The 288,358-nt window shown below is 49.1% G+C and overlaps 1 protein-coding gene and 3 long non-coding RNA genes across 10 annotated transcripts; 3 read left to right on the forward strand and 1 right to left on the reverse strand.

Annotated features, from left to right (window-relative positions):
• The first annotated feature begins 19,616 nt into the window (after positions 1-19,616).
• On the forward strand, positions 19,617-30,190 carry LOC135970059 (SH3 domain and tetratricopeptide repeat-containing protein 1-like). Of its 2 annotated transcripts, none has more exons than XM_065541589.2 (6): positions 19,617-19,880; positions 21,057-21,206; positions 24,610-24,729; positions 25,431-25,587; positions 26,713-26,909; positions 29,792-30,190. In XM_065541589.2, the coding sequence occupies exons 1-4, from the start codon at positions 19,747-19,749 to the stop codon at positions 25,453-25,455; spliced, it is 429 nt and encodes a 142-aa protein (XP_065397661.1). In that variant the 5' UTR covers positions 19,617-19,746; the 3' UTR covers positions 25,456-25,587; positions 26,713-26,909; positions 29,792-30,190. The 2 variants fall into 2 exon arrangements, with proteins under 2 accessions (XP_065397661.1, XP_065397662.1); XM_065541590.2 differs by having other exon boundaries at positions 25,437-25,587.
• Positions 30,191-65,075: 34,885 nt separating this feature from the next.
• On the forward strand, positions 65,076-187,318 carry LOC135970060 (uncharacterized). Of its 5 annotated transcripts, none has more exons than XR_010585503.2 (4): positions 65,076-65,234; positions 155,166-155,415; positions 156,811-156,931; positions 185,112-187,318. It is a non-coding gene; the product is annotated as an uncharacterized lncRNA (long non-coding RNA). The 5 variants fall into 5 exon arrangements; XR_012433181.1 differs by lacking the exon at positions 65,076-65,234 and adding an exon at positions 129,958-130,292 and having other exon boundaries at positions 156,783-156,931; XR_010585501.2 differs by lacking the exon at positions 65,076-65,234 and adding an exon at positions 129,958-130,292.
• Positions 187,319-189,424: 2,106 nt separating this feature from the next.
• Positions 189,425-240,328, forward strand: LOC135970063 (uncharacterized). Its single transcript, XR_010585507.1, has 3 exons — positions 189,425-191,350; positions 223,064-223,353; positions 240,070-240,328. It is a non-coding gene; the product is annotated as an uncharacterized lncRNA (long non-coding RNA).
• On the reverse strand, positions 223,357-227,963 carry LOC135970064 (uncharacterized). Of its 2 annotated transcripts, XR_010585508.2 has the most exons (3): positions 227,615-227,963; positions 226,462-226,656; positions 223,357-223,754 (listed from the first exon to the last, which is right to left on the reverse strand). It is a non-coding gene; the product is annotated as an uncharacterized lncRNA (long non-coding RNA). The 2 variants fall into 2 exon arrangements; XR_012433182.1 differs by lacking the exon at positions 227,615-227,963 and having other exon boundaries at positions 226,462-227,614.
• Positions 240,329-288,358: the final 48,030 nt, after the last annotated feature.

Genomic DNA, 288,358 nt, shown 5'->3' on the forward strand with positions numbered 1-288,358 from the left:
GTTTTGTTTTGTTTTGTTTTGAGGCAGAGTTTTGCTCTTCTTGCCCAGGCTGGAGTGCAATGGCACGATCTCGGCTCACCACAACCTCTACTTCCCTGGTTCAAGTGATTCTCCTGCCTCAGCCTCCTGAGTAGCTGGGATGACAGGCATGCACCACCACGGCAGGCTGATTTTGTATTTTTAGTAGGGACGGGGTTTTTTCATGTTGGTTAGGCTGGCCTTGAACTCCCAACCATGAGTGATCTGCCCAACTCGGACTCCCCAACTGCTGGGATTACAGGTGTGAGCCACCACACCTGGCCGAGGCCATGTAATTTGTTAAGTGGAAAGATGAAGTACTTGATGAACTCAGAAGTTTGACTTCAAGGCCCTTCATCTTTCCATAACACGTGGTTCCTTCCCTGGTTGGTGGGAGTGACTGAAGAACTCAAGGAAGCTGTGTTTTGTGGAAAGAAGACCTGAGGGGTGTATGGTCTTTCCAGGCTTGGAATCTGCCATGCTGGGCTTCTGAATTGTATAGCTTGGCCATATAGAGAGAAGCCCCTCATTTAAGACTTATTCTTTGGGGGAAATAAAGGAAGGCCGCCCGCATGAGACAGGCAGAGGTGATTTTCTCAGAACTGCTGTGGCAAGAGAGTCAGCACCATTACTTGCGTGTGGCAGAGTCTGACATGCAAGTGAGTGGCTGATGAAGAGTGGGGAAATTTCAGGATGGAAAAGAACGGCTCCCAGTGGAGGCTGTTGTGGGGACTGGAGGTGGCTGTGCAGAAGTGGGTTGTCCTATGTGATTGGTTAGGGGCGTATTTGGCTTTCTCTGAATGATCCTAACTGGAAACAGGGGCCAAAATTAGGGTAGCTGTCAGTTTTGAGTCAAGTCCTGGCCACATGGACAGAGTTGTGGTTTAGTTTCTGGGTTGTGGAGAGAGAGCAGTCTGGCTTCCTGTCTGATGTGCTAGCCTGGCTGGCCTCCTGGCTGTTGACTGTAGATAGGGGATTGGTTTCCTGGGTGGGCAGCTACAGGTTGTGGTCTGAGTTCTGTCTTTATACATATGATCAGGCATGGTCTGTTTGTATATTCAGTCCCTCATTTTTCTTGTCAGTAAAAATATCAAATGACAAATTGGATACATTGGGAACTTTTTAGATGTCTGTGTCCCCTGGAGGAAGTTTTCATGTTCACATTTAATCAGAATGAATATAAACAATTGGGCATTTATCTTAAGATTTAAAATAGGAAATCTTCCACAATACTACCTCGGCGCCATTGCCTCTCTGTCTGTCTTTAGGGAATGTGTTTTTATCCACCCCCGGCTCATCGTCCACCAGTTTGTGGTTGATCCAGTTCTCTATACGTCTTGTCTTGTGTGCATCTCATTGTTTGCTAGTGTTAGCTTTCCCCTTCGTCAGTGTAGTTTATTTGTGTAGCATCTGTTGGTAGGAAGTTATTTGTGGAATTTGTGAATGGAAGGGACCTTGGAGGTCCGCTAGGTCAGCCCAGTGATTTTCAAGATAAACGGAAATACAGGGAAATGTTCCAGCTTTTTTGGTGGCAAAACCAGGAATAGAAAGCAGTGTTCTTTGTGCCACAATGTCATTGAAAGACAGCTCAATGTGGGTCTAAAATGCAGAGTAACTAACTTTCATTTATCTCTGCTTCTGACTCTTGTTATCAGACATTTTAAATTGAACTTAATGTGTTAGCAGAAATATGAAAAGTCCTGACTTGTTTACATATAAGGTACTTCTTTGCCTACTCATTTGGTTGTTTTTTTCAACAGGATTGAAAAGACATTGTTCTAAACTGAATGTTTATGTCTCCCCCAGATTCTTGTACTGGAGCCCTAACTGCCAGTGTGATGGTATTAGGGAGTAGGACCTTTGGGAGGTGATAAGGGTTAGAGGAGGTCATGAGCGTGGGCCCTTGTCTCACAGGATTAGTGCCCTTAGAAGAAGAGAAACCAGGCCGGGTGTGGTGGCTCACACCTGTAATCCCAGCACTTTGGGAGGCCGAGGTGGGCAGATCACGAGGTCAGGAGATTGAGACCATCCTGAAACCCTGTTTCTACTAAAAATACAAAAATTAGTTGGGTTTGGTGACACGTGCCTGTAATCCCAGCTACTCGGGCGGCTGAGGCAGGAGAGTTGCTTGAACCAGAGAGTCAGAGGTTGCAGTGAGCTGAGATTGTGCCACTACACTCCAGTCTGGTGACAGAGCGAGACTCTGTCTCAAAAAAAAAAAAAAAAAAAAAAAAAAGAGAAAGCAGAGAGCTCCCACTGCCCTGGTGTGAGGAAACAAGAAGAAAGGTGGCTGTCTGCAAGCCAGGAAGAGGTCCCTGTCCCGGAACTGAGTTGGCCAACACTTTGATCTTGGACTTCCAGCCTCCAGAGCTGTGAGAAATAAACTAATGTTTAAACCACACAGCCTATGGCGTTTTTTATGGTATTTGCCTATGGTATTATGGCCATCTGATTTGACTGATACAGAGATGGTTCCAGAATACTGTAGCCTGTATCTAAGTTGGTGATACCATGAAAATAAATGTGGTAGTTCATTCCTTTATATGAAGATAGCGCTGTGAGCCCAGGGCCTTTGCTCATGTCTTAGTTGAGTCTTGTTTTCTTATAATAGCTTCCTAAATTCTCTTTTCCCCCTCTAATTTATATTATATATCTGAATTAATTCATATATGGTATGATTTTATACTTCATGTCTATACAAACTTTTAGTGATTTTATTTCATTTGATTTGATTTTTGAGACATGCCCTTGCTCTGTTGCTCAGGCTGGAATGCAGGCGTACCATCACAGCTCACTGTAACCCTAAATTCCTGGGCTCAAGTGATCCTCCCGCCTCAGCCTCCTGAGTAGCTGGGACTACAGGTGTGCTATCCTTAGCAGTCCTCTCGCCTCAGCCTCTCAAAGCACTGGATTACAGGCATGAGCCGCCACACCCAGCCCAGTGATTTTTCATTTTTTTTTTTTTTTGAGGCGGAGTCTTCACTCTGTCACCCAGGCTGGAGTGCAGTGGCACCATCTCGGCTCACTGCAAGCTCCACCTCCCGGGTTCGCGCCATTCTCCTGCCTCAGCCTCCGGAGTAGCTGGGACTACAGGCGCCCGCCACCGCGCCCGGCTAATTTTTTGTATTTTAGTAGAGACGGGGTTTCACCGTGTTAGCCAGGATGGTCTCGATCTACTGACCTCGTGATCCGCCCGCCTCGGCCTCCCAAAGTGCAGGGATTACAGGCGTGAGCCACCGCGCCCGGCCTGATTTTTCATTATTAAGATCAAGGACGGGTTCCCTGGCTTGGCATTCAAGGCTCATGATCAGGGCGTGATATGCAAGTTTGGGTTTCAGTGTTTCCATTCCCACCATCAGCCTTGCGTTCCAGCTTCTTTCCTAAGCTCTGTTCTGAAGCCCAGCCTCAGAGCTGCACTTAGAATTTATACCTTCTCATCTCTTCATCGTCTTCGCCTATGTTCTAATCTCCATCTGGGACATCGTCTTCGCCTATGTTCTTATCTCCATCTGGGACATCATCTCCACACTTCCGCCTCTTTAAATCTTCTCTATCCTTCAAGACTTGAAATACTCATTTCCTTTACATGATCCCTACTCTGACATCCAAGCTAGAATTAATCTTTCTTCCTTTGAACTCTGATAGTGCTTAATATTTTTCATTCTTTAATTATACAGCAGTCCTGTGTGTTAGATATTCTTATTCTCCCAGGTTTTCATAGTTTCTTTGAAAATATTTGCTGTAGTCATGTATTTTGAATATGTAATGTGAGTGACATTCAAAAGGTCCTGGAGAGTGAAAGGCAGTCCTACTCCCATCACTGCCCTGTGACCACTGTTGCCAGTTTTTGTTTGTTTGTTTGTTTTTCCAAGGCAGAGTCTTGCTCTGTCACCAGGCTGGCGTGATCTCAGATCTCTGCAACCTCTGCCTCCCGGTTTCAAGGGATTCTCCTGCCTCAACCTCCTGAGTAGCTGGGACTACAGGCGTGCGCCACCACGCCCAGATAATTTTTGTATTTTTCGAAGAGATGGGGTTTCACCATGTTGGCCAGGATGGTCTGGATATCTTGGCCTCGTGAGCCACCTGCCTCAGCCTCTCAAAGTGCTGGGATTACAGGCTTGAGCCACTGCGCCGAGCCTATGTGTCTTGTTTTTAAAAACACAGATGTTGGCATAAGATAAACACGGTTGTCCGCCGGTAAGTATTTAGGTTGTTCCCAACCGTTTGGATTAATCAATGCTGAGTTGTACATAATTCTTGCATATTTGCGTGAATATGTTCATAGGATGCATTGCTAGAAATGGAATTGAGGGATCCAGGGTTCTGCGCATTTTAAATTTTGATGGGTGTTGCTGGATTCCCTTCCGTTGGGGCCATACCGTTATCTCACTGTCAATGTGTAAGGGCGACTATTTCTATTTCCTTGCCACAGTTTCTTCTCAGCTGTTTTCTTTGACATCACACACACACAAATACCCCTTGTTCCAAAAACATGGACATTTTACATATCTACTTAAAGTGTGCATACACTGATTGAAGCTCTGTGTTGCAGTGATATGTGCTGCTAGGATTGTGGCTCTGTTTCGAATCTGCTAGCCAGGCTATGGATTTCCAGTCAGGTATTTTTTGTTTTGTTCATGCTGTTGCTGTCATTGGGCTGTGTGAATTTCCCTCCATTGCCCATCCAGATTTCCTTTCCGGTGGGCGGGCTTAGTGTCTAATCTGGCAGCCCTGTTTCCTAGTGACCTGGGCCGAGTGTCTCATTCGGCAGCCCTGTTTCCTGGTGATCTGGGCTGAGTGTCTCTTTCGGCAGCCCTGTTTCCTGGTGATCTGGGCCCCATGTCTCATCCAACAGCCCTGTTTCCTGGTGATCTGGGCCGAGTGTCTCCTCCGGCAGCCCTGTTTCCTGGTGATCTGGGCCAAGTGTCTCATCCAGCAGCCCTGTTTCCTGGTGATCTGGGCTGAGTGTCTCCATGAGAAGTTGCACCCATCTTCTCCAGTAGTGCATCTTTTCACAGCAAGCAAAACATTTTCACCACGTTTCCAGTGGGACAGGCACTAGCTCTTTTCTGGGCATCAGGAGACCTGGCTTTGTTCTGGTTCAAGCAACAGCTGGTGAGTTACCAAAGACAATTCGCATCTGGCCCCTGGTCCTTTTCTTTATAAGTAGAATCACAGTCCGAGTGGGCATCACTGCCCTGGTCTCTATGCGGTGCTGAGTGTTGTGGGGATGATGGCTAAGTGTCAGGGTGCATTTCCACCACTAGGGGATTACAGGCCAGCCCAAGACACAGGAGGAAAGCTAACAGCCCCGGGCAGGTACACAGAACCAGAGGAGTTTGGAAGGGTGGTTCCAAGCTCCTTGGTGTGATTGATGTGATCACAATAAACATTTTATCTCTAAGTCGTGGGCCGTTGGACCAAGAGAAGAGAGAGCTGGTGTTGAGTTGTAGTGAGAGGTGCGTGGTTCCTGTACCTGCTGAACCTGGCTGGGACTCAATTCCATTGAGTCCCATTCCATTTAACCTTCTGTTTCCACCTTTTTCATGCTCCTGCTTGTTTCTCCAGAAAAAAATGCAATAAATTCCTTTCAAAAACTTTACAAAAGCCATAGACGCTTATTGAAAATAGTTCAAATGATATGGAAGTCAGAAAGATAGTGAGTGTTTTTCTGTTGTGTGTTTGGATGAATGTGTCTTTGGGGTAGTCACTATTAACACTGGGTGTATTTCCTTCCAGATCTTTTCCAGTGTGCCTACAAATATGTATGTACACACTATAAAAAACAAAATAGTACCTGATCAACATTGAGTTCCCCTATTCTCACTGCGTAGTCGACATGGACATCCTTTCATGGTGATACGATGAGGCCTGATCGACTCCTTTTGTTCGCTGGAGTGGCAGGTAATAATAGCTACAGATAACTCACCTTCAGTGGGCATTTACCATGTGACAGGGTCTGTGCTCCAGGCAGGCTACATGAAGTGGGTCTTAAGGCTTTTTACAACAATGCTATGGGTGAACACAGTAATTGTTAACATTTTGCAAATGATAGAATTGCAGTAGAGAGAAGCAAAGCTGCTTGCTCAAACTCATGGCACGATTCCTGAGAGAGAGAGAGAGAACACTTTTAAAACAGTTGTTGTTATAGTCAGTTGATTTATGATCATTTCAAGAAATAGTGCATTCAGTGAATACATTTCAGGGTCTGGTACAGTCTGGGAGCTGTTTCTGAAAATGCTCTGCGCTAGAGGTAAGGGAGCGATCCATTGGCCCTGGGCTGCTAGTGCAAGGAGGGAGGTTCCGGGGAGAGGGGGCATGGAGAGGAGGTCTCTGAACAAACCTTGCAACATCCATTTCTGCTGAGTCTGGTCCGAGGTCTGGTTCTTGACATGTACACTTTTCAGAGATACTTGGTTTTGATTTTTATCATGGCTCAGCTGAGCAGCCATGGTTGCAAACTGCCTGGAGATGTGGTCTGGCAGGCCAGTGCTATGCCCATCCCTCCCGCTCCTGCAGGAGGGGAGTCATCCTGGGACTAGAGGGCTTCGCCTGTAATCAGCTATCTCATAATAAGTGGATTTGATGCTGGGTTCGCTAGGTCAGGAAATTTCCCATTTAGAAGGAAAACTGATACTTGTTTTTGGGTTTTGCTGAGGAGCCACAGGGTTTAGAGCAGGGACTGGAAGTTTGTTGAGACACACGTGAGTGCACTCAAACATCTTCCATGAAACGTGGAAATAAAGACAGTGTTCCAGAGAGGTCCCTGGCTTTGGGATATAAATATTTCTGTAACAGAACGGCACTGGCTGTCTGCTGTATTTTTTTCTCTGCTATTTTGGCAAGTTTTATTTGTGTGTGTGTCTCCTTTACAGAAGGTATGACATCAGTTTTTGCCACCAAGTATTTACAGCCGTTGGTACCTCCTGTGTGGGTCACTTTTGTGCCGTGGTTTCTTTGGGGAAATTGTAGGTCTCCTACCCAAAGCACATTGCCCATTTCAAGGTGCTCCTGGTTTCTGAACACCTGTGGCAGTGCCTTCCATGTGGGTGAAGCCAGCCGAGAAAGTACCCCACCCCAGGAGGTGGGGACTGGTGATTGCCTGAGTGAGGAGGCCGGGGATGAGCCCTGGACTAGAACTTGTGACCGGCTGCTTTTCCTTCCCCTCCTCTCCGTCCTATTTTGCCACCACCCCCACTTTTGAAAAATTTCTTATTAAAAATTAAGCAACTATTTTGGTTTCCTTTATTCGCTATTCCTTGCTAATCATACGCAGAGTGAGCCTGGGACAGTGGAAAGGAAAGTTGTACTTAGCTTCAGATGATCCTACCAGTCCCGCATTGAAGGGTTTCTGCCAGGCGGCATTGTCAAGTGGCGTTGTGGAGGTTCTCCTTTCAGTCCTCAGCATTAACCAACAGAGGCAGGTGGTACTTATTCCTGGTTAATGTTGAGGAAGTTGAGCTCAAATTGGCTAAGGGAACTTCCCAAAGTCACATAGGAAGTAGCAGAGTAGAACCAAACACAGATTGTCTCTGAATCAGGCAGGTTGTCAGATTCCAAAATAGGCTCTTAATTTTTGGAGGTCAAAAAGCTGAACAGACACAGATATTTCTTTTTTCTTCTTCTTCTTCTTCTTCTTCTTTTTTTTTTTTTTTTTTTTTTGGCGCTAGGGTTTCGCTATGCTGCCTAGGCTGGTCTAGGCTCAAGCTGTCCTCCTGCCTTAGCGTTCTGAGTGCTGGGCTTACAGGTTTGTGTCACCACACCCAATAAAACAGACATTTCTTTAAAGAAGACATACAAATGGCCAAAAAATATGTGAGAAAAATGCTCAGTATCACTTATAATCAGAGAAATGCAAATCAAAACCACAGTGAGGTATCATCTCACCTGTTAGGATGAGTATTATCAAAAAGACAAAAAATAGCAAGTGCTGGTGAGGCTATGGAGACAAGGGAGCTCTTACACACTGTAGGGGGGTGTGCACTAGAGCAGCTGGCTGGGCGCGGGGCGCACGCTGACATCTCAGCACTTTGGGAGGCCGAGGCGGGCAGATCACCTGATGTCAGGAGTTTGAACCAGCCTGGCCAACATGGTGAAACCCCGTCTCTACTAAAAACACAAAAATTAGCTGGGAGCGGTGGATCATACCTGTAATCCCAGCACCGTTGGGCAGCTGAGGTGGGTGGGTCACTTGAGACCAGGAGTTCAAGACCAGCCTGGCCAACGTGGTGAAACCCCATCTTTACTAAAAAATACAAAAATTTACCAGGTGCAGTGGTGGGCGCCCATAATCCCAGCTACTCAGGAGGCTGAGGCATGAGAACTACTGGAACCCTGGAGGCGGATGCTACAGTGAGCAAGCCGAGATTGCACCACTGTGTTCCAGCCTGGGCAACAGTGAGACTCTGTCTCGAAGAGAAAAAAAGAAAAAGAGTAAGAGTAAGCTACGGCACCCACTATGGCAAACAGTATGGAGGTTCCTCAGAAAACTGCAAATGAATTTACAGTGTGATCCAGCAGTCCCACTACAGTGTAGATACCCAAAGAAAAGGAAATCAGTGTCGGAGGGGCATCCGCACCTCTGTTTCCTACAGCACTGTTCACCATAGCCAAGATAAGGAATCAGCCTCGGTGTCCAACAGCAGATGATGGATAGAGAAAATGTGGTCTTTATACACAGTGGAGTACTATTCAGCCATAACACGGGAAGAAGTCCTGTTATTCTCAGCAACGTGGATGGAACTGGAAGATATTATGAAATAAGCCAGGGACAGAAAGTTACACAGCACATGTTCACTTATGTGGAAGGCAAAAAGGAGTGGATCTCATGGAATTTGAAAGTAGACAGAGGATCCTAGAGGGTGAGAAGGGTCGGGGAAGAGGCAGATAGGGAGAAATTTGTTAAAGAATACAAAATTATAGCTGGATAGGAAAAAGTTCTAGTGTTCTATAACATAGGATGACTATAGTTAACAAGAATGTATAGTTTCAGGCTGGGTGTGGTGGCTCATACCTGTAATCCTAGCACTTTGGGAGGCTGAGGTGGGTGGATCACCTGAGGTCAGGAGTTTGAGACAAGCCTGGCCAATGTGTAGAGAAACCCCGTCTCTACTAAAAATGCAAAAATTAGCCAGGCATAGTGGTGGGTGCCTTGTAACCCCAGTTAGCAAGGAGGCCGAGGCAGGAGAATAGCTTCAACCTAGGAAGCAGATGTTGCAGTGAGCTGAGATCACACCACTGCACTCCAGCCTGGGCAACAGAGCCAGACTTTGTCTCAAAAAAAAAATATATATATATATATAGTTCCAGATAATTGGAGAAAGGGCATTGAACGTTCCAACACAAAGAAATGATAAATGTTTGAGATGGTGGATATGCAAATTATGCTGATCACATACATTACATGTATTATAACATCACTATGTGTACTTCATACATATGTACAGTACACAATTATGTGTCAATTAAAAAAGAAAAGCTGAACTTAGATTGGAATGGCTATGAAGTAGCTAGCTTTTTCATATTTTTGATATAGACCCTAGGCATTTATTTTAAGTAAACTACAGTTGGCTTCAGGAAGTGTTTAGTATTTGAATTGTAGCCTTGCATTTTATAATACGGAGAAGTAAAACTGTAGGCTTGCTTTAGATACAGTCACAGGGGTTTGCCGTGATGACTTTTTTATGTAATAAGGGGGAAATGTACCTTAATTAATAGGCATATATGATCATTTTTCTCCCTCGTACACATTTTTAGTTGTTGTCCAGGCATTGTGATACTTATGTAAACAGTATGCGATACCTTAGGTAGGAATCAGAATTTTAAGGTAAGAATACTTAGAGTTATATATGTTTCAACCTTTCAAACTGGACATTTTACATGTCCATTATATAACTGAAATTCAATTTTCAAAAAGACAATGTGTGTCTTTAATATGGGTGATGCTCTATTTTTTTTTTTTTTTTTTTTGGAGACAGGGTCTCACTTTCTCCCAGGCTGGAGTGTAGTGGTGCGATCACGGCTCACTGCAGCCTCAGCCCCATAGGCTTGAGAGATCCTCCCACCTCAGCCTCCCAAGTAACTGGGACCACAGGTGTACAACACCATGCCCAGCTAATGTTTAAAATATTTTGCAGAGATAGGGCCTCCATCTGTTGCTCAGGCTGGTCTGGAATTCCTGGATTCAAGTGATTCTCCTGCTTCATCCTCCCAAAGTGCTGTGATTACAGGCATGTGCCACTGCCTGGCCCCATATAAGTGGGATGATGACTTGAGCCTAGGAGTTCCAGACCAGCCTGGGGAACATGGCACAAGACCCTGTCTCTACAAAAACTAACAAAATTAACTGGTCATGGTGGCACCTGCCTGTGGTCTCAGCTACTCCAGGAGGCTGAGGCAGGAGGATAACTTGAGCCCAGGAGTCGAGGCTGCAGTGAGCTCTGATCCTGTCATTGCACTCCAGCCTGGGTGACAGAGTAGACCTTGTCTCTTAAAAAAAAAGTTACTGGCTACCTGATTATTCATAGGAAAAAAACCTGAACTCTGATCGAAACCTCATACCTCGTACAAAAATTAACTCAAAATGGATCATGGACTAAAATGTAAAATGCAAAATAAAGATGAAAAGAGGAGCTAGAGACTGGGAGAAACTATTTGCAAACCACGTGTCTGATGAAGGACTCATATCTATAATATATAAACAACTATCCAAATTCAGCAGTGAAACCAAGTCATCTAGTTTGAAAATGAATAAAAAACCTGAAGAGACATTTCAGATAACATATAAGCACATGAAAAGATGTTCAACATCAAGAGCCATCAGAAAAATGCACACTAAAGCCACGTCACTACACACCTATCAGAATGCCTAAAATAAAAAGTAGTAACAAGAGCAATGCTGGTGAGGATGCGGGGAAACGGAATCACTCACACTTGGCTGGTGGGAATGGAAGATGGTACAGCCATTCTGGAAAACAGCTTGACAGTTTCTTAAAAAACTAAACGTGCAATTGCTGTAGGAGGCAGCACTCACATTCACGGGCAGTTATCCCAGAGAAATGAGGACTTATGTTCACACAAAAACCTATATGTATCTGTTCATAGCAGCATTATTTATAAAGTCTAGAAACTGGACACAGCCCGGAGACTGCTCAGCAGGTCAATGGTTAAACAAACTGGTGCACCCAGGCCCCAGATACCACTCTGCAGTAGTTAATGACGTCCTTGTTCATCAGTCTTTCAACCTCGAAACCACCATCATGCTTAATCCCCTTTTTTCCATCCTGGGTCTGAGTGGACTTCATTTTGCATTTCTTTCTAATGCATTTTCCCTCTGTCCTTTCTGCTTGAGCCTCATGCCTCATTGGAACCATTGTAAGAGCCACCGAATTGTTTCTCTGCCTCATCATGGAATCCTTTCTACACTTCATGCCCCGCATTGCCATTGGAACAATCTTTCCAAAACATGAACAAACTAACTTAAAAGAAATATCCCAGGTAGCCTTCCAAATAAGTATAAGCTTTCTGTTAGAAGTTTGACGTCTTGTCTATAGGGAACCCCAGAACTGTAGAGAGACAGATTTGCTGTCTGCATTTTAAGATCAGGCAGAAATCCCTGGAGGGGCCCATGTGGAATAGTGGCACAAATACTGGTTCTAGAATCAGAAGCCCTCATATCCTGGTTCTAACACTAGCTGGATGTTCTTGGGAAAGTTTTGGTTTCAAACCTCAGTATGAGGAAGCATCCTCAAGGGATCACACAAGGCTGCTGGGAGGAGCAGATGAGGGCCATGGTGAACATGCTGTGTAATCCGGAAGCACGTCGTATGTGTGAGAAGTGGAGCTGTGTGGATAGCGGTTCTGGAATCATTGTATGAAAACGATGGAAAGCACATTCGTAGTTCTGCCTGATGATACCACTGGGCACCTGGGTTGTACACGCCTGCAACATGGGTGAGGCCCGGGTCAGTACAGCTCACAGTTTGGTTTTCATGCAGTTAGAAAGGCCCGAGAGGACCCTTCCCCCCTCCAGCTGTAGGAAGGAGGTGGCTGTCTCCTGCTTATATTTGGTGGGATTATCTGTGGCTCCTTGGGGACAGGAATGCAGGGAGTGGGGGAAGAAAGCCGGCCTGACTGCTCGCTAGTCAGCCTTCCCCCAGGGAAGAGTGGAGGGGTCATTTCGTGGTAACTTGCCAAGTCTTTCTTAACCCATCTGCTCTTAGAAATGACCAGCATGACAAGTAAAAGACCCATTAGAGACAGATGGGCTGTGTGTCCCGTGCGTTTATGGCTTTGTGGTCTCAGAGCTGCCAGAACTCGATAGCTTTCTGGGGAATGGTGGGTCAGCCAAGGGGCTGAAAATAGTGAGAGGAAGAAAATTCCCCCTCGCTGCTCTGGTCTGGGAGTGATTAGTGAGTAGAGCGGCATGGAGGGCCCAGCCGTGGGGTCCCTCTCAAGCACACCCTCACTGCAGTGGGAACGCGGGTCTCAACCTCCCTAGGCCTCCGTGATTTTTGTCTGTCACATACTCACCTCCAGCAGGGATGTCTGTGGTGATGAGATGAGGGAGCATCATAGCACATGTGGCACTTAGTAGGCTTGTGGTGAGTGGACGCTGGCGTCAGTGGAACAGGAGACTGGGCGCTGCGTGTGGACGCACTCACGTACTGGTGGCATGGGTGGACAGAGGAGAGAGGGACGCTCTGCAGTTCTCCTTTTGGTCTGTCACCCCCGCTGTTGTGAGCAGAATCCGTGAGTGTATTCTGTTGCCCCAGTCAACTTGGTAGGCTGATTGCTCAATTTTCTGCTTCCACTTTTGATTTCTTAAGAATGGGAAAATGAATACTTCAGATACTTTTCTGGTTGATGCTATACATTCCTTGATATCACCTTAATGCTTTTTAATTTCTATGTATTTTGGATGTTGGAGCGTGCCTGACATCTGTGCTTTTATGTCTCAACCTCTCGCGTAACTGTTGGCCACACCAGAACCAGAGAGAAGTGAGTAGACCGATTGGTAGCAGGGCTAGGACTGGAATTCCCCAGCCTTTTGGCGCCCAGCAGGCTCTGTTTTCTGTATTGCACTGCTCTTCTCTATTTCGACCCCTGTTAGGACAGTGGATGTGAAATGTAGCTGGGTGCTTTTGGGGGTGTGCTAGGAGTGTGGCAGATGCCTCAGACTGGCATTTCCCCCTGATTCTGAATTCTCATGGCTCAGAGTCAGTCTCTAGGCTACTGACTGGGAAGATGCAGGAAGTTGTTTTGTATGACAAACTATGCCAGGGCATATTTTTCACCCGGCAATTTGTTTGGTTTGGACTGGAATAAATCTCTGATCTTGGTTTCTTTGTCTATATTATTAGGGAGTGGAGCCTGACTTGTTAACTTAGCCCAATTCATAGTGCTTAGAATCTCAGTGAGTGTGTGTTGAACTGAGCGGAAGTGTGAGAGCATCTTGGACAGTGGTTTGCAAACCTAGCTGCGTCTGGGGGGCTGTGAAAAAAGCATGTGTGCTTACTCCCGACCAGTTGAAATAGAATCTGCAGGAATGGAGCCTGGGCAGGTATAGTGCTGTTAAAAACCCCCAGGTGGTTCTGATATACTGTAAAGGTTGAGTAAAGGTTGAGATGCCCTGATCCACAGTGAATTGGAGTCCTGGATCATAGACATGCCTTATGCTTTCACCAGCTTAGAATGGTTCTTGTGCTTTAGAACTGTGAAAAAGTGTTATGCAAACAAATGTGGAAACAGCCTAAATGTCACATCCTGTTACTACCTGTCATGAAGTATATTTACCGGTTACTCACTCTACTCTGATCTCTACCCATTCCACCTTTTCTTCATGGTATGAAGTACTCTTTAGGCATTTATTGAACTCTTGTTTGTACCACCGCTGTGCTGGACAGTTTATAAATATTACTTCTTTAAACAAGGCCTATGGAGTCAGGCTGCCTGGGTTTTGCTAACTAGCTGTGTCATTTGGGGCAACTTTTTAAGCTTATATAAACCTGACTTTCATCTATGAAATGGGATGACAGGGGGTCATGATCATCTCACAGGATCATGCAAATGTGTGTGTAAAGTGCTTAGTTTGGTGCCTAACACATAGTAACTACTCAGTAAAGTTATTATTACACCATCATCATCATATTTAAATGTAAATATTAAGAGCTAATAAATTTGTAAAAGGTAGTATACCCTTACCCCTTGAACCAAAGACTACTTTAGTTTTAAGTGGTTGGGTTAATTTATCACTTAAATATTGGCCTCTTGAATACCTTGAATTTCAATTGAACGTAACCAGAGGATTTCATAATTGGACCGTTGCCTCTGGAAGTTGGAGCTTTGTTTGTTTGGTTTCACTTCCTACACTAAGCATATGGCTGTGCACATCTTTATGATGACTTTTGGTACTGGGGAATCAAAGCTTCATTCGCTTTTTGGAGGAGATGACCTTATGCTGTATGAAGCACTCAGACTTCGTTAACTATGTACCATCCAGACAAGACCAGGTGCTTCCCAGGGCAGCCTGTCCTTTTCTTATCTCTCTCATCAATCTAGCATGTTCCTTCTATTCCTCTTTATATTAGAACTTCTCTTTGAACAAGGAATGTTGTTTTGTCACTGCTAGGTCCCCAGCAATTAGTAATGCCTAGCACATACTAGGTGCCTCCTGAATGTTAATAGGTGATAATCTAGCAGTACACAAGATAAATCCGCAGGTTGAGATTTAAGCTGTGTGGTATGAAGGCTGCATTGGCAAACTTATTAAATCAATTTTGTTAATACAAGTTTAACATATCTTAGTAACTGACTTAGTTCAGGAATCATTTGCTGAGTGTCTTCTAGGCCAGACATTGGGGACAGAAAGGTAATAATATATGATCCCTGCCTCATGTGCAGGAAGTCTAGTGCGATGGACAGATGCGTGCTAATGGCTGCCATGGAATACGGTGAGTATTAGATAAAGGGGCACCCTGTGTGCCCTTGGAGCATAGAGCAGGGCTTGTGTTCTGGGAACATGGGCTCCATGTGAAAACACAATTTAAATTCTCTTTTTTCTTTCTTTTTTTTTTTTTTTTTTTTTTGAGACAGAGTCTTGCTCTGTGGTCCAGGCTGGAGTACATTGGTGTGATCTCGGCTCACTGCAACGTGCTCCCCCCAGGTTCAAGCGATTCTCGTACCTCAGCCTCCCGAGTAGCTGGGATAACAGGTGTGTGCCACCACGCCTGGCTAATTTTTGCATTTATAGTAGAGATGGAGTTTCACCATGCTGGCTGGGCTGGTCTTGGACTCCTGACATCAGGTGATCCTCCCGCCTCGGTCTTCCAAAGTTCTGGGATTATAGTCATGTATGTATTCATCCTTTTAAATATCTGCGGGTAGCATTTAACTTTAAATGGGTACTAATTAAACTATTGAATGACTTTAGTATGGATTGAATGACTTTGCTCGGGCCTCGTTTTTAATTTCCTTCATTAGAGAGAAAAAAAAAATGCAGGTTGAATATCCCTCATCCAAACTTCTTGGAATCAGAAGTGTCTCAGATTTTTTTCCTTTTTTGGATTTTTGAATATTTGCATTATACCTGCTGGTTGAGCATCCTGAATTCAAAAATCCAGAGTCTGAGCTGTTCCAATGAACAGTTCATTGAGCATCACCTCGACACTCAAAAGTTGAGGATTTCGGAGTTTCTGGTTAGGGAGACTCATCCTGTATGGGTGCTGGGTTGTTGCAGGAGTTTTGGACCAGAGGTTGGGTGACTAGGCTTTGGTTTTCGCTTTGTTATTAAACGGGCTGTTTTATTCCATAATCTCAGCTTTAGATCCCCCGGTTGTCAAAGAAGGGAACGGGCCATCTGATGTTTAAGGCCTCTGTTAGTTCTGACTTGGAGACACCTGGCTTCCGTTCATCTTCCTTAGGAGTGGACAAAGAATATGGGAATTTTGAAATCGTTAGTCAACATCTACAGGGTCATTGCAGCCTGGTTTTGGGTAAGGTCATCTTTAGTGAGCCCAGGGAGAAACAGTGGTTTAGCTGTCAGCTGAGAGGGGTAAGCGGTCCTATTAATTTTCCTCTGTGTTAGTGAAAGCATTCTTAAGGGTCACAGCGTTAGTGGAGCTGGCTGGAAAGAGGAGGGGAACTCACTGTTACAGGTTATATTGAATGTCTTTTCAGTCACTAAATGCTTTTTATGATATGTTTTTCAGGATTTCAGTGTTGTATGATTTCTCTGTGTTAAGCACAGGAAATTTAACATCAGCAAAAAAGAATGCTCTTTCTTTTTTTTTTCCTTTGAGATGGAGTTTCGTTCTTGTCACCCAGGCTGGAGTGCAGTGGCGTGATCTCAGCTCACTGCAACCTTGGCCTCCTGAGTTCAAGCGATTTTCCTGCCTCAGCCTCCCGAGTAGCTGGGATTACAGGTGCCCATCAGCATGCCTGGCTAATTTTTGTATTTTTAGTACAGATGAGGCTTTGCCATATTGGCCAGGCTGTTCTTGAACTTCTGACCTCAGGTGATCCTCCTGCCTCGGCTTCCCAAATTGCTGGGATTACAGGCATGTGCCGCGATGCCTGGCCTTGAATGTTCTTTCTATGGGAATTTACAAAAGCCAGCTTTTGAGTCTAGTGGCAGAAAACCTCTTCATTGTTTAGGTAGTGTGAGCGGGGATGAGTGGGTTGTGAGCAGGGGTGCGTGAGTGGGGGTGAGTGAGTGGGAGTGTGAGCGGGGATGAGTGGGGTGTGAGTGGGGGTGAGTGAGCGGGAGTGTGAGCGGGGATGAGTGGGGTGTGAGTGGGGGTGAGTGAATGGGGTGTGAGTGAACAGGAGTGTGAGCGGGGATGAGTGGGGTGTGAGCGGGGATGAGTGAGTGGGGTGAGTGAGCGGGAGTGTGAGCGGGGATGAGTGAGTGGGGTGAGTGAGCGGGAGTGTGAGCGGGGATGAGTGGGGTATGAGCGGGGATGAGTGAGTGGGGGTGAGTGAGCGGGAGTGTGAGCAGGGATGAGTGGGGTATGAGCGGGGGTGAGTGAGCAGGGCTTATGCAGGGAGGTGCAGAGTTGGGAGCGGGTGGGTTGGGTGCTGGATGGTGAGAAGCTCTTCTGGAGAGCTAAGCAGGGCCTGGGGCCTCAGGCTGTGGCTTGGCCTTTTCCCCAAGAGCACTGGGGAGCCATGGGGTGCTATCGAACAGTCACTGCAGACTGAGCAGTGAACGGACAGCAGGTGGGCAGGGCTGTCTGAAATCTAGGCCGCAGAGGATAGATGAGGAAGTTGAGTCCAGGGAAATGGCTGAGACAAGGGATACTGTTGAGTCGCCTCTGCCTTGCAGCGCTTTGTCATGGCATCGTGAGACCACTCAGAGGTGCCTCCTGTGGCCTGGGCCAGAGCCCCAGGGGCTGTGACCAAACCTGCCCATTTCCCAGCACAGGCCTGGCACCCAGTCCTGGCCCTAGGAGGGATGAGATTTTAGAAAGGACCGTGTGAAGGGGCCCTGGTCCCACATATCTGCCCAAGGAGGGGTGGGGGGTTCTGACCCAGGCTTCTTCCCCAGGGGCATTCTCTGACTGGAAGGAGACCCTCCAGGAACCCAGCGCCCCAGCCCCCACTGCAGCCTCCGGTGGCTCCTGGCACAACAGCCTGTGGCACCTCCTCCTACGAGGCCCTCCCCGGCGTGCTGGGGGATTCAGACTTGGAAATGCAGGCCAGGGAACGGGGATCATGCTTCCCTGTCTCCCCACCCTGAGCTGAACAGTCGAGGAGACCGAGGGTGGGGTTGATACCCCACATGCTTACTTGGGGTCATTTTTGAGTCACTTTCGGTAGTTTGTGTCCTTCTAGGAGTGTGGCTGTTGTGTCTGGATGGTCTGATTTCTTGGTGTACAATTGTTCGTAGTGTTTTCATGGAATCCTTTTATTTCTGTCAGGTCGGCAATAATGTTTCCTCTTTCATTTCTGATTTTAGAAACTTGGGTTTTTATTTATTTATTTTTATTAGGGATGGAGTCTCATCATGTTCCCCCAGGCTGGTCTTGAATGCTGGCCTCAGCGATCCTTCCACTTCCGCCTCACAAAGCGCTGGGATGACAGGCGTGAGCCATGGTGCTCAGTCTCTGATTTTAGTCATTTGTGTCCCGTCTTTCTTTTCTTGGTCAGTCTGGAGAAATATTCGTCAATTTTGTTATTATCTTCAAAAAACCCACCTTCGGTTCTGTTGATTATCTCTTTTGTTTTTCCATTCTCTGTATTTTTACTTCCCATTTCCACTCTCACATTTATTATTTTCTTCCTTTTATTCACTTTGGGTTTAGTTCTTTTTCTAGTTTCTCAAGGTGGAAGGTTAAGTTATTGACTTGAGATTTTTCTTCTTTCTTTGAATGTAGACATTTACAGTTATAAATTTCCCTTTCAGTGCTGCCTTAGCTACATCTTGGAATTTTTGATACGCTGCGCTATTTTTTTTTTTGTTTTAAAGACAGAGTTGTGCTCTATTGCCCAGGCTGGGGTGCAGTGGTGCAATCTTGGCTCACTGCACCTTCTACCCAGGTTCAAGCCATTCTCATGCCTCAGCCTCCCGAGTAGCTGGAATTACAGATGTGCACCACCCCACCTGGCTAATTTTTTTTTTTTTTTTTTTAATAGAGCGAGACGGGATTTCACCATGTTTCCCAGGCTGATCTCAAACTCCTGGACTCAAGAGATCCTCCCGCCTCGACCTCCCACAGTGCTGGGATGAGAGGCGTGAGCCACTGCGCTGGCCCGGGCTGTGCATTTGTTTGCATTCTTCTCAAATTAGTTTTCGGTTTCCCTGATGGTCTCTTTGACTCACTGGTTGTTTAGCAGTGTGTAATTTCCACGTATTTTTGAATCTCCCACATTTCCTTCACTGTTGATTTCCAGTTTCGTGCCAGTACAGCTGAAGAACACCTCTGCTTTGGTCTCAGTCCTTCTCCATTCACTGAGGCTCATTTTGTGACCTGGCACATGGTCTGTCATGGGGAATGTCCCATGGGTGCTCGAGAGGACGGTGTATTCAGCTGTTGTTGGGTGGCGTGTGCGACAGATGTCCATTCGGCGTACCTGGTTTCCGGTGTTAATCTCCGGAATGTTTCTGACACTAGAAAATCAGAAGCTTTTGACCGTTCCCAGTGCCCTGGCTTTGGGAGAGGCCAGTGAACCTGTGGGTTTGGAGCCTGGTGCCATGAGAGAAGCATGTGTGGGAATGCCAGGGGCCGGCTTTGAACCCCATTCCCCCAACATGATGCCGTGTGTGGCAGACATGACGCTTGGCTTTGCTCTCTCAGGGTTCCATCTGCGACAGGGGCTACTTGTGCCCCTGGCCTCATCAGCTCAGGCTGAAGGCGGCCCTGGTCCTGGCCAGAGGGGCTTTGTGAAGCAGAAATAGATGGCCTGGTGCAGGGGCCGAGCCTGGCCAGGACCTCGGCCCTGGGAGTTGTAAAGAAGGCCGGCCTGTACCATGAGCATCTGCATCAAGCTGTGCCCATGTCACGGTGTGCTCGGTGTCTGCCCTGGCACGGGTACATGGCCTGTCTGCACTCAGGCTCCCCGCCTATGGGGCCCAGGCTCACAGAGGTATGAAAGAGGCAAGCACGGCACCGGGGTCTCCGACCCCAGCCAGCCTCGCTTCGATGCTGGGAGACTAACGTCTTCCATTTTGTCCTCTGCCCAGGCCAGCTGCAGGCCGTCTAGCGGCTGTGCTACTTCTACAGCGCCGTCATGCCCAGCGAGGCCCAGTGTGTCATCTACCACGAGCTCCAGCTCTCCCTGGCCCGCAAGGTGGCCGACAAGGTGCTGGAGGGGCACATCCTGAAGACCATCAGTCAGCTCTACCTGTCCCTGGGCATGGAGCAGTAAGGGCTGGCTTTGCAGTGGTGGAGGTGGGGGCGGGCAGGGCAGGGAGAGGGGCACAGGGAAGCTGGCCCAGGGCGCCAGCAGCCCCTCTCCTTTTGATCATTTGGTTCTTTGGCATCAGATGCTTTGAGCTGGTGGGCCTGGGGTCGTTCCAGGGCTGCTGCTGGCCCGTGAGTCCCAGCTTGAGCCTCCCTTGTTGGGTCAAAGGTCATCTCAACCCCAGCAGAGGCAGTACGTGCACTCTGGGCTGTTCTTCCTACTGTGGTGGCTTTTGTCGTCTGACCTCTGCCTGCCCCGAATCTTCCCTCCTGGCCTTCATCTATCCCCTTAAATGTGACCACAGCAGCCACCTGTGGCTTCTCTCCCACAGAAGACAGAGCCAGTTGTGTCACCTGCTTCCCTGGGGCACGGTTTCCAAGGTCTCACGTCCCATAAGTGGCCTACTCGGCTTCCCCCAAGCATCCTGACCTGGTGGGGTAACCATGGCCCTGGCCACCCCACCCATAGGGCCCAGTGACATTGCTGCAGTCACACCCCCTCGAGTGTTGGACTTACTGAGAGAACAGGGAAGGAGCCAGATTCCATGGCGACCCAGGAGACTGGCTCCAGTCTTGGCCTCAGGTTCACAGAAGGAAATGGGCCAGTGTGCTAGAGCCATGCTTCTCAAAGTGTAGTCCCTGGACCAGTAGAGCAGCATCCATGTCACCTAGGAGTTTGTGGCAAGTGGGAGTTCTAGGGCCTGCCCCAGGCCTGTGGAACCAGAAGCTCTGGGGGCAGGGCCAGCAATCTGTACAGACCGGCCTCCGGGTGACTGTGATGCCTGCACACCTTGGGAACCATCGGCCCAGATAGCCTCTGAACACTAACGGCTCCTGGTGCATCTGGAGAAGACACAGGCCATGTCTGGGAGGCAGGGGAGATGGACTAGCACACTCCTCCTGCCACAGGGCAGCATGATGCTCGATTCCCTCAGAAGGATGTCCTTCATCTTTTCCATGCCGTGTGTGTTCACCCTGGCCCTCCCAGCAGCCTGGGAAGGGCAGAACACTGCACACACGAGAGGGCCGTTCCCAGTCCCCACATTCCAGGTTCATCTGTCACCAGACCCACGGGTGGAGGCAGACTGGTTCCAGGAGGATGAGAGCCCTTGTTCTGACACCTGTGTCTGATTCCAGGGCCTACAAATCCGCTCTGGACTACACCAAACGAAGTCTGGGGATTTTCATTGACCTCCAGAGGAAAGAGAAGGAGGCGTATGCCTGGCTGCAAGCAGGGAAGATCTATTACATCTTGCGGCAGAGCGAGCTGGTGACCTGTACATCCAGGTGAGTGGCAAGGGATGCAGGAGGACCCCTGTGCTGTTCACTCTCTGTCCATCCACCCATCCATTCATCCTTCCATCATTTATTTACCTGTTCATCCTTCCATCCATCCATCCATTCTTCTGTCCATCCATCCATCATCCATCCATCCACCATTCATCCATCCTTTTATCATCCATTTATTCACCCGTCTATCCATCCATTCACCTGTCCATCCACCCATCCATTCATCCTTCCATCATCTATCTGTTTACCTGCTCATCCTTCTATCCATCAATCCATCATCCATCCATCCATCCATTCTTCCATCATCTTCCCATACACCTGTGGGTCCTTCCATCCATCCATCCATCATCCATCCATCCATCCATCCTTCCATCCTTCCATCATCCATCCATTCATCTGTTCGTCTTTCCACGAATCCATCCATCCATCCATCATCCATCCCTCCGTCCATCCATCTATCATCCATCCATCCTTTTATCATCCATTCATTCACCTGTCCATCCATCCATCCATTCACCTGTTCGTCCATCCATTCACCTGTTCGTCCATCTATCCATCCTTCCATCTATCTTTCCATCATCCATCCAACTGTTCATCCTTCTATCCATCTATCCATCCATCATTCTTCTGTTCACCTCTTCGTCCATCCATTCACCTCTTCGTCCGTCCATCCATCCATCCTTCCATCCATCCATCCTTCCATCCATCCATTCTTCTGTCCATCCATCCTTCCATCCATCCTTCCATCCATCTTTCCATTATCCATCCAACCATCTTCCATCCATCCATGATCCATCCATTCACCTGTCCATCCATCCATCCATTCATTCATCATCCATCCTTTTATCATCCATCCATCCATTCACCTGTTCATCCATCCCTCCATCCATTCTTCCATCCTTCCATCATCCATTCACCTGTTCATTCTTCCATCCATCCATCATCCATCCATCCTTCCATCATTCATCCACTCGTCTGCTCATCCTTCCATCCATCCATCCATCCTTCTATCATCCATCCATTCACCTGTTAATCGTTCCATTCATCTGTTCATCCTTCCATTCATCCATCCATCATCCATCCATCCATCCATTCGTCCATCCATCATTCATTCATTCAGCCACCATCCATCCACCTGTTCATCCATTCATCCATCCATCCTTCCATCATCCGTCCATTCACCTGTTCATCCTTCCATCCATCCATCCTTCATCCATCCATCCATTTATCCATTCATCCATATATCCATCAATCCATCTATCATCCATCTATCCTTCCATCATCCATCCACTCACCTCCTGTTCATCCTTCCATCCATCCATTTATCCATTCATTCATCCATCCATCCTTCCATCCTTCCATCATCCATCCATCTTTCCATCATCCATCCTTCCATCATCCATCCATTCATCCATTCATCCTTCCATCCATCCATCATCCATCCAGCCATCATCCATCCATCTGTCCATTCATCCATCCATCCTTTTATCATCCATCCTTCATCCATTTATCATCCATCCATTCACCCGTCTATCCATCCATTCACCTGTTCATCCATCCATCCGTCCATTCATCCTTCCATCAACCATCCATTCACCTGTTCATCCTTCCATCCTTCCATCCATCCACCTGTTCATCCTTCCATCCATCCACCATTCATCCATCCACCATTCATCCATCCATCATTCATCCATCCATCCATTTATCCATTCATCCATTTATCCATTCGTCCATATATCCATCCATCATCCATCCATCCTTCCATCAACCATCTACTCACCTCCTGTTCATCCTTCCATCCATCCATCATTCATCCATCTATCCATTTATCCATTCATCCATCCATCCTTCCATCATCCATCCATTCATCTGTTCATCCTTCCATCCATCCATCATCCATCCATCCATCCATCATCCATCCATCCATCATCCATCCATCTGTCCATTCATCTATCAGTCCATTCATCCATCCATCATTCATCCATTCTTTTATCCATCCATTCACCCGTCTATCCATCCATTCACCTGTTGTTCCATCCATGTGTCCATTCATCCTTCCATCATCCATCCATTCACCTGTTCATCCTTCCATCCATCCATCATCCATCCACATATCTGTTTATCCATCCATCCATCCATCCATCCATCCATCCATCCATCCATCATCTATCCATGCTTCCATCATCCATCCATGCTTCCATCATCCATCCATCCACCTGTTCATCCTTCCATCCTTCCATCATCCATCCTTTCTCCCATCCATCCATTCACCGTTCGTCCATCCATCCACCGTTCGTCCATCCATCCATCATTCATCCATCCACCCACCAATCTACCTATTAATCCATCCCTCCATTCATCTATCTGTCCATTTGTTTATCCACACATTCGTCTATCCACCATCTATCCATCCACATGTACATACATCATCTACCCTCCACCCATCCATACATTATCTACCCACCCATACATACATACAGACATACACACAAAATTCCACCCACTCACCCACCCATCCATCCACCCACCCACCCATCCACCCATCCATCCATCCATCCATCCATCCAAGCATTCATCTATCCGCACACCCATCCATCCATCCATGTGTCTACATCTCCTCATCCATTCATCCATCCATCCACTCATTCCTAAACCACTGCTGAGCACCTGTTGTGTGCCTTTTCCCTCCCTCCAACTGGTTCCCTCACATCCTCCCCCAGTGGCCAGCATCTTCTCCCTGAGGGCAGAGGCGTGGACCCTCACAGTGCACAGCACCTGCTGGTATACAGCACATGCTCAAATAATGTGACCACTCAGTTAACACACAGAAGAGCTTGCTCCAAGTGACACGTGGCACATCTCCTTACAAAATGAATCTATCATAGTGGCTGTTTTCAGAGGCTTTTCCAAACACAGTGTGATCTGGAACAAATTGTGAAGCCCACGAGCCTGGTGAAGCTTTCATTATTGAGCACCTGCTGTATATCTCCTTGAGCTGAGGAGAGGGATCAAGAGCTCATGGCCAAGAGAGGACCAGGCCCACCCACAAACACTGCTGATGTGGCAGGGATGTGGCAACGCAGAAAGGTGCCAGGGGCTGGGCTTCCAGCAATCTGGGGGCCACGGAGACTGTTTTGAGTGCAGGGGGAGTGGGCTAGGGCTAGCCTTGTTGGTAGGATTCACAGGTATCGGGCTCCTGGGCTGCAGCTGCTCAGTCACCTCCTGGCACTCAGGTGCATCAGTTCATTGTCCTCATGCCAGTGGTGGGGGCAGCCCTCATGCACAGGGTTTGAAAAATGCTCAGGTGTACCTGTAGTGTGTGAGAGGAAGGAGGCTGGCAAAGGTGCGCGTAGCCACCTCGCTAGGTGTGGGTCTTGAGGGAACTTCTGTCTCCTTTCAGGTGGCACAGAATGTGGACCTGTACACAGGGAACCCCAACCTGGGGCTGGAGCTGTTTGAGGCAGCTGGAGACATCTTCAACGGGGCCTGGGAGCGGGAGGAAGGCATGTCCTTGTACCGGGTGAGCTGGCCTGTGGGCTGATGTGGGTGGGCCTCAGTGGGGCACCTGGAGGCTGAGGTACAGGTGTGGCACGGTAGAGGTCTCCCACCTGGAGGCAGGGCCACCCATGCACATGATGAGTTTCCAAGTGGTCTCACCGGAATGATATTGACCGTGCCCCTGCCCGGGACAAACGCTCGGGCTCTGGACGTGACAATGGTTCTACCCTTGTACCTGATGACCTCAAGCAACCATGAGTGGGAAGTCCTGTCCCCATCTTCCAGATGAGGAAACTGAGGCTCAGAGAGGCACAGGGACATGTTAAAGGACACACAGCATCAGTGGGAGGCCCAGGTCTGCATGTACCCCGAAGTGGGACGGCTTCTCCCTTCCTCTGAGCTCACAGTGTGGCTCAGCCCTGGGCACAGATAAATGTGGTGTTTTTAGAGCAGAGAGGAGTGCTGGCTCCCCCCAGTCAGACTCCCGGTGCCCAGGTGGGAGAGGCTGGTCTGAGGCTGTCAGGTGTAGCTGGATGGGCCTCAGGTGACTCTTCAGCCCCCAACTTGGTGTCTGAACTGTGTGTTATCCCAGAGCACAGAGCTGTGTCGAGGTGCAGGGGTAGCTGGGGCGTGGGAAGCTCCAAGTACATGTTTGAGCTCTGAGGAGGGCTGTGGGCAAGGTGGGTGCTGCGGGAAACCTGACCCCACCTGCCTGTGTGGTAGGACCAGGCCCTGCCCCTGGCAGTGACTACGGGCAACCGCGAGGCGGAGCTGCAGCTACAGCTGTGCAACAAGCTGGTGGCACTCCTGGCCACGCTGGAGAAGCCCCAGGAGGTCTTGGAGTTTGCCTACATGGCCCTAGCACTCAGCATCACTCTGGGTAAGTCCCCTGAGCCCCCACCCTGCCAGGACCCACATTTTGCCAGAGCCCAGCCTCCAGGTCTGCAGGCCAGGAGCTGAAACAGCTGCTGGATTTTCCTGGTCTCCTGTCCAGGCAGGCAGATCTGCCCAACTGGCTTCCCCGTCTGGCTGTGGGGCACAGCCCGAGGTCTCTCACGCAGTACAGAGCTCCCTGCCTGACTGAGCTCTGCTTCCTCTGCCTGTTCCTGCTGCTGACCACAAGGGCCGCCCAGTGTGCCCTCTGCCTTCCAGACATGCCAGGCATCTCGTTGGTTCCTGTATGTGTCAGGCTGAGTGGCACATTCCCTTTCTCTTGTGCCCTTCCCACCCTTATCAACCACACGGCTCTCTGGCTGATAAAATCCCAGTTCCCCTTCCAGCAGTCTGCCCCTTAAGGCCGGGCATCCCCTGGTGCTGTGCCAGGGTCGTCTGTCCCCCTCCAGAGACAGGGAACCCTAGGCAGGCCACATGCCCCAGCGCCTTGTGCCCCGTGGCCCAGTACACAGTAGGTGTGCAGCTGACTCCCCAAGGTAGGGGTTCTGATCGTGACACACCCAGGAGGAGTCAGATGTCACGTCGTTGGGTTGCCTGGAGCCGGGGTCCCGGGAACACCTGGACTGCATGGCTTTTGGGCTCCCCTGGTTAAAACCAGTGAGCAGCCGGGCGCGGTGGCTCACGCCTGTAATCCCAGCTCTCAGGGAGGCAGAGGCGGGAGGATAGCTTGAGCCCAGGAGTTCGAGACCTGCCTGGGTAATATAGCGAGACCCCGTTCTCCACAAAAAGGGGAAAAAAAAAAAAAAAAAGACATAAAACCAGCGAGCAAAGGCAGGTGGCTATGTGTAGGCACAGAGCTGGGCCATCCAAGTCCGACTTTGCCAAAGCCTCACAGTAGACAGGGGCAGGCCTTATTAGTTCTGCTTTGCAGATGGGAAAGTGAGTCTGGGAACCTGGAAGGGAATGGCCAGAGCTGCCCAGGTGACCACAGGTGCCTGGAGGCAAGCCAGGTGTGCTGCCCGGGGTCTGCATACCTGCTCCTGAGGGGCCTGTGCCCTCCCTGCCCCAGGGAGCCACGTCCTCACACCTGCCCCTTTGGCCTGCACCCCAGGGGACCGGCTGAACGAACGCGTGGACTACCACCGGCTGGCAGCCCTGCACCACCGGTTGGGCCATGGCAAGCTGGCGGAGCACTTCTACCTCAAGGCCCTGTAGCTCTGCAACTTGCCCCTGGAGTTTGACGAGGAGACCCACTACTACGTGAAGGTGTACCTGGTGCTCGGTGACATCATCTTCTACGACCTGAAGGTGGGTAGGAGGGGCAGGGCTCGGGGTGTTCCCGGCCCCCTTGGAGTGAGATCTCCACCCAGACCCCAGAGGCCTGGGTTCCAGCCTTCCTTAGGAATGGCCCAGTGGCCTCCCTGAAGCTCTGCACCCAGCTGGAGGAGCCGGCAAGCTTAGCAGATACAACCCAGCTCCCAAGATGGCCAGGCCCCACCCTCAGGAACTCAGTCTCAGCCAGGGAGGCTGACACATGAGTGTGCAATGGTGGCCTCCGAGTAAAGAAGGGGGATTGTAGTCAGGGGGGCCCTCCTGGAGGAGGTGACACCAAAGCTGAGTCTTGACAGTCAAGTGTCAAGTTGCATTTAACAAAGAAAACAGGGTTGGGAGAAGGACATTTCGGAGGACGGCATCATCCTCACATTGAATCCACGTTGCAAGATCAAATCCTGGCACCTCCTCTAGGAAGCCTGCCCAGGGTGCCAGCCTGCACTGAGCAACTCCTTCCTGGAGTCCCGAGACACCTTGAATCTTCACACCACCCAGGAAGGGTGGGGTGGGACCCCAGTGTCTTACCATTGGGTTCACAGACAGGGAAACCCCAGCTTAGGGCAGGTGCAGTGGGGCGGGGCCCCAGCCAGCCAGGCTGAGGCCTTGCTGGGTCGGGTCTGTCTCGAGGGAAGGTGCTGTGCTCCCTCTGCCCCCAGCCCTGCAGGGGTGGAGAGCTGGGACTGGCAGACTCAGACCTGGGGTGTCTCCACCCCTCTGCCCAGCAGGCACCGCTCCCCCTCAGCATCGCACCGGCGCCGCGTCAGTGCTCCTTATGGGCTGAGGGGCCAGGGCGCTCCAGTCCAGGGGCCGAGATCTTGGCGGCCTTAGAACAACATGGGGAGCTGCGGCAGCCCTAAGACCCCGCCCCGTTTCCCCCACCGCAGGCCTGGGGCTGCCCGGGAGGCCTCTGCCCAGTGCTGGCGACACCTGGTGGTCAGAAGTGGTCCCTGTGGTCTCCCAAGTCCCAGCCAGACAGGGAGGTGCCAGGTGTCAGGCCCAGAGGGACGCTGCTCACCGCTCAGGGGCTCGCCTGCGACCCAGGGGGACGGGCCTCCCAGAAGAGGCCTTTATCTCTCTTGGTCAAGCCTGCCGCCCATTCCGCCTGTCCAGGAGAAAGGAAAGGGCCAAGTAGTACCTGAGAGGCCAAAGTCCACGGTTGGGGTCGAGGTTGCAGAGGCCTCCTTCACCTACTTCCCATGCACAGTCCTCCTTCCCATGTACAACCTTCCTTCACCTCCTTCCCGTGCACAACCTTCCTTCACCTCCTTCCCGTGCACAACCTTCCTTCACCTCCTTCTCGTGCACAATCTTCCTTCACCTCCTTCCCATGCACGGCCCTCTGGGCCTCATCGTGACTATGCTGTCAGCGCGGGCCAGCTTCCCACAGGGAGGCCGCCTTGGAATTCCCCAAGGGCGGCTGTCTTTCCAAGGCTACACCCTCCTCCTTGTATAGGAGGCTCTGGACCCAGGGCCCAGAGGAGTGGGAGAAAAAGCCGGGCTGGATGGAGCCTGGAAGGCTGGCAGAGAAGCAGGGGTAAATGGGCATCTTTGCCAATTGCCTCTAAAATGGGGTCCCCTTTAGTCTACACATGAGAGTGAGCCCTGGAATAGGGTGGATTAGGTGTGTCCTGGCTCAGCCTGCCACTCACTAGCTGCTTCACACACTACAGGCACATGGAAATGCACACGCAAATGCACACAGACACAGGCACAGGCACACACAGGCACGCACACACACAGGCACACACACAGGCGCGCGCACACACAGGCATGCACACAGGCACACAAACATGCACAAGCACATGCACAGGCACACGCAGAGACATATGCTTTGGCTGGCTCCTTCCTGTTTAGTTGCGAAGCCCCCACCCCTTCAGGAAGCCTTTGCCTTCCACCCCCGGCTGAGTCTGGGGTCTCCTGGGCTTCCCTCTGCCACAGCCCGGGCCACCCTGTGTGGTCAGTGTTCACTCAAAGGTCCCTCAGACTGGGAGCAAGGACGTTAGGCTCAGCCACGCACCCAGCACAGAGTCCAGTGTTCGGCTGGGCTGGGGGGCATTGGATGAGCAGTGGCGGTGACTCGGGGCCTTCTCATGCCCCTGCTCTGTGTGTGGGGCGGGGCAGTGAGGGAATGGACTGCTGCATCTTGGACTTTCTCATTGGCCCTGGGAGCCATCTTGAGATGGTAAAGAGGAACAGGCCAGGCATGGGTCTTAGAGAGGTCCCTTGGGTGACCCCCATGTGGAGGAGGTGCCTGGGGAGAAGCCGGGTGGGGGATGGGAGGGTCAAGGAGGAGGTCTGGGAGACGGCATCCCAACCCAGGGATGGTGAGTTTGAGCCAAAGATGCATTGAAAACAGGAGTGGATGTCTGGGGAGTCACACTCCGTCAGTATTTCAGGGAACATTGCCAGAGAAGACACCTGTGAGATGGTTTTGTACCTGGCCTGGCCCGTGGAGGGCCTGGAAATGGTCAGCATGGACAGGGGCCAGAGGGGAGCCTGGGTCACTCAACGCTGTGCCCCTGCTGTGGCTTGGAGCCAAGGGTCCTGCATGGAACTCTCAGAGCAGGCAGGATCTGCCCTGACCTCAGCCCATGGGGAAAGCAGCCACTGCCTGCAGAGAGGGTGGCACTGGGGCAGGAGGCTTGGGGTGAGTGGGGCGTAGGGACACTCAGGAAGGCTTCCAGGGGTGTCAGGGTCATCCCCACCTGCAGCTGAGACCACAGCAGTGTCACAGGCTTCGGGGCTCATGGGGTGAGCCAGCATTGGCTGGACATGTGGAATGACCTGGAGACAGGAACGGCCTCTGGGAAGACGGGCTCCGAGTCCCCCTTTTGCTGAGCATGGCCTGTCCCTTTCAGGACCCCGTTTGATGCAGCCGGGTACTACCAGCTGGCACTGGCAGCTGCCGTGGACCTGGGCAACAAGAAGGCACAGCTGAAGATCTACACGTGGCCGGCCACCATCTCCCACAACTTCCTCCTGGACCGCGAGAAGTCGATCCTCTTCTACCAGAAGGCCAGGACCTTCGCCACAGAACTCAACGTCCGCAGGGTCAACCTACCTCCTCTGCCACTCTGCGGGTGGGCCCCCTGGTTGACCCCAGCCACCCTCGCTGAGGACAGCATCCGAGGGAATGGGTTTTGTGCAAGGAGGATGGTCTCCTGCCTCTCCTGGTATCTCCGTGGCTCATTTTCTGGGAAATGGAGGCATGAAAACAGGGTTCAAATAGCAATAAATGGGTTTTTTTTGCAATAACATACCAAAGTCCCCAGGGCATCCTTCCCTGTGTGCTTCCTGGGCTGTGTCTAGGGGCCAGCTCCTTCCCTGGTGGCAGCCCTCTTGGGGATGAGAAGGACTGTGAGTCCAACAGACCTGGGCCAGGTCACCATGAGCCTAGGTTTCCTCGGCGGCCAGAGGGGAGATGGTGGTGGAACTCTGGGCACCTCCCTGCTCTCCCTGCTCAGAGCTTTTGCTGTAGGTCTCGTGCCGCCGTTGCCTTTAACCTTCAGGCCACTGTGCCCGGATGTGGGGGATGCTAGTGTCCCTGTTCGCCATTGGAGAAATAGAGGCACAGAGAGGTTAGGTGTCTGGCCGACCGTCACACAGCAGGTAGGGGCGGAGACGCAGAGCCCTGTACACTGACCACCACACCACCCTGTCAGCCTGCAGCCAGGAAGGTGTCCCCCATTAGGACCCAAGGTCAGCTCCTGGACCTCTCTTGTGGTGTCAGGAGAGCCACAGGCCAGTGAGGGTGGCGACGGGGATCCCTCAGTCAGTGTCCTCTGCTCCCAGACTTGGTTGGGCCGAGCCTGGCTAGTCCCACCTCTGGCCACTGGTCAGCCCTGCGGGAAGTGAAATGCAGGGATCTCCACCTGTGTAGACGCTGTTACTTGGTATTGAAAGCCTTATCTGGGCTGACCACAGCCATCCCCACATGCCCCTCCCCTTCCGGCCCCCGGCCCTCATCCCAGTCCCAGGAATCCCAGGTTTTCCTTCTTGGAATCTCTGGGCCCCAGGGAACACAGCTCACACGGTCTCTTTGCCAGTTTACGGCAAGGAAACCGAGGTTCAGAGACTGTGGGTGTCCCACGTGATTCTCACGTACACTGCACTCTCCCAGGCCCCTCTTTTAAACACTTTAAATGAGGTGACTTTCACATCACATGCAATTAACTATTTCAACGCGATTAATGTGGTGGCATTTGTGCATTCACAGTCCTGTGCAACCACTCACGCCATCTAGTTTCAAAATGTGTTCATCTCCCCAGAAGAAACCTCCCATCCTCACTAAGCAGTTACCCCTCCTTGGTATCCCCCAAGCCCCTCGTTTAATGGAAGGGGAAACTGAGGCCCGCAGAGAGACTTGCCAGTGGATGGAGCTCTGATAATAAGGAATCAGGCACCCATCTGCTGGTTCAATCCTGGGTTGGTTTTCCACCCAGCAGAGGTGACAGAGCCAGGAGGTTCTGGGACCCCATGCTTGCAGCCAGAGCCCTACCCTGAGCCTCCCCACCAGGGGGCAGCAGAGAGCTTTCCAGAACCGGCCGCGGGGCTGGCAGGAAGCAGCGCGTCAGAACTGCTGACAAACCTCACGAGGACTCCAGATCGCTGTCTCTGTGGGTTGGGCTTGGGAATTGGAGAGGAGGCCGCATGATTGGAAACGAAGACAGCACGGCCTGGCTGGAGCAGCCGGAAGCGCCGTCACGTTGCCTGAGGACAGACTTCGTGCCCGCTGGGTTGGACCTGCAGCCATTCTTCTCGGGGTGGGGCCCCTAGGTCAGGGTTGCTCTTGGTCCCCGACCTGCCTCAGAGTCCGGGGGGCTTTGGAACTGTGCCTCCCCATCTCCACCCACCCTGGCTGGTGCCATGAGGGGCCTGTATCCTGGGATCCTGTTCCTCTTGGGCAGCAGAGACTGGGGGACCAGAGGAGATGACGGGTCTTCAAGCCCCACATTCAAACCCCAGCCCACCACTGACAGTCTGGGGGTTCGGGATGAGGGAGTTGATGTCTCTGAGCCCCAGTTTTGCCACCACTAAAATGAGGCCGACATACTGGGGCAGAGTGCCAGTCCCCGGGCTAACAGAGGCCTGTTTCCTACTGACAATCCCTCTTACCCCTAGGAACAGCTCCAACAACCACACACTAGAGAACACTCAACCCAGGCCAACTTGTCAGAGGCACGAGAACCAGAGCGACTCCATCTTGAATGGGGGCTGGGTAAAGGGAGGCTGAGACCTGCTGGGCCGCATTCCCAGGAGGCTAGGCATTCTTAGTCACAGGATGAGATAGGAGGTCCCCACAAGATACAGGTCATAAAGACCTTGCTGATAAAGCAAGTTGCAGTAAAGTCGGCCAAAGCCCACCAAACCCAAGATGGCCACGAGAGTGACCTCTGATTGTCCTCACGGCTCATTATGTGCTAATTATAATGCATTAGCTATTACAAGACACTCCGACCAGCGCCACAACAGTTTACAGATGCCATGGCAACATCTGGAGGTTGCCCTACATGGTCTTAGAAGGGAGGGCAGAAACTCTCAGTTCTGGGAATTGCCAACCCCTTTCCTGGAACACTCATGAATAGTCCAACCCTTGTTTAGCGTATGATCAAGAAATAACCATGAAAATGGGCAACCAGCAGCCTTTGGCGCCACTTTGCCTATGGAGCAGCCATTCTTTTTTTTCTTTTCTTTTTTTTTTTTTTTTTGAGATGGAGTCTCGCTCTGTTGGCCGAACTGGAATGCAGTGGCGTGATCTTGGCTCACTACAACCTCTACCCCTTGGGTTCAAGCGATTCTCTTGCCTCAGCCTTCCTAGTAGCTGGGATTACAGGCACCTGCCACCACGCCCAGTTAATGTTTTGTATTTTAGTGGCGACAGGGTTTTGCCATGTTGGACCAGGCTGGTCTCGAACTTCTCACCTCAGGTGATCCACCTGCCTCGGCATCCCAAAGTTATAGGATTACAGGAGTGAGCCATTGCGCCCGGCCAGAGTAGCCATTCTTTTATTCCTTTCCTTTCCTAATAAACTTGATTTCACTTTATGGACTCGCCCCGAATTCTTTCTTCTGTGAGATCCAAGAAACCTCTCTTGGGGTCTGGATCGGAACCGCTTTCCAGTAACAAACTTGCTTAACCTCTCAGACCCTTTTTCTCTTCATCTGTAACCAAAGACAAAGACTCCCCCGAGGTTCCAAAAGTGTGGAGAGAACGCATGGGAAACGAGGGGCACAGAGTTGGTGTGCAGAATCAATACCACAAACTGAGTGTCAAGCCACTGTCATACTGGAAGGAATATCATGCTCTCCCCCACAACTTATGAGGAACAATATCACAGGGAGGTGTGTACCTTCTCCGGTAGTGGGAGTAGTATCATCATCTCTTCCTTTAGATGACAGGAACGATGTCACAGGGTGGGTGTACACCCCGTGTGTTTTTGGAAGCAATGTCATTCTCTCCTAGGTTTTACGATTCACATCACAGGCGGGGTGTACACCCCTTGTTATATTGGATGGCGTCTCATCCTCTTTCAACCTGTATCTTTAGAACAATATCCCATGGGGGTTGTATATCTCTTCAATATTGGTAGTAATACCATCTTCTCCTTTCCTGGATATGAGAAACAATATCACAGGAGGTGTGTACACCCCTTGTGATGTTGGTAGTAATATCACCTCTCCCCTGTGGTTATTAAGGACAAAATCCCAGGGTGGCTGTACGGTTCCTACTTTATTGGGAGTAATATCATCCATTCACCCCCTGGATATCAGGAACCATATCACAGAAGAGTTGTCCACCCCCTTCGATATTATCAGCCATGTCATCTTCTTCCCGCCTGGATATTAGGAACGATACCCGAGGTTTGGGGGCGGTGTACACCCACTGCGATATCGAAAGTAAAATCAGCCTCTTTCCCACTGGATATTAGGAACGATATCACGGGTGTGTGTGAACCTTCTGGGATATTGGGAGTACTATCAGCCTCCACCCTGCTGCATATCAGGAACAACACAAAGGGGGCAGGGTGGTTACATCCCCTGTGATATTGAGAGCAATACTCTTCTCTTTCCCCTGTACATTAGGAACTACATCACAGGGGTCTGTACACCTTCAGCGATATTGGGATTCATGTTATCCTCTCCCCCATTGAATGTCGAAAACGATATCACAGAAGGGTGTACACCCCCTGCAATATGGCCAGTAACATCATCGTCTCTACCTTTGGATACTAGGAACAACATCACAGAGGGTGTGTACACTCCCCTGCAATATTGGGCATAATGTTATCCTCTCTTCCCCTGAATATTAGAAACGATATCCCTGGTGGAGGGAGGTGGAGTACATTAAGAACAACATCACTGGGTAGGTGTACTCCCCCTGTGATACTGTGTGTAGTATCATCCTCTCTTGCCTAGGATATTAAGAACAATATCACAGGAGGGGGGTCCAGCCACAGTCCCTGCGTTATTGGGAGTAATAGCGTCTTCTTCCACTCTAGATATAAGCAACAATATCCCTGGGTTTGTGTACATCCCTTGCGATATAGGGCATATTGTCATTGTCACCCAATGTGGATATTGGGTGCAGTGTCTCAGCGGGGTTTACACCTTCTTCGATATTGGGAGTAATATCATCCTCTCCCCTCAGGATCGTAGGCTAAATGTCGAAGGGGTTTTACAACTCATACGATATGGGCAGTAATAGCATCCTATCCCCACCTGGATGTTAGGAACTATATCACAGGGGACTGTACACTTCTTGGCATATTGGGAATCTTATCATCCTCTCCCATTTTGGATATTATGAAAAATATTAGAAACGAGGTGTACACCCGCTGAGATATTGAGAGTAATATTATGCTCTCCTCTTCGGGATATTAGGAACAATATTGCAGGAGGTGTGTACAACCCCTGTGATATTGGGAGTAATATCATTCTCTCTCTTTGAATATAAGAAACCATATCACAGGAGGATGTACCCCCCCGGTGATACTGGGAGTCATATGATGTTATTCGGAACAATAGCACAGTGGGTGTGTACAATCCCTGCAATATTGCCACTAGTATTATCTTCTCCATCCCAGGATATAAGGAACAATATCACAAGGGGATGTACACCCCTGTGATATTGGGGAAAATATCTTCCTCTCCCCGGCTGGCTATTAGTAATATCTTCCTCTCTCCGGCTGGATGTGAGGGAAAATGTCACAGTGGAGGTCGACGCCCTCTGTGATATTGGGAGTAATATTATCCTCTCGCACCTTGGAGAGAAGGAACAAGATGACCGAAAGGATAAATACACGCTGCGGTAGTTTCATTCATGTCAGCCGCTACCCCCTGGTTATTAGGAATAACATCAGAGAGGAGTGAACACTTTCTTCGATATTGGGAGTAATATCATCTTCTCAATGCCGGATATCAGGAACAAGCCTATTAATTGTTAATATTAATAAATACAATAAAAATTGATACTAATCATCAACATTACTAATGACAATAAAGATACTAAATATTATTGATTCAAAATGTTAACGATTAGTATTAATAATTAATAATCATAACACTATTAATAATAAAATAATGGTATCAATAACTAATTTTATTTCAATCAATACAAAGCGATACTGGCAAAAACACAATAATTAATATTAAGAATTAATATTAATTAATGACATAATTATTAAAAATTAATTTTGGGCATCCATCATCATCTATTTAAATTAATTATCAATATTAATGAGAAAATATTAATTGATAATATTATTGATAATTATTACAATTGATTCTTAATATTTAATAAATAATTCTATCATTGTTCCCTGAGCAATATTCTGAAGATACACACCCGTCTGTGAAAGAGTTAATCATTTCCAGAGAGAGAAACGATACTACTCGCAATATCGAAAACAGGATGTGAGTCCACAATGGCTCCCAATAGCTAAGGGGGGGAGAGGGGGTGGCTATTGGTCCCCACCTCGCGGGGGGTGGCTCACCCCCCCTGCGAGGTGGCTCCCAATAGCCAAGGGGGGGAGAGGGGGTGGCTATTGGTCCCCACCTCGCGGGGGGTGGCTCACCCCCCCTGCGAGGTGGCTCCCAATAGCCAAGGGGGGGAGAGGGGGTGGCTATTGGTCCCCACCTCGCGGGGGGTGGCTCACCCCCCCTGCGAGGTGGCTCCCAATAGCCAAGGGGGGGAGAGGGGGTGGCTATTGGTCCCCACCTCGCGGGGGGTGGCTCACCCCCCCTGCGAGGTGGCTCCCAATAGCCAAGGGGGGGAGAGGGGGTGGCTATTGGTCCCCACCTCGCGGGGGGTGGCTCACCCCCCCTGCGAGGTGGCTCCCAATAGCCAAGGGGGGGAGAGGGGGTGGCTATTGGTCCCCACCTCGCGGGGGGTGGCTCACCCCCCCTGCGAGGTGGCTCCCAATAGCCAAGGGGGGGAGAGGGGGTGGCTATTGGTCCCCACCTCGCGGGGGGTGGCTCACCCCCCCTGCGAGGTGGCTCCCAATAGCCAAGGGGGGGAGAGGGGGTGGCTATTGGTCCCCACCTCGCGGGGGGTGGCTCACCCCCCCTGCGAGGTGGCTCCCAATAGCCAAGGGGGGGAGAGGGGGTGGCTATTGGTCCCCACCTCGCGGGGGGTGGCTCACCCCCCCTGCGAGGTGGCTCCCAATAGCCAAGGGGGGGAGAGGGGGTGGCTATTGGTCCCCACCTCGCGGGGGGTGGCTCACCCCCCCTGCGAGGTGGCTCCCAATAGCCAAGGGGGGGAAGAGGGGGTGGCTATTGGTCCCCACCTCGCGGGGGGTGGCTCACCCCCCCTGCGAGGTGGCTCCCAATAGCCAAGGGGGGGAGAGGGGGTGGCTATTGGTCCCCACCTCGCGGGGGGTGGCTCACCCCCCCTGCGAGGTGGCTCCCAATAGCCAAGGGGGGGAGAGGGGGTGGCTATTGGTCCCCACCTCGCGGGGGGTGGCTCACCCCCCCTGCGAGGTGGCTCCCAATAGCCAAGGGGGGGAGAGGGGGTGGCTATTGGTCCCCACCTCGCGGGGGGTGGCTCACCCCCCCTGCGAGGTGGCTCCCAATAGCCAAGGGGGGGAGAGGGGGTGGCTATTGGTCCCCACCTCGCGGGGGGTGGCTCACCCCCCCTGCGAGGTGGCTCCCAATAGCCAAGGGGGGGAGAGGGGGTGGCTATTGGTCCCCACCTCGCGGGGGGTGGCTCACCCCCCCTGCGAGGTGGCTCCCAATAGCCAAGGGGGGGAGAGGGGGTGGCTATTGGTCCCCACCTCGCGGGGGGTGGCTCACCCCCCCTGCGAGGTGGCTCCCAATAGCCAAGGGGGGGAGAGGGGGTGGCTATTGGTCCCCACCTCGCGGGGGGTGGCTCACCCCCCCTGCGAGGTGGCTCCCAATAGCCAAGGGGGGGAGAGGGGGTGGCTATTGGTCCCCACCTCGCGGGGGGTGGCTCACCCCCCCTGCGAGGTGGCTCCCAATAGCCAAGGGGGGGAGAGGGGGTGGCTATTGGTCCCCACCTCGCGGGGGGTGGCTCACCCCCCCTGCGAGGTGGCTCCCAATAGCCAAGGGGGGGAGAGGGGGTGGCTATTGGTCCCCACCTCGCGGGGGGTGGCTCACCCCCCCTGCGAGGTGGCTCCCAATAGCCAAGGGGGGGAGAGGGGGTGGCTATTGGTCCCCACCTCGCGGGGGGTGGCTCACCCCCCCTGCGAGGTGGCTCCCAATAGCCAAGGGGGGGAGAGGGGGTGGCTATTGGTCCCCACCTCGCGGGGGGTGGCTCACCCCCCCTGCGAGGTGGCTCCCAATAGCCAAGGGGGGGAGAGGGGGTGGCTATTGGTCCCCACCTCGCGGGGGGTGGCTCACCCCCCCTGCGAGGTGGCTCCCAATAGCCAAGGGGGGGAGAGGGGGTGGCTATTGGTCCCCACCTCGCGGGGGGTGGCTCACCCCCCCTGCGAGGTGGCTCCCAATAGCCAAGGGGGGGAGAGGGGGTGGCTATTGGTCCCCACCTCGCGGGGGGTGGCTCACCCCCCCTGCGAGGTGGCTCCCAATAGCCAAGGGGGGGAGAGGGGGTGGCTATTGGTCCCCACCTCGCGGGGGGTGGCTCACCCCCCCTGCGAGGTGGCTCCCAATAGCCAAGGGGGGGAGAGGGGGTGGCTATTGGTCCCCACCTCGCGGGGGGTGGCTCACCCCCCCTGCGAGGTGGCTCCCAATAGCCAAGGGGGGGAGAGGGGGTGGCTATTGGTCCCCACCTCGCGGGGGGTGGCTCACCCCCCCTGCGAGGTGGCTCCCAATAGCCAAGGGGGGGAGAGGGGGTGGCTATTGGTCCCCACCTCGCGGGGGGTGGCTCACCCCCCCTGCGAGGTGGCTCCCAATAGCCAAGGGGGGGAGAGGGGGTGGCTATTGGTCCCCACCTCGCGGGGGGTGGCTCACCCCCCCTGCGAGGTGGCTCCCAATAGCCAAGGGGGGGAGAGGGGGTGGCTATTGGTCCCCACCTCGCGGGGGGTGGCTCACCCCCCCTGCGAGGTGGCTCCCAATAGCCAAGGGGGGGAGAGGGGGTGGCTATTGGTCCCCACCTCGCGGGGGGTGGCTCACCCCCCCTGCGAGGTGGCTCCCAATAGCCAAGGGGGGGAGAGGGGGTGGCTATTGGTCCCCACCTCGCGGGGGGTGGCTCACCCCCCCTGCGAGGTGGCTCCCAATAGCCAAGGGGGGGAGAGGGGGTGGCTATTGGTCCCCACCTCGCGGGGGGTGGCTCACCCCCCCTGCGAGGTGGCTCCCAATAGCCAAGGGGGGGAGAGGGGGTGGCTATTGGTCCCCACCTCGCGGGGGGTGGCTCACCCCCCCTGCGAGGTGGCTCCCAATAGCCAAGGGGGGGAGAGGGGGTGGCTATTGGTCCCCACCTCGCGGGGGGTGGCTCACCCCCGCTGCCATATTGGAAGTAATGTCAGCCTCTCCTCTCCGTGAATATTAGGAGCACTATCCCAGGCTAGGTGTACGCCTCCTGCTCTATGAGACGTCATATCATTCTCTTTCTTCCAGGATATTAATAACAGTATCACAGGCCGGGTGAACAAAGCTTTCCATACTGTGATTATTATCATACTCTCCCCCTCCGGATACTAGGAACTATATCACAGAAGACCTGTACTCTCCCTGTTATATTGGGAGTAATATCATAAGCTTCTTCCGTGAATATTAGGAGCAATTTCACCAGGTGGCTGTCCATTCTTTGTTATGTTGGGTTTCATGTCCTACTGTTTCACCGTAGATATTAGGATTAATGTCACCACGTGAGTGTACACCTACTGCGATATTAAAACTAGTATCATGATCTCCGTCCCTGGATATTAGGAATGACATCACAGGTAGGTGTACACTCCTTGTGTTATTAGGAGTAATAATATGATTAATTATTAAATATAAATGATTGATTTTAATAATTATCAATGACACTATTAGTAAATACCGTTATTAATTTTGGATAACTCTTTTACATATGTGATTATGCACGCTTAAAATTAATTATTAATTTTAATGTCATTTAACAATATTATTAGTTCTTAATATGAATCATTATTTTATTACCAACATCTCTTAGTAATGATTTAAGCAACATTAATTGTTGAAATCATTATTTTATTATTAATAATATTACTGTTAATTATTAATATTAATCATTAACATTTTAAACCAGTATTAATTTTAACTATCTTAATTATGATTATTAATATCGATGATTATTATTAATTTTTATATTTATTAATATTAATAATTAATAGACTTGTTCCTGATATCCAGCGGGGAGAAGATGATATTACTCCCAACATCGAGGAAAGTGTACACCCCTCTATGATGTTATTCCTAATAGCCACGGGGTATAAGATAACATTATTGAAACTGCCGCAGTGGGTGTCTGTACCCTCGGTGGTCTTGTTTCTTATATCCTGGGTGGGAGAGAATGATATGACTCCCAATATCGCAGTGGGTGTAGACCTCCCCCGTGATATTGTCCCTAACATCCAAAGGTGGAGAGGATGATACTTCTTTCGATTTCACAGTGGGTGTACACCACCCCTGTGATATGATTCCTAATATCCAGTGGGCGAGAGGAATAGTCTCAATATTGCAGGAGGTGTACACTGCCGAGTGATATTGTTCCTAATATTCAGGGATGGAGAAGATATCACCCCCTATAGAGCAGTGGGTGTTCACTCCTTCTGTGACATTGTTCCTAATAGCCAGCTGGGGAGAGGAAGACATTACTCCCAATATTGTAGGGGGTATACACCGCCTTGTGATATTGTTTCCTATGTCCTGGGAGGGAGACGATGATGCCAGCGGCAATATCGCAGGGGGTGTACACACCCACTGTGATATTGTTCTGAATATCCAGAGGGAAAGAAAATGATATGACTCCCAATATCACAGGGGGTGTACATCCTCCTGTGATATTGTTTCTTATATTCAGGGGGAGAGGATGATATGACTCCCAATATCGCAGGGGTTGTACACACCTCCTGCGATATTGTTCCTAATGTCCCAAAGGGGAGAGCATAATATTTCTCTCAATATCGTAGGGGGTGTACACCTACTTTGTAATATTGTTCTTAATATCCACGATGGGAGAGGATGATATGACTCCCAATATCACAAGAAGTGTACAGCCACCTGTGATATAGTTCCTAACATCTGGGTGAGGAGAGGATGATATTACTGCCCATACCGCTCGAGTTGTAAAACCGCTTTGATATTTTGCCTATAATCCTGAGGGGAGAGGATGATATTGCTCCCAATATCGAAGAAGGCGTACACCCCCCTGTGACACTATGCCTAATATCCACTTTGGGAGACGATGACACTACGCCCAATATCGCAGGGGATGTACACCCACACTGGGATATTGTTCCTTATATAGAGAATGGGAGAAGTTGCTATTGCTCCCAATAGCGCAGGGACTGTGGCTGTACACCCCTCCTGTGATACTGTTCTTAATATGCTAGGGAAGAGAGGATGATACTACACCCAATATTGCAGGGGAAGTACACCCACCCAGTGATATTGTTCTTAATGTACTCCACCTCCCACCACCAGGGATATCGTTCCTAATATCCAGGGGAAGAGAGGATAACATTAAGCCCAATATCGTGGGGCAGTGTCACACCCTCTGTGATGTTGTTCCTAGTATGGAAAGGTAGAGACAATGATATTACTGGCCATATGGCAGGGGGTGTACACCTTTCTGTGATATCGTTTTGGACATTCAGTGGGGGAGAAGATAACATGAATCCCAATATCGCTGAAGGTGTACAGACCTCTGTGATGTAGTTCCTAATATACAGGGGAAAGAGAAGAATATTGCTCTCAATATCACAGGGGGTGTAACCACCCTGCCCCCTGTATATTGTTCCTGATATGCAGCGGGGTGGAGGCTGACAGTACTCCCAATATCCCAGAAGGTGCACACACACCCGTGATATCGTTCCTAATATCCAGTGGGAAAGAGGCTGATTTTACTTTCGATATCGCAGTGGGTGTACACCGCCCCCAAACCTCGGGTATCGTTCCTAATATCCAGGTGGGAAGAAGATGACATGGCTGATAATATCGAAGGGGGTGGACACATCTTCCGTGATATGGTTCCCCTTATCCAGGGGGTGAATGGATGATATTACTCCCAATAAAGTAGGAACCGTACAGCCACCCTGGGATTTTGTCCTTAATAACCACAGGGGAGAGGTGATATTACTACCAACATTGCAAGGGGTGTACACCCCTCCTGTGATATTCTTTCTTACATCCAGGAAAGGAGAAGATGGTATTACTACCAATATTGAAGGGATGGACAGCCCCCAAGAGATATTGTTCTAAAGATACAGGTTGAAGGAGGATGAGATTCCATCCAATATAACAAGGGGTGTACACCCCGCCTGTGATATGAATCGTAAAAACTAGAAGAAGAGAGAATGACATTGCTTCCAAAAACACACGGGGTTAACACCCACCCTGTGATATTGTTCCTGTCATCCAAAGGAAGAGATGATGATACTACTCCAACTAACGGAGAAGGTACACACCCCCTGTGATATTGTTCCTCATAAGTTGTGGGGGAGAGCATGATATTACATCCAGTATGACAGTGGCTTGACACCTAGTCTGTGATATTGCTCCTAATTTCCAGTAGGTAAAGTACGATGTTCCTGCCAAGAAAGTAGTGGATGTACAGCTGCCCTGTGATATGTCTCTGAATATTCAGGGAAACAAAGGAGGACATTACCCCAAATCTCCCAAAAAGTGTACACCCGTTGTGTGGTATGGTTGCTAATATCCGGAGATGCAGAGGATGGTATTTGTTCTCCTGTCGCAGGCTGTGTACACACAACCTGTGAAATTGTTCCTAATATCCTGAACAAAAGAGATGCTAATAATGGACACACATTGCAGGGGGGAGTAATTGGCTATTACGATCCACATCGCAGGGGGTGAGGCACTCCCCACGATATGGGGAGTAATAACAACCCCCTCTCCCCACTGGCTATTACGATCCATGTCGCAGGGCACTTCAGGACTCCTGCCCTGCCCCAACCTTACCCGAGACAGTGGGTGTCATGGGACCACCTCAGGGTGGGTGGCAGCTCAGCTCGAAGGTATCCCTGCTGCCAAAGACCAACTGCTCCTGCTAGTTTGAATCTGGCCGCAGGGTCTCTGTTGGTGAGACAGGTGACCTTGAGGCAGACACCCTGAAATCTAGCACGACAGAGCTCAGCGCCCCCATGAGAGGCATCATAGCACGCAGACTTTGCAGACATACTAGCGAAGGCCACAGCAGGCCCTGAGTGAGGAACAAGCTGACCAAGATCCTGGGGTTCTGCCACACAGCCCTTAAACCAGGGACTGGAAACTGTTTCCCTAAAGAGCCAGGAGTCAGTATTTTCAGCTTTACCAACTGATCTTTGCCTCAAGGATGCAACTCTGCCATGACTGCACGACAGCAGCCTTCTGTAGGTGGCCTGTGAAGAGATGGGCATGACTGCACCCCCATCAAACTTTACTTACGGACATGGACACTTCTCAGTGCCATGAAGTGTTATTTTTTATTTGTTCAACCATTTGGAAATGTAAAATCCATTCTTGATTCACAGGCCACAAGAGGAAGCAGGTACGGGCTGCCCCTGGCCGACCTCTGGAATGAGCTTAGAGAAGGAAATGACAGGCTTGGCCAGCATAGCCTCCTCACAGCAGATCCACTGCAAGAGGGTCCTTCATAGCAATCACTTCTCATCCTTCATCTTGGCTTCAAGTGCAGTTCAGGTGGAGAAAGAGAGACAGAACCCGCCTCAGCAAGAAGAAGGAAGGAGATGCAGGGTCAAGCAGCTGTGTGGATCCATCACACTCAACATTCACACCAAGAGGAGCACAGGCAGGACCAGCCCCAGGGGGCTGAAGTGGAGGCTCTCTGGGGTGGAGGACCTCTGGGTGGGCAAGATTCTCTACCTAAAACTCACATAGAAGATCTACACAGCAGTAGTTACAGAAAACACACACTAAGAAAAAGGCCAAAATAAAAATAGGACACCAAGTTTGGCCAAACGGGTCTCACAAGCCAGTAGGTAAGAAAGCCCAGGAGGGCCCACCAGAGGAGCTGGGGTTGGGTTCCTGCCTGCAGGGGGCCTGGGACACCCCATTCCCAAAGAGGAGGACCCAAGCTTTGGGGAGGAAGCTGTCAGAGTCACCCAGTGAGCTGCTCAGAGCTGGAGCCACAGAGCAGGTGAGGAGCCCTGGCCACGTCCCCGTACGGGCTGAGAAGCTGGGGTGGGGCACACCCCCCAGGGATAAATGCAAACAGTGAACCATGGGCCCTCCTCCTGCCCAGAGGATGCTCAGCTCCCAAGGGACCACCAAGGCCTGGAACCCAGGGACACACCACCTGACCATCATGCCCAGGCCTCCTGGACCAGGCAATGTCCAGTACAGGCAGGCAGTCTGGGCTTGGGGCCAGGACAGGGGTGGATGGTCCTGCTAGGCAGGCCTCCTTCTCCCTACCAGCTGGGCTGGTGGCACTGTAGTTTTGTTCTGGCAACATATTGCTGCCCACTTTGGCCACACCAGTCCCTGGCTCCCTGGATAGACCCAGTGCTGTCCAACACACCTACACAGGCCCCACTAACCCAGTGCCCACCAGTCTCCCGTCAGCCAGGAGGACTCATGCTCACCCCCTGAAGTATCCGTGGGAACCTGCATCCCACAGGGACCCACAGCTCAGGGCCAACCTCCATGGGGCCTCTTGGTTGTGGTGGTAGGGGCAGGGGGCAGTTGACCTCCAGCCCTCCCATCCTGGCCACTGTGTTTTGTGGGGATCATTCGGTCCTGGGAGCTTCCTGGGGATCCCAGAAGGAAGAGAACAAGGTGGTCATGGCAGCCTCAGCCCCAGGCTCTGGGCCCAAGCGCAACAGAAGGAAGAGAACAGGGTGGTCATGGCAGCCTCAGAACCAGACTCTGGGCCCAAGTGCTACAGTCTTTCGGTTCTGGTTTGATCTGCTTGGTAACAACATGTCTTGTCATTCACACAAGCATTGGCTTCAATATAATGCATCAAGGGACTGTGGAGGACACAGATCAGCCTCCAGGCCAGTTACAGCTGGTGACTTAGCCAATGCAGGCTGGGGAGTGGAAAAGCTGACCCCTGACCTACCCACCTACCCTGCCCACCAGATGCCAGTAGGGGCCAGGGATCCCTGACTTCAGGCAGAGGCAGACAGCACAGTTGCTGCCTCCCTTGATCCCATCCCAGGGCCCACAGGGCCTGGAGAAACCTGGCAGGGGCTGAGTTGGGAGAATCAGGCAGGGAGATGCCAAGTGAAGAATGTGAGGGACTGGGTATGAGGGACACTAGGGTACAGGGTCTGCTTCCCCTGGGGAGGTGGCAGTGAGACATATAGTAGCCAAGCCTCCACAGGCACCACCCTGCTGCCAGGCACACGTGGTGCCCATACCCACCCCAACGGCTGCAGGAAGGTTCTTCATCAACAAAAGGGGAGGACGCACCCACAGCCACATAGGCATTGGTGCCCACACACACCAGAGAAGATAATTGCTGCTGTGCCCAAGGTGTGCGGAAAGGGGCAATGTCCCCTTCCTCCCCATGGTGGGTCCAAAATTACCCGCTCCTGCCAGCACCCCCTCCCCCAACTCCACAAGCTGCTGACCTCCACCACAGTGCCATGCCACGTGCCAAGAACAGCTCAGCGGTACATCCCAAAGGGTGCTATCCTGGAGTGGCTGTGCTGGGCAAGGGACACGTTTCCTAGTCACAGAGGTTTTCTTTCTTTACCGCTCACCGGCCCTGTGCCTCGGTTTCCCCCACTGTGGCACAGTGTAAAAATCCCATCTTGAAGGTTAGGAACCCAGAAAGGTCACCACACCTGGTGAAATGGGGGGTGAAACTTCCTGCCTCGGACCTCTTGCTCCAGGACTGATGTCCACTGGGACATGGCCAGGCCAGCATCCTGGGGAGGGCTGCATTCCCTGCCTGGGGAACCTTGCTCCCAGTTAGGGGTCACTGGAGTTGAGGCCCCTAATGGATTGGGGAGGCACAGGGGTAGAATGGAGGTAGCCCCATCATACGGGCCTGTGTAGACCCCAGAAAACAAGCATTGAGTTCAGACTCTTGTGTGAAGTTGGCCACCTGAAAGTATTTGGGCTTTGGGGTGTGATGAGGGCCTGGGGTCAGGGAACAAAGTGTTCTGCTTTGGACACGCAGGAGGTTCTCTGCAGCTCTCTCAGGTACAGGGTATGTTGCTAAGTATATGCTTTTAAAAACCCAGGAGGAGGGGGCACCCAGAAGGGGCCCTGAAGTCAAGGGCATGGTCCAGTCCTTCCACCTGCCCAGCTGAAGACAGGCTGGAGGACAGTTCTCCAAAGTTTCATAACAAAGAAGAGAAAAAAGAAATCAAAAAGACCTGGAGGATAGACAAGCTAATGAGGGCTGACTAGGATTACACTGCCTAATCCTCAAAACAAGCCTTCCCTATCTGTCCTCTGGGCGAGGTGAGGAAACAGGTCACAGTAGGACCTTCAGACCCTGGGCAGGCAGCTGGCAGCCTGGAGCCCAGTAGGTGTAAACACATTTTGACTAAGGCACGTCCTGCACAGCCCTAAATCCATTCAACCTTGAGTCAATACAGCACCTGCTTCTGTGAGCACAGGGTTGGGTGTAGGGTGACAGATTAACAGCATCTCAAGGCAGAATACTTTTTCCTAGTACAGATCAAAATGGACTTTCTTGTGTCTTCGTCTTTCTCCATAGACACAGTAACAGTCTGATCTCTCTTTCTTTCCCCCACACAGAGAGTGTCACCACTGTATGTCAGCTACTGGGGGACAGGCTTCAGCTTACACCCACCTTCGAAATTCCTTCCTCTCACCTTGGCAGAAGCTGGCCAGGAATTGGGGCCAATGGATGGGTGGGGTCTGCACGCGACACCGTGTTCAGGTCCCCATGACGGCTTCACACATGGGTGGTGGCCCTGCTGTTCCAGGTGCCACACACATGTCAGCCCCTGCTCAGGCCCTGATCTTTGAGGAGGGGGAGCAGCAGAACCCGGGCACTGACGCCACAGTGCCACTCACACCCACAGACGATTCTCCAGACAGGCATCAGGTCTCGGTCCTGGCCACCTCCCCCTGCAGGGCCTCAGCTCTTTCCTGGGACTCACATGGTCCTTCCTCACATGCAGTTCTGGTAGGATGCATTGATCTGTACCCACGGGCTCTGAAGTGACAATGGTCACCCTCGTCCAGAGTGCAAGGGCACAGGCTGGGTGCCCATTGTGGGAACCCTGACTGCAGCACTCCCAGACTATCATCGGACATGCTGGCCCCCAGGCTTAGCTAGGGCACCAGCGGTAGGAGTGCACTGCTCTGGACTCTGCAGGAGGAGGACAACTGTCACCGCATCTTTATGTTCTGCTGGTGTCACTCTGTGCTTCTCATCTCCTGGTTGCACGATTCAGGGCAGAATCTCTGAACACCTTGTGGGAAACAGCACAGTCCAGCAGAGAAAAGGAGAAAAGCCCAGCTGCAAAGATGAAAAAATAGCAGGTGTGACATGGACCCCCATTCAGATTCTGTATTTAAATGAGGTCTTCCGGAACACTTGCTCTCATTGGATAATACTTCAAATATATATATATATACATACATACACAAAATACATATATATATATTATTTTAATTTATTTAATTTTTTTATTGAGACAGTCTCACTCTATAGCCCAAGCTGGAGTGCAGTGGCATGATCCCGGCTCACTGCAACCTCCACCTGCCGGGTCCTGGTTCAAGCAATTCTCCTGCCTCAGCCTCTGGAATACCGGAGATTACAGGCATGCACCCCCATGCGGGGCTAACTTTTTGTACTTTTAGTAGAGACGGAGTTTCACCACGTTTTCAAGGTTGGTCTTGAACCCCTGGCCTCGAGTGATTCACCCACCTTGCACTCCTAAAGTGCTAAGATTACAGGCATGAGCTAAGTGCTAAGATTACCCGGCCCATTGTAGCAGCTTAATCACAGAGGAAAAGAAGGCCTGGACCCAGCAGGAAGATGATGAAAACGGGTAAGAGCAGCTCTCTCACCTATGGTGTTGCCAGGCACTTCCAACTTTCAACATAAGGGACGCTAAATAGCTTTCCCAGCAAAAACTGAGATGGTGGGTAAAACCTACAAAAATGCATCTTTGTAAGTGCATTACTGAGCTGGCATTGAAGGATGGAATCCACAGCAGTCAATAAAGAATTGGCAGGAACCAAAGTGGAATTTTTTTTTTTCTGTTTAGACAGTTGCACAGAGGATGGGGCATCAGAAACAAAACTGGATGTCTCTCCAAAATGAGGTCAGAAATCTGACATCTTAGGCTTAAAATAAAAGCCCACCTCAGAGCAGGAGGAGCAAGGAGAGCAGCTGTCCCTGCATTGGTGCTGGGTGGAGGGAAAACCACTGACCCTGAGAACCGATGAGAAACAGTCCTCCAGGAGTTCATGCTGGAAGACCTGGAGAGCATGGGTCAAATCGACGTGGCACCAGGAGGCTGCTCACTTCACCTCTACCCCATGTGAGTGAACATCTTTGCTGAAACAATGCAACCCTGTCCTCAAAATAGCTCCCCACATAAAATTCCAAGGAAGATAAGTCCGCGTGCAAAAAGTTACAAAACAAGTCAACAACGTGCTGTGGATACATCCGATAATTCAAGAAACAAATTCAGCAGAGCCACAAAAATCCAAAAGGTGGAAAAGATCAACTGCTGGCAAAGTATCCACTGCTGTTGCTCCTGTTAAGAGATTGTATTTCATAAAAAGCTAGACACGCCCCTCTGTGGCCTCACACTTGCCTTCTCAGGCATGTCTGCCCCAGAAATGCCCTTGGAGTGTCTTCTCCAAGAGAAACGTACGGGGCAAGAATATTTAGGCAGTGATTGCAGAAATAGAAAATACCTGAAAGCCATCCAAACACACCTCTATCAAGGAAAAAAGCTGGCATAGTCACATTGTGGAATATGATACAGCTGTGAAAATGAACTGCAGTTAGAAGCATCAACAATGAAAAATTACAGTGAACAAAGGAAATTACTGAAAAATACACTGCTATTCCATATACAGTTCACAAACCCTAACATATGACATTGCTTAATAATATACACAGAAATGATAAACCTTATGAAAAGCAAGACAAACATTAACACATTAGTCCTATGTCTGGGTGAAGAAGGGAGAGCCAGGTGATCAAGGACGAGCATATTGTAGCCTTTCAAGACAGTTGATGCTAATGGATGATGACATCAGTGCAATTATTAATCTATCGGATTATGCATTCAGTTTTGTTTGTTTGTTGGTTTTTGAGGCAGAGTTTTGCTTATGTAGCCCAGGCTAGAGTGTAATGGCATGATCTCAGCTCACTGCAACTTCTCTCTCCTGGGTTCAAACAACTCTCCCACCTCAGCCTCCCGAGTAGCTGGGATCACAGGTACCTGCCATGATGCTCAGCCAATGTTTTGTATTTTTTTAGTGGAGACGGGTTTCACCATGTTGGCCAGGCTGGTCTTGAACACCTGACCTCAAATGGTCCACCCGCCTCAGTCTCTGAAAGTGCTGGGATTACATGCCAACCCAAATTTTATAGACTCTTATATGTCACGTATTTCATAATTAAACATAAAAAATAAAATATTTACTGTAGCTTGTAAATGAAAGAGCAATAAAAAATGTTGCAAACTTTTAAACATCAAACCTGTTGTATAGCTCATAGTGACCCTCGTATTAAGCTGTGGTAAGTTCCAAGTTGTATTTCATTGTCATTTTCTAAAACTAGATGAACAGATGAAAAACAGAATTCAGTTTTAAAACATGATATTAAGATAATGTTACTGGTTAAAGGTGTCCCGGTTCTTGGTGCCTTGAACCAAGAATTGGACACAACGCAAAAATGGAGCAAGGAAAGAATGAAGCAGCAAAGCAGAGATTGACGGAAAATGAAAGCACACTCCACAGGGTGGGAGCGCCTGAGCACAGGGAGCCCGTTACTGAAGCTTCTGGGCTTCAAATCCCCTCTAGAGGTTTCCATTGGTTACTTGGTGTGCACCCTATGTAAATGAAGAGGAGGAAGTACAATTACAAAGTCATATACTCGGTGTATGCCCTGTGTAAATGGAGAGGATGTTTCCTGTCATAGCCCAAGAGTTTCCATTTGATTTCATTCTCCAAAGTCAGGGTGAATCGGCCTTATGTTCCTGCCTCCAGACCCCTTTCTCCTGCCTCCGTGGAACGGATGGCAGGACATGGAAAAGTGTTCTGTCCAAATGACATGCCCCAGGGCACTGGCAGCTGAGGACAAGAGGGAACCAGTTAGTGCTACTGAGGAACGCTCACCCTTGTCTCCACACCGCACAGAACAAAGTGAGTGTCCTTGTTCTGAACCCACTGAAGTGAGTATCTTGCCTCAGGGCTTTCATGAAACCCTTTTTTGGAGAGGCTCCTTCTCTCTCCTTCTGCAGCCACAAGGCAGCAGGGATAGTCCGTCTCACGCTGAAATTCTTCTAAAAAACACAAAGAGAATAAAATAATAGAATTAATGTAATGAATAATAAAATAATGAAAATGAAATTTTTTTTACAGAAGCAGCTCTGGAATTTCATGTATTGGTGGCATTAAAAGCAGAAAATGGGCCTATAGGCCTAGTGGAGTGGCTCACGCCTGTAATCCCAGCACTTTGGGAGGCCGAGGCGGGAGGATCACGGGGTCAGGAGATCGAGACCATCCTGGCTAACACGGTGAAACCCCGTCTCTACTAAAAATACAAAAAATTAGCTAGGCATGGTGGCGGACGCCTGTAGTTCCAGCTACTCAGGAGGCTGAGGCAGAGAATGACGTGAACCCAGGAGACGGAGCTTTCAGTGAGTTGAGATCGCCTCACTGCACTCCAGCCTGGGCAACAGAGCAAGACTGTGTCTAAAAAAAAAAAAAAAAAAAAAGAAAAGAAAAGAAAAGAAAAGAAAAGAAAATGGGCCTGTTATAGAGCTCAATTTAATGGCAAAATTTAAGGAAAGAATAAAAAGACTCTGCTAATAATGATGACATGAGGTGCTCATATTGTCATTTTCTCTGGGACCTAATATTGGGGAGGAGGTGGGACCATCTGCCACCAGGCTCCAGGTGATTTTCAGGCCGTTCCTCCAAATCGCTGCAACCTCTTCCCTGCTGGTCCCTTGATGCTGCTGCCGTGTCGGGCGTCCTGTGTAGCAGGAGGCACCTCGACAGCTTCCAGTGGGATAGGCCTGCAGCATTCTGAGCCTGAATGCCATCATCACTAGGAATTAAGGAGACACAAGCAGGAAGGGTTCAGGGATGGAGCGGCCGCTTCTCAGGGATCAGTCTCAGGCTCCAGCTGAGAAGAATCCTCTTTCAAGACAATGGCTCCAGGCTGAGGTCAAGGCTGTTTCTGTGCATTATGATGACTGACCTGCATCCACAGGGAAGCGTATCCGGGCTCCTTTTTTCCAGGTGATGTCGGGAACACCTTGAAATGGGCACTGGTGGATTTCAATTCCAGCCTTCCAGAAGCCGCTCCAAATGGAAATTGAGCTAAGGGATGTAGCTGGAGTAAGTAAACAGCTTTAGGTCCTGAACAACAATTTTCACATACAATATAGTACGCAGGGAGAAATAAAGCCTCAGGACCCCAATTCACAACAAAAAGAGAAAAAAAAAACCATTAAGCTGGAAGCTGAATCATGCAAGAAAGTGCCTTTCCTTTTGTTCCTAAGCAGATAGCTACAGATAAAGGGTTACATATCTCCACAGGAAGCTGGTCTATGTTCATCTTATCTTATGTAAAGGACTGATTTACCACATGTGAGATGAAGACATAACTAATCATTCCCCATCTGCTCTCTTTCTCTTGCAACCTGAGGAAGACCACAGGCTCCCTCTCTCCCCTCCAGCTCACCCTTTTCCTCCAGCCCACCTTTCCCCTCCAGCCCACCTTTCACTTCCAGCCCACCCTTCCCTCCAGCACACCCTTCCTCTTCGGCCCACCCTTCCCCTTTAACTACTGAAGACCTCAAAATCATCTTGGGAGGAAGGCACAGACCACAGACTATTTCTGTGATTCAGTTTTTTTTTCTTCCAAGCATGGCCTTAACCTTGGCAGAATTAACTTTTAAATGGATTGAGATCAGTCTCAGGTACCTTTTGGTTTACAATCGGATGCCTCAGCCATCGCACAGCTCTCTGGCCTTTGTACTCTTGTACCAAAGGGGCAGGGTGGATTCCATGATCCTAAAATCCCTTCAGCTCTCCATAGGTTTCTGAGAGGACATAATTACCTAAGAGATTAGAGAGAGCATCATAAACTATACGTAGATGGTGTGTGGCAGTTACGGTTAAGTTTGGCTGCATAAAACAGAAGACTCAAGCTAACAGAGGCTCACACATATAAAGGTCTGTCTTTTCACATGAAAGGAATCTGAAGGCAGGCAATCCTCCCCTGTTCACTGGATCTGTGATCTTATCAGGGAGCCCAGCTTCTCCTATCATTCCCTCAGGCACTTTGACTGAAGGTTGTTGTATCTTCTAGATCACCTCATGCCCCAAGATAGCAGCTTTGTTCCTACAATCAGAGCTGCATTCAAAGCAGCAGGAAAAAGAAAAAAACAAAAAACAAAAAACGACACTCAGTAGTTTGGCTCCTTTTAAGGAGTCCTTTTGGATGTGCTACTCAACAATTCTACTTAAATCACATGGGCCAGAATGGACCCACATGGCCACATGGGTGCACAGAGACAGCTGGGGAATGAAGCATTTAGTGCAGAGCCTTGGTCAGAAGAGGAAGAAGAAATGGATGTTGAACCAACTGTTTCTGTCACATGGCGTTTTAGTTGAGCTTGGAAGGATGAGTGGGTTACTCACAGACAGGCTTGGAGAGAGACACAAGCAAGGATCGTGTGTGGAAGAAGCACGGTGGGAATTCGCAGGATAAAAAGAGTCTCCCCCTCACCGCAGAGTCTTCTCACTAAAAACTCAAGGACTTCTGAATTATTTCCATACTTTTTCTTTCTGAAGTTAGAAGATTTACAATTCAATTATATATAATGATAAGACACCATCTTCCTGGGGATTGTTTAAAAACAAGTCTGTTTGGGTTTGGAAAGAGGAACCTAAGACCCATGTGGAGGGGGTGGGAGTTTCAAGGTTCCTGGAACACAATGCTGGAAGGAATTCAGGCAAAATATTCCATGGCCTTCTGACTGCTCTCTGGTGCCTGTTGTGAAGTCTAAAAGCTGTGATGCTCCCCGGGAATGGCTATGTTCTGAAAGCTTTTCTAGAAAAGTGTCTTGAGCTGGGCTACATTGTTAGCTCTCTGCTTCACAGAAAGATCCTTCTCGCACTTAGATAAGACAGACTACATGGTACTTGAGGCTTCCTCCGTGGTTTTCTTCCAGACATCTCTAAGGCATCAGAAGCAAAGGTCAATGTCAGGCCTCTGAGCCCAAGCCATGCCATCGCACCCCCTGTGACTTGCATGTATATGCCCAGATGGCCTGAAGTAACTGAAGAATCACAAAAGAAATGCAAATACCCTGCCTCGCCTTAACTGATGACATTCCACCACAAAAGAAGTGAAAATGGCTGGTCCTTACCTTAAGCGATGATATTATTTGGTGAAATTCTTTTTCCTGGCTCATCCTGGCTCAAAAAGCTTCCCTACTGAACACCTTGTGACCCCTACTCCTGCCCACCAGAGAGCAACACCCCTTTGACTATAATTTTCCTTTACCTACCCAAATCCTATAAAATGGCCCCACTCTTATCTCCCGTCGCTGACTCTCTTTTTAGACTCAGTCCGCCTGCACCCAGGTGATTAAAAAGCTTTATTGCTCACATAAAGCCTGTTTGGTGGTCTCTTCACATGGACGTACATGACAGTCAACAACTCAGTGTAATAGAAATTTTAAAATGAATCAAATATTTGGATGGAAGGAGAAACCTTCAAAATTATGTCTACTATTTAGCATTTTATCTTCCACAATGCAAAACAAAGCTATAAACTTCTCACTGCAACTGTGAGGGAAGAGGATCCTAAAACATTTTGTCTTAGCCTGTTTTCTGCTTCTCTTGACAGAGTGCCTGAGACTGGGTAATTTACAAAAACAGAGATTCACTTCTCACAATCCTGGAAGTGGGAAGTGCAAGGTTAAGGGGTGGTGGGCATCTATCAAGGACCTTTGTGCTGTGTCATCCCACAGGAAGGTGGAGGAGCAAAAGAGCATGGAGGAGTAAGAGGGGTCAAACTCACTTTTGTAACAGACCAACTCTTGTGATAAGGAACCCACTCCCTCAATAACAGCATTAGTCCACTCACGAGGGTGAAACCCTCATGACCTGATTGTAAAGGTAAACTGAGGCTGGAGCCGAACCGGGAATGAAGACATAAGGCAAATGACAGTGAGAATAGCTTTTATTAGGGCTTGTGGGCGAGGTTCCTCGGTCCAAAGGTGTGGGTCCAGAAAGTCACGCTGAGGGAGGAGGATAGGGGCTTCTTATAGCCTGAGAGGTAGGGAAGCTGGTTGTGCAAACAGGGCCTGGGGGGTCTTGAAACTACTAGAACAGGAGTTGAGTAAGGGTCACGAGGAAGGGGTCTTTGGAAACTGTTAACCAAAACTGCTGTTTACGAACGTGTGGAATGCAGGTGAGCTGCAGGTCATGGGTGAGTGTGGCTGCCCAGCTGGAACCTCTGATGTACCTAAGTCTGAGGGTGTGTTCAAAGAGGGAGGGAAGTCTCGAAACAAAGGGCCTGCTATGCCGAGTGGCGCCGCCATGTCGGGTCCGGGTCCCTGCCTAACACTGATCACCCCTTAAAGATCCCTCCCCTCAACCCTACTGTATGGGGGATTCAGTTTCCAACACTTGAAATTTGGGGGACACTTTCAAACCATAGTAAGAAAGAAATGACAAGAATAAATTACTTATACAGTGTCTATCACTAATAATAAGGTATACACAAAACATCATTTATAGTCTATATTCACTATAATATGTTGTGCTCTATTTTCATGTGAATTCATGCAGAGAAATAAAAAACAAAGAGAAAGATTTTCGAGAGAGGTATTAAGAAACAGCACCATAAACTTTAGTAAAACTGAGAAACTAGTGGAAGTAATTGTTTTAAAAACCTTTTTTATTTGCTGGTTGTTTGGAAGTCAGTGGCGACATTTCAAGGAGGAGTTGTCATTGGGAAGGCAGATTTCAGGAGGCTTTAGTAAGAGTGCCTGAGGAAGATGGGGAAGGAAGGAGGACAGGTGACTTAGAAAGATTCTTGGTGGCAACTGGAAGTGCAGAAATAGAATGGTGACTTCAGGGAGAAGCAATTCAAGGAATGTTGTGCTTTTGCTTCTCTCTTTCCATCCCTCTCCCCATCTCTCTTTCCATCCCTCTCCCCATCTCTCTTTCCATCTCTCTCTGCCTCTCACTTGGTCTGTCTCTGTTTCTCCCTCTCTGTGTCTCTCTCCTGGTTGCTCTGTCTCTCTTTGTCTCTTTTTGAGATTCTGTGTGTGTCTCTGTTTCTCTCTTCCCCTCATCTCTTTCTCCATCTTTCTATGTCTCTCTGTGTCTCTGCTTCTCTGACTTTCTCTCTCTCTCTCTCTCTCTCTCTGCGTGTGTGTGTGTGTCTCACTCTCTTAGTTTCTGACTCTCACTCTCCATCTCGCAGCTCTCTTTGGTTTCACTATGCAAGCTGACTCTCTCCACCTGATGATCCAGTGGGATTAGCAGGAACCGGGTGGACCACCCCCACCACCGCATCCTGTGCCCATCCATGAACTGGGGCAGAGGAGAGGACTGATCTCGCTACTTGGCCTGACTGGATGTGCTGACCCTCAAGATCACAGGCAGTGGAAGGAGCAGCTCCTGGAAGGTCAGAGTGGGTCCTGTGATGGATGGAAGCGACAAGTATGTTGAGCAACAAAAATGATCAGCACTTGGTCTATGGCAGCAGGAGCTCAGAAGTGAGGAATCCTAGGGCCTTAAATGAGTGGCCCGTTGTGGCAAAAACGTTTTTAAACAAAAAAATAGCCCCTAAGGAGTGTTCCAATGACCACCTCTTAAGCAACACAATTGACCCGTGAACAATGCAGAGATTAAGGGCACCAATCTGGCCACACAGTTGAAATTTGGACAATAACTTTTGAGTAGCCAAAAGGAATTTACTTATAACCTATTCTTGTGTGGAAGCCTCAGTGATCACGCAGATAGTCGGTTAACACACATTTTGTGTGTTATATGTATTGTAAAGTGTATTCTTATAGTAAAGTAAGCTAGAGGAAAGCAATCATAAGGAAAATGTGTTTACTATTCATTAAGTGGCTCATCATAGAGGTTCTTCTCCTCATTTTTGCATTGAGAAGGCTGAGGAGGAGGAGGTGGGAGGAGAGGAGGAGGGGTTGGTCTTGCTGTCTAAGGGGTGGCAGAAGTGAAAGAAAATCCATGTGTAAGTAAGTGACCCACGCGGTTTAAACCCTGTTTCTCAAGGGTCAACTGTTTGAACAGGGAAGTTTTGAAGTGACCTCTTTTTTTTTTTTTTTTTTTTTTTCTTTTTCCTTGGGACAGAGTCTCACTCTGTTGCCCAGGTTGGAGTGCAATGGCTCAATCTTGGTTCACCGAAATGGAAGTGACCTCTCTTCAAATAGGGCATGGCAGGGAAACGGGGAAGAAAATGGCAAGAGTCTGCCCCACAAACTCAGGACCAAGATCCCCAATTTCTTCCCCTGGTGAGTGGGGCTCTCATTCCCTAGACCACAAAGTCTATTTGGGTTCAAAGATGACCTAGGCTCTGGGCTTGGTCTTCCAAGAGAAGAGGGTATCTGGTCCCTCCCAAGAATGCAGAGTTGTCCACCCCTGGATGAGTGACCGCAGCTCTGACCCTGTCCCTGGTCTGGGCTTCACTCCTCCTGTAGGTGGGCGCGGCTGCAGGCACAGGAGTTCTCTAAACCAGGCAACACGTGGTTGTTGGTGGGTGTGCTTGCAGGCAGAGGAAGAGGTCTGTGGCTTACACCAGAATCTCAAAGTTGACATCCATAAAAGGTAAAAGCTCCTGCGGGATGCTGACATATACAACTAACAAGATAACGCTCTGAGGCCGGGTGCGGTGGCTCATGCTTGTAATCCCAGCACTTTGGGAGGCCGAGACGTGCGGATCACAAGGTCAGGAGATTGAGACCATCCTGGCTAACACGGTGAAACACCGTCTCTACTAAAAATACAAAAATTAGCCGGATGTGGTGGCAGGCGTCTGTAGTCCCAGCTACTTGGGAGGCTGAGGCAGGAGAATGGCATGAACCTGGGAGGCGGAGCTTGCAGTGAGTGGAGATCGCACCATTGCACTGCAGCCTGGACGACAGAGTGAGACTCCGTCTCAAAAACAAAAAAACAAAACAAACAAACAACAAAAAAAACAAGATAACGCTCTGGGTGTACATCCTGGCACACAGGAAGAGCATTCTTGTTCATGGCGGTGGTTTCAAATATTTCAGTGAGTTCTCCCTTGAATGCCTCAGTCGGGAGCCACTTCAGTTCAGCGCGGGCAGCAAGGGAGCTTCAATGACTGGTAGTTACGAATTCAAGCTTGTACACAGCGACAGGTCACAGGTCTGTGGAAGATACTGTCAATCAATATTCAGAGGTAGCATTCCATAACTGAAGCATAGGGCATATCTGACCTCATCTGACATGGCTAAAATCATGATTGTTTTTCTAACTGGGAAATTTATGTAACTTATTTGCCAATAAAGAACCATCTCTCTCCCCCCATTTTCTGACACAACGCTAGTAATTAGGGAAATGTTCCGATGATGTTTGTGAAAGAACAAACCAATGTCTTCCGCTGTAATAGCCACCCATTTCACACATATGACTCTTGCTGCTTCCATGTGACACTAAAAGTATCAGGAGTGCCAGGAAGTCTCTTTAATCATCGTTCTCCAACGTGCTCAGGAGATGAAGTCATTCTGTGAAGTGGACTTCAGTTGACATCAGGGCAACCTGTTTCTGCATCAAAGTCTTGGGAAGCTTCCATCTGTTTTTATTTTATTTTATTTATTTATTTATTTATTTATTTATTCAGAAATAGAGTCTCACTCTGTCACCCAGGCCAAAGTGTAGTGGTATGATCACAGCTCACTGCAGTCTTAACCTCCCAGGGTCAAGCCAATCCTCAGGCCTCCACCACCTGAGTAGCTGGGACTGCAGGTGTGCCACCATGTCCTGCTAATGTTTTATTTTTATTGTTTTATTTTGTGTAGAGTCAGGATCTCATTATGTGGCCAAAGTCGGTCTCAAACTCCTGGTCTCAAGCAATACCTATGTCAGCCTCCTAATGCGCTGAGATTATAGACATGAGCCACGGCACACAGCTGATTTATTATTTTATTTTCTCAGAACTCTATGCAACCTGATTCTTAATACATAAGGAAAGAGAAGCCAGACAGAGGTGGAAGTAGTTACACACGATGTGAGTGTCATTTGGCATTTAGACAAGAGAGGCGGATCATAAAAATAAAAGTTCCACATGTCGCAATTGACTGTGGGCTTGGATATGGACTCCAGCACTTTTTATTTTTATTTTTTTCGGAGATAGTGTCTCACTCTCTTGCCCAAGCTGGAGTGCAGTGATATAATCGTAGCTCACTGTAATCTCAAACTCTTGAGTTCAAGTGATCCTCCGGCCTCAGCCTTCCAAGTAGCTGGGACTACAGATGTGCCATCGCTCCAGGCTACTTTTTTTTTTTTTTTTTAATTTTGTAGAAACGAGGTCTCCCTGTGTTGCCCAGGCTAGTCTCAAACATGTGACCTCAAGCAATCCTTCTGCCTTGGCCTCCAAAGCGCTGGGATTATAGGTGTGAGCCACTGTACCCAGCCAAGAAATCAACTCCACCTGTTTTCTATATAAAGTTTAGCATCTAGATACAAAGCAAAATAATGTTTAAAGATCAAGGAATCTGAAGGGAAGCTGGTGGGAGTGGAATGGGCTGAAGGCAGTGTTTTCTGGTCTACGGTTTTGCTTATTCTTGGACTTTCCAAAGTCCCGAAAGAAGCAGAAGGAAAATGAGAAGGGAGGAAGAGGCAGGAGGAAAGGAGGAGGGCTGTGCCTCTGAGGTTGCAGATTAGCCCAAGGCGGCTCAGTGGCTGGGAAGGAAGGAAGGAAATCCCCAAGGCCGAAGGTGGAGTCAGAGTCCTGGGTCCAGCAGAGACTGGAGGGGAGGAGGGTACCGGGAGCCAAAGACCTTCCTGCTAGCATTGCAACCTCTTAAACTGCTTAGGCTTTTATCCAAATTAGGTAAGTTCACATTTTGTAGACCTCCAAACCAAGTCACTCAGGGTAACCCAAGCAGGAAGGGGAGGATGATAGGAGAAGGTGCCCCACCTGATGATGCCCTTCTGGCTTTTATCCATTCCTGGGAATGACTCTTTCTTCAACTCGGGGGATGCCCCTATGGGAGAATACAGTGGCGTGGACCAGCAGTGGAGAATTCCAAGTCCAAAAAACGATTAGCGTTTTAAAGGAAAATAAGAAATCATCCTGCACATGTGAAATATTGGGAAAAAATGTTGTTACTAATAATTCTCAAGAGACCACTCTGGTGAGATTGGGTTTCTTTGGGGATGTGTGGAGCAGGGTATATGTACCGAGTGGGCACATCCCACCCTTCAGACTCCTCCCTCAGCTCCTGTCTACTGTAGCAGTCAGAGGGCAGCTCCGGTCCTCATCTCGTCTGAGCGACCCACTCACTCATTCACTCACTCATTCACTCACTCGTTAATTCATTCACTCACTCACTCATTCACTGCTTCACTCGCTCACTCACTCATTCACTCACTCAGTCGTTTACTCATTCACTCACCCTTTTACTCTCGCTCATTCATTTACTCATTCAATCACCCATTCACTAACCCATTCACTCACTCACTCACCCATTCACTTGCTCATTCACTAACCCATTCACTCACTCAATCACTCACTCATTCACTAAGCCATTCACTCACCCATTCACTCACTCATTCATTCCCTCATTCACTCACTCAGCCATTCACTCATTCACTCACTCATTCACTCACTCATTCACTCACTGACTCATTTCCTCATTCATTCACTCAATCATTCACTCGCTCAATCATTCATTCACTCATTCACCTCTTCACTCATTCACTCACTCACTCATTCACTCACCCTTTACTCAACACTCACTCATTTATTGACTCATTCACTCACTCATTCGTTCATTCACTCACTCACTTCTTCACTCACTCGTTCACTTGTTCAGTCACTGACTCATTCACTCACTCTTTCCCTCACCCATTCACTCACTCACCCACTCATTTGTTCACTCACTCATTCACCCACTCATCCATTCACTCATTCATTCACTCACTCACTCATTCATTCACTCACTCGTCACTCATTTATTCCCTTGGTCACTCACTCATTCACTCATTCACTCACTCCCTCACTCATTTATTCACCGACTCATTCACTAAGTCTCTCATTCATTCACTTACTTACTTATTCACTCACCCATTCACTCACTCACTCATTCATTCATTCACTCAGCAATTCACTCACTCACTTTCACTCATTCACTCATTTACCCACTCACTCACTCATTTACTTCCTTCCCTCATCCACTCACTCACTCATTCACTGACTGACTCACTCACCCATTCACTCATTTACTCACTCATTTACTCCTTCACTCACTCACTCACTCACTCCTTCATTCATTCATTCAGCAGCACCCATGACAGGTTCACTCTGTCGTGGGCTCTGCTGTTGCCCTAGGCCTGCAGCAGGGAATAGTCGAAGATCTCTGAATCCATGGCATTCAGACTTTAGCAGGGGGACCTCTGGAGAAGCCCAGCAGATAGGTGAAATGCCCCATGTGTGACACTGAGGAGGATGTTTTAAGAGAAGCAGGGAGGGAACAGGAGTGTACATGGAGCCCAAAATTTCTAAGAGGGTGATCTGGGGAGGCCTCACCATGCAGGAGACCTTGCAGGACAGACCTGAGGAAGGTGGACAGAGTGGGTAGGGAGAGGAGGGCCTGGGCTGGGGAAAGAGCAGGCGGGTGCCCGCATCGGCCTCTGGGCAGCACCAGGATCTGAAGGGACCAGAGGACAGGCCAGTGTGCCATGTGTGGGGCCTGTGACTCCAAGTCAGCAGAGAAGATGCCTGAATTACATGCTGATAGGTACACCCTGACTTTGAAGTTGAGGAGACCTGAGGCATGGAGGTGGGGTGAATGTGGGGGCAGAGCATGGGGTGGGGAGGGAGCCTGTGCCGGTCCAGGTCAGAGGCAGTGGCTTGGCCCCAGTGGCTCCAGGTGCAATGAAGAGCCAAGAGGGACTTTCCTGAGGGACTTAGATTCCAGGGTGGAGGAGCACTGCAAGGCTTCAGCCTGAGCCCCTGGGAGGATGGAGTCACGAGGAGCTGAGGTGAGGAAGACTGAGCGGTGGGGGGTTGTGCAGAGATGCAGAGGCCTGAGCTGAGTGTGGCCCCTGCAGATTTGAGATGCCCACTCCATGCACAGGCAGACACAGCAGGGGAGGGGAAGAGGCTGCAGCTCAGGTAGCCCTGGAACGTGTAGCCTGACATGCTGGGGCAATGGGTCATGGTGCCCTCATGGCTGGGAGCTGCTTCCCTCCTGGGATGCTACAACTCCTTTAGGGTATATGGGCAACTCCTGCGCTCACCACAGAGGGGAAGCGGGAAGGGCATCTGTCCCTACGCATGTTCTCCTTCACTTGGTCCTAGGCAGGTCCCAAGCAGCACCTCCCCTCCGAAGTGGCTCCCCTTGGCCCCTGCCCCTAGTGTTCACAGCCAGACCCTCGAAGAGGGCTGGACTCAGCGGCTCACTTCTAATGAATAGAAGCAGGCAAAAGAGATGGCGGTCTCTCCTGAGATTGGATTGGGAGGGGCTGCAGGTTCCATCCATTGGAACTCTCCCCCTGGCTCTTGATAGGTGCTAGTTCTGGCAAAGCCAGTCACTGGCCCAGGGCAGAGGGTGGCCTTAAGCTGATGCCACGGAGAGACTGGGGCCTTCAGTCCAACAGCCTACAAGCAACAGAACCCTGCCAGCACCACAGAAGCGAGCGTGAAATTGGCTCCTCCCCTGATAAGCCTGAGCCTTCAGAAGACATGGCAGCCCTGGGCAGACACCTGCTGCAGCTGCGGAGAGCCCCTGGGACAGAGGGCCCAGTGAAGCCTGAACTCCTGGCCCAAGGAGTAATCATTCCTGTGGTATAACTGTGTGCTGGTGTGGGCCACAGTTTGGAGTAACCTGTCAAGGTTACAATAAAGAACAAACACACACCTCAGGTCCTACTGGGTGGAAGCTGTAGGGTCAGCATGGCATGTAATATCTGTCAGGCCTGAGCCCAAGCCAAGCCATCACATCCCCTGTGACTTGCATGTATAAGCCCAGATGGCCTGAAGTAACTGAAGAATCACAAAAGAAGTGCAAATGGCCTGCCTCGCCTTAACCAATGACATTCCACCACAAAAGAAGTGAAAATGGCCGGTCCTTGCCTTAAGCGATGATATTATCTTGTGAAATTCCTTTCCCTGGCTCATCCTGGCTCAAAACTCTCCCCCACTGAGCACCTTGTGACCCCTACTCCTGCCCGCCAGAGAACAACCCTCCTTTGACTGTGATTTTCTTTTACTTACCCAAATCCTATAAAACGGTACCACCCTTATCTCCCTTTGCTGAGTCTCTTTTTGGACTCAGCCCACTTGCGCCCGGGTGAAATAAACAGCCATGTTGCTCACACAAAACCTCTTTGGTGGTCTCTTCGCAGGAACGAGCATGGCAACATCTTCCAGTTCAATTAGAAGATTCATTGCTAAGGCCAAAGATTAAAAAAGAAAAAAATACCTCTAATTGTAGCACCATTAAAATACATGACTTGCAAAGAAAAAGAAAAAAAAAAAAAAAAAGAGCCATAGCCATTCTTTTCCATCTTAGTTACAGGTATATATTAATATATGTTAATTCCCTGACTGACTGAGCAATGGGCCAAACTCATAAGAACAGATGTGTGAGGACCGTCAGTGACCACCCTGACCTCAGCCCTTATATACAGACAAATTTTTGAACATAATCTGTAGCCTTGGGGGTCTTGACACTCTAAATTTCATTGTTTTTAATTAACTATTTCTATTCCCTAAGCAATACCTGTTCATCGGAGAGAAAAAATGGCATTACCTATACTAAGCAAAAGAAAGGAAATAAAATGTTCAGAAACATTTACATATATATGCAGACACACACACACACTCGCACACACGCACGCACAGGCTCGCACTATGTCTAGGCCTGCCTTTTCACTTATTTGTATGTCCTCAACATATTTCCATGTCCGTAGACACTTATCTTCGTAGCGGTAACAGCAATTAAATATTATTGCAGCGTCTATTTTTACCATCATTTATTTAACTCATCATGTTTGAACTGTTAGGTTGTGTCTATCGTTTTCTGTGTTATAGACAATTTGATGACAAATGACCAATCCCCTAACGTTCAATATAAAAATATCAATTGTATAAGGAGATAAGGGTATTTGGCTAAAATAAAATTCAGTGTGCCCCACCTTCTCCACATGTAATATGCTCTAAAAAGGCATGAATGATTAAATTAGCCCTTCTATTCTCCAGCACAGATCCTGAGCCCAGCGGTGGGTGCAGGTGCTCAGAGCCTCGGTCTGCTCTTCTGCCCGCCAGAAGGCAAAGGCCACTCAACTGCCACCTTGAGACACCCAAGATTCTCCTCTCCTTTTTTATTAATAGAATAATGCTCAGGCTCAGTGCATGAGAGCAGCGCTCTCCGACTTTGCATTCATCAGAGTAACCCAGGTGGTTTGTTTAAAAATATACATTCCCTGGCTGCGCTCCCAGAAACTGGACTTCAGTGGTTTAGTGGGGGTGTGCATAGGACAGGTGATTCTGAGGACCACGAGGGGTTAGGAATTTCCCCGTGAATTCTGGCCAAGGGAGAGATGAGACCATCCAGCACTGTCCGCAGCACATTTCTTTTTCCTCTTTTGCAATGAATATTTGATGCTCAGCGGGATGAGCCCCAGGATGAGGCACATAGCCAAGAAAAATCCATGCCTCTCCATCCTTTCCCCAGGATTGCCCTTTGGCGAGACGCTCCTTTACGATTGCTTCACTTTCCCCGATTCATAGAACAAACCTCTTCTTAGTCTCTTTTGTTGTCTCTTATCTGTTCAACAAACACCCAATGCGCAGGACCATCCTCCGGTAAGCCCTCGAGTGGGGCCGTTTGGCAGCCCTACTTCTCGGGGTGAGCACTGAAGGAACCGGGATCCCATAAGCCCGTGCTTTTGTGGGGGCTGCCCCCTCTCCCATCGTAGGTAACTGGCACCAGGCTGTTAAGCTGTGGATGGACAACCGCACAGCGCATTGCGTATGCGTATTTCAGCACTTGGCGTTGGCCAGTGAAGTCAGCCGAGGTCAGCACAGTGTACAGCAGCGCGCGTGTCCGTGGGGAGGAAGGGTCGTCCCGCCTCCCTGCGAGGCCAGTCCTGTTGCGCCTCCTCCTGCCCCACTCTGACTTTCGCGTGCCCAGACGTCTCTGAGGGTCGCGTCCCGATACCCTCCTCCACCCCAAGGCTTCTTTTCCGAAAGGGCCAGGCTGGTGGCTCAGGAGCGCCACAGCCCCCGTGGGCCCGGGAAATCGCAGTTTCGTCATAGCTAAGCCTGCCGCGCTCAGCTTTTCTCGCCACCTGAATGATCCACTCTCCGTGCGTCCTTCTCGACCTCAGGCTGCGGAGAAAACTTGGGGGCGGGGGTCGAGGAAGCCAGGCGCCGGGGCTCCCAGCGCAGCCCCCAGAGGAATCCTGCGGGCAACTACAAGCTGTGCGAGCGGCCAGGCTGGGCGCTGACAACAGCCGGAGCGACCGGGCCCGCCGCGAGCCTCCGCGTCCAGGTAGGGTCTCCGCGCCCAAATTCCATCCCGCCCCGCCATCGGCGCTCCCAGCAAGTGCGGGGTTTCCACCCGCCCCGCCGTTCGCGCCCATTCACGGTCTCCCTTGCCCCCCCGGGAGATGCTCCCCGCGTTCTATTCTGTCCCGCCATGGCAAGCCCAGCAAACGTTGTGACGCCGCCCCCATGCGTTCTCCCCTCCCCCGGACGCTGCCCCTGCCCCCACCTGTGGCGCTCCGGGCATCTCTAAAGCCCCCAACCAGAGTCCTCCAACCCACCCGCGAGGCTCGCGCACCAGCAACGCGGCCCCACCCGCAGGGACCCCGCCCACCTGTGGAGGTACCCCCGCATCTGCGACCTCCCCCACCGCTAGCGCGGCCCCTACCTACGACGACCCCCGCGTAGGTGCTCCTGCCCACACCCGCCCCCTCCCCGCCAGCCCCTGCCCTTTCCCTGCCCCTTTCCCTGCTTCTGCCCCTAGCCGCGCCCCCGCCCCGGCAGGCCCTCCTGTGCGCTCGGGCCCCGCCCGTCACCGCCCATTGGCGCTGGCGCCGGGTGGGGGCGCGGGCGGGGCAGCAGTTCCGAGTCCGGCGCGCGCGGGCAGGGTCCTCATTGCCTGCCGCGCACCCGGACTAGCGATTCCCCTCGGCCTCCTCGCCATGGACGCGGACGACTCCCGGGCCCCCAAGGGCTTCTTGCGGAAGTTCCCGGAGCACCTCTCCGGGGCCTGCAAGCCATCGGCTTGTTGACCGGCGGCGGGGATGCTCAAGGTGCGCGCCCCCCTCCAGGTGGCGAGGTCGGGACGGACGGAGAGAGGGAGAACAGGGCGAAGGGGATGGGGGGACAGGGCAGAAGAAGGGGGGAGCGATGGGAGGACCCGGTGAAAGATGGGGAAGCGATGAGAAGAACCGGGGAGAAGAGCGGGGAAGCGATCGGGAGAACTGGGTCGAAGCCGGTGCCCGGGAGCGGCAGGGCAGGGGTACCTGCGGGGCAGCGTGAGCGGTCAAGGCAGCCCCGGGGTCCTTGCCGGGTGGGGCGGAGGAGGAAGGGACATGGCGGTAGGAACCTCCATCCGAAGGATAGTGAGCTTTCCATCCCCTCCGGTTTATGTTTTAAATTGAGCCTGGCAGAGGGGGTCGCCTGGAGCGCCCTCGGGGGTCGTTCTGCCTCTGAGCTGTAGGACGGGGCCGGGCTCCCCCTCCGAAGCGAGGGTACAGCGCGATCACTTCCTAAGTGGCCCCCCGCCCCCCAACTCCGCCCCACACCACCACCCAGCATGTCGAGAAAGAAACGGCCGTGTCCCCGCACGCCTCCTGTCGCCTCGTGCCCGGCGCGGTGTGGGCGGGGTCCCGGCTGCTGCAATGCAGGACGCGGCAGGGGTGCTCTGGGTTCCCGCCTGGCGTCTCCGAGGCGGTCCGGGAGCCCCTCGCGTTTCCGCTGGAAGATTTACAAAAAGGGTTTCTTGTGCTCGGATGTGCTGTCGCCTTCCGGCTCGTGACAAAACTGAAAAGTAAAATGGGTCCCAGGACCTCCCCGCCAGCCTCCGCGGACCGGAAGGACCAGAAAGCTGGGACTCTGGGACGTCATCGGCGCCGTGGCGCGGGTTCTGGGCTTCCCCTGCCCTGCAATGTGGAAGCGTCTCTCCAGGAGGGGCCCGAGCCTGGGCCCAGGACGCGGGCGCACCGGGAGGACATTTAACATTGAAGAGCAGGAGGTGATGGAGAGTGCCCTCCCCAGATCCCGGGTGCACGTAGGGGCGCCTGTGCCCGGGATCAGGAGGGTGAGGCCTTCTCCGTCAGGTAGCCTTGTTAAATCTATCTGAAAGTCACAGGTAACTAAGTGTCAAGTCGTCACAGATATTTAAGTATCCTGAATGAGATGGCTACGGAAAACATGAAAACATCGTTACTGGTTACGTGCATGATGCATCAAAAACATTGTTGCCTACACAGTGGCAGCACTGATATTTGTGGGCTTTTGAACGTGTGGACTGGAGTGTTAAGAGTCCTTCAGAGTTATGACAGTAGTTTGCTTTGAATGTTCTTTTCTTGGCGAATAAATGTTGTACATTGAATTTACCCAGGAAACTAGGAAGGTGAACCCACACGAAGGACACAGACCTGTGGGCTGCTCCAGGCACCATTAGGGCGTTGCGGGGCCTGAGCCATGGGCTTCCCGCTCAGCCTCCTGAGAGCGGTGACAGTGTCTCTGTTCTGCCTCACACTGGACCGGCTAGTTTCATATTCTTGTTATGGTTCCAAAGCTACAAGCGGTTGGATTCTGCGAGTCACTCTCTGTCTTCCTCCTCCAGCTGCTTTCAAATGGGCCATGTCTTTTTTTAGAACTGCTTTTTAAAGCAGTGATTGGGGTGAGTTGTAGTGCTGGCCTGAACTGCAGAGGGAGCGCATTGAGGGACCTGGGTTTTGATGCTGTGCACATCAGCTGAGTCACCAGCCCAGGGCCCTGTTAGTCCCATTATTAAGCTCATTTCTTGCTCTTCTCATTGTTACTCGATGCCTTAAAAAAAAAAAAAAGCAAACTCCTGCTTGCGGTCACTGGCTGTTTGGCAAATGGGTGTTTACCCTGGAAAGAGGGGCATTTTGTCCTCTGGACCGTCTAAGGCGCCCTTTAGTGACGTGGTCGGTTTCTGACCATTCTATTCTGTGGGCGTCCTTCCTGCTTCCACCTTCCCTTTCCAAACGCCCCCGCCTCCAGGGCTTTAATTTTCCTTCTGTGTGTGTGTCACGCAGAGGTTATGACTATTGTGCCAGTGCCCCCCCCCCTTTTTTTTTTCTGCTGAGGGCCCAGAACTTGCTACATCTCAAAAGAAGCAATTGCACCCATTTGTTCGCAGTGATCATAAACAGCGCCCTCTAAGGGAGACTAATTGGTCAACCCGTCTGCTGTGGGTAGAAAGACAGCGGTGGCCGCGGAACGAGGGCTCTGCCTCTTCAGAGCCTGCACAACAGTCCTGCTTTCTTTCTTCAATATCCAGTAGGGGGGTTAATTTTAATGAGCCCTTGAAACCAACAAAGCAGGAAAGTGCAAAGACATTGAGTTGCGAGATTTAAAATTACAACCAGCAGCCTCTCATTCTTCCTTCACTGGGGGTTGCCGCTTCGTTTTGGGGCTGCAGGGTGTGTTTGGCAGCGACATCGGACCTTTGTGCTGTGCGACTCATGAATTGAGATAGTTTTTTACTAAGTGTTTTGTGCAGTAGGTATGAAAATGGGGAAAGAGGGAGCACTGTCCGGGGTGGAGAGGCGTGGAGAGACGCTGTGATACATAGCGGGTCCTTTTCTTCTGGGCTCCTGGTTATAAATCTTTTTTTTTTTTTTTTCCTAATAGCTTGACAGATGGTTTTTGTGTCTTAATTAAAAGATTGAAGACTGTAGGCCGGACCCAAACTAATTCCATTGGCATCAGAGAGAAGGATTCTTTACATATTTATCTATAGGCATAATTGAATTTTTTTTTTTTTTTTTTTTTGCTGAATTATCTGGTTAGTCAAATCATACATTAGAGAAGTAATATTTAAAATTTTAAAAAATGTATCTGTAAACCTATCCCCCTTCCATTCTAGTCTTTCTCTCTGTGTAATTTTAGCAACTTGAACCACGATGTACATAGAGTTTATATTCTTTTAATATCTTGCTACTTCATTGTTTTAATGTTTAATCTTTGGGTTGATGTATCACAGATTACTTGACCATTTCTTACAGATGTTTGGTTTAGTTTTTTTTTTTTTTTTTCCTTTAACTCTAATGTAAATTTGAGTGTTTGGCTGGTAGTTTTAGCAGGATTTAAGGCAGAGCCTCAGTTAGGGCCGTGGATTGATTTATGGTCCCTAGCTTGAAGAGGGAGGCGGCAATCTGCCCTTTCTTCTAAAATTGATATGTTAAATCACAATGGACATTTACTTGATTTTGAGCACTTGGGACTCCCGTGGGGTTCACTGGTATTGCAAGGTCAGGACTGGGGATCTACTGCTGGAGAGGCTCCCAGCGTGCCCAGCGCAGGGTCCTGAGCACGTTGCTGCAGGACAGAAGTCCTGGGCTTTGTCCTCCAGCAGCCATCGCTCTGGGAAGAACTGGCTGCTCCAGGAATGAGGTCAATGCTCTGAAGCCCACAGTCAGCAGACCAGCAAAGGTCAGCACAGACGACCTTATATGAATCATTCATTTAACAAGCATTCATGGAATACACACTCCGTGCAGTTGGAACTTAGAGTGGAGGGCCATCAGCTCACTGTTGTCTGAGCAGAGCTTGGTCTCTGGCTCCCTGTTGAACTTAGAGTGGAAGGCCAACAGCTCACTGTTGTCTGAGCAGAGCTTGGTCTCTGGCTCCCTGTTGTAGCCTCCGCTCCTAGGAGGTGCATGGTGAGTGTTGGGGAACCCTCCACAGGCACAGTTGCCGAACAAGGACCCCTCCCAAGGGCGTCAGCCCTGGGCCCTGAGCTCTGAAGAGGAGGAAGGCATTCCTAGGGCCGACTTCCCTTCTGGATACTGAGCTCTGCACCTGGAGAAACTCTTCCACATTCACTGCAGTGAAGGTCATAAAACAAATAACACTTTAGAGACTGGGACCTGCATTCCCCAGAATTTCCATGGCCACAGGTGGTGGCTGCACCGTGCGACTGGAGTCTGTGTTCCCCAGAATTTCTGTGGCTGCAGGTGGTGTCTGCACCATGCAACTGGTGTCTATGTTCCCTGGAATTTCCGTGGCCATAGGTGGTGGCTGTATCATGTGAATGAGGGTCTGTGTTCCCTGGAATTTTCATGGCCATAGGTGGTGGCTGTACCATGCGACTGGGGTCTGCGTTCCCCAGAATTTCTGTGGCTGCAGGCTGTGGCTGCACCATGGGACTGGGGTCTGCATTCCTTGGAATTTCCATGGCCATATATGGTGGCTGTACCACATGACTGAGGGTCTGCGTTCCCTGGAATTTCCGTGGCCATAGACGGTGGCCGTACCATATGACTGAGGGTCTGCGTTCCCTGGAATTTCCATGGCCATAGATGGTGGCTGTACCATGTGACTGAGGGTCTGAATTCCCTAGAATTGGCCATAGATGGTGGCCGTACCATGTGTCTGAGGGTCTGCGTTCCCTGGAATTTCTGTGGCCGCAGATGGTGTACCATGTGACTGAGGGTCTGTGTTCCCTGGAATTTCTGTGGTCACAGATAGCGGCTGTATCATGCAACTGGGGCCTGCATTCCCTGGAATTTCCATGGCCACAGGCGGTGGCTGCATCATGCATCAGGTCCTGTCTCAGGAGTTGGTGCCATTCTCTCTGTTACTCCCTCACCTGACACAGAGCGGCAGTCCCTGACCTTATCACTCCCAGGAAACACACAGGCATCTGTTTTGGATCCTTGTTTTATTTCCTCATCATCTTTGTCATCAAAGGGAAATTCACATCCCTATAAAGCTGAAAATGGTGTGGGGCCCCCGGTGGTCTTTCCAAGACATTATCAGCAGGTAAACTAGACCTAATGGACCAGTGTACCTGAAATGAAAACAGAAAGGTAAGTCGTATCACTAAGCTTTGCTGGGAGATTCGGGGTCTTTGTCAGTGACAGAATCATCCAAAGTAAGTTGTTTGTTCACTGCAGATCGACACGGTTAGCTGTGTCGGGATTAAACTTACCCAGTGTCGACAGAGTGAAGCTTAATCCTCGTGGAAGGGTGTCAAGTTCATTGAAGAATAGCTGCCGAGCCTGCTATTGTCGGGAGAGGGGCAGGTGCGGCTCTCCCTTAGCCCAGTGCTGAAGCAGGCCGGGCTCACTTCAGGCTGTGCGTGTGAGCGAGCTGGATTTTTAGCACGCTGGGACGAGAAAGCACAAACATCTATTTTTAACTTGTGGGTGACCTTCTTCTGTGCTGCTTGAGTCTCTGTGGACCTTTCTCTGTTTCCTTCCTGAGGAGTCTGTGCCAGGGTCCCAGGCGTTCTCTGGGCTGCACCTCCGCGCATGCCCACTCAGGAGCTCCCACTCAGGAGCTCCTCCTGGTGGCTGTGGGACCGGGCTGGGCCCACACTGTCAGCATCGTCCGGGGTAAGCAAGCCCGTCCCTCCACACCTCAGTGTCCCCAGCTGTTGAACAGGGCCAATCAACTGACCGTCAGGATTAATGGGGATCAGATGCGCTCATCTCATAGCCCTGCTTGGTAAACAGCCACTTCCACTCTGTCCTCCAATGTGCTGCTCTAGACTTTTTCTTTACCTGCATTTATCAGGTGATTCGAGGTGATAGTGACTCTCAAGAGGGACGTACAGAGGAAATCAGTGGAAGAGATCTCGAGGAGCAGACATGGGTGCAGGGAACACAGTGCGGGGAGCACGGGTGCAGGGAACATAGGCATGGGGAGCACAGATAGGTGTGGGGAGCATGGGCGTGGGGAGGACGGGTGCAGGGAGCACGGGTGCCCGGAGCACAGGTGTGGGGAGCACGGGTGCAGGGGACATGGGTGCGGGGAGCACGGGGACCGGTAGCACAGGGTATGGAGAGCATGTGTGTACTTGCTCTGCTCTGACAGATGCTGCCGAGCACGTACTCTGTGATCAGATGGGTCAGAGCCTCAATGCCTCTTTTTTTAAAAAAATCTTTTTTTTAAAGATAGGACTTCCCTCTTCCTGGTGGCCCCTTTTAGTTCATACTCTTTTAAGCCTGCTTTTCCAGAGGAAAGCTAGGAAGGATGGCCTATATAGGTTCCAGTCTGGGCATATCTGGAAGAATGGCCTGTTTTAGGTTTGAGTCTGGTGTATCTGGGGACATCTTTGAGCCTCCAGAGTCCCAGAGCCACCTGTAGAGGCTCCCCAAATGTCTGCTGGGACTTTCCCCTCTGCTCGGGGATGATGAAGAGCAGAACCTCACCCTGCCACGACCTCTGGGGTCCTCCTTCCTGGAGGGCAGTGCCTTGGTGGCCAGTGTGTGTAGGAGGCTGGGCTGGCACCTTCGGGCTATGCTGTGCAGCGGGGGCTCATGCCATGGGGCATTCTTGTGCTCTGCACCGGGACAGCTGACGTTGGGCATCCTCGTGCACTGTGGACCACATGGGGTGCACATGAGCCAGACAGCTCCTGGAATTCGGAGCCTAGTTCTGCCTCAGGCCACCCACCTGTCTGTGGCACTTCTGGGGGATTGTGGGAACCATATGAGTCTGTGTCCCCACCCTCACTGGCTGGACACCTGTGCCAGGCTGGAGCTTTATGTGTCACCATCACCTGTTCCGAGTTGCGTGAATATTTATTTTCGTTACCTACTCTCATAAGCTTTCCTTTTTTTAAAAAAAAATTCAGAGACAGACTTTGAAGTCTCCTGGCCCCACCCTTTGTGGACCTAATGGTATTGCAGAAATTATGGCTTCAATTATGTGTAATAACTGGGGCTACTTTAAAAGTCATGTAAAGGAACAAGGTGGAGTGGCCATTTCAAGCGGTACATCATGATGGATTCTTCAGTGAATATTATCAGGCTTTCAACACATTTTCTCTTTTTATTTACTTTGGAGAATATAATGGGTGCTCAGAAGCTGTTGGAATTTAGTAACAGGAAGTCATCCTTAGGAGCTATTTAAGCAAGGGGACAGTTGGAGTAAATGTAAGTTATGAACACACACTTATTCCAAACCAGAGAAATAAAAGCATCAACTGTGCTGGGGTTGAAACTTGGTTGCTAGTGTGTCTTTCCTGCCCACAGTGCTGTGGCCAGGAAATTCTGGAAAGAAGACTTGGTGCCAGTGGTAGTTTTTGTGACGATTCATTTGCTTTCAGCTCAAGTGACTATAGTCTTACTTGCAAATGGCTAGGTCTCCACCAGTGGACCACAACATTGACATAGGACAAATGAGAAATGGCCCTTGGGTTTTTAACAATTATTATTTTTAATGGACACATTATGGTACATATCCATGGGATACAGTGTGATATTTCAATACACGTTTATCATGTGTAGTTAGCAAATCAGGGTAATTAGCATGTCCGCCTTCTCAAACATTTATCATTTCTTAATACTGGGAATATTTAAAATCCTTTCTTCTAGCTGCTTGAAAATATACAATAAATTATAAACTACAGTCACCCTACAAGGCTATAGCATACTAAACCTCATTTTTACTATCTAGATGTAATTTTGTATCCATTAACCAACCTCTCCCTTTCTGCCTTCCCGCCGCCCTTTCCTGTCTCTAGATTCCACTGTTCTCCCTTCAGAAGGTAGAATATCATTTTCCTCATAGAGACCTTTAACCCTCTTGGTTAGACTTCTTCCGAGGTATTTTTATTTTTATTTTATATTTTTGTAGCTAAATGGGATTGCTTTCTTGATTTCTTTTTCCACTGGCTCATTGTTAGTCTACAGAAATGCTACTGATTTTTATGTTTATTTTGTATTCTGTAACTTTACTGAATTTGTTTATCGGTTCAAAGAGATTTTTGCTGGAGTCTTTTTTTTTTTTTTTTTTTTTTTTAATACATAAGAGCATATTGTCTGAAAACAGACAATTAGAGTTCCTCCTTTCCACTCTGGGTGCCCTTGATTTCTTTCTCTTGCCTAACTGCTCTTGACTAGGACGTTCAGTGCTGTGTTGGATAGGAGTGGCACAAGTGGGCGTCCTTGTCTTGTTACAGGTGTCAGAGAAAAACTCTTAGTATTTCCCCATTCACCATTATGTTAGCCGTGGGTTTGTCACATATGGCCTTTATTGTGTTGAGGTGTGTTTCCTTCAGTGCCTAGTTTGTTGAGACTTTTTATCATGAAGCAGCGTTGAATTTTATCAAATGCTTTTTCTGTATCTGTCGAAATGATATGGTTTTTGTCCTTAATTCTGTTGATGTGATGTAGCGTGTTTATTGATTTGTGTTTGTTGAGCAATCCTTGCATCCTGGGATAAATCCCACTTGATCATGGTGTATAATCTTTTCGATTTACTGTTGGATTCAGTTTGTTAGTATTTTGTTGAGGATTTTTGCATCTGTGTTCATCAGGGGCATTGACCTGTGGTTTTCTCTTTTTATTGTGTCCTTGTCTTATTTTGGTATCAGGGTAATGCTAGCCATGAAGAATGAACTTGGAAGAATTTCCTCCTCTTCAATATTTTTGGAATAGCATGAGAAGAATTGAAATAAAAATTTGTAGAATTCAGCTGTGAAGCCACCTAGTTCTGGGGTTTTCTTTGTTGGGAGACATTTTATTATTACATAGTCATACATGTTACTCATTATTGGTCTGTTTAGATTTCCGTTTCTTCTTGGTTCCATCTTGGTAGGTTGTACATGTCCAGGAATTTATCCATTTCCTCTAGGTTTTCCAATCCGTTGACATACAGTTGTTAAAAATAGTCTCTAATGATCCCTTGTATTTCTGTGGTATCAAATGTAATTCTCCTTTTCTGTTTCTAATTTTATTTATTTGGGATTTCTTTTTTTTTTCCTTGGTGTAGCTAATGGTTTGTCTATTGTATTTATCTTTTCAAAAAACCAACACTTTTTTCTTCATCTTTTATATTTGTTAGTTTCCATATTATTTACTTCCTCTTCGATCTTTGTTATTTCTTTTCTTCTACCACTACTGGATTTGATTTGTTGTTGCTTTTCCAGCTCATTGCAGTTCATTGTTAGGTTGTTTATTTTAAATCTGTTTTTTAAATGTAGGAGTTTATTGTTATAACCTTTCCTCTTAATACTGCTTTTGTTGTATACCATAGGCTTCGATATGTTGTGTTTCTGTTTTCTTCTTTTTTTTTTTTTTTTGAGACGGAGTCTCGCTCTCTCTCCCGAGCTGGAGTGCAGTGGCCAGATCTCAGCTCACTGCAAGCTCTGCCTCCCGGGTTCATGCCATTCTCCTGCCTCACCCTCCCGAGTAGCTGGGACTACAGGCACCCGCCACCTCGCCCAGCTAGTTTTTTGTATTTTTTTTTTTTTTAGTAGAGACGGGGTTTCACCATGTTCTCCAGGATGGTCTCGATCTCCTGACCTCGTGATCCGCCCGTCTCGGCCTCCCAAAGTGCTGGGATTACAGGCTTGAGCCACCGCGCCCAGCCGTGTTTCTGTTTTCAATTATTTCAAGAAATTTTTAAATTTCCTTCTTAATTTCTTCATTGACCCATTGGCTAGTCAAGGGCATATTGTTTAATTTCTATGTATTTATACAGTTTTGAAAGTTCTGCTTGTTGTTGATTTGTTTTTTGTTTGTTTGTTTATTAAACTTTATGTTCTAGGGTACATGTCCACAATGTGCAGGTTTGTTACATATGTATGCATGTGCCAAGTTGGTGTGCTGCACCCATTAACTTGTCGTTTACATTAGGTGTATCTCATAGTGCTATCCTTCCCCCCTCCCCTCACCCCACAACAGGCCCCGGTGTGTGATGTTCCCCTTCCTGTGTCCAAGTGATCTCACTGTTCATTTCCCACCTATGAGTGAGAACATGTGGTGTTTGGTTTTCTGTCCTTGCGATAGTTTGCTAAGAATGATGGTTTCCAGCTGCATCCATGTCCCTACAAAGGACATGAACTCATCCTTTTTTATGGCTGCATAGTATGCCATGGTGTATATGTGCCACATTTTCTTAATCCAGTCTGTCATTGATGGACATTTGGGTTGGTTCCAAGTCTTTGCTATTGTGAATAGTGCCGCAATAAACATACGTGTGCATGTGTCTTTATAGCAGCATGATTTATAATCCTTTGGGTATATACCCAGTAATGGGATTGCTGGGTCAAATGGTATTTCTAGTTCTAGATCCTTGAGGAATGGCCACACTGTTTTCCACAATGGTTGAACTAGTTTACAGTCCCACCAACAGTGTAAAAGTGTTCCTATTTCTCCACATCCTCTCGAGCACCTGTTGTTTCCTGACTTTTTAATGATCGCCATTCTAATTGGTTTGAGGTGGTATCTCATTGTGGTTTTGATTTGCATTTCTCTGATGGCGAGTGATTATGAGCATTTTTTCATGTGTCTATTGGCTGCATAAATGTCTTCTTTTGAGAAGTATCTGTTCCTTGTTGTTGATTTATAGCTTTATTCTGTTACAGTCTGAGAATATCCTAGACGTTATTTCAATTTTTAAAAAATGTATTGAGACTTCTTTTGTAGCCTAGCGTGTGGTTGATTCTAGAAAATGTTCCATGTGCCGATGAGAAGAATGTGCATTCTGTATCTGTTGGATGAAATGTTCTGTAAATGTCTGTTAGGTCCATTTGGTCTACACTGTACTTTCAACTTGATAATTTGTTGTTATTTTTGGTCTAGATGATCTCCAGTGCTGACAGTGGGGTTCTGAAGCCCCTACTATTGTTGTGTTGGTCTCTCTCTCTCTCTCTCTCTCTCTCTCTCTCTCTATATATATATATATATATATATATATATATATATATGTACGTGTGTGTATATATATATGTATGTATATATATATATGTATGTGTATATATATATATTTGAGAAGGAGTTTTGCTCTTGTTGCCTAGGCTGGAGTGCAGAGGTGAAATCTCAACTCATTGCAACCTCCAACTCCTGAGTTCAAGTGATTCTCCTGCCTCAGCCTCCCGAGTAGCTGGGATTACAGGCATGTGCCACCATGCTGGGCTAATTTTTTGTATTAGTAGAGACAGGGTTTCACCATGTTGGCCAGGCTGGTCTTGAACTCCTGACCTCAGGTGATCCACCTGCCTCCACCCCGCAAAGTGCTGGAATTACAGGTGTGAGGCACCTTGCCCGACCTCTCTCTCTATTTAGATCTACTAATATTTGCTTTATATATCTGGATGCTTTGTTGTTGGGTGCACATATACTCGTAATTTTTATATCCTCTTGCTATGTTGATCTCTTTATTACATAATTACCTTTTTGTCTCCTTTTTACAGTTTTTGACTTAAATTGTGATTGGTCTGAAATAAATATAGCTACTCTTGTTCACTTTTGAGTTCCATTAATGTGGAACATGTTTTTCCATCCCTTCACATTTAGTCTATGTGTGTCTTTATGGCTGAAGTGAGTTTTTTGTAGGCAGCATGTAGTTGGTTTTTCTTCTTTTAAATCCACTCAGCCCATCTATATCTTTTCATTGGGAAGCTTGGGGTTATTTTGCTATTGATATCACAGTCCAGACATTAAGATTTTCTCACTTAAGTTATTTGTACACAAATTAATATGAAGAGGAAATAGAGTTTTTCTTTTGTCTTTTAAAGATGGCGACGGATTATTATTTTGATTTCATGCAAGTAAGGGACTCACCATGCCTGTTGGAATTTTAGAATTTCTTTCCTGTTTTTAGGAACAGCAATGATCTGTAATGGATTCCTGGAATCACCCAGTGATGTTCTGAATATCTTAAAAGTTTCCTTTCATGTCTCACTTTCTATTTCTCCCCTAGTAGTCATGCACCCAGGGCAGGATATGGCCTTACATTTCCTTGGTTTCTTGATGATTTCTTAGGTTTAGTGTTTGACACAGTTCGGATTCTGGATAAAATCAGCCCTTCTGGAAAGTGTGTAAATCAAACAAGGACTTTCTGGTGGCGTTATACAGGTTTCCCATGCCCCATGAGTACAGGAATAGCTCCCTGGGGAAGGAGTATGGGCACTTGATGGCAGGGAGCCATTCTTGGATGGTCCCATCGTTCTGCAAGAATTCTCATGCAGGGAGAAGAAGCACGCGGCGATTGAGCTGGTAGGGATTCTGCTGATGGTTTTAATCGTTATGATTTGCTCCTGAAAGGTGATGTGGGATGAAGTGAAATATTTAGAATGCTGACATTCCTTGAAACAAAAATATAGAAAAAATCTTATAATTGCAGGGTGCCTTGTAGTTTTCACCTGCTCTCATGTGGATCCTTTTTCGTCCTTCTGAAATGCTTTCCCAGGAGAGAGCATTGTTCTCTTTATATAGACGAGGAGCCTGGGTTTCAAATGGTTAGGAATTCATCGCAGGCATTGGAATCTTTGGTTTCCTGGAACATTTTCTATTCAAGTACAGACCACATGACCTCTAAAGGCTGGCTCACTCTTTTTTTTTTTTTTTTAGTTTGTTTGTTTTTTGAGACGGAGTCTCGCTGTGTCACCCAGGCTGGAGTGCGGTGGACAGATCTCAGCTCACTGCAAGCTCTGCCTCCCGGGTTTACGACATTCTCCTGCCTCAGTCTCCTGAGTAGCTGGGACTACAGGCACCTGCCACCTCACCTGGCTAGTTTTTTGTATTTTTTTTTTTAGTAGAGACGGAGTTTCACCGTGTTAGCCAGGATGATCTCGATCTCTTGACCTCGTGATCCGCCCGTCTCGGCCTCCCAAAGTGCTGGAATTATAGGCTTGAGCCACCGCACCTGGCTGGCTCACTCTTAACACCACGATTGGGGATCCAGCCTCACCTCTGGGGTGGGTGGCAGGAACTCCACAGCCATCCTGGGTGCTCTGGGGTGGGGTGGCTGAACTGTGGCAGCCCCTCCCAGCTGAGCAGCAAGGCCAGGGAAAGCTCATTCTATTCCCCTTGGTTCTAACCAGGTAGAGGCTTACACTGCACATTTCCTTAGCTGGAAACATTTAGAACTTTACATTTAAAATCTAATCGGTGATCCAGGGGGTAGATACATGGGTACTCACTGTACAATTCCTACCTTTTTTGTATATTTAAAATTTTTTTTATGTGTGTCATGGACGACAAAAGAAATGCAACCCCTTTGAGTTAGCTTTTCTGTATAGCATCTTCTAGAATCAGGAGGCTGGCCAGAGTTTTGTTTCATCAGAAATCTTAATCTTTCTGGTCAAGAGACGGCATTATTAAATTCTTAGTTGTGTGGTTTCTGGGAAACAAATATTCTAAATGAGTTCCAGGAATCACCTCTGTGACGTTTCTACAGGAAAAGTGACCACTCTTAAAGCTTCGCTGTCACTAGCAAGAATGATTGTGATGGTTTCTAAGCCGTCTCCAGACAATCTTTAGTTCTTTTATGCAGAGTGCTTTTATTCCAAGTGAAGTGCGGTTCTGTTTAATGATGACCTCCAGTTACTACAGGGATTGCAGCCGCATTTGATGGACGTGAACCTACTCATCTCTGGCTCCCCAGCTTCACCTCTGGGGTGGGTGGCAGGAGCTCCGCAGCCATCCTGAGCACTCTGGGGTGGGAAGTCCCTAGTGGGAGTGGACGGTGCATGGCCGGGACATTCCTGTCCCATGTTCCACACTGGTGTGTGCTCTCTCTCTGCCTTGTTTCCTCCCTTCATGCGTCTGTGTCCTGTTTTCTCCGTGCGTGCCGCAGTGGCACATTTCCTCCATTCGTGTGTCTGCGGCCTGTTTTCTCCATGCGTGCGTCAGTGGCGCGTTTCCTCCCTTCGTGCGTCTGTGGTGTTTCCTCCCTTCGTGCGTCTCTGGCCTGTTTTCTCCATGCGTGCCTCTGTGGCGCGTTTCTTCCGTCCGTGCGTCAGTGCCGTTTCCTCCGTCCATGCGTCTGTGACATTTCTTCCGTCCGTGCGTCAGTGGCGTTTCTTTCGTCCGTGCGTCTGTGGTGTTTTCTCCATGTGTGCGTCTGTGGCGCTTTTCCCCCCTCCGTGCATCTGTGGCGCTTTTCTTCCCTCTGTGGGTCTGTGGTCTGTTTCCTCCGTCCATGAGTCTGTGGTGTTTTCTCCGTCTGTGGATCTGCGGCGTTTCCTCTGTGAGTCTGTGACCTGTTTTCTCCGTCCACGCTGAAGGCCGTCGCTTCTCTCTAGTCACCACTTACTGATCGCTCCCTGTGTGCTGAGCCTATGTCAGGTGTGTGGCGTGTGTCACCTGTGTGGCAGAGGTTTGCGTGACACATAAGGACACACACTTGGGGAGCCACAGTGATGGGGTCATAGCCACGCAGCTCGGCCCTCGGTCTGAGGGTCTTGGTGCCCACCCAGCTGTTCCCGAAGCAGCCTCGGGGCGGATCCCAGCTCTGCTTTCTCTCCTCAAGGCACCTCATGAAGTAAATTAAGCAAATCTAAAGTAGGAAACAGTTGTGAAATGAGACCTGGTTTCAGGTGTGTATGGTCATTTCTCTTTACATGGTTACTTCGTATACCCCAAATGATATACTTTTCCACCTGGTATAACAATTAATTACCAGCCATTACTGGTACAAAATTCCATGAAGGGTATTTGAGGAGGGCATAGTCTCAAAACCATGCTTTATTTTCACAGCTGTGATTTGCATGATAAAACTGTCAGGACTGTGACTTTGTTATCTTATTTTTATTTTTAGACCCTTGAAAGGAAGTTATTTAGTGATTACTTATAATTATGAAAATAATCTAATGATTATAGAACCTCATTAGAACAAGTATTATATTTTCTGTTCCTTATGTAAATGAAATCATCTTAATCCAGGCTGATGTTGGCAGGAATGGTCACGTTTAAAATGGGTAAGATGTTCATGTGATGTGCAGACCTCCCTCATATCCTCTCTGGAACATTCCAGGACATCCATCTCAATTCTCACTTGTTGACACCCTACCTTGTTTTGTGATTATTCTTGTTTGCATCAGAATTTTGAATCCACATACCTGAGATGATACTTACGTATGCATGTACACATGCATGTGTGTGCACGTGTGTATGCGTGTGTATGTGCGTGTATGCGTGTCCATGTGCACGTGTATATGCATCAATGTGTGTACATGTGTACACGTGTATATGTGTGTGCGTATATGCGTGTGTATGCATGCATGTGCGTATGTGCGCATGTATATGTATGTATGCACACACGTGTACATGTGCGTGCAGTGCATACACGTGTATGTGTGTGCGTGTACATGTGTAGGTATGTGTATGCATGTGTATGCATGTGTGTGCACACAGGTAGAGCTTTCCCTTTCATACAGGCTGTGTTGAGTATTGCTGTTAGGCAGTGACAACTTTCCATTTCCTCAGTCAGAAAATGGGTAGCTCATCATTAATAAAGATGAGCATTCAATATCAGGAATCCCTAAAGACAATTGAAATTGTCATATTAAGTAAATAAATTCCAAAACAAAGATAGTGTTCTGTACTATGTGTTCACATTGAACTTTCTTATAAAAATTGGTGTGGATGTTTCCCACTTATTGGAAATTACATGACTAGTTTAAGCCAAAACGTGGAATATTAATTCTGTCTTCAGATCACCTTTGCACATTTATGATTGATCTGTTCTGCTGTTCTGGAAGCTCTGAAAGCCACTCTGTCTTACCCTAGCTGGTGCCACGGTTGTGAGAATTCAGGGAAACAAGGTGTCTGCCAGTTTCAGTATTTTAGATCTCAAGCTGCCTCTTTTCTGCATCATAAACCAGTCTTAAAGAAAGACACAGTGTGACTTGCAGTGGATTATATCAGTTTTATTTTCTGTGGCTGAATCGTCACCCTACCTTGTGAATTAATGTTATTTTTCAGATCGTCTTCATAACACAGGGAGGTTCTCCAGTGTTGAGTGCAGGTTCAGTGAAAGCACTAACACTGTTACTACGGACTTAAACAGACTTGTTTTCCGAGGTGATAACCCTGGAGTCAGGCATTCAGTGTCCGCCCATCACTTCACTTGGTTCCGAGTTCTCGGTCCCCTCCGGCTCTCCTTCCCCTGCACCCTTACTTCTGTCTTACCTTCTTTTTGACTCATAGGCCCTCGGCAGATGGTGTGTTGGGGGCAGGTGTCTGCTGTGAATCTTCGATAACCTTGGGAGAGAACTTTTTCTTTGGAGCAAGACCCCTCTCAATAAACTTTCAGTAGCCCGAGTATCATCTGTCGTGTGAACTATTTGTGGAAAATGTTCAGCATTTTTCCTTGGCTTTTGGCCGATCTTTCTCCACCTGCCAGTTTCTTCTCAGTTTGCCGTGTCTGTACCCTCAGCAACCCCGTTCCAGCCCTGGTTACGTGTGAAGTAATTGAAGCAGAGCTCTGCAGATGAGAGAGTGTGTGTCGCCCCCCGAGTTCCCTTTCTGGCCTCTGAGTGTGGCTTGTGTTTTGTTCTGAGGGACGACTCTGAGGCTCCTGGCCCCTGTTTTGGAGCACCCCACACCAAAGTGGGTGTAAAATGAAAAATGGGTTTATGCTATATTATTATAATTCATAGAGCAGATGATAAAAATGCTTGAATCTGAACAGCAGCTGAAAATGAGGACATGGCGCCAGTTTGGATGTTGGATGACCTTCTTGAGAAAACTTTCATCATACTTTAGAAACCGTGCGTGTGCTGTTTTCTATTTCATACTTAGAATGTGTACAGTGTGTGTTGTATGAATGCGTTGTATGAGTGTGTTGTGTTGTGTGTGAGTTGCATGGGTTGTATGTGTGTTGTATGTGCATATTGTGTTGAGTTGCATTTATTGTATATTTGAGTGTTGTGTGTTGTATGAGTGTGTTGTACGTGTATTTGTGAGTTGTATTTTTTGTACGTTGTATGAGTGTTGTGTGTTGTATGAATGTTGTGTGTTGTGCATATGTGTATGTTGTATATGAGTTGCATGTATTGTATGTTGTGTGAGTGTTGTGTGTTGTATGAGTGTGTTGTATGTGTGTTTGTGAGTTGCATGTGTTGTGTGTTGTGTAAGTGTTGTGTGTTGTGAGTGCATTGTACATGTATTTGTGTTGAGTTGTATGTATTGTGTATGTTGTATGTGTTATATGTTGTGAGTGTGTTGTACGTGCATGTTGTGTTGTGCGTGAGTTCCATTTCTTGTATGTGTTGTATGAGTGTATTGTATGTGTATGTTGTGTTGTGAGTACGTGAATGTTGCATTGAGTTGCGTGTGTTGTAGGTGCATGTTGTGTTGAACGTGAGTTGCATGTGTTGTACGTGAGCTGTATGAGTGTATTGTATGTGTATGTGGTGAGTTGCATGTATTGTGTCTATGTTGTGTGAGTGTTGTGTGTGCATGTTGTGTTGTGAGTTGTGTGTGTTGTGTGTTGTATGAGTGTTGTGTGTTGTATGAGTGTGTTGCATGTGCATATTGTTTGTGAGTTGTGTGTTGTGTGTCCTGTATGAGTGCATTGTACGTGCGTGTTGTGTTGTATGTGAGTTACGTGTGCTGTATGTATGTAAGAGTGTGTTGAACGTACATGTTGTGTTGTGAGTTGCATGTATTGGTTATGTGTCGTATGAGTGTGTTATAAAAGCATATTGTGTTGTGAGTTGCATGTATTGGGTATGTATTGTATAGGTTGTGTGTGTTTGTGTGCATTGTGTGTTGTCAGTGTTGTATACGCGCATTGTACATGCGTGTTGTGTTGTTTGTGAGTTGCATGTTGTCAGTGTGTACCGTGTGAGAGGCGGGGCATCCACATGACTGCTCCTCAGCGAGTCCTGCCTTGCAGCCCCTTCGGAGCTTGTAACTTCCCGAGTAGCCTAGAATCAGCAGCATGTTTGCCTCTGCCCCTCCCCAGGAGGCCTCAGCCAGGTCCTGTGCTCAGCCCGCCGCTGGGCGGTCTGTCTCTCTTGTCTCTCTTTTCTCTCTCGTTCTCCTGCGCCTCCTCCTTCTCAGAACCTGCATCCTTCCTCTGTGCTCCCTGGCAAGCCACACCTGGGACGTCGGAGTTCAGGCTCTCCCTGAAACCGTTTGCTCCTCTCTGAAGAGCGCCACCCTTGACTGGCCGTGAGCAGCTGGAGTGGATTGCAGGGAAGGGAGGTGGGTGTCCCTGTAGAGATGCCGGGGTCTTACCTGGGGAGAAGGGGCCTGCCCTCCTGCGGAAGGGGATGGGGCGGGAGGAGCCTCTCGTGGACAAGGGGCCCACCTCCTGCCCTCCTTCCCTCTATCCCAGTCTGTTGTGAGGGAGGGCGAGGCCCTAGGTGATTTCTATGCAGATCTTCAATTATCCAGGCTGTGAATCAAATACTTCTGTTTTTAAGATCAGAGGAAATCTCCTTTTCTTTGTCTGCCTTTTATTTTATTTTATTTTATTTTATTTTATTTTATTTTATTTTACTTTTTTTGAGAAGGAGTTCCTCAGGCTGGAGTGCGGTGGCGTGATCTCGGCTCACTGCAACCTCTACCTCCCGGGTTCAAGCGATTCTCCTGCCTCAGCCTCCTAAGTAGCTGGGATTACAGGTGCCCACCATCACATCCGGGTAATTTTTGCATTTTTAGTAGAGATGGGGTTTCACCATGTTGGCCAGGCTGGTCTCGAACTCCTGACCTCAAGTGATCCACTCACCTCGGCCTTCCAAGGGGTTGGGATTACAGGCGTGAGCCACCGCGCCCGGTCCGTCTGCCTCTTAGTTAGAACCTGGATATTTAATGTTTTAAATTTCACTTTTCCGGGTCAGAACAGTCGTGTTTCTTTTTCGTAGTGTTGCTATGAATGTCCTTTACGATTAAGAGACTGGGCTGGCTGCCCACTGGAGAGTGGTATCACTGGGTCACGGTCACCATCTGCCCCAGCAGGGTCCAGAGTGTTTAGAGTCTTTCCTGGGTGTAGACACCCTTTTGTCTGACGCTCAGATAAAACCAATCACCATATTCAGTTAATCAAAGAGATCAGAGCTGGGAACGGTTAGTGCACATCCACCTCTCCCGAGAGTGTTCACGCCTCTTCCACGCGGGGCTAGGCTGCTGCTGAGCGTGATTCTACTGGCTGTGGGTGTGGCCTCTTTCCTCAACCACAGCCATCGCAGGCCTGCCATAGTTTTGATTCTTCTAGAAGAGAATAGGCAACACAAGAGAAACAAGATGTTAGATTTGAAACCTTTAAAAATTATTTCCTCAAACATTGTGTATATTTTTTGCCCATACCTAATTTGATAGCAATTTAGAAAAGATTAAAATGAAAAAAAAATTCCCCTATATTAAGTCTTTGAAAGGCATCCAACTTAGTTTTCATACAATTATTGTCTCTTTGGAGTCGTACTTTATTGGTTTCAGTAATGTGTAACAAGTACACCGGCATAAACAGATTTAGGAGCAAACAGCTGCCTCATGATTATAGTTCAGCTCACGGGGCCCAGTTGTGGGAGTGCAGCCTGTGCCTGTCTGTGCTCCAATAGGGCTGGTCACCTTGAGCATCTGGGAGTGTCTGGGTAAGTGAGGTCTGGACAAGGCAGCATCCACACACCTGCGTAGTTCTCACTTTGTCCACGTCATCCGGCAATGCCACAAAATTATCAAGTAAGTGTTCTCCAAGCGCATATTCAGTTAGTGTTTGGAAAGTGCATAGGTAGCTCATACAGCACCTTCAGGAGGAGCTAGGAGCCCAGGAATGAGAGCAGGTGTGAGGCCTGTACTCTCTTTGCATAGATAAAATAAGCATGTGCATATCTGAGACCAGAAAGTTAGATTGAGGCCAGAATGTGGAAGTCCTTACCTGTCGGATACTAGGGAGCCACTGAGGGTTTCGGAGAGAATCGTGCCTCTGATGTGCGGCATGCCGTGGAGCCGGAGGGACAGAGCAGGCTCATGCAGGGCACTCGCCGTGGCGAGAGGAAGAGAGAAGGCAGCCAGTGAGCTGAGCGATTCGGTGCCTGGGTCAGGAGGGGAAGAGGGAGTGCAGGAGGGCGGATGAAGCTGCGAGTCTGCACCCGGAGGTCGGCGTTGCGCTTTGCTGGAAATCAGGAGGAGAAGCAAGTGTGGACCTGACTCGGAGATACTTAGAGACACCACTGCAAGCTGCGAGTTTGGAAATACAGGAGGAGGTTTGGGGAAAATCTGGAGCAGGGTGCATTTGGGAGCCTCTTACGTAGAAGTGCAGGTCAAGTAGCCAGAGTGTGAGGCGCGCATGTCTCGAGAGAGGAGGCCAAAGGAAAGCCCACATTTGGAAATGGAGGAAGGGTTGGAAGACCCAGAAAAGGTCCTGCTTAGAGTCCAGAGAAGAGCTGGATGGCGCAGTTCACTAAAGCCCAGAGCCGAGAGTTTCCAGGAGAAAGTCCCAAGCGTTGCTGAAAACCAGGGTGCAGGACTCCAGTTGGAGCCTGCGAGGGGAGCCTGGCGGCCCTGATCCCTGAGAGCAGCCAGAGCCTGGGGGTCTCGCGGAAGTAGGTGGGAAGTGCAGGAAGCAGGTGGATATGATCCTTCAAGCCCTGGTGCTTCACACGGGCAGCCAGCCGTGGACCAAGACACAGCTGGAGAGGAGCCTGAACCCAGAGCGTCTCCAGGTGGAGGAGGGAGCCAGGAAGGGCAAAGGTACCTGGAAGAAAGGGGGCAGGCATGGAGCCACGTCCCCAGGGAGGCTGCAGTCTTCTTTCTCTGTTCATGGACTGATTGTTGGTTATTTTGAGTTCTCAAAGTCATCCACTCGATGTGGTCCAGAGAAAGTTCCCAGGGGTCTCAAGCCCGGAGCAGGCCTTGTGCTTTTCCGAACACTGTGCGTGTTGACTCAGGGTTACTGTCAATGGCTAATTCTAGCGTGTCTTTTGTTGAAGTCTGCAGAAGAGCCTCAACCAACACCAGCTTTTGAAGAACTTAGAAAACTTGTGTTCTTCTGATTCTGGGATTTTTGCCTGAAATGCCTCGTATATTTTTGGCTTAGGAGTTCTTAGCCCTTGTGTTACGGCATTTGGAGCTCTGTATTTTTGTGATGTGCTAGCTAGTGAGGATGTTTAAAATTAGATTCCTAGAAATCAGGTTATAGGAGCTCTCGGCCACGCTACATGGTTTATGTTTTGACCCCTCATAGTGGATCGCGTTGCGGTGGCTATTCTTAGTATTTGTGGAACACCTGACTGGTGATGCTAGGAGAATGTGATTTGTTTTCTTTGTAAGTCTAAAGTCTAATGACCTTGTAGAGTCTTGATACCCGTCTCTTATAAATCAGCTTTAATGTACTTGAAAGTGTCCTCATTGTGCTCTTGAAAACCAGGCGCACATTTTAAGTCATCCTTTTAAAATCCTTTACTCCAGCCTGTGCCCTTTGTCTGTTTTGTTTCCTTCACTGCAACATCATGAAACAGGGACAAGGGCTAGAATCTGTTTCATACACAGAGCTTGAAACAGGGACAAGGACTAGAATCTCCGTTTCATCCACAGAGCTGAACTGTGCTGAGCGACCTGCTTTGCCGACGTCTGTTTCTGTCGTGAGAGGGAGCCCAGGCCTCTTGACTTTTCCTTTTGTACATTTTCAAAAAGAATATTTTTTCCTCTCTCGGGTCCATTCCACTGTGAGATTCTCTCCCAAGGCTGTTTCTTTGCCTTCCATTTAGACAACTATGATTTAGTTTCCGAGATGATGAAAGGGCAGTGAAAAGGCCTGGGAAAGAGAAAGCAGGAAGGGAAGGAATTATCTCATGATTTTCGTCAGAAGGAAATCACTCAGACAGAAATGCTATTACAAGTGGGTCAGATCCCAGGAAGTGGGATTGAATAAGTGGCATCGTATCACACAACTCTGTTTTACATTCTTGCTGTTGCCAGGAGTAATGAAAAGAACGAGTATATTCATTCTGACGTCAAATATATATCTTTGCTGACTCTGACTATAATTAGCAGAATTCGTTCAGTTCAAGTTTGAGAAAACCTTTACAGAAGAGGGTCTTCGTGCACGTGTGCCTATTTCTATTTGTATGTTCACATGTATTTGAGTATAAATGTGTGTGTGCCGTGTGTGAGACCTCATTATTTGAAATCAAGAAATGTGCAGTAGAGCTTATTAATTACGAGAAGGTACATTTGGGGGATAAACCACTTTGTTTAGAATTGAATAATGGAGTCCTTGAGGGGTGTATATATGTATGTGTGTTTGCATTTATGTGTATGAAAATGTGTATTGCATGTATATGTGTTGTGCATGTATGTGTGCCTTTGTGTGTAATGTACACGTGCATGCATGTGTATATGTGTGCATGTGTATCTGTGTTGCATGTATGTGTGTGCACGTGTTACATGTTTAGGCATGACAGTGCACATATGTGGAAATATGCATACATGGATGCTCGTGTGTGTATAGTTATACATGTATATTTGTGCATGTTATGTCCATGCATTTACATATGTGTGTGTCAGAATGTATATGCATGAATGTGTATGTATATGCATGTGTGTTTGAATGTTGTGTGTATGTGCATGCATGTGTTATGTGTTGGTATTATGTGATTATGTGAATGTGTGTGCATGTGTGTATGTATGTATTGCATGTAGGTGTGCGTGTGCATGTGTGTGTGTGTGTGTGTGATATGTGTCTGTGCATGCATGCATGTGCACATTTGATTTGTGAGTCCTCTCTGGGAGGGCCATCTTCCTGGAGACAGTGCATGGGATCCTCCGCTGTCCTCTCAGGGAGAGAGACATTGTGAAGATTCGAGCCATTAGGTAAACATGCCTGATGTTGTATAAAATATATATTTACATATACCACTGGAGTTAAATATATGTTAAATGGGTGCAAAGCTATTATATTGCATTAAAAGTCATGTTAATACTTCCTTGTTAAAGGCTCTGTGAGTGACTTCCTGTACATGGGGCATAATACACCACACAGAATTACAGCAGGTCAATGGTATTTGCCAGGAGGTCTGGCTTATGATTGGTATTTCTAGTTGCAGACATGCAGGTTGAGCTTTTCTGGACTTGGAGGACGGTCATTGACTCTGCCCACTGAATGATACCAGCCTCTTTGCTGCTTCCTTGTTCTGCCGGCTTCATCCAGAGCTGGGACAGCTGCTCTCAGACGCATTGTACTTTTCTCTCCATAAAAATCTGCAGCATTTGTTAGCAGTCCAGTAGCAGACCGAGTGGCAGGTCCAGGGGCAGGTCCAGGGGCAGGTCCAGCGTCAGGTCTAGCGTCAGGTCCAGGGGCAGGTCCAGCGTCAGGTCCAGGGGCAGGTCCAGTATCAGGTCCAGCGGCAGTTCCAGCCAACTTTCCACATGGCCCAGGTGAAAATGTACCCCCTCCCTTCCATTTTTCACAGCAGTAGTTATTAGTAGAGCCTACTGCCATTTCTTCTTGAGTTCCTCACAGTGGATGGTAAGCATTTGCTTTATTAAAGCAAAGTTCCATGCTCTTCGTGCTAAGTCTCCTCTGCCTTTCTGCGAGAGGCTAGAATTGGGATCGACCCTCAGCTGTGCCAGAGCCTTGATACTTGTCTCAGTTCTGGAATCTACTCTTTCCTTGTTGCCTTCCATCCACCGACAGCTATCTGTCTTCCTGTCACTCCTTCAACACGGAGTCCAGGAGTGTGCACACAGGTGAGCCTGTGTGGATGCTGGTTTCGTAGGATCTTATCTGGACCTTAGTCATCTTTTCACTAGGAAACCAGACACTGCAAAGGACTTACAGAAAAGCCCAAAGAAGCCATATCAATGGAATCATAGAGACAGAATTCTATAACCATAGGAAATGGCATTGATTATCATGAAATGTGCATTTATGTGAGGCATAGTAAAACATCACATTTCTTACGGGGCAAGAGCTTGGGAAAGAGATTATGAAAGTATAACTGGCTCTACTCTTGTATCGTGGAGGATGGTAAAGTGATGCAAGATTATTGTATAGAATGGAACCAACTGAATAGAATTATAGAGAGTAGCGCAGGATAGAACAAATAGTATAATGTTATATAGGGTAGCATAGAACAGAAGAAACATTGTAACAGTATGTAGTATAGTATACAATAGGACAAATAGTATTGCATGGCCTAGAATAGAACAAGTGAGATAGTATTGCAGAGTATACAGTTGAACTAATGGCGTAGTATTGCATAGCATAATATAGTCTAGATTAGAACACACAGCATAGTATTAATATTACATAGTATGGTGTGGAATAGTAGAGCCGCATGGCACAGAACAGAGAGGATAGTGTTCTGTAGCACTGATGCAGGAGTTTTGCTCTTTAGCTCGGCTGAGTCCAGGTTCTTGTCTCATGACCAGGAAGAAACAGGCACGTGGACATCGAAGAGTGCGTGCAGTGGAACTTATTAAGCTAAAAGGAAAGCTCTCGGCGAAAACAGGGGTGCTGAGAGCAGGTTGCTTGTTGCCACCTTCCCAGTTGACTACAAGTGCTTTTATATAGAAGCTGATGGGGCTGGGCTCCCTGTCTGTGTAAGGAGCGATTTTCTGGTGGCTCCACCCCATTCCCCCGTGCGCATGGGGGCCCTTAGTCTGCTGTGAGCATGTTTAGGCAAGCCCCCTATCTGCACAAAACTGGAGGCTGGAGGCTGGAGGCTCTCTGAGACCCTTTCCTTACTGTCTGCCTAAGGCAAGCTGGCTAACTCCTTTCCGTATAGAAGAAAATAATATAGAATAGAACAGATAGTACAGTATTATATAGTATAGAATGAAACTGTTGTATTCTATCGTAGAGAATGGAATAGTATAGAATAGAACAAACAGATCGTACTAGTGTAGTATAGAATAGTAGCCTCGCGCAGCACGGAGCAGTGTTGTGTTCCCTATGTACAGAGCGTAACCACCAGGAGAGCGTTCTTCAGTGGGGCATCACTGGCCCTTCATATTTCCTTGGTTTTCTGGAAATGAGGACAGGGAGATAAAGGAGAGGGAGGAGGTTGGCTTTCTTACTTTCAAGGTGCTCATTACTTCTTGGGGATCATTTGATGATGCCCTTTGGTAGTGTTCTGTGAAGCAGTCTATGGACTCTGTAGGGTGAAATGTGGAGCAGTCTGTGGAGTCTGTGTAGGGTGAAATGTGGAGCAGTCTATGGACTCTGTGTAGGGTGAAATGTGGAGCAGTCTGTGGACTCTGTGTAGGGTGAAATGTGGAGCAGTCTGTGGAGTCTGTGTAGGGTGAAATGTGAAGCAGTCTGTGGAGTCTGTGTAGGGTGAAATGTGAAGCAGTCTGTGGACTCTGTGTAGGGTGAAATGTGGAGCAGTCTGTGGACTCTCTGTAGCATGAAATGAGGTGTTTTATGTAAACAGTTGTCTCGTGCCTGGCACATGGCAGAGCCTCCGTGGATCTTGCTGTTGTGAACTTTCTGATAACTTCTCTACAGTGCCCTCCACACCATAAATACTATGCATTGTGGGAAGTCCGGGCCTTTTCAAAGGCTGGGTTTCATTTTATCAAAATTGGAAAGCCCTGCATATTTGGAGTGGCCAGATCATCCTGCACTTAAATGACTTCACCTGTCCAGCTGGGTACAGCTGGCTTTTCTGTCTTTTCTCCGTTTCTTTCATCTGGCAGTCTCTTCAGGGAAACCTTGACTTTGTTGTCAGGAAAACACTGATTAGCGAGAGATCAGATAGCAGCTGTGAAGAATGAAAGCCACACTAGTGCCTGATGAGGAGAGATGCGCCTCCCTGCGAGCTGCCAAGGTTTATGGAGTGGAATTCCCTGACGCCACTGCCCTCACTGCCTGCACCTGCGTCTGCTGTGGGTTCATTTCCTTATTGGACTTGGCTGGGGACCGCCTAAGGGGTGGATGGGTCAGGACTGGGTAATCTGGGGAAGGTATGCGCAGCATTCCTGTTTGTAGTCTGTGTCCCTGTTGGAAGAGATGCTTTTAGTGCATCCATTAATCCAGACGTGATTAGCAAGTGGTGTCTCTCCCAGGTGAGAGTTGGTGCATCTCTGCTGAGCCACTTCTGACTTCATCCTTTTTCAAGTCTGTTACAAAGAGAACTTTGGTTTCTCAAGGCTTAAGAATTAATGTCAAAGAGCAATTTAGTGTTCTTTTTGAGTTTCCAGCCTGGCTGTGGATGATTCGTGAGTCCTTGGTGGTTAGGGCCACAGCACAATCGGTGGGCCGTCTGTTCCCCACCCTGGTGAATACTTTCTCACCCAAAGAAATGTATTCTGTTAACATGTCTCAATTAGAATATTTTAGTAGGAGACAGAGTTATGGTTCTTGTTTTAATTTGTAATAGATGATTACTGTAGCAGGATCAAGGTTGAGACTTGCAGTGTAGCTCATGGAAAACATTGATTAGAAACACCCAAAATATATCACCAGCTTTGTTGCTGCAGCTCCAAGGGACTAGGAATGCATATACATATTTTTCTTTTGTTATTATTTATTATTTTTATTTTTGAGACAGACTCTTGCTCTGTCACCCAGGCTGGATTGCAGTGGCATGATCTCAGCTCACTGCTACCTCTGCTTCCAGGGTTCAAGAGAATCTTGTGTCTCAGCCTCCCGAGTAGCTGGGATTACAGGTGCCTGCCACCATGCTCAGCTAATTTTTGTATTTTTAGTAGAGACGGGAGTCTCACCGTGTTGGCCAGGCTGGTCTTGAACTCCTGACCGCAAGTGATCTGCCCACCTTGGCCTCCCAAAGTGCTGGCATTACAGGCATGAGCCACTGTGCCTGGCCACCATGACCATTTTAAATGTGGCACTGAATATCTGCCTTTTTTTTTTTTTAAGAAGTGCAGATGTTACCCCTCACACCTCTATTCTGGGGCTGGCCTGGGCTGGCCAGCAGGGTTCCCAGGCTCGAGGCCATGTCGGAAGTGTTGCTGGACAACGTGGATCTGTGACCCTTGGTCTTTGGGGACTTGGGGCACCCCGAGACACCCACAGTCTTGCGAGGGTTTACGGCTCTGTGTGTGGCTGCTGTGAGGCAGCTTTGGGCGGGGAGGAAGGAGAGCAGAGCCCATCTGTCCTGGTGCGGAAAATGCCCAAGAAAGTAAAGAAATGGTACAAAAAAATCATCATCTGCCCTGGTGCCATTTCTGTTAAAAAAAAAAAAAAAAAAGAAAAATTCACTCTGAATGTGGTTCTGTGCTTGAGGAGGATAAAAATACCTGGAAAGACGCACAAAGTGTTCTTACGGGGTCAGTGCTGGGAAGTGGGATGGGAGGCTTGGGAGTGTGTGGAAAGGATAACGTGACATATTTTATTCTAGTCTATTTGGTAGAGCGAGTGACGAAAGTGAAGCTTGAGTGATCCGAGCAGCTCGGCCTGGCCATGGGTAGATCCCAGCGTGTCCCACCTCCCGCCTCCAGCTGCAGCTCTATTTCTCAGTCACAGATGAGACAGGTGGCCTGAGGCTGTGGGCGGAGGAGGGGCAGCTCGGTGTCCCCAGCACGTGACTGTCCAGGCTGCTCTTGGGCCAGCCTGAGGGAAGGGGCGGAGGAGAGCTGGGAGGGTGCACAGTGCGTCCCCCTCCCCCGCCCTGGGACTGAGGTGAGCCCAGGCTGCTGTCAGGATGGAGGAAGATGCCCTCAGGACGGAGGAAGAGGCCGGTGGAGTTTGGTCAGCAGCCAGTGTGGTCTTTCCCACAGGGGATATGCAATGCGCCAACTCGCAGGAAAAAACTCTGCTTTAGTTTTTAAATTTTGCTCATTCTGTTTATCGTGCTGGTCATGGTAAGATCTGGATATTGTTGGTAGGAATCAGTGTCAATTGCATACAGTTGACTCTTGTCCAACACAAGCTTGAGCTTTGCGGGTCAACTTATAGGTGGATTTTTTCAACCAAACTCAGGGAGAAAATAGAGTGTTCTGCTACGTGAAACGCATGTCGGAGGGCTGATTCTTTGTACACGCAGAAAATATTGTTCCTGCCATGTGAAACGCGTGTCGGAGGGCCGACTCTTTGTATACGCAGATTCAGCAGGTCCACCTGTGCGGCTTGAATGTGCCTGGATTTGGTGTCCATGGGGTCCTGGAACCGACTTCCTGAGTCCAGCGAGGCTGGCCCCGGGATCGACTCCTTGAGGACAGAGACGCTGGCCCCGGGACCGGCTCCTTGAGGACAGCGAGGCTGTTTCTAGTAGCAGGTGGTTTATTTTGTGTTTTCCCCCTGGCTCCACACCCCGTTCTCAGAGACACGGCTGTCACGGGGGACCAGCTGGGGCAGGGGAAGAGTGGAGAGCACCTGGTAGAAGTGGCCATGGGCTCTCTTAGGAACGATAACCGTGGCACCTACCGTAGATGAAGATGTTGTTGGACTGCACTCTTCTTGTGTTGGTCTGGGGCATGCAGTGGCCGTGGGCTGGTGTGGTCCACAGCCCCAGTCTGGGACATGCAGTGGCTTTGCGCTGGTGTGGTCCACAGCCCCAGGCTCCGTGGTCCCTGACCCTGAAATCCCATCCGGTGCTGTGTCACCTTGGGCAAGCTGTCTCCTGAGGGGAAGGGAAAAGGGAACAGCCCTCCCCGCATGGCCTCCCCAGCACCACCCACTCCCAGGACCTCCAGTGTTGACCCTGCTGGGGGTTCCTCTCTCCTGGGGGGACCTTGTCCCAACAAGAGGACTCCATGGGCTGCAGGAGGTGTCGAGCTATTTTCTCTCCTGGAACTGGGTTGCTGGCAGCTCCCAGAGGCAGGAGGAAAGGCTCAGAAGTGCCTTCATAATAAGGAGTTGTTGACGTGAACTTTGGACAGCAAACACTGCTTACATTTCCTTTTCCGTTTTGATGCGTTAATGGTGTGCGGCAACACCGTGACACACGGGGATGCGGGTGACGGGTGACCCCCCCGCAAGGGGGCCATGCACCTGTTTGATAATAAGAAGGTATGCTTCTCTTACTGCAAATAAAACTTTTAATGGTTTTCTGCCAGAAAGACCCTGTCCTTTATGTAGGATACATAGAGGATCATTTGGCACAGGATTGGGGATTTGGGGTTAAACTAAAAACAAATTAATTTCATTTTATAGCACTCTGAACCCATTTGAGTTAATTATTCATTGAGAATTTGAATAGCACACACTGTTCTGACTTCCAATTTCCCCCTAATGAACGGCATTTGCTGTAATATGACAAAACCCTGAGTCTTAGAATTACTGGGTAATGTGGAAAAAGTCAAAGTTGGTTCTCTGTTGTTTTGCTTTAAGGAAATTATATTATTTTACAGCCACTTAGTTTTCTCCTTTCCAATAAGAAAAAATGCTTTCTTACTACCTGAAAATTCGTGAAGGTCAAGAGGACACAGGCTGCAGTGCATTAAAAGCCACCATCAAATGTGGACGTGGACCGAGTTTTCCCCTGTTCTCTCCCACCATCAAATGTGGATGTGGACTCAGTTTCCCCCTGGTCTCGCCCATCATCAAATGTGGACGTTGACCCAGTTTCCCCGTGTTCTCGCCCATCATCAAATGTGGACGTGGACCCAGTTTCCCCCGTTCTCTCCCACCATCAAATGTGGACGTGGACCCAGCTTCCCCCTGTTCTGGCTAACCATCAAATGTGGACTTGGACACACTTTCCCTCTGTTCTTGCCCACCATCAAATGTGGACATGGATTCAGTTTCCCTCTGTTCTTGTCCACCATCAAATATAGATGTGGACCTAGTTACCTTCTGTTCTCACCCACCATCAAATGTCGATGTGGACTCAATTTTCTTCTGTTCTCGCCCACCATCAAATGTGGACATGGACTCAGTTTCCCTCTGTTCGTGCCTACCTTGCCACCATGGCTCATTTCACAATCACTCAGGAAAGGAAGAAACATTATTTTTAATAGGCATGAAGGCAGTTGTTTTTAACGTAAGGAGCAGGACATAATTCCAGCAATGGAAATTGCCAGCTGAGTGGGTCTGTGTGAGGTTTGGAAGTAAAAAAGGATTTTACCTTCCCCTCTCTGTGAGTGCCCACCTCCCCCAGTTGAGAGTCACAGATTTAATTACTTTAATTTTGAGCTTAAAATAATTTGACAGCCTAACAAAAACTACTACAGTCCTATAAAATTCTGCTGTGTGTTTGGTTTTTCAGTTGCTTTTCTGAATATGGTAAATGAATGCATTATGAGTTGTTATTTTAGTAATTGCTGTAAAAATTAATGTATGTTATAACCAAGTGTTATAAAGTTAATTTAGCACCAAAGTAAAGCTAAAGCTGCATTGATTTCCCACTGTACTTGTGCATAACAACGGCTCCATGAGGCAGGCGCTGTGACCCTGCAGTCTGGTGGGAGCAGGTGCCACCTGGGTGGTGCGGTCACTGCCCATCCCCTCTTGCTACCAGGCAGCTTTGCAGTTTCCAGGCTATGCGGGAGTTAAGGCGGGTGGTCAGTAAGTGACGGTGGGGAGTTGGGTGGTGCAGGTTGGCGTGGGGTGGAAGGAGGCGTGGAGAGCCTGGGGAAGGCTGGACAGCAGCTCCGGTACCTGCACAGGGGGCAGGGTGAGGCGGCACCGGGCAGTGAGTAGCTCCTGGAAACAGCCCTTGGGGTTTTTATAGACGAGTCTGTCTTCAGCTCTGCACCCCTTTCCTGCTGAGTCCGGGTGGAGGGCGGAGGCGTCGAGCGCTTGTTTCTCCAGGTGAGGGCCCATCGGACACAGCCAGTGTTTCCTGGAGTCCCCTCACCTGGGAACGTGCCCCTGCTCTTTTCAGAACAAAACAAATCTTAGTTAAACGTGACACATCACCTTTCCAGAAGGTGTTTAAGTCTGTATGCCTGTTAAGTCACCTAACTTTAAAGAGTAATGATCCAATATGCTTCTTTTTAGGGCAGAAAACCTAGCTGATTTAAAAGAAAAAATCAGAGGTTGGGGTCGCAGCATTTTGGAGGAGACTTGGTTTATGTCCTAGTGGGCAGCAGTGTTTCCTCAACTGTTGTGTTTGCTCTATTATTACATTACAGAGGTGACACTTCAAACACAGGGAAATGGAAGACAAAACAGCCCCTCCCCATTCAGAGATAAACGTTATCAACATATTCATGCACTTCCTTCTGCTGTTTTTGCTCTTCACTTTTTATTTTAAGACCACGTTCGTAGGGTGGATATGTAATTGTTTATGTTGACTTTAAAAGCACCTTTCTTGCTAAAAAAAGTATTTTTTTCAGTCTGGAAAATTTAGAAAACAAGTGTTGTTTAAAAATTAATTATAATACCACCATGAAGTCATCAATGTTTTTATACATTTTCTTGGTCTCTTTGTGGACTTAATATATACAATTTAACAAATTGGAAATAACGTAATTTTATGCATAAAATGTTTCTTGGCTTTAGAGATGGAGCAGAGAGGAGGCACAGGGCTTCCCGCTGGCTGAGGTCCTCCCAGGGTGTGACCAGCAGCCTCCCAAGTTTAGGGTCTGTACGGAGTAAGATTTCTAAATTGCCTTACACCACAAGCCCTGCAGCCACGCGATCCTTTGATAAGGGGGTGTACTCTGATAGATTTTTCAAGACAAGAGTTTGCTGGATCTGAGGCTGTTTCAGCTGCTTCTGGAGATGGCAGCTCTGGGACGTTTGTGCCAGCTCTCCCTCAAGATGCCACGGATGCCACATCCTTGTCTTTTGGAATCCAGTGTTGTAGAGGAGAAGTCTGAAGCCAGTTTGATTTTTGCTTCCTGGTAGGAAACTGATGTTTTCAGGCTTTTCCCCTTTGTTTCCATAATGAAGATGATGTCCCACCTCATCTAGAGGTGTTTTTGTTACTTTGTCGGGAATGTCCAGCCCTTATGTGCCCCTTCAGGTCCTCAGTCCCTTTCTCAACTTCCTCGCAATCCTCCCCATCTCATCCATCTTCACTGTAATTCTGTTATTTTTTTCATTTTTGTGCTCAATTTCCCATGCGACTTTTGTTCTTGTTTCACAGATGCCCGTGCCAAACTTTATGTCAGAGGCTCGGGGGCCGTGTTTTATTCTGTCTGCCTCTGCATGTACTTTTGAGAAGTGGGGTTGGAGGTTGCCCCCCAGGTGCTGTTTCAGCTGGACCTGCCCAGACTCTGTGAATTGGGGGCGTCGAGCAGAGCCCATGTGGCTCTATGGTGGGCCGTGTTGCTGAACCGTACGTCTGAGGTTTGGGGCCATGTTTCATTCTGTCTGCCTCTGCATGTACTTTTGAGAAGTGGGGGTGGGGGTTGTCCCCTGGGTGTTTCAGCTGCACCTGCCCAGACTCCCTGAAGTGGGAACGTTGGACAGAACCCGTGTGGCTCTACGGTGGGCTCTGGTGCTGACAGAGCAAGAAGCCGCACTCCCAGGACGTGCTTGCAGCTGTTGGCAGGTCTGGGATTGTGATAGGATGATTTCCTTGTCTAAAATACATCTCAACTGTTATCCAGAGGGTTGGCTGTAGGCTTTCAACAGCTTCACTCTTCTTAGTAACCAGGAGACAATTCACTAAACAGAGTTGCTGTCAGGGTTTAATTAGGAATTTCTGCGAGAGGCTGGCGGGACAGCTCCCTCTGCAAGCCTCCTGCAGCCTCCCTGTCCCCACTCTTGGGCCCAGCCACCTTCATTGGTCTGTGGAGGCTGCACATTCTCTGTTCTCCTAAGGGGCTCCTGGACTTTGGGGCAGCCTTGGTAAGCTGATGTGTAACTCCCAGTCTCTTATCTCTTTAAGTAAGTAGATTCATGGAATCCTGATCTTCTAAATTGTTTCATCTTTGTAAAACAGCCACAGTTTCCTAAGCCACCTTGTGTCTGAATGTGAATCACTTGTTATTTTTCACTGCAGAATGAACAGAACTGGAATCATAAGATTTAGAGGGTGATGAAAAGACAGAGGTTAGCATATTCCATTTTCTCACCTTTTCCTTACACTTTTTCCTTAAATGCACCCCTCGTATGTCTGTGAAGTTCTTCCCAATTCCGTAACGTCACTCCATCCTCAAGTGGAACATTTGTGAACAGTAACAAGTATTGATGTGTACACCTCTGCAACCCAGCAGGAATTAATGCTTTTTATTTATGAATGGATGGTCATCGGATGGCCAGAGGGATTCCCTGTGAATTGCGGGGGTCCTCATGCCTCCTTGTGAGTGACATGCACATGGCGAGGGCTAGGGAATCTCAGTCTCTGTGATTCGAGTAGTGACATCGTTTACGCAAGGCAGGTGGATGACTCTTTGAGCTTGGCATGCTCCTGGGTGGCACAGCACAGCTGACATGGAGTGGGGCAAGGGCTTGTTCCACGAGTCTCTGTGCTTTTGTTGTTGTTGTTGTTGTTGTTGTTGTTGTTGTTTTGAGATGGAGTCTCTCTCTGTCACCCAGGCTGGAGTGCAGTGGCGCGATCCAGGCTCACTGAAAGCTCCGCCTCCCGGGTTCACGACATTCTCCTGCCTCAGCCTCCCGAGTAGCTGGGACTACAGGTGCCCGCACCACGCCCTGCTAAATTTTTTGTATTTTTAGTAGAGACGGGGTTTCACAGTGTTTACCAGGATGGTCTCGATCTCCTGACACTGTGATCCACCCGCCTTGGCCTCCTGAAGTGCTGGGATTGCAGGCGTGAGCCACCGTGCCTGGCCTGTTTTTGTTTTTTTGAGACGGAGTCTTGCTCTGTCGTCCAGATTGAAGTGCAGTGTCATGATCTTGGCTCACTGCAACCTCCACTCACTGCAACTTCTCCCTTTCAGTTCGAGCAATTCTCTTGCCTCGGCCCCCCTAGTAGCTGGGATTACAGGCATGTGCCACTATGCCTGGCTGAATTTTGTATTTTTAGTAGAGACAGGATTTTGTCATGCTGGTCGGCTGGTCTTAAACGATTGGGCCCATGTGATCCGCCCGCCTTGGCCTCCCAAAGTGCTGAGATTACAGGCATGGGCCACTGCACCCGGCCCTGTGTTTGACTCTTAAATCTTCTTTTTCTTTTTAATATTTCTGTTTCTGGACGGCCACTCAGTGGATATGGAGGAAGAGTTCACAGATGTCCATATTACATTTCTTTCTTAAATTAGCCTCCCTTGAACACTGCTATAGGGTACAGACGCATGAAGGGCTGAAAGGGTGGTTGCGTCCCAGTAAGTGTGAGCGTGGAGCTGGTCTGTGAGACCCCGGTGCCGGTGAAGGCACCCGTGTGAGATGGCCTGGGATGGGGGTGTGCAGAGCCCTGACCGTGGCACACACCCTTCAGCTTTGATGCTTCAGGCCATTGCTCTGGTCATCAGTGAGCAGAAGGTCTAACAGCAGTGGCATTTATCACTAGCTGTGTTGACCAATGTGTTAGGAGGCTGAACCTGTTTGACTTAAGCTGTTTGACGGGTTTGCATTTAAATAGACAACTGGTGACCTGGTGCCTGGACGCTTGCTCTGTGACCTGCCCCACGTGGCTTCTCCCTCTGGTATGCATTAGATGAGATGGGCGTGTTTAGGGTGGTGTGGCCCTAGACTGCAATGCATTAGAAGTACAAACCCTGCCTCACCCCAGATCTGCCCCACCCGTGTGACTTTTGGAGGTGGAGGCTCAGCATCCTTCACCTGCCCTCCAGGTGGGCCTGAGGATGCTGAGGTTTCAGAGCGCTGCTTTGCTAGCACTCCAGCAAGTCCTGCTTAAAGAGGCCAGGATCTGAAATGGCAGCTTATCAAATTGTATAGCAGAAAAATAGAAACGTTTCCTTAGAATGGGTGTAGGAAGAAAAATGATTTCCTTCACCATATCTGGAAAATATTTGGAATTATTAGTGGTCTCCTGTATTTCTTTCTTTTTTTTTTTTTTTTTTTTTTGATAGAGGGTCTCACCCTGATGCCCAGGCTGGAGTGCAGTGATGCAATCTTGGCTCCCTGCAACCTCCGCCTCCTGGACTCAGGTGATCCTCTCACCTCAGCCCCCTGAGTATCTGGGACTACAGGCATGATACCACACCTGGCTAATTTTTGTATTTTTTTTTTTTTAGAGACGGGGTCTTGCTATGCTGCCCAGGCTGGTCTCAAATTCAAGCATTTGTCCTGCCTCAGTCTCCCAGAATGCTTCTGTACCCCTGACCCAACAAGGAAGGACAAGAGGTGTGAGCCACACTCCCAGCCTCCTGTCTTTCCTTGTTGGAGCAGGGATGTGGAAGCACTTGCCGCAGCTGACCTGAGTATATCTCGTTTTGCTTTCTTTTCATCACGGGTAACCTGGCAGTGCTGTGCACCAGTGCTGCTGGCCAGCTGTTTTTTGATGGACTGGCAGAAAATCAAACTGAGACCCGCGTTCCTTTCTCCCTGGGTACTGACCAGGTGGGAGAGGAAGGACGTTATCTGAGTATCATCTTCATGAGGGCTGGTGGGGAGACGTCAACTTTAAGGTGCCTGGGATCTAAGGCATGGAACCCAGAGTGCAGCAGAACATAGGGGATGTACCCTTGGGAGCAGAGACGTGCGGTCCGGTGCCCTCGTTCCTCGCGGGTTCTGAGTGCAAGAAAAGGTTAGTGAACCAGCCGAGGTCACGGAGCAACCTGCCAAGACCTGCCTGGATGTATGGCTGGCGTCTGTGCTGGCCCCAAAACTGCCCATTTGGGGATTCCTTGCAGTTTCAGATCCACCTAGGGGTCCGGAGAGCGTCCAATCCATGACCTCAAAGAACGAGGTGTTGCCTTGAGATCCTCCAAGGTGAGGGTAGGAATTTTTTTTTTTTTTTCAATTAGCCATAATTTGTTGTGAATGATCTTGGACCTATTTTCCACTTCTTTGTATAGGAAGAGAGACAGAATAAAAAGTCTCAATGTGCCAGATGCCATGTAATGAAGTCGTGGGGTTAACATTGTTGATTATTATGTAACATCACGTTAATTGGAACATATTCACACGTGTCCACAGCGTGTGTGTGTGCCCAGTCCGATGAGCATGTTGGGTTGGGGTCGCTGCTGGTTCTTGCAGCCCCTCTGGGTGGTGCTTTCTCTGTGACTTGCCCAACACCGTTGCTGCTGCCTCTGTTGGGGTTCAGCCTTGACCGGCCTTGCTGCCACCAGGTTCTCGGAGCCTGTGCACTCTCTTCCCCCCGTGCCCCCACTACCCCGCATGCACCTTCTTCCTGGGGCACACCCTCGTCTCCTTGAGCACCCTTGTCCTCCGTCCTGTCCACCCGGGGTCTGCTGTGTGTTTCTACTCAGCCCATGCCTGCCTCTTGCCTGTGAGCTCAGTTTATTGAGGTGCGGTGAGAAACCAACAGAGGGGAGCAGTGTCCCAGCCTGTCAGGGCAGGAGGGAGCCTTGGGCATCTCTTCCGCAGCTCTGGCGACCCACCCTTCGCGATGTAGTGCTGGGGAGAGAGGTGAGTTCTAAAGGTAGGACCACCTTGATTTCCTGAGTCTTAATTACCTAATACTGGGTCATCTGTCATGTCGCCTCATCGAAGGCACCTCTAGAGACAAAGCAAAGCCTCTGGTGGCCTTGGGCGGGGTGGCCATGCCTGTCTGTGGGTTCTGTAGAACCTACTCGGAGCCCCTCCAGCCGTGGGGATGTTCAGGCACTTGCCGCCTGTGGGAGGTGTGCGTTAGCCGCGTGGTAGGTGCGGAGGCCTGGAGGGACAGGCACAGGCCCACAGGCGTGGTGAGTGTGGGAGATTTAGCCGCCTGGGGATGTGTGGAAGGACAGGCACAGGACCACAGGCGTGGCGAGTGTGGGAGAAAGTGCACAGAGTGCCCAGCAGATGCCGTGTGGTCAGCGGAAGCCGTGAACACAGGCCGGGCTCGGGAGACACATTTGGAAATACACTTTAAGCAACATCAATGGATAATGCTGCGATTTGGTTTCCTCCCGTGGTCCAAAACACATTCTAGAGATGCCGCTGCTTTGTGTGTACCTGAGACAAGGGTCTAAATGTATTAGGGCCTTGATGTAATCTGTAAGACAGGCACAAAATGCCTATCTCAAAGAGGCACTGAACAAGAAAGCGTGCTCTATTCAGTGCAATGAGAATGCTTCATTGTCATAAGCAAAGTAAAATGCCTCCAAGGCGAGCTTGCCATGTGTTTAATGACCTTGGACACGAGCCTCCTAAACCTGCCAGAAAGTGCTTCCAGCGTGGCTTCATGCAGTGGTTTCATGCAGTGGCTTCAGTGAAGAATGTGCATATGTGGCTGATACTGAGAGCTGTGCAGCACCCTCCTGACCTGACGGGTGCCCGTGTGTGGACCGTGAGCCGGGCAGCACCCTCCCGACCTGACGCATCCCCATGTGTGGACCATGAGCCGGGCAGCACCCTCTTGACCTGACGGGTCTCCTTGTGCCCATTGTGGGATCTCCGTCAGTCAAACAAGTGACACAAGTCAAACTGAATGCAGGGAGGTGGGTCCAGGATTGCACGCAGGCTCCGTGTCTCGTTCTTCTGAGGCCTTCTGGGAATCCAGGAGGGCAGTGGGGTCTTTTGTGTGTTTCCTCCTGGCGGCTGTGAATTTGTAGCAATGGCTTTTTGCAAAAGGGCCCGGAGGCGGAATCAGAGCCTGTCTTGGAAAGGATGACATCTTCACGGGCACCTCTTTCCGCCTCTCCAGTGCTCCTGTGATTTTCAGTATGTGCACCCTGCAGACTTCAGCCTGTTGGTGTCTTGGGGGAAGAGATACCAGGATTGCTTCAATGTCTGTAAACCTGAAACAGGAATTTCTCTGCATTAAGTTGGTCACCAAAATGGGAGGTAAGTGGAGAGGGGAAGGAACTTCTTGACCTCGTCAGCCCTTTTCTTGAAACTCACAGTCAAACTTTGTCAAATTCTAGATGATGTTGCTTCAGGCGATGCATTTATGTATGTTATGTCTTGTTTTCTGAGTATGGTGCTTCAGGAATTTAAATATTAAGGTGAAATTGCCATGCACAGTTGAATTGGCACCATAATTTGACTCTCTGTAAAGCCTTTTGGTTTCCTGTTAGAGTGACTTACCATTTTTTGAGTTAACTGAAGCAAACTCTGCTGTCAGCACGAAGGAGCCACTGTATAGTTAGGACGTCCGATTAAATAGAATTCTCCTAAATAGAGTGTGTTCTTTTCATAAATTTTAAAAATTCATTGATTCATCAAACACATATTGAGTACTTATCACCCTGGTTGCTAGTCACTGTTCATATATATATTTTTAAGGAATTACTTCCACCTAGATCTGAAATAACATTGCATTTAGAATTTAGCACAGAGGTGATTAAGTATGAACTTTTCTCAGTAGTCTTGTTTTCATTTTTACTTGGGAACATGTTCTCAGACTCGGTGCCCAGCTGACATTACCGTGCGTTGCCCGAGACACACACCTGGTGGGGCTGTGTCTCTGGGGCTTTAGAGCAGGAAGGAAGGGCTGCCAGGTGTCTGGCCCTTCCATGTTTCCCTGGGGGAAGGATTAGGTCTTGGGCAGGAGTCTTGGCTTGTCTTACTGGATTAGCTGGTGTCATTCAGTCAGCTCTGCCTTGGTGTTAAGCTCTGGACTGACTCTGACCTCTGAGTGGCAGAGGAGAGGATGGCGATTTAGAATCAGTCGTGCAGACCGGGGCACCCAGCGGGTCTTGGATAAAAAGTGGTGGCAATTGATCACTTGCCTTTTTGGGAGAACTGTGTGGATTGACTCAGACCTCTTTCTTTTCATTTTATCTTGAGACTTTGTAGAAGCAAAAATGCCTTTAAAAAAATTAAATGATGGGCTTTTGTAATGTTTGTGTCTCCCCAAGATTCACAAGTTGGAATCGTCACCCGCGAGGAGATAGTGCTAGGAGGGGGAGCTTTGGGCGGTGAGGAGGTCGTGAGGGTCTCATAAATGGGATTTGTGCCCTCAAAAAAGGGACTACAGAGAGCTCCCTCGCTCCTTCCACGGTGTGTGGACCCAGTGAGAAGGCGCCGTCTATGAACCAGGAAGCCCTCACCAGGCAAACCTGTCAGGCCTTGACTATGAACTTCCCAGCCTGAGACTGAGACTGAGAGCTGTGAGAAATGAACTTGTGTCGTTCGCCAGCCCCTACCCAGCCTGTGGTGTGTTGTTAGAGCAGCCTGGGTGAACGAAGGCAGGTCGTGAATTTTCTGTTGTAGTTTCTGGCTTCAGATACTTGCTAGGTAGATGTCACCATCTTACCCAGGTGGGACTGTCTGGAATCAGACGTTCCGTTATGATTTGACCTTGTTCTTGCCCCACGCCTGTGCCGTTCACACCTCCAGGTGTCTCGGCTGCCGGCGGTCCCTCCAGACATTTCTGATTCGGGGTGTGGTGCTGGTGGCGGCAGCGCCGTCAGTGACCAGGTGTAGGAGCTCGCGCCCCTGGTGAACCAGTAGCCTCACCCAGAAGCTGCCGAGAAGCGTTTGACAGGTGATCGCGCCTCGAGACTGAAACTTCCTGTTTACAGGGAATGGAGGTGCATAGTAGGGAATTTAATGATGGCCCTAGAAACAGATGCCTCTGGGGTAGGGGATATTCTGCAGGACAATGGCCCCGGACTCTGGAAAAGTGAAGATCACACATAAAAGGGGTGCGAGGCTGTTCCTGACGAAGACGGGGAAGGAGAGTCACTCGGCGCAGTGTGTGGCCAGGATAGAAAAGAGGTTTTCGGGACGATTGTGCTACCTGAACATAACCTGGACAGCGATGCTCTGAAATCGTTCTTGTCTGCCGATGATGGTACTGCGTCTGCAGAGGGGTCCTTATGCCTAGGGAATGTGTGCCTGAGGACTCCGTGAGGCAGCAGGAGCCTCTCACTTCAAGTGGCTCCAGAGGAGAAACAAATCTGTCTCTCTGTCTGATCTACAGAGAGGGTGAGAAAGCAAATCTAACGAAATGTTAGCAGTTGTTGGAGCTCCGCGTGGAGAAAACTTGACCACTCGTTGTACTGTTCTTCCACTTTTTAAATATGTTAGAACATTTTCATAATGAAATGGTGGGAAAGTAAAAATAAATCTGGAAATTAGAACGGAAGTGAGCCCAGCCAAGCGCTCTTGGGTTCAGCCGGGAAGAGCCAACGGTCCGTTGGTGTTCTCTCGACTCGTCCTGGGGATTTCCTCCTCCTGGGTTCACTACCTAGTTTTCCTGGTGATATTTTATACATAGCTATGAGCATAGGTGATACTGAAAACACACGTTTAGTGTGGTTTGTCATTAAGAATTTGGAGAACTGGCTAAAGAAACCACTTGTACAGAGTTGAGATGAGCACTGCCTGCCTCAGCATCTGTGGTACCAGCTTCACTTGGGTGCAGAGCTTGGCAGAGGTTTGAGTGACTCTGTCTCGATGGTCCTCTGTCACAGGACAAGGTTAAGCTTCACCACCAAGGGCCCTGTTGAGCCTCTGGGCTGGAAGTAACCTCCCCCGGGCTGGTGAGGCAGCCTCTGGGGGCCTTTCCTGACAAAGCCCTTCACTGAGCTGCAGTCTGGCCACCTCTGCCCTCGCCTCCCCGACTGCAGGGCCTCAAGGTCTCACTACCTCCAGCCTGAGCGCCCAGTGCCCAGGGGCAATTTCCCGCCTTCCCTGGGGGCTCAGGATGCCGGCTCCTGAGGCAGTGCCCGCAGCTGGGCCCCTCCTCCCGGGCTGGGGTTAAGGCTGGCCACGGCCTCCTGCTATGTCCCACTGGCCACTTCACCGCAGCTGCAGCCCACACTGGGTGGCCGCTCCTGCTTCTGTTGGATGTGGAGATGCAGGCCTTCACTGAGGCTTCCTGGCCTCGCCCCTGCTGGCCCCAAGGCTGTGCCACTTCCCCCTGCCCAGCCCCTGGTCTCTGTACAGTGTCTGTCCAGGATGTCTGTCCATCCGTCCTTGACATTCTGTCCACAAGCAGCCACTGTCATCCTAGCTTGTGAGGGGCGAGCAGAGCCCAGGTGCGGTCGACGTGGAGATGCTGATGCCCTTCAGTGTGCAGGGAAGTGAGTTCCTTCATATCTACAGCCTCTGGGCAGCCAGCTGGGAGCTCATCCCATTCACAGGTGGATGTGCCTTGTTTTTTGGCCCAATCGCCTGCATTAACTCAGAAGAATCTCAGTTCTCTGCTTTCAAACACATACGCTGGGACGTGAACACTCTCACCCTGGACGTTTTGTCTGAATGTTCAGTGCCCAGGCTCTTAGGTACACAGGCGGCCCCGGGTTTTATTTGAAAGCTTTTACTGACATGAAGGAATGTAGAGGCTGCTGAAATCCTGGTCATTTTGGAACAAAGTATTTTATTAACAGTTTTCTAAAAGAAAGAAATCATTAAAAAATTGATCCCTGTTGAGGTAGAAGGATCTCGTCCTCATGCTCCTCAGTTCCTTCCAGAATCAGCTTCCAGTTCAGCTGCAGAACAGGTTCTGGTGGTGGCTGGAGCAGCCCAGGCAGGTGCCGTCGGGTCTGAGTTCACACCGGTGCCCGTGTGGTCTCCAGTTATGGTGTGGGCCGTGGGGTCTGAGTTCACACCATTGCCCATGTGGTCTTCAGTTACGATGCTGGCCATGGAGTCTGAGTTCACGCTGGTGCCTGCGTGGTCTTCAGTTACAGTGCTGGCCATTTGTGCCTTTCTGGGAAGTTAGAAGGAGGATCATTTCATCACCTCTCTGTCCTCCCACACCTGATCTACGCTGGGCCACCGTGAATTCTTCCTTTTAACTGTTTCTCTCGTCACGGGCAACGCTGGTGTTCTGTGGTCCACGTTTGCCTTTTCGGAAAACGGATTCTGTGTTGCTTTATATAATCACGTGGTCTCTTTTACGAATTTCGCTTTTCTTTAAGAAAATAATCGTGCTTTTATCGCTTCAATCTCAACTCTGGTCCCTGACACAGGCTCTTACCAGCTCGAAAATTAAAAGTAATCTTTGATTATACTTAATGCTTTCTAAAGTTTTCAAAAGTTCATCAGCATGTGGGTTACTGAACATTGTTTATTTAATGGAAAATTACATTGTAAGTAGAGTATTAGAGTGAAAATGATCTTTTGATTTTATTAAAATATTCAGGTAAAAATATTAAAATGCCTTCACCAAACTTCATGCCTGTGTATCGTGAAAACATTAAGCTGCTCTCTGCTCCCGAGAATGCATGAGTAGAGTATGTGTTTGAAAGCGTCATTCCAGTCTTAAGTTTTAGGTATTCTTAAAGAGGTTGGCTGGAGAAGTGACATTTAGCATTGAGTGAACGTTTGATAAAGATTTGTCTCGATATAAAAATAGTTAAAAACAATCTTTAGTGTTTCCTGTCAGGGTTCACCCATTAAAGAATGGTCTTGTAAAAAACTCATCGAGAGTGTCGGCGCCCAGAGGTGCTACCTTGCCCACAGTTGTGTCATCTGCTGTGACCAGGCGACACGCCCAGCATTTAGCTGCACGTCAGATGTGGCCACGGGGCCACAGGACATCCCTGCGGACGGATGTTCTTATGCAGATTAATGAGGATGGAGACCGCTGCAGAACTGTAAGCACCCCAGGGGCTGACAGAAGCCTGGGAACACCTGAGACACCAGAGTCGCTGCTGCTCTGGGTGGAAGGAAACCTGCCCTGGAAGATGGGAAATGCAATAAGGAGAAAGTACCAAGGTACATGATTCTGTGAAAACGGAGATGTTTTAATTAAATTAACAATTAAAATCATTTTAATTATGAGAATTATTTGAATTCATGTTAGTTCTTTTTAGGAAATTAATACTTAAAGCAAGTTTGTTTTCTGAATTGTTGGAATTAATTGAGTCAGCACAAGAGTTAGCATTGATATCTGACCCTCTTCCAGGGTTGGGGCAGAGGAGATGGGGGCAGAGGAGATGGGCCTCCCACCGGCTTTCCCCTGGAGCTCAGCCAGAATTTCCCATTGAGGAGCCCTCAGCTACCTGAGAGCCAGGAGCTCTTGCGGAGAAGCCACTGTCGGCATGCCGCCCGCTTTGATGGCTCTGCTCTGCCATCCCTGCGCTCCAAGGGCCGGACCCTGCCGCTGCCTGTGCCAGACGGGTCTCAGGGAGGTGCCAGTGAGCGGGTATGCATGGCAAGGCCTGGGCATCGCTGTCCGTTTTCTGTGGCTGCCGGTTTCATTCTCTCGCTGTTTGTCCCCTTAGCAAGACTCATGAGGTTCCTTGAGGACAAGACCCCCTCCTGCCACCTGGTCTGTTTCCTGAACGTTCTCTGCACTAGCACAGCCCTGGGATGCAGCCCTCGGGAATCAGGGTGTCGGCCATAGTAGGGCGGGTCGCTCTGCTGGGCACCACGATGGATGTTAGCTGCTGTGCTTCACTTTGCGGACACGTTGAAGTACAAAAGTAATTTTAAAATTTCACCATTATTTCAAGACAGCTGAGAGCCTATTAGCACAGAATCCCTGGTCTGAATGAAATCAAACAGTTCTTATTAATTATTCATGATGCCATGAATATGTAGCCTTATTTTTTATAATTACCAGTCTGTATAATTAATCTTTCATTTGGTTAAAGTACTTAACAGTAAGTAGAGCTGTAATTTCAACTGTTTATAAAGCATATGGAAGAATGTTTAAATGTTTAATTAGAACCATTTTTTTTAGTTTCATAGAGAATTTTTTTTTTCTTGTCAACGAGGATCTTTAATTATTTAAACCAAAAGAGAAAAACAGACCAGAAAAGAAAAACAAGTAGTAAAGCTCGGAACTGCGAAGGTGGCATCGTTCCGTTAGTCTCGGGTTTTGCTTCCTGGGTTTGTGACGTGGTCAGAGTCCTTGTCTTTGATTTCCTAACACAAGTTGTTAAAGTTGGAAGTGAGTGTGAAATTGAATTAGTCTAGCTTTATTCTTTCACGGATGAGAAGTGAATTATCTTCAGCAAGGTGGGTGCAGGCGTGGTCCCCGGGGGTCTCTGTGGTGAACAGGCCACCCTTGTGGGGAGCCAAGTTCGTCATCACTGGGACAGAGCCCAGGACACTTCCCCGGCTGGCCAGCCTCTTCCTAAAACCCCACACATTGCAAAGGATGGAGTCCAGATCTATACCATAAAGAAACGAGGGTGGTTACCACGATCTCAGCTGAGTGGCTCTGAGCACCCCAACGTTGGGGCACCTCAGCATCATGTGTGGCTCAGGCTGTGCCCTGCAGGGAGGCTGGCCCGATTGAGCTTCGATCTCCACCCTGAGAGTGAGGGCTCCTTCCCCCAGAGTGGGTTAAAGCATCGTGTGTCCACCTGTGCAGTGGCTGGTCCCAGTGGCCCTGGAGGGCTGAAACCCTGGGTCCTGCCACTGGTCCGGGGCGTCTATTTCCCCTTCCTGCAGCTCCTGTGTCTGTGTGTCCAGGGGGCTCCGATCCCTGTCTCAGGACCATGGGTGAGGGGTCAAGTTCACCTGCTTTGGAGCTGGCCCGGATCTTGGTTCTGTGGATCCTCGCTGTGTGGCTCTGGAGCAGTTCTGTCCTCAGGAGAGGGATCCTTACAGCCGCCTCTTGGGGCCATGAGGAGAATTAATAGGACGACCCCCAGGAAGCTGCTCAAAGTCCTGTGCGGGGCCAGCCCTGTGTCTCCACCAGTTCCTTCCCTCTGTGCTCCCCCCCACTGTCACACCGCCAGCTTTTATTTCCTTTTCCTTGGACCCAGGCAGCGAATGCTCTGCTGCCCTTGGCAGCCCCTTCTCTAGTCTGTCCTCAAATCACTTCCTGACGGACAGCCCTGACTAGCCATCGGCGTGACCAAAACCCCACAAAATAGAACCCAACTTTCCTATTAAGCTGTGCAGAGCTGTCCCAGCCCCACTTCCCACAGGCTGGCCTCATTCGCCATGGGATCCGTGGTTCTCACCTGGGGCTGGGGGTGCCCCTGGCATCTGGTGGGGAGTGTCAGGGATGTCCCTCCAGGCCCAGTACAGTCCCCCAGCCGGTGGGCAGCAAACAGCAGCACCCAACCTGATGTCCCTGTGGCTTCTGGTTCCCCGAGGCTGGCTGTGCTTTGCTGCCTCTTCATGCCCTCTCTCCACCTTCGCTGTTTAGCAGTGTTCCATCCATTAGAGTTCAAAGCACTGCCTCCCGGCAATGCAGCCCGTTCTTCTGGCCTGCCATCTGCCTGTGCCCTGCGGTCTGTACCATGTCCTCACGGACCCATCAGAGCAAGGCTCCCAGGGATGGAGAGGTTCCTGTTTGTGTCTCTGTCCCACCTTCTCTGGACGTGGCACCGTGCCCTTTGCCGACAGAGGTCTTGGGTTGATTGTCAGCAAAGCAGACAATCTATATGGCTCTAAATGGTTGTGAACATGCTTGATTGAGTGATTTTAAAAATAATTGGATATGTAAGCATTTGAGTGTGACACAGGTGGATTTTTGGGCTAATGGTCTTGTTCTTCAGGGAGTAACCACAGGCCCATCCACAAGGACCATTTCCAGCTGATTTATGGAACGCTGTTCTACCTGGTTAATTTTGAACGTTATCTCAGCCTGAGAGGTAGGTCAGCATGTGACGAAGATCACTGGTTTGAATCCTAATCTAATCCTTAGATTGAATCCTAATCCTAATCCTAATCCTTAGGAGCTGCACCTTCCATGCCTCCGTTTCTTCCTTGGTTAGGTAGGGAAGGTATGAGCTACCTCAGAGTTGTGAGTGAGGCCTGTATCGAGTGAGCGATTTAAGTGACAAGGACTGCACCCGGAGTGTTGATATTTAAAGACCTTTAAACATCGCGATGCTGCATTTTGGTACCCAGGTAAAACAGCAAAGTTATTTCAGATGCAGACACAGACCCTCGGTGAGGTGAGGGGCTGATGGCAGGAGGTGGACCACCGACCCTGTAATGAGGGCGTGGTCTGTTCGAGGCTGAACGAAGTGTACATCATTGCATGTACCACGGAGGTCCCTCTCGTGAAGTCCTGGAAGGGTCCATGTGGCTGAGCCGTGCGGTCTGTCCATGATGTCTGGCAGGAGCAGAGCTTTTGGGTGCAGCCTTGCTCTTGTGTGCACGGCCCTCAACGGTCTCAAAAGTCTGAGGCTTAAAGCAGGCTTGGGGTTTCGTTACACCTCCTGGACATCTAATTTGCCTGGCAAACATGTTTTTCTTGGGTGTAAAGGTGAAGGAGTGGGTGACTCTGGTGAAAGTGTACTAATTACTGCACTCTGGGTCAGTGGCGCTTGGTCGAAGACACTATCTGCCCTGGGTGGACATCTCTGGGGTGGTGAGAACCGGTGGCTGGATGTCGCAGTTTTGCCAAGAGGATGCCAATTGTTTCCTTTTTCCTCAGTAACAACACCCTACTTTGTTTAGGGAAGCAGCACACCCCGCTGAAAATCCAATTGTCTTGCACGGCGGAGCGGCTGGTGACACAGGTCCAGATGCTGGGATGCTGATGGGGGTTTCTGGAGTGGGAACTGTCAGGAGGCTTTCCCGACCCACAGCAGCCCTGGGCCCTTGTCCAGCCTTCTTGCCCGGGGCATGACACCTGGAGGGAAAGCAGCTTCGGGGGCCCGAGGGCCAGAAGGCAGAGTCCTGGCATGTGAGGCAGGCCTGGGCCAGGCTCCTCGGAGGATGTCACAGACCTCCTGCCCATGCAGGGACCACCCACCTCTGAGCCCCACGCAGATTTTCCTCCGTAGCCGAGTGAAATCCTGGTGTGGTGAGTGAGGCAGTCAGAGGCACCTTTTGTGGAAGGAGGACAAAGCTGGAGAGAAAGAGGTTTTCCTAAAGGCACAAGGCGCTGATTGTGCGTTAGGGATAATTCCTAGGAGTGTGGTTGCTGGTGGGTGGAAAACTGTAGCCAGAGAATAAGTGGGAACGGCCCTTGCTGGTATTTAACGGATTCGTTCACGAATGATCTGAACAGTTCCAGTGAAAAGAGCATTTCGGACACAGAAGTTTTCATCCTGCCTGACAATCAGCGTGACCGTGAGCTGTTCCATCCTTCTTGGGCGACAGTGAGAGGGTCTCAGGCCCTTTCGGCACTGTGCTGGCATTTCCCCAGGGTGTGTGCCCCATCCCAAATAGGCTGGAATGCCTCTGGGTGCAGCTGAGCCTCTTGAAAAGGGAAGAGACATGTGATGTGCTCTGGCTGAACATGAAAATGAGGGAGGACAGGGAGAGGGGCCTGGAGGTGAGGAGGATGGTGAGCAACACTGGGGAGAGGGGACGGAGGGTAACACCAGGGACAGGGGGATGGAGGGTAACGCCGAGGACAGGGGCATGGAGGGTAACACCGGGGACAGGGGATGGAGGGTAACACCACTACTCCAGGTGCCTTTGGGGGAATTTGCCGCCTCTCTCACCCCAGAGTGAAGCCAACAGGATTCTGTCCCGAGGAGCCCCAGAGCCTGGCAGCTGGGATTGGCCCAGTATGAACCACCGTTCACTGGCTCTGCACCCTGGGACAGGCTCCCTGGTGTTTCCACCCTGGTTTCCCTTCTGGACAGTGGGACCCTGAGTATCCCCGTCCCAGCTGCACCCAGAGCCCTTGACTCCAGCGTGTCATCGGCACTCGTTAGCGTTTCTTTTGTTGTGGTCCGTGGACGAAGTGGCTCTCTCTTTGTGTGTTCACAGCCCTCCTGCTCACTTTACCTTCTGGGAACACTTTTTACAGAGCTTCGTATGTGGGGAGGACTCAAGCGATTAATCGAATGTTTCATCAGGTGCGGTTCTTCTGTTTCCCAGTTTTGACGCAACATTTGGTGAAATTTCCAGGGACTCCTGTGGTCAGCCTCACGGTTTCACTCTGTCACTTTCTAATGCAGTATTTTTGGGAGTCTTTTAAATTAAGAGCCACCACTTAAAAATAAGTTTTATAATATGCAGTTTCAGGTTAATTCTTTACCTTTGTGTCTCAGGCAGTGGCTCCCCACCTGTGAGTTGTCAGAAAGGTTCACGCAGTTTTCCAGGGTGGCCTTTGCATTTACTGGAACTATGAAGAGCTCATTCCTGCTTCGGAGGCGATTGACACACAGTGCGCGTGAGGCCGTGCGTGGCTTATCGTCTTCTGCAGGCTTAGAGGTCACTTTCTGTTCTTCCCCAAGCCTGCTGCACTGTGCCGAGTGTTCACTGCGGGCGACGGTCACGCTGTCTGGCACAGGCCACCGAGGCCACAGGGCAGGTTCCACGTAGCGGAGCCTACAGAATGGCAGAGCCCGGCCTCCTCGCCGCCCTTCATGGGGAGCAGAAAGCGCAAGCCTGTGATCAGAGCTGTGCTAGCCCAGAAAGCCTCTGAACAGGTTGAATTGAGGAATCTGCTCCTACCAACTGCCCATGTTTATGATGTGTTTGAGTTTTTGTGATTTTTCTTGCACTGAAGCTACTGGACTGGCTCTGAGTCACCGTCATGGGTCTTCATGTTGCCCCGACGGGAAACGGCGGGGGTGGAGGGCTGCACACAGGCTTGTGGCCCTGATAATGAAGGGCTTGTTGCCTCTTGGGACAGCGAGTTCAAACTCTTTGTAATTGTCAGCACAAAGAGTGACCCGCTGAGGACACGGCTGTAATACAGGGTGGCATGGTTGATTGTCATAGCTGATATCAGGTACCTGCCTCTAAAATGACGGTACCCGTAGTGTGGCTCCAGGAGGACAGCTCCTGCCAAACACACGTGCTCCTGGGCCCCTGCAGACAAGGTTGTGTTGCCAGCCAGGCCTGCAGCTGTGAGTGTAGAGGATTCTACAGGGTACCGACTGCCTCCCTCGTTTGCTTGTGGGGACCAGGCCTCCGTCCCTCCCGGTCCCCAGTGCGGCTTCTCCCAGGATTCTCCCAGCCCCGTAGACACCTCCGTCTTCACAGCTTCCGTAGTTTTCTTGTGGGTGCCCCAGGTGGGCGCCTGGGCAGGGTTCGTGTGTTAGTCGAGTTCTCTCTAGCCAACCCTGGCTCGAGGCTCAGCAGGTCCCTTCAAAAGAGTCAGCCAGCTGTGTGCCTGCATGTTCAGGATACTTGTCAGGGGCCTTCCTCAGAGCAAGACCGACGCTCACCTCATCCTTGGGACTTTGGAGCCCGCCCTGGAGAGACTCTTGCCAGTCCAAAGGGGCCGTCCGGGTCCCGCAGGCTGGTGGGAGTGACTTCTGAGCCACTCGAGACCCCACTTTGTGTTCCTACACCCCACAAAGCCACTTAAAGTGCCATGTTCTGGTGCCATGTGCCTCTCCAGTGTGCCACACAAGCCCGGACGGGGATCTGAGCGGGCGCTGCCTTCCTCAGGCTATGCTTGAGTTTTGGGGCAACTGGAGCACTCGTGGCTGTGATGATCGCCGCTGTCTGGGCTCCCCTAGAAGGTCTCACCCGCAGCCTGAGGGCCACGTCGGCAGCCACCGAGGAGCCGCCAGGTGCGGCGTTGGTCCCACTCAGTTCTTTTCGACTTTGGTGACAGAGGAGACACCAAAACTTCAGCTGGTAGCCCCAGGCCTTCTCTGCTTGGGGCCCTGGGACTGAGATAGCACAGATCCTGCCATCCACGTGCTGGGGGCCCCGCCGTGCGGCTCCCTCCTCTGATCAGGGGCCACGCCCTTGGGCTGGGCAGCTCCGGGTTCTCGCACTCAGGGGCCCAGGGAGGGTCCTGGATGCAGAGAGAAGGAGAAGGGTGGCGGTTTGAGCCCAACTGTGTTGGCTTCATCTTCTGCCTCCTGTCCTGTATTTACATTTGCAAAGTTTTCCAGATGAAAACTCAGAAGGGATTTTTAATGACTGGAATCTGTGAATTCCATGGAAGCCAAGTGTGTCCACCTCTTTCACCCACCTCATTTCTCCCCGTTGGGGCTGATTTTGGCAGCGTTCATAGGGGCATGGACGCAAGGGGTGGTGGCCAGCCCTCAGCCCTGTGTCCCTCTCCTCCTCCCCTCAGCGCCACAGCATTTCGGTGTCATCCCCTTCCCTGCGCGCGTCCTCATGAAAACCAAGTGCGGCTGGAGGGAGATGCCTGCGCCCACTCCCGTGACCTTCCCGACCAGCCTGGCTGCAGCGGCCTCTCAGCAGGCATCTTTCTGGTGCTGCCTCTGTGCCCCTCCCATCACCTGACGCTCGTGCTCCTGAATCTTCACGCGTGTACTCTGTGCATCCACCTCACGGGCTCCCTGGGAACAGAGACAGTGTCTCATGCCGGTCAGAATGCTCTTCTCTGTCTACTGAATAGTCCAACACAGAATCATTCCTCTGTGATTATTTATGCTTTGTTATGTAGAACTGGAATAAAGAAAAAGTGAATTTGGACATTACAGCCATCAGGTTGAAGCTAGGTAATGGCATTAGGGAATTAAATGAGAGCATTTGAGCTTCTTGAGTTCTAATTCCACATCTTCGTATCCCCGTCACCCCATACCCAGTGTCTAACACAGCTCTTGGTCTAGAAGTTTCTTGATAAATGCTTACTGAATTGAACTGGACTGAGCTTAACATTCCCACCCAGAGTTAGAAGCCAGTCCCTGAGCAAATTGCATTTAGAACATGAGTTTGATGTTACTGCGGTAAAGGGTATCCTACACGTCATAATTCCTAGTCAATATCGGGTATTTAGTCAAATAGTGTCAAGTAGAGAGAGGCATTGGCCCATCTGGCAAAAGGGTAAGGCATGGTGCTTTAGGTCCAGGTCCCCAATATCAACTATGAAAAAAAACGTTGTCATCTCCAATTGCAGCCCTGTCCTCAGCTGGTCACTGTTTACGCTAACAATTATAAACAGCTTGAACTTGCTGTCCTGAGAAGCAACACATCCTCCATTCTCTCTGCAGTGCAGCTGCCTTGGTGGATGGAACATGCCCCTCCTCCCTCCCTCCCCCTCCTCTCTCCTTCCCCCCTCCTCTCTCCTTCCCCCCTCCTCTCTCCTTCCCCCCTCCTCTCTCCCTCTCTTCCCCCCCTCTCCCTCTCTCCCCCCTCCTCTCTCCCTCTCTCCCCCCTCCTCTCTCCCTCTCTCCCTCCTCGTCTCTCCCTCCCTCCCTCCTCCTCTCTCCCTCTCTCCCCCCTCTTGTCTCCCTCCCTCTCCCCTCCTCTCTCCCTCCCTCCCCCCTCCTTCTTCCTGTCTTCTCTCACCTTTCTCCTCCCACCTTCTCTCCTGGGCTAGGGGCAGAAGAAAAGAGACCTCCGGAATCTTCTGCTTCATCCAAGCAGCTTGGGGGCAGCACCAAGTGCTACAATTTGGCTGCCCCAGCAGGTGTCTCAGGGCAGCCTTTCTAATGGGAATCCTGGAATCATGTCTTTCCTTAATGTGTCCTAAAGGCTGGAGGACATGAAGTGAAACAATGCTCCATGCTCAGTCCTGTGATTTTGTGTATTTATTGGAATTAATTTGAAATTAAAATAAATAATACCCAAGGTAGAGCATGAAAAAAAAAAGAAAAAACAGGCTATGGTGTTTGAAAAACAAACAAAACCGTTTGGTTTGTTGGTTTGTTGGTTTGTTCTTAGACCTTCACAGGCTCCTAGGTCACACGTTTCAGTTTCTCAGCGAGTGATATTCTCGTGTCGGCCTCTTGTTTGATGATGTCAGCCACAGCAGAAAGAAGCACTCCGTAGGCCCCGTGCTCAGCACATTGGCGTGAGCTTCTGCCGTCTTCTGTTCATGCTCATCACAGCTCTGTGCAGTGGGCGTCCTCCTGATCCATATGGGAGAATGGAGGATGGAGGCGGAAGGGTGAGTGATGGCAGGATCACATGAGGGGTCTCTCCCGAGGTAGGGAGGGGAACGGGCCCAGGACCTCGGTGCCCATCCCGTCCTTCCTCCTCCTCCTCTGCCTCTCTGTGACTGTTTGACTCAGGCTGCAGGGACAGACATGAGTATGTGCAGAGCGTGTGTGCACCCCTGGGGGTGTGTGCTCATATTGGCAGAGAGGGATGTGAGCGTGTACAGAGCGTGTGTGCACACCTTGGGGATGTGTGCTGGCGTTGGCAGGGACAGATGTGAGTGCATACTGAATGTGTGCTGGCATTGGTAGGACAGATGTGTACAGAGCGTGTGTGCACACCTTGGGGGTGTGTGCTGTTGGCATGGACAGACGTAAGCGTGTACAGAGCGTGTGTGCACCCCGGGGGTGTGTGCTGGTGATGGCGGGGACAGATGTGTACAGAGCATGTGTGCACACCTGGGGGTGTGTGCTGGTGTTGGTATGGGCAGACGTGAGCGTGTACAGGGCGTGTGTGCACACCTAGGGGTGTGTGCTTATGTTGTTTTGTAAGCGGCAAATACGTGGCCCGTTGCCTCAGGCGGCCCTGCGCTCGTGTCGAGTCCGTCAGTGGCCCTCGGGTTGGGGTCTCCATCTCCCCAGACAGCACTCGAATGGCTTGAGGTTTCAGATTCTTCCTTTCCGGGTACTTGGGCCTCCTCAGGACCAAACATCAGAACCAGCCAACTGCAAACTACAAGAACGTTCAAATGCATCTTCAGTAGGAAAAACAAAAGCAATTGGAATAATTTTCCAACATGACCCCGTGGGTAAGCGGTTAGATACTCCAGCCAACAGATTGAGTCACTTTAAAATTCACACCAATTAAAATAGTTGTGAGAGTTACAGAGCTTTACCGCTAAACCTTGAAATAATTGAAGCGTTCTGCTCCACTTGCTTACAAACGGTTTGAGGATAACTTTCAGTCCAAAGCAGCAACCTTCTAAATCCAGCTTAGATGCGAGGCTCCCACTGACACAGGAAGAGACAGTGGCCCTTGATTATTCTCCTGTGTTCAGATACTTTGTCATTTTTTTTTGTATTCTGATCATCACTTCTGCTTTTCCAATTCAAACTAAAGGGAGTTTAGTTCTGTTTTGGAGAAGCTGTGGTTAGTGGTTTCTTTTCATGGTTTACTTAATCTCTTAAGTCTGGCACTTACATTTACCCAAATGGACTTTTCTTTAGTACGACGGTGCCGTAGCCCAGGGCTTCTCCCTCCATATCTGCTCCCCAGGAGGCCCCCTAGGAATGGGCGCTGGAGATCCAGCCCCTCTCCGTGTGCCCTTTTCTTTGAGTCCAATGTAGGTTTGGCTCAGAGAAGAAAACAGGCCTCCGGGTTAGGTGCCTCTGACTGCTTGCTTGTGAAATGTTTAATGAGAAGGCGTCTTCCAAACTAATTTTACACATTAATAGTTGTAGCTTAAAGTGTCACTGCAGTCATAAGAACAAGAAACACTCCCATAAAGTAGATAGGCAGAAAAAAGCCATAAAAGTTTAATAAAGCGCAAATAAAATGGTGTTGTAAGAATGTACAATGGGAAATGTTCTCAGTCCAGCCAGATCGGCTGTGGCGTCCTCCTGTAAATACATTCAGCCATGTGTGGCCCTGACCACAATCACTACTGTGAATTGTGATCCAGAATGTTCTTGGGGGCCGATACCTGGACTGTGCCAGCAGCTGAGTCTCATTGGAGGTCACGGCGGTGATGTGCTTAGTGCGGCCATCTGGGCTGAGGGGTGGTCACCCGTGCACTCACCACGTGCAGCCGTTATTCTTGTGATGGAGTTGCACAGGGCCCGGCTTGTCCACCTTGGCTACTTAAAGTACCGGGAACCCAACCGCTGGTGAGTGCGTCCTGACATGGGAGCTGTCTTTTTTATCCAGGGCCCTCTGGTGCTGCAGACCCTGAGTCCACGGGGAGGCACCGGAGGGCTCTACTGGGACATGGAGGTCCCCGAGCAGGTGGTCACTCATTGTGAAGTGGTCCATGGCCTGTGAGGTTATTCCCGGGGTCTGTGTGAGCGAGGTTAACCAGTTCACAGCTGGGCACTTACCCCTTACACAGGTGACACTACTTAAAGTGGAATCTCTATTAGCTCGCACGGGCGTGTGTGAGGAGCTGGGAGGGTGCGGAGGCTTGGCCCTAGCACTGGAGCCCGGGCTCCTGACATTCTGCGTCTTCCTGCTGAGGGGCCGTCAGGGCTGCTGTGGGTCCTGAAGACAGTAGGTGCCATATGGACCAGGGGATGCGGAAGCCTCTAGAGGCTGCGGGAGGCGAGGAGACGGTCGCTTCCCCAGAGCCAGCCCTGTCGACACCTCGACGTTAACTGGTGGGACCTGTTTTGGACTCCAGCTTTCAGAAATGGGAGAAAATAAGTCAGTGTTCAGGGCGCTAACTTTGGGGTGATTTAGTGGAGAAATAGAAAACCAGCCCACGAAGGTGCACGCATTGAAATGTTCTCTGTCCAGGTGTTCACAGTGGCGTGAGGGGGATGGCATCAGGGTTCGGGGAACTGTGCAGCTTTACTGAAGGAAGGGGGCTCGCCATGCCTTTCCTCATGTAACTGAAGGTATGTATGCCTGCCACACCGCCCAGGAGACAGGGACTAGAAATCTGACTTTATTTCTTATGGGAACCAAGGTCAGAACACGGTGAGGGCCGAGATGAGCTTCCTACAGCCTGACCTGGGAAGAGGAATCGCAAGTAGTTTGTGGTTTTCTACACAGACCTGTCCTTTCAGGTTTTGTTAAGTTCTGGAAAAAGGGAGAAGCCAGGCACACCTCGGCGAGGGACAGTGTTTCTGGAGGTGGTGCGGCTTCAGCCTTAATGTGGCCGTGTGGTTGGGAGCCTCAGAAACTGCCCTCCAAGAGCACTCATCTGTTCCTTATTGCACTAATACCTCATTTACAGAAATTACATAGCAATGCGGGAGGCCTCTGGTCTGGATGGGTTTGTGTGGACCGAGGTCACGGGGTGTTGTCCCAAGTGCTTATCCTGATCTGGCAGAGGCTCTGTTCCCAAATAATTATTCCACAGTTTCAGAGCCTATATCTGAGTGATAGTCTTTTAACTTTGTTGCATAAAAGTAAACAAAGTATGTCTTGAGGGTCTAAAAATTCATGTAGTAATCATGGCTGTAAACTCATACATGGGGCTTTTGGGATGGAGTGAAAACACCGTCACCTGGCGTGGACGCTGCGTGGTATTTTTAGCGTGGTGGCCTGCTCGTGCCTTGAACTCTATCTGCAGTGTGAGCAACAGCTGTGTATTTGAGAAATGTGGGCAGGTCAGCTTGCTCCTCCAGGGGCCTGCGGGCGTCCGGGTGAGGGGCCTGGGATGCGGCCATGTCAGTGGGAAGGAGCTTGGTTGTGTCAGCAGATATGTCTGCCTCTACAGGCCTACAGGCCAACCAGAACCCAGTTTTCCTTTGGCCATCTAATGCCAGAAAAAAATCTGTTTCTTAGAGACTTTCATAATTTATATTAATGAACCGTTTGACCATACATAAAATGTTATAAATGTATGAGGCTTTACAACTTGGCAGATGTGTAACTCACATGTTATGATTGAATCCAACTGTTGAAGATATTTGTTTCACTGGAAGGTTTTTAGCATTTTATGTGCAAACCAAATGCCAGTAGCATTTTGAAAGAGTATTTTGGAATTTTAAACACAGAGTGGGACAGTGCTGGGTCTCTGGGATGCTGGTGAGGTGGACGTGACCTCAAGCTCTTGGAGCTTGCAAGCAGGATTCCTAAAGTGTCACCTTCCAGTGAAACAAATATCTTCAACAGTTGGATTCAATCATAACATGTGAGTTACACATCTGCCAAGTTGTAAAGCCTCATACATTTATAACATTTTATGTATGGTCAAACGGTTCATTAATATAAATTATGAAAGTCTCTAAGAAACAGATTTTTTTCTGGCATTAGATGGCCAAAGGAAAACTGGGTTCTGGTTGGCCTGTAGGCCTGTAGTGCTGGAAGTCAAAGTGGACTTCTGTAAATGAGGTATTAGTGCAATAAGGAACCGATGAGTGCCCTTGGAGGGCAGTTTCTGAGCCTCCCAGACACCGCCGGAGGAAGTGGGGGAGGGGGGCAGTAACCCACCAGAACCTGGACGGTGGAGCCGGGTTTGCTGGTGGCCCTGGTCATTACGTGCAATAAGGAACAGGTGAGCGCCCTTGAGGGCGGTTTCTCCTTGCTTCGGAACTGCAAGTGGAAGATGCCTCAAAGTGGGGGGAGGTTGGTGGTGGTTGGTTATCCAGTGGGGCCGGATTTGCTGGTGGCCGCTGCGTGGCAGGTCACTGGGTGGAGCGATAGGTGAGTGGAGTGGGAATAGAGGATGCACCCTCCACAGCTACTGCTGGGAGTTGGCTCTGGTAGCAGAGGGGGCATAGAGGGATTCCCACCAAGGGCAACACAGCTGGGGTCCCACGTGTGCTGGACGCTGACGTGTGGCTATGTGATCTCAGTCTCCACAGCCATCCTGGGAAGTGGGTTCAGTTACCTTCCCATCTCACATTTGAGAAATCTCGGGCTCACATCACAGCTGGGTGGGTTGGAACTAATGTCTCAGGCAGGACGTTGGCCCCAGAGCCCAGCTCTTACCACCCCCCCCCGCCCTTTTCAGTCCACCAAGCTTTTAGAGAGGGGTGTGTGGTGGTGGGGGGCGGCTGAGAAACCAACACAGTAGAAGGGGGGAAGGAAATAAACCAGGCAGGAGACACAGGCAGTACTTGGGAGGTCTACCCGGGGTCTGGGTGTGGGGGGCACCTCTGGGCCTGTGAATCCCGTTCTGTGCTCCCGGCTTACCCAACCTTGGCCCTCAGCCACATGCTGTGCGTTTTAGGTGAAATCTCAGTCCCTCGCATGGTGCGAGCATCTTTTCTCCCTGGCTTTGCTTCTCCTTAAATCACAGAGTCTCAGTGGGGATGGCGGGGTGGTTGGTGGTCCATGGAATTTGCCCTCCACTTTCCCATCCTTGTCCTGTCCTGTCTGGCCTGTTACCTGAATCGGTGTCTCTTCAGAGCCTGCAAATGAGTGGAGGCCACAGCAGCCCCTCGCTGACCGGCCTCTCAAACTTTTTTATTCATCAGAATTGTGTTAAATGCTGATTCCTAGGCACCCCATTAGACTCTCTATGCCTGCCTGGCATGGGTACTTTGGGGACGGTACAGAGGGTTGCTGGGCTGTTCCAGGAGGGAATTTGCATTTGTAGAATGTCCCCTGTGGTCTTTCCACCACTCTACTTTCCACGCACACGTGGCATTAAACCTGGAAGACCTCTGGGTGCTGTGCTGGTGAGGAAGTCCCGGCTGGACGAGGGGCTGCTGGGGCTCGGACTTGATTCCTGGGCTGGGGGCTGTGGGCTTATTCTCTTCAGTGGGCCTGCTTATGGGATGCCCTGAGTTCTGCTGTGCACTCAGGGGATGGTGCAGAGACAGGCTCAGGAAACACAGACCATGGATTTAAAAATTCCTACTGGAAAATCTTTTATGAGCAAAGAAATTTGCATCTAACTGAAGACAATCATTGCTTGAATAATTGGTTTGTTTACAAAATTGGTCCTATGAACAGATTAAAGTTTTCATTCATGCCTTGTCTATAACGTAAATAGGAGCTGTTACCGCAACCTAAATTAGCCTTAAATTTTGTATCAGATTGCAGTCCAGATTACAAACGGCTGCTTGATAATCTAATTGATAAAACGGAGGAATTTAGTGCCTGGAACCCAGCGTGAAGAGAACAGAATTGCTTTGGCTTCTCAAAAGCGTGTGACTGAGGGGTGACCTGGGGTGAAGAGAAGTGGCTGGAGTCATTATACTCAAGGAGATGATCTGCCAGAGCGCCTCTCAGCTGTCTTCTGGATAAAACAAAAGGGCGAAAAATGGAAAAATTCAGCACTGAGTTCGTCTATGCCCTGAGCTTCTCATATGGTCATTAATGTGACCGGGCTGTATCTGTGAAGCCTCCATACAGGCACAAAGGAATTAGGCTACCTCTGGCGTCTGGACCGCGTGTCATTTCCTAAAGCCCTTTTGGGTGAAATGACAATCGCAATGTCTGTTCGGAGAAGTGTAATCTCACGTATGAGATACAGATTTTAAATGATGTAGATTTTAAACACCAAAGTCAGGAAGCTTGGTGGGAGTGGCTGTCTTCCAAGTGGTTTTCTGTGCTGCCATGGATGAGGCGTGGATGTGTTTGTTGGTGAGATCCACTGGTGAAAGGGCTAAGCAAACCCTGCAGCTGGGGCGGTGTGAAGCTACATCTCTTCCGGCATCCCAAGTAAATACATTTTGTAAATCTTGTGAATTTGACCCTGACCCTAACCCTGAGTGTTGAAGTCTGGTGCAGTGTCTTGAGCCCTCTTCTGCATTGAGGGTGAGTGACTGTAAATGAGCGATTCCTCAGTGATGAAAGTTCAAATTTGGCTTCCCTGAGGAAGCCAGACCTCAGTCACCCGTATCTCCATTGTAAGCACTGTGGCCTCTAGGCGGGTGGCTGGAAGTTTCCAGGCCCGCCTTGGAGACACAGCCGTGCAGTGCTTGATGATTTGATAACATCGGCCACCTTCTGTCTAATCACGGTACAAATGATTCTCCTACAAGGAAACGGATCTGGTTTCTTCCCTGATCGTTGGAAGAAGCAGCCCACCTAGGAACTGCACCGTCCTCTGCACTTTCACAGCGAAGCCTGTGTCTGTCTCCCAGGAGTGTCATGTGTTGTGGGAATCACGGGAATTGCCTCTTTAATTCTTCCTGCTTTTGAGGGCTCGGGCAGCTCTGCCTGTTTCACCCGGGACAAGCAGCGTGTGGTCTCTGGCTGCTGTGGGACTAGGGCTTGTGTTTCACCTGGGACGAGCAGCGGGTGGTCTCTGGCTGCTGTGGGACTAGGGCTTGGGGTGCATCATCACATCCGGTGACCTGTCCAGGTGGGCATCATTGTCTTTTGCCTGTTGGCTGAGGCAGCTGTGATGCCATGGGGGTCATGCTTGTGTCAGGGCCAACCCAGTTCTTCCTGTGCACACCTCTCCTGCTGGAGTGCCTTTCCTTATGATGACGTGCTGAATTAGGGCGGAGAATGCAGAGAGGCTCTGGGCTTCTCCTTCCCATTCTTATTCCCTGGAGCTGTGATGCCCGACAAGGGAGCCCATAGCCAGAGGCTCCTTTAAATTGAATTAGAATAAAGATTTGATTACATAGCCAAACACATTTGAAAAGAACTTCACAGATTAAATTCCGGATTCAGCCCTTCAGGCCCAGTGGCCACGTTTCGGGGCTCAGCAGCTGTAGGTGGCTGTTATCTTTCTGTGTTGGCTGAGCAGATTGGGACGTTTCCGGTTCAGCTGGCAGTTCTCTTGAATGGCTGTGCCTGTGGTGGGGGCACCTTGGCTGGAGAGCCTCGTGGGGATCCTTTAGGCCTCTGGCTACAGCCAGGCTGCACGGTTCCTGTGCCCCGGGTCCTCTGAGGCCCAGATGGATCCCACCACAGAGCCAGCACTGCTAGACTTGGGTACTGTGTGCAGACAGCAGAGGGGCACGTCTGGGCCTTGCAGGGGCTAGGGTGACTGGCCTCCTTGGCCAGGATCCCGTCTCCAAATTTTCAGAGGAAATGCATCCACCGTCCACACCGTGCACCAGAGGAAAACTGCAGGCTTCTCTGTGGATGGTGAATTGAGATCATGCAGAGTGACTAGGTTTGGGCTCCTGACCAGCGTGAAACTTGATACCTTTAGGTGGAACCTGACATGCCTCCATATGTACATGGCAAAGAGAATGCAGCGTTGTCAGCTTGAATCCAGATGTGCTCCTGTTTTGAGGTGGAAGGTTCTGGGAGTATTGGCCGTTGGTGATTGTCCTGCCATGGAGGACTTTGAATGCAGGCACTGGTTTAGGATAACCCTGGTTTCCTGGTCCTGTATGTGGGCATCGCTGAGTCTCCCGGGCTGGAGGAAAGCAGGGCAGATGGGAGGGTGACAAGAGGTCAGGTGTTTCCAGCTCTGGGGAGTGATGCCATCAGACGGCTGAGATCAGGTGGCCAGGGAACAAAGCAGGGGTGCATGGAAATGTCATGTTTCCTGGGGTATGGGGAGGACCTGTTGAACTCTATTCCTGGGCAACAGTTCTTCCATTCTCAGGAATCTGTGCCATTGTAATTGAGTAGCAAATTCTAGAATTGCTCTAATTACTTACTGTTAAGTCCCCATCCCAATTACCATGAATTAGCAACAGTGATAAGAGTTTGCCTGGTCAAGCCTTGCTAAGAAAAACCAGTGGAACTAGTTTTAGTTGCCTCGAGTTCCCTCCAAATCGGATTCCTTAGCGGCTTATGTCCCCACAGCTGCTGCAGTTCTTCCTGGGCCTGGCAGGCACATTCCAGACATTCACATCTCAGCTCAGATGCAGGCGTGCATATTATAGAAAATCGCACTGCGCTGTGATTGGCTTGAGCTGACGTTCTCTAGGTGAGAGGCGGAGGCCGAGGACCTGTGAGGGACTGAGTGTCCTCTCATTGACTTGGAGCAGGTGCATATCTGTTCTTCAAAAGTTCTAATGGGATGAAATTAGAAATATGAATTTTTAAAATTCACGTGTTACTAACTCTGTTCAGTGATTTCCTCTGAAATGAGAGACTATTTGCAGACGAGGCATTCAGACTGCAGCTCTCCTTAGAACTGTCCTAGACCTCGATGCCGTCCTTTGGTCTCTTCCTGGGTGTGGGGTCCTCTGCTTGAAGCAAAACCACGTGGTCTGTGCATCACTACTGCAACCAGCTCAACGTACACCCCCACTGGGAGGGGGGCCGGATCACTTAACATTTTAAATGCATTTAACATTAAACCAGCAAGTCAGCCAGTGCTTTCTGTAACCAAGCTGCCTGGCTCATGGGAACCTGACACTTGACTTTTCGGAAGAGAATACTTGCTTCTGTGGAGTGTCAACATTTGTCTCATTTCTTGAGACTCTGCTCAAAGTGATGAACGTGTGTAAATTAGGACCTTTTTGTGTAAATTGGGCCACAGAGCTCTCTAAGCACGGTCAGGGGAGTAAACAGCTGTGAAAGATGCCGCCTGATGTGAGCCGTGACCAGGCACTTTGGAACCTGGGATCCCATCTCCAGCCTTTCAAAGGACGTAGAGGAATTGGCCTGATGTGAGCCCTGGCCGGGCACTTTGGAACCTGGAATCCCATCTCCAGTCCTTCAAAGGACAGAGAGGAATATAAAATGCAGATGGGAGAGTTCATATTTTGGGCATCTCTGTTCTTTTGAAATCAAAGTGCAAGGAAAAAGTTTTGCCTTGAGGTCTTACCCCATACTTGTTTTTCTCCTGAGGTTTTAACATTTTCTTAACTGCTTTTTTCTCCCCCGATCCTTGGGAAACTTCTATCTTCATATCTTCTTAAAAGATATGGTTAAATTCAACACTGAAATTTAAAAACATGCATTCATATTATTTTTCTTTAAACTGATGTATCTGATGTTGGTGAAGAACTCACTGGGCGTATTGGTGTATTTTCATTTTTTTGAGACAGTCTTGTGTTGCCCAGGCTGGAATGCAGTGGCGCGATCTTGGCTCACTGCAGCCTCACCTCCTGGTTCACGCCATTCTCCTGCCTCAGCCTCCTGAGTAGCTGGGATTATAAGTGCCTGCCACCATGGCTGGTTCATTTTTGTATTAGTAGAGATGGGGTTTCAACATGTTGGCCAGGCTGGTCTTGAACTCCTGACCTCATTTGATTAGCTCACCTTGGCCTCCCAAAGTGCTAGGATTACAGGCATGAGCCACCACACTCGGCCTGGGATATTCTTGATTGTAACTGTAATAGATCCCTTTAATAAAAACAAAACAGAACACCACCACCAACAACAACAACAAAACAGCTGTCTGAAAAGTCCCAAAATTAAAGAGCTCACTTGGACAGGGATTTGGACACCAGTTGAATGGCCCAGCACAAACCATAGTTACATGGGCCACTCGGCCTGTTAGATCCTTAGGGTATTTGAAGTCATGTGGATATTTGCATTTCTGCTTCTGGATATCGTGTCAGTATGAATTCGTCTAGTGTTTGAGGGCCAGGCTCAGATCCGGGAAAGCAAGAGCCCCTGCCCTCACGGCACTTCTCTTCCGTGTGTGTGTTAGGAAAATAGAAAGCATAAGATATTTTTTTCAATGAGCTGGGAAGATGGAAAAATAAGCTTAAGATGTTTACTTGTTCAGAAGAAGGGAGGTGCAAGGAATACTCAGCTTTGCTGCTGCTGAAGGAGGCCCCTGGCGGAGGATGTTTCAGAGGTAGGGTTTGTCTGAGAAAGGTGGTAAGAGGCAAATAGGATGCCCCATCTGGTTTGCCAGAGATGGGGAAAGTCCGTATCCCCAAAACAGCCTCAGCATTCTGGCAAAGGCTTTGGAAAACCAGCTAGTGTGTGGGACCTTGTTGGCTCCTGGGGAGAAAGAAAACACTGCTGGTCCTGAGGACTGTACTGTTCTTCCACTGCTATAAAGAATTACCTGAGGCTGGGTAATAAGGAAAAAAAAGGTTTAATCGGCATACAGTTCTGTGGGCTGTACAGGTTTCTACATCTGGGGAAACTTAGAGTGGAAGGTGAAGGGGAGGTGGGCATGTCTTCACATGGCTGGAAGGGGAGAGAGAGTGAAGGGGAAGGTGCCATGCACCTCCAAACAACCAGATCTCAGAACTACCATGAGGACAGCACTTGGGGGATTGTGCTAAACCATTAGAAACCACCCCCATGAGTCACTCCCACCAGGGCTCACTTCCAACAAAGGGTTAGAGTTCAGCATGAGATTTGGGTGGGGACACACAGCCACATCATGTCAGGCTTCCCATTCTTCTCCTGCACATGCTTCGCAAATGGTTCTGTCATTGGTTTTTGTTTTTGTTGATACATAATATGTGTACATGTTTTCAGAGTGCATGTGATATCTTGATTCATCCCTGTATTGATGAAATCTGTGTACTTGGGATGTCTTTCACTTTAAATATTTTCTTTTCCTTATGCTGGTAATGTTCAAGTTATTCTCTCCTAGCTGTTTTGAAATACACAGTAGATGACCCACTGCCATCCCCCTGCTGATTTATCAATAGTAGGGCTTGTGCTCCCATTAGGCTGTGTGTTTGTGCCCGTTACAAGCCTCTGCCCATCCTGCTTATGAGTGGGCTCTGCTGGGCCCTGTTGACCACCTACTCTTGGCCTCCATGAGATCTGCTCTCAGCTCCTGCTTATGAGTGAGAACATGCTCCATTTCTTTGCTTGGCTCATTTGCTTAACGTATATCCTCCAGCTCCATCCATCCTGTCGCAGATGACAGGGATCTCAGCTGTGTGGTGGAGTATTGCTCCTGTGTATGTTCGGGTCACGTTCCCTTCATCCCCTGTTGACGGACACTCAGGTGATTCCAGACCTTGGCTGCTGTGGATGGTACTGCATTGAAGCTGAGAGCAGTCACTGGCTTTATACTTGGGGGACGTGAGCCACTTTGATGTTCTCAAGCAGCCATTCCCCAAAGTCCTCCGTGGAATGCCGCATTCCTTTGTGCCCATGGCTTCCACTAGGATGAAGAGCTGGGAAGGGGCTTTGAGTGAACCCTTGGGTTTCTGTCTTTAATTGGTACCCAGCTGCACTGACCAAGTGGGGGTCCCAGTGACCCTGGACACTACCTCACATAAGGTCCAAAGATGCAGTTAGGTTCTTTTTTTAACTTTTTTAAAAAAAAAAACCCTTTTGACCTGGTTAAGCTATAGCATTATCGGTTAGTGTTTTTCATATTGGAAAGGTGTATATTTTATTTTCTAAGAAGGAAAGAAATCCTGTTAAATACTCTAACCACAGATTAAATCATGTCAAGGAAAGAGGTACTATTTTGGGGGAAAATTATCCCTTCATGTCAATGATCAAGGAGATGACTTAGATTGTTTAATTGAGTTAATTATGAAATCTTAAGTGGTTTTGAGAAGATGAGCTGTGGATACTGCAAGACATGAGACTGATGCTGATTTAATGTTAGTCAGCCCTGACAGAATGTGGCTAATATTTAAAGCTTGCTCCAGTATTGCCTGATAGATTGTAAGTTAATGTAAAGATCTGTTTGATGCTTTTATTTTACAAAATATTATTAAGAAAAAGTTTGACAGCCAAGGAACCACCTTCAACCAATTTCTTCCTAATTTCTATCACTAGAAAAATTTGTCCTGTTAATTCCAAAATTTACTTTTGGAAAGTTCCTGTAAGGAGAGCAGAGGTATTGGTGGTTGAATGGTGACTTGAATTTAGGTGAAGATCGTTAAATATTTCATAGTCATGTTTGTCTTGGTGGTTTTAGCAATTTTATATTAAATTTAGAACTGTGAGTCAAACCAAATGTGTTCTTTCGCTTTTGTGATACTCCTTTGTATGACTATACTGGTAAAGAATGATAAAATGTGTATCGGGTATTTTTTCTGTGTAGATATTAGGATTTTGAGGGGAACAAATTAATCATTCTTCTAATAGACATTGTGCTGTGTGTTGGGTCTTTTGTATATTAGTTGAATCACTCTAATGAGGACCACTTGAAAGTCTGTTTCTATACAAGATCTTTTATATGCTGACTTGTGTTATGCAAAATCCTTCATCCTCAAAGAAGACTAAGCAATGGGTTGGAGGAGAGGTTTAATCCCCCATTAGGTCTATTCCAAATGCCCAGAATTGAATGCAAGTACGAATTATGTTTTTGAAGTGGTGTGTGTGTGTGTGTGTGTGTGTGTGTGTGTGTGTGTGTGTGTGTGGTGGACTCCTTTTTAGGTCATGAGAGGGAGTTAAAGCAAAGATCAGATTTGCTGATAAACATTTGTGCATATGCTAGTGGAGAAGTCATATGTCTTGACTGCACCTGCGTACTCTGATTTTGGTTTTGTTAGTGTCCGTAGCTACAAGCCTCACCCACCTCTGGGACTCACCCTGAGGGGCTGTGGTGAGGGTTATTACAGAGTCGTGTGTCTTAGCGAATGGCACAAACGGTCTTGTGGGCCTACTTTGGCTTTGTTTGAATCTGTAGATTGTTAAACTAAGTTTAACATTTTGAGGATTATAAATTGTGATTCTTGTCTAAGAAGAGGTTTCTGTTGTCTCTGAAGACAGGAGCCACAATACAGATGGTCCCTGGCTCACAATGGTTACGTTTGTGATTTTTTTTTCCCAACCTTGTGATGGTGTGAACTAGTCACACTCAGTGCATTGTTCGGCCCGAGATGGGCTGCCTCTGAATGAATCCATTGTAAGTTGAAACTATTATGTCAAATGCACTTTCTATTTAGGATATTTTCAGCTTACGCTGGGTTTATTGGAACAGTTTCATCCCATGGTAAGTCAGGGAGCATATATGCTCATAAAAGTAGAGAGGATCTCATAGATACCATGAGATATAATGTCTCTGATGTTATAGAGATACGATGAAAACAATCAAGTGGGACTTGGAAGCCTTGGAGGGACTCACAAGGGTGGCTCTTGGAATGCAAATGTGAGCGCCACTGGCTTCTGGATGTGACATCTGTGCCTTCTGCTTAGCCCAGTGGGTTATTGGCTGCTCCCGAGGGCAGAGAGGTCCAGCGTTCCTCTGTTTAGGTGTTTGAGCTGCCTTAAGAGGCTAGGTCAATTCTCACTGGTGTCTTCAGGGCTTTAGGTCTTCTGAACAAGCAGGAGGAAGGACGACTTTGTAGAGCTTTGGAAATCTCAACGGACTTCAGGACCATCCCCCTTGGTAGGAGAGAGCCCCACTGGAGGCGAGCAGGGTGCCATGCGTGCCTGTGCTGGGCCCAGACGTGTACAGACGTTGTGAGGGCCACAGGACACAGATCGGTCTTGGTGCACAACTGGTGTCAATGGCCACGCAGCATTTCTGCCAGGTACATGAGTGCGGGGACTTGGGTTTTGGGGTGTGCGTCCTGGTTGCCTAGTTGCTTGGAAGACCCCTATTCAGACCCCAGCCTGAGTCACCGTGACAGGCCTCCCGCTTCACACGCCACACGGAAGCCGTGGCGTCGGTCACTGACGCCCACCAGCTGTCAGATGTGCGTGTGTATCTTCCCTGGTCTGGTGATGGGTCTTGTTTTGAGGTTATAGTAAACGTTCAGAGAGGTTTTGGATTTTTTATGTTGTTTGCAAGGAGGCAGCAGGGAGTGCTTGAGCAGTGAGATCCCCTTCCCAACCAATGCAATTTCAGATCACAGCAGGTAATTAGGGCAGCGGAGCTGTGGGATCACCTACCCAACCAATGAGAATTCAGATCACAGCAGGTAATTAGGGCAGCGGGGTGGGTGGCAGAACACTGAACTGTGGCTGTTTCTGGTGTCTTGCCCCGCGGACAGAGTGTGCTGGGGCCTCCGTGGTCCTCTGTGGGGTGGGTGGAGCACATGAGCTGGGTGCTGCTGGGCTGTGGCTGGCTCCCCAGTCCGAGCTTTATGCAGGACTCGTTCTTAAGACAACTTGGAACCTAGAAAGCAGCATGAGGAGAACGGGTTTGTGCGTTTCTGGATCCTTGGTGCTTCCCAGTCTCAGACGCTGTGCAGGCTCTGAGGGGTCTCGCCGGGAAAACTTGAACAGTCGGCCCCCGCGGTGGAGTGGGGCTGCAGCGGGTCTTGCAGAAACTGGAAGTGGGGGTGAGTGTCTCGCAATCGGGACCTTTCAAATGGGCCCAGCAGGCTGCATGTGTGGAAATGGTGCCACCTAACGCAGGGCTGTGGCCAGCATGGCCTGAAAGGCTACAGCAGGCTCTGTTTCTGCTGTCTTGAGAGAGTCGCTGCACGGTTTTCCTTAGTCTTTGTCTATTTGGAGGACGCTTCCCCCTTTCTTGGGCTTACACAAGCCTTCTGAGCTGCGTTGTTGAGTATGACAAAGCCCTGAGAAGGCATTTTTATCGCATAATTATGTTCTCCTGGTGGCTGGATAAATGACCTGCAAATGTGGGTGACTCAGTAGCTCTGAGGGTGCTCAATATCCAAGACAGGTGGGAAGAAAATGTTCAGGCAGGTGTCAGAGAATCTGTTCTCTACTTCACACTGGGGCCCTGGTTTGCTGACAGTCTTCACACTCGATCCAAAATGGGGATAATGAAGTCTCACGGATTCGGCGTCAGCTGAGAGCTGCCTCCAGCGCAGTCTTCTGTGAGTAACAGTTTATAGGTTTGGTGCAAAGGGCGGGCGTTAGTTGATCTTATTTGTGGTGGTGCTTATGGTGGCTTTTCGGTAAGGAATTTAGACTTTATTAGCTTTGGCAAGGGAATCCTGAGTGATAAATTGGAAGAATGCTTCAGGAAACTCTGGAACCTGCAGTGAGTTTGGAATCTGTATGAAATTGAGGTTTGGATTCTCACGATTTCCTAATGCTACCCCGAAACCCAGTAGTTGAGACAGTCGTAGAGCTTCAGTTGTGCTGCCCCGGTTCCCCATTTTAAAAGGAACACGTTGCTTTCATCTAGAATGTTCTGAGCTCTGAGTGCTGCCAGCAGAGTTTCCAGCTCTCTGCATCAGAGGGGAAGCCAGGACTGCGCTCACGGTGTCGCGGCAGCTGGGAGCTGAACCTGGACCTCAGGCACGTGTGATGCTGGCCATTTTCTGTAAACTCCAAGGGTGCAGTGGTCTCCTTGGCACTTTACAGTCTTCTGAAGCTTTTGATGTGTCTGTACTTTATAGATTTTTCAGAAGTAGACGGCCTTTTCCCACACCCTTGGGCCGAGTTTTGTCAGAGGCTGGTGTGTTGGAAGCACTACACCCACATTCTGACAGGGAAGACTCTGGTGTCCAACTGAGGTCAGAGTGGAAATTTGTTTTTCCTTCCCTCCAGTCTGGTCCAGCTGCTCCCTGCTTGGCCAGAAGAAAATCATTCTTATCCAAGTCGTAGGCAAACCCCCGAAGTCAAACATTTGTCTTTTTTCTTTAATATATCCATTTAGTTTTTATGGGATGATAGATGGCGAAGTGTTTTTTAGGGGAAAATTAATTTCTTTAATTACAGAGAACTTTTTGGACAAAAACTGTAATCAAGAAGCTATTTTGTAATAAGATCTAGTTAAACACTACAGTTGAAAGCTCCTTATATTTGATCTTAAACTTGGGTCTGGTATGCATGTCCACACGCTCATGCTCATGACGCCAGGCTCAGCTGTGAACTACAGGCACGGTACACACTTTCTGGTTGCTTTTTTGAAAGTCTTACTGCTTGGCCTCTCTGACTCAAATGTTGAGTTAGGTTGATTCTGTTCAGAATGTTCATCCCTCCATCTAGGGTCCAGTCATCTTTCAGGGAGGAACCATCTTCCTCATCTTTGTCCCCTACAGTATTGTATATTTAATAGTTAAATATTTATAGGTTACATGGGTGACTGATCTGTTCATTAGGAGGAAAACAATGCCAATTTTTACATCATTATAATGGACTTGTTAAATGATTGTTAGTATAATGAAGTTTCCATGGCAAAAGAGGCTTTGCAGATGTGACTGTAACGGACAGTGAGATGGGGGAGGACCCTGGGTTGTCCAGGTGGGGTCTAGCGTCCTCACATGTGCATTGATGAGAGGGAGTACGAGGGTCTGCCTCAGAGGAGGAGACCTGAGGATAAGATAGAGGCCAGAGGGCTGTGGGGCTGAGGGCGGGGGTGGGGTAGGGGCCGGAGGGGCATGGGCCAAGGGTGGGGCAGGGGCTGGAGGGGTGCAGGGCTGAGGCCGGGGCAGTGGTCAGAGGGGTGTGGGGCTGTGAGCCAAGCTGCATGGTGGCCTCTATGAATTGGGAGACTCCAGGCAGGAACACAACCTACTGACCCCTTGACTTCAGCCCTGGGACTCCTGACTTCCAGGGCTGAGAGGAGGTTTGCATTTGTGGTAATTTGTTGCAGCAGCCATAGGAAGTTAATGCATTGTATCTGTTCTTCACCTCCAAACCTTTGAAAAGTAACCCTGTTGTATCAGCCTTTTGTGTGCCCTAAATTCTAATGAGATGGTTTGTAGGAAATAACGGACACAAACGGTGGCAGAACACAAAGTTGGACAGAAGCAGTGTCTTCTGTGGTTCTGTAGTTTGGGTCTGTGAAGTTAGATTTCGGTCAGAGAGTGTGTGGTCTTGTTCAGCGTATACCTGGAGTACTTGTTCAGAGCTCCTGGGGGAGTGGTCTTTAACACTGTTAGCATTAAAACTTCAAGCACATCAGGGCCAGAGTTCCTGAGTCAGTGTTAGGTGACCTTTGAATAAGAGTTGGCATGTAGAATCTGCCCACTTTACTAGCATGAAGCAGCAATTTTTTTTTTTTTTTTTTTTTTTTTTTTAGATCGATCTCGTTCTGTCACCCAGACTGGAGTACAGTGGCTTGGCCTCGGCTCACTGCAACCTCCACCGCCTGTACTCAATTGATTCTCCTGCTTCAACCTCCAAATTGCATGATTTATTTTCCTGTTTCACATACTTAGTATGTGACAACTCTGCAAACTTTATCAATACAAATGACATGCCAGAACTTATGAGAATCCAGCATTTTCCCATGCAAATTAGTAGTGATATGGAATTCCTGGGCTGGTTTGGTTTTATAAGACGTAGGGGCGGATTCTTTGCCTAATTTCTGTGGAACTAACAATTGTTAATCACCCAGCAATCTTACCTCCCCTAACAGCTCAGGTGAGGGGGTTACCCCCGCTGTCATGATGAGAGGCAGGAGACTGAGGCTTAGATGAGCAGGTGACACATTACTGTCTAGTCCCACCCACCCCGTAGTTTCCTGCCATGGCTCAGCTATCTTCCTACGAGAAAGGACAGACACCCTGGTGCTGGGTAGAATTCCTTGTGAACCCCTTTGCATCCTCCAGGGAGTTCTGGCTTTACGGTGGTGGCTCATGGGGAGGCCTCTGGCCCACTGAGAAAGTGACTCATGTTGTAACATTACTGTCTCTCTGTCCGGCTGCTGTCGATTGGGTGATTTGTAAACAGACATTTATTGCTCACAGCTCTGGAGGCTGGAAAGTCCAAGGTCAAGGCAGTCCAAGGTCAAGGCACCTACACATCTGGTGTCCCAGGGCCTGTGGCATACAGACGGCAGCATCTCACAGGTTCTTGCGTGTCAGCAGGCATCTCGTTGGGACTCACATGGTGGAGGAGCAAGAGGGCACCTCCACCTCCCAACAAGGACACCAACCCCAGACCTGAGAGCAGGACCTCCCAAAGGTCCCACCTCTTAATGTATCCCATCGGAGATGGTTTCAGCATGAGGTTTTGGGGACATTCAGGCCAAAGCCATTACTCTGCCACGGTGTTAGAGCTGCATGGCATCATTACTGCAGCAGAGCCACAGCCTTCTCATGTGCATTTGCTGCAGGAGGAAGACGCAGGAGCCTGTGCAAATTGGGGTTCAGTGCAAGAAGCCGAGACCCTCTGGGAATCTTAGCAGGAGGAACTTAAGGCTTTGAGAACTGACACCTTAGGACTGTAGTTTTCTTCAGACTGTAAAAACCTTGGTGTGTGATAATACTGAACATTTCCTGAGCCCTGTGATCCTGTAAAACAGTGGTGGTTAAGACATTCCCCCTCCCCACAACTGCGCCCCCACTTTTACTGCAAGAAGCCCCTTCCTATGTGGCTTAGGCTGACTTGCAGATGACCATTTACCGAGGACAAGGCCAGACACAGGCCTTCAAACCCCCCATCTCTGCCTTATAAGTGATTAGCTAAACTGCCTGTTCGCACTAATCAATCACCTTCCACCTTGAAATGGTTCTTCGTGGTGCAGTTGCGCCTGGGGGGTGGACTTGTCTTTGACTGTTGCCTTCCACAGAGGACGGTTAGGGTGGGCAGGAAAGAATTCTCTGCTACAGGTCTGCATTCCAGGCTGTTTCCAGAAGTGGGAATTCTTGTGCCCTGGAGTCTGGGAATGGATTTCTAGTGTCCCAGCTTCAGGTGGAGTTGAACTTGAGTGAGGCAACCCACCACACCCATCTGGAGCCAGGAACTAGAGCCATTTTTAAAGTGGCAGTTTCTCCATAAGGTTACCCAAAAAATGCGCTCAGCACGTTTCTTTCTTTCTCATATGCATTTGGCCATCTAAAACGGGAATGGTGGCTTTTTCAAGTATGGATGTAGTTTTTTTTGTTTGTTTTTGTTTTTGAGACGGAGTCTTGCTCTGTCGCCCAGGCTGGAGTGCAGTGGCCGGATCTCAGCTCACTGCAAGCTCCGCCTCCCGGGTTTACGACATTCTCCTGCCTCAGCCTCCCGAGTAGCTGGGATTACAGGCACCCGCCACCTCGCCCGGCTAGTTTTTTTTTTTTTTTTTGTATTTTTTTTAGTAGAGACGGGGTTTCACCGTGTTAGCCAGGATGGTCTCGATCTCCTGACCTCGTGATGCGCCCGTCTCGGCCTCCCAAAGTGCTGGGATTACAGGCTTGAGCCACCGCGCCCGGCCGGATGTAGTTTTAAATTTTGAGTATTGTAAACCTTAATGTAGCTTCTTAAAATGTTTGCCTGATTATCTGGAGATTTACTAAACCTTTGGAGTGGTAATAATGAGTTGATCTATATGACTTTGCTTTCTATGATGCAATGAAAGTACTCTAATGAAAACCTCTGCAGTTGAGTCAGCAGGCGATTGGCCAAAACAAATTCTGCTTTTTGGGTTTCTTTAACCAAACAAGGGAGTAGAGTGTAGGCTGAAGTGGCAAATTCATTTCAGAGCACGCCAGAGCCCTCAGTGATTGAGCAGCCTTCTCAGGTGAACGTGTAATGTGCCGTGAGTCTTGGCAAGCCTGGCTACTGATGTGTGCACGCGACACCACAGAGCCACACCTAGGAAGATGTGGTTTCTGTAACAAGCTTTGGAAAACCAAAGTTCAACTTAATTATCCAACTTTGTTATGGAAAAAGCTTAGATCAGATGGCCAAAGACCTGATTGTTTCATGGTTGAGACATGGTTATAAAATTGCCCTTACTTGGTGCCAATCAGTGTTGGTCCACAGTGATACTCCTCCAACCTCACTGAATAGTTTGGAGACTGATATGAGACTGTGAAAATCTCCTTAAGGTGAAAAGGGCTCTGGGGCACCCGGGAATATCCGCACACCCGTGGCCGTTCCCCTATAAGGTGGAAAGGACGGCTGGGTCACGCGGGAGCATCCGCACACCCGTGGCCGTCCTCTTTAAGATGGAAAGGGCTGCTGGGGTGCCCTGCAATATCTGCACACCCGCGGCCATTGTGGCTGTCCCACTTTCTGCTCAGTCACCTCTGTGTTCCCGCATTCAGGCTTTGGGACACTCATGAACAGCTCGTCCCCTGGGCTGGTGAGGAAGGAGTGGGAGGTTGTTCTGAGGCTCTGTCACTGTCTGCCCTGTCATGAGCTGGGGAAGGCAGTGGCAGTGACCCTGGAGGAGTCTGGTCAGTGAGGGCTCCGGCAGGAAATGCTGAGGCTGGAGGTGGCTCTGCCAGTCATAACCAAATGTCTTCCCTCTTATTTCCATGATTCCTTCTAGTTCTGCACCTTGCACTGCAGAGTCTCTGTGTGTCTATAAATATACATGAGTTACGATACAGGTGTCTCTTTCCCCTCTGTCTGGGGCTGGGCCCAGGAAGTGAAGTGCAAGACCCCCTTACTGCTGGATGCCCACCAGCACGAGGCACTGCCTGCCCTGCTAACGAATGCCTCCAGCGGGGAGGCGGCGGTAGCACTGCCCCCATGGTTCATCCTTGGTGCATGGAGGAAAGTGTGTTCATGATTAAAACACAGCCCATCCTCTCAAAAGCAGGGTGACAACCACATTTACTTCTGGAATCTTAAAAAAGGGCCCGTCTCTTTGAGAGAAGAACGTAGCATGTATGTGTGTACCTCCTTTGTTTTTTTTGAGACAGTTTCCCTCTGTCACCCAGGCTGGAGTGCGGTGGTGTGATCTCACTGCAAGCTCCGCCTCCCAGGTTCATGCAATTCTCCAACCTCAGCCTCCAGCGTAGCTGGGACTACAGGCACCCGCCACCATGCCTGGCTAATTGTTTGTATTTTTAGTAGAGACGGGGTTTCACCGTGTTAGCCAGGATGGTCTCGGTTTCCTGACCTCGTGATCTGCCCACCTCGGCCTCCCAAAGTGCTGGGATTATAGGTGTGAGCCACCACGCCGGGCCGTATGTGAGTACCTCTTTACAAGTCTTGCCCGACCTTTGCATTTAAAAATTATTGAAAAACTTAAGGATGTAACTGACAAGAACTTTATAGGTTTCTCCAAGTAAAAATTTGGAAAAGTTAAGTGAACCCATAGTGTATTTTATTTCTATGAGTCCCACACTTGGATTTTTAAATGTGGGCAAAACATCTGTATGTTCTTCAGCCTGATTTCCGTGGAATCGTGAATGAAACGTGCTGAAGTTGCCATGCAGATTTTGTTATGTGGCGGTGACAAGTGGGGCTGGTCATTAAACAACTGGAGGGATCCCTGTCCTTTCTGTGCTCCCGTTGGACACTAGGCACCTGCTTGGGTGTTTTCTGTGTGTGTGGACAAGATGAGGACAGAATTTCCAGATTCACACGGTGGTATCTTCTCCCTTTTCTGTTAAAACGTGTCTTCTGCTGCTTCTACATAGACCAAGTGTTTCTTTCTCTTGCCTGTCTACATAAACGCTGTTTAACAAAAACCGTATTGCAGACATGTGAAGCTGAATTCCACATGATCAAGCAGATAGAGATGACTGAGTATACTGTTTTGTGGAAGGAAGGTTTAAAATGATTTTTAGCTTTTTCCCTGAAATAGGGAATAATTTTAACTTTTTCCCTGAGATAGGGAATAATGAAATGGGAAAATAATTAAATTTTCCCATTTAATTGTTAGATTATATTTAATTCATGTATTGCAAGGGAAAAAGGAACTAGATCACCCCATGTACCCAAATGAAAATTTAAAGGGTATGGGCGAGTTCATTTGAACTCCTTTAATTTGTTTTTGTTTGTTTGTTTTTGACAGTCTCACTCTGTTTCTCAGGCTGGGTGCAGTAGTACAATGACAGCTCATTGCAACCCCAACCTTCTAGGCTCAAGTGATTCTCCTGCCTCAGCCACCCCAACTGCTGGGATTTACAGGCGTTAACCACCACACACAGCTTATCACCTCTTGGAGACTAGCTTTGAGTTTGGGCATTCACTGAACTACATTTTGGTTAATTCTCAAAGTTTGTCACTGTTTATCTTTAATTTGCTAAAAATCTACATGTATTGTAAAATGCGTTATATGTCCTTAGCATTCATGGATTCCCTGTTATTGGGGCAGAGACGCAGAAGAGCAGAAGGCGTTCGGACATCATCAGGGTTGCAGTTGAGTGCTTGCCCCAAACACACTGGAGCTCTGGGCTCTGTGGCCCCACGGGGGTCCTCTGTCCACTGAGGGGGCCGGGTTACCTGGAAGGTCCCTCCAGCCTCTGCAATTTTGCCCTTTTCAGGTTAACATCTCATTGTTGTCCTGGACAGCACTGCCTTTCGTTCACTGACCCACGAGTGAACAGCTGGTCAGTGGCCAGTGCTGCTTCCTTCAGCTGGGAGGTGGTGATGTGATAACACTTCCGTGGAATTTGGTTCTTGGTGTATTAAGGGTTCAGTTGTACGTTTATTTTTTAATCTGCACCTCTGAATTGGTCTTTTGATTGCAAAGAGATTGCTTGTTGGATTTGTTTCTGAATATTTCGTGGATAACAGGAGAACCTTGCTTATCTGTGTGTTCATTTAATGTGTTTTTGCCAGGCATTTAAATGGGTGCATTAGCCCTTAGCCCACTTTCTGTGTGTGGTGGAGTCATTGAAATCATTTATGTGAAGTCTCTTCTATTAAGGCCAGAGGACGTGGAGTGGTGTCTCCATAAACTAGGGGGAAATGGCATTGTTCTGCCCTCCTCCCTGGGAACGCTGGTGTTTCCAGGTCTCTGAACTTGGCTCCCACACTGGGAGAGTGGCTGTGGCTTCTGGAGCCCGTTTTGTGCGGGACTGACTCCTTCACTTGCTTTATTCCCCACCATCTTTGCTGCTTTATGACGCAGGGATGAGGGAGTTGGGCCCAGGGGCCTTGCCTGTGCCTGAAGGGCCCGATGTAGAAACTCCTCATGGGAAGGATGTTCCTTGAGGGCAGCTTTTGGAGTCTTTTCCTACTTTTAACTGAGAAGCAGCTATTCACATGGTTCTATTCTGCTAGTGTGTTTCAAAATAATTGGTGTAGAGTTGCGAAGATGTCCGAGACACCCATGATCCACTCCGGGCCAGTGACAGGCAGTGTGCTCAGATGCATTCAGACCACATTCAGATGCCAAAGATTCTTGCTTGGTTATTCTCAAACTTATGAGAATCTAAAACGTGGGCCACGGTATGGATTTTCTCTTGAGCCCCCATGACTTTGCCTTGTATTTTGGGCATAAATGACTTCATCAAGGGGAAAGAATTTGAGGGAGGAGCCTCTGAGGCTAGCGGGGGCGGGGGGAAGAGGAGGGAAAAGGAGCTGTAGAGGGAAGAGCCAGGCTGGGGCTGGGGCATCTCCCCATGATGCTCCCCCACCCCTGGCGCGAGGCCCCAGGGACTGACTGATTTTCCCACAGGAAACGTGTATGATTGCGTGTCTGTTTTGTGGGCTGGCCATTTGGATTGGGGGAATGTCTGTGTTGTGATTCCTTATTGATTCGAAGGTTGAAAAGGTTTGTGCTCAATACAGGGGTCTCCTGGTGCGATGGGAAATGTGATCGCAGCCGCCTTCGGGGTGGGGAGAGCCCTTGAGGCCCTCAGTGGTGGCCAGTGTCGGCTTCGCTTCCCTGGGTGAGCTGCCCTCAGGGTGGGAAGGGAGGTCCTCGGTGGTGGCCGCTGTTGGCCTTCGCCTCCCTGGGTGAGTGCTGCTCCATCCCCGGCTCTCCGACTCCTTGCCTGGGCACCTTCCTCGTTGGAGGCCGTGATCCATCAACTTTGTCCACGCGTGTCCTGCAAACTAGTGCTGACTGCAGGTTCAGGAGTGGTCAGAGGAGGCCAGAGGAGGCCCTCGTGATGCGAAGCTAAACGTTGAATGATGGCGCTGCTGAGTGCATGAGCCGCGTCAGCCCAAGAGTCTGGGTAGGAGGGAACGGCGGGGTGGAGGGAAGACTGGACAGATGGGTGCTTTCCTCGGCCCCTGGGAGCACGGTCAGGTCCATGCTCAGACCCCCTGGTTTCTCCCACATTGCCATAAATAGCAAGGAAAGGACTCGGGGCATCCAGGGACCTCAGGGGTATAAGCTGTGTCCTTGCGTGGCCCCAGCTGTGGCCAGTGATGTTATTCTCTTTAACCTCAGGCTTATTTTTTATAAAAACACAAAGGGACAGAAGTAGTTCAAGGGCCTCTAAAGACTTACGTAATTGTTAATAGGCCTACTTTTATGCTTTCTTATGTATTAAGAGCAAATCATGAAACAAACTCATTTCTGTTTGAAGAAATCTTTACTGTTCTCATTTTTGTGGCAAGCAACATTGATTCTTTGCTTAGTGAGCATTAGTGCCCTCCTGCCCAGTGCGGTTGCCTGGCGTGTCCTCGCACACACCTCTGTCCATTGGTCTCCGTTCACCTTTCCGCCTAGAATTGTAGGAGGGGCGCTGGGATCTTAGGGCTAGAAAGAAACTCTGAAGACCACTTATGGGGCGGCTTTTAGTCAGGGCTCTCCAGAGAGACAGCCAGCCGGGTGTGCGTGTGTCTCCAGGGGGAGGCTTGCTGCAGGGGCTACAGAGTCCAAGAAGCCCCAGGACCCACAGCCTGCAAGCTAGAGTCCTGGGAGGGTGTGGCTTGAAGACTTGAGAAGCGGAGGGTGCAGATCCCACCCGGGTCTGAGGAGCTGAGACCCAGGAGCACGGGCGGCAGAAGACAGATGTCACCGGCCCATCAGCCACACAGGTGGAGTGAACCCAGTTTTCCCCGCCTTGCTGTTTTACTTGGGCCCTGGGTGGATAGGGTGGTGCCCCCCACACCGGCGAGGATGGGTCTCCACTCAGTCCAGAGGCAAACATGCATCTCACACAGAAATAATGCAGAGCCAGCCATTTGGGCACCCCGGGCACGCTCAGGTTGATGCACAAAACCAACGCCGCGCGTGGCCCTGAAGTCTGCGTGTTCGCATCACTCCACGCACATTGCTCAGTCATCGTCTCGGTGAGTTTGTAAGCTCATTGTGTGGTTCTGGGGCTCTTTGTCCCGGGTGGTGGTGGTGGTGATGACAGGCTCCCCACTGCCCCAGCTCAGGTATGGAAGGTGATGGCACCAACGGCTCCTTGTTTCTCAGACACTTGAGCGGGTGCTCTGTGCAACCAGTTCCACCTGCAGCAGCATCTGTTCCCTATGCCTATTCCATTCGGAGTGTGTGCCTCCCTTCTGTCGAGGGTGCAGCCTTCTTTCAGGGAAGAACTGTGTCCTGCTCGCCTGTATCTCCTGTGGTGTATCTCATGGCTGAATAAGTAGCTATAGTATACCTCGGTGGCTGAATGATAGGTTCATTGGAAGGAAAACTTGATACTTTTTTTTCTTTTTGGGATGGAGTTTCACACTCAACGCCCAGGCTGAAGTGCAATGGCATGATCTTGGCTCATTGCAAACTCTCCCTCCCGGGTTCGTGATTCTCCTCCCTCAGCCTCCCAAGTAACTGGGGCTACAGGCGTCTGCCACCATGCCTGGCTAATTTTCGTATTTTTCGTTAGAGACGGGGTTTCACCATGTTGGCCAGGCTAGTCTTAAACTCTTGACCTCAGGTGATGCACCCACCTCGGCCACCCAAAGTTCTGGGATTACGGCCATGAGCTACCACACCCAAGAACTTAATACCATTTTTTTTTAAAAAAATCATAATGGGCTTGTTAAATGCTTACGTTAGTGCTTATTTTTTAAAATGTTATCTGTGACCTTTCAGCTTTTCATAGCACTTCTCGTGTGAATATTTAAAAAAGGCCCTTTAGTCATGGGGGAGAAGCAGTTATCCCTTTCAGCAGAGGGAGATGGAGGAACAGGCCCTCGTGGGTCTGAGCATAGACAGTCACCCCGACCTTGGTGCTTGCTTAGGTCTGTTCTCTGTTCACCGTAGTGCATCCACTCTCATTGTCAGCTTAAAAATAAGCTTTTTCCTCTTTCTAATCAGAACAGTTAGTTTGTTAACCATCACGTTAAGGTATCGAGAATGATGGCTTTCAGGCCTCAGATATGACACAAGTAGTAAATGCAGCTGACCCTGAACAACATAGGTTTTGAGCTTCGAAGGATCACTTATGTTAAATATTTTCCAACCAAACCCTTACTGAAAAAACCTGGCTTTGTGGAGGGCCGACGTTTCCTACATGCGCTTCCATAGGGTGGCTGCGGGGTCCTGTGGATACGTAGATTTGGGTAAACTCGGGGGGTGTTCTGGAATCCATGTCCCTGTGTATACAGAGGGACAACTGCAGCTTTTTAAAAATTTGTGTCCTGCCTTGTCCTGAAAAGGCTCCAAGGTGGATGCAAAATTATTTCATTTTTTTGGTTTTCTTGGTGGGATATTGATGTTTATTCTTCAGTGTCTAAAATCCTGAGTGAACAGAGTTAGTGCTTCAGGAACAAAGCCAGTCTGGAAACACATATTGAGATATCCACCTTTCCTTCATGGTTTCACAAAAGGCCATGATCATATTTTATTCGGTTGAACTGTAGGAAACTGCCAATATTTGCTGTTTTTGGCGTACAAAATGGCAAGTTCGTACGATATTAAAAACAAAGGCTTCCTGGATGGGGAAAATAGGAATCGGTAAGAACCTGAAGTTGTCTGTCATGGCCTCTGAGTCACAGGTAAATAAACCTGCGTGAGGGGAAGTTGGCTGTACAGTATTTTCCTTCTGTTTTGAGACTGTCGGAAAAAGGCCAGTTCCATTGCGTTGGGTCCCTTTGCCTCACCTTTGCTGCAGAGGGGACTTGCCATTATTCCTCTTGTTTCCGTTGCCCAGGAGGCTGATGCCACATAGAAGACCTGCAGGTCGGTGGATGTGAAACAGGCAACGGACACGCTGTGCACCTTGGGACGCATCTGAGAAGTGCGTGCTTGCAGCAGGTCTGAGGTTGAGGGCGTGTTCCATGTCCTCTCTCTTCTCTGGCTTTGAAGGCCTTTGAAGTTGGTCCTGGAAAATGAAATTTAGTTAATGCTGATTTAAGCTCCAGGTCAAAGCTGGGGGGGCGAAGAGACCCGCCCTTCACTAGAGGTGTGAAGCATTGGGCCTTCCCATCAGGAGGCAGCAGGGACTCCAGAAAGCCCCACATGCCCTCCAGTTCCCTTATGTTGAAATTTTTTGTACTCGGCCATGCCGGGTCATTTTGGGAGGTAAATGGGGGGTTCACATGGGGGTGTGCAGTATTATTAGGTGTCAGGTGTGAGAGTTGAATTTGTAGAAGCTGTGCAGATAGGAAAGGGCCTGGCCGATTTAAATCCAAGGAGCCGATTTAACGCGAGGTCTGTGCTCTGCCTGGCTCCGTGTCTGACCGGTGTCTCCCAGTCTGCAACAGGACATTCACGTGACTTGGCGCCATTGTCCCACTCTGTGTAGACGTCTGAGGATCTGTGTGCGGCTGCTCTGTGAGCATGAGTTGTGATAATGAACTGAGAAACAGTGAACAAACCCTGAATTGGGTAGCACTGGTTCCACGGCCACTTCTGCCGTGGTTGGAGTCATTCATAATAAAGTGTGCTGGACTCCTATGCAGAGCTCTGAATTTCAGAGGCCCTTTAACTCGGCAGCTAACGAGCCGCTTCCTTCAGAAGACATTTGAGTCCCCTTTACCTGCCAGGGTGACCCTGGGAGCTTGAAGATGAGTGAGACAAGCCCTCCGTGTCTTATGGATTTTACTGTCCAGAGGAGAGACAGATGTGGATGGTGACGGAGGCCCTATCAGAGGTCAGCGCATGTCAGTTTTATTTCTTCAGCACTTGCTGTGTTCAGGCGGTGCCCCGGGCCATGTGCAGAGTATCTGGGGACCCTGCCCATGGCATCCCAGGCACAGCTAGCATCTGCGCCATCTTCATACTTGGTCTGAGTTTTGGGGAAGTACCGAGGATGGATTCTGCCTTTGCTGGAGAGAGTTGGAAGTCAGGGCAGCCCTCCACAAGATGATGATCGCCAGCTGATTCCTCAAGAAAGAGAGGTGGTCCCCACATGGGCAGAGCAGGGCAGCATGCGCAGACCTGGGTGTGGGGTCTGGGGCATGTGCATCTGAGTGGGGTCTACTGGGAGACAGCAAAGGTGAGGTGTGAAGGCAGTTGGAATTTACAGGACAAATTATCACTAAGGCCATGCTGGGAAAACATAAAATTGGGACTCTCTGGGGTAAACGTGGACTTAGGGTGACCCTGGGCGTGGGTGTTTTCAGGCTCTGAAGGCAGAAATTTAGGAAATTGGGGCAGAGCTGAGCCCCAGACGAGGATGAAGACCACCCTTGGGATGTTGAATGAGACAGGGGTGGAAACCCAGTGAATGTCCTAGGGTCAGTCCAGCAGGAAGGCAGCAGAGGAGACCGCTGTCCTCAAAGGCCTCGTGGGGCATGCCTCTCAAAGTGCTGGGATTACAGGCATGAGCCACTGCTCCCTGCCGATACTTTTAAAATTTCTAAGCTACTCTCTCTCATACCCACTCCCGTATTATTTTTTTTTTTAGACCAGGTTTATGGCTATATTTTTTCCAAGGAAATCAAACCAGTTACCTGTTTGAAGTACAAATAACACCGTGTTTAAAAACCGAAAATGCCAATTTGCATAGAAGTTTCCAAATACCCAGTTGGTTTGAGCCTTGCATTGCAGTGTCACTACCTGCTCTTAAATTTCTACACGATGTATAGATAGCGAGGCAGGGACGGCTCGTACATCTTCAGGTTTCGATTCTACTCACTTGGGCTATATTTTCATTTATTTTGGCACACCTGTGGGTGTGGCAAGCAATGCTAGGGTATTTATTTTGAAGCTTGTCCAATAACAGTTGGGAAGATTTTCACATTTTTAGAATTTTCATAGTAATAGTTATAATTTACAAAGAATTTAAAATTGTGTAGTCATTATTTTGCTTTTTTCTAGATGTGCCCCGAAACAGGGTTGCTAACTATCATTCTACATCACAGGATTCAGAACAGTACCCTTTTGGAGCAGATGCCTGTAATCGAGGAATTCCGCCTAGTCGGTTCACTTTAAACGTGTTTAAAAGGTTTTCTTTATCCTGGTTGGCACCTGTGGCTACAGTTTGTTTTCACTGCTGAGGAATATTCCATGATGGAAACCGTAATTCATCTGTTTTTCATATCGGTGGACATTTGGATTATTTTGGGAGGGTGTTTATGTCTATTCAGCCTTCATTGTTTCAGGATTTTTTGTAGAAGATAATGTAACAGTGTAACATCCTCTGCTACGGAGCCAACACGAACCCTGATGACAGCCACACAGACTCACGCACAGACTCTCAGGCCTTGTTACCAACGCATAGAACCATTTTCTTAAGTTGAAACACAGTAGCAGAACCTGAAGCCATGTGAACGGGTCCTCCAATCTTACACTTGGAATTCACTTTTTATTACTATGTCTGCCAATTAGGAAGCATATCAATTATACAGAAAACTGAGAATGTAAAATTATATGTTTATAACAGAAAAAAAACTTATTTAATACCCCAGAACACATGACTATGTTTTTCCCTCATACCCCACCACTGTTTTCTTTGCTTGAAATGTGAAATGACACTTGAATGCGGTTTTCTAGCGACTGTTAGACTGGCATAGTTCTTCAGAGACAGAGGATGTAAAGCACATGGAGAATTTCTGTTTGTGGAATGTGATTTCCCGGTCACCTCATTCAGGCTGCCGCCGCCTTCCCCTCTGGCTGCCTGCACCGTGGGACGTCTGAGGAGGTCCCTGTTTCATCCTCTGGAAATTCTGAAAAGGAAGGAGAGGAGGGCGTGCAGGGTGTGGTACCTTTGTGTTGGTCCTTTGAGCTTTTATTTGGAGTCTGGGCTACCTTGGTGGTTCCTGCCTTTATGTCCCTAGCTCGTGGCTTCGTCCTTGTGTCTAACTCACAGGCAGACAGATGGAAAGGGAAGTTATATTCAGCCAACAGTTTGATCTTATTCTGAAGGCTCAAATCGACTGGGTATTTGGAGACTTGTGTGCAAATTGGCATTTTTGGTTTTTAAACACGATGTCTTATTTGTACTTCAAATGGGTAACTGATTCTCTTGGAAAAAATATAGCCATAAAGATGGTTCTTTTAAAAAAAAAAAAAGGAGTGGGTGTGAGAGAGTGGCATAGAAATTACACCAGTAATGGTTGTGCGTGGTGGCTTACGCCTGTAATTCTAGCACTTTGAGAGGAGGAGGCAGATGGATCCCCTGAGGTTAGCAGTTCCAGACCAGCCTGGTCAACATGGTGAAACCCCGTCTCTACTGAAAATATGAAAATTAGCCAGGCATGGTGACAGGCACCTGTAATCCCAGCTACTTGGGAGGCTGAGGCAGGAGAATCACTTGTACCCGGGAGGCAGAGGTTGCAGTGAGCAGAGATTGCACCACTGCACTCCACCCTGGGCGACGTTCAGAAACTCCATCTCAAAATAGAAAGAAAAAAAAAAAAAACACCCCGGTAACGGAAACCTGACTGCGTCATCTGTGATGGAGATGGCGGATTATTTGATTTTTAGTGACAGGATGAATTGGATATGTTTGCAGTATTGATCTTGACAAGGGAAATGGTGAGAACCAAATGTGCCGCCCAGCTTGGGCCTTGCCGTTGGCAGAAGACCCTGGCGGGCAACAGACTGGAGACTCGGAGACCAAGGAGAGAATTCTCACGCTGTGATGCTGGTGCAGTGTGTGCTTCTGGACTCCTGCTGGAGGGAGCGGCCCCTTTGCCTTGCAGGCTTTGGTGTAATGGAGACCTTAGGACCTGCCCCTCCTGGCACACCTGTGGGTGTGGCGAGCAGTGCCAGGGCTGAGGCACAGTTGGTGAGCCCGGAACGTGGAGGGGGAGAGGCTGTACACGCCGGCAGGCGTCTGCTCCAGCAGCCGGGGGTTTCCGCAAGGGGGCGGGGCGTTGGTTTTCCTCCTTGAATTTGGGTAGGGAGGGTGTCCTGGGGTGTTGTGTCTGCACTTGTGTTGCTCTGAGGTCAAGTTGTGGCCTCGAGTCCCTATCCCTCTGCCAAAGTGAGGGTTTGCCCATTTTCAGGTCAGATTTCCCTTGGGTCCGGGTCTCTAGGAGTGGGGCGCATTCCAAGGGGGCGTGAGCACGGTGGACGCGCCTGGGCCTCTTCCTTTCCCCCCAGCTCCTGGGCTGTGTGTGAAGAGCTGCCCAGCGGAATCGCTCTCCTGCCTGGTGTTTCATTCACCAGAAATCGTTCTCACTGTGGACTCTTGAGTCAAATGTAATCCAGGAATGGAACGTGCTGTTGCTGAATGCCACACACAGCATCAGGAGCTTAGTTGGGGATTATATGATCTTACCCCACACCTTAAAAGTAAAGACTATAGTTGTCAGGCCTCTGAACCCAAGCCAAGCCATCGCGTCCCCTGTGACTTGCACGTATATACGCCCAGATGGCCTGAAGTAACTGAAGAATCACAAAAGTGCAAATGCCCTGCCTGGACTTAACTGATAATATTTTACCAGAAATAAGTGAAAACGGCCGGTCCTTGCTTAAGCGATGATTTTTGTGTGTGCGTGAAATTCCTTTTCCTGGCTCATCCTGGCTCAAAAGGCTTCCCCACTGAGCACCTTGTGACCCCCACTCCTGCCCGCCAGAGAACCCCCCTTTGACTGTAATTTTCCTTTACCTATCCAAATCCTATAAAATGGCCCCACACTTACCTCCCTTCGCTGACTCTTTTCAGACTCAGCGCGCCTGCACCCAGGTGAAATAAACAGCCATGTTGCCCTCACAAAGCCTGTTTGGTGGTCTCTTCACACGGACGTGCATGACAATAGTTAAGGGGATACTGAAGTCTTTAGCAGCTCCAAGAACTTTTTCAGTTTGTGTCAGGACATTTTAGGCAGAAGGAAAAGCTTGCTCAGGCAATCTTATAGAAATGTTTGGTGCAGCGCCATTAACTCGTGGAATAAATGTGTAACTTTCCATGGCGGCCCTCTGGAAAGAGATGCACTTTGAGTGCACCCTGGTCTGCTCGCTACAAGAATCGGCCGTGTCACCCCGCTTTCTGTGGGTCTGCAGGTGTGCGTGGTCCATTGCTCTCCACTGTGGCCATGGAAGGGAAGATGATCTGGAATGCTGGCGACACTTATCGGTGTGTGTTGATGTGTGCTGCTTTCCACAGGGGAGAACATTTCTGTTTAATAAATATCTCATCACGATGATGACTGCAAGATATTTGAGCCTCATTCAAGAGTGTTTCTGGGTTCCTTCTGTTTTTAATCTGCTTTCTAGCACTAAGCAAGTGAAGACATGGAAAGTAAAAACCCATCGAACTTGTAGAGACATGGTGTTGTGTAGGAGCAGACTGTAGCCTCTGGCTCTTTTTAAAGATTGTAGTAAACCTCTTACCTGGGATGGCCAGGGTGTAAATTATCTTGTTTAATCGAAATGTGAATGAGTCAAAGCTGACGCCTGCATTGTTGATGAAATACCAGATTTTAAGGGAACATGTCAATGTACCATAAGATACCAGCAAAGTTCCTCAATGAGGTTCGGCGCGGGCTTGGAGGAGCTGAGCCTTAGGTCACCAGGGTCGTCTCTGGGAGCAGATGCTCAGTGTGGGCATTAGTCACTTAGCCTTTCCAGAGCCGAGGAACAGCTCGCTGTGGTGGTTTTAGAAACCTGTATTTTGAGTCAGTTTGTCCCACTTGACTAGAAGTTGCCGCTCAATTTCAGACCTTTGCCTCCACCGTGCGCTCGTTTTCTTGTCCCCTGATAACTGCCTCGGTTGCCTCAGCCTGACATTCGAGCCTCGTCGTTCATGGACACAGGCTCCGTGGTGGGGCAAAGGCCGCGACTCCGGCTTGCACAGTTCCGTGCCTCTCACCATGGTTTATCACATCACTCCCGGGATCTCCCGTTTAGAGGAAGAGTGTCCCTTTCCTGCAGGCCCTGTGTGGTGTGGAAACCACCCCTACCTACCTTTCTCTTCTTTGAACTGTACCGTGAAGCTATTTCTGTTCTAGTCAACCGTCAGAATTTAAGGAACAGTGATTCATGTAACTTATCACACGCTTCTCAGCAGTTCTTTATGAATTTCATTCTGTTGTGAAATTATTGCAGTTTTCATGGCTATGCTGGTCTCACGTTGTGGCCCTTGGTAACTACCTTGAAATGAATTGCCTTCCCCATTGTGTGTAAAGGTTGTGCCTGGGAGCTGTTGAGGCCTCACCTTGGGGAGGTGGCTTTGCTCTCCTGACAAGAGGAAGAATCTTATTTAGAGCATTTCTAATGTGGTTTTTGCTTCCAGACAGAATTACTTTTTTCACAGAGACGGCCACTAAAGTCATAAATTATGCTCAGGATGGACACACGGGTCAGCTGACAGAGTGGAGTCCAGAACAGACCCAAAGACGCAAAAGCAGTTCAGTAGAATTTGAGTCTTTTCAACAAATGGTGCTGGAATTATGGGACAGCTGTATGCAAAAGAGTGAAAACAGGGAGAAATTCCTGTATGAAAATTAAGGTGGACCATAGCCCTGAATGTAAAATACCAAATTACAAAACCTGTAGAAGAAATGGAAATTGTCAAGACCTAGGGCGAGAGCTCTTAACCATGATACCATGATCCATAATCAAGGAAGAAAACAAGTAAGTAAGACTCATCAAAATTAAACTTCTAATATAAAAGACACCCCTAGGGAATTGAAGAGACACATTTTCGATAGATGGGGAGAAGATGTCTATGAACCATGCAGCCGGCAAAGGACTCGTATCCAGAATGCACAGGACTCCCACGGCTCATGACAGAGAACAAACCACCTGACTTAAAAGCGGGAAGAGACCTGAACAGATGCTTCACTGAGAAGGATGGGAGGATGGCCTGAAAGCATCTGAAATGACCTTCAGCGTGACTGGTTGCACCGAGATGTGCACCAAAGCCGCAGTGAATTTGTTCACACCCCTGCTGGAGCGCCTGACTAAGGTCTTCCGACAGCCCCAGGTGCTGGTGAGGACAGGCAGTCGAGACTCCTGTGCGATGCTGGGGTTCAGCACGGTGCAGACAACTTGGCGGTTTCTTATAAAACTGAACTCACACAAACGTGGGGCCCGGTGACCCCACTCCTGGGTATTTACCCTAGAGAAACAGAAGCTGATGTTTAAGAAAAATTGTGCCCAGATGTTAATAGCGCTGTCTGTAGTTGCCCAAAACAGGTTACAATGTGCTACAGCCATACGTGGAATAATAAACATCCAGCAGCCCCGAGGCCTGGCTGTTGATCACAGGACACCCTGGGTGCACCTCCAAGCACGATGCCCAGGAAATCGTGATTTTGCGAGTGTTTTGCCACAACACTTGCAAAAGACAGACTCGGAGGATGGGAGAACACAGAGACGGTGGTTGCTGGGAATGGGACGGTATGCTTATGAGGCCCCGTGAGTGGGTTTGGGGCTGCTGGACTGTTCTGCTTGTGTGATGGTGATTATGAGAATATTTGTGCCGAAATTCACAGAACTGAACACTGTCCGCTTTACAGTAATTTTTAAAAAGAGTTAATATGCTCATTTTCAGTACTGTTTTTAATGGAAGATGGAGTTTGCAGACAATTCGTTAGGGCAAGCCTGTCTCAGGAGTTTGTAGACGATTCGTTAGGGGCCTGTCTCAGGGCCCTTGGGTTGGGTTGAGTTGGGCTGGGTTGGTTTGGGTTGGGTTGGGCTGGGATGGGTTGGGTTGGAAAAGCCTTCCCTATTGCAGGCAGTAGCATGGGGCATGGAAAGGATATCGCCAAGGAAACACGGAGAATCCTTTGAGGAAGCATGTGTATTTCTAACTTGCTATAAGATAGAATGGGAATTTGTAATGGTTTTGTTTTCTAGAGTCTTGGTAGAATAGGGAAGACAGTGTAATAAAAGCTAATTTTGAAATGAAGAATTTTAAAGATTTTCAACAGAAATAGCTCTAGGAAGTCACCCTGGAAATGTTTTTAAAGATGTTCAGTAGCAATAGCTCTAGGAAGAGTCACTCTGGAGTTGCTTCTTGAGCATTGCTTTTCTGGCTGTATCTTCCGACTTTCATTTTTAAGTTTTGCTGTGAGTTGGGGATGTGTGGGAATAGCCATTCCCAGGTGTTGGGTAGGAGTGGCCCTGCAGGAGGGTGCATGTGCCCCAAGGCCTGGGGCACTGTTTCAACCTAGCATGGAACATAGGAACTCTTGTCAGTGGCTGGAGTAAGAGTACCCGCCTGGAAGGCTGGGGAGCCCTGGGGTGGTCTGGGTACTGTCCTCCCTGCCTGCAGGATAGCAGCTGGAGGAGCTTGAAGGCTGCCTGCCTCATGGCTGTCAGTGCAGCAGCCCTTCCTGGCCCTGGAGCAAGCTTTTGGTCCATGAGTCTCTGCACCGGGACTTGCCTCCTGGGACCTCTGCCACTGTCTTGAGGGCCCTGGTGCCCAAGCCTCAGGCAGCTGCGACCCCAGATTCGGTTGCTTTCCCTGCCATCTCATTCCAGCACGAGTGCTCACCCCACTCAATGCAGAGCCTCAGGTTCCCTCAAGATCCCCAGAGATGGAATCTCCCAATTTAACAAGATAGTTGGTGACAAGATTTGAGCGGCACTGATTTAACTCAGCTCCCAGAGTTTAAGTTCTCAAGACACAGTCCTGCTCCTTCCCTGGCCTCATCCTGTGTAGCTGGTGTGGATGCGGGGTTTCCGGAGGGTGGGGCTGAGGCAGGTCAGCAGCAGGGGGATGGCTCATTATTGATCGCTCAATACCTTGAGGATAACTAGGATTAATGACCTTTATAGGGTTGTAGGTTTGGGGTATATACATACATACATATATATGTATATATATATACACACATACATATATATGTATATATATATACACACACACATATATATATGTGTGTATATATACACACACACACACATACATACATATATATATACACACACATACATATATATATATATATTTTAAACGAATTGGCTTTCACGTGGGGCAGCCTACAGCAGTGTGGCCTCACCAGGTGCCCAGCAAAACACCTGCTGACACTGTTACTGTGTGTGTTCCCGTCATCCCACGAGGTGGACACGGTTATCACCACATTTTTCTGACATGAAACTTGGAGAGGAGAGGGTTTAGGAAACTCCTGAAGCCACATTGTCAGCGGGACCCGGGTGGTCTGGCCTTACATCCTGCACTGTTTGCCCCTCGCCACGCTGTCAGCAGACCTGGGTGGTCTGGCCTTAGAACTCCCGCTGACCGCCCCTCCCTGCCACGTTGTGGGGTTTTTCCTGCTTCTGGGCAGCATTTGATAGCTTGTGAAACAAGACCAAGACTTGCTATGAGTGGATATGCCATTATCTGAGATCCAGAACCTTTCCTGGACCTGGCATTGCCGACGTCACATAAGGGGAGGTAAAAACGTTTTCTTTGTGGTCATTGGGGCTCCTGAAATGGTGTTTTTCCCAGTGAGAACTGACTCACAAAAATCTGTTAACTCAATACTATGTGAACAGGAAGAGGTGTGTTGGGCTCTAGTTAAATGTCTCAGAGCCACAGAAGTAAGTGAGGGCACCTTCCGAGCACAGCCTCCCGGAGGGGAGGCCAAGGACGTTTGTCTGGAGGGTTTGCCATGAAGCAGGACCCGGACAGGGCTAGTCTGCCTGGAGAGGCCTCTGCCATGATATAAGTTAGTTGAAGTAGTTGAGGGGTGGTGGCGTGAGGTCGGTGGTCCCCGAAAAAGCCCCTAGTAAGGCCGGTTTCCGTGGGATAGAAAACTACCGTTCAGTGGCTGTAATCCTGGCTTCACGGGTCTGATGTACAATCCTGCACTTGGGTACTTGGATCCCAACCAGGTCAGATGGTTGTATCTTGGAGCAGCGTTTGTGTCAGTAGAGAGCAGAGTGGTGGTTCCCAGAGGCTGGGAAAGGACAGAGGTGAGGCCCCTGAAGGATGCTGGTCTTCCTGGTTTAGGGGTTTGGGGCTCAGCCACCTTCCTGTGTCCGTGTAAATTATACCCAGGATGATTTTCGCTCGCCCCACTTTAGTGAAGCATTGGAGCTTCAGGATGTGCGTGCCCACGTCACCTGGGCCGTGATCCTGGAGTTGGGTGAGACTGATTCCCGGGTTTATAGAATTACTCTGGGATTATTAAAAACAGAAGCACTTGAGGCATTCATAATGCTATTTCCTGAACGTAATTTATGTGCAGTTCTTCAGAAACATTTCTCTGAGGAAGCATCTATAATTTTTGTTTTCTGCCACTCAGTGCTAGAAAGAATTGTGCAACACTCAAGTGAGTGGCATTATTCCCCTCCCTCCACCATGCAAGCAAGATTAAAGGTACCTCTGGCCCCCCTCAGTCTTCTCACCTGCAGGGCGCCTGGCGTGGCAGTGTGCTGCCTTCCGTCTTCTTTTTGGGGAGAATTAGTTGTTTTTGTGTGTACTGCTCAGCTCAGCCTGGTGGGGTTGTGTGGGTGAGGAGCTTGGTTGCTAGGTGACCCTCCCAGGCCTGCCTCCCACCTCCCTAGGCCTTGTTCTAAACTGACAGATAACCAGTGTGTTTTGGAAGAGGAGAGCAGCAGGGCAGGAGAGAGTTTATTCAGACTTTCTCCTTGCTCTGATGTTTGAGCCCTCATCCAGCCTGGGCCCTTCTACAGAGCTGCCTTTGTGTGTTGCAAACCACTCCCTCCCAGTAACCGTGCTTTTAGAGGTTTGGAAATGTGAATTAACTCATGTTCAATTTAAAGTGTACTATTAAATTTTCATGTTGAAACTGATGTATTTTATGGCCTTTATTAGATTTCTCTTGATTTTTTTTCCCCATATGAGACATTGCATCTTAAGGGAGACAGACTGGTGTTGGCCCCCTTTCCTAAGGATGGAAGTGAATTCTGAAAGCCCTTTATGTAGGCAGCGAAATAATCAGGGAACCGTTATTATAGCTATGCCTGTCCATGTAAAGTGAGCACGACTCATAAGCAGGAAAAAAATGCAGCCCGGGGGCAAGGTGAGCCCTAATGCTGCCTGTGCCTAGCCTCCCTGCCATGAGGAACAGAAGTGCAAGCTCAGGTGGTTGAGTCAGCCTCCAAGCCCAGCCTGCGCCCCCCTCACATCCCTCTGCATCTGCAGGGGCACAGGCCATGCTGCCACCCCTCGCTCAGTGCCAGGGCTGATGCATCAGGAACGGGGGTGCTGTCCGCCCCTTGCTCGGTGCCAGGGATGATCTGTCAGGATCCCTTGTGCTCATCTGGTCCTCACGTCTTCATCACCAGCCTCCTGCTGGTAACGGGCTTGTTATTACCTTGGTATGTGTTGTGGGGTGGTGCTCAGTCCTCCGAGGGAGGGAATTGGCCCTCAGCCGATTCACATTCAACAGGACCGGGGAATGGGTTCTTGTTCCATGTCCTGGATCCCAAGAAGCCCTTGTCCTGGATCCTGTAATGCCCGGGGTCTTCCTGAGAAACGCTGGTGCCACTGGAGCACAGCCCGGGCCCCTCCAGTTTCTCTGCTTTGTAACTGCACTTGTGTTTAGCAGGTCTTCCAGGACTTAGACGCTGCTTGGTGTGAGCCAGGTTTTGTGTGGAAAGAGGACAGGTCCGAGCCGACAACCAACCAGCCCAGAACCATCTTTTATGCTTCCAGATTCTGTGGCCAAAAACTTACCCGTGGACGTTGAGGGTGATGCATTTCTGCTCCAAGACGTCTGTGGACTCAGCTGGAGGGATGGAAAGGATGTGGAGCCTCTTCACTCCTGGCCTGGCCTTGGACCTGCTGTGCAGCCTCTCAGTGGCACCAGGGCCCCCTTGTGTCACAGCAGTCTCGGGTTCGTGGCACTGCCTCAGGATGTCCCAGGCTTCATGATGTCCAGGCTCCCCTGGCATGGCGACTTCAGGTGGGTGGCACTGCTCTGACGGACGTCCCAGGCTTCATGATGGTAGGGCCTCCTTGTGCCATGGTGGCCTCAGGATGGTGGCACTGCCCCAGGGTGTCCTAGGCTCCAAGGCCAGTGTTCCATCCAGCGAAGGGAAGTTGTACTGTAAGGTCTAGTCTCGGAAGGTTCCTGGGGTCCTATCCTTCAGAGTGGTCCTACACTCACCACAAATCAAGCCAGGGGAGGCCCTGCCAGAATTTGCAGCTGTGTTTCAGGTGGTTCCACAAGGCCTCTTTTATTTTGGCCTAGTCAGGTATATAATTCTTTTTCTCTTTGGTTTTATTGAGACAGGCAAAAAAAACCTTTTTGTTGCCCAGGCAGTGGTGTGAGCACAGCTTACTACAGTCTCAACCTCCCAGGCTCGAGCGATCCTCCTGCCTCAGTCTCCTGAGTAGCCAGGACCCACAGGCACATGTCCCACATGTCCCCATGCCTGACTTACTTTTGTATTTTTTGTAGAGATGGAATTTTGCAATGTTGCCCAGGCTGGACTCGAACTCCTGGACTTAAGCAGTCCAGCTGCCTCAGCCTCCCAAAGTACTGAGATCACAAGCATGAGCCACCGTGCCTGGCCAAGTGTGTTTCTAATTTCAAAATTAAGAGGACCCCCAGCCAGTTAATTACGTCTCTTTTGGAGCATGCTGCTTATAGTACACCAGGAAAAATCATCCAGAACTTGGAAAGGGGGCTGGACAGACACAGCCCTTTGAGGTTGTCTGAGAAACCCCTGGGGTCTTTAACCATCTGGAGGGATGTACCATGTCAGACTCACTGTTGTCGACGGGCCGAAGCCCAGGTTTCATGAGGTTATGTGTCGGCTTGTAGTACTTTCTCTGGCAGAGATGCGAGTGACTTCTGCTCACTGAGAGGCTCAACTCAGAGACTTCATGGCCTGAGGGACGGCAGGCTGTTTGAGCTGATCGAGCAATCTCGCGCTACCCTTATTTTCTGAAACGCCTATGAGTGACTTCTCACATGGTCTTTGAAGAGGCTTCATGCCCGCGCTCCTTGGTAATGATCGAATGCTTTTTTTGACCCCTCGTCCCCTTTCTTTGGGATGTTCCGGTCTCAGTTCTCATGTGTTCTGCTTCTACGGGAATTTCTGAAGCTGCTGAATGTAGAAAGCACTGAGGAGGCTGCGCTCCCACCCCTGTGAGCCTTCCAGGCATCATCCTCTCCCCTTGGCGAGGCGGCGTCCATGGCACACCGAGGAGGCTGTGCTCCTGTCCCCCGTGAGCTTTCCAGGCGTCCTCGTCTCCCCTCCAAGGGGGACAGGAGGAACCTTTCAAACCCTTCTTAAACTTGTTTTCATGTCTTTGTTTTAACAGATTTCTTTGTATCTTCTCCCTTATCCAGAAGTGAGGGTGAACGCTGAGTTATTCACGGGAGTCAAGAAACCACACGCAGCCCAAAGTGACGTTTGTTTCCCTGAAATGATTTGTGTGTGTTCACCTTAAAATGCAACTCAGTAAAACAGGTGTGTTTTGAGAAATAACTTTAAATTACCCAGGTAAAAATGTGACAGTTAAATTTCATCATCTGTGCGGGTGTCCAGAGCCCCCTTCTGTGATGGCGTGTGAGTTTGTGACTTGTGGTTATTTTTGAAGAAAGAAAATCTGTTGCTGAGGACTTCAGAGGGTGTGCTGGGATTGTGTAGGGTGGACATCGGGGACTTCAGTGTGTGGCTTCCTTGAAGAGGTTCAAATTAAGGCTGAGAGTCCCTACTCCAAAATGCTCGAAACCTGAAACATTCCGAACTTCCTCATGACACTCGAAGGAAATACTCTTCGGAGCACTTTGGATTTCAGGCTGGGGATGCTCAACTGGAAAGTGAAACATTGCAAGACCCTTCTGGCCCCAGGAGCTTGGATAAGGTCATGAAGGGGGCCTGTGCCGGGTGTCCCTGGAGTGTGAGGCAGCCTGGGCTCGCTGAACTGGTTTTTGTAGGAGCCACAGAAGGGAAAGAGGGTCAAAGTGGCCACGTCTGGCTCCTGAGAAGGCTGGACCAGAAGGAGGTGGGCACGGAGGGCAGCAGTTGAGTCCCCAGCGTCCGGGGCTCCTGTCCCTGGTGGAGTTGAGAGCCTCCTCTAGTTGTGGCCTCTCCCCTGTCGGCAGCCACTGAGGCCTGAAGGGAGAGGAGGGGGCTGAGGAGAGGAGGAAGGATAGGCCTGCTTCTGGAGAGGGCCAACATCGGCCTGTGCTAGCCTCGTTTGTTACTCCTGCGTCCAGGGTGCACGGCCGTGCCTCGTGGTGTAGCAGTTCCCGGAATGCACAGCTTTCTTGTCTGCAGTAACAGCTTTGTCTCCGACCCTTGGAGGCAAGTTACCTTTTTCCCCAGTGAAAAGAGGTAGAAAATCTTATAGAAATGCATTTGCTCTAATGTCTATTTTCCGATAAGACATGGTCGCTTAGGTTAAATCTTTGGGAGGTCAAGGCAGGAGGATCACTTGAGGCCAAGGGGTTCAAGACCAGCCTGGACAGCATAGCAAGACCACATCTGTATAACAGAAAAATTAGCTGAGTGTGGTGGTGCGTGCCTGTGGTCCCTGCTACTCTGGAGGCTGAGGTGGGAAGATCACTTAAGGTTACAGTGAGCTGCGATTGCTCCACTATACTCCAATCTTGGTGACAGAGCCAAGACCCTGTCTCAGAAAGAAAAGTTAAAAAAAAAAATCCAGAAATGTCATTTTCTTCTTAAATCATCCGAAAAGAAAAATCGTTTTTTTCTAAGAATGTAAAGGGAAACTGATACGATTCTTTCCTTGCATTGTTTCTCCTTTTCAAATATTTACAGTAGTCCGTCCACATCGTCTCTCAATCTCATTACAAAGCAGCAGGTGTCTTTGAGGTTAGTGGTGTTTCTCTGTGTCGCACCTTGGAGAACAGCCAGCATGAAACCTCTTACCACAATCGTGCGCATCGTTTGTAGTCCCAATTAAAATCCTCTCCAGAGATGCCTGTGCTGCTTATTATAGCAGAACTTTGGTTGTGCTGAAATGTGCATTCAGCTAATGGTTTTAAGTTCATATCTGAGATGATGTTGTATAATTCATGAAGCATATGGGATCAGTAATGATTGAAGATAATTCTGGCTGATGTCATTTAGAGGATATTTTTCACTTCAAGTTAAAGTTTCCTTCGCGATAGTCATTTTGGGATTCATTTAACTATGTGCTTTATTTCATAGCTCAAATTTTCATTTGTCATTTCATAACATAGGATTTTGAAAGCAGATTTGGAAAATATTTCTAACAAAATGTTTGCTTATGACGTCCTAAGGAACAGCACTCAGAATTGCTACTAACTGTGGTACATTTTAAGGCTGATGATAGAAGTCACTTGAACGGGAAGTGGTGCTTTGTGAGGCAGATGGGGTTTGAACCCTGGCCCTCCTGATACACCAGTCCTGACCCTGGCCTTCTCTCCTCTACACTGGGAGATGAGAAGGTGCCAGTATCCACCTCACAGGCCGTCCTGAGAACCTGGGACTAAGGGCTTGTGTTCCTCTTGCAGGTGGTGCAGATGTGGGGGCTTGAGGATATACACACTGCAGGCTGCCAGTGTCGGGGTAATCCAGTTTTAGTCATAAAGGTGGGATTTACTTTGCTCCCCTGCTGACCAGGTGCGGTGCCGCTGTTGTAGCAGGTGTGTGGATCCTCTTGGGTGCTCCTCAGGTGGAGAAGGAGTCACTGATTCGTATTCCCAGTGTTAGATGTGAGGGGACCATGGACCTCATGTGTTCAGAGGGGAGGAGTAAAAAGCTTCCCTTGTAATTCCAAGACTGTCTATCCCAGGAATGCCAAACCACTGGCTTTCACCTGACACTGTCGTAGGTGACACTGTATGGAAATGAGGACTCATATTTCGCATACCTGAGCCAGTACCTGTCTCTCTCCAGGGCCGTGGCCAAGCCCTCTTGATTTCTCTGGGTTGCCAGCCTGGGGATCTGTAAGCCCAGTGACGTCTCCGGTCTCAGCCCCCGCTCCCCGTGGGGACAGGAGGTGGCTTCAGGAGGCTGGTGATAAATGCCTGAATGAAGCAGACTTGTGACTGCAGTTCTGTCTAAGGGCCTCCCCGGGTGTTAGATGTCAGTAAATGACACCTGTGTGTGGATCTCATGTGCTGAGAGAAACAGTGGGGGAAATCAAAGCTTGTGGAGTCTGCAGGTTCTGGACTTGGGGGTGTGTGCACCTGTGTATTTGGTGAGGGGTGTGATGTCTGGAATGAGTGTGCACGTGTGTCACGTTTGTGCATGTGTGGTGAGTGTATTTAGCAGGCGTGGGTGGAGTGAGCATGTTCATGTGTGTCGTATGTATTTGAGGGTATGTGTGGAGTGTGTACATGCATCACATTTGGTGAGGGTATTTGAGGGTGTGTATGGAGTGCATACATGCGTTTGCGTGTATAGTATTGGGTGAAGGGGTGGCATGTGTGGAGTAAGCATGCACACGTGTGTGCTGTGTGTGGGGTTTCTACGTGGTCCTCCCCTGAGCCTGCTCCTGGGCCCTGCTGTCCTGGCAGCTTTACAATTTGGTGTGTCTTTGATTCCGGAAGATTCTGGAACCAAATTCTGAAGCTGTGATCACAAACTTGCAGCCTTGGAGGACGCTGGCCCATGGAGCTGGCACGAGGATCTCTGTGCTGGCCTCTCCCTGGGCTCTGTCCACAGAAGAGCATGTCCGATGATTGAGCTGTGCGGGTCTGTGGCTCCTCAGCCTCCAGTCAGCCCTCGGTTCTGCCTCGCCTCTGTTTTTCTTGCTGAGGGGCTCCGGGAAGTGGTGCCTGGGATGGCGTTTTCACCCTGGGGTTGCTTTTCCAGCTGCCCAGATGCTGGCTGTCTGAGGCCTGCTGCCATCCTGGTGGACGGGGCTGTTGCGGGGGCATTCCTGAGCACCTGCGGGAAGGCAGGGTTAGGAAGTGCCAGAGGTGAGTGGCTTCCTCCCACACTTGATTTTCTGGAAAGTTCTGGGTCTCATATTTTTCCCTAAGGGAAGTTAGAAACTGAGTTTCTCTTTAGGGGAATGTCTTTGCAGCGTCTGTTGTTTGAATGTTCTCCAGGTGTGGAATACTCGGGGCCGTGTGTGTTTGGGAACATCCGTGTCCTAAGCGAATTCAGTAGGGAATGGAGAGAGGCCTCCTGTCAGCTTGGCCTCTGTTTCCTGCTTGTTGAGAGTTGACAGCTGCTGGTATCCCAGGGAGAGTAGAACACTGGGCGGTGTGGGATGGAAACGTTCACTCTGACAAGGTCAGTGGGAAAGCATCTAAACAAACGTCGCTGTTCTTCAGGCTTCTGGGGGTCGAGCTTGTTTTGTGGTGTTGAGGGAAAGCTACGCTTGTTCCTGTTCCTCACCATTTGAATGGTGTCCAGGCCTCGTTCCTCTGGAGAAGTGATGCACGTGAGTGGGGGTCAAGTCGCAGGCTCCGAGGTTATTTGGAATCTGTCAACTGATTTCCTGAACACACAGGTGCTTGGTAAAGATATTCCTGATTAGCTAAAACATTTCAACAGGACGTGATAGCTGGTGGTTGTTTAGAGACTATCACATTTTTCCTGTTACTTTTTAAATGCCTGTTGAATCAGGGGTGATTCCCATACTTTTCTTTTCCTGTCTGCATACTTGATATTTTGTTTATTGTTTTTTATGTGGGTGTGCAGTTAACAGGATTTGGAAGCAGTCTCAGCCCTGGGGAGACTTCAGGGCCACCTCAGTCAGTGCTGAAGGGAGGCAGGGATTTGGGGGCTACCTCCTCCATAGGACAGACACCAAGGGCCAGAGGTCAGCAATCTCAGTGAGGTCACAAAGACGGGCACACCCAGCACCCTGGCCCATGTGCCTCTCCTTCACGTTTGTCTCTGCTCCAACTGCTCTCCTGGGTCATCACGGGTGATCTCTAGGCGCGTGCTTGCTTCTTGCAGAAGTGGTGTCTGGCTGTGGTCAGTGTGGGCCCTCAGGACGTCCATGTTTTTGGCTCACATCAATATTGGGCAGTGGTGTATGTTTGTTTTGGAGTGGTAGATCGGGTGGATTTTGGCTTTACCAACTCATTTAATACCTGTTCTCCTAGGTATAATACCTGTTCGTAAGCCGCATGTTTTCCTAGGTGCTGGGGCCCTATCATAAGCCGCATGTTTTCCTAGATGCTGGGGCCCTATCATAAGCCACGTGTTCTCCTAGGCGCTGGGACCCTATCATAAGCTGTGTGTTCTCCTAGGCGCTGAGACCCTATCGTAAACTGTACTTGAGGGATCTCGGAGGTGCTCCTTTTGAGGATCCGATGCCTGACCTGAGGTGGAAGAGTTGCAATTCAAAACCAGCCCCCCCAAAAAATTGTCTTCCATGAAACCCATCCCTGGTGCCAGAAAGGCTGGGGGACAGCTGGCCTAACGCGGGCTAAGATGTCAGTAGATTTTTGGACTCGGGCCTCAGTTGAAGAGGATTAGATTTTGAAAGGTGGGGATTGAAGGCTTCTAAAGGGCAGGTTTCATCTCCAGTGGGGCCTCAGCAGAACTGGCTAGAACTGACCCAGAAGCTGACAACTAGTCAGGCTGGCTCACTACCTGTGTCCTGTGTGTGCAGCCTTGCTGTTTATTCAATTGTCTCGTGGTGATGTGGGTTCCATCCACAGCCTCAGAGTAGTGGAACCCATTACTTCAAGGCTGATCTTATTTAACTTTATCAAAAAGACATGAAAATCATTTAGTATAAATCTTCCAGATACCTGTATCCTTTCTTTTCCCAGAGGCTTTTAAGTATTGCAACTTAAAAATCTTCAAAAATAACTTTAAAGGAAAACCTGTAAGTACATTTTTGATGAGCACCCTTGACAGTTTTAATATGTGAAGTAAATTCCCTTGACTTTTGTATTCCTAGAAACTCGTTCATGTTTGCAGAAGACTTTGTATTTTGTCAACAGTGGCCACTGTTCGGTGACCATCATACCTGCCGTGGTCTCATTTAGAAAGTTGGATGTGGATGTATTAGCTTTTCAGACACAAAAACACATGGGCTGTTTGATTTTGGTTTTGAATTTTTTGGGTTTTTTTTTCCCCCAGCTGAATTCAAGAAAGGGAAACAAGCAGATAGAGTAAGTACCAGAAAGAGTCTAAGTGGTTGGGTGGGGGATCCTACTATGGTGCTGGGTTGTGTTCTGCCAGATATCACTCCTCAAAAAGCTGACCCAGAAAGGGCTGGCATTGCCCTCACCCTGTGACATTTGTCTGTCTCACCAGAAAATGAAGAATCTGTCAGAGTACTGTGAGTCAAATTCAGTCAGAACTCGATTAAATAAGAGGCTTTGTCTCAAAGGCCAAAACATAAGGAGATATTTTTAAGTTTTTTTTTTCTTTTTTTTGAGACGGAGTCTCGCTCTGTCACCCAGGCTGGAGTGCAGTGGTGTGATCTCGGCTCACTGAAAACTCTGCCTCCCTGCTTCACTCCATTCTCCTGCCTCAGCCTCCCGAGTAGCTGGGACTACAGGTGCCCGCTACCACGCCTGGCTAATTTTTTGTATTTTTGGTAGAGTCGGAGGTTTCACCGTGTTAGCCAGGGTGGTCTCGATCGCCTGACCTTGTGATCCACCTGCCGCCTCCTCCCAACGTGCTGGATTACAAGCGTGAGCCGCCACACCCGGCCGAAAACATGTTTCTTTACTGCCTCAGTCCTCAGTTGGGTAGTCTGTTCTTTGTTGTTGAAAGGCGCGCTCTGCGAGATGGGAATCTTCCGGTTGCTTACTTAGGGAATCCTGCCGGCTGTCATTTACTGGAGAGCGCAGTTTCCTGGCTGCCCTGGTCTTTGAGGGGAGGGAGACTGAGGGGTCATTTTCCCACCTGGACCAACGTGTTTATTAAACCTGGCTTGTGGATCATTTGGATCTTTTTATGAAGGAAGAGCCACATCTGTGACTTTCAGATGAGTGGAAGTCATGTTAAATATATATATATATATATGTGCTACTATGGAGAAGTTTTGTCTTTGTGACCTGTGAATACAGTCATGGGAGAGCAGAATGTTCACGGTGTAGGTGCTTACAGTGTGCATGCAGAGTCACATTCTTCACTAGTATTACGTTAAAAAGTGACAAATAAGAGAAAAATATTTTCCTCATTACAACCTCGGTAAGAAGCTGGCAGTACTCTTGTTTTTGGAGGGGTGTGAAGGGAATATTGAGAAAGTATCATCAACGTTAGACTCGCCCACTCTGCAAATCCTGTGCCAGCTCGAGTGAGGACCCCGTGATGGAAAGATGCACCCCTCTGCCCGGAAGAAGTTGAATCTTTGTGGCGCTCAGGATGCCTGGTTCATCTCTATACAAAGGCAGAGTGTGAAACGCTGTGGAGGCTGAGAGAAGAGATGTGGTTAGCAAGTATGAGTGAGAAGTTTGGGGCTTGTTAGCACCTGGCGTGTGTGCAGCAAGCTTTGCTATCTGCACACGTGTGATCCTTGGAACACTGGTGTGTGGAGCCGTGAGGCTGTCGAGGGCCCCAGCTCCCGGCAGGCTGAGGAATCCCCTGTTACCACCAGGATAACCGTGATTGAAGGCTGTCACTCAATCCCAAGTCCCGGAAGGGGCTCCTTTCAGAGAGGAAAACACCCCTGGAGCCTCGGGCAGAATGATTTTTCATATAATGTTGCTCAGATTTCGCAAACATGAAACCAAGAACATATTTCAGAATGCTTATGGTCCTTTTGTAACCATGGAAACAAAGTAATTTGCAGTCGATGGACAGTTTGAGGAAGCTGAACTACCTACATCATGAGCACGGCGCTCTCCCTACCACCCTGGGCCTTGCTCCGGTTTGCTGGGAAGGCTTTGCAGGGCCTCTTGGCTGGGATTCTTCTCCCATGTCCCATGTTGCTACCCCTGGTCACAGCCATACTGCTGGGCACCTGCGCCGTGAGGACACTGAGTGGACACGGAGCCGCGGGGCAGCAGTTGGTCATGAGGCAGCATCCACATGGTCCAAAACAGGTTTCTGTTCATTAAGAATGATCGTTGCAATAAAAACAGAGTGAAAGAAAACCCTCTACTGACCTGAGAATGCGTCAGCTCAGTTGGGTGGGGAAGTGCAGTGAGGAAGGTGAAGACTGAAAGGAAATGAAGGAGGGAGAGGAAAGGAGAGAAGGGAAGTGAAAGGGGGAGGGAGGATGGGAGTGAAGAGGGAGATGGAGGAGGAAGAAGAGAGAGGGTGGTGGGCAGGAGCCTGGCAAATGAGTCCCAGAGCCGGTTCCTGACCGTCGTGGGTGCGTCAGAGCTGATCTTCCAGGAGAGGTGGCCTGGGAGGGCTGACCCTTAGGAAGTGAGGGCCGGGGGGAGCTGATGTTTTGGCCCTCAGCGGGGCTGTTGCTGACCTGAGATGCAGTCGATGGTTTTCCCGAAGAGGTCGTCTGCACAGTCACCGTTTGCTGCCAGGTTGGAGAGAGAAGTGCTCCCCATGGGTTCTTTCTATTTTATGGATTTTTCCCAGTTTAGCTGAGCAGCCTGTCAGTGGAAATGTCAGGGATTACTAACATGTCTCCATTCTACAGAGCAGTCGGCCAGCTTCCGATCCTGTAGTTGTTGGGGGCACCACTCCCGTCGTGTCAGTGCTGGCCCAGCATGGAAGCTGCAGCCGGAGGCACTGGGAAACCTGCGTGGCTCTTGCTGCCGGGATTCTGATGGGAGTCGTGCGCTGGAAGAGAGATGTCCTTTAGGCAGAGCCTGGTGAGGAGGGGGTGCTGCTGTTGCAGCAGTACATGGAATTTCAAATGACAAATGAAACAAGCTTTTAATTATGACCAGAGCTCTGGGCCCTGCTTTTCTTCAAATGGAAATGTTGTGCTGAAATGGAAATGAATTTGCTGTTAATTGGTTGCCTCATGCAAGATGGAATGCTGGGAGCAAAGTAGAATGTGGACTTATCCACAGAGCTTCCTCCTCTCAGACTGTAATCAGTTGGATGATGATACACAGGAATACGTGAGAATTCATGTGAGAAAGGCGATGGATGCAGACCTGTGTGACCGGCAGGTGTAGGGGGAGGTTTGAGAGAAGCTTTTGGCTGAAGTGGTGTCAGGTGCAGGTGCTGAAGTGTGATGTCTGGCTGGATGGAAGAGCACACACCTCTGGGCTGCGGGAAACAGATAGAGGAGGAGGTGGGCAGACGTGAGTCATGTCTTAGGAATGGTAGCAATTCAGGCAGACCCAGGATCAGGCTCCCACGGGGGAGGACTGGACATCAGGACTCAGGGAGCGTGGGGTGGGGGTCATGTCCAGGCCTCTGTGGAGCTCGCTGCTGTGTCAGCAGGGCCTTGTGCTTGCCCTCCTTAAAGCTTTCCCGATCCGTAAAACGGGCACGACAAAATCCACCTTGTGACACTGAAGCTTAAATGAGATGATCTACATGGTGTCTTCCTTCCCTTCCTGACACATCATAGACTCACAGCTATGGTAGCAGTGACAGACTGGATGGAATGCTGGAGCCACTTTGCGCCTGGTGAAGCTACATGGATTTTTGCAGTGCTGGAGACTGTCTCTGAAAGCCTTTGGTCATGGCAGTGGCAGCCTCGAGTGGCTCTTGGCATACTTGAGTCTGTGGAGTGCAAGGTTGACTGGAGCTCCGAGGCCATTGATACTATCCAGGGGTGAGCTGATGGGGCCCTAAAACATGGGGGAAGGTCGAGAGGACTTGGCTGCCAGAAGCATGCCAGAAGCATTGTAGATTTCTGGCTTCGAGAACTTGCTGACTTATGGATATAGGAAGGTAAACCCAGATGGCTCCAAAATTTTAAGTCCAGAAGAAAGGTGGGCGGGTACAATTGCTGATTAGGTCATGGTCGCCCTGTCCCTTTCTTTCTGGCCATCGTTTCTCCTCCCTCCCCCTGCCTTTGTGAGCTGGAGGGCCTGAGCCTGCATAGAGGTCTATTTCATGGTGACGATGACCTGCAGTAAGAAATCTCTCCACTTTATTTTGCAGCAGTAGTTAAATAAATTTAAGGAGTGATGGTGTAGTGGTATTTGTTTTGTTTTTGCTTTTTTTTTTTTTTAAAGTATCATTTAACTGAAAGTTATTCCCAATTTCACTGATCACTTTGAGAGGCCGAAACATGCTTTGATTTGTTATTTTGTGTTTGAGCTAGTTTATTTTCTCACAGGAATGCCAATTGTTCTGTTGTCACACATAATTAAGTATCTCAAATTGTGTTACTATAATACTTAGCTGAATTATCTCCCTTATTTTGACGTTTAATAAACTAAAATCTGTGTGAAACACACAGGATGGTGCATCTCCGTTGAGGGTTGTTCAGAAGTGTGACTTTTCCTGGCATGCTTGAGAATCAGTGACATTATTTTATAGAAACACTTTGCAACTGACACCAAAGCTAGAAGCTCCTGTAAAGGGCAGGGTAGGTAACGTGTTATGCTTTATGGGTCACTGAAGTCTCTACATATATTTCTTTTATTAAAACTTCAAAGTGTAAAAATCACTTCTTGTTCCCTGGCCAAGGCTCGGTCGGGGATCATGGTTTGCAGACCCTTGACATCACCTTAGCTGAAAGCTGGTCTCCCATGCGGTGAGCAGGGGTCCACCTCATTGCTTCAGCCAGGAAGATGCTGCCCTCATGCTGGAATTTACTTCAAACAAACTTGAAAGCTCTGGCACCGCTGCTTATTTCCATACTGTTGCAGGCTATCTAAAATACGGGAGATGCCTTGGTGTTTTGATTTTTTTACTCCTCTTGAACGGCTCTGAGATGGCTCATCGCGAGTTAGACATTTGCAGAAATGATCAAGCAGAGCTGCAGTCATCTTGCAGATCAAGTGAAGTTTTTTCTGAAAGCTTGTTACAGGCTTAAATTTCTGACCCCTTTCCATCCACTGCTCTTGTATGATTGGCTTCTTTTGCACCCATTTGGATCTGTGAAGCGTCTCCCCACCGTGGTAGAACTTTAGCTCTGATTTCATGTATGAGTCGGTATCCTCACTCCTCTTCTGCGAGGAGAAAGCGCTGCAGGTCCTGCGTGGTTTCCGTCCCCTCCCTGCACGCGGATGGATTGGGAGGTATTTGTGGTGTGTGAACTTGCTATCCCCAGAGGCTCCTGGTTCACTCCCCTGGACCGTACTCCTCCCTACTGCTATGGACTGCATTCCTCCCTCGTGGTTCATTCCCCGGAGAGCATTCCTCCCTCCTCCTTCCTGGCTCACTCCCCTGGACCACACTCCTCCCTCCTGGTTCACTCCCTGGGCCGAACTCCACCCTCCTCCCTCCTGTTTCACTCTCCTGTGTGCCCACTCCTCCCTCCTGGTTCACTGCCCTGGGCCCCCACTCCTCCCTCCTGGTTCATTGCCCTGGGCCCCCACACCTCCCTCATAATTCACTCCCCAGGGCCCCCACTCCTCCCTCATAGTTCACTCCCCAGGGCTCCCACTCCTCCCTCATAGTTCACTCCCCAGGGCTCCCACTCCTCCCTACTCCCCTGGGCTGCATTCCTCCCTCCTGGTTCACTCCCCTGGGTCCCCACTCCTCCCTCTTGGGGGCGTGGTAGTTTCTGTTGTGCTTGTGCCAGCACGGTAAGGCTGAGTGGCAGCTCCAGGGCTGTGGCTGCTCACGCAGCTGTGGCATTAGTGCAGAGAACTGCGGAGATGCAGCTGCCCTTGCTGTGATGCTTCGTGTGTCATAGTCGATATGGGAAACTGTGTGGGATGTGGATGTCCCAGGAAGGGACAGGAGCCTCCCCTCAGCCTCTGTCAAACACTTCTCAGCCAGGTGTGGTGGCTCACGCCGGTAATCCCAGCGCTTTGGGAGGCCGGGGCGGGCGGATCACCTGAGGTCAGGAGTTGGAGACCAGTTTGGCCAATGTGGTAATTTTTGACGTATTAAGAATTAAGGAAAATGACTCACACTCGTTTGCCTTGCTTTTTAATTGACGATTGGTGTAGCCCAGTAGTGTGAACTTGTTAAGCAACCATTCTTACCGAAAGACTAATCTTTAAAAGTCTCTTCCTCTGGACACGTCTTTGGCTGCTGTAATCAAATGCAATGTAATCAGCACTGGTTTCCTTGCTTGGCTAACAAATGCTCCGCAGAAACTTTGGTTTCTTGTTATTTTCATTTATAATTAGGTTTTAAGCCTTCTATTTTTTCTAGCTTTCCTGCGAGTTGGGAATAACTGTGATGGGTGCTTAGTTTGGGATGTTGACATACACTGTATGCCCAGCTATTATGCCATTGTGTGAACACTGATTTGTCACTTTCTCATGAAGACTGATTTCACCTAGTTTGGTAAATTCTATTAATTTTAAGGAAGGGGGTATGCCGGGCGCGGTGGCTCAAGCCTGTAATCCCAGCACTTTGGGAGGCCGAGGCGGGCGGATCACGAGGTCAGGAGATCGAGACCATCCTGGCTAACACGGTGAAACCCCGTCTCTACTAAAAATACAAAAAGAAATTGGCCGGGCGTGGTGGCGGGCGCCTGTAGTCCCAGCTACTCCGGAGGCTGAGGCAGGAGAATGGCGTGAACCCGGGAGGCGGAGCTTGCAGTGAGCCGAGATCGCGCCACTGCACTCCAGTCTGGGCGACAGAGCGAGACTCCGTCTCAAAAAAAAAAAAAAAAAAAAAAAAAAAAAAAAAAAAAAAAAGGAAGGGGGTGGAATGCAACTGCTGTTAGGTGGCTTTTTTAAGGATCAAGGAAATGTTGCCATGATTATTACCATTACAGAAGGAACATAAAAACACGTGCTGCCTTCAGTCATGATGAATATGTAAGTCCGCATCTGTGACTGCAGAAAACGGCAGCCCCAAATCTTAAAATCGTGTGGATGCACCAAGCCCATCTGCAGGGCACCGTGGAGCAGACTGCATTAGCCGAAGTTGGCTCACAAGTCCTGAGGGATGGTGTCTGAGTTATGATAAGTCTCTGACTTGGGATTAAACAGGCCTCCAGATACTGTGATATTCTAAACAAAGACACGATACTGCCCTGGGAGCCCAGTGGGCACCTGTAGGCAGTGTAGGTGAGAAAAGGCTCCAAGGAAGATTCCTGCAGCTCAGCTAGGAGGATTCTGTAAGGCAGTAGACACATCAATGTTCACATAAGAGTGTTGAGCTATATTCGTTCCTTTTAAGCAGCCAGGCTTGTGCGTGTTTTTAGGGGCACTCACATGGCGCCCCTTCCACCCTCACTGCTGGTTGTGCCTGTTTGATGTTCCGGATTTCTGTGTTAAGTGTGTCCACTCTCCAAATGTATCTCTGTCTCTAGAATATTTTAGAGTAGACCATTTATTGGTTAAAAGCTTATTTTTAGTGAGGGAGAAATCTTTAAAACTGGCCATACAGACCCTGCTATAAATGTTGAACAATGGAGTGTGTAATGTTTAACACGTAGTATTTAAAGTAGAAGTTTAATTTAGAAATCCTGTTGGAATGCCAACTTAAATTACCACCATCCGTATGCATATGGAAAAGAATGAGAGTGAATGTGCAGAATTGGAATTTTGTCTATTTTGTAGAGATTCTGTAATGTATCAGGTAGAAGCCCCACTTCATGATTTAAATGCATGAAGCTGAAATTACAAAACTTGATGAAAACACGCCTTTGAATAGTGAGCCTTTATCCTCCTTGAAATAGTGATTCATTCACTAACACGTCCACCTGCAACTTTGTCAAACACATTTGTTGCACTAGTTCTCAAGTGGGCTCAGTTTTCCAGACAGGCAGATTATTACTGTTTAAAGTTTGTCCTGATGATGTTGGTGAACGGGGAAAATCCTTTGATGTGGATCCTCTGTGTGTGTTACACATCAGACGCGGCCTGCCCAACCCCTCTGCCTGTAACTGGGAACCTTGACTGTCGGGATCATTGTAGAGAACCTTGAGGAAAGCAAAACAAGCCTCTGGAGTAGCAAAAGATGTAGCTGATTTCATGCAGTAAAACTTACACATTTTTCTTTAAAATGCATCCTTCGGAACATCAGCTTGCTGATTATCTTAGAATCGCTGTAGTCTGCTGACAGCAGTCGTGGGAACAGGTGCATGGCCCGGCTGATGCAGGAGGGTCTCAGAGCGGAACCACACTGCTGACGCCGAAGGAGGGGCTGGAGCGATCACGCTCGTGACTCGTACAGATGACCTTGGCTGACCTCCAGAAGAGGAAGTGTCAGTATCCAAGGAGGAAAAAGTATTAATTTCATGAGTGTTTGCCTTCACAATGGCTAATACCCTGAGTTTGTGGCACCTGCTGTCTCCAGAATGAGGAGTCTTCCCTTCCTGGCAGACAAGCTCTAGATGGGAACAGGAGCTGTGGCTGCTGGATTGAAGAGGTTTCCTTCTTGGGGAGGTGGCCTTCGAGCCTGACTCGAAGGAAGCTGTGACTGGCGGGAAAGGGTGTTGGAGACAGTGTATTTACCAGGAGGGTCAGTGACTGAGAACCATCCTGTTCCGAGTATTGCCATTCTGGTTCTAGAGTAAACTTGGGGAGAAGCAACAGCCAAAAGCCTCGAGGAATATTCTGTGATGTTGATGACATTTGGTAGATTTGTTGCTGAGACTTTGAAATGAGAAGCCCTGGAGGTGCAGGTCTATCAGGCCATGCGACGTGGGACAGCTGCTGCTTCAGGGATTGGAGTCCCCGTGCCAGAGGCTCAGTCCTGCAGAGACTTTTGCACAGTGGGCAACTGCTGCCTCTGGTTGATTGTGAGTCCCCCAGATGAATACCCATGAAAGGTACTGTGTCAGCAAAGACCCAAACTCTGTGAAGCATTTCGAGATTTATTCTGAGCCAAATGAGTTACCATGGCCCTTGATACTGCCCTCAGGAGATCCTAAGAATGTATTCCCAAGGTGGTCAGAGCCCAGCCTGGTTTTATAGCTTTTAGGGAGACATGAGACAATCAATCAAATAAATGTAAGATGTACATTGGTTTGGTCTGGAACTGTGGGACAACTGGAAGCAGGGGTGTCCAGGTCATAGGTAGATTCGAAAATTTCCTGATTGACAGTTGGTCGAGAGAGTTGTCAGATAAGGGGTTGTGGAGACCAAGGCTTTGTCATGTGAAGGGAATCCTCCAGGTAACTTCGGAGAGAATAGATTGTAAATGTTTCCCATCAGACTAAGAGTCTAAGTTCTGTCTAATTCCAGAAGGGAGGTGGGGTGATGAGGCAATTCCGACCCCCCACCGATCATGGCCTGGACTAGTTTTTCAGATTAGCTATGGAATGCCCTTGTCAAAAGCAGGGGCTGTTCAGATGGCCAAAGGGGCTTCAAATTCTAATGTTTTTACAACCAGAAAGTGATTGTGTTTCTTCTGTGGATGACAGCCAGTGTGGTAATTAATATTTTATTAGCAGATTAATTTGGAAGTCAATGTGTTTTCAAGTATGTTAATTATTAAGTCATCAACAAACAGAGAAGGGCTTGCTTTGAAACCAGCCTGAGACTCAAGAGGCTCACCAAAGAAAACGAGGGACTTGGGAGAACTGATTCACGTGTTTACTGCGCCAAGTTTCAGGCATTATGAGAAGTCTGTGCTGATACATTTGTGACTTCAGAACTTAAATCTTGATGGACTCTTAAGAGTGAGGCTTTTTTTTTTTCTTTTCTTTTTAAACGGTCAGTGTTTCTGTCTCCTGTGTTTTGTCTTCCAGCCGCTGAGCACTTTAGCCTTGTGTTCATGTGGCCTTGTTCTCCGAATCACCCCCTTTGCTGCTCCTCTGTCCTGCCCGCCTTGATCGCGTCTTCCCCACCCCGTGGGTTTTATCCCGAGGACTGCTCTCCACTGTGTGGAGTGGAGGATCAGTGGACACTGGCTTTACCGACTCATTTTCTGTGTAGCTCCCAGTTTCTCAAAATCATAATTGTCTTGGATTCCCTGTGAAACTGGGAGTCAGGCCTTGGGCGCAGTGCTGGGTGGCCTTGGGCACAGTACTGGGGCAGGAGGGAGAGATGAGAACAGGAGGGATGGGTTTGTCAGGGGAAGGAACCCCTTGCCGAATTCCTGTGTCTGTTTTAGGTTAAAGACGAATGTCCGGGTGGGTGGATGTCTCACCGGGTGTGGCTGGACCTCGCTGTGCTGAACCCTGAGCAGGGGCCCCAGCAGCTGCCTCCTGCCAGGCCGGGGCAACAGGGCTGGGCTTTCACCTCGGGGGTGGGTTGTGAGGGCTTGTGCCAAGGTGGAAGTGTCTGCACCACCTGAGGGGCATGTGGGAAGCTGGTCTGTGCTCCTTACCTGGGAGAAGCTGAGCTCACTTGGGCCAGAGCCTCTGGGGAGGTAGGAAGGCAGAGGCCTAGAATTCCTGTTTTCCCCAGACAGCAAGGAAGCTCAGTGTTGCACCTGCTCTGAGATGCTCTCAGCAGCCATATATAGTTGATTTTAACATGAGGGAAGGTGCCAATTAACCTGGCTCTGTGGGGAGCTTTGAGGAGTCCAGGCCTTGGGCCCCGGGCTTTTTAATGTGTTCCTTCCTGAACAAAAAGCAACAAAAGATCCCTGTGGCTGATGCCGACTGCGTGGGGTAGGACATGCCGAGCTTGTGTGGGGCTTGCCCCTGAGTTTCCTTGGTGCTCCTCCCAGCCCCCACAGACACCAGCCGTTCCAGGCCGATGCTTTTCCTGTTTAGACCCTCGTTGGTGGTGTCTGCGATCCTGGATCGAGGGCCCAAGCACTTCTTTCATTATTATAAATGATTCACCCGAGATGCACGGCTGCCCCCAACATCTCACGAGCATGAGATACAGCCAGTGTCGCTGCCCCAAGCTCATAATTCTAGTGGAAAGGGGAAATTTTACTTTTAATGTGCTCGTGTGACTCAGATGCAAATATTCAATTCCCGTTAAACTTTCAAGACCTTGAAAACCTCTGAGATTCCTTGGAAGCCGTTCCTTGGCCCCACGACTAACTCCTGTGGAAGGAGGTTGGGGTGGTCTGCATGGTCTGGGGTCCTGCTGTGTTCTCCAGGATTCCTTAGGTTTCATCATTAGTCCCAGCTCTTCAGCAGGTGGAGCTGATTGACTCTGACATTTCCATTATGTTGTTCTTGTGTTGCCTCAGTTGACTTAGAATAGTCAGTATTTACCAGAAATAATTGATGGCGAGATGGGAATTATTGGTGATTCCCGGACATAGGCAGCCTGTAGAGATAAGCGTGTTACACAGTGTCTGATTTCTGAGATGTTGGTCCAAACCTGCTCAGCAACACACTTTCAGGGGTAGATTCCTGTGCAGGAGAAGCTGCTTTTCCCCGAGACACGGTGGTGGCCCCTGCACTGGCATGTCAGGGTGGTTGTGTGACTGGGCAGGGCTGGACGTGCTCCTGTCCACCCCTGCGCTGGGCGCCCGCCTCCGCCCCACATCTGTGTCGAGGGTGCCTACCTTTGTTCCCCCAGCTCGAACTCATAGAATTGTGTACCTTCCTTGACACATTCCTGCATAGAGATGATTAGATCTGGGGGCTGAAGCTCAATCTGACATGCATGTAGGTAAATTATTCATGTGAATGACTTGGGTCCTCCACGTTCAGGGTCAGGAGGCGCGAGGTGGGTTTGGAGACAGCTGCCTGGCCTCAGGAAGTTTCTCTCAGAGTCTGTTTCTTTCTCTAGCAAAGTAAATGCTGCCTACCTCACGGGGCTTGACACACGCTCAGTACTCAGATGCTGTCTGGTCTTTATTATAGTTAGTATTTGGGGAACAGCGTGGCTGGTAAGAAAATGCGTTATCTTTACAATTTATAGAATGTCATACAAGGCAAGCGTGAAACCGGGACTCTACCGTAATCTGAAGATGCTGGTGCTTACTCTTCTCCTTAAGCATTTTGTTGTAATTCTGGCGTGTGTCAGCCAAGTCATATGACGGCACCGCATGCGTGATGCCAGCTCAGTTACCTTGGAACGGGGAGCCTGAGGCTGCCAGGGAGCATCCCTCCTGCCTCCAGCCCTCGGCAGTTTGTCTGTCTCTCTATCCTTCCCTCTGTCCCTCCCTATCCCCCACTCCTCCTCACCACTCCTGCTCCCCTCCCTACCCCCCTCACTTACTCTACAACAGAGGCCCAGACTTTGACAAATCGCAGCTGGGCCTATTTATCGCTTGGTTGGGAAACCAGAGGGAAGGGGGCCCAATTACTACAAAAATAGACAATTGAAATAGAATGTGAGCCACTTTTGCGTCTTGTTTTTTATTTTAATCTGAATATAAAAGGCAAGTGTCAACACAAAATCGGTGGTAACTGCGCCACACAGCTCCGAGTCTGCCTTGTCGGGCCTCCGTGGGTTCCCACGCCCTGGCCTTCTCCATGAGCGTCTGGACACGCCGTGGCTGCGAAAGGAGCATTCAGTTATGGTCCTTTGAATGTTCCAGAGTCATGTTTAATAAAAATCTTCACGTTTACCCACAGCCAAGTCTTGATTTAATAAGAGGTACTGCAGGTCTCTGGGTGGGCCTGAGCCTCTGTTTTCGAAGCAGCCGCACCATCCGGGGGGCAGGTCCGTGTGGGCTGGCAGGCGGCCTGGTCCTTGGAGCACAGGGTGGACCTGACCCAGTCCTGGCAGTGCGGGGCCTTGCAGTTCTAGAATGTAGTGATGCAACCTGTGGCATAAATAAAAAGCCTCATGTGCCCCCATGAGAAGCTGGGACTTCCCCTCAGTACTGTGGTGTGCTGTGTTTGTGATCGTGTAGATGTAAAAGGGTGAGGGAGATGCCTAAAAACCAGGATTCCAAAGACAGCCCTTCATGTCTGGTGCTTTCATGTGTGTATGCACACCTGTTTGACGCGTGTACACCTTCACTCGTGCCCCTGTTTCATGCGTGTACACCTCTTCATGTGTGCATGCACCTGTTTCGCGTGTGTATGTGCCTGCGCATTCACCCTGTATTGCGTCATACGTTGTATTTTACAGATTTTTTTTTTCCAGTTTGTATCGTGAGCTTGTAACGACTTTGTGAAGAAAAGAGGGGGCCCTGGCAGCCTTTGACTTTGAGAAACGTGATGTCACGGGAACAGATGAGACAGCCCGGGTGAGGCCGGCAGAGGCCATCGTGGCCTGGGAGTCCGTGCACATCCACTGTCTGTCACTGTGTGACAAGTGACCCCAAAACCTAGGGGCTTAAGGCAACGTACACGTACGACTGTACAGCTTCTTCAGGTTGCAAATTCACGGCAGCCCTGCTGAGCGACTCTGGCCCAGTCCCCCGGGTCACCGTGAAGATGCTGTCCAGGGCTGCAGCCATCTGTAGGCTCAGCTGGACTGGAGGTTCTGCTCCAGGATGCTGAGCTGACGTGTCTGCGGGCAGAGGCCTGCTCCTCCACACCTGGCCCCTCCCTGGGGCTGCCAAGTGCATTCCTGCCCAGGGCCGCTGCTTTCCCCAGAGACGTGGGAGTGCTGGTCTTCTGACCAGCGTCAAGGTGGCCGAGTCAGGAGCAAAGACTTGTTTCCCCTACTCAGAGGCTACTCCTGCAGGGTTGGGCGACAGTGGAGGTCGCGCAGGAAGGTGTTCGCTGAAGACCGTGCTCTGTGACTTGACGGGTGTTCCTCCCAGGAGGGTTAAATGGAGACTGGACGCTGGGAGCAGAGTCCTGCGCGACCCCGCATGTAGTGGGCTCACAGCAGAGCTAAGTCCTTCCTTTACAGATACTTTTCAGAGTCTGCCCGCCTTTAGATTCTCTGATTAATGTGTCTGAGGAGGGTCCCAGGAGTCTGCCACCTGCCAGGCCAAGGAGGTTCCCTGCATGTGGCTGGTCCCCTGACGCCCTGAGAAGCGTGGCTCGAGAGGATCACCCGAGTTTCCTAAATGAGTCACCTGCCTTCTCTTTGGTTCATGCCTCCCCCAGGCTGGGTCAGTCCTGTCAGCTGCAGCGATACCTGCATGCTGGGGTTACAAGGAGATGGGGGTGTGTCTGGTCCCCCAGGGAGATTCGGTGACTGAGGATGCTGTCATAGCAGCCAATATGTCCTTATTTTTTTCACTTTTAATGAAGTTCAGTTACTAGGTTTTCTGAGGCACAATGATGTCCTTGTGAACAATTGGTGAACAAGGAAGCAAACAAGTGTGGGAAAATGATCCTGCCCTGAAACCTAAAAAACGGCAAAACAGTAAAGAGCCCTGAAGAGCCCATGGGGCAGTGAGGAGACACCTCAGTAATGGTTTAAAAAAAAAAATGAGATGATACTGAAGTAAAGGTAAACTAAATTTTGGGTCTCCTATGGGTAAAGAGATTGTGGTTTATATTTTATAGGCCTGCATTTTCATAATTATTTATTTTTCTTTGTTGCATTTAGAATTAGTTGCAATAAATGTGATTTTTTTTTAAATTAAAAAATTGGGATATATGAAGTCTAATCCCTTTGTGATATTTCTGTACTGTGAGACTCCACATACAAAAGTGAAGCCCAGACTGTCTATCTCTAACGAACCAGAGAGAAGTGGTCATATCCTGCAGGCTGGTCTGGCCTCCAGGCGTCTGGCCATCCTCCCAATCTTGGGCACACCTGTGTCACTGGTGCTTCCTGCCAGGCTGTGACTCTGCCCAGGTTTCAGGAGCACCTGGAACAGTTTTCCTGGGGGTCCTGCTTTGTCCTGGTTCCTGGAAGCACAGGCTTTTGATGAAGGACTCTCCCCACCGCCAGGTCAATTGGTGATTGCCCCCCAGGCTGTATTTCTCGTATGAGGCGCAGAGAGTGCGGGCGTGGTGTCCCGGCCCTGGAGCCAGCTCTAGGACTCCACAGCGGCCTTGCCTCCACCCCTCATCTGGGAACAGGGCGGTGGGGAGGAGAAGGAACCAGGGTCTTGCCCCTTCTGTGTCTCGAGAACATGGGAACACATCGTCCCATTGCCTTGCACCATTCACAGCCCAAGCTTGTGTGAAGTATTTATTTTATAACCTCCCCCGACAATGATGTATTTTATATAAGCAGCACATAAAGTAGTGATTTAATACCCTATCAAGCAAGATCTAAACAATAAGGAACAGATATCACTGTAGAAAAGTTACTTTATCCAGGAAACATTTATCAACTGCAGGTGGAAATGAATCATGGCTTCCTCCTCGGCGGCTCCTGAGAAGCCTGTGAGATTCTGTCCTGTTCGCAACTGTTAGTTTATAAGCTATACCTTTCCTTCTATGATGTTAGTTACAAGCTCTACCTTTCCTTCTATGATGCTTATTTCTTGCCTGTTCAGCACTGTTACAGTTACAAGCTCTACCTTTTTTTCTTCGATGTGTATTTCTTGCCTGTTTACCACTGTTAGTTACAAGCTATACCTTTTATTCTGTGATGTATATTTCTTGAAGGCATGGACTAAATCCTAATTCCACAGTATTCGATGCACATACTCGAGACACTTGTTTGAATGAATGGATTAATGGAAAAGAGAAGTGGTGACTTCCGTTTTAATTCATTATGCCAAACTTTGTTTACACACACAATTTTATGGTCCTTTGGATAAACTGAGCTTCCATGCAGGGTGGTTAGAGATTGTGGGAGTGCAGCAAATGGCTCTGTGTCTCTAGGCTCACGAAGGGCTTGAGGGACTTGATGGCGGCACCCGTGTTGAAAACTCAGTTCTGCAAATCCATTCGATGATCTGCCAGCACACACAGCCCTGCTTCCCAGCTGATTTCTGCACAGAGGCTTCTCCTGAACACCCCAGGTGAACGTGGGTTCAGCCAGCACTGCTGAACTTCCACAACAAGCCAGGTGCTGCAGGGATGAGGGAGAAGGGCAGGACCCGGATCTTCCTGGGTCCCAGGGCCCGTGTGGGGACACTGCCTGGCCTGGCTCTTGTTGGGGAAGTCAGGGAAATGATGGCATGGAGCTTCTGTTGGCAGGATCCGCTTGCTCAAACATGGATCCCAGGTCTGTGTGTGGGAGGCAAAATAGAAATTTATGTGGATATCATCAGTAACATAGCAAATGCGGGCTTCTTCCCTAGGGTGGCTGACCCTCTCGCTCATCTGCTGAGCAAAGGTGCGGCCCGGCCTCCTGGGCCTCCACAGTGAGCTTTTCCCAAGCTCTGTCCACTCTGTGGAGATGGCCGGAGCCAGGGCAGACATGGGGTGTTTGTAACTTTTTTTTTTTTTTTGAGATGGAGTATTGCTCTGTCACCCAGCCTGGAGTACAGTGGTGTGATCTCGGCTTAGTGCAAGCTCCGCCTCCCGGGTTCACGCCATTCTCCTGCCTCAGCCTCCCAAGTAGCTGGGACCACAGTCACCCACCACCACGCCCAGCTAATTTTTTGCCTTTTTAGTAGAGACGGGGCTTCACCGTGTTAGCCAGGATGGTCTCGATCTCCTTACCTCGTGATCCACCAGCCTCAGCCTCCCAAAGTGCTGGGATTACAGGCGCGAGCCACTGCACCCAGCCAGGTGTTTGTCAGTTTTTGAAAGCTGCATTTAAAGAATGAAATAGACCGAACAGAATTACTTACTTTTGAATATTTAATACTTAGTCTACAAGAACACTTAAATATAGTTAATGTATTCAAATAATAAGGAAGAACTTTCCAAAGCAAAAGTACAAACCTTTTACTTGGCAGGGATTTCACTCTGTTTCTAAAAAGCCAGCAAGCACTTTTCCTGAAATAGACCCGTCTGTTCCTCTACATAGACCCTACTAACGTTTTAGCTGCATTTCTGCTGTATCTTCATGTGATAGATGATAGAAAATTCCTTGCTACTGGAACTTCACGATGCCTTCCTTTTAAACATCAGATAGAAAGTATGGATAGTAAATCTCAGATTAGTTGCCATTCTCGGTCTTGGTAGAGCTGCCACCAACAGCCTCTGTCAGTTACAACAGAGTGTGTCTCCCCAGCAACCAGGCTTAGATTGCAGACCGAGCCAGGCTCACCCAGGATTGAGTGCAATGTCTTCCAAAGCTGTAGCCGCTGCTCTCAGAGGAGACTTGAGCCCTCCCTTTGATGCCTGCAAGTGGCTGTTCTCAGATCACAGCAGCTGCAGCAGCATCTCGGAGGATGCCGGCAGGGGTGTCCTGGGTATTGACACCACAGCAGGGGCCTGCAGTGTCGGAATGAAATGGGCCGTGACACTGAGCAGCCTAGAGGAGTCCACAGCCACGTTTCAAAGGTGCAGCGGCCCGAGGTGAACCCCAGAGCACTGAGGAGCCTGGAGTTGACCTGTCTCGAGTCCATTGAGAGAACTGGCTCAATTCTGTACCTGTGCGGGCAAAAGATGACTGTTTGGGCTTGGCCCCTTCCCAGGCCAGGGCTAGGAAGGTTGTCTGCACAGCTAGTGGGAGCTTGACTCTGTTCACACTTGGGGCTGAGTCCCGCTCCTTTCTGTGAGCCCAGGGAAGATAGACATGCCGAGCTCTCCTGTAAGAGGCCCCTGATGAGTCGAAGCTGAGCGCCAGGATGGTCGGCCTTGTGGTGTGCGGGGCAGGTTCGGGGTGGGCACGTGCTACGTGGGGGCCCGGCTGCTGTTGTCACTAATTGGGCTCAGCAGACGCTGCCGGTGGACATGGCTCCTGTGGTACTTGGTGATTTTCTCCTCACAGGAGGTACTTGATGGGTTTCCCTGCGGTGAAGGTGTCGGTGCTCTGACAGGCTGCCTGACTGGAGGAAGGTGCTGGTGGGGTTGTGCTCCGAGGCCCCGTTCCTCTTAAGGAACAGGAAGGGGGTTTGGGATCCTGCTTCCGGCTGCGCTCGCTTTCTAGGTTCTTGGCCTCCACGGCCGGGAGGAGCTGAGCGCCGGCCTGAAACTTGGACCCGTTCTACAGCCTCCGTGGCGCTTGTGGTGGTATGCGGGATGTGGCCCTTGGAACTCCAAGCCCTACCCTGGTATGCCACGCGTTGGGGCGTCTCAGGCACCCGCTGTGTGCCAGAATCCGTAGTGGGGTGGGCGGTAGCAAGGGCTATGGGGTAGAGGGGACACGGTACGTGGATGAGGATGAGAAGCATCAGGGATGCACTTGAGGCAGTGACAGCAGAGCTGAGACCTGCAAGGAGGGGACTGGCTGTGGGTGTTGGGGCTCAGGGAGCTGCCTCTACTAGAGCCACAGTGCTCAGTAAGGGCAGAGCGGGGTACTGAGGCCTGGGGAAGCCGTGTGCACAGTTCGCATCAGGTATGTAGGTCTGCCGGGCTGTGCTGCCCTTCTCAGTCCTGGCTGGGCCTGGGGTCCCGGAGGGATCTGAGGGTCCTGGCATCTCCCTCTGCTTGCTTCCCTGTTTCTTCCTGGTCAAGGGCTGCTTGTTTATTGCAATTCTGGCAGTTATTCTGAATATTAAGAGGAGTTTCACAAAATTGTAGGGGGAGAGGGACCAGGGATTCTTTTTTTTTTTTTTCTCCCCCTGATTTTACACGGAGGCTTCTGCCGTCCCTTAGTGTGGAGACAGAGTGCAGATGTTCTGTAGTTTTGTCCAGGAAGAGAAGAGCTTCTGAGAAGTCACAGATCTGATCGTTGCAATAGCAGTGACATTTTTAAATGGGAGAATGCTGATGTCTATAATAATCAGAGTGAAACTTCGATAGCTTCAATATAAAGATGCTGAGATGATCTTAGAGCCACTTCGTCCATAGATCCTTCTACAGAGTGGAGTGTGACATCTCTACCAGCCTCTGGTCAGTGGCCGCCTGTGGCTGACTGAATGCTTGAAGTGTAAATGAGAAACTGAATTTCTAATTTTTTTTAAATTTTAGTCAAATTTAAATAGCTATATGGGCCGGGCACCATGGCTCATGCCTGTACTCCCAGCAGTTTCGGAGGTCGAGGTGGGTGGATCACGTGAGGTCAGGTGTTCGAGACCAGCCTGGCCAACAGAGTGAAATCCCATCCCTATTAAAAATACAAAAAAATTAGCCGGGCCTGGTGACAGGCGCCTGTATTCCCAGCTACTCGGTAGGCCGAGGCAGGAGAATCACTTGAACTCGAGAGGCAGAGGTTGCAGCGAGCCGAGATTGTGCCACTGCACTCCAGCCTGGGTGACAGAGGGGGACTCTTAAGGAAAAAAAAAGATTTTAAAAACCCTACATGCCCCTAGTTGCTTCTGTAGGAGACGGCATGGTTCCAGAAGGTAGACTAAGTGTTGAGGACTCTGCAGCATCAGGCTGCAGACAGTCTCCCTTCCTAGCAGCGTGTGCCCCTGGGCTGCCCTTCTAGCAGAAGGGATGGTGGCATCTCTGGGAGGTATCTGTGGACTCAGATCGGTGTGGATTAGTGACTTGTGTTACTCACAGATACTTAATTTTATGGGTAAATGAATACCTGGACTTGCTGCAATTTCAGGGCGAGATTCGGGAGTAGGGAGTGAGAAGTGACAAGGGGACCCAGGGCTTGTTCTGCCGCCCCCAGGACCTGCTCGGGGCGTCTTCCCGTCTGCAGCTGCAGCGCCTGCCTGGGGCACCCCTCCTCTCTGAAGCCCCAGCAGCTGGTCGGGGCATCCCTCCCCTCTGAAGCCCCAGCACCTGGTCGGGGAACCCCTCTCCTCTGAAGCCCCAGCACCTGGTCGGGGAACCCCTCTCCTCTGAAGCCTCAGCACCTGGTTGGGGAACCCCTCTCCTCTGAAGCCCCGAGACCCTCCTGGCCTGCGGTGCTGCTTCTCCAAATGCTGCCCTTGGCTGTTTTCCAGGAGTCACCGGCACCCGATCAGGCTGCGTGTGTCACTTCTTCATGGATCTGGGGTATCAGTGAAGTCATTGAAGCTCATTTGTCTCATCTTCCTCCTCATGTGCCATATCTCACCTGTTGTCTGTCCGAGTTCGTGTGTGTGCGTGTTGTGCGTTCTCAGGCTGTACTTGGTGCTTAGGTGACAAGAACGTCTTAGGGCAATGGACTGTCTGCTCCAAAGGACGCTGTGTGTGAATCGAGACACGGTTTATTTGTGGGGTTTAAATTTCCTGGATGTTGGAGGCAATTAGGGGGAAACAAGGTCTAAAAAAGCCCCTGGGGAGGAGGAAGGCAATAAAGAAAAACGTAACTTTATACACACTTAGCAGTTGATTTAATTTGAAGGTGAATTTTGTATTTTGGGGACTCCTAAAGTTACTGTTTGTTGGGATTCCTTGATGAGCTTTTCTTGTTTTCTGTCAAGTAGAAAGTAAAGTGCATCGGTTTTGTCTTTAATTTTGACTGACTAGAATCTAATTCCCTTTTTCTCCCATTCACGTTAGGGTGGGGATTGGACTACAAGAGCTGTAGGATCTCTTTATTTCTGATCTTAAATGAATTTTTTTTTTCACTTTTTTTTTTTTTTTTTTTTTTTTGGTGAGTTGCTATTTTTTCCTTCAATTCACTGTTCTTTGTTTTGGAAAATGTTATATTTGTACTGTGCTTTAAATGTACACAGTGGTTCTAAATTGCTACTTTTCTTTAAGGTTAGATATAACATCATAATTAAAATGTCATCCATAAATCAGGCACAGTCTGAGGCCTGGAGACCCCTCTTGTCACTTCCTTCCAGCTGTGTCTCCTTCCCTGGCCACGTTGCCTCTGGCCACGTCTCCTCCTTCCCGGCCACATCACCTCTGGCCTCACTGCCTGACACCCTCCCTCCTGGTGACCTCCGTGGCTCCTGCTGACTGCCCTCCCGAGGGTCTGGTTGAGGCTCCTTCCCCGTTTTCTGCTTCTGAGTGGGTCTCAGGGCCTGGATGTTTCATAGGATGCAAGTTTCTTCCCTTCCAGCCGTGGGTCTCTGGGTGACAACTCCAGAGAGTGCACAAAGCTCTCCTTACCCACCTGGGGGCCCTGAACCCTGACCGCCAGGGCTTGTCTGTGGGGTGTGGGGCAGACTCATGCATGAATTGGACTAAAAAGGTGCTTCCAGGAATCCTTGTTTTAAGTGCACTGGAGCAGAGATGGGGAGAGGGGACCACCTGGTTTGCTCAGAATTTGGTGGTGATCACAGCCAATGAGGCAACATAAGCCCCTCCTCAATGAAGCATTCCACAGACTGATTTTACACATGACAGTTGTGATGGCTGGAAAAGGCTTCACACAATGAGTGAGTTTGAGCTGCATTTGAAGAAAGAACAAGTCCCTGCAGGTGGAAATGAAAGATAAGGGTGACCCAAGCCATCAGCAGCAGCGGAGGTGGGGTTGTGCCGACTTCCCATGGATTGTTGGCATGGCTGAAATGCAGGAGAGGGCAGGGGTGCTAAGGAACAGCAGGGCGACATTACGATCCCCCTGCAGGGAGGGGACGTGACTGACATATTATCACATGCATACAACTGAGAGATGATTTGAGGATGATTTCTGGGAGCATGTGGGAAGGGCACATCATCAGTTCTCTGGATCTCTTTTTATGAAGTGAAAACAGGCCTCTGTCTCTCTTGGGAGCTGTTAAGATCAAATCGGATAATCTATAGCGAGCCTTGTAAATGCTAAAGCTTATGACAGACTGTTCCAGGCCCCTTGTCTTCACCCTCCTTTTCTCCTCAGTATCGTGAACCCTGCTGGGTACCACACTATCTGCCTGGCTTCCTCCTCCATAACGTGAGCCCTGAGTACTTGCTGGGTACCTCGCTGTCCACCTTCCTTCCTCAGTAACGTGAGCCCTGAAGTATTTGCTGGGTACCTCGCTGCCTGCCGTACAGCTGGCTGTAGCCTTGTCAAACGCACTTGGCTGGCACATAAGCAGAAGTGCTCACTGGACCTTGGGAGGTCTTTCTGACATGTGGGTGCCTGCTTTTCCCTGTTAGGCTGGAGCTGCAGGAGCCCCCCTAGACCAGACAGAGGACCAAAGCTGTGGCCTCGGGGTGGGGGCTGGGGGAGCTCCCTGGGTTTATTGTGTGGGTGAGAGCACACTTCAGTCTTGCTGCGGCACCGGGATTCAGGGATCCTTCTGGAATGTTCTGAGTGAGAAACAGAAAGTGTGCACAGGTGCGTCTTCTACGGATTTTATGGTTATCTTGGGAGAACACTGGTGCCTCTGAGCTATGAACCTGCAGAACCACTTCTTCCACTAAGACTGCCTTTATATAAAGAATGACTTACAAACAATGCTACTTCAGATGGAGGTGATGGAGTTATTTGCAGGTGTGGCCTGAAAATTGAACAAAATGACTCTTTCACCTCACGAAAGTACCTTACGTTATTCCCAGTGATTAGACATTTGAGTTTTCCAGTGAATATTAAAATATAAAAATCTTGTGTCCACCACTTTCTTATGTGATCAACGGTGATATTGATATGGTTTTTTTTTTTTTTTTTTTGACGTAGAATGAAATGTGGAAGCTGCTCATAACACTGAACCAGTGTTTTCTAACCAATGTGTGATTACAAAATCGTGTGCTGGTAAAAGCCATTCAAGTGCAGGACGGACCAGTCGACTTAGAAGGAATTGGGGCGGAAAGGCCCGTCGGCCAGAGCGCAGACTCCACGTTGCAGACAGCCTGTACTGAAGTACTGCTTGTTATATTTGGCAGCAGAGAATACCTAAAATTATCCGAAAACACATTGAAAATACTTCTTCTTAATTGTGTATCAGCATGGGGTCAGACTTTTTTCATAAACTTCAACCACGACTCTGCAGCCCACTGAACGCAGACAGCCCATGAGAACCCTGCTTTCTGAGATGCAGAGATGTTAGGCATTTTCACAGCAGCACAAACTGTTTTCATGCTGCTGCTTATTTTGGAAAATGGTTTCTTTAAGACTGTGTTAAGATGTAATGACTTTATCACTGTAAAATGAACTAAATTGTTACCTTTTTTTTTTTTTTTTTTTTTTAGACGGAGTCTTGCTCTGCCACCCAGGCTGGAGTGCAGTGGTGTGACCTCAGTGCACTTCAACATCTGCCTCCTGAGTTCAAGTGATTCTCCTGCCTCAGCCTCCCTAGTATCTGGGACTACAGGTGTCCGTCACCATGCCCGGCTAATTTTTGTGTTTTAGTAGAGATGGGATTTCACCATGTTGGCCAGGCCGGTCTCGAACTCCTGACCTCAAGTGATGCACCTGCCTCTGCCTCCCAAAGTGCTGAGATTATAGGCACAAACCACCACTCCTGGCCTCATGAGAAACCTTTTTTGTGATCTTTAATAAAGTGCAAAGTGTTCCTGAGACCCAAATTTTGAAAACCACTGGCTTAAACTGACAAAATTGTCCACGACTCTTCAGTATATCCTCTAATCTGTTGATGGAGAAAGGACGTAAGGGTTGCTTTACTTTTGTCATTTCACAACTCAATGGTGCTGGGACAACTGGGGTATCCACATGGAAAAGGATGGACTGGACCCTTCCTCACCCTACACACAAAGCTCAAAATGGATCCAGTGTTAAGGAGCTGACTGTGAGACCCATTCTGTCAGTCTGCTGGGTACAGTAACGGACACCACAGACCGTGTGGCTTAAACAACAGCATCTTATTTCCTTTGTTCTGGAGGCTGGAAGCCTGGGATCAAGATGCAGGCAGGGTTGGATTCTCTGGGGCCTCACCCCATGCTGTGTAGACGGCGTCTTCTCTGTGTCCTCACAGGTTTCTCTTACGTGTGTGCAGCACTGAGGACTGTGTGCCTAAATTGTCTTATAAGAACACCCATCATACTGGATCAGGGCCTACTCTTAAGATCTTATGGGACCTAAATTGCCAAGTTAAAGGCGCTGTATCTAAATATAGTGACATATTGAGTTTCTGGGGTTGTGACTTTAACGTGGGAAACTTGACAGGGGGACAGTTCAGCCTATGACACCTTTAGGGGAGAATCCTGGTGAAACTGTTATGTTGGATTAGGCAATGTTTCCTTAGATGAGACGCCTAAAGCATAACAAGCAACTGACGGGAAAAAGACGGTATCAAAATGAAAAATATTCATTTCAGAGGATACTGTTAAAGTACAAAGACAACCCACAGAATAGGATACATCATGTTGATAAGGGCCTGATATCAAGAATATATTTAAAAACTCTTAATAAAAATCCAATTAAAAATGGACAAAGAATTTGAATAGACATTCTCCAAAGAAAGACATATAAATGCCTTAAAAAGCACATGAGATGTTTAACAGAATTCGTCATCTTAGAAATGGAAATCAAAACCAGCGTGAGATACCACTTCACAACCACCGGGACGGGTAAAACCCCAGTATTGGACAGTGACATGTTGGTGAATTTGGGAAAACTGAAATCTTGATATATTGCTAGTGGGAGGGGAAGTAAAATGGTACAGTTGCTTTGGAAAAGTCTGGCAGTTAATTCCTCAGAAAAGTTAAGCATAGAATCACCGTACGACCCAGGAATTTCACTCCTAGGCATATGCCCAAGAAAATTGAAAGTATTTTTACCGAAAAGTCTTACATAAGAATCTTCATAGCGGCATTATTCCTAATAGTAGAAACAGCCCAGGTGTCTGTCAACGGATGAATGGATAAAGACAATGTATGCACAATGGAATCTCACTCAGCCGTAAAAAGGAACAAAAGAACGTGTGCTCCAACCCAAATGAGCCTTGGACGTGAAAGATGCCTGCGCCAAAGATCACGCACTGTGAGATTCCACTCACCTTGGACGTGAAAGATGCCAGCACCGAAGGTCACGCCAAAGGTCATGCACTGTACGATTCTTCTCACAACAGGTGTCCAGAATGGGCAAATCCAGAGAAACGGAAGTCGGCTGGCGACTGCCACGGGCTGGCGGAAGGAAGGAGCAGGTGCTGACTCTTTAATGGGTTCAAGGTTTCCTTGGCCAGTAGTGAAAAAGTCCCGGAATTACATAGTAGTGGTTGGTTGTTGTACAGCTTTGAGAATATGCTAAAAAGACTGAATTGTATCCTATAATATTGGGGCTTTTATGCTTTGTAAATTGCTTTTCAACTTAACAAGGAACTCAAGAACTTCTTTGGTGTTGATAATTAGAATGTGAAAGAGACAATATCCAAAACATGTTACTATGTAACTCATGTCCCCAGAGAGTTAAACTTCATTAAAGGATGTGTTTAAGCCTAGGAGACACAATGATCCTATACTATATGTTACAGCCCATCTTACTGACTTCTGTCTCACATAACAACCATATTCAGGGAAAACCGACATGTAAACGTGCGCTGAATGCTATGTAGAGGCACATTCCTCTTACCCGGATGGTCTTTAGTGGTGCAGTAAGAGATACGGTCATAGCAACGTTAGTTTAATTTCCAAGGCAACAGGAATTTGCAACATCTGATGAGTTAGATCTACCTGCACAGCTCCTAATAGGGTTGCCCATTTCTGTGTGGTGTCTGTGTACGTTCTTGCTGTGGAAATAAGTGATAGTACCTGCATAAACACTTGCCTGGAAATGCACACGAAGCTGGTGAAAGCAGAGGACAGGCGAGAGGGTAGCATGGCTCAGCCCTGGCAAAGTAGACGGTTATTCCGAATGCAGAAGATTCAGGAACACGATCCTTGGGAAGACTGGTGAATTCCGTGGATCTCACCACTGTCGGGTTGTATCTGTGTAGCCAGTTTACCGGAGCCATCAGAACCGCATGTGTTGGTATCAGTGTCATCACTCAACGCTTCTGACTTTTCCTGGTGCTGAGGATGACTGCATGTGGCGGAATCAAAGTGCTCACTTAGCACAGATCACCAGATCCCAGTTCTTTTCTATCAAGGGGGGCAGGGTTAGGACCCCCCCCCCCCCACTCTCTAATCGTATAAGAACTGGGATCCGATGATCTGTGCCATCGAGAGAGGCAGGGTTACAACACCCCACTCCCCAATCCCATTGTTGAAAATAATAGTTGGCTTGGGAGGGTTTTTACTCCTAAGGTTGAAGCCGTGCATTTCTGGAGTCTGGGCTGTCAGCCGTGGTGGCTGGGGAATGCTGGGGCTGTGGTCGCCCGGCCGCCAGCAGCCCTGCTGGTGGGTCCTGCCTCTTTGATACCGTTCCTTTCTGAAGCTTGCTTTCCCCGGTCCTGGAAGTAGCAGCACTGGAAGAATGGCCTCCTTCCTACAGCGAAGCTGTGCCAGAAGAAGAGAAAACACAGAGCTCCGTTGAAGGATGTGATGTTCAGGGCACCGCACCATTCGTTCTGCTTCTCAGCGGTGCCTCCTGGTTGATGTTACCATCACCTGGCATTGCCCAGGAGGTAACTCGCAGATGCCACACTGATGGAAAGCCGCAGGAGCGTGGTTCGAGTCCAGGGCCAGCTGGAGCATATCAGCAAGGTCGGGCTGGACACCTGTGGTCCACCCAGTGGGTGGGTCTGTGGAACTGGGGTGGCGTGAGAGCCAGAGGGTCCTAGTAGAACCCTGCCAGATGACAGGAAAGAGGCTCATGAGGAGAGGAACCAGTGGGATCGAGACAGGGAACCGAAGGAGGAGGTCAGGAAGGAGCGAGCTGTCACAGGGTGCACAAGCAAATGCACCTTACAGGATGCAAGATATTGGAGACGGTAATTATAGATGACTTTTCTCAGTCTTTTTATTGTGGTAAAATTACATAGCACTCTGTTTTTAAGTGTATGGTTTGGTGGCATTAACTGTGTTCACACTATCATGCCGCGATCACCGCCATTGATCTCCAGAACTTTCTGGCCTCCCCACACTTGAAACTCGGTCTACCAAACACGAGCTCTCCTCCTGCCCCAGCTCTGGTAAGCACTACAGATTGCTTGTGAAATAGGCTTTTTCAGAAGAGAAGGGGCAAGAAGAGCTCTCAAGACTGTCTTGAGATTTGAGGAAGTGTTTTAGGTTTTGCTCTCTGGTTCCCAGTGTAAAGGAACTATTGAAGATGTGGGAAGGCGAAGGTCTGTGATCTCAGGAAGTGCTGGGCTGGGCAGCTATCCCGCTGTGACGGGGGCACGTGCCCTCAAACCCGCCTGAGATAATCGCGTGAGGATGGTGCTGCGTTGTGACAGCTCTGAACTTGGTCTCCTTGAACGTTGCCAAGTACACAAGCTTTGGCGGTTACCGTCTAGTGTCTGCGGGAGACTTAGAATTTGAACATTGTTGACTGTAGAACACACTCACTCTGATAACACTCTATCTGTTCTCATCAATAGGAAATATGCTGTGTCCTTTTTTTCTTTTTCTTTCTTTCTTTCTTTTTTTTTTTTTTTTTTTTGCCTTAATATTCTGTGTTGCAGTAGCAGTAGTTGCAGCAGACGCTACTTCTGGTTCATGGTCATTGCCAAACACAAGCTTCTGGAAACCGTGTGAACAATGGAGGGGAAAGTGTTTTTCCGCAAAGGGCTTTTTTGAACATCTTGTTTTTCTCTGGAGTATCTGTTGTGGTGTAAAATATTTTCACATTTAGGGGTTGGTAACGTGTTTTTTACTGGTCAGCTTTGAAACCCCGTGTTTCTGCATGTCATGGGGCTGCTTTATCCTGTTACTCTATGATATCGCTGGTTTGCAAAACTATTGGTTATTTCACTTTAAAAACCAAAGCAGCTTGCAGTATGAGTGTGATTCCTGTAAGAATTTAATTGTAAAATTGATTTGTGTTCAATAAACTTACTGGAATGACTAGATCAGTGGACAAAAGATAAGAACACGTCAAGTCTCTGGGCCAGGAAGGACTTCCAAATAATACACGTGATACACAGTAATTACTTAACAAAAGATTAGATTTAGTACATAAGTATTTAAAACCTCTATATTTTCTATTCTAGCCATTCCGCAGTGCCCATGAGGGTGGGCTGCAGGACAGCCTGTGGAATGCAAGGTCTGTGGGCGCTCAGGTCCCTGGTATAAAATGGCATCGTGTTTGCATATGACATAGGCACGTCCTCCTGCAGACGTTCAGTCATGTCAGGGTTGCCCATAACGGCTGTACCATGGACATGCCATGCAAGTAGTTGTTAAACTATATTGTTTAGTGAATAATAATGAATAATAAAGTCTGGATGCTTAGTACAAACACATTAAAAAGATATTCTTGCTCTATGGTTGGTGGAATCCACAGGCCTGGAACCCCGGGAGAGAGCATAAACTCTAGAAGCAAAACGAACAAATAAAGAACTTGAGGTCATCAGGGACGGGTGTGGGATCACACTGAATCTCGTGTGTTTTGCTGTCTGTGTCACTGCAGAGTGTAAACGGGAACTATTTTTAGCTTAAGGTAAAATAGGTAACGGGAAACACTGTGGAATGGGCACGAAGGTGCGCCCCTCATTACCACGTGTTACAGCCAAGCGTCTGCCTCCTGGGGAACGATCTGTTCTGTGGGGAGACTAGACGTTGATGATTTCCGGATATGTGAAGGGAAATGCCCTCCGAGAAGCGTGGCTTTGGCCGGAGCACGTCAGACGAGAGTTAGCGTGGCATGGAGTTTCCACAGTGCCCCTCAGCCCTGCTGCTTCTCTCCCCACCCCTGGTCCTGACTCTTACCAAGGGAGGAAATTTCAACCCCGCACAGGGCTGTGGGTCTCTAGGGCAGGTGCTGCCTTCTCCTGAACAGGCTGTGGCAGAGGAGGGTCTGGCCTTACTTGAACTGTGAGAGATGCTCTCGGAGATCCAGCATCCTGCAAACCCAGGTGCTGAAGGTTCCTCTTTCACCGTCCTGCAGGGAGAGGCCGCTTTTCTTGCTTCCCCTCAACCTGAGCTGATGTCTTGTCTGTTCTGTACACCTAGTTCTCAAGAGCAGTTATTGTTAATCATCCAGCAGACAAACCCCATAAGGTGACAGCCTGGGAGGGTAGATGGGGCTGGAAAGTAGTTTCCTGAATAACAGGGTTCAGTTTCCTGTTTTGGCGTCATTTGACCAAAAGACCCCAAATAATTGAAATATTGTCAGCAAAACACCCATGCTGTATCTGAGTTTTTTTTTTTTTTTTTTTTTTTAAAGGAATGGGTGCAAACATTTAACAGGGACCTGACGAAAAGAGAAGGATGTCTTCTCTGCAATGTGAAGGTCAAGGCTGGTTGGCATTTGCCATCTGTGACTAGCAGCGACCCAGGTTGTTTCCCTCCTGATCCTCCAGCTACTGCTTCAGTTCCCACCAGCAGGAGGAGCAGCGGGAAGGTGCCTTTTCCCCTTTGAAGGGGATGAGGTGAGAGTTGCACCTGCCATTTCGCAAGTCCCTGGGGTGATTCTCCAGCATGGGTGGGAGTTGGGTTTGGAGGCCTGAGCCCCGTGAAGCTGGGGTTGCTGTTCCCTGAGCAGCAGGAGCCTGGACTCTGGGAAGTGGGGTCAGAAGGTAGCCTTTGCTGCATCCACAGGAGGGGCCCCTCGTCTCAGTTGACATCTTCACTGCAGAAGGGGGTGTGGGCTTCATGGTCCATTGATAAATAGAACGTTACTTTTTTTTTAAGCACATCGAACCCTAATTCAGCCTTTACTAAAGTGGCATTTTGTAATTCCACTTGATTTCATCGTTATACCCGCCGGAGGGAATGCTTCCTGTAAACCAGAAGCATCTCTGAGATGGTTCTTGGCCCATAGAGAGTTCATTTTCCCAAGGTTGAAGACACAGCCTCAGGAGGGGTTGAGGACACACTGTGACAGCCTCAGGAGGTCCTGGACATGTGCCCAAGGTGTTTGGGGCACAACTTGGTCTTTCACATTTTAGGGAGACGTGAGACATCCATACATGTGAGATGTTCGTTGGTTCGGTCCAGGACGGAGGGACAGCTCAAAGCAGGGAGGGGTTTCCAGGTCACAGGTAGATCAGATAAATGCGTTTCTGGTGAACCTTTCCAGAGGAAGCAGTCAGATCCGCATTTATCTCCATGTGCAGATGGTGACTTTGAGTTCTGTCCTCTGTCCATGAGGAATTTCCTTGCAGACTGGTTGTGCAGGAGGTACGTGGCTGTTTTTCCCCCCAGTAGCTGTCTCTGTTAGGAAGAGCATGGGAGGCAGGTTTACCCTAAGCTGTCTCCCACCTTGATTTCCCTTTAGCTTAGTGATTTTGGGGTCCTGAGATGTATTTTCAGCTTCACACTTCTGAACACACTGGCACTCTAAACAGTGTTGTAGGAGGCATCTAACTTAGAAGAAGAATCTATTTGGAAGGACTTGAGCACCTTCCTCTTTGAGAGACACAAGCCTCTGTTTAGTTTGCCCCAAGGCTGTTAGGCTGCCCCGGTCTGTGAGCTTAGAAAGCTGTGCCCCTCTCAGGGCCTGGCTGTGGAATCTGATGACTTGGAAGATAATCCAGCATCTACATGTTTTGGAAAGCAGATTGTCTCTTAAATTTTTGGTGATTATGATTCTAACACTAGAATTTCAGTGTGTATTTTCCACCCTTCTTACTTTGTCTCCTCACACCCTGAGATGCTGTTGCATTTGCCCTTAGGTTTCATTGAGGGAGGGTCAGTTCTGACCCTTTCTTAGATATTGACCTGGAACGAACAGAATCGAGATTCAGAAAAACCCTGGAGCTGTGAGAGTGGTTGATATCTATGTAAGTGGGGTTCATGTGTCAAATTCAGGTTTAAGAAATACCAATTCTAGGCTGAGCATAGTGGCTCACACCTGTAATCCCAGCACCTTGGGAGGCTGAAGTGGGCAGTTCAATTTTGAGCCCAGGAATTCGAGACTAGCCTGGGCAACATAGCAAGACCCTGACTCTACAAAAAATTAAATAGTGGTGGTGATGTGCACCTGCGGTCCCAGCTACTCGGGAAGCTGAGGCTGGAGGATCACCCAAGCCTGGCAGGTTGAGGCTGCAGTGAACCCTGATAGCACCACTGTACTTATGGTGCACTGTGCCTGAGTGACAGAACAAGAACCACCACAAACACACACACTATCAATTCATGCAGTGGCCAGTTCTGCTGGGACCACCTGTTAAGTCTACTCTGGGCCTCATGGTTTGAGAAGGGTCTGTCCAGGGGAGAGAGGGAGTAGCTTGAGGGCCTAGAAGCCAGTTCTTGTGGTTCAGCGTAACTGTGGGTGTGGAACTGGGGGCAGGGCTCTCCAGGGGCATGAGTGGGTAAGCTGATGGGATTCCAGGATGAGCCCCTGTGACTTTGCCTCGTTTACATCCGTCCAGTACGAATCCACAGGCTCTTACTCTAGAAGCTTCTGCCGGGGCTGATGGACTGGCCCAGGGACAGAGGGTGCCCTCAGAGCCTCAGGGTGCCTTCTGGTTTAGGAAGAGCACTTAGTCTCCTAGATGTAGGATTTATGGCACTACAGGGGACTGGTCACACTCGGAGCAGCAGCCACCTACATTCTAGACTTGGTTCTCGCCGAAGTATTTTGGAGCCTGTTGGTACCCTGTGTTCTGTTGATCTGTAAAACAAGTTAGAGTTGTAACTAGTTAAAATCTACTTTTAAATTTTTGCCACAGAATATGGCAGTTGTGGTGGAGCCTGGCCAGAGACCCCCACCCTCGGACGCTGCCGCATGCTGGGGTTGCAAGCGTTGCCTGCATCGGCTGTCCCTCCTGGTGTGCCTGTGTTCTTGACATGGGCGCCGGCTGAGGCTCGGCCTGTGGGACTCGTGCAGCCATTTGTCCGTGTTCCTCTGAGGCTCCGCAGACTTCATGGTCCCGTGGCAGAGCATACGGTATCTGCTTGCATCCTGATTTCCCCAAACCAGTGCACGTGAGGCCTCCCTGGAGAGCTTGTGGGAAGCCCTAGCCCACCCTTTTCTGGTCCCACAGCCAGCACCAAACTCTGAGATCCCCTTGGCCCACCCCTCAGGTTCCTAAAATGGTTAGGGTTTCCTGGGCCCCGAATTTTTAGGTCTAGGCTAAAAAGTCCTGGGACAGACTCGCAGGGTTCTTTATGTAGAAACGATGAGTGTGCTGGTGACTCAGAGCAGGCACTGCACCCTCACTCCAGGGTCCTTTGCGCCAGCTGTAAAGGAGCGTGTGGGTCACACACAGTCCCTGCATCCTCACTCCAGGCACTGCTCTTTTATTTCTTAATTAAAAGCCTAAAAGCCTTGATAATGAAAATGCATTCTCCCCAGAAAGTAGAGTTTCCTGTTACGGAGGCTCACCTGTAAATGCCGTGCCAGGTCCTGCTTCCTGCCAACGGCCAAGGCAGGTACTTCATTTGGGAGGTGACCCAGAGGGACATCTGAGAGGCCTGCCCGTCCCCGAGGGATGAAGCCGCTGGCCTCACACTCTGCTCCGGCCTCCATCAGCTCCTTCCTACCTGCAAACTGCCTGCTTTGACGTTGCCATCATTGGAGATCCATTAGGGACTTAGTATGGGTTGACTCCCATAGGACCAGGAGATCGTGGAAAGGTGGGAACCAGGGCTGGGAGGGTGGTGACCACGGCCAAAATGAGAACCGTGGTGGACTGGGAGGTCCATCTTCTGTCTAAAATGTTTTTTAAAATAAACATAGTGTCTCAGGAGCATGAGAGGGCAGGCCACAGACAGGGGAGAACGTATCTGTAAAAGACTCATCTGATAAAGGCTGTTATCTAAACCGTGCAAGGAACTCTCAAAACTCAACAAGAAAATGAACAACCTGATTAAAAATGGACCAAAGACCTGGATAGATAACCCAACAAAGAAGATACACAGATGGCAAATCTCCACGCGGAAAGATGGCCCGCGTCTTATGTCGTAGGGCGAGGCATCACTGCGCACCCATCAGCCTGGTCAATACTGGAACTCTGACACCACTGCGTGCTGGTGGATGTGTGGGCATCAGGACCTTCACTCATCACTGGGGGAAGTGGGGCAGCTGCTGTGGGAGGCAGCGTGGCAGTTTTCTGTGGAACTAAGCACTCCGACCACAGGAGAAATCAAAGTCTTGGACGTTTACTCAGAAGAGCTGAAAGTTCACTTCCACTCGGAAATGTGCACACAGATGTTGACAGCAGCTTTATTTATCATTGCCAAAACTTGAAAGCAACCAAGATGCCCTTCAGTAGGTGAATGGATAAACTGTGGTATGTCAGAAACTGGGATATCATTCAGCACTGAAAAGAACTGGACCACTAAGCCATGAAAAGACGCGGAAGGATCTGAAACGCATGTTGCTAAGTGAGTCTCCAATCTGGAAAGGCTACCTGCTGTCTGAGTCCAACCACAGGACAGTCTGGAAAGGGCAAAGCTGTGGAGAAAGTAAAACGGTCAGCGGCTGCCAGGGTTTGGGGAAGGGAGAGATGAATGGGAGGAGCATACAGGATGTGTAGGGTGGGGAAGCAACTCCGGGTGGGGCTTTCATGGGGTATCCTTGCCGTTCCACCTCTGTGAAACCCACAGAGTGAGCAGCAGCAGGCCGAGCCCTCTGGTGAGCTGTGGACTCTGGGTGGTGGTGTCGTGTTGATACGGGTCTGTCAGTCGTACAGACGTGCTTGTCCGGTGGGCACAGGAGAATGATGGAGGCTGTGCCTGTGCTGGGAAAGGAGATACGTGAGGACTCTCAGTACTTTCCTCCTGATTTTGCTATGAACCGAAAACGGCTTTTAAAAACGTCTATTGAAAAGCCAAAGAAAAGAGTGCTGGCCAGATAGCATCTGTGTGAGCGTGTGGCCTGTGTTCTATGTTCAGGATTTCCCTGTTAGAATACACATATCTACATTATTCAGAAGTTAAACTTTTGCACTAAGTAACTCACTATAAAGTTAATGACAATATCAGCTTGAGCGCTGCCGGGATAGCCAGGATCCTGTATCCTGAATCCTGAACAGCTTCTCCCCTTACAGGTGCAGTTGACGCCCATGCCCTCAGCCCAGTAAGCAGCAGGGCTGGAACCAGGAGTCAGGCTTTGGGGGGCAGAGAGGAAGTGAGATCTGTAAGCACGTGGCGGGGGGGTGGCAGGGATGATGTTTTGACCAGTTTTCCTTATCCCTGAGACCTTCTTACAGTTGGGAGTCCCCACTCTCGGGCACCTCAGAAACCAAAGGCTGCTCATAATCCTCAAGTTCCAGATGCCTCAGGGGAGGTACTTGGGTTGTTGGGTGCAGTTATTTGCTACTCAGTGGGATTTACCCGCAGCATTTCTGGTTGTTTTGAAGAGCTGATGCTTGAGCTGCTTAAAATCACGTATGGATATCGATTTACCTGTAAAAGTTAAGAATGGAATTTGAGTTCAAAGATTTGTTGAAAATGCTCAAGTTTGTGTACTAATATATACATTAGTGGAAATATCCAAAAGTCCAAGATTTATGTTAATCACTTCTCTTGATTTTTGTAATATCTACCTGTCGTATTTCCATTTGATTAATAGATGTCAGAGGGCTTAAATTTTGAGTGCCTGAATTCACTGAATTTAAAACTTCTTACACCAAATGTAATTAAACTGAATGCAGCCAACAGTGCGTGCTTTTATAAATGTTGATTAAAATATATATAAAAACACATATCCATGAACATGCAGATGGGGGCAACATATTAAACCAATGGAAGTAGAATTAGTGTTCCTTGTTTTCTGAGAAGACAAATTTTTAAAAAGCTGAGGGTCTTATAACTTTCTAGTTTCCCACTTATTTGCCCTAAAGTGGAAGATTGACAGCAGCAGAAGAGGAGATCCTGGGCCAGTGCGGGCTCTGGGAGCAGCGGGATGAGTGCCCGAAGGTGCTGGCTGGAGGCAGAGCAGGGAGGTGCTCAGGCAGGCCAGGACGGCCTCAAGGCACGCGGCTCAGTGAGTGAGAAAGGGTTCACGTTTCCTGGAGAACCCTTGTCTCTGCCCACGGAAAACCCAAACTCCTTCCAACCGGGATGTGCATCTCATGTAAAAGTTGTTGCTCCCAGAAAGAAAGCCAGTGGATATAGAATTTTTTTGTATGCAGAAATTAGTTGAAATTTGTTTCTAACCTTATCCTTTTCTTCCACCATCTTAATGTCCAGTAACTTCCTGCAGGTAACACACACATCTTAGGAGAGCGCTGTATTTCAGCTGCTGTTGGCTCCGATGTGACTTTGTGGTGTCTGATGTTCTGGTTCTGAGGTTCTGCCCAGAACGTGGCTCCTCCCTGCTGAGCGTTGCTTGTTGAAGGCCCATGTGGAAACTTTCCCTGTCAGCTCGTTGACCGCAACAGTCTTGGTTCAGAAACCTTGGACCTCCTGAGACTTCACACAGCCTTCTAAATTTTCTTGCGTGACCTTTTCATTTTAGTGTTCCCCATTAATTCAGCTGTTTTCCAGAATGTAAGTAAGCTGCTGAATGCAGGGTGGGGGGTGCCCTCCGTTGGCTCTGGGGAGAAGCATCGCTGTTTCTCCGGGTGGAGCTTCCCGGCCACCATGTTGTGCTCCAAGACGCAGCAGGGTTCTTTGGCAGAAGTAACCGTCGAAGGCCCGCGTCTCAGTGGCAGGGTGGCTGTGGGTGTGTGGCCTCGCGGCCATACCGGCCCCTCCCCGTCAATGGCACCACGGAGAGGAGCAGGGGGAGGCCTGGGATCTGTCAGCAGAGTCACAGCAGTGCTTCCGAGAGTGTCGTCCATTTGTAACTAGACAAGCAGAGAAAGTGTTGGAGATAAGCAGGAGACGGTGTCTGTCCCTAATGAGCTCAGGCGTGCCCTTGAGAGGGTCAGGTTTCTGTGCGGTTGATCCGGACTCAGCCTGGCTGTGGCAGTGCAGGTGACTGCTGGGCTTTGGCAAGGCTGCAGCCACTGTCCGTCTGAGACAGCCCCCTTCCCAGGTTCACGGTACCAGCTGGGCGCCCAGGCCTGATTTCCCGCCAGGACGGAGGCCCTGTGTATGTGTTGGGGGAGGGGGCGAGGAAGGGGGAGGTGGGGTCCTGCTTTATTGCTGTATCCAATGCCACGCGGGGTCAGTACTCAGGAAACACGTGCTGTGTGGGTCAGCGATTAAGTTCAGAAACCTGAAAAATTCAGCAGCGCAGGCTTTGGGCATGCATGAGCCGTCCAGCCCTGGGGCTCTTTCTCTGAATTTCCTTCCATGGCATCCTCCTCATCCCAGGGGCCCCTGTCCCCGCATGGCTGTTGGCAGCTTCACAGCTTCCTCTGCCTCCCCTCCAGGGCCCTGGTGTGGCTGGGGCGGCTAGTGGCTGTGCAGACCCCATAGCCAGTAGATCGTTGATGCCAACGCCTTAGGCCTGGGTTACCTGAGCCAAGGACTCCAGTGCACGGCTGAGCTCACCCCAAATGCCTGGATCGGAAGGCCTTGGCTTGCAGTGGGGTGGGAGTTGGATATCGAAGGACAACTGCAAAGCGGAAGGGGAAATGAGTGTGCTGGATGGGCAGCTGGAGGAGTCTGTGCAGAGCCTGGAACCCAGTGCAGATGCAGAGCTGGCATGGGGAATCCGGGGACACGGCCACCATGGAAGTGGACAAAGTTACAGGCTTCAGATCGATATGGAGGGGCTGGTCTAAAACGATTCTCCTTTTCCTTTAATCCTAACAACTGCTGGCTTACGGGGTGGGGGAATGAGATCTGTGGTGGCAGCGAGGAGAGACAGGGATTTTAATTAAACCCCTCTTTCTGGGAGGGGGAGTAGCCATCTCTGTAGGACATTGAGCATTTTCATCTGAGTCAGTTCAGGCTGTTGTAACGAAACACCATTGACTGAGTGGCTTATGAACAACAGGAATTTGTTTCTCACAGTTCTAGAGTCTGGAAGGCGGGATCAGGGTGCCGCAGGAGGGGATTCTGGTGTGGACCGCTTCCTGGTTAGCACACACCTCTCTGGCCCTGACACAGTGGGAGGGTGAGGGATTTGCTGGGCCCCTTTCTGAGGCACAAACCCCATTCACGGGGCTCCAGCCTCGGGAACTCATTACCTCCCAAAGACTTCCTGACAGCTTCGCATTGAGGGTGAGGATTTCAACCTGTGTTCTGGGGGATGGGTAGGCAGTTTGTCACCCTCACCCTCTTTGTGGATTTCTGACTCAATATTGAGTCTGCATTCGGCTCTCCAGGGGACAGAGCCTGTGTGGACACTGAGCAAGGTCAGAGCTGCAAGCATGTACACATTGGGGGCAGGGGAGCTGCCAGGGGTGCAAGAACGGGTCTTCAGAGTCAATCGGAGCTGCTTTCCTGGCAAATGTACTCATAAGCTATCCTGGCAACATTTGCTCTTCATGAAGAGTCGATCAGGCAGTGCGGGCAGCAGGCGGTGTTGCCAGAAGCTTGGAACAGATGGTCGGGGCAGAGGCCACGACCTTGGGGTGGTCAGCAGCGCCAGGTGTCTGCCCTCCAGTCCTCACGCCTGTGACTGTGCAGAGACCGAGCCGACCGGGGTTTGCCGGCCAGTGTGGCTCTCATGCAGGTGATTATCGGGGTGTGCTTTCTATGTAATGTTCCCTCAATCCCATGCCCACCCCCACCATTTCTGTGTCTAGCAGAAATCATGCTGCGTTTCCTTGATGAAGCACTGAGTTTCCTATGGAGGTGTAGGAATAGCACAATTTGGTTCACGTCAAAATACTTTGTAGTGAAGCTGCATGGAAGAGGATTCTAGGCTTCCATTTGACGTTTTAGACAATGCCTGAGTGTTACAGGACCCACTTGCTTGTTAAAAAGCACCAGAAGAGAAAGGCTACTGGTTAATAAAGGAGATTTTTATATTAGCACAGAGAGGGTGGCTTGAGATAAATTCAGTGTAACGTAGGTGTGTTTGTAAGCCGTCAAAGGGACCATCTCTGTGCTGGTGACACATGTTTTCTGGCATTGATTTTCTGAAAAAGGATGACTGGCATTCGGTAGAATCATTGCAAAATTCACCTGGAAGGCGTCCACATGGTGTCTTGTTTTCTCCTGACATTCTGGGCACCACGAGGAATTATTCTTGTCTTCACCACTAGCGGGGGACTTTCCTGAACACCTGCTCCTCTTTGCCATTGTGGGTGTGAAGGGGTCAGAGTGACCCTGTCTTCGTGGAGCTTTCAGACACCATGAAGACAGTGTGGCACGAGTGTCAGGCTCGGGTGGGTTGGACGCTTTCCCCAGAAAACAGCTGCCGATTCCAGGATGGCCTTCGACCCCTCCTCCCTCTGTTTTTCTGCGTCGTGTCTGAATTAAGGCTGTTCTATTGTAGCGGGGGTGTCATGTTAACTGCAAGTGTGCTTTTGTTCTGGGCAGTAAGTAAATTAATGGTACATTTGCCAAGGACAGTGAGGCTTGATTTGATGAATCCAGTGGGGGAAAAGGAGAAGGGGTTTGGCCGGGTGGGCACGTGTGTGATGGGAGCAGAAAGGAGTAGCCATGCAGGCTGGTGGGATGGAGGGACCGCGTCCGCATTTCCATGGGGTCCATCGATGTTTGTGTCACTAGACCTGAACCTCTGTCTCTAATTCTAAACCCTGCATAGTGAGGAAATTCCTGATGGGCCTGCGTTGTTACTTCCTGTGGCCATTGCTGGGAAGTGCCCCGGGCGCCTCTCCTGGCTGGTGACGGCCCCGGGGCTGGACACTGGGTTCGTCCTGAGCTCTTCAAGGGGCTTGGGCTCCACGCGCAGCAGGCACCTGCGCATCTCTTTGGACGTGAGATGTTGGCACTCGGCTTGGAGGCCACCGCGATCTGGGTGTGGTCAGGACTGGCTATCCTTTGGGGAGAGAGCACCTGCCCGGGGGCCCCTCTGAGGTGCGTAGCCCTGCAGTGCCCTCACAGGATGGCCTGTCCTCCGGGGACTTCCTGCCATTCCCCTGGACCCTCAGGTGTGGGAGTCAAGTGTGGTGTGTGTGTGTCACGGGCGGGGGTGCTGAGGACACCACGTGCCTGCTCATTCGAAGACACGAGGCGCTGCGTGGGCTCATTTCCAGGGGGCCGTTGGCATCTGGGGGCCTGTGGGTGTCTTTCCACTGGCAGGAAATAACGGATGGCCCACGTTACCTTTTTTGTCAATTTTTGCCAAGAAGCCCTAATGGCAATGTTGCTGTCCCGTTGTGGGAACCGCTCGTCTCAGGCTCACTGGCCCTCCTGTTTCTGGGCTGTTGCAGTGTTGTGTTCGGATAACCAGGTTAACTTCATTTGATTTTTTTTCCTGTTCTTTTGGAATAAGAGTTGATAGCTTGTTCTGCTTGTTCACCCCAGAGGCGAAGGTATCCTTTAGGCCTGGAGGAGCACAGCCCTTGCAGGCAGGTGCCCGGCCTCGGCTTCTTGTGTCTTCCGCAGCCCTCACCGCACGTCTGCTCTTCGCTCCTCGTGCACACGGCCGGGGTCACGGGCTGTTCACTCTGCTGTTTGAGATCCTCGGAAAAGGTGGTGTTTACACTGAAGGGAGATTGGGGGTGTGGGGCTGATTTTAAATATGAGGAAATGACGGTAATCGAATGAGCAATGCCTAGCACTTAGTTTTAGGCTTGAGAAATTGTGTTTTAGAAACAAGGTATCCCCAACTCCTGGTTTTTTGAAATTAAATCTTTTAAAGTGTTCACATATATAAACAGTAAAAGCCTAAAACTATGCAACAGAGGGCCTAGAGCCCAAGCCACTGCCACCTCTGTCTCCAAGACACCTCAGAAACTTGTTCCTCCTCCTCACAGAACCCCCTTCTACTCCCCCCTACACTCCACCCTCCACACTCCACCCTCCACACTCTGCCCTTCACAGCCCTCTTCCCCCTCCTTCCGCCCCCTCCTTCCCCTCCTTTCTCCCCTCCTTTCTCCCCTCTTTCCCCCCTCCTTTCCCCCTCCTTCCGCCCCCTCCTTCCCCTCCTTTCTCCCCTCCTTTCTCCCCTGTTTTCCCCCCTCCTTTCCCCCTCCTTTTACCCCTCCTTCCCCCCTTCCCCCCTTCCCCCATCCTTTTACCCCTCCTTCCCCCATCCTTTTACCCCTCCTTCCCCCATCCTTTTACCCCTCCTTCCCCCATCCTTTTACCCCTCCTTCCCCCATCCTTCCGCCTCCTTCCCCCCTCCTTTTACCCCTCCTTCCCCCCTCCTTTTACCCCTCCTTCCCCCTCCCTCCTTCCCCCTCCCTCCTTTCCCCCTCTCCTTTCCCCCTCTCCTTTCCCCTCCCTCCTTTCCCCTCCCTCCTTTCCCCTCCCTCCTTTGCCCTCCCTCTTTTCCCCTCCCTCCTTTCCCCCTCTCCTTTCCCCCTCTCCTTTTCCCTCCCTCCTTTCCCCTCCCTCCTTTCCCCCTCTCCTTTCCCCCTCTCCTTTCCCCTCTCCTTCCCCTCCCTCCTTTCCCCTCTCCTTTTCCTCCCTCCTTTCCCCCTCTCCTTTCCCCTCTCCTTTCCCCTCCACTTTCCCCTCCCTCCTTTCCCCTCCCCTTTCCCCTCCCCTTTCCCCTCCCTCCTTTCCCCTCCCTCCTTCCCCCTCCCTCCTTCCCCCTCCCTCCTTTCCCCTCCCTCCTTTCCCCTCCCTCCTTCCCCCTCCCTCCTTCCCCCTCCCTCCTTCCCCCTCCCTCCTTCCCCCTCCCTCCTTCCCCCTCCCTCCTTCCCCCTCCCTTCCCCCCTCCCTTCCCCCTCCCTTCCCCTCCCTTTCCCTCCCTTTCCCTCCCTGTCCCTCCCCTCCTTCCTTCTTCCCCCTTCCTTTTCCTCTCCTCCTTCCCCCTTCCTCCTTCCTTCCCCTCCCCTCCTTCCCCCTTCCTTCCCCTCCCCTCCTTCCCGCTTCTTTCCCCTCCCCTCCCTTCCCCTCCCCTCCCTCCTTTCCCCTCCCTCCTTTCCTCTCCCTCCTTTCTTCTCCCTCCTTTCCTCTCCCTCCTTCCCCCTCCCTCCTTCCCCCTCCCTCCTTCCCCCTCCTTTCTACTCCCTCCCACTCCCTCCTTCCCCCTGCTTTCCCCCATCCTTTCCTCTCCCTCCTTTCCTCTCCCTCCTTTCCACCCTCCTTTCCCCCGCCCCCTCCCTCCTGCCCACCCTCCTTTCCCCTGCCCTCTCCCTCATGCCCGCCCTCCTTTCCCCTGCCCCCTCCCTCCTGCCCCACCTCCTTCCCCCTCCCTCCTGCCCAACCTCCTTCCCCTTCCCTCCTGCCTCCCTCTTCCCCTCCCTCCTTCCTCCCTCTTCCCCTCCCTCCTTCCTCCCTCTTCCCCTCCCTCCTTCCCCCCTCCTGCCCTCCCTCCCGCCCCCTCTTTCCCCCCCCTTGATCTCCAGGGAAAGCAGATCGATAATGGGTTATAAACATGGAAACGTTTTGGAAAAGCTGTCCTCCATTTGTCAACTCCATCTCTCCTGCCTGGAAGATGTAGGGAGAACCTGCCTTAACCCCCCCTCATCCCGTAACAGGACAGAGGACCAGGAGGCAGAGACCCAAGTCCTGTCAGTGCCCTCAGGAAACCCCCCGTTTCCTCCTCATGGTGGAAGTGGAAACCATCCTGCTGGATGATCTTCCCGGGGAGCTCCTCCACCCTGAAAGCAAGGAATCTGGTTTTGAGCGCGCACACATTCTTGGTGCCATCACTTTCTGCAGCTGAATCCTGCATACGTGGCCCATTAGTCTTGCTAGTCTGGTGTTACTGGGTCCTGAGAGTTTCTGTGGGCTGATGGCAGGTGTTTACCATTGTGTTTAGAGAGGAGAATAGAACTTTATTGTGTCAAAATCCAATGATAACGATTGCCATGTGATTCCTTGGGTTGGTTGGGGCGGGAGGTGCTCAAGCTTCTTCTGAGAGTTAAGTTCTTATTTGAGACAGTCTCACTTTGTCGTCAAAGCTGGAGTGCAGTGGTGCGATGTTGGCTCATTGCAACCTCCGCCTCCTGTGTTCAAGCAATTCTCCTTGCCTCAGCCTCCTGAGTAGCTGGGATTATAGGTGTGTACAACCACGCTCGGCTAATTACGAAAATTTTTTAAACAGGCAGGGTTTTGCCATATTGGCCAGGCTGGTCTCGAACTCCTTACCTCAAATGATCGGCCCACCTTGGCCTTCGAAAATGCTGGGATTTACAGGCTTGAGCCACTGCGCCCGGCCCGATCCTGACATCTTTTAAAGCTGCCTTCATGTAGCAAAAGGCAGTCTATGTTTGAACATCAGGCTTGAAGAGCCTAGGAGAAGAGGGTTACACTTCAGCTAGGTAAATAACTATGCATATGTTAAAGATATGGGCCAAAATCTACATCAAATGTTAACTCTTCTGCTTTATATTTTATATCTATTTATGGTTATTCTTTCAGTATTAAGATTTTTAAAGATTCTTTTGATAATTATAGACAAATTACTACAAAAACTCAGCTGCATTTGTAACACTTTAAAGAACTAATTGGATGACATTATTTTCCTTGGAGGCATTTTGGATAGTTACATAATTAATGTTTATCTCTTTGCCAGAAATCTTTTTTTTTTTTTCCAGAACAGAAGCCTGAAAAGAAAAATTCCTTTGCAGTAAGTGCTATTTCACCGTGTGACAATCAATTTTTGAATGTGAGAACAAGATCATCGTGTATTTTTGGGATAATTCTTACTTCATAGTGATAATACTAAGTGTTAAAATTATGGAACAATTTGTTTCTTTGAAAATTATTATTTGCCTGCTCTCCAGGTGGGAGCTGAAGAGAACGTGGATGTAAAAATTAAATTGTATTTAGCTTGTATAAAAGAAGTTTTAAAAAAAGGTTTTTTGTTTTGTGCTACTACTGAAGTTGCTTAGCTGTGGAAATGAGGTTATTGCAGGCACCTAGAATTGTATCTCCTTCACTTCCACACTGGGAAGAAATTCTCCAACAAGCACAGGAATCTGACATTCTGATATTGAGACTCCTGGGCATCAAGCCCCATGGAAGGGGTGGTGATTACATGAGCGTTGGCGTTGATGTGGGCACCCTCCAAGCCGGACGCAGGGAGCAGGGAAGGGCAGAAAGAACAGGCCCCTCAGGTGCCACGAGAAAATAAAGCTTTGGTGGCAGTGGTAAGGGTTGGTGTCAGGGGCCAGGAAGAGGTGGCGAAGGGAGCATGTGCCTCAAGGCAGCCCTGGAACCCGCGGTCCCTGCAGTGAGGTCTGGTCTGCAGAGGACGTGGACGGCCACGTGGCGAGGCCCACAGACAGCCTGGACTTGGCTGCCTCAGAACTCTGGTGGGCGTTGCAAGCAGCCCCACAGGGTTGCAGTGCACATTCCACGGACAGAAAGAAGACGCTTGGAACTGTTCCCGGCACGAAACCAGTGCCCTGCGAACACTGGCCGCTGCTGTCGTGACTGAGTGCTGTCCAACTCGGGGCATTTACTCTGCGCAGTTCACTTAATTGGGCCAGGAATGGGGTTGCCCTGCCTTCAACAAGCTTGACGCATTGAACGAGGACTCAGTCGATAATGTACTCTGTAAACATGCTCTCCCGGCTAGAGTGAGCAAAGCCCAGGGAGCGGGTTGTTCTTCAGTATTAGCCAGGTGTTTGTGGCGGGGCCAGCTGTGCGGCTGCCAGAGCGAGTGTGACCAGGAAGCCTCTGTCCCCCCAAGGTGGCCAGCGTTCCCGTTACACGTGCCTTAAGCAGAAGGTGGGCACTGCTGGGGAACTTGCTCATGATCCTGTTTTCTGATTGGAAATTCAAGGTTTCTGAGCATCGTACATCAAATTTGTACATTGCTGAGACTATACACATTTCAACACTTGTTTTTTTCTGCTTTTCGGATCTATACAATCTGGCATTTGGCCATGGCTTCCAAGACAGGCTGGATGCAGAGTGAAGTCCTCTCCTCACTGTCAATGTTTGCTGATGTCTTTTTGTATAAACTTTGTATTTCTTGAGACTTTCAATTAGGTTTTTACTTAACTAGACTTTTAAAATTGCCATGCACATAATTCTACCAGTTACAATCATGAGCTGACATGGATTTTGGTTTTACTTTGATGAATGTTTCACATTTGCATGCTGGATGTGGGGGCGGAGGTCATTTATCTGCTTTTCATTTCCTTCTTGGTTATACTTAGTAACTTTCAGGTAAGGCGTGGAAGGCGTGGTACAGGGTGAATTGCAGGCCGCACTGTGGCGCGGTGGATGAGAGGCGCGGGCTGCAGCGGTGTACACAGGGGATGAGAGAAAAGAGGAGACTTCCATCCTCGAGGGAAACACACAACAATTTAAAAAACTGATCATCTAGCTTACATGAGGTCCAACAAATTCAGTTTGCAAAGTTTAACTTCCAAGTTAATTTAGTAATTTTTCCCCTAAGTCATTAATTTAGTACCTTACATTTAAATATATTTCTTTTGTCTAAAGCAAGTCATAAATTCTAAAATGAATGACTAAACATGGAATAATTTAGGAGTACAGCACCTGAAGGGAAAACTGCCAGTATGCTATAATATTGGATACAGATGCTTAAAAAATAGAATGTAGCATTCTTACAATGCTGTGCTTTTAGCATGTAACTTGGTGAGTAGTTTTAAGCTCTATTTGTAGGACTGTGTATCTTGAATACTTCAGGGCACCACTGCAGATGTGTGCGTGAGATGTATAAATACTGAATGTTCTTCTCCCTTCCCTTAAATGAAAAACATTAGCTCCCTTTTTTTAAATTTCAATTTTAATTTTTTTTGAAGTGGACTCTTGCTCTTGTTGCCCAGGCTGGAGGGCAGTGGCACAATCTCGGCCCACTGCAACTTCTGCTTCCCGGGTTGAAGTGATTCTGCTGTCTCAGCCTCCTGAGTAGCTAGGATTACAGGCACCCACAACCATGCCCAGCTAATTTTGTATTTTTATTAGAGATGGGATTTTGCCATATTGGCCAGGCTGGTCTCAAACTCCTGACCTCAGGTGATCTGCCCACCCCGACTTCCCGAAGTGCTGGGATTACAGGAGTACTCCACCGTGCCCGGCCAACTCCCTTCTGTACTGATTTATACAGTTGTTTTTGCTTTTTGTTTTTTTGAGACGCGGTCTCACTCTGCCGCCCAAGCTGGAGTGCAGTGAGGCAAATCTTGGCTGACTGCAGCCTTCCCCTCCTGGGCTCAGGTCTCCTCCCACCTCAGCTTCCTGAGTAGATGGGAATAGACACATGTCACCACGCCCAGCTAATTTTTTTTTTTTTTTTTTTTTTTTTTGTATTTTTAGTAGGGACAGCGTTTTGCCATGTTTTCCAGGCTGGTCTCAAGCTCCTGGACTGAAGTGATCTGCCCGCCTCAGCCTGCCAAACTGCTGGGATTACAGGTGTGAGCACCACATCTGGCCCATTTTTTTTTCCTTCCAGGATTAATAGGCGACTTTCAGAAAATTCTTCAACCTTGCAAACTTAATTTTCCATAATAATATGCCTCTAGGATAAAAACAAGACAGAAACAAAGAAGTATGTGTGGACTATAGTTAAACATTTTCAACACAACATAGCTTAGGAGAGTTGACATTTACAAAGAGCAGGAGGCCCGTTCAGTGCCTTCTAGGCATTGGGAATGGCGGTCTGTGGGCGACCCTAACGTGTGGGCGTCCTGAGATGTGATCGTGGTGCTCACGCTTTTACCGAGCGCCTCCCCCCGGAGTACCCGAGGCTCTTCTGCAGTTGGCCAGCCGGGCAGCAGCTGCTGGAGAAGGAACAAACAGGAAAAGACAGATGTACACGGTGTTATTGTGGCAGAGAGGTTAAAACCAGGCTCACTCTGTTCTTACTGTTTTAAAAAGCTAATAATGAAGTTCTTAAATATGTATTGCATTTCAGGATTTTAAAACAGTTGTGGGTGTGTCTGTGTCTCTCTCTAGCTCCCGTTCGGGTCTGCGAAGAGAGCTCAGAGATGCCACCTTTTCTTGTTGAGATGACAGGGCCTAGAGAGATGTGAACCCCGTGGTAGGGGGTAACTGACCTGTGGGGAGGCTGGGTCAGCGTGGGGATCCACCCCACTCCACGTTCCTGTAGGGAATCCACAGTTCTAACTCTTTATGATATGGGTAAGATGAACCTGGAAGAGGTGTTGTTTTTTAAGAAGTAAGTGCCATGCTCTTTTTTCCTCATATTTCTCTGTGTTTAAGCAGCATTGAAGGATAAGGCACTAGTAGCAGGTTGGTTTGGAAACAACCTTGTTGGTTATTTTACGTTGAATCCGATATTAATGTTGTCTGGTAACAGAAGTTTTCCTTTAACAACATGGAACTCTGTTGAATCTGTTGCCCCGTTGGCTGAGCCGTCTGAAGTCGGTGCGGTGGCAGCTGAAGACGCCGCTTCCCCTGGGAGGAAGCCTCTGGCTTGGCAGAAGGCACAGCCCTTGATTGAGGGAGTGAGGCGCCTTTGCAGGGACCCCCACACCGCACCTGTGGCTCTCTCCTGCCCCTGTTGGCTGGCCAAGCAGCCTCGCGACAGTGTGCTCAGAGTGAACGTTCACGGGGCAGGCCAAGGCTTTTGTTCCAGAAACACTGACTTCGGAAACGGCCGGTGGTGTGTGTTGAGCATGGCAAGAAAGACTTACGTGTGTTTAAACTTCTTGAACAAAGCAAGCTGACGTTTCGAAGGCTAATGACTTTGCTATGATCAATGTTCAGGAGAAAATAGGGTTTGATGAAATAGAAAGATAGGAGTGGCAAGTGACGTGCTTGTGCCCCATATGACTAAGCGATGACCTGGCCCTTCCACACCAGGGCCTCTGAGCAGCCAGCGTTGCAGATACTGGGTCAATTTAGATGGGACTCCTGGAACTGTCAGTCCCCTGGGAGAAACACGAGTTCTGTGTGCCCACGATCATGGTTCCCGCTACTGTGTCCAACAATGTGCCGAGTTCCGATTTCAGCATCGGGGCAGACACAGCCCTGAACACTATCACCGACCTAAGTCCGTGTGTGCCCCACCAGGCGGGCGCCGGCTGACGCTAACCCGAGGGCCCCGGCCCTTTTTATCTACCAGTGCGCTAGAAACAGCCTTTTACAAATACCATGAATGAGAGCTTCTCGTTATTCCCCCCACCCCCAGAAAATTACGTTTTTAGACTCTGAACATTTTTTATCTCATTCTCAAAAAAGTTTTACCGCCTCTTCTTCTGTGTGGCCACCGGCGGGGACGTAGCGTGGCCAATACCCCGGGAGTGCCCGTGAGTACCTGCAGTGCTGAGGAGGGCTGGGCCGCACTCTCTGTAAATGCTGAGCCTACATTTCTTTAAGCCTCCAGTACCCATTATGATGAACCCCTGCCTTGATGCTGAGGGTAGAAATTGAACCGAATATTTTATAATTGTAGTCATTGTTCTGAACGCACCATTGCACTTGTTATCTCTTTGGTCTTGGCTGTTGACCTCATTTTCCCCTTTGTAAATTGGGGATGTTAAGTTACATCTAAGGCAATATTGGGGCTAGTTGAGTATTTTGCCAAGAGACAATAATAAAACATACAAATATATTCTTCTGGTTTTTTGTTTTGTTTTGTTTTGTTTCTTTGTGAGACAAGGTCTTACTCTGTCACCCAGGCTTGAGTGCAGTGTTGCGATCTCGGCTCACTGCAGCTTCGACCTCCTGGGCTCAGGTGATCCTCCCACCTCAGCCTCCCGAGTACCTGGGACCACAGGCACGTGCCGCCATTCCCGGCTATTCACGTGGGAGTCTGAAGATGCGTACCTAATGCAGGAAGCATTTCATTTTTTTTTAATTTTAATGTCTAAAATTTTTCACTAATTCTCAAGTTTTAATTTTTCTTGTGCGACTTAGTTCTCAGGAATATTTTTCAGTTTTTCTTTCTTTCTTTCTTTCTTTTTTGGAAACCCTTGGCATGAAACTTATTTCTGGCACTGGTAAATAAAAAAAAGTATTTAACATACAGCACCTATAGTAAGTAATGCTTAGCACTCGTTTCTTGCTTTTCTGAGCATCTTAAACTCTCTTCACTTTCTTTGCGAAGGAAACCTGCCCAGGTTTTCCCGTGTTCACTGGCTTTGGGGGCAACTTTCACCTTATTTTTGGCAGTCACTAATCTCTGACCTAGATGTTGCTTCTGTTTTCCCAGTGACGGGTATCACGGCTTTGCTGCTGCGGGGCGGGCCCGGCTCTGGGCTGACCTTCGCGCTGGGAACATGAACATGAGTGTCTTGTTTCAAAGAGGGGATTCCAGCATGGCTTTCCCTGCTCTTTCACCAGCTTTAGCTGAATTTTTGGGTCTGTGAAAGTTGGATGGGCAATGGGAGGGATTGAAGCTTCTTTTTTCCCTAATTGTTACCTAATTGGATCTTGCCCAGAGGGAATGGGTGGAGAATTTGAGAGCAGTCACTGCAGTTAGCTGAGCATCTGAAAGATGTGGGACAAAGCTGGTGTTGAGCTCCCTGTGACTTTTTTTATTTTCAAGTTTCCACACAAAGCATAGGTCCTTGTGGCATGTGATGTACACTTTCAGGCATGAAAAAAATCTCTCTTTAATTCCAGGGTCCTCCGCTATAAATAACTTTCTATTTGTTGTTTTTCAGATTGTAAATATGTAACAAATGTGTAGGGTCAAAATTTGAAAACCAAAATACGTGAGGCAAACACCCCACAAATGATCAGTTCCACCCCCTTTGACTTCCCTTGGAGGGACTGTGTGATTTATTATGCGATTGTTTTAAATTCAGTTTTTCATTCATTCGAGTTCCTCAAAGCTAGGTTAAAAAATTTCATTTTCTTTCTTTCTTTTCTTTTCTTTTTTCTTTTCTTTTTTTTTTGAGACAGGTCCTCACTCTGTTTCCCAGGCTGGAATGGAGTGGTGCAATCACGATTCACTGCAGCCTCCACCTCCTAGGCTTAGGCAATCCTCCCACCTCAGCCTCCTGAGTAGCTGGGACTACACGTGCATGCTACTGTGCGCATCTAATTTTTTTTTATTTCTACAGAAACGAGGTCTCCCTGTGTTGCCCAGGCTGGTCTCAAACTTCTGGGCTCAAGCAGTCCCCCTGTCTTGGCCTCTGAAAGTGCAGGGGTTACAGGGATGAGCCACCGCGCTGGGCCTTAAGTTAACTGATTACAATAGAGAAAGAACTGGAGCGTGTAGTTAGTTGAGGCTCCCGTTGGCCAGGCACAGCCACCTTGGTAAGTGTATGTGTGTGTCCTCATTGCCCTTCTGATCCTGAGCTCCGAGAAATGAGGCTGTCTTGGGAGTGCTGTGGTTCTAGTCTCGTGATGGGTGAGTGACGCCGGCCGATCAAGGTCACCCTGGCGAATGCAACAGCTGCTCGGGAGCCAGGACAGGGATGAGAAAGCTGCTGAGGGTCCCTCTGTGGACCCCTGAAGGGAGAGGGACCTAGATGTGAACATGGCAGCTGTTTTCTCCAGAGTCCTGTTTACTGATGGCCAAACAGGATGAATCCTGAGAAGGTTTGGATTTGGGTCTGAACTGGGCTTGTCTGGCTGTAGAACAGGAGCTGGTGACGAACTCAGGACATGAGGGCATGAGGCGACTTGATGTGGATGGCTCCGGGTCGCTCCAGCCACTGTCCTGCAGCCGTCAGAGGCTGAGGATGGGTGGGAGCGTCTCTTCCCTGTCTGGCCACACCCTCTGTGCCCTGTGACTCATGGCCTGGCCCTGGGCAGCATTTATGTTTGGGGTCTGTGGATGGCTCCAGTTGTTCAGTAAATTCGGTGATTCTCATGGGGTGATTGTGCCCCAGGGGATGTTTGCACCGTCCAGGGAGGTTTCTGGTTAGAACTGGGAGAAGGGATGCTCCCAGCCTCTGGGGCTGGAGGCAAGGGACGCTGCGGAATGTCTCTCCAAGCACAGGGCGGGCTCCATAGTAGGAGTCTGGCTCAGGATGTGGCTGTGTTGTGCCCAGGACGCAGCCCTGGGCGGATCTGATGTGGTGTAGTCATCATCCTCAATCGTGATTTCCTTCTTGCCAGCATTGATGCTTAGATGACGCCACAACCCCTCAGAATCTATGCGGTGCTGGTGAGTGGGTCTTCCGGGCAGAACAGAATGAATGAAATACCTCAGAGCAGGTGTTACACATTCTCAGGATATGGCTGCAGGGTGTTTCTCTTGGACTCCTTTCATTCCCTAGCACTGGCTGGTGCATTACTCTGTCCTGTAAGCTTGATCAGGTCACATCAGAAACACAGTAGGTGGGTGCCACGCTGCTGTCAGGTGTCACGAAGGTGACGGTGACCACAGCCTTGTGAGTAATTCCTTGTCATAGTGGCCCCACCACGGACCCAGGGGCCCGGCTGTGTTCGGTCTTGAGAGTTTTATGCTTTTCTGGGCAGGGTCTCCCCTGTCTTGAAGCTTCCCTCTCCTCTTTTGGAGACTGAAGGAAGGAGAAGAGGAGCGATAGGGAAGAGGGGAGAGAGGATTTGCAGCAATGTGGCCATTCCCACAGATTTCAATGTGGAGTTAAGGAGCCGAGACCTCCCCCACCTGCCCTCTTGTGTGCCTCAGGCACCAGGTTACACACACCCTCCGGCTTCCGGTGAGGGCTTCTTGGAGACGCAACCAGCTCCCCGCAGCCAGTCTTGGTCAGTCCTGAGCTAGGGTATTCCCCAGGAAAGGAGTGACATCACCTGTCTGAAAAGCCTAAGGAGCCCCCCACATGGTTGGTGGTGCTGACGGGGCCACATCCTGGGCACCAGACCAGGGAGTATCCCCCAGATGAGTGTTTCTGGCTGGCAAGCAGGCTGGCATTTGGATGGAAGTCCTGCACAAACTGCCATGGCCAGAGCCTGCAAGGCAGAGCCTGTACAGAGCAGCCCAAGAGCTGGGCATGTGCTGGGCCTGGGAGGACGTGGAGGCCATGCCATGGGGTGTGGGGGACCCTGCTCACAGCTCACCTCGTGGTCGCCCAGCACTGACCCATCCACCTTACCCTCCTACCCACCACGCTGTGAACTCATCTGCCACAGATCTCCACCCACTGTCCGAAGCCCTCGGCCCACAATGCTTCGGGTTGCACCAGGGCTGCAGAGCCTGGGTCACTCACTGTTCAACTCTCCTGGGGCAATGTGGGCCCGGCCCTGCGTCCCAACAGTAGCATTTCTGCAGCAGATGTGGGGATATTCACAGTAAGCGGGACAAGTCCAAGTCCATAAACAGTTGGTTTTGCCGCCAAGTGGATGACAAAAATACTTTGCTGTGTGGGGCCGCTTGGAGGTGGGAACAGTGAGCGTGTAGACCTGTCCTGCTGTTACCTTGGTTATCACGTTGAGGTGGAGTCTGGAAAACCCCGGTGCACATGGGCTTCGGAACCGCTCCCCTTTTTGACACCAGAACCCATTTCCCAGTGGAACCCCAGAGCAGCAACTCGGGCTCTTGCTCGCCTGTGTGGCTTTGTGTGTGGCTTCCTGCTGGTGAGCAGAGATGTGGCGTGGGGCTGAGTGTGGCCCACCGGTAATCCAGCTGCATGCCTCCTTCCCTGCCTGAGTGTGGAGGCTGCCTCTGCACGATGAAGGCTGTCACTTGGTGTGGTCCTTACAGCTGTGGGCCCCATCCCACTGGTCGTGGCCTGCCTGCAGAAAGCTATAGGACTGGCTTTGCCTTTCAACCTGCTGATCGCCCTGGCCTCCCTTACCCACGATGAGATGCCGAGAGCTGAGCTGTCCTGCTCGTGACTAACTCGCCACTGCCTACAACCTGCGCTGCTGCCTGCCTCACACCCACCCTGCTGTGCTGCCTGCAGGCCTCCCCTTTCACGAGGACCTGGGCTGTGCCCAGGCAGCCCCCTGTGTCGCTGAGGCCTGTCCTGCTACCGCACGGCCTCCAGAGCTCCCCTCGGCCCCTTGACCCGCATGAACCGGCTTCCCCTGGTGATTCAGGCCCCTTCTGTCCCTTCCTGGACCGCAGCGCAGGCCCTGGGGCTGGCAGGTGAGCACGCGGCACCCCCTGCTAACCGCTTGGCCCTGCTGCTTCAGGCTTACAAAAGCGCGTGCGACATGGCCGAGGTGTGAGGCCGCCGCCAGGAGCTTTGCATCCCCCTGTGTGTGGTGCCGGCCACGATCAGCAACAATGTCCCGGGCACAGAAATAAGCCTGGGCGCTGACACTGGCCTGAATGCTGTTGTCTGGGTAAGAGAACCCCGTTTCCTCCCATTGCTTTCTTTCACTTATTTTGGCAATTTGTTTCTTCTGTGCTAAGAATGAGCCAGATTTATTATTACTCTTCTCCACCCCCCACCCCCACTCTTTATTAGCTTGACTTTATGTCGGTCACACTGGACAGAACAGGGTAAATTTTGTAGCTTCTCTGCCTTAGGGAGAATCTGTCTTTATTGATTAAAAGTGAGATGATATATTCAGTTCTCAGGGTCTTGTCTCTATCGCACCTAGACTAGGGGAGCGGTGAGCACCATTTCTCTGGAGCCTGCCTCTCCTGCCTGCGTTGACTAGCGAGGCTGCAGGGCCAGCTGTGGGAGCCTGCAGAAAGGGGTTTGAGTGCCTGGTATGTACGAGCTCTGGGACACAGCCGTGTCCACTGGGGGCCGCTGCCTGGAACCACAGCCTTCCTGGTGAGACGAGAGGTTCTTGAGAGAGCTGAAAGCAAGCCCTCCTGGGCAGGTAGCTTCACCAACATGTGCTTTGGGAGGAGTGGATCCTGCCGGTCATGGGCGTGGTGCTGACACCCGCATGGTGGCCCCTCCGGTCCCTGATAAGCTGACCCACCTCTATGGTCATGAACTGGACATGAGGACCTGTGGGAGTTCCACAGGCCTTTGCTGCAGAGAGGGTCCTCACTCAGCTGCAGACGGGACGGTGGCCATCTTGGCAAGTAGGGTCGTATCAGTGGCTTGGCTGCCTGGTGCCTTCTGAAGAGCAGCCGCTGGCCTTTACCTTAGATGTTCACGTCCAAACCACCTCCGGAGTTTGCGGTGAAAACTCCCAGCCCTGTTGGAGACTCCTTAGTTCAGCTTGGCACAGAACCTCGGAAAACAGCAGTTCTGTTCCGGGTTCTTCAGAACTGACTTCCAGTGCAGGGAAGGGAGCAGAGGGGCCGTGAGGTCGGCTGCAGCCTCCTGTGCCGCACACTCGAGCTGAGGGCCATCTCTCTCCTGGACTTCTCCTTGTTGCGTTCCCTGGTGCTGTGCTGGCCCAGTTCCCTTGCAGAGGCTGGCCCCGACTCGTTCCCTGGACTTTCTTGGGCCCCGTGCTTGACCCCTGTTCATTGAATGCCATTGGGTTCCAGCCATCGCTGGCTTCGCTCTCCTTTAGCACCTTGTAGATGTCCACACATGCGGCGCAGCACTACCCCGGCCAGCGGCTGTGCTTTGCTGCAGGTCCCTTGCTGTAGCAGGGGCGGGACCCCCACCCCCTGCCCCGTCTGGCCACCGACTTCAGTAGAGGCTCGGCTGTCGTGAGGGATACCAGTCATGGGAAAACTGGTCTCCCTGCAGATTCACAGAGCAAGGTGGTTCTCACAGAGAAGTCAGTGGCTTTTTTCTACCTTAACGCTGTAGCAAATGCCACCTTATCTTTCACCACCAATTTATAGTTCTTTACACCCACAGAGCAAAGTGCTGGTGATGTTTGAACTGTAGCCTGGGGCTCTCGCTCCCATGGGACTCCTTGGGGAATTTCCTAGCAGGATCGTGTGTGTGCCCTTTCAGGGGGTTGTATCTGCCAGGCGCATCCCATTGTGTGGCAAGAATGGCTGAGGTCACAGGCTCTGCCTGACGAGTGCCACTCACAGCTGCTGTCCACGCAGGGCCATGCTTGGGATTGGCCTTTTTCTTGTCAGTGCTACTTTGACTAATTGCCCGAGTCACGGCTGGAGTGACTTGCTATTTTTAGAAGCTAATTCAGGCTTCAGATGCCATCTAGGTAATGAGGAGAGAGTTCAGGAAAGCTGTATCTAAGCTCCAGCAAAGGCGGATTCTTCCATCCCAGCTGTCACTGCGTTTACACTGAGAGGAGCACACGGTCGTGGGCGTGGCTCAGGTGTCAGGGCTGCGCTGTTCCACGCACCCACAGCAGCAGCCTGGCGGGACCAGAACTTAGACACTCTTGGGCACAAATCAGCCTCTTGGGAGAGCTGCTTTGCCTGCAGAATTCTTTTGCTATTAAGCGATGGATGTCATTCTTTGAATGAGTGACAGTAATTCCCCACCTCAGGATGGGCTGCGGGGGAGATTCAGTTGGAAAAATAACCCATGAGGCTTTGTGCCTCTGAGGATCCTGATGCCCCACCCACATTTTCCTTCCCATGCCCAGGATTCTCTAAGACAAAGGGCAAGTCTTAAAGCCTTACGGCATCTTAAGTCTTAGATCGCAATTAGAGACCCACCCAGTACAGGTGGAACAGTGAAACCCTCAGAATTCTACACTGGCCCTTCAAGAAGGCAGTTGTGGGCTCTTTGGACCCTTGACGGGTTTCTGTCCTCCGTCCTTCCTAAGCACAAAGACGGGAATTCTTCCCATTGCCTGTTTCTCTCCCCATCTCGGCTTCTACACAATGCAAAGTGGCCCTCTAACTAGAGCCCGTATTCAGTTTTGAATACATCAACCAATTATTTTGGGAAGAAAAGAATCTGTCAAAAAACGAAGTATAGGTTGGAATGGTTGAATCAAGCCTATGTTTATTCAACAAAGTGCGCTTTTAAATTTCATCCGAGGTACTCAAGTGAAAATTTCCCAGTGGGTGTTAAACTTTCATGCACAGACTCTCATGTGGCTCCCAGTCTCAAGTCCACACCCCCACTTCATGTTTTTACTCTTGGCTGAGTCCCATGGAGGCCGGTTAGGGAATCCTGCAGGATCAGCCCTTGACCAGGACGGACGGACGGACGGACAGACGACTGGCTGAGGAATACTGTGCTTATGTCATTCAGAGACAAGTATTTCTTGAGCGCCTGCTGTTTGGGCTCGGCCGGGTCCTGTTGATGGTGCAGTGGTGTAAGCCCAGCCCACAGTTCCTGCCCTCATGGAATTTGCAGCCTAGTGCGGACTGCAAGTGAAATAACCACGAGGTAACTGCAGGGAGAGACACCTGGGTGATTTCTATGAAGAGAGGACATGGGGTGCCCCGAGAGCCCCTGACAGAGGGAACTTTGCACTCCTAGAAACCAGGCGGCGTTTTCCTGAGGAAATGACATTTCCCTCTGGGTGAGAGCTGAGGAAGGTGCCTGTGTGTGTCCCGTGGCCGCTGAGACCCTGACCACACACCTGGGGCTGGAAAATAATACTCACTCTCCCACAGCTCTGGAGGGCAGGAGCCATGGACTGAGACCAGAGTGTTTGCTCCAGGAGAGGCCCTCGTGGCCCATTCAGGTGCGCAGAGCTGCGGGCCTTGCACGCCTTGTTCCCTGGCGCCGCCTCCTCCCATGTGGGTGTGCAGCATCCTGCTCCAGGGCCTTCAGCCTCTGCACCCCTCATCTGCCGATGCAGGTCGTGGCACTTAGGGCCCACCTGGGTTGTCCTCAGAATTCACCTTTATCACCGCATGAGGGAACAGTCCCAGGTTCCAGGGATTGGGACCGGGATTCCTTTGGGGGTCGCTCTGCCGCCCATCACTGTGCCTGAATGTGATGCACACAGCGGCCAGCATATCCAGAGGCCCCAGGAGGACCTGGGGTGGCTGGAGCTAGAGCGGGACCTGGTGTCAGAACCAGGCGGAGCAGGGAACCTCGAGAAAGGCTTGACGTGTACTTGAAGTGAGCAAAGAGTTTTCAATGGATCAGATGAATGTTTTTTATAGATAGCTCTCCAGTCTGTGTGAAAAGATTGGAGGGTGCCGGGGTGGGAGCTGAAGCCCAGGTAGAGGCTTTGCAGAGGCCCCGCGAGGTGGGGCCCAATAGCCACCCCTTCTCCTCCCCTTAGCTATTGGGAGCCATGGTGGACTCATAGCCTGTTTAAGATATTGTGAGTAATATCGTCTCCCCCTCTGGAAATAATGAACTCTTTCACAGACGGGTGTACACCTTCAGTGTATTGCTCAGGAAACAGTGATATAATTCTTAAACATCAAGAATCGATTGTCATAATTATCAATAATACTATTAATTAATATTTTACAATATGGATAATTATTTTAAATAGATGATGGATGACAAAAATTAATTTTTAATAATTATATCATTTATTAATGTTACTAATTTTTAATATTTTTTTTTGCCAGCATCACTTAGTATTGATTTAAGTAAGATTAATTGTTGATATCATTATTTTATTAATAGTGTTAATATTAATACTCATCGTTAATATTCTGAATCAGTATTAATATTTAGTATCTTTGTCATTATTAATGTCGATGATTACTAATTTTTATTATATTTATTAATAATTAATAGGCTTGTTCCTCATATCCGGCAGGGAGAAGATGATATTACTCCCAATATTGCAGAAAGTGTACATTCCTCTATGATGTTTTTCCTAATAACCAGAGGGTAGAGGATGACATTATTGAAACTACCGCAGTGTGTGTACATCCTTTCGATCATCTTGTTCCTTCTATCTAGGGTACGAGAGGATGATATTACTCCCAATATCGCAAGGGGCGTGGATCTCCACTGTGATATTTTCCCTCACATCCAGCCGGGGAGAGGAAGATATTAGTAAAAGCCAGCAGGGAAGAGGAAGATATTACCCCCAATATCACAGGGGTGTACATCACCTTGTGATATTGTTCCTTATATACTGGGATGGAGAAGATAATACTAGTGGCAATATCGCAGGAATTTTACACACCCACTGTGCTATTGTTCCAAACAACATGATATGACTCCTAGTATCACAGGGGGATTACATCCTCCTGTGATATTGTTTCTTATATTCAAGGGGAGAGAATGATATTACTCCCAATATCGCAGGGTTTGCACACACCTCCTGCGATATTGTTCCTAATATCCCAAAGAGGAGAGCATAATATTACTCTCAATATCTCAGCAGGTGTACACCTCGTTTCTAATATTTTTCATAATATCCAAGATGGGAGAGGATGATAAGACTCCCAATATGCCAAGAAGTGTATAGCCGCCTGTGATATAGTTCCTAACATCCAGGTGGGGATAGCATGATATTACTGCCCATATCGCACGAGTGGTAAAACCCCTTCGATATTTAGCCTACGATCCTGTGGGGAGGGGATGATATTACTCCCAATATCGAAGAAGGTGTACACCCCCCTGAGACACTGCACCCAATATCCATGTTGGGTGACGATGACAATATACTCAATATCACAAGGGATGTACACAAACCCTGGGATATTTTTCCTTAAATCTAGAGTGGGAGAAGACACTATTACTCCCAATAACACAGGGACTGTGGCTGTATACCCCTCCTGTGATATTATTCTTAATATCCTAGGGAAGAGAGGATGATACTACACCCAATATCGCAGGGGGAGTACACCCAGCCAGTGATGTTGTTCTTAATGTACTCCATCTCCCTCCACCAGGGATATCGTTTCTAATATCCAGGGGAAGAGAGGATAACATTATGCCCAATATTGCAGTGGAGTGTACACACCTTCCGTGATGTTGTTCCTAGTATCCAAAGGTAGAGACGATGATGTTACTGGCCATATCGCAGGGGGTGTACACCTTTATGTGATATCGTTTTTGACATTCAGTGGGAGAGAGGATAACATGAATCCCAATATCGTTGAAGGTGTACAGACCCCTGTGATGTAGTTTCTAATGTACAGGGGTAAGACCAGAATATTGCTCTCAATATCACAGGGGGTGTAACCACCCTGCCCCCTGTATGTTGTTCCTAATATGCAGCAGTGTGGAGGCTGATAGTACTCCCAATATCCCAGAAGGTGCGCCCACACCTGTGATAGAGTTCCTAATATCCAGCGGGAAAGAGGCTGATTTTACTTTCGATATCGCAGTGGGTGTACACCGCCCCCAACCCCGGGGTATCGTTCCTAATATCCAGGCGGGAAGAATATGACATGGGTGATAATATTGAAGGGGGTGGACACCTCTTCTGTGATATGGTTCCTGATATCCAGGGGGTGAATGGATGATATTACTCCCAATAAAGTAGGAACCGTACAGCCACCCTGGGATTTTGTCCTTAATAACCACAGGGGAGAGATGATATTACTACCAACATTGCAAGGGGTGTACACACCTCCTGTGATATTGTTTCTTATATCCAGGAAAGGAGAAGATGGTATTACTAACAATATTGAAGAGATATACAACCCCCATGGGATATTGTTCTAAAGATACAGGTTGAAAGAGGATGAGACGCCATCCAATATACTAAGGGGTGTACACCCCACCTGTGATATGAATCGTAAAACCTAGAAGAAGAGAGAATGACATTGCTTCCAAAAACACACGGGGTGTATACCCACCTGTGATATTGTTTCTGTCATCTAAAGGAAGAGATGATGATACTACTCCCACTACCGGAGAAGGTACACACCCCCCTATGATATTGTTCCTCATAACTTGTGGGGGAGAGCATGATATTACTTCCAGTATGACAGTGGCTTGACACCCAGTCTGTGATATGGTTCTGCACACCAACTCTGTGCCCCTCGTTTCCCATGCATTCTCTCCACACTTTTGGAACCTCGTGGGAGGCTTTGTCTTTGGTTACAGATGAAGAGACGAAGGGTCTGAGAGGTTAAGCAAGTTTGTTACTGGAAAGCGGTTCCGATCCAGACTTCAAGAGAGGTTTCCTGGATCTCACAGAAGAAAGAATTCGGGGCGAGTCCATAAAGTGAAAGCAAGTTTATTAGGAAAGAAAAGGAATAAAAGAATGGCTACTCTGGCTGGGCGCAGCGGCTCACTCCTGTAATCCTATAACTTTGGGATGCCGAGGAAGGTGGATCACCTGAGGTGAGAAGTTCGAGACCAGCCTGGTCCAACATGGCAAAACCCTGTCCCCATTAAAATACAAAAAATTAACTGGGCGTGGTGGCAGGTGCCTGTAATCCCAGCTACTAGGAAGACTGAGGCAGGAAAATCGCTTGAACCCAAGAGGTGGAGGTTGTAGTGAGCCAAGATCATGTCACTGCATTCTAGTTCGGCCAACAGAGCAAGACTCCATCTCAAAAAAAAAAAAAAAAAAAAAGAGAAAAGAAAGAATGGCTGCTCCATAGGCAGAGTGGTGCCAAAGGCTGCTGGTTGCCTATTTTCATGGTTATTTCTTGATCATACGCTAAACAAGTTTTGGACTATTCATGAGTGTTCCAGGAAAGGGGTGCGCAATTCACAGAACTGAGAGTTTCTGCCCTCCCTTCTGAGACCACGTAGGGTAACCTCCAGATGTTGCCATGGCATCTGTAAACTGTCGTGGCGCTGGTGGGAGTGTCTTGTAGCAGCTAATGCATTATAATTAGCATATAATGAGCCGTGAGGACAATCAGAGGTCACTCTCGTGGCCATCTTGGGTTTGGTGGGCTTTGGCCGACTTTACTGCAAACTGCTTTATCAGCAAGGTCTTTATGACCTGTATCTTGTGCCGACTTCCTATCTCATCCTGTGACTAAGAATGCCTAGCCTCCTGGGAATGCGGCCTAGTAGGTCTCAGCATCCCTTTACCCAGCCCCAATTCAAGATGGAGTCGCTCTGGTTCACGTGCCTCTGACAAGTTGGCCTGGGTAGAGTGTTCTCTAGTGTGGTTGTTGGAGCTGTTCCTAGAAGTAAGAGGTATTTTCAGTAGGAAACAGGTCTCTGTTAGCCCGGGGACTGGCACTCTGCCCCAGTATGTCGGCCTCATTTTAGTGATGGCAAAACTGGGGCTCAGAGACATCAACTCCCTCATCCCGAACCCCCAGACTGTCAGTGGTGGGCTGGGCTTTGAATGTGGGGCTTGAAGACCCATCATCTCCTCTGGTCCCCCAGTCTCTGCTGCCCAAGAGGAACAGGATCCCAGGATCCAGGCCCCTCATGGCACCAGTCAGGGTGGGTGGAAATGGGGAGGCAGAGTTCCAAAGCTCCCCAGGCTCTGAGGCAGGTCGGGGACCAAGAGCAACCCGGACCTGGGGGCCCCACCCCGAGAAGAATGGCTGCAGGCCCGGCCCAGTAGGCAGGAGGTCTGTGTCCTCAGTCAACGTGACGGCGCTTCCAGCTGCTCCAGCCAGGCCGTGCTGTCTTCACGTTTCCAATCATGCAGCCTCCTCTCCAATTCCCAAGCCCAACCCACAGAGACGGCGATCTGGGGTCTACATGAGGTTTGTCAGCAGCTCTGAGCTGCTGCTTCCCGCCAGCCGCACGGCCGGTTCTGGAAAGCTCTCTGCTGCCCCCTGGTGGGGAGGCTCAGGGTAGGGCTCTGGCTGCAAGCATGGGGTCCCAGAACCTCTTGATTCTGTCACCTCTGCTGGGTGGAAACCAACCCAGGACTGAACCAGCAGATGGGTGCCTGATTCCTTATTATCAGAGCTCCGCCCACTGGCAAGTCTCTCTCCGGACCTCAGTTTCCCCTTCCGTTAAACGAGGGGCTTGGGGGATACCAAGAAGGGGTAACTGCTTAGTGAGGATGGGAGGTTTCTTCTGGGGAGATGAATACATTTTGAAACTAGATGGCGAGAGTGGTTGCACAGGACTGTGAATGCACAAATGCCACCACATTAATTGCGTTGAAATAGTTAATTGCATGCGATGTGAAAGTCACCTCATTTAAAGTGTGTAAAAAAGGGGCCTGGGAGAGTGCAGTGTATGTGAGAATCACGTGGGACACCCATAGTCTCTGAACCTCGGTTTTCTTGCATAAACTGGCAAAGAGACCGTGTGAGCCGTGTTCCCTGGGGCCAAGAGATTCCAAGAAGGAAAACCTGGGATTCCTGGGACTAGGATGAGGGCCAGGGGCCGGAAGGGGAGGGGCATGTGGGGATGGCTGGGGTCAGCCCAGATAAGGCTTTCAATACTGGGTAGCAGCGTCTACACAGGCGGAGAACCCTGCATCTCACTTCCTGCAGGGCTGACCAGTGGCCAGAGGTGGGACTGGCCAGGCTCGGCCCAACCAAATCTGAGAGCAGAGGACACTGAGTGAGGGATCCCCTTCGCCACCCTCACTGGCCTGTGGCTCTCCTGACACCACAAGAGAGGTCCAGGAGCTGACTTTGGGTCCCAATGGGGGACACCATCCAGGCTACAGGCTGGCAGGGTGGTGTGGTGGTCAGTGTACTGGGCTCTGCGTCTCTGCCCCTACCTGCTGTGTGACGGTGGGCCAGACACCTAACCTCTCTGTGCCTCTATTTCTTCAATGGTGAACAGGGACACTAGCAGCCCCCACATCCGATCACAGTGGCCTGAAGGTTAAAGGCAACGGCGGCACGAGACGTACAGTAAGAGCTCTGAGCAGGGAGAGCAGGGAGCTGCCCAGGGAGTTCCACCACCATCTCCCGTCTGGCCGCCGAGGAAACCGAGGCTCATGGTGACCTGGCCAGGTCTGTTGGACTCAGGGTCCTTCTCATCCCCAAGATAAGAGAGCTGTCACCAGGGAAGGAGCTGGCCCGTAGACACAGCCCAGGAAGCACACAGAGAAGGATGCCCTGGGGACTTCGGTATGTTATTGCAAAAAAAACATTTATTGCTATTTGAACCCTGCTTTCATGCCTCCATTTCCCAGAAAATGAGCCACGGAGACACCAGGAGAGGCAGGAGACCATCCTCCTTGCACAAAACCCATTCCCTTGTATGCTGTCCTCAGCGAGGGTGGCTGAGGGCCAACCAGGGGGCCCACCCGCAGAGTGGCAGAGGAGGTAGGTTGACCCTGCAGATGTTGAGCTCTGTGGTGAAGGTCCTGGCCTTCTGGTAGAAGAGGATAAACTTCTCACAGTCCAGGAGGAAGTTGTGGGAGATGGTGGCCGGCTGCGTGTAGGTCTTCAGCTGTGCCCTTCTTGTTGCCCAGGTCCATGGCGGCTGCCAGGGCCAGCTGGTAGTACCCGGCTGCATCAAACGGGTCCTGAAGGGGACAGGCCATGCTCAGCAAAAGGGGGACTCGGAGCCCGTCTTCCCAGAGGCCGTTCCTGTCTCCAGGTCATTCCACATGTCCAGCCAATGCTGGCTCACCCCATGAGCCCCGAAGCCTGTGACACTGCTGTGGTCTCAGCTGCAGGAGGTGGGGATGACCCTGACACCCCTGGAAGCCTTCCTGAGTGTCCCTACGCCCCACTCACCCCAAGCCTCCTGCCCCAGTCCCACCCTCTCTGTAGGCAGTGGCTGCTTTCCCCATGGGCTGAGGTCAGGGCAGATCCTGCCTGCTCTGACAGTTCCATGCAGGACTCGTGGCTCCAAGCCACAGCAGGGGCACAGCGTTGAGTGACCCAGGCTCCCCTCTGGCCCCTGTCCATGCTGACCATTTCCAGGCCCTCCACGGGACAGGCCAGGTACAAAACCATCTCACAGGTGTCCTCTCTGGCAATGTTCCCTGAAATATTGATGGAGTGTGACTCCCCAGACATCCACTCCTGTTTTCAATGCATCTTTGGCTCAAACTCACCATCCCTGGGTTGGGATGCCGTCTCCCAGACCTCCTCCTTGACCCTCCCATCCCCCACCTGGCACCTCTTCCACATGGGGGTCACCCAAGGGACCTCTCTAAGACCCATGCCTGGCCTGTTCCTCTTTGCCATCTCAAGATGGCTCCCAGGGCCAATGAGAAAGTCCAAGATGCAGCAGTCCATTCCCTCACTGCCCCGCCCCACACACAGAGCAGGGGCGTGAGAAGGTCCCGAGTCACCGCCACTGCTCATCCAATGGCCCCCGCCCAGCCGAACACTGGACTCTGTGCTGGGTGTGTGGCTGAGCCTAACGTCCTTGATCCCAGTCTGAGGGACCTGGGAGTGAACACTGACCACACAGGGTGGCCCGGGCTGTGGCAGAGGGAAGCCCAGGAGACCCCAGACTCAGCCGGGGATGGAAGGCAAAGGCTTCCTGAAGGGGTGGGGGCTTCCCAACTAAACAGGAAGGAGCCAGCCAAAGCATATGTCTCTGCGTGTGCTTGTGTGTGTGCCTGTGCGTGTTTGTGTGCCTGTGTGTGTGCACGTGTCTGTGTGTGGGCGCCTGTGTGTGCATGTGCATTTGCGTGTGCATTTCCATGTGCCTGTAGTGTGTGAAGCAGCTAATGAGCAGCAGGCTGAGCCAGGACACATCTAATCCACCCTATTCCAGGGCTCACTCTCACGTGTAGACTAAAGGGGACCCCATTTTAGAGGCAATCGGCAAAGATGCCCATTTACCTCTGCTTCTCTGCCAGCCTTCCAGGCCCCATGCAGCCCGGCTTTTTCTCCCACTCCTCTGGGCCCTGGGTCCAGGGTCTCCTATACAAGGAGGAGGGTGTAGCCTTGGAAAGACAGCCGCCCTTGGGGAATTCTGAGGGGGCCTCCCTGTGGGAAGCTGGCCTGCGCTGACAGCATAGTCACGATGAGGCCCAGAGGGCTGTGCATGGGAAGGAGGTGAAGGAGGCCTCTGCCCCTCGACCCCAACCGTGGACTTTGGCCTTTCAGGTACTACTTGGCCCTTTCCTTTCTCCTGGACAGGGGGAGTGGGCGGCAGGCTTGACCAAGTGAGATAAAGGCCTCTTCTGGGAGGTCAGTCCCCTTGGGTCCCAGGAGAGACCCTGGGCAGTGAGCAGTGTCCCTCTGGGTCTGACACTTGGCACCTCCCTGTCTGGCTGGGACTTGGGAGGCCACAGGGACCACTTCTGATCACCAGGTGTCGCCAGCACTGGGCAAGGGCCTTCCGGGCAGCCCCAAGCCTGCGGTGGGGGATACGGGGCGAGGTCTTAGGGCTGCCCCAGCTCCTCATGTTGTTCTAAGGCCCCCAAGATTTTGGCCCCTGGACTGGAGTGCCCTGGCCTCTCAGCCCCTAAGGAGCACTGACGAGGTGCCGGTGCGATGCTGAGGAGGGGTGGTGCCTGCTGGGCAGAGGGGTGGAGACACCCCAGGTCTGAGTCTGCCAGTCCCAGCTCTCTACCCCTGCAGGGCTGGGGGCAGAGGGAGCACAGCACCTCCCCTCAAGACAGACCCGACCCAGCAAGGTATCAGCCTGGCTGGCTGGGCCCCCGCCCCACTACACCTGCCCTAAGCTGGGGTTTCCCTGTCTGTGAACCCAATGGTAAGACACTGGGGTCCCACCCAACCCTTCCTGGGTGGTGTGAAGATTCAAAGTGTCTCGGGACTCCAGGAAGGAGTTACTCAGTGCAGGCTGGCACCCTGGGCAGGCTTCCTAGAGGAGGCGCCAGGATTTGGGTTGGATCTTGCAACGTGGATTCAATGTGAGGATGATGCCGTCCTCTGAAATGTCCTTCTCCCAACCCTGTTTTCTTTGTTAAATGCAACTTGACACTTGACTGTCAAGACTCAGTTTGGTGTCACCTCCTCCAGGAGGGCCCCCCTGACTACAATCCTCCTCCTTTACCCAGAGGCCACCATTGCCCACTCATGTGTCAGCCTCCCTGGCTGAGACTGAGTTCTTGAGGGTGGGGCCTGGCCATCTTGGGAGCTTGGTTGTATCTGCTAACCTTGCCGGCTCCTCCAGCTGGGTGCAGAGCTCCAGGGAGGCCACTGGGCCATTCCTAAGGAAGGCTGGAACCCAGGCCTCTGGGGTGTGGGTGGAGATCCCACTCCAAGGGGTCTGGGAACACCCCGTGCCCTACCCCTGCCACCTACCTTCAGGTCATAGAAGATGATGTCACCGAGAACCAGATACATGTTCACGTAGTAGACGGTCTCCTCGTCGAACTCCAGCGGTGAGTTGCAGAGCTACAGGGCCTTGAGGTAGAAGTGCTCCACCAGCTTGCCATGGCCCAGCCGGTGGTGCAGGGCGGCCAGCCGTGGTAGGCCATGCGCTCGTTCACTGGTCCCCTGGGTGCAGGCCAAAGGTGCAGGTGTGAGGACGTGGCTCCCTGGGGCAGGGAGGGCTCAGGCCCCTCAGGAGCAGGTATGCAGACCCCGGGGCTGCATGCCTGGCTTGCCTCCAGGCACCTGTGGTCACCTGGGCAGCTCTGGCCAGTCCCTTCCAGGTTCCCAGACTCACTTTCCCATGTGCAAAGCAGAACTAATAAGGCCTGCCCCTGTCTACTGTGAGGCTTTGGAAAGTCGGACTTGGATGGCCCAGTTCTGTGTCTACACAGAGCCACCTGCCTTTGCTCACTGGTTTTAACCAGGAGAACCCAAAAGCCATGCAGTCCAGGTGCTCCTGGGCTCCCCGGCTCCAGGCAACCCACAGACGTGACATCCGACTCCTCCTGGGTGTGGCACGATCACAGCCCCCTACCTTGGGGAGTCAGCTGCACACCTACTGTGTAATGGGCCACGGGGCACAAGGCACTGGGGCATGTGGCCTGCCTAGGGTTCCCTGTCTCTGGAGGGGGACAGACGACCCTGGCACAGCACCAAGGGATGCCCGGCCTTAAGGGGCAGACTGCTGTAAGGGGAACTGGGATTTTATCAGCCAGAGAGCTGTGTGGTTGATGATGGTGGGAAGGGCACAAGAGAAAGGGAATGTGCCACTCAGCCTGGCACAGGGACCAACGAGATGCCTGGCATGTCTGGAAGGCAGACGGCACACTGGGCGGCCCTTGTGGTCAGCAACAGGAACAGGCAGAGGAAGCAGAGCTCAGGCAGGCAGGGAGCTCTGCACTGCGTGAGAGACCTTGGTCTGTGCCCCACAGCCGGACGGGGAAGCCCGTTGGGCAGATCTGCCTGCCTGGACAGGAGACCAGGAAAATCCAGCAGCTGTTTCAGCTCCTGGCCTGCAGACCTGGAGGCTGGGCTCTGGCAAAGTGTGGGTCCTGGCAGGGTGGGGGCTCAGGGGACTTACCCAGAGTGATGCTGAGTGCTAGGGCCATGTAGGCAAACTCCAAGCCCTCCTGGGGCTTCTCCAGTGTGGCCAGGAGTGCCACCAGCTTGTTGCACAGCTGAAGCTGCAGCTCCACCTTGCGGTTGCCCGTAGTCAGTCCAGGGGCAGGGCCTGGTCCTACCACACAGGCAGGTGGGGTCAGGTTTCCCACAGCACCCACCTTGCCCAGCGCCCTCCTCAGAGCTCAAACATGTACTTGGAGCTTCCCATGCCCCAGCTACCCCTGCACCTCGACACAGCTCTGTGCTCTGGGATAACACACAGTTCAGACACCAAGTTGGGGGCTGAAGAGTCACCTGAGGCCCATCCAGCTACACCCAACAGCCTCAGACCAGCCTCTCCCACCTGGGCACCGGGGGTCTGACTGGGGGGAGCCAGCACTCCTCTCTGCTCTAAAAACACCACATTTATCTGTGTCCAGGGCTGAGCAACACTGTGAGCTCAGAGGAAGGGAGAAGCCGTCCCACTTCGGGGTACATGCAGACCTGGGTCTCCCACTGATGCTGTGTGTCCTTTGACATGTCCCTGTGCCTCTCTGAGCCTCAGTTTCCTCATCTGGAAGATGGGGACAGGACTTCTCACTCATGGTTGCTTGAGGTCATCAGGTACAAGGGTAGAACCATTGTCACGTCCAGGCCCCGAGCGTTTGTCTCGGGCAGGGGCATGGTCAATATCATTCCCGGTGAGACCACTTGGAAACTCATCATGTGCATGGGTGGCCCTGCCTCCAGGTGGGAGACCTCTACCCTGCCACACCTGTGCCTCAGCCCTCCAGGTGCCCCACTGAGGCCCACCCACATCAGCCCACAGGCCAGCTCACCTGGTAGAAGGACATGCCTTCCTCCCGCTCCCAGGCCCCATTGAAGAAGATGTCTCCAGCTGCCTCAAACAGCTCCAGCCCCAGGTTGGGGTCGCCTGTGTACAGGTCCACATTCTGTGCCACCTGAAAGGAGACAGAAGTTCCCTCAAGACCCACACCTAGCGAGGTGGCCACGCGCACCTTTGCCAGCCTCCTTCCTCTCACACACTACAGGTACACCTGAGCATTTTTCAGACCCTGTGCATGAGGGCTGCCCCCACCACTGGCATGAGGACAATGAACTGATGCACCTGAGTGCCAGGAGGTGACAGAGCAGCTGCAGCCCAGGAGCCCGATACCTGTGAATCCTACCACCAGGCCTAGCCCTAGCCCACTCCCCCTGCACTCAAACCAGTCTCCGTGGCCCCCAGATTGCTGGGAGCCCAGCCCCTGGCTCCTTTCTGCGTTGCCACATCCCTGCCACATCCGCAGTGTTTGTGGGTGGGCCTGGTCCCCTCTTGGCCATGAGCTCTTGATCCTTCTCCTCAGCTCAAGGAGGTATACAGCAGGTGCTCAATAATGAAAACTTCACCAGGCTCGTGGGCTTCACAATTTGTTCCAGATCACACTGTGTTTGGGAAAGCCTCTGAAAACAGTCACTATGATAGATTCATTTTGTAAGGAGATGTGCCACGTGTCGCTTGGAGCAAGTTCTGTGTGTTAACTGAGTGGTCGCATTATTTGAGCATGTGCTGTATACCAGCAGATGCTGTGCACTGTGAGGGGCCACGCCTCTGCCCTCAGGGAAAAGATGCTGGTCACTGGGGGAGGATGTGAGGGAACCAGTTGGAGGGAGGGAAAAGGCACACAACAGGTGCTCAGCAGTGGTTTAGGAATGAGTGGATGGATGAATGAATGGATGAGAAGATGTAGACACATGGATGGATGGATGGGCGTGTGGCTAGATTAATGCTTGGATGCATGGATGGATGGATGGATGGAATGATGTGTGTATGTCTGTATGTATGTATGGGTGGGTAGATAATGTATGGATGGGTGGAGGGTAGATGATGTATGTACATGTGGATGGATAGATGGTGGATAGACGAATGTATAGATAAACAAATGGACAGATAGATGAATGGAGGGATGGATTAATAGGTAGATAGGTGGGTGGATGGATGATGGAAGAATGGATGGATGAACAGGTGGATGGATGGATGATGGAAGCATGGATAGATGATGGATGAATAGATATGTGGATGGATGATGGATGGATGGAAGGATGAACGGACAGATGGATGGAACAACAGGTGAATGGATAGATAAAAGGATGGATAAATGATGGATGCAGGGATGGACGGATGGATGAATGGACAGATGGATGGATGATGGATGGATGGAAAGATGAACAGATGAATGGATAAATGGACAGATGGATGAATGGTGGATGGATGGAAGGATGAACAGGTGGATGGATGGAAGGATAGATGAACAGGTGAATGGATAGTTGATGGAAGGATGAATGGACGGATGGATGGATGAACAGGTGAATGGATGGATGATAAATGGATGAAGGATGGATGATGATGGATGGATGGATGATGGATGGAAGGATGAACAGATGAATGGATGGATGAATGGATAAATGGATGGATGGAAGGATGAACAGGAGATGAGTGGATGGATGGATGGATATATGGTTGAATGGATGGATGGATGAAGGATGGATGGATGGAAGGATGAACAGGTGAATGGATGGATGATGGAAGGATGGACAGATGGATGGAACAACAGGTGAATGGATGGATAAAAGGATGGATAAATGGTGGATGGAGGGATGGACAGATGGATGGATGATGGATGGAAAGATAAACAGATGAATGGATAAATGGACAGATGGATGAATGGTGGATGGATGAATGGTGGATGGATGGAAGGATAGAAAGATGAACAGGTGAATGGATGGTTGATGGAAGGATGAATGGACGGATGGATGGACGAACAGGTGAATGGATGGATGATAAAAGGATGGATGATGGATGGATGGAAGGATGAACAGATGGAAGGATGGATGATGGAAAGATGGATGGATGGAAGGATGGATGAATGGATGGATAAATGGATGGATGGAAGGATGAACAGGAGATGAGTGGATGGATGGATGGATATATGGTTGGATGGATGGATGGATGGATGGATGGATGGAAGGATGAACAGGTGAATGGATGGATGATGGAAGGATGGATGGATGAATGGATGAACAGGTGGATGGATGGTGGCTGAATGAACGGATGATAAAGGAATGAATGAATGATGGATGCACGGATGGATGGATGAATGGAAGGATGAACAGGTGAATGGATGGATGATAGAAGGATGGATGGATGGAAGGATGAGCAGGCGAGTGGATGAATGATGGAAAGATGGATGGATGATGGATGGATGGAAGAATGAACAGGTGAATGGATGATGGAAGGATGGAAGAATGGATGGAGGGATGGATGAACAGGTGAATGGATGGATGGATGATAAAAGGATGGATGATGAATGAATGGATGGATGGACGGACAGGTGAATGGATGGATCATGGATGGATGGAAGATGGTTGGATGGATAACGGAAAGATGGAAGGATGGACGGATGGACGGACCAAGAGGTGAACAGAAGAATGATGGATGGATGATGGAAAGATGGAAGGATGGATGGATGGATGGATGGACGAACAGGTGAATAGATGATGGAGAGGTGAATGAATGGATGGTTGCATGGAAAGATGAACAGGTGAATGGATGGATGATGGAAGGATGGATGGATGGATGGAAGGACCCACAGGTGTATGGGAAGATGATGGATAGATGATGGATTGATGGATAGAAGGATGAGCAGGTAAACAGATAGATGATGGAAGGATGAATGGATGGGTGGATGGACAGAGAGTGAACAGCACAGGGGTCCTCCTGCATCCCTTGTCACTCACCTGGATGTACAGGTCCACCAGCTCGCTCTGCCGCAGGATGTAATAGATCTTCCCTGCTTGCAGCCAGGCATGCGCCGCCTCCTCTTTCCTCTGGAGGTCAATGAAAATCTCCAGACTTCGTTTGGTGTAGTCCAGAACGGATTTGTAGGCCCTGGAATCAGACGCAGGTGTCAGAACAAGGGCTCTCATCCTCCTGGAACCAGTCTGCCTCCTCCCGTGGGTCTGGCGACAGATGAACTGGAATGTGCAGATTGGGAACAGCCCTCTTGTGTGTGCAGTGTTCTGCCCTTCCCAGGCTGCTGGGAGGGCCAGGGTGAACACACACGGCATGGAAAAGATGAAGGACATCCTTCTGAGGGAATCAAGCATCATGCTGCCCTGTGGCAGGAGGAGTGTGCTAGTCCATCTCCCCTGCCTCCCAGACATGACCTGTGTCTTCTCCAGATGCACCAGGAGCCGTTAGTGTTCAGAGGCTATCTGGGCCGATGATTCTCAAGGTGTGCAGGCATCACAGTCACCCGGAGGCCTGTCCTTATAGCTTGCTGGCCCTGCCCCCAGAGCTTCCGGCTCCACAGGCCTGGGGCAGGCCCTAGAAATCCCACTTGCCACAAACTCCTAGGTGACATGGATGCTGCTCTACTGGTCCAGGGACTACACTTTGAGAAGCATGGCTCTAGCACACTGGCCCATTTTCCTTCTGTGAACCTGAGGCCAAGACTGGAGCCAGTCTCCCAGGTCCCCATGGAATCTGGCTCCTTCCCTGCTCTCTCAGTAAGTCCAACACTCGAGGGGGTGTGACTGCAGCAATGTCACTGGGCCCTATGGGTGGGGTGGCCAGGGCCATGGTTACCCCACCAGGTCAGGATGCTTGGGGGAAGGGGAGTAGGCCACATATGGGACGTGAGACCTTGAAACCCTGCCCCAGGGAAGGAGGTGACACAACTGGCTTTGTCTTCTGTGGGAGAGAAGCCACAGGTGGCTGCTGTGGTCACATTTAAGGGGACAGATGAAGGCCAGGAGTGAAGATTCAGGGCAGGCAAAGATCAGATGACAAAAGCCACCATAATAGGAAGAACAGCCCAGAGTGCATGTACTGCCTCTGCTGGGGTTGAGATGACCTTTGACCCAACAAGGGAGGCTCAAGCTGGGACTCACGGGCCAGCAGCAGCCCTGGGACGACCCCAGGCCCACCAGCTCAAAGCATCTGATGCCAAAGAACCAAATGATCAAAAGGAGAGGGGCTGATGGCGCCCTGAGCCAGCTTCCCTGTGCCCCCCTCCCTGCCCTGCCCGCCCCCACCTCCACCACTGCAAAGCCAGCCCTTACCACTCTGTGCCCAGGGACAGGTAGAGCTGACTGATGGCCTCCAGGATCTGCCCCTCCAGCACTTTGTCGGCCACTTTGTGGGTCAGGGAGAGCTGGAGCTTGTGGTAGATGACACACTGGGCCTTCCTGGGCTTGATGACGCTGTAGAAGTAGCACAGCCACTGGACGGCCCGCAGCTGGCCTGGGCAGAAGACAAAATGGAAGATGTTAGTCTCCCAGCATTGAAGCGAGGCTGGCTGTTCTCGGAGGCCCCTGCGCCATGCTCGCCTCTTTCATACCTCTGTGAGCCTGGGTCCCATAGGCGGGGAGCCTGAGCGCAGACAGGCCATGCACCTGTGCAAGGGCAGATGCCAAGCACACCGTGACATGGACACAGCTTGGTACAGATGCTCATGGTACAGGCCGGCCTTCTTTACAACTCCCAGGGCTGAGATCCTGGCCAGGCTCGGCCCCTGCACCAGGCCATCTATTTCTGCTTCACAAAGTCCCTCTGGTCAGGACCAGGGCCACCTTCAGCCTGAGCTGATGAGGCCAGGGGCACAAGTAGCCCCTGTCACAGATGGAACTCGCAGAGAGCAAAGCCAAGCGTCATGTCTGCCACACACGGCATCATGTTGGGGGAATGGGGTTCAAAGCCGGCCCCTGGCGTTCCCACACATGCTTCTCTCATGCAACCAGGCTCCCAAGCCACAGGCTCACTGGCCTCTCCCAAAGCCAGGGCGCTGGGAACAGTGGAAAGCTTCTGATTTTCTAGTGTGAGAAACGTTCCGGAGATTAATACAGGAAACCAGGTACGCCGAATGGACATCTGAATGGACATCTGTCACACACGCCTCCCAACAACAGCTGAATACACAGTCCTCTCGAGCACCCATGGGACATTCCCCATGACAGACCATGTGCCAGGCCACAAAATGAGCCTCAGTGAATGGAGAAGGACTGAGACCAAAGCAGAGGTGTTCTTCAGCTGTACTGGCATGAACACTCGAAATCGACAGTGAAGGAAATGTGGGAAATTCAAAAATATGTGGAAATTACACACTCCTAAACAACCAGTGAGTCAAAGAGACCATCAGGGAAACCGAAAACTAATTGGAGAAGAATGCAAACAAATGCACAGCCCGGGCCAGCGCGGTGGCTCACGCCTCTCATCCCAGCACTGTGGGAGGTCGAGGCGGGAGGATCGCTTGAGTCCAGGAGTTTGAGATCAGCCTGGGAAACATGCTGTAATCCTGTCTCTATTAAAAAAAAAAAAAAAAAAAAAAAAATTAGGCGGGGGTGGTGGTGGTGCACATACATCTGTAATTCCAGCTACTCGGGAGGCTGAGGCATGAGAATGGCTTGAATCTGGGTAAAAGTTCCATTGAGCCAAGATTGCACCACTACACCCCAGCCTGGCAATAGAGCAAAACTCTGTCTTAAAAAAAAAAAAAAAAAAAAAAAAAAGCACAGCGTATCAAAAATTCCAAGATGCAGCTAAGACAGTGCTGAAAGGGAAATTTATAACTGCAAATGTCTACATTCAAAGAAAGAAGAAAAATCTCAAATCAAAAACCTAACCTTCCGCCTTGAGAAACTAGAAAAAGAACTAAACGCAAAGTGAATAAAAGGAAGAAAATAATAAATGTGAGAGTGGAAATGGGAAGTAAAAATACAGAGAATGGAAAAACAAGACATAATCAACAGAACCGAAGGTGGGTTTTTTGAAGATAATAACAAAGTTGACAAATCTTTCACCAGACTAACCAAGAAAAGAAAGACAGGACACAAATGACTAAAATCAGAGACTGAGCACCATGGCTCACGCCTGTCATCCCAGCGCTTTGTGAGGCGGAAGTGGAAGGATCGCTGAGGCCAGCATTGAAGACCAGCCTGGGGGAATATGATGAGACCCCAACTTTAATAAAAATAAATAAATAATTAAAAGCCCAAGTTTCTAAAATCAGAAATGAAAGAGGAAACATTATTGCCGACCTGACAGAAATAAAAGGATTCCATGAAAACACCACGAACAATTGTACACCAAGAAATCAGACCATCCAGACACAACAGCCACACTCCTAGAAGGACACAAACTACCGAAAGTGACTCAAAAATGACCCCAAGTAGCATGTGGGGTATCAGCGCCGCCCTCGGTCTCCTCGACTGTTCAGCGCAGGGTGGGGAGACAGGGAAGCATGATCCCCGTTCCCTGGCCTGCATTTCCGAGTCTGAATCCCCCAGCACCCCGGGGAGGGCCTCGTAGGAGGAGGTGTCACAGGCTGTTGTGCCAGGAGCAACCGGAGGCTGCAGTGGGGGCTGGGGCGCTGGGTTCCTGGAGGGTCTCCTTCCAGTCAGAGAATGCCCCTGGGGAAGAAGCCTGGGTCAGAACCCCCCAACCCTCCTTGGGCAGATATGTGGGACCAGGGCCCCTTCACATGGTCCTTTCCAAAATCTCATCCCTCCTAGGGCCAGGAGTGGGTGCCAGGCCTCTGCTGGGAAATGGGCAGGTTTCGTCACAGTCCTTCCTGGCCCAGGCCACAGGAGGCACCTCTGAGTGGTCTCACGATGCCATGACAAAGCGCTGCAAGACAGAGGGGACTCAACAGTATCCCTCGACTCAGCCATTTTCCTGGACTCAACTTCCTCATCTATCCTCTGCGGCCTAGATTTCAGACAGCCCTGCCCACCTACTGTCCGTTCACTGCTCAGTCTGCAGTGACTGTTCGATAGCACCCCATGGCTCCCCAGTGCTCTTGGGGAAAAGGCCAAGCCACAGCCTGAGGCCCCAGGCCCTGCTTAGCTCTCCAGAAGAGCTTCTCACCATCCAGCACCCAACCCACCCACTGTCAACTCTGCACCTCCCTGCATAAGCCCTGCTCACTCACCCCCTCTCACACCTCACTCATCCCTGCTCACACTCCCGCTCACTCACCCCCGCTCATACTCCCACTCACTCACCCCACTCACTCATCCCCGCTCACACCCCACTCATCCCCGCTCACACTCCTGTTCACTCACACCCCACTCATCCCCGCTCACACTCTCATTCACTCACCCCATCAAACCTCCGCTCACCAGCACTCACCCCCACTCCCTCAACCCTGGGCCTTCACACAGGCTACATCACCAGCCCCCCCTCCACCACCAGCCCCTCATCCACCACCTATTACTTGACTAAATCCTCTCAACCCTCTGGTTCTAGACTAAAGAGACTTCCCTAACCCGGGGCCAAGTGCTGCCCCACCATCACGCCACTCACCCTTTTGTGGCTTCTGTGGCCTGAAGCTCACATTCCTACGCTCAGTCTCTGCCACCCCAGGACCCTACAAGCCCCATTTGTGGGTGGGGCCTGGCACACTCTGCACACAGCCCCTCCCAGCCACTACCCTGGCCTCCGGGGCAGCTGGAGAGCCACTTGCCTTTGCTCCAGAGACTTTGGCAGAGGGTGGAACCACCCCCTCCCTGAGGCAAACCTACAACAACCTTCCCTTCCCCACTGGCTTCCCGGGCCTCCTCTGGAACCTTGTGCCTGCATCCCAAATGTACTGGGATGGATCCCATTCCCCGGGAAGTTCCAAGAGCCCTTGGTGCGTCCACATCACCAGGCTGTCCACATGTGGACCCTGAGGGGAAGAGACAGAGCCGCAGAGGGGAGACGGGAGGGCCTCCCTGAATCAGCCCCTCAGGAAGGAGCAGACCTTTCAGGGACATCAGTTGAGGCCCCTGCAACCTAAGGCTCTGAATTCTGCTACCCGCTGAGGGCAGTGTGGCCTCCCATCTCTGAGGCAGAGCACAGGGTGAACTGCAGCTTCTCCAGGTCATGAAGAAGGAACCCACAGCTATATGTGGGCCCCAGCACTGGAAAGGATGCCCCACCTCGGTCGGGGACCAGGCGGGGGTCAGCATGTTCATTGGAAGAAGTGTGGGACCCCACGGCCTCCAGTGCCAGAGTAGACGGGAGGTTCAGGCCCACCTCAGGCGACATCCTCCAAGCCCCCAGCCCACACCACAGAGGGGTGACTGTCGCATCCAATGCCCACCGTACTCAGCTCTGTCACCACCCCCCGCATTACCCCAAGGCCCAGCTCATAACCAGAGGAAGCCTGAGCCACGCGCAAAACCCACCTTGTTCCTGCGGCTGCTTGGTCTCAGCTTCCTCTACTGAGTCTGGCAAGGGAGAAAAGAGAAGCAATGAACACCCCCAGCCAGCACCTCTGGTTCCATGTCAGGTTCAGCTGGGTGTCGGTGTTGCAGGGTGAGAGCATTGCAGGGTGCAGGGGTTGAAAGTAATATCATCCGAGGGCCGGGCGCGGTGGCTCAAGCCTGTAATTCCAGCACTTTGGGAGGCTGAGACGGGCGAATCACGACGTCAGGAGATTGAGATCATCCTGGCTAACACGGTGAAATCCCGTCTCTACTAAAACATACAAAAAACTAGCCGGGCGAGGTGGCAGGCGCCTGTAGTCCCAGCTAGTTGGGAGGCTGAGGCAGGAGAATGGCGTAAACCCGGGAGGCGGAGCTTGCAGTGAGCTGAGATCCGGCCACTACACTCCAGCCTGGGCGACAGAGCGAGACTCCATCTCAAAAAAAAAAAAAAAAAAAAAAAAAAAGGAAAGAAAGTAATATCATCCTCTTCCCTCCTGGATCATGGGAACAACATCACTGGGGGGTGTATACTTTCTGTGATATGGGGAGTAATATCGTCTTCTGTGCCTTGGAATATGAAGAACAATATCATGGGGGGGCGTGTACATCTTCTGCAATATTGGGAATAATATTATCCTCTCTTCCCCTGCATACTAGGAAAGATATCAGAGTGGGTGTTCACCTCCCGTGATATGGGGATTAATACCATCTTCTCCCCTTCCGGATAGCAGGAAGAGTATCACACGGGGGTGTACAGTGTCTGCGATACTGGCAGTAATATCAACCTCTCAGCCTTGGAATATTAAGAAGAATATCACAGGGTGGATGTACACCCACGGCCATATTGGGAGTAATATCAGTCTCTCCTCTCCATGGATATTAGGAATAATATCCCAGGATGTACGCCTCCTGCTCTATGGGGAGTCATATCATCCTCTCCCTTCCAGGATATTAATAACAATATCACAGGGCGGGTGAACACTGCCTACGATACTGGAATTATTATCATCCTCTCCCCCTCCAGATACTAGGAACCATATCACAGAAGAGCTGTACCCTCCCTGCGATATTGGGAGTAATATCATACGCTTCTTCCATGAGTATTAGGAGCAATATCACCGGGTGACTGTCCATTCATTGCTATGTTGGGAATCATGTCATACTTTACTCCCTGGATATTAGGATCAGTGTCACAGTGTGAGTGTACACCTACTGCGATATTAAAACTAAGATCATGCTCTCTGTCCCTGGATATTAGGAACAACATCACAGGTAGGTGTACACTCCCTCGATATTAGGAGCAATAATATGATTAATTAGTAAACATCAATGATCAATTTTAATAATTATCAGGCTGGTCTCGAACTCTTGACCTCAGGTGATCTGCCCGCCTCAGCCTCCCAAAATGCTGGAATTACAGGGGTGAGCCATCGCGTCCAGCCAACACTTCTTGACATCTCTTTTTGGACCTCAAATTTAGCATGCCCAAAATGCACTTTTGATTCCTCCTGCTATAACCCACTCCTCCCATAGTCTTCCCGATCCCAATAACAGCATCTCTAGCCTTCCAGTTACTCAGGCCAAAATCCTTGACATCATCCTTAAAACTTCTTTTTCTCTCTCTTGTCATCCAAGAGAGAGACTCTCCTTTCAAAATAAATGCCAGACCTAACCCCTTCTCACCTTCCTCATCATTTCCAACCACGTCCAGCCCTCATCATAGCGCTCTGGGTTACTGTAAAAGCCTCCCAATCGCCAGGCAGAGTGGCTCACGCCTGTAATCCCAAGCACTTTGGTAGGCCAAGGCAGGTGGATCATCAGAGGTCAGGAGTTCAAGACCAGCCTGGACAACATGGTGAAACCCCTCTACTAAAAATACAAAAAATTAGCCGAGCATGGTGGTGGGTGCCTGTAATCCCAGCTATTCGGAAGGCTGAAGCAGGAGAATCACTTGAACTTAGAAGGCAGAGTTTAGAGTGAGCCGAGATCGTGCCATTGCACTGCAGCCTGGATGACAAGAGCGAAACTCCATCTCAGAAGGTTAAAAAAAAAAACAGCCTCCCAACCCAACTCTCTCCTTCCGCCTTTCACCCTGCCCTGCATTCTACCTTCCACTCTCAAACATTTCAGAAAAAAAAAAATATATATATCCACAGAGAGAGAAAAAGAAAGTGCAAATGGGGTGAAATGTTTGGGGAATCTGAGGGAAGACCATACGGGAATTCTCTGTACTATTTTTGCAACTGTTCAATAAGTCTGGATTATTTCGAATTCAAGAGTTAAAGAAAGAAAGAAAAAAAATCTCCCTTAGTGAATCCATCCTGTATTTCCCCTGGCAACTTAAGGACGCTCTCAACTAAGCACATCTATTTTTTCATGAACACTTAAAGAACCCTTGCCTAGTTTTGACTTTCTGTGCTTGGCAGAAGTGTGTGTGTGTGTGTGTGTGTGTGTGTATTTCATATATATATGTGTGTGTGTATACGGGTGTGTGTGTGTTTTGTGTATATAGAGGGAGAAATATATATGTGTGTGTATATATAAATCTATATTGTATATTTACTATGGTAATATATATATCTGTGTGTGTGTGTACATATATTACATACCCCATAGCCTGTCCTTAACCAGTTCTAAACTTAGTGGGAAAAATACATACCTAAGCAGAGAATATCAAAATAATATGATGAATGTTTTGATACAGGGATGTGTTGCTATGGAACACGTTGCTAAGACACAAAACCTCCTAGATGGGACAATGAATGAACAAAGCTTTGCACCTATAGGCACCCCCTCTGATATCCCCACAAACGTTTATAGTTATATGCATTTGCTTCCCCCAGGACCCCCGTTTCATAAGGGTTAGTCCTAGAGCCTAGCAAGTTCCTACTACGGCTGGCACACATATGCCATTCAAGAAAGAATGACTGAGTGAATGACGAGTTAAGAACCATTTGTCAGCCAGTGCTCAGTAACACAACATGCACTGGTATGCAAATTATATTTTTGTTGAAAGCAAGGGCAGGATCACAAATTATCCTTCCAGAGAAAGCAAACCTCAAAAGCTTCTTTACCCCACATTATAAGAAGCTCCCCTTATATAAAAGAAAACCTCCTCGTTCATTATCAATGGCGTGTAAACCAATAAGCCTTCACCTCTGATGACATCTCTTCCGTCCCCAGGGCTAGATAAAGGAGGTTCCGGAAACCCTGGTAGTTGTGAAGGCGGCTCCCAGCTCTGACAATCTTGAACCCTGCGGGCGTGGAGGTCACACAGCAGAACAACCGAGGGAAGCATCATCAGGTTTCGAATATGTTTGAACCAGAGACGGCAAATAGGCTTCAACCAGCTGAAAACACCAGAGATTCATGGTGGCCACCTGAGGGGTTGTGCTCTTAAAAAACAAAAATTAAAAATAAAATTAAAAAATTAAGAAAGGAAGGGGTCAAGAATCCATCAGGTCTGACTGAGATGTGTATCAGTGACTAACACCCCGCAAGGCAAAAGTGCTCCGGTGCGCTTTGGGTTCTCTTCAGCAGTATTTAAAGGCGTGTGCTTCCCTAAGACTAAGCCACGGGAATACCCCTAGCAACACTGCCAGGAGAAACGTCTACCATGGATTTGGCTAGAAATACAGTTGTCTTTAACAAATTAACACTGAATAAATCCTGCCTTATTAGAGCCTGAGAGGATGACATTCTCAATGATAACAGTTATCACTACAATCTCCAAACATCTGCGATCCTGCAAGGAGGAACTGTGACAGCGCAGGTCACGTGTCCAGAATGCTTCCCAGACTGCCTGTTACAGAATAAAAGAAATGAAACCCCCCCCCCCAAGAATGTCTTCTCTCACATTTAGCCAGTTGTTCCTTTGTGTGCATCTCTGTGCTAAAATGGCCATTCTTCCCCACAGCCTGAAGTCATATGCTAAAATAAATGAGACTCACATGAAGCCAGAAACGTGCAGATGCGAGGAAACCAACGCAACTGAAATGGGCTGGAGAGTGTGGCCAGGAGGATGGTACTTCCCAGGAAGCAATTACTTCATCTCTGCCCATGAAGCAGGCAGCTGTCACTGTCCCCCAGGCCCACACCAGCCACTCGAAGTACGTTCTAACCAAACTACCTCCAACAATCAACATCCATACACCACACAATTGGCTTCTGAAAGGACACCTTGCAACCAACAAGAAACTGTTAGCACAACTTTGAAAACCTGTGCAACTAAAAACCTTGGAAAGGGATAAACACTGCCACATTTTGACTCAAATACTGTCATGGGGTAGCACTGCAATAATTCACTGAAACAAAAGAATGAATGAGGAATACGTTTATATAGGAATCAGAGGAAGCATGACTAATCATTTAAAGAAATAGGTCAAGAAACTGCTAGGTTCAAATGCTACCGTGAAACACTGTCAGGGCCTTAGGCAAATTCACTTCTCTTGGTCCTGTTTCTAGGTTCATCAAAAACCAGCTTTGGACTAGGGAATCTGTTGCTTCCCAAAGCCTTCCTTCTGTGATTCCAGCCCAGATTTTAGGACTGCTCTCCCACTTGGTATATGAAAGTGCTTTCTGTGTAGAATAGCAAGAGTACATTTCTGTGTTGAATGAGGTTTGGGACCTACTCTATGAGGCAGAATATCATCATGTAACTTTAAGCATGACGACAAGGCGCACTCTAGAATAAGGATAACACATAAGATGTGGCCATACACCTGTGCGTGCCTGGCAGGGAGATGAAGAAGTCTCATTTAATGAAGCCGCGGTGCCTGTTGCACCTGAATATCCTCAGTCCACATCAAGTTCACAACGTCCTTCTGACATCAAACCACATGTATCCCATACTTTTCCATACTTTCTACCCAAGATTAAAATATGCAGAGCACCGTGATAAAGACGCCTCCATCCCCAGCATGTTGGCTCTCGTTCTGTAGAATTACATACTTGAGGTACAAAATGATCACCAGGCTGCAGCGGCAAGCAAGACTGGGCTCCGTGGGGACAGCAGGCCCTGCAGCAGCCACCACTCCTGTCCCCACAGTCTGATGCAGCTGCAGAGAAGCTGTGGTTGAGGCCATTCACTTTGTGAGGGAACCACACAGGAGGGAAAAGGTAGGGGAGGTAGGGAAGAGGGCAATGTCAAGCCTCTGAGCCCAATCCAAGCCACCGCATCCCCTGTGACTTGCACGTATACACCCAGATGGCCTGAAGTAACTGAAGAATCACAAAAGAAGTGCAAATGCCCTGTCCCACCTTAACTGATGACATTCTACCACAAAAGAAGTGAAAATGGCCGGTCCTTGCCTTAAGGGATGATATTATCTTGTGAAATTCCTTTTCCTGGCTCATCCTGGCTCAAAAAGCTCCCCCACTGAGCACTTTGTGACCCCCACTCCTGCCCGCCAGAGCCAGAGAACAACCCCCCTTTGACTGTAATTTTCCTTTACCTACCCAAAGCCTATAAAAGGGCCCTACCCTTTTCTCCCTTCGCTGACTCTCTTTTTCGGACTCAGCACGCCTACACCCAGGTGATTAAAAAGCTTTATTGCTCACACAAAGCCTGTTTGGTGGTCTCTTCACAGGGACACGCATGACAGGCAGGTGCAGAGCCAGGGAAGGACCTGTGATGAGAACAGAAAGGAATGTGCCTCCCTGTACGCACACTCGGATTTTATGACAATGTGGGCATGGGGCTGAACAGGATGCCTGAGAACATGCCTCCAAGTTCTTTTGCTGATTTTCTAAATATTGGTGTAAAATCTGAACTCAGACAAATTTCTTTTTAAATCGGTTCAATCAACATCTTTGGTGCTCAGCATCATGTCTACGTGATCATCTAGAAAACCAACTTCTGTTCTAAGGCTCACATCTTCCTATTAAGTCCCAGGGATTTTACAAGGGAATGCACCTCTCATTCGCATCAAGCACACACACAACTACCATTAAAGAAATGCTTAATTTGCCTACATAATTTTTTAAACACCCAGATTTGAAATACAATAGAGAAGACAACTTTTTGATAGCTCTGCTTTCCAACTGCGAACTGCGGGTCGAGAAAATAACCTGCCATGATTTCTAACCAGTCAACAACCTGTCTTCCCTGGCTGCAGTAGGAGCGATCTTTCTGAGCTCAGGATGAAAAAGAACCCAGCTGTTCAGGGGACAGATAGTCATCAGTTCTCAGCGGGCTTCCCGAGTCCCAAATCCCCATGTGATACGTGGAAGTAAAAAGCTATCAATGACCAAGCATCTGAACTCTTATCCCACCTCGACATCTGCTTCTCCTGCCATGTAAATTTAAAATTAATAAGCCTGCTATTAGAGAACAGAGTTGGTGCTGCATCTGTCTTCCTAAAAATATGGATAATTACCAGCCCACAATAGCTTCTAATCAGATTTGAGTAGTCCCTTAGACAGGAAGCTAAAGTGCCTCAGCCCTAAACTGAGAAGAAAACAGAAACTGGAATGCTCTAGGTTTGATTTTTTCCCCCTTGTTCTAAAGTTGCTGTTCCCGAATCTCCTTCTACTGTCTTGCTTATAAAATGTATGAGAAACAGGGAAATTTAAAGACATGATAGAAATGGCCACTTTTTCTAGGTACAAACTTTGTGAACATTATTTTCAGTTGCTGGGCTTTCTCTCCACAAACTGTGAGCCTGGAGGACATTTTCCCACTCGTGGTTACACATTCAGAGTCAGGGAAGGTGGCTTTAGCAGTAAAGAGGGGAGTGCAGTGAGAAGTGACCGGACACTGAGAAGGGCAGACAGGGACTCTACCTCGGTGGCCTGCAGCACTCCTGGGCCTCGGCCTTTACTTTTCTATCTGTACAAAGGATCTAAAGGCCTGTGATTCTAGGCCACGACAGCTCTTCATACACACATACACTAACATCACACGCCTATGTGAAAAGCTGTGACACTTGGCTGATTTCCTGAAGAGGTTATCTTGTATCATTTCTACTCAAGTACTCCACCTCCTTCCAGACAAGTATCTGAGGATGATGGGCTATCCCACAGCCATGTGTGTAACCTCTGCTGCTTACGATCCCTGTTCACATAGCATTTTCCAAAAGCATTTGGTGTGAAGTGACAGAAGAAAGAATAAGGTTCTTTCAGCCCATTCATTCATTCATTCAACAAATATTGACTGACTATCTACGTGCCAGACACTGGTGATATAACAGCGAACATATATTTTTGTAGGTAGAGACAGACAACCAAAAAGTATGTTAAAGAGTGATCGATGCTGTAGAGGAAAATACACCAGGAAACAGGAAAGAAGAATACCCCTAGCCACCCTACACTGGGGTGACGCTAGTGTTACAAAATGGAAACAGCGGCCGGGCGCGGTGGCTCACACCTGTATTCTCAGCTCTTTGGGAGACTGAGGCAAGCAGATCACCTGAGTTCAGGAGTTCAAGATCAGCCTGACCAATATGGCAAAACTCTGTCTCTACTAAAAACATAAAAATTAGCTGGACGTGGTGGCACACACCTGTAATCCCAGTTACTCAGGAAGCTGAGGCACAAGAATCATTTGAACCTGGGAGGCAGAGGTTGGAGTGAGCCGATATCACGCAACTGCACTCCAGCCTGGGTGACAGAGGAAGACTCTGTCTCAAAAAAAAAAAATAAATAAAAATAAAAATAAAATGTAAACAGAGAATAAGATACCAAAAGAAAGAACATGAACAACTAATTGTAACAAAAGCCTTTGTAAGCTGATACTTTCCTTCCTGGATCCTTGTCCCTTACAAATGGAAAAAAAGGGTGGGTAGGGGGTAGCATCAAAATGATGTTTTAAGACGGCTTGGGGTTTCAGATGTCTGACAGCCATACTCACGTACTTCAAGGAAAAAGCTCTAGCTCTATAAGCCATCTGGGCAATGGTTTAATGTCTTTTCCTTTTTTTTTTCCCCCAGAGTTTTTAAAATACAGGAAAACATGTATGTTTATTTGGCTGCTCTGTGCCCGCACACGTGCAAACTGTGCTAACAGGTTTTTCCATGTTTTGCTGAATTTGCCAGCTTGCCATAAACAGGCTTCCATGTCGTAATTGTCTATAAATAGCACAAACACACGAAAATGCAAATCAAGACAAGCTGTCCCTTCCACTGCTGTTGCCATGATGACAGGAGAGCGACCATTGGCCAAATCAATACGCGGAGACTGCAGCTGTCTGGCAGAGAGCACAAGGTCGACTGCTTTTCCCATAGCATTTAAAGAAACAAGCGGAAACGGCTCTCCACACAGGACAGACACGTCCTTTGTTCTTTGAATCAATACTGCCAATGCCCAAAATACTTTCTCCATCACACTATCTATATGGAATTCAAGTTCCTTCCAATGCCATGAGTAACGCCACTGATAGACTATGTTTAGTCATAATGACCCATTAGCATTCTTTTTCCTCTAAAATGTTGAAATAATAACATTGAGTGTGCACTCACGAGGTGCCAGGCTCTGAGTTTGATCTCGTTTGGTTCTCGTTGAAATCCTGTAAGATCAGTACCATATTCTCTCATTTTTCATAGATGAGGAAACTGAGGCATAGAAAGGCTAAGTAAGTTGTCCATGGTCACAGGTTATTTAGGAACTTTTCTCCAAACTTTCAAAAGTTAACCACTGCCACTATTACAAATGGGTTTTTGTTTGTTTGTTTTTGTTTTTTTTTTTGAGACAAGGTCTTGCTCTGACCAGGCTGGAGTGCAGTGGCATGATGATGGTTCACTGCAGCCTCGACTTCCCAGGCTCAAGTGATTCTCGCACCTCAGCCTCTCCAGTAGCTGGGATTACAGGCATGAGCCACCATATCTGGCTAATTTTTTAATTTTTATTTTTTCTAGGGATGGGGTTTCATCATGTTGCCCAGACTGGATCCAAACTCTGGGCTCAAGAGATCCTCCCAGGTCAGCCTCCCAAAGTGCTGGGATTACAGGTGTAAGCCGCTGTGCACAGCCCTACAAATGTGACTTATACAAAGTCAGAGCAGTGAGCAGGAAGAGAACAGAGACTTCAGCGAGCCTCCTGGCTGTGGCAACACCATATCCCTCCTCCATACCGTAATGTGTCTACACCCACCAAGCTCCTAGACGTTGAAGGCAGGCCAGCTCAGAGACGAAACAGCAGTCAAGAAAGAGAAGATGCAGACATGTGTCTTGATTTCAGCTCGAGCGTGCCTCTCTGCCTTGCAGCTGCACAGGCAGAAACTAGGGGCGGTGAGTCTGAGACAGTGTGTTTGGTTCCTGGCAGGTAATCTTTTGGGAGACCATCCCATACAATTAGTGTTACACTTCTCAAAAAGGAAGTGTGACTTTTATAGAAAAATCATTTCCATTTGGGAGAAAGGCCTAATAAAACCACAAAAGGATAATACATTCATACAACAACAAATTCAATTCATCTGTCACAAACTGAAATCCCAAAGCCCTCTGGGCACACAGCTGCTTTTCTGAGCTGAAATTCAACTCCAGTTGAGAAACAGGTCAATTTTTCTAAAAAATTTTCTTTTTCACATGCCTTAAATAAAAATTCCTTCCCCTCACTTGTCATTTTCCAGATTTAATGGCTCTGTTGGTCTTCCTCTCATTTAGGCCATGAGCACTGGCTGCATGTCTGCTACGGCCCAGACTGCATGGGAGGCGCCCTAGGGAACACAGATGACCTCAGCACAGCGACACCCTCAAGGAGCACACACGGAGAAGGCAAGAGGATACAATCGCAGACTTCACACAGAAAAGAACGTGGCATCCATACCCCATCCCATTTCTAGAAAACAACGATGCTGAGTCAGTAACATTTACCGAACAGCCTGCAGTGTGGAGGCAGGCACGAGGGGGCTCCATGCGGGGAAGAGCACCTTCAGAAGGGGGCGTGCAAACAACGTGGAGGCAGGAGACGCCCCCACGCACAAGGGCCAGCCTGGGGGCCTGCAGAAATGCCCATGCATCTGGGAAGAGGGAGAGAGGACAAGATACTTAAATGCTCCAAAACGAATAGAAGCCTCCCAAGAACCTCCCCCGAAATGGGGCAGGGATTTACAAAAGACCAAACCGAGCATACGCAGTTACCTGAGCATAGCGCCAGGAGAGGAGCTCTTCCAGGAAGAAACAGGGTCCCTAGAAGCCTGAGCCTCTACTCCCAGCTCTGCGACTCATTCACCCTATGACCTTGGTGAAGGCTCTTAGCTTCTGTGAGCCACAAGAGAATCACGCGAAAACAGAAGATAGGAAAACTGCTCTGCCTTTTTCACAGAACTGCTGAGGGAATAAAATCAGATCATGGATTTTAAAATTCTCTGTGAATTACGAAGTAAAATACAAAAATATGAAATCATTCTTACCATTAGTAACAGCTCTGTAAAATTAAGAGCAGAGGTAAGATCACAGCATTTTCCACCTCCCGACTCCCGAGAGAAATAGTGAGTCCAGCCGATGTATTTGTGCAACCCCAGTATCTAGGCTTTGAGAGCCTCAAACCGCTCATGAACTCTGACAGTATCACTCCAGCCCACTGTTCATTAAGTTCTCCAAGACAGCCAACTGACCTAAAATACTACAGCTTTTTCAGCTGGGCTTGAAGCCCAGCACACAGCACAGCTAAACAGTGAAGAGGTTTTCTGCCACTAGACTCAAAAGCTGGCTTTTGTAGATTCCCATAGAAAGAACATTCAAGGCCAGGCATCGCGGCACATGCCTGTAATCCCAGCAATTTGGGAAGACGAGGCAGGAGGATCACCTGAGGTCAGAAGTTCAAGAACAGCCTGGCCAATATGGCAAAGCCCCATCTGTACTAAAAATACAAAAATTAGCCGGGCATGCTGGCGGGCACCTGTAATCCCAGCTACTCGGGAAGCTGAGGCAGGAAAATCGCTTGAACTTAGGAGGCCGAGGTTGCAGTGAGCTGAGATCATGCCACTGCACTCCAGCCTGGGCGACAAGAGCGAAACTCCATCTCAAAGAAAAAAAAAAAAAAAAGAAAGAAAGAGCATTCTTTTTTGCTGATGTTAAATTTCCTGTGCTTAACACAGAGAAATCATACAACACTGAAATCCTGAAAAACATATCATAAAAAGCATTTAGCGACTGAAAAGACATTCAATATAACCTGTAACAGTGAGTTCCCCTCCTCTTTCCAGCCAGCTCCACTAACGCTGTGACCCTTAACAATGCTTTCACTAACACAGAGGAAAATTAATAGGACCGCTTACCCCTCTCAGCTGACAGCTAAACCACTGTTTCTCCCTGGGCTCACTAAAGATGACCTTACCCAAAACCAGGCTGCAACGACCCTGTAGATGTTGACTAACGATTTCAAAATCCCCATATTCTTTGTCCACTCCTAAGGAAGATGAACTGAAGCCAGGTGTCTCCAAGTCAGAACAGAGGCCTTAAACATCAGATGGCCCATTCCCTTCTTTGACAACCGGGGGATCTAAAGCTGAGATTATGGAATAAAACAGCCTGTTTAATAACAAAGCGAAAACCAAAGCCTAGTCACCCAACCTCTGGTCCAAAACTCCTGCAACAACCCAGCACCCATACAGGATGAGTCTCCCTAACCAGAAACTCTGAAATCCTCAACTTTTGAGTGTCGAGGTGATGCTCAATGAAATGTTCATTGGAACAGCTCAGACTCTGGATTTTTGAATTCAGGATGCTCAACCAGCAGGTATAATGCAAATATTCAAAAATCCAAAAAAGGAAAAAAATCTGAGACACTTCTGATTCCAAGCAGTTTGGATGATATTCAAAGCAGGATATTCAACCTGCATTTTTTTTTTTTCTCTAATGAAGGAAATTAAAAACGAGGCCCAAGCAAAGTCATTCAATCCATACTAAAGTCATTCAATAGTTTAATTAGTACCCATTTAAAGTTAAATGCTACCCGCAGATATTTAAAAGGATGAATACATACATGACTATAATCCCAGAACTTTGGAAGGCCGAGGCGGGAGGATCACCTGATGTCCGGAGTCCAAGACCAGCCCGGCCAGCATGGTGAAACTCCATCTCTACTATAAATGCAAAAATTAGCCAGGCGTGGTGGCACACACCTGTTACCCCAGCTACTTGGGAGGCTGAGGCACGAGAATCGCTTGAACCTGGGAGGAGCACGTTGCAGTGAGCCGAGATCACACCACTGTACTCCAGCCTGGACCACAGAGCAAGACTCTGTCTCAAAAAAAAAAAAAAAAAAAAAAAAGAAAGAAAGAAAGAAAAAAGAGAATTTAAATTGTGTTTTCACATGGAGCCCATGTTCCCAGAACACAAGCCCTGCTCTATGCTCCAAGGGCACACAGGGTGCCCCTTTATCTAATACTCACCATATTCCATGGCAGTCATTAGCACGCATCTGTCCATCGCACTAGACTTCCTGCACATGAGGCAGGGATCATATATTATTACCTTTCTGTCCCCAATGTCTGGCCTAGAAGACACTCAGCAAATGATTCCTGAACTAAGTCAGTTACTAAGATATGTTAAACTTGTATTAACAAAATTGATTTAATAAGTTTGCCAATGCAGCCTTCATACCACACAGCTTAAATCTCAACCTGCGGATTTATCTTGTGTACTGCTAGATTATCACTTATTACCATTCAGGAGGCACCTAGTATGTGCTAGGCATTACTAATTGCTGGGGACCTAGCAGTGACAAAACAACATTCCTTGTTCAAAGAGAAGTTCTAATATAAAGAGGAATAGAAGGAACATGCTAGATTGATGAGAGAGATAAGAAAAGGACAGGCTGCCGTGGGAAGCACCTGGTCTTGTCTGGATGGTACATAGTTAACGAAGTCTGAGTGCTTCATACAGCATAAGGTCATCTCCTCCAAAAAGCGAATGAAGCTTTGATTCCCCAGTACCAAAAGTCATCATAAAGTTGTGCACAGCCACATGCTTAGTGTAGGAAGTGAAACCAAACAAACAAACAAAGCTCCAACTTCCAGAGGCAACGGTCCAATTATGAAATCCTCTGGCTACGTTCCATTGAAATTCAAGGTATTCAAGAGGCCAATATTTAAGTGATAAATTAACCCAACCACTTAAAACTAAAGTAGTCTTTGGTTCAAGGGGTAAAGTACCTTTTACAAATTTATTAGCTCTTAATATTTACATTTAAATATGATGATGATGGTGTAATAATAACTTTACTGAGTAGTTACTATGTGTTAGGCACCAAACAAAGCACTTTACAAACACATTTGCACGATCCTGTGAGATGATCATGACCCCTTGTCATCCCATTTCATAGATGAAAGTCAGGTTTACATAAGCTTAAAAAGTTGCCCCAAATGACACAGCTAGTTAGCAAAACCCAGGCAGCCTGACTCCATAGGCCTTTTTTAAAGAAGTAATATTTAGAAGATGGCCGAATAGGAACAGCTCCAGTCTCCAACTCCCAGTGCGAGCGACACAGAAGACCGGTGATTTCTGCATTTTCAACTGAGGTACTGGGTTCATCTCACTGGGGAGTGCCGGACGATCGGTGCTGGTCAGCTGCTGCAGCCCGGCCAGGGAGAGCTGAAGCAGGGCGAGGCATTGCCTCACCTGGGAAGCGCAAGGGGGAAGGGAATCCCTTTTCCTAGCCAGGGGAACTGAGACACACAACACCTGGAAAATCGGGTAACTCCCACCCCAATACTGCGCTTTAAGCAAACAGGCACACCAGGAGATCATATCCCATACCTGGCCGGGAGGGTCCCACACCCACGGAGCCTTCCTCATTGCTAGCACAGCAGTCTGCGATCTCGCGGCAAGGCAGCAGCGAGGCTGGGGGAGGGGCGCCCACCATTGCTGGGGCTTAAGTAGGTAAACAAAGCTGCTGGGAAGCTCGAGCTGGGTGGAGCTCACAGCAGCTCAAGGAAACCTGCCTGTCTCTGTAGACTCCACCTCTGGGGACAGGGCAATAACAAATACAGCCGAAACCTCTGCAGACGCAAACGACTCTGTCTGACAGCTTTGAAGAGAGCAGTGGATCTCCCAACACGGAGGTTGAGATCTGAGAAGGGACAGACTCCCTGCTCAAGTGGGTCCCTGACCCCTGAGTAGCCTAACTGGGAGACATCCCCCACTAGGGGCAGTCTGACACCCCACACCTCACAGGGTGGAGTACACCCCTGAGAGGAAGCTTCCAAAGCAAGAATCAGACAGGTACACTCGCTGTTCAGAAATATTCTATCTTCTGCAACCTCTGCTGAGGATACCCAGGCAAACAGGGTCTGGAGTGGACCTCAAGCAATCTCCAACAGACCTACAGCTGAGGGTCCTGACTGTTAGAAGGAAAACGATCAAACAGGAAGGACACCTACACCAAAACCCCATCAGTACATCACCATCATCAAAGACCAGAGGCAGATAAAACCACAAAGATGGGGAAAAAGCAGGGCAGAAAAGTTGGAAATTCAAAAAATAAGAGCGCATCTCCCCCGGCAAAGGAGCACAGCTCATCGCCAGCAACGGATCAAAGCTGGACGGAGAATGACTTTGACGAGATAAGAGAAGAAGGCTTCAGTCCATCAAATTTCTCAGAGCTAAAGGAGGAATTACGTACCCAGCGCAAAGAAACTAAAAATCTTGAAAAAAAGTGGAAGAATTGATGGCTAGAGTAATTAATGCAGAGAAGGTCCTAAACGAAATGAAAGAGATGAAAACCATGACACAAGAAATACGTGACACATGCACAAGCTTCAGTAACTGACTCGATCAACTGGAAGAAAGAGTATCTGCGATTGAGGATCAAATGAATGAAATGAAGCGAGAAGAGAAACCAAAAGAAAAAAGAAGAAAAAGAAATGAACAAAGCCTGCAAGAAGTATGGGATTATGTAAAAAGACCAAATCTACGTCTGATTGGGGTGCCTGAAAGTGAGGGGGAAAATGGAACCAAGTTGGAAAACACTCTTCAGGATATCATCCAGGAGAACTTCCCCAACCTAGTAGGGCAGGCCAACATTCAAATCCAGGAAATACAGAGAACGCCACAAAGATACTCCTCGAGAAGAGCAACTCCAAGACACATAATTGCCAGATTCACCAAAGTTGAAATGAAGGAAAAAATCTTAAGGGCAGCCAGAGAGAAAGGTCGGGTTACCCACAAAGGGAAGCCCATCAGACTAACAGCAGATCTCTCGGCAGAAACTCTACAAGCCAGAAGAGAGTGGGGGCCAATATTCAACATTCTTAAAGAAAAGAATTTTCAACCCAGAATTTCATATCCAGCCAAACTAAGTTTCATAAGTGAAGGAGAAATAAAATCCTTTACAGATAAGCAAATGCTTAGAGATTTTGTCACCACTAGGCCTGCCTTACAAGAGACCCTGAAGGAAGCACTCAACATGGAAAGGAACAACCGGTACCAGCCATTGCAAAAACATGCCAAAATGTAAAGACCATCGATGCTAGGAAGAAACTGCATCAACTAACGAGCAAAATAACCAGTTAATATCATAATGGCAGGATCAAGTTCACACATAACAATCAACCTTAAATGTAAATGGACTAAATGCTCCAATTAAAAGACACAGACTGGCAAACTGGATAAAGAGTCAACACCCATCAGTCTGCTGTATTCAGGAGACCGATCTCACACACAGAGACATACATAGGCTCAAAATAAAGGGATGGAGGAAGATTTACCAAGCAAATGGAGAACAAAAAAAAGCGGGGGTTGCAATCCTAGTCTCTGATAAAACAGACTTTAAACCATCAAAGATCAAAAGAGACAAAGAAGGCCATTACATAATGGTAAAGGGATCGATTCAACAGGAAGAGCTAACTATCCTAAATATATATGCACCCAATACAGGAGCACCCAGATTCATAAAGCAAGTCCTTAGAGACTTACAAAGAGACTTAGACTCCCATACAATAATAATGGGAGACTTTGACACTCCACTGTCAACATTAGTCAGATCAACAAGACAGAAAGTTAACAAGGATATCCAGGAATTGAACTCATCTCTGCAGCAAGCAGACCTAATAGACATCTATAGAACTCTCCACCCCAAAACAACAGAATATACATTCTTCTCAGCACCACATCGTACTTACTCCAAAATCGACCACGTAATTGGAAGTAAAGCACTCCTCAGCAAATGTACAAGAACAGAAATTATAACAAACTGTCTCTCAGACCACAGTGCAATCAAACTAGAACTCAGGACTAAGAAACTCAATCAAAACCGCTCAACTACATGGAAACTGAACAACCTGCTCCTGAATGACTACTGGGTACATAACGAAATGAAGGCAGAAATAAAGATGTTCTTTGAAACCAATGAGAACAATGATACAACATACCAGAATCTCTGGGACACATTTAAAGCAGTGTGTAGAGGGAAATTTATAGCACTAAATGCCCACAAGAGAAAGCAGGAAAGATCTAAAATTGACACTCTAACATCGCAATTAAAAGAACTAGAGAAGCAAGAGCAAACACATTCGAAAGCTAGCAGAAGGCAAGAAATAACTAAGATCAGAGCAGAACTGAAGGAGATAGAGACACAAAAAACTCTCCAAAAAATCAATGAATCCAGGAGTTGGTTTTTTGAAAAGATCAACAAAATTGACAGACCACTAGCAAGACTAATAAAGAAGAAAAGAGAGAAGAATCAAATCGACGCAATTAAAAATGATAAAGGGGATATCACCACCCACCTCACAGAAATACAAACTACCATCAGAGAATACTATAAACACCTCTACGCAAATAAACTGGAAAATCTAGAAGAAATGGATAATTTCCTGGACGCTTACACTCTTCCAAGACTAAACCAGGAAGAAGTTGAATCCCTGAATAGACCAATAGCAGGCTCTGAAATTGAGGCAATAATTAATAGCCTACCAACCAAAAAAAGTCCAGGACCAGATGGATTTACAGCTGAATTCTACCAGAGGTACAAGGAGGAGTTGGTATCATTCCTTCTGAAACTATTCCAATCAATAGAAAAAGAGGGAATCCTCCCTAACTCATTTTATGAGGCCAACATCATCCTGATACCAAAGCCTGGCAGAGACACAACAAAAAAAGAGAATTTTAGACCAATATCCCTGATGAACATCGATGCAAAAATCCTCAATAAAATACTGGCAAACCGGATTCAGCAGCACATCAAAAAGCTTATCCACCATGATCAAGTGGGCTTCATCCCTGGGATGCAAGGCTGGTTCAACATTCGCAAATCAATAAACATAATCCAGCATATAAACAGAACCAAAGACAAGAACCACATGATTATCTCAATAGATGCAGAAAAGGCTTTTGACAAAATTCAACAGCCCTTCATGCTAAAAACGCTCAATAAATTCGGTATTGATGGAATATACCTCAAAATAATAAGAGCTATTTATGACAAACCCACAGCCAATATCATACTGAATGGGCAAAAACTGGAAAAATTCCCTTTGAAAACTGGCACAAGACAGGGATGCCCTCTCTCACCACTCCTATTCAACATAGTGTTGGAAGTTCTGGCTAGGGCAATTAGGCAAGAGAAAGTAATCAAGGGTATTCAGTTAGGAAAAGAAGAAGTCAAATTGTCCCTGTTTGCAGATGACATGATTGTATATTTAGAAAACCCCATTGTCTCAGCCCAAAATCTCCTTAAGCTGATAAGCAACTTCAGCAAAGTCTCAGGATACAAAATTAATGTGCGAAAATCACAAGCATTCTTATACACCAGTAACAGACAAACAGAGAGCCAAATCAGGAATGAACTTCCATTCACAATTGCTTCAAAGAGAATCAAATACCTAGGAATCCAACTTACAAGGGATGTAAAGGACGTCTTCAAGGAGAACTACAAACCACTGCTCAGTGAAATAAAAGAGGACACAAACAAATGGAAGAACATACCATGCTCATGGATAGGAAGAATCAATATAGTGAAAATGGCCATACTGCCCAGGGTAATTTATAGATTCAATGCCATCCCCATCAAGCTACCAATGAGTTTCTTCACAGAATTGGAAAAAACTACTTTAAAGTTCATATGGAACCAAAAAAGAGCCCGCATCTCCAAGACAATCCTAAGTCAAAAGAACAAAGCTGGAGGCATCACGCTACCTGACTTCAAACTATACTACAAGGCTACAGTAACCAAAACAGCATGGTACTGGTACCAAAACAGAGATATAGACCAATGGAACAGAACAGAGTCCTCAGAAATAATACCACACATCTACAGCCATCTGATCTTTGACAAACCTGAGAGAAACAAGAAATGGGGAAAGGATTCCCTATTTAATAAATGGTGCTGGGAAAATTGGCTAGCCATAAGTAGAAAGCTGAAACTGGATCCTTTCCTTACTCCTTATACGAAAATTAATTCAAGATGGATTAGAGACTTAAATGTTAGACCTAATACCATAAAAATCCTAGAGGAAAACCTAGGTAGTACCATTCAGGACATAGGCATGGGCAAAGACTTCATGTCTAAAACACCAAAAGCAACGGCAGCAAAAGCCAAAATTGACAAATGGGATCTCATTAAACTAAAGAGCTTCTGCACAGCAAAACAAACTACCATCAGAGTGAACAGGCAACCTACAGAATGGGAGAAAATTTTTGCAATCTACTCATCTGACAAAGGGCTAATATCCAGAACCTACAAAGAACTCAAACAAATTTACAAGAAAAAAACAAACCACCCCATCAAAAAGTGGGCAAAGGATATGAACAGACATTTCTCAAAAGAAGACATTCATACAGCCAACAGACACATGAAAAAATGCTCATCATCACTGGCCATCAGAGAAATGCAAATCAAAACCACAATGAGATACCATCTCACACCAGTTAGAATGGCCATCATTAAAAAGTCAGGAAACAACAGGTGCTGGAGAGGATGTGGAGAAATAGGAACACTTTTACACTGTTGGTGGGATTGTAAACTAGTTCAACCATTATGGAAAACAGTATGGCGATTCCTCAAGGATCTAGAACTAGATGTACCATATGACCCAGCCATCCCATTACTGGGTATATACCCAAAGGATTATAAATTATGCTGCTATAAAGACACATGAACACGTATGTTTATTGCAGCACTATTCACAATAGCAAAGACTTGGAATCAACCCAAATGTCCATCAGTGACAGATTGGATTAAGAAAATGTGGCACATATACACCATGGAATACTATACAGCCATCAAAAAGGATGAGTTTTTGTCCTTTGTAGAGACATGGATGCAGCTGGAAACCATCATTCTTAGCAAACTATCACAAGAACAGAAAACCAAACATTGCATGTTCTCACTCATAGGTGGGAACTGAACAATGAGATCACTTGGACTCAGAAAGGCGTACATCACACACCGGGGCCTATCATGGGGAGGGGGGCGGGGGGAGGGATTGCACTGGGAGTTATACCTGATGTAAATGACGAGTTGATGGGTGCAGCACACCAACATGGCACAAGTATACGTATGTAACAAACCTGCACGTTATGCACATGTACCCTACAACTTAAAGTATAATAATAATAAATAAATTTAAAAAAAAAGAAGTAATATATATAAACTGTCCAGCACAGCGGTGGTACAAACAAGAGTTCAATAAATGCCTAAAGAGTACTTCATACCCAAAATCGTTTCCCGCCAATCAAACTAGACTTACTCTGGTTCTGCATAACCAACTGTCAAATTATTGTTCCATGAAGAAAAGGTGGAATGGGTAGAGATCAGAGTAGAGTGAGTAACCGGTAAATATACTTCATGACAGGGAGTGACAGGATGTGACATTTAGGCTGTTTCCACATTTGTTTGCATAACACTTTTTCACAGTTCTAAAGCACAAGAACCATTCTAAGCTGGTGAAAGCATAAGGCATGTCTATGATCCAGGACTCCAATTCACTGTGGATCAGTGGATCTCAACCTTTACTCAACCTTTACAGTATATCAGAACCACCTGGGGGTTTTTAACAGCACTATAGCTGCCCAGGCTCCATTCCTGCAGATTCTATTTCAACTGGTCTGGAGTAAGCACACATGCTTTTTTCACAGCCCCCCAGATGCAGCTAGGTTTGCAAACCACTGTCCAAGACGCTCTCACACTTCCGCTCAGTTCAACACACACTCACTGAGATTCTAAGCACTATGAACTGGGCTAAGTTAACAAGTCAGGCTCCACTCCCTAATAATATAGACAAAGAAACCAAGATCAGAGATTTATTCCACTCCAAACCAAACAAATTGCCGGGTGAAAAAAATGCCCTGGCATAGTTTGTCATACAAAACAACTTCCTGCATCTTCCCAGTCAGTAGCCTACAGACTGACTCTGAGCCATGAGAATTCAGAATCAGGGGAAAATGTCAGTCTGAGGCATCTGCCACACTCCTAGCACACCCCCAAAAGCACCCAGCTACATTTCACATCCACTGTCCTAACAGGAGTCGAAATAGGGAAGAGCAGTGCAATACAGAAAACAGAGGCTGCTGGGCGCCAAAAGGCTGGGGAATTCCAGTCCTAGCCCTGCTACCAATCGGTCTACTCACTTCTCTCTGGTTCTGGTGTGGCCAACAGTTACGCGAGAGGTTGAGAATAAAAGCACAGATGTCAGGCAAGCTCCAACATCCAAAATACATAGAAATTAAAAAGCATTAAGGTGATATCAAGGAATGTATAGCATCAACCAGAAAAGTATCTGAAGTATTCGTTTTCCCATTCTTAAGAAATCAAAAGTGGAAGCAGAAAATTGAGCAATCAGCCTACCAAGTTGACTGGGGCAACAGAATACACTCACGGATTCTGCTCACAACAGCGGGGGTGACAGACCAAAAGGAGAACTGTAGAGCATCCCTCTCTCCTCTGTCCACCCATGCCACCAGTACGTGAGTGCGTCCACACGCAGCGCCCAGTCTCCTGTTCCACTGATGCCGGCGTCCACTCACCGCAAGCCTACTAAGTGCCACATGTGCTAGGATGCTCCCTCATCTCATCACCATAGACATCCCTGCTGGAGGTGAGTATGTGACAGACGAAAATCACGGAGGACTAGGGAGGTTGAGACCCGCGTTCCCACTGCAGTGAGGGTGTGCTTGAGAGGGACCCCACGGCTGGGCCCTCCATGCCGCTCCACTCACTAATCACTCCCAGACCAGAGCAGCGAGGGGGAATTTTCTTCCTCTCACTATTTTCAGCCCCTTGGCTGACTCAGCATTCCCCAGAAAGCTATCGAGTTCTGGCAGCTCTGAGACCACAAAGCCATAAACGCACGGGACACACAGCCCATCTGTCTCTAATGGGTCTTTTACTTGTCATGCTGGTCATTTCTAAGAGCAGATGGGTTAAGAAAGACTTGGCAAGTTACCACGAAATGACCCCTCCACTCTTCCCTGGGGGAAGGCTGACTAGCGAGCAGTCAGGCCGGCTTTCTTCCCCCACTCCCTGCATTCCTGTCCCCAAGGAGCCACAGACAATCCCACCAAATATAAGCAGGAGACAGCCGCCTCCTTCCTACAGCTGGAGGGGGGAAGGGTCCTCTCGGGCCTTTCTAACTGCATGAAAACCAAACTGTGAGCTGTACTGACCCGGGCCTCACCCATGTTGCAGGCATGTACAACACAGGTGCCCAGTGGTATCATCAGGCAGAACTACGAATGTTCTTTCCATCGTTTTCATACAATGATTCCAGAACTGCTATCCACACAGCTCCACTTCTCACACATACGACGTGCTTCACGGATTACACAGCATGTTCACCATGGCCCTCATCCGCTCCTCCCAGCAGCCTTGTGTGATCCCTTGAGGATGCTTCCTCATACTGAGGTTTGAAACCAAAACTTTCCCAAGAACATCCAGCTAGTGTTAGAACCAGGATATGAGGGCTTCTGATTCTAGAACCAGTATTTGTGCCACTATTCCCCATGGGCCCCTCCAGGGATTTCTGCCTGATCTTAAAATGCAGACAGCAAATCCGTCTCTCTACAGTCCTGGGGTTCCCTATAGACAAGAAGTGAAATTTCTAAGAGAAAACTTATACTTATTTGGAAGGCTACCTGGGATATTTCTTTTAAGTTAGTTTGTTCATGTTTTGGAAAGATTGTTCCAATGGCAATGTGGGGCATGAAGTGTAGAAAGGATTCCATGATGAGGCAGAGAAACAATTCGGTGGCTCTTACAATGGTTCCAATGTGGCATGAGGCTCAAGCAGAAAGGACAGAGGGAAAATGCATCAGAAAGAAATGCAAAATGAAGTCCACTCAGACCCAGGATGGAAAAAAGGGGATTAAGCATGATGGTGGTTTCGAGGTTGAAAGACTGATGAACAAGGACGTCATTAACTACTGCAGAGTGGTATCTGGGGCCTGGGTGCACCAGTTTGTTTAACCATTGACCTGCTGAGCAGTCTCCGGGCTGTGTCCAGTTTCTAGACTTTATAAATAATGCTGCTATGAACAGATACATATAGGTTTTTGTGTGAACATAAGTCCTCATCTCTCTGGGATAACTGCCCGTGAATGTGAGTGCTGCCTCCCACAGCAATTGCACGTTTAGTTTTTTAAGAAACTGTCAAGCTGTTTTCCAGAATGGCTGTACCATCTTCCATTCCCACCAGCCAAGTGTGAGTGATTCCATTTCCCCGCATCCTCACCAGCATTGCTCTTGTTACTACTTTTTATTTTAGGCATTCTGATAGGTGTGTAGTGACGTGGCTTTAGTGCGCATTTTTCTGATGGCTCATGATGTTGAACATCTTTTCATGTGCTTATATGTTATCTGAAATGTCTCTTCAGGTTTTTTATTCATTTTCAAACTAGATGACTTGGTTTCACTGCTGAATTTGGATAGTTGTTTATATATTATAGATATGAGTCCTTCATCAGACATGTGGTTTGCAAATAGTTTCTCCCAGTCTCTAGCTCCTCTTTTCATCTTTATTTTGCATTTTACATTTTAGTCCATGATCCATTTTGAGTTAATTTTTGTACGAGGTATGAGGTTTCGATCAGAGTTCAGGTTTTTTTCCCATGAATAATCAGGTAGCCAGTAACTTTTTTTTAAGAGACAAGGTCTCACTCTGTCACCCAGGCTGGAATGCAATGACAGGATCAGAGCTCACTGCAGCCTCGACTCCTAGGCTCAAGTTATCCTCCAGCCTCGACTCCTGGGCTCAAGTTATCCTCCTGCCTCAGCCTCCTGGAGTAGCTGAGACCACAGGCAGGTGCCACCATGACCAGTTAATTTTGTTTGTTTTTGTAGAGACAGGGTCTTGTGCCATGTTCCCCAGGCTGGTCTGGAACTCCTAGGCTCAAGTCATCATCCCACTTATATGGGGCCAGGCAGTGGCACATGCCTGTAATCACAGCACTTTGGGAGAATGAAGCAGGAGAATCACTTGAATCCAGGAATTCCAGACCAGCCTGAGCAACAGACGGAGGCCCTATCTCTGCAAAAAATTTTAAACATTAGCTGGGCATGGTGTTGTACACCTGTGGTCCCAGTTACTTGGGAGGCTGAGGTGGGAGGATCTCTCAAGCCTATGGGGCTGAGGCTGCAGTGAGCCGTGATCGCACCACTACACTCCAGCCTGGGAGAAAGTGAGACCCTGTCTCCAAAAAAAAAAAAAAAAAAAAGCTAGAGCATCACCCATATTAAAGACACACATTGTCTTTTTGAAAATTTAATTACAGTTATATAATGGACATGTAAAATGTCCAGTTTGAAAGGTTGAAACATATATAACTCTAAGTATTCTTACCTTAAAATTCTGATTCCTACCTAAGGTATCGCATACTGTTTACATAAGTATCACAATGCCTGGACAACAACTAAAATTGTGTACGAGGGAGAAAAATGATCATATATGCCTATTAATTAAGGTACATTTCCCCCTTATTACATAAAAAAGTCATCACGGCAAACCCCTGTGACTGTATCTAAAGCAAGCCTACAGTTTTACTTCTCCGTATTATAAAATGCAAGGCTACAATTCAAATACTAAACACTTCCTGAAGCCAACTGTAGTTTACTTAAAATAAATGCCTAGGGTCTATATCAAAAATATGAAAAAGCTAGCTACTTCATAGCCATTCCAATCTAAGTTCAGCTTTTCTTTTTTAATTGACACATAATTGTGTACTGTACATATGTATGAAGTACACATAGTGATGTTATAATACATGTAATGTATGTGATCAGCATAATTAGCATATCCACCATCTCAAACATTTATCATTTCTTTGTGTTGGAACGTTCAATGCCCTTTCTCCAATTATCTGGAACTATATATATATATATATATATATTTTTTTTTTTTTGAGACAAAGTCTGGCTCTGTTGCCCAGGCTGGAGTGCAGTGGTGTGATCTCAGCTCACTGCAACATCTGCTTCCTAGGTTGAAGCTATTCTCCTGCCTCGGCCTCCTTGGTAACTGGGGTTACAAGGCACCCACCACTATGCCTGGCTAATTTTTGCATTTTTAGTAGAGACGGGGTTTCTCTACACATTGGCCAGGCTTGTCTCAAACTCCTGACCTCAGGTGATCCACCCACCTCAGCCTCCCAAAGTGCTAGGATTACAGGTATGAGCCACCACACCCAGCCTGAAACTATACATTCTTGTTAACTATAGTCATCCTATGTTATAGAACACTAGAACTTTTTCCTATCCAGCTATAACTTTGTATTCTTTAACAAATTTCTCCCTATCTGCCTCTTCTCCGACCCTTCTCACCCTCTAGGATCCTCTGTCTACTTTCAAATTCCATGAGATCCACTCCTTTTTGCCTTCCACATAAGTGAACATGTGCTGTGTAACTTTCTGTCCCTGGCTTATTTCATAATATCTTCCAGTTCCATCCACGTTGCTGAGAATAACAGGACTTCTTCCCGTGTTATGGCTGAATAGTACTCCACTGTGTATAAAGACCACATTTTCTCTATCCATCATCTGCTGTTGGACACCGAGGCTGATTCCTTATCTTGGCTATGGTGAACAGTGCTGTAGGAAACAGAGGTGCGGATGCCCCTCCGACACTGATTTCCTTTTCTTTGGGTATCTACACTGTAGTGGGACTGCTGGATCACACTGTAAATTCATTTGCAGTTTTCTGAGGAACCTCCATACTGTTTGCCATAGTGGGTGCCGTAGCTTACTCTTACTCTTTTTCTTTTTTTCTCTTCGAGACAGAGTCTCACTGTTGCCCAGGCTGGAACACAGTGGTGCAATCTCGGCTTGCTCACTGTAGCATCCGCCTCCAGGGTTCCAGTAGTTCTCATGCCTCAGCCTCCTGAGTAGCTGGGATTATGGGCGCCCACCACTGCACCTGGTAAATTTTTGTATTTTTTAGTAAAGATGGGGTTTCACCACGTTGGCCAGGCTGGTCTTGAACTCCTGGTCTCAAGTGACCCACCCACCTCAGCTGCCCAACGGTGCTGGGATTACAGGTATGATCCACCGCTCCCAGCTAATTTTTGTGTTTTTAGTAGAGACGGGGTTTCACCATGTTGGCCAGGCTGGTTCAAACTCCTGACATCAGGTGATCTGCCCGCCTCGGCCTCCCAAAGTGCTGAGATGTCAGCGTGCGCCCCGCGCCCAGCCAGCTGCTCTAGTGCACACCCCCCTACAGTGTGTAAGAGCTCCCTTGTCTCCATAGCCTCACCAGCACTTGCTATTTTTTGTCTTTTTGATAATACTCATCCTAACAGGTGAGATGATACCTCACTGTGGTTTTGATTTGCATTTCTCTGATTATAAGTGATACTGAGCATTTTTCTCACATATTTTTTGGCCATTTGTATGTCTTCTTTAAAGAAATGTCTGTTTTATTGGGTGTGGTGACACAAACCTGTAAGCCCAGCACTCAGAACGCTAAGGCAGGAGGACAGCTTGAGCCTAGACCAGCCTAGGCAGCATAGCGAAACCCTAGCGCAAAAAAAAAAAAAAAAAGAAGAAGAAGAAGAAAAAAGAAATATCTGTGTCTGTTCAGCTTTTTGACCTCCAAAAATTAAGAGCCTAGTTTGGAATCTGACAACCTGCCTGATTCAGAGACAATCTGTGTTTGGTTCTACTCTGCTACTTCCTATGTGACTTTGGGAAGTTCCCTTAGCCAATTTGAGCTCAACTTCCTCAACATTAACCAGGAATAAGTACCACCTGCCTCTGTTGGTTAATGCTGAGGACTGAAAGGAGAACCTCCACAACGCCACTTGACAATGCCGCCTGGCAGAAACCCTTCAATGCGGGACTGGTAGGATCATCTGAAGCTAAGTACAACTTTCCTTTCCACTCTCCCAGGCTCACTCTGCGTACGATTAGCAAGGAATAGCGAATAAAGGAAACCAAAATAGTTGCTTAATTTTTAATAAGAAATTTTTCAAAAGTGGGGGTGGTGGCAAAATAGGACGGAGAGGAGGGGAAGGAAAAGCAGCCGGTCACAAGTTCTAGTCCAGGGCTCATCCCCGGCCTCCTCACTCAGGCAATCACCAGTCCCCACCTCCTGGGGTGGGGTACTTTCTCGGCTGGCTTCACCCACATGGAAGGCACTGCCACAGGTGTTCAGAAACCAGGAGCACCTTGAAATGGGCAATGTGCTTTGGGTAGGAGACCTACAATTTCCCCAAAGAAACCATGGCACAAAAGTGACCCACACAGGAGGTACCAACGGCTGTAAATACTTGGTGGCAAAAACTGATGTCATACCTTCTGTACAGGAGACACACACACAAATAAAACTTGCCAAAATAGCAGAGAAAAAAATACAGCAGACAGCCAGTGCCATTCTGTTACAGAAATATTTATATCCCAAAGCCAGGGACCTCTCTGGAACACTGTCTTTATTTCCACGTTTCATGGAAGATGTTTGAGTGCACTCACGTGTGTCTCAACAAACTTCCAGTCCCTGCTCTAAACCCTGTGGCTCCTCAGCAAAACCCAAAAACAAGTATCAGTTTTCCTTCTAAATGGGAAATTTCCTGACCTAGCGAACCCAGCATCAAATCCACTTATTATGAGATAGCTGATTACAGGCGAAGCCCTCTAGTCCCAGGATGACTCCCCTCCTGCAGGAGCGGGAGGGATGGGCATAGCACTGGCCTGCCAGACCACATCTCCAGGCAGTTTGCAACCATGGCTGCTCAGCTGAGCCATGATAAAAATCAAAACCAAGTATCTCTGAAAAGTGTACATGTCAAGAACCAGACCTCGGACCAGACTCAGCAGAAATGGATGTTGCAAGGTTTGTTCAGAGACCTCCTCTCCATGCCCCCTCTCCCCGGGACCTCCCTCCTTGCACTAGGAGCCCAGGGCCAATGGATCGCTCCCTTACCTCTAGCGCAGAGCATTTTCAGAACCAGCTCCCAGACTGTACCAGACCCTGAAATGTATTCACTGAATGCACTATTTCTTGAAATGATCATAAATCAACTGACTATAACAACAACTGTTTTAAAAGTGTTCTCTCTCTCTCTCTCAGGAATCGTGCCATGAGTTTGAGCAAGCAGCTTTGCTTCTCTCTACTGCAATTCTATCATTTGCAAAATGTTAACAATTACTGTGTTCACCCATAGCATTGTTGTAAAAAGCCTTAAGACCCACTTCATGTAGCCTGCCTGGAGCACAGACCCTGTCACATGGTAAATGCCCACTGAAGGTGAGTTATCTGTAGCTATTATTACCTGCCACTCCAAAGAACAAAAGGAGTCGATCAGGCCTCATCGTATCACCATGAAAGGATGTCCATGTCGACTACGCAGTGAGAATAGGGGAACTCAATGTTGATCAGGTACTATTTTGTTTTTTACAGTGTGTACATACATATTTGTAGGCACACTGGAAAAGATCTGGAAGGAAATACACCCAGTGTTAATAGTGACTACCCCAAAGACACATTCATCCAAACACACAACAGAAAAACACTCACTATCTTTCTGACTTCCATATCATTTGAACTATTTTCAATAAGCGTCTATGGCTTTTGTAAAGTTTTTGAAAGGAATTTATTGCATTTTTTTCTGGAGAAACAAGCAGGAGCATGAAAAAGGTGGAAACAGAAGGTTAAATGGAATGGGACTCAATGGAATTGAGTCCCAGCCAGGTTCAGCAGGTACAGGAACCACGCACCTCTCACTACAACTCAACACCAGCTCTCTCTTCTCTTGGTCCAACGGCCCAAGACTTAGAGATAAAATGTTTATTGTGATCACATCAATCACACCAAGGAGCTTGGAACCACCCTTCCAAACTCCTCTGCTTCTGTGTACCTGCCCGGGGCTGTTAGCTTTCCTCCTGTGTCTTTGGCTGGCCTGTAATCCCCTAGTGGTGGAAATGCACCCTGACACTTAGCCATCATCCCCACAACACTCAGCACCGCATAGAGACCAGGGCAGTGATGCCCACTCGGACTGTGATTCTACTTATAAACAAAAGGACCAGGGGCCAGATGCGAATTGTCTTTGGTAACTCACCAGCTGTTGCTTGAACCAGAACAAAGCCAGGTCTCCTGATGCCCAGAAAAGAGCTAGTGCCTGTCCCACTGGAAACGTGGTGAAAATGTTTTGCTTGCTGTGAAAAGATGCACTACTGGAGAAGATGGGTGCAACTTCTCATGGAGACACTCAGCCCAGATCACCAGGAAACAGGGCTGCTGGATGAGACACTTGGCCCAGATCACCAGGAAACAGGGCTGCCGGAGGAGACACTCGGCCCAGATCACCAGGAAACAGGGCTGTTGGATGAGACATGGGGCCCAGATCACCAGGAAACAGGGCTGCCGAAAGAGACACTCAGCCCAGATCACCAGGAAACAGGGCTGCCGAATGAGACACTCGGCCTAGGTCACTAGGAAACAGGGCTGCCAGATTAGACACTAAGCCCGCCCACCGGAAAGGAAATCTGGATGGGCAATGGAGGGAAATTCACACAGCCCAATGACAGCAACAACATGAACAAAACAAAAAATACCTGACTGGAAAGCCATAGCCTGGCTAGCAGATTCGAAACAGAGCCACAATCCTAGCAGCACATATCACTGCAACACAGAGCTTCAATCAGTGTATGCACACTTTAAGTAGATATGTAAAATGTCCATGTTTTTGGAACAAGGGGTATTTGTGTGTGTGTGATGTCAAAGAAAACAGCTGAGAAGAAACTGTGGCAAGGAAATAGAAATAGTCGCCCTTACACATTGACAGTGAGATAACGGTATGGCCCCAACGGAAGGGAATCCAGCAACACCCATCAAAATTTAAAATGCGCAGAACCCTGGATCCCTCAATTCCATTTCTAGCAATGCATCCTATGAACATATTCACGCAAATATGCAAGAATTATGTACAACTCAGCATTGATTAATCCAAACGGTTGGGAACAACCTAAATACTTACCGGCGGACAACCGTGTTTATCTTATGCCAACATCTGTGTTTTTAAAAACAAGACACATAGGCTCGGCGCAGTGGCTCACGCCTGTAATCCCAGCACTTTGAGAGGCTGAGGCAGGTGGCTCACGAGGCCAAGATATCCAGACCATCCTGGCCAACATGGTGAAACCCCGTCTCTTCGAAAAATACAAAAATTATCTGGGCGTGGTGGCGCACGCCTGTAGTCCCAGCTACTCAGGAGGTTGAGGCAGGAGAATCCCTTGAAACCGGGAGGCAGAGGTTGCAGAGATCTGAGATCACGCCAGCCTGGTGACAGAGCAAGACTCTGCCTTGGAAAAACAAACAAACAAACAAAAACTGGCAACAGTGGTCACAGGGCAGTGATGGGAGTAGGACTGCCTTTCACTCTCCAGGACCTTTTGAATGTCACTCACATTACATATTCAAAATACATGACTACAGCAAATATTTTCAAAGAAACTATGAAAACCTGGGAGAATAAGAATATCTAACACACAGGACTGCTGTATAATTAAAGAATGAAAAATATTAAGCACTATCAGAGTTCAAAGGAAGAAAGATTAATTCTAGCTTGGATGTCAGAGTAGGGATCATGTAAAGGAAATGAGTATTTCAAGTCTTGAAGGATAGAGAAGATTTAAAGAGGCGGAAGTGTGGAGATGATGTCCCAGATGGAGATAAGAACATAGGCGAAGACGATGTCCCAGATGGAGATTAGAACATAGGCGAAGATGATGAAGAGATGAGAAGGTATAAATTCTAAGTGCAGCTCTGAGGCTGGGCTTCAGAACAGAGCTTAGGAAAGAAGCTGGAACGCAAGGCTGATGGTGGGAATGGAAACACTGAAACCCAAACTTGCATATCACGCCCTGATCATGAGCCTTGAATGCCAAGCCAGGGAACCCGTCCTTGATCTTAATAATGAAAAATCACTGGGCTGGGTGTGGCGGCTCATGCCTGTAATCCAGTGCTTTGAGAGGCTGAGGCGAGAGGACTGCTAAGGATAGCACACCTGTAGTCCCAGCTACTCAGGAGGCTGAGGCGGGAGGATCACTTGAGCCCAGGAATTTAGGGTTACAGTGAGCTGTGATGGTACGCCTGCATTCCAGCCTGAGCAACAGAGCAAGGGCATGTCTCAAAAATCAAATCAAATGAAATAAAATCACTAAAAGTTTGTATAGACATGAAGTATAAAATCATACCATATATGAATTAATTCAGATATATAATATAAATTAGAGGGGGAAAAGAGAATTTAGGAAGCTATTATAAGAAAACAAGACTCAACTAAGACATGAGCAAAGGCCCTGGGCTCACAGCGCTATCTTCATATAAAGGAATGAACTACCACATTTATTTTCATGGTATCACCAACTTAGATACAGGCTACAGTATTCTGGAACCATCTCTGTATCAGTCAAATCAGATGGCCATAATACCATAGGCAAATACCATAAAAAACGCCATAGGCTATGTGGTTTAAACATTAGTTTATTTCTCACAGCTCTGGAGGCTGGAAGTCCAAGATCAAAGTGTTGGCCAACTCAGTTCCGGGACAGGGACCTCTTCCTGGCTTGCAGACAGCCACCTTTCTTCTTGTTTCCTCACACCAGGGCAGTGGGAGCTGCCTGCTTTCTCTTTCTTTTTTTTTTTTGAGACAGAGTCTCGCTCTGTCACCAGGCTGGAGTGTAGTGGCACAATCTCAGCTCACTGCAACCTCTGACTCTCTGGTTCAAGCAACTCTCCTGCCTCAGCCGCCCGAGTAGCTGGGATTACAGGCACGTGTCACCAAACCCAACTAATTTTTGTATTTTTAGTAGAAACAGGGTTTCAGGATGGTCTCAATCTCCTGACCTCGTGATCTGCCCACATCGGCCTCCCAAAGTGCCGGGATTACAGGTGTGAGCCACCACACCCGGCCTGGTTTCTCTTCTTCTAAGGGCACTAATCCTGTGAGACAAGGGCCCACGCTCATGACCTCCTCTAACACTTATCACCTCCCAAAGGTCCTACTCCCTAATACCATCACACTGGCAGTTAGGGCTCCAGTACAAGAATCTGGGGGAGACATAAACATTCAGTTTAGAACAATGTCTTTTCAATCCTGTTGAAAAAAACAACCAAATGAGTAGGCAAAGAAGTACCTTATATGTAAACAAGTCAGGACTTTTCATATTTCTGCTAACACATTAAGGTCAATTTAAAATGTCTGATAACAAGAGTCAGAAGCAGAGATAAATGAAAGTTAGTTACTCTGCATTTTAGACCCACATTGAGCTGTCTTTCAATGACATTGTGGCACAAAGAACACTGCTTTCTATTCCTGGTTTTGCCACCAAAAAAGCTGGAACATTTCCCTGTATTTCCATTTATCTTGAAAATCACTGGGCTGACCTAGCGGACCTCCAAGGTCCCTTCCATTCACAAATTCCACAAATAACTTCCTACCAACAGATGCTACACAAACTACACTGACGAAGGGGAAAGCTAACACTAGCAAACAATGAGATGCACACAAGACAAGACGTATAGAGAACTGGATCAACCACAAACTGGTGGACGATGAGCCGGGGGTGGATAAAAACACATTCCCTAACGACAGACAGAGAGGCAATGGCGCCGAGGTAGTATTGTGGAAGATTTCCTATTTTAAATCTTAAGATAAATGCCCAATTGTTTATATTCATTCTGATTAAATGTGAACATGAAAACTTCCTCCAGGGGACACAGACATCTAAAAAGTTCCCAATGTATCCAATTTGTCATTTGATATTTTTACTGACAAGAAAAATGAGGGACTGAATATACAAACAGACCATGCCTGATCATATGTATAAAGACAGAACTCAGACCACAACCTGTAGCTGCCCACCCAGGAAACCAATCCCCTATCTACAGTCAACAGCCAGGAGGCCAGCCAGGCTAGCACATCAGGCAGGAAGCCAGACTGCTCTCTCTCCACAACCCAGAAACTAAACCACAACTCTGTCCATGTGGCCAGGACTTGACTCAAAACTGACAGCTACCCTAATTTTGGCCCCTGTTTCCAGTTAGGATCATTCAGAGAAAGCCAAATACGCCCCTAACCAATCACATAGGACAACCCACTTCTGCACAGCCACCTCCAGTCCCCACAACAGCCTCCACTGGGAGCCGTTCTTTTCCATCCTGAAATTTCCCCACTCTTCATCAGCCACTCACTTGCATGTCAGTCTCTGCCACACGCAAGTAATGGTGCTGACTCTCTTGCCACAGCAGTTCTGAGAAAATCACCTCTGCCTGTCTCATGCGGGCGGCCTTCCTTTATTTCCCCCAAAGAATAAGTCTTAAATGAGGGGCTTCTCTCTATATGGCCAAGCTATACAATTCAGAAGCCCAGCATGGCAGATTCCAAGCCTGGAAAGACCATACACCCCTCAGGTCTTCTTTCCACAAAACACAGCTTCCTTGAGTTCTTCAGTCACTCCCACCAACCAGGGAAGGAACCACGTGTTATGGAAAGATGAAGGGCCTTGAAGTCAAACTTCTGAGTTCATCAAATACTTCATCTTTCCACTTAAGAAATTGCATGGCCTCGGCCAGGTGTGGTGGCTCACACCTGTAATCCCAGCAGTTGGGGAGTCCGAGTTGGGCAGATCACTCATGGTTGGGAGTTCAAGGCCAGCCTAACCAACATGAAAAAACCCCGTCCCTACTAAAAATACAAAATCAGCCTGGCGTGGTGGTGCATGCCTGTCATCCCAGCTACTCAGGAGGCTGAGGCAGGAGAATCACTTGAACCAGGGAAGTAGAGGTTGTGGTGAGCCGAGATCGTGCCATTGCACTCCAGCCTGGGCAAGAAGAGCAAAACTCTGCCTCAAAACAAAACAAAACAAAACAAATGACGTGACATTGAACAATTTTCTTAACTTCTCTAAGCCTCTATCTTCATCTTCAATAAAATCATTTTACCTCCAAGATTGCATTAAATGGAATCCCACATGTAAACCAGCTGACAAATATTAGGGGCCCAACAGCTGTGCGCTCCTACTGCCGCCCCACTTTACCCCAAGGGAGAAGCACAAGATGTCCAGAAAAAGCCTGTTGGTCCCTACACTTCAGCATCCTGTCTTCACACAAGGCGCAGTGGCATCCAGACTTACCGGGGTCACCCAAATACAAGACATGTTTTGATTTTTCAACTTAGGTACATATGGCTTCTAACGTTCACCATATATCATCCATAATTTAGAAGAGATTTTCCTACTCTACCCCGTGGTTCTATTTTAGCAGACTTAGATGTGCCATAATAGCTCACTCTCTTAAGCCCTCTTCAGTATCAAAAACAAAACTTTAATCTGTAACACAGTTATCAGCAGTGAAAGTGGAAAAGGTACCTATGAGTCAAAATGACCCTCTGCCCCGCCCCGCCCCACCCTACAAAAAGCTGTTCAGGAGTATTTGGGCTGCTTATGAGAATGCTGTCTGTATTCCCAGGGACAGACAAACGCCTACCCTGGTTGGAAGCTGCGCTGCTCAGCCTCCAGGGTAGAAAGCTCCCCACACCCTCTACCCAAGGAGAAGAGAAGCAAATGGGGTGGCCAGGCTCCAGGATGTGGATATTTAGTGTGGTTTCTGCAGTCCAGGTCACCGCCATGGGTGAAGCTCTTCCTTCCTTCTTTTCCACCCAAGTGGCCAAGGTCCTACGGCCGCTGTAGGGCCTCTACCCTATGAGTCAGCCCAGCCATTCTCCTTCCCCCTTCTTCTTCTTCTTCTTTTTTTTTTTTTTTGAAATGGAGTCTCACTCTGTCACCTAAGCTGGATGCAGTGGCATAATCTTAGCTCACTACCACCTCTGTAAACCGGGTTAAAGCAATTCTCCTGCCTCAGTCTCCCAAGTACCTGGGATTACAGACACCCGATACCACGCCCAGCTAATTTTTATATTTTTAGTAGAGACGGAGTTTCAACTTGTTGGCCAGGCTGCTCTCGAACACCCGACCTCATGTAATCCACCTGCTTTGGCCTCCCAAATTGCTGGGATTACAGGCATGAGCCACTGCATCTGGCCGAGTCAGCCCAGCCATCCTGACATTTTGTTCTGGCAAAATTACTCTCTTCTACATCTACCTTCCAAGTAGCTAAATCAGAGATCTGGCCCTTGGGGCAGGCTTGAAGAATCCCTGTTTTTGGTCCTCAAGAGGTCCTTCCAGGGTCTGGGACAATTTCAAGGCTTGTGTTCTTAAAGAGGAAAGAAACCTCACGTACATGGCTCTCGCAGAGCTCAGGCGAGCCCGTATCGGAGGCAAGGCTTGGGAGGTGGCCCTAAGGTTTGGGTGTGCCATCTATGATAACAGCTAAGAGATCTGAAGCCAGCTGTCTGGGTTCAAACCTCAATTCCAACAGCACTGGCTGTGTGATGTTAGACAACGTCCCCAGCCTCTCTGTGGTTCAGTTTCCTCACTGTAAAAGGGCCACAATAATAGAGCTGCTCTAAAAATTAAGTGAATTGGTGCATATAAGGTATTCAGAACAATGCTTGGCACATGGGGAGTTCAATAGACACGTATTGAACAGAGTAACTTAGCAATTAGTAAATATACTCATGCAGGCCAGGCGCTGTGGCTCACGCCTGTAATTCCAAAACTTTGGGAGACTAAGGCGAGAGGGTCCCTTGAGCCCAGGAGTTTGAGACTAGCATGGGCAACACAGCAATATTCCATCTCTAAAAATGTGTGTAACATACATGTATATATACACTCAAATGTTCACAGTGTATTTATAATATACAAAATAGCTGGAATACAGAGTTAACTATTCACAATGGTTACTTCTAGAGAAGGGGGAATGCAAATTTCAGCTTTTTACACCACACATATATTCTTGTATCATCTGAAATATTTAAGCAAATTGGATGCATAAATCTGCCCCGAAACACATACCAGAACAATGTAGTTTTGACTCCCAAATCTTCAAATCATGATGGAATTGTCCTGTGAAAGCAAATTTATAGAGATGAAAAGTCTCCCTGCAGCCTAAATGCTCTTTCATGTGACCTATATTACACAAACCAATGCAGAGGCCCAATCCTTGTCCCACTGTCATACGAATTTTTCAGTGAACTGCATTCCCCTTTACAAACTAGATGATAATTAGAGTTACCAGGCAAGAACGTGGATCCAGTTCTGCTTTTTCAAAGCCCAATGTTCCTCACATAATAACAATGCATTCTTCAACCAGTCAACTGCCCCCAACACCTGAGCTCTCTGTTGTACACAACTCAGCAAGGCCTGGGAGAAAGCAGGTGCAAATTTCACTTACTCAGTAGCAACACATCCCGCCTGATTCTTCTGCTGGGCTAGTTCTCAAGTCATCTTTTTCTAAGCTTTCATTTGGCTCTGCCACACGTACCTAGGCTGGGTAAAACACTTTACCAGATTTTTTTTTTTTTTCGAGACAGAGTTTCACTCTGTCGCCCAGGCTGGAGTGCAGTGACGCCATCTCGGCTCACTATAACCTCTGCCTCCTGGGTTCAAATGATTCTCCTGTTTCAACCTCCCAAGTACTTGGGAATACAGGCATGCCACCACACCCAGCTAGTTTTTGTATTCTTAGTAAAGATGGGGTTTCACCATATTGGTCAGGCTGGTCTCAAACTCCTGACCTCATGATCCGCCTGCCTCGGCCTCCCAAAGTGGTGGGATTACAGGCGTGAGTCACTGCACCTGGCCTACTTTACCGGTTTTGTTCCTGAATGAAACCTGTTATTACTATCAATAATGTCAATCAGTGCCATTTCATTCACCGTGTGACACACACACAAAGCACTTCATACTCGCTCCACCTATCTGCTTTTCTGCAATGGTCGCAGTGTTCCCCATCTTACATGAGAGGCACAGAGAAAGACAATGACTTCTCCAAGGTTTTGTAATTCACAATCAGTGGCAGAACCAACATATCCAACCAGGTCTGGCCAAGGCCTGTGTTTCAGCCACACCACTTGGTTGCTGCCCCTAAGGCTCAATGGGCAAGTGACAGATCACTCCAATTGCAGAGGCTGCAGAAATGCCTTCCGCCATAGTACAATGGACGGTTCGCTCTCAGGAGGGGAGGCAGGGGTGGGAATCAGCACACGGTTCTGCTCGGTTTCTCATGCAGGGCACAGACTATGTATTTTGTGCCTTGCTTTGGAGGTGAAATGTCTCCTGCCCCCTGTACCACAGCTTTCTTTGGCCTCTCCACATAAAAGTACAACTGAGTTCCTCAGGGGCAGGCAGTGATCACTGCCCTGTGCCACACCTGACTGCTGTCCCAATAGGTGGACACACAGGCTCTTCTCTTATGGCCCAGGCTGCCCCCATCTGCTAAGCATCGAAAACTACACACAGGATTTGCAGAACATTAATGACATGGAGGTGACTGCTTCATCTCTGTTGAAAACTTACTGCTGTGTTGTAAAGAAGAGAATTCAGGAAAAGCTGAACATTTGAGGCTGGCTGGCTGTAATCTTCAGCTGCTGAGAAAGCCTCAGCTGCTCGGTTCCACTGTGGAAATGCAACTCCTCCCTCAAAGTCCAACTCAAGTACACCTCCTCTGCGGTGCCTGCCCCTTCCTCCCTTTCACAAGCACGTGCTCCCTCTGCAGTCCCAGAGCATTCTATCGCCACCTCTGGAGCCACACTGTCCCAGCCGACAGCCAGCTCAGTGCACAGCTGCCTCTCCCTGTGTGTACCTGCAGGCCCCACCTGGGCTGGAAGGCTGCCTCCTTCTCCTCCACACGGAGGCGGCACTCAGGACCTACTGAATGAAGGAGGGAGTGGATGAGCAAGATAGCCAAGGGCCACAGGGAATGAATGGCCTGCGGCTCCCAGCAGGAACAGCCCCTGCCCTGCCAATCCGGAGGTGCTGGCTCTGTTCTCAGCAGGGCTGCTAAAAGCTCCCTTATAACAGCTCTAGGCCACAACGACCAACTTGGTGTCAGGCCCTAAAGACACCAAAAATCCTAACAAATAAAGAGGCGGCTATGCAGCATGCTGGTTAAAAGCACAGGCTTCGGAGTCAGAGCTTGAATTCCACTTATTAGGTGACCTTGAGCAAGTTACTCAAGGCATCAATCTCATTTTGTCACCAGCAAAATGAGGACATTATCCGCCACACAGTGTTGCTGAAAAAGTAAGAGAGGTGACAGACGCAAAGTGCTTGGCACTTACTTACTCTTACTGGTTTATTACAAAGAAGAGAACACACGAGCAGCCAAATGCAAGAGATGCACAGGGCACACCACGGGGCAGAGAGGTCGGGGCTCCCATGCCGTCCCTGGAAGTGCCACCTCCCCAGCACCAAATGAGTTCACCAAACCAGAAGCTCTCCAAACCCAGTATTTAGAGGGTTTTATGGAGTTTTCATAACATAGACATGATGAAGCCATTGGCCACCCATGACTAGCTCAATCTCCAGCCTGTCTCGTCTCCCCTCCCAGAGGTAGGGGTGGGGCTGGTATGTCCAACTCTTTACTCATGACTCATCTTTCTGGCAACCAGCCCCAATCCTGAACCTGTCCAGGGGCCCGAAGCCACCTGTCATCTCATTATCATACAAAAGACACTCCTATCACCCCAGAGATTCCAAAAGTCTTAGAAGCTCTTGTGTCAGGTATTGAAACCTAAGACCAAATATTATAACCAATGATGTTCCTATCACTCAGGAAATTACAAGGGTTTTAGAAGCTCTGGGCCAAAACCAGGAAGAACACTAAATATATACACTATTGTACTATGTATCCCACTATCACGATACATTTTTTTTTGAGACAGCGTCGACCTCTGTTGCCCAGGTTGGAGTACAGTGGCGTGTACAGCTTATGATGCGATCTCAGCTCACTGCAACCTCCACCTCCCAGGTTCAAGCAATTCTTGTGCCTCACGCTCCTGAGTAGCTGGGACTACAGGTGTGCGACACTACAACTGATGAATTTTTGTATTTTTTAGTAGGACAGGGTTTCACTGTGTTGGCCAGGCTGGCCTTCAACTCCTGGCCTCAAGTGATTTGCCTGCCTCGGCCTCCCAAAAATCTGGGATAAGTCACAAGCCACCATGCCTGGCCTCACTATCACAATAATTATACTGAGAGGATGGGGGAGAAAAACATGGGCAACAGGAGGAGGGGAGAGGGTAAGCAACCTGAATCCTTGTCTTCCACACAATCTAGAAGAACCAGCTAAAACATAAACATAGTAACCTCCAAGGAGCAGGGATCAGGGTGAAGGGTAAGGTGGGGGATTGCTGGGTTTTATTGTAAGCCTTGTTAATTTCTGACTCTTAGAGCTGTATGCCTGTACAACTTTGCAAAAATGAGTATTTACCTGTAATCCCAGCACTTTGGGAAGCCAAGGTGGGCGGATCACGAGGTCAGGAGATCGAGACCATCCTGGCTAACACGGTGAAACTCCATCTCTACTAAAAATACAAAATATTAGCCAGGCATGGTGGTGGGCACCTGTAATCCCAGCTACTCAGGAGGCTCAGGCAGGAGAATGGTGCGAACCCAGGAGGCAGAGCTTGCAGTGAGCTCAGACCATGCCACTGCAATCCAGCCTGGGCGACACAGCGAGACTCCATCTGAAAAAAAAAGAAAGAGTATTTAATTTTTAAACAAAATCTGATACTTGACCAACAACAATAGTATATTAAGTGATATAGTTTTTTGTTTTTGTTTGAGAGGGTCTTGCTCTGTTGCCCAGGGAGGAGTGCCGTGGTGTAATTCTAACTCACCACAGCCTCAGATTATTGGGATCAGGTGATCAACCTCCCGAGCAGCTAGAACCGCAGGTATGCACCCCCACGCCCAGCATTTTTTTTTTTTTTGGTAGAGGTGGAGGTCTCGTTATGTTGCTGGTCTTAAACTCCTGATCTCAGTGGATCCTACTGCCTCAGCCTCCCTAAGTGCTGGGATTACAGATGTGAGTCACCACACCAGGCCCAAGTGGCGTATTCTAAAATTTTTTGGAATCCAACCACTTTGAAAATGTATGGAGAGCTATAAATCGTCTCCCCATAAACACACATGGATGCATATACACAAAATTGTTGCACAGGATTTTGGGGACTTCATACATTTCTGAAAGCCAGGTTAAAAACCTTAGGATTATAGATTCTGGTTTCTTTTTTTTTTCTTTTTTTTTTTTTTTGAGACAGAGTCTCGCTTTGTCGTCCAGGCTGGAGTGCAGTGGCGTGATCTCGGCTCACTGCAAGCTCCGCCTCATGGGTTTACACCATTACAATTTCAATTGTTTTAAGCCCCAAAATTTGTGGAAATGTGGTAAATCAGCAACAGAAATGAATACAGTGATTTACATGGAAACCCCTAGAAGAGTGTCTGGCACGGTGTTGACACCTGCAGGCGTTTCTGGACTTCCTTACATCGCAAGACAGGGCTGGCCACACTCCATCCAAAACAATAGATGATAGACTTGTTCTGACAAAACAGATTCAGTGAATTATAAATGGCCCAGAACACCTACAAATTTCAGGTTTCAGGTAAGTGATTGCCTTTCCTTTCACTTAGAAACCTCCCAATGCCCATCTTACTGATAAACTCTAAGTACCAAGCAGGAGACTAAACACCAGACAAACCCAGCCCCAGATGCCCCGAGGGAGCCCATCCCAGCACTCACTCCGCTGCACTGAAATGATGTCCAGGTCAGTTTATCCCACTAGACCAAGAACTCCAGCTCTCCATGTGTGAGTCACCAGTGCTGCCTCTGCATCTCTGCTTCCAGGATGGTGCTTCTGCACTTCACAGGAAATCTGTGTCAATGTCTGTCAACACTATATATGACAGTGTAACTTAATGTCTGCACAGAAAACATCAATTCTTTGAGGACCAGGGCCGGGTTTATTAGCCTTTGTCCTCCCACTGCCACTGTCTGGGACACCAGAGGCACTCGGTAGAAGTTGGTGAAGAGAAGGAAAAGGCAGAGGAGAGACAGGAAAGCAGGACCAACACTGCAGACACAGATTCCGAGGTGGCTGGAGGAGAGGCAGGGCAGAGAAACTTCCTGGATGCTGGAATGGGGTTCACTGTGATACCTGCTGCTGGATTTCAAATGTCAAAGGTGGTGCTTTGCTGACCTTGACCTCTGACTGCCCTTTAGCTTTCCCGACCTCAACACAGGGCACTTAGAAACTGCAATGTCAAGAAATTATGCTTCATTAAAGCATGGGAATGTTATTTACATGGACGTCCATTACTGCATTTTTTTACATGGGAATGTAAATAATTGAAGAGATTGGTAAAGACTAAATCATGCACATTCAATAACTTTGTAAAATATTAATGATAACTGAAACACAAATTTTGATGTTCCCCAAAAATGCTAAAATATAAAACAATACTGGCCAGTTAAAGATAGAAAACAATCCTAATGAAGCTCCCCAACAGACACATTAAAACTTCTCTGTACATTAAACATTTGGGATTTCAAAGGAAAACCCAGATTCATTCCATTCTTAATAGGGCATTAAAAAAAAATTCTTAGGTAATACAATATTTCATTTAAAATTTACAAAATTCCATCACATTCATGATTTCATTTGATCCTCAAAACAATCTCCTGAGTTAGGCAGAACAGGTATTACTAACAACTAACTCCATTCTACAGGTAAGGGAATTGAAGTTCAGAAAGCACTTGGACTTAACAAAAGCTTTAATAGGGCCACATGTAGAAACCAAATCTTCTGCTCAAAAGAACTAGAAGAAGTTATCTTTTACATATTATTCATACTTATATCCTGTCAATATCCAAAAACGTTTTGAGGTAGCCTGCAATAATAGACACCTATCCAATAAAAACATTAAAATGAAAAACGGGGGGAAAAACAGCAGGTAACATGGGAGACAGACAAAGGTACATAGCAAAGACTGAGACTTACAATCTAAGAAAACTTCATCTCTGACCTTCCAGTTCCAGGCAGATAATACTAAAGGAAACAACATGGTTCATAGACTCATCAACTGACAAAAGAGAGGTTGCATCAGTTCTTAACTATGAAACACTCCTAGTAGCCACAGCAAATCTCTAGGACAACAAATCAATGGTATCAAAGCAAGAGAATACTTCAGTGATAGAGTGAATTAAGTTCCCTGCTTGGGACCCAGGCCAGGGCTAGAGAAAAGAGCTCTGAAATGTAGAGCTCAAAAATATATCCTCTGTCGGCCAGGCACAGTGGCTCACACCTGTAATCCCCAGCACTCTGGAAGGCCGAGGCAGGCAGATCACGAAGTCAGGAGATGGAGACCATCCTGGCTAGTAAAGTGAAATCCTGTTTCTACTAAAAATACAAAAAATTAGCCGGGCGTGGTGGCAGGCGCCTATAGTCTCAGCTGCTTGGGAGGCTGAGGTAGGAGAACAGAGTGAATCCAGGAGGCGGAGCTTGCAGTGAGCCTAGATCCTGCCACTACACTCCAGCCTGGGCAACAGAGCAAAACTCTGTCTCCAAAAAAAAAAAAAAAAAAAAAAACCCCAAAAAACATATACACACACACACACATATATATACACACACACATATTTATATATATATACACACATATTTATATATATATACACACACATATTTTTATATATATATATATATATACACCCTCTGTCTTCTCCATACCCATGTGTTCCCTTCTGTGAGAGAATTCCTTACATCATTACGGGGAAGAGAATTTTTCTCTGCTCTATTTGCTTGAAAGAATTAAAGGTGTAGGGCAAAAATCTTGGAAATTATGTAGTTTACGATCCTCAAAAGTGAGAAAAATGAAGCCCAGAAGAGAAGGCCTTCCAGGAAAATTCCAGAGCCGGAGGTAGACCCCGTACATTGTTTTTGTTTTTGTTTAGAGAGAAAGTCTCACTCTATGGCCCAGGCTGGAGTACAGTGGAGCCATTTCACTCGCTGCAACCTCCGCCTCCTGGGTTCAAGCTATTCTCCTGCCTCAGCCTCCTGAGTAGCTGCAATTACAGACGCCCACCACCACGCCCAACTCATTTTTGTATTTTTAGTAGAGACAGGGTTTCACCATGTTGGCCATGTTGGTCTCGAACTCCTGATCTCAAGTGATCCGCCTGCCTAGACCTCCCAAAGTCCTCGGATTACAGGCGTGAGCCCCCGTGCCCGGCCGACCTGGTAAGTTTTAATCAAGTACTCTGAATTATGCAACAAACACTAGGGAGTAACAGAAAAAAGAATTAATCTAAAAATCCTCTGGAGAGTCAAAGAATTGCAGACTTAAAATAGCATGAATACTTGGATTCATGGTTTTGAAAAAGGACCTCGCATTTACCCGCATGTACAAACTGCCTGCCCACCTCTATCGGAGCATTTTTCAAGCTGTGCTACAGTTAACTATGTACTGCCCAAATCCAATCTGTCCCTGCAGATCATAAGCTCTTCAAGACCAGGACTTCAGGAGAAAGAGCAAAACTTCAGAGAGAAGAGAGCCACCGAAACAGAGTTCATAGCAATGGGTCGGCAGGAGCTGATGACTGGAGGTGCGCGGTAGCGTTGGGGTCTGGGACAGCGGAGGGCAGAGAAGGCAAAAGGGCCTGCATGACACGCTACAGGGCTAGGAGCCACAGCTGCGGTGATTAGTTCAGGTTTGTCTCGTATGCCTGTTACTTATACACCATCTCTTGTTCAGAAAGAACTTCAGGTTGAGTATTTGGACTCCTTGAGCCTTCTGCTGTTTGTCTCCGGGACGTTTAACACTCTTAAAAGGGGAAAACTGTCCAGTTCGATTTTCCTTCCTGGAACATTACAGGTTTTTCAAAAGTCTGATGAAAGCATTCACTAAGGAGTGATTCCACTTTCTCTGGTGCCTGAGAAATAGGCGTCTGAGGGGCAGCATCACGTCTTCCCATCAAGCTGAGGTCAGAATCTCCCCACCCACGGACCTCACCCTCGCTCTCCCCTCATAAATCTGACCTCTAACTGTAACTGCCTTGGCCTCATTCCATGGGTGTGGATGCTCCTGCTTGAAACGCATTTTCCAGCGCGCCAAATTCTTGGGAGAGCTTCTTCCACTCTCCAAGCGCTGAGAGTTACAAAGTTCAATCTGGCTTTCCAGATTTTTTTTTCTTCCCATTACTAACGGAAGAACTCAAGAAGCGCCCGGCAGAAGGGCCCTGCTCCCTCCAATCAGAGCCCAGCTCGGGGCCAGAGCAGGAAGTGCGGCGGTGGGACGCCTGGTGGGACGCCTGGTGACAGCCCCTCGCCCCCCGGGACCCGCCGGCCGGGACACAGGTCGGTGCGGCCGCTGTGCGACAGCTCCGGGCCCGCGCCTCTCGCTTCCTCCCTCCGGGCAAGTGAGAGGACAAACCATGCGGCGGGGGCGGTGCGACCCCACCAACCGCGACCCTCGCGCACGGACCCCCACTACACGCGTCCCAGGCGGGGTCGACCTAGACGAGCCACGGGGGGGCGCACAGCCCCACTAGCAGGGCGGCCAGGACCCAAGCGCGTGGGTCCACGCAGCCACCTATATAGGTGACAAAACACTCAGGAAACTGTCATGCGGGGCCAGGAAAAAGCCCCCACCCAGAGTCACGGACTCCCTCGTCCGAGGGTCCGCGCAGTCCCCTCGGTGAGTCTAGCGAAGCAGTCTCGCTGAGAGGGAAGGCGGGGAGGGTGGCGGAGTCTCCCACTCGCGGTGACCCGGGCCCCGCCCCACGAGTGGGTTCTCGCAGGGCCCCCTCTGCGCACGCGGGGACCAGCCACGCCGCGGAGGACCGGGCAGAAGCCAGCGCCCGGGTCCATGAAGTCCCCTCCGCGGCAGGCGCGGGGAGCTGGGGAGCAGTGGGGACCGGCCCCCACCCGCAGGGCGACCGGCACCGCCGCGCGGGCCCACGCATTATCGCAGCAGGGGCGAAGCCCCCGTTGCCACACGAGGCCGAGACAAAGCCCAGGCGCAAGGACTCCGGATCCCGAACTCGGACCCTGCGGAGCCCAGCTCGGAGCCGCCACGCCCGGGGCAGAGACCCCCGCCCGGTCCGGAGAACCCGTCGCCCGTCGCGCCCTCTCACCTAAGGCCGCCGCCTCGCATCGCTCGCTCCTGGCCGCGGAGCCTGGGCCCACTGGAGCGCAGCTGAGCAGCCGACAGAGACGCGGCAGCCTCAACAATGGAGCCCCGGGGCGGGGCAGCCGCGCCGCTTCAGCCCGTGTTCCCCGTTCAGGATCCGGCTCGGATCAAGGAGCTGCAGCTGGCGCGGGGCTGCGGCCAGGAAACACACCGTGCAGGTGCACACGGACCCGCCCACCGCCCGCCGCCCGCCGCCCCGCCCCCAGCGGAGCCGGGCGCCTAGGGCCCCCTCCGGCCAATGGGGAGCAAGCCGCGCGGAGAGGGCGGGGCCTGGGGGAACAAAGGCAGGTTGGGCGGGGCGGCGCTGGGATTGGGCGTGCGGGGTCCCGCGGGAGGACCGGACCCAAGAGCTGGCCGGATCCTGGCCCCCTAGAAGACCCAGCTCAACGTCCACCTGCCTTCTGTTCTACAGGACGCGCTCATCTCAAGGCCAGAACTCAGGCTTTTAGGGCAGACAGCGAGAGACAGGCTTGCTTTACAAAAAGTGAAACTGAGGTCCAAGGAATAGGATTGCCTGTTGCCCGAAGTCACGTAGTCCCATTCACTCGTTCACCTTCTCATTCAGCAAACATTTGGAAGCACTTATGGTGGGCGTTAGGAGTGAAGTAGGGCCGGGCGCGGTGGCTCCCGCCTGTAATCCCAGCACTTTGTGGGGCCGAGGCAGGTGGATCACTTGAGGCCAAGAGTTCGAAACCAGCCTGGCCAACAAGATGAAACCCCATCTCTGCTAAAAATACAAAAACTTAGCCGATCGTGGTGGCGCGTACCTGTGGTCCCAGCTACTGGGAAGGCTGAGGCAGGAGAATCGTTTGAACCCTGGATGTGGAGGTTGCAGTGAGCTGAGATGGTGCCACTGCATGCGCTCCAGCCTGGGCGACAGAGTGAGACTCTGTCTCCAAAAAAAAAAAAAATTAATAGATGGGAAGTAGAAGCGAACTTAGGCCTTCCCTGAAGGAGCTCGGCCAAGGAGTACCTGAAATGTCTCTGCATCTCTTTAAGGTCTGATAAAGGAACCAGGAGCGAGCACTAATCACTTCCCTTTCCTGCCTCAGAGCTTTCATATGTTTGCTCTTCCCCGCCTGAAATGCCAAGTACCAATGGAATTTATTTATTTATAGAAATGGGGTCTCCCTATGTTGCCCAGGGTGGTCTCAAACTCCTGGCCTCAAGCTATCCTCTCGTCTCAGCCTCCCAAAGTGTTGGGATTACAGGCATGAAGCACTGTCCCCAGCCCTGATCGTCTTTAAAACCTCTTTCCTCATCTTATTTGAGCTTCCTGTTTCATGTGCCCCCACACCCTTGGTTTTCCTGTACTTCCATAGCTACTCTGCCAAACTTGTATATGTCTGGTCTCAGGCCAAATGCCCTTCCATTTGCAGTGGGCACTGCCACAGGAAATCTCATGCCCTTCCGGGCTTCACAAACCATCCACATGCTCTGCTGCCTGCCAGAGACATCCATCCCAGTCAGATGCCCAGCCCTGACCTTTCCCAAAGCCCCAGCTGGACACAGGGAAGCATCTCAAATTGTCCGCGGCCAAAACAAAGTGGTTTATTAGTGCCCTAACCTGCTCATCCACATTCTCGTGATTCTCTGTAAACAGCCCCTCCATCCACCCAGCTGCTCAGGTGAAAATCTCAAATCCTCCTCCAGTCCTTCCTCCCCGAACCTCTCATGCAGCCCTCTGCCTTCCTAGGACGCTGAGCACCCCTCACTCCCAGCGCCAGCTGGGGTGCTGTCTGAGTCGCTGCCACCCACTTGGCATGAAGTGTGACCTCTCGCCCGGTGTGGTGGCTTACGCCTGTAGTCACAGCACTTTGGGAGGCTGAGGCGGGCAGATCGCTTGAGGCCAGGAGACTGGGACCAGCCTGCTCAATATGGTGAAACTAAAATACAACAATTAGCCAGGCATGGTAATGCATGCCTATCATCCCAGCTACCCTACCCAGGAGGCCGAGGCAGGAAAATTGCTTGAACCTGGGAGGCAGAGGTGGCAGTGAGCCAACATCACAGCACTGCATTCCAGGCTGGGCAACAGAGTGAGACTCTGTTGCAAACTAAAAAGAAAAAAAGAAGAAGAAGAAGAAGGAGAAGTGTGACCTCTCTAAGGCAAGGCAGTGTCCTACTCTGATTCACTTCCATGTGCAAAACAGGACCTGCACCCTGAAGGCATTCACTCAGGGAGGCTGCTGGGATGGGTGGATGCACAGTTAAGGTCTTCATGGTGGCTGGGGCTGACCCCATCCCCATCGCTCTTCCCACACACACCTGCACACTCATCACTCCCACGCTCGCACCCACCACTGAAAGCCTGGCCCCTAATCTGATTTGCCTAACAAGGTCCCCGGATGAACAACACAGGCTTCCCTACCTCTCCCCTGCTAGGGCCCCACCGTGTTCTGGGATGTACTCAGGGATCAGGAGAACAAAACCTCAGGGAGTGAAAGGACATTCCAGGGTGCAGGCCTCTGCATCCCCCTCCATGCCCTCACCCCTGCCTGACACACCCTCCCCCCTGTACCTGGCCAGCTCCTACCAACCCTTAAAGTCTCACCAAGTTCTGTGGTGACAGCCACACCCTAAAGTGACTGACCCCCCAATGACCTATGCCCTTGCATAGTCTTCCTGACCTTAGATACGAGCAAAACCGGTGACTGGCTTCTAAGCCATAGGCCCTGGCAAAAGCAATGGGATGTCACTGTCACAGTGCATCACCTTCGCACACTAGAGAGAAATGTTCCACCTGCAGGTGCTGCTGGAGGGAGATGCTGTGCTGAGAAAGACCTTTGGAGGGGCCCCGTAGGCAAGGAAGCAAAAAGCTGGGCCCTTGCCAAGCGGGTCTGAGGAAATGAATTCTGCCAGTAACCTCAGCGGACCTGAAAATGGATTCTGCCCTGGGGGAGCCTCAGATGAGGATGCAGCCCAGCTGCTTAGCATGAGATCCCAAGCACAGGACCCGCTTAAATAGGCTCAACTCCTAGCTTGCCAAAATTGGCTTGTGTTGTTTTAAGCTTCTACATTTTTAGTTATTGCCTATGAAAGTGTTAAAATGTGAGACAATAACTTAGGTCCCCTCCCCATCACACACATTCTTCCTTCTGGCATTCATCACAATTCTACTTATTGATTTAAAATCTCCCTCTTGACTGGGTGCAGTGGCTCAGGAGTTCCAGACCAGCCTGGCCAACATGGTGAAACCCCATCTCTACTAAAAATACAAAAATTAGCTAGATGTGGTGGTGCAATCCTGTAATCCCAGCTACTCCGAAGGCTGAGGCAGGAGAATTGCTTGAATCCCGGAGGCAGAGGTCAGTGAGCCATGATGACACCATTGCACTCCAGCCTGAGTGACAAGAACAAAACTCTGTCTCAAAAAAAAAAAAAAAAAAGTCTCTTGCCACTAGTATGAAGGTCCCATGAGAAGAAAAATGGAAACTCTTGCTCATAACAGTGTCCCAAATGCCCAGCACGGTGTAGTTCTAGGGCAGTTGGTCGATGGTGGACGCTGCTGGTTGGAGGGCCCAGCTGGCCCTCCCAGCTGCCTTCTCCCTGGTCAGGTTCCATTATAGAAAACAGAATAGTTTCATGCCTTTCCGGAGTCCCTCTTAGTGGGGATTGGCCAAGTGACATTGTCCTGCCCCGGGAGACATAAGTGGAAGTTGGCTGAAAGGTTTGTAGCCGTGGTGTGCTGGGGCGATTTGAACCAGGACATGAGAGCTGACCGTCCATTGTTCAGGAATTCTGCAAGTTGATTGTTCAACACATTCAGTACTTAAAAATATCAAATAATATAAACTCGCAAATTAAAAAATGCATTAAACCAGATGCAGTGGCCCACGTCTAACACATTGGAAGCCTGAGGCAGGAAGATCACTTGAGCCCAGGAGTTCAAGACCAGCTTAGGCAAAAAAGGAAGAGCCTGTCTCCACAAAAAATTTAAAATTAGCTAGGCATGGTGGTGTGTGCATGCAATCCTAGCCACTCAGGAGGCTGAGGTGGGAGGATCGCTTGAGCCACCTGTTCAAGGCTCCAATGAGCTATGATAGTGCCACTGCACTCCAGTCTGGGTGACAGAACCAGACCCTGTCTCAGAAATAAACATATTTCATATATTAACAAATTTATAATAAATGTATATTTACATATACATGTATGTATTATAATTATATATTTAGACATAAATATATATTTCTTGTTTTATTTATTTATTTATTTATTTATTTTGAGTTGGAGTTTAACCCTTGTCACCCAGGCTGGAGTGCAATGACACAATCTGGGCTCACCGCAACCTCCACCTCCTGGGTTCAAGGGATTTTCCTGCTTCAGTCTCCTGAGTAGCTGGGATTACAGACACACACCACCATGCCTGGCTAATTTTTGTATCTTTAGTAGAGATGGGATTTCTCCATGTTGGTCAGGTTAGTCTCGAACTCCTGACCTCAGGTGATCTGCCCACCTCGGCCTCCCAAATTGCTGGGATTACAGGTGTAAGCCACTGTGCCCAGCCTATATGATATATTTATATATTATAATTATGTATATTTTATATAATTATATATAAATATCAATATAAAACCTTTCCTTGCCTTCTCTTGTTTCTACCTACAGTCAGTCCCATGACTTCAAATACTATCTACATGTAGTAATTTTAAATGTATGTTTATATATATATATATTTTGTTGTTGTTGTTGAGACGGAGTCTTGCCCTGTCGTCAGGCTGGAGTGCAATGGCGCAGTCTCAGCTCACTGCAACCTCTGACTCCCGGGTTCAAGTGATTCTCCTGCCTCAGCGTGCCAAGTAGCTGGGCTTATAAGCGCCCACCACCACGTTCAGCTAATTTTTGTATTTTTAGTAGAGACAGGGTTTTGCCATGTTGGTTAGGTTGGTTTTGAACTCCTGACCTTAACTGATCGCCCACCTCGGCCTCTTAAAGCGCTGGGAATGCATGCGTGAGCCACCTTGTCCAAAATATTTTTCTGTTTCCAAACATTTTACAAGAGAGGAAAGCGGAGAATAAATCATCTGACATACTACTATAAAAAGAAAATCTTTGTGCCTCTCTTCTTTTCATCTTTCCTAAGTGTACATATTACCAAAATGTCTTTAGGTTGAGGTCCCCCCGTGAAAACTTTACAGGGTGTTGTGTCCTCAGACACCCTCCTGTCTTTTCCTAGTCCTGGCATTTTAGAACTGTCTGGGGATGATCCAGGATACCCGCTGTGGCCATGTCTATCGGAGGGTCTAGTGAGCATCAGCCCCGGGGTCATCTCATCCCCAAGGACAGCCTGAGGTAGGGGGTAGAGTCTCTCAGGGGAGCAGCTGGATGCTCTTGGCCTTAGAGGAATCTCCTGGTATAGTTTCATCTAAAATGGTGACCCCTTAGGGTTATTAAAATTTTAGGACATTAAAATGAATGGACAATACAACACAATGTCATTAAAGCTAGGTCATTAAAACTGTTCCTCCAGCCGGAGCTTTTATTCCTCAGAGACACATTGACGGTCTGCCAATGGGATGCTGATATTGAGAGGAAAGGGCAGAAATGATTTCTGCTCTCTAGATTGTCTCAGGTTTGTGAAGAGAGAAAAACTGTCCCAAAGGACAAGGAAAACCCACCCCAGAGAGGATGTGCAAGAACCTGAATATGAAAATGCACTCAAGGCACACAGGAGGACAAAGAGCAGTGCCAGTGCCTCCTAGGTGGTCACTGAGGACTTTACTGAACAGGGTGGGTGTCCTGAGGGACAGAATGGCCTGCCGTGACACTTAGAAAGGTCTGTGTTGGAGTCAGTGCTGCCTCTCCCTGAGTTTGTTACCTTGATAAGGCTTGTCCGCTTATATGAGTTTCAGTTTTTCATTGACTGTAAGATACATGTTGTCAGTACAGTTTGAAAGATAAAGGTACTATTTCCAAAGTAGCAAGGTAAAATGACGTATTTTATTTGCTAAAAGTTCATATTTATTTCTTCCCCAGAGTGAGTGTAGTAAGATTTAAAGGTCTGTTCTTTTCAAGGGTAATTTCAAATGGAATTGTAGGACTTAGCTTTGTGAATGCTACTGGTGAAATAAAAGTATGATAGATAAATTGATGATTTACAAGGATTCACCAAAATGTCAGTTCCCCTCTTGTAGCATGGTGAAGAATTTATGACAGTGGACACATCTGTGTCCTCTTATCTGGATATCTGAGGGGTTTTTTGGTGTTGTTTTATGTTTTTTTTTTTTTTTTGGAGACACTGTCTTGCTCTGTAGCCCGGCTGAAGTGCAGTGGCACTATCTCTGCTTACTGTGACCTCTGCCTCCCGGGTTCAAGTGATTCTCCTGTGTCAGCCTCCCGAGTTACTGGGATTATAGGCACCCACCATCACACCCAGCTAATTTTTGTATTTTTAGTAAACACGGGGTTTTAGGCCTGGCACTGTGGCTCAGGCCTGTAATCCCAGCAATTTGGGAGGCCAAGGTGGGCGGATCACGAGGTCAGGAGTTCCAGAGCAGCCTGGCCAACATGGTGAAACCCTGTCTCTACTAAAAATACAAAAAAGAAAAAATTAGCTGTAATCCCAGCTACTTGGGAGGCTGAGGCAAGAGAATAGCTTGAACCCGGGAGGTGGAGGTTGCAGTGAACCAAGATCTTGCCACTGCACGTCAGCCCAAGTGACAATGCAAGACTCCGTCTCAAAAAACAAAAAATACAAACAGCAAAAAGGCGAGGTTTGGCCATGTTGGCCAGGCTGGTCTCAACATCCTGACATCAGATGATTGCTCACCTCATCCTCCCAAGGTGCTGGGATTACAGGCGTGAGCCACCATGCCCTGCCCACACTATTTTCTTTTTATTCCCTAAATTTTAATATATTTGAGTTTGTCTGTTCCTTTATCACTGTTTTCTTACATAAAATAAATTCTGCCTAATCCTTCGTTAAAAAAAAAAAAATCTTTCTGTGACTTCTGAAAGTGTTCTGGTTTTATCTTTCATATTTGAATATATAACAAGTTGATTATGGATCATGGAATAGAGA

The sequence above is a fragment of the Macaca fascicularis genome, chromosome 3, assembly GCF_037993035.2.
Source record: "Macaca fascicularis isolate 582-1 chromosome 3, T2T-MFA8v1.1".
NCBI classification, from domain to species: Eukaryota; Metazoa; Chordata; class Mammalia; order Primates; family Cercopithecidae; genus Macaca; species Macaca fascicularis.

Excerpts from the sequence above, each read along its gene's own strand:
- LOC135970059 (XM_065541589.2), top strand. The coding sequence starts at position 19,747 with ATGCCCAGCGAGGCCCAGTGTGTCATCTACCACGAGCTCCAGCTCTCC. Across the intron at positions 19,881-21,056 it reads CTGTCCCTGGGCATGGAGCA|GGCCTACAAATCCGCTCTGG; the intron begins GTAAGGGCTGGC and ends GTCTGATTCCAG. Across the intron at positions 24,730-25,430 it reads AAGGCATGTCCTTGTACCGG|GACCAGGCCCTGCCCCTGGC; the intron begins GTGAGCTGGCCT and ends CCTGTGTGGTAG.